At 34.7% G+C, this 268,126-nt stretch overlaps 1 protein-coding gene across 2 annotated transcripts; it reads right to left on the minus strand.

Annotated features, from left to right (window-relative positions):
• Window positions 1-92,050: 92,050 nt before the first annotated feature.
• LOC118194829 (WD repeat-containing protein 5 homolog) lies at window positions 92,051-204,794 on the minus strand. Of its 2 annotated transcripts, XM_085822222.1 has the most exons (13): window positions 204,636-204,794; window positions 188,668-188,764; window positions 179,038-179,111; window positions 170,703-170,792; window positions 161,915-162,004; window positions 142,703-142,786; window positions 142,405-142,460; window positions 138,834-138,880; window positions 132,265-132,337; window positions 125,858-125,891; window positions 123,266-123,343; window positions 103,629-103,716; window positions 92,051-92,295 (listed from the first exon to the last, which is right to left on the minus strand). In XM_085822222.1, exons 1-13 carry the CDS (start codon window positions 204,687-204,689, stop codon window positions 92,201-92,203), a joined length of 960 nt encoding a protein of 319 aa, XP_085678348.1. In that variant the 5' UTR covers window positions 204,690-204,794; the 3' UTR covers window positions 92,051-92,200. The 2 variants fall into 2 exon arrangements, with proteins under 2 accessions (XP_085678348.1, XP_085678349.1); XM_085822223.1 differs by lacking the exon at window positions 125,858-125,891.
• Between the last annotated feature and the right edge of the window lie 63,332 nt (window positions 204,795-268,126).

Here is a 268,126-nt window from a genome sequence, read left to right on the forward strand (position 1 = left end):
ACCTGACGCGAAACTCGGAATATCTGCATAAATAACAAAACGTCCATTCTTAAAAACTCATCATCTAGTCCATTGAGTTGGTTGGGGGGGAGAAAAAAATTCTCAGAGCTCTGGAAAAAATTTCTGAGTAATGAAAAAAAAACTTTTTGTTAATTTTTATCATGTCTTATAGACATGATAAAAATTAACTGTCCCCTCTTTTTGTCAAGGAAGGATGTCTCACCGTTTCGAAAACGAAACCAAAACTCATCCTTCTCATGGCAATTATTCCAAGAATGAGTCACGGTTTGTTTTTCGAAACGGTGAGACATCCTTCCCAGACAAAAAGAAGAGAGAGTTAATTTTTATCATGTCTAGAAGACATGATAAAAATTAACAAAAAGTTTTTTTTTTTTTTTTTTTTTTTTTTTATCACTCAGAAATTTTTTCCAAAGCTCTGAGAATTTTTTTCCAGCCGACTCGATGATCCAAACAAGACAGATCCAAATTGTTTCTAGAAGGAACTCTCCCTTCTCTATTTAAACCACTCGTGTTTCCAACTTCAGTTCAGTCTGTGCTGTGATTTCGACCTGGATACACACTTCTCCCTCCTGGAAAGAATTTCTGTGAAGGTATGCGAACATTTTTCTCAACTCTTAGAATCTTTTACCAGCTGACGTGATCGACGAGAGACATCGAACATTCTGTTATCTGCGGAAGTCGTTTCATTTTCGTGCAGTTCATGCTGTGGACTCACCTGAATATCCATTGCTCCCTCCCCTTCTGGAAAGGGTCGTAGCTTTTTTAGATCCTCGTCGCTCTTTTTACGTTTCGTTGGATATCTAGGACGAACTTTTTTACCTTATTCCTTTCAAACTCTAATATTGAGGTTGGAGAGCCGTCATGTAAAATCAGCCATGACCCTGACGAATCTAAACCGACTCCTTGAAAGCAGAGCTATGTCATGTTTTTTTGATGACAGATTTCCAAGCTCCGAGTGATGAGAAATTTAGAAATTTTGCAGTGTTAACGGAAAGGAGGAGACAGAAACCTGGAGAATGGAAATGAAGCTGAGAAGAAATGCTAAGAGCTCAGAAAAAAAAAGCTCTTTCCAGGAGGGAGGAGAAGCGCGTATCTAGGTTGAGTGCACAGCACACACGGATCTGAAATTGGAAACGCGAGGGGTTTAAATAGAGAAGCGAGAGTTTCTTCTAGAAACAATTTTGGATGTCTTGTTGTTTGGATCATCGAGTTGACTGGGAAAAAAAATTCTCAGAGCTCAGGAAAATATTTTCTATGTGATGAAAAAAAAAAAAAAAAAAAACTTTTGGTTAATTTTTATCATGTCTTCTAGACATGATAAAAATTAACTGTCCCTTCTTTTTGTCAAGGAAGGTTGTCTCACCATTTCTAAAAATAGATCATGACTCATTCTTGGAATAATTGCCTTGAAAAAGGGTGAGTGATGGTCTATTTTTAGAAAGGGTGAGACATCCTTCCTAGACAAAAAAGAAGAGAGAGTTAATTTTTATCATGTCTTAAGACATGATAAAAATTAACCAAAAGTTTTTTTTTTAATCTCATCTAGAGAATTTTTTCTAGCCGACTCGACCGACAAGACATGACATGACCATTGTTTTTTTTAATAATGGATTTTCACCTATCCCTTTCAACCCTCCGAATTTGGCTTTGGATCCGTGTCCTTGCTTCCACATTCAGAGCTCTTTTCTTCAACATTTCGATGCAGGGGAAGAATCAATTCTCTCACGACGTTTAGATATTCTTTCAGAATGCTAGAAAACTCATTCAAAGAAAAAGTATCTAAGGGTGGAGTTTCCGGTTGAGGAAAATTCACGAGTCTTGGAACCGGATTATGCAAATCCGTCTGTATGCCAAACTGTAAAGGAGAACCACCCGCTTTAGGAGAGCATATAATAGTAAGATCCATCTTTTTCCAATTTTTGATTTGAATATACTTGTTTCTTCTTATTCGGAACATTTTCCTTTTTCTTCCTCCTCATCCAGGAACTGAATTCCAGGTGTAACGGAAGCATTTGTAATAAACTGTTGTTTCTTGGTTCCACACGCCTGACATTTTCCCGTGAGAATCGGCCGTCGATTTTTCGACATGCGATAGTGGACGTCGACCGTATCGGTCTTGGCTCGGCATTTCACACACCAAATGGAATAAGAAATAGGTTCCGCGTCAGAATGCTCCATTGCAGTAACACACTCTTTATTATTTTCTTCTCTTTTGAGAGAGAGAGAGATATCTTAACCAGAAGTGTAGATATAAAATTTAGGATACGTTTCGGATCCGTCGGCTCTTTTCGCATACCCCACTTCTTCACAGAGGTATTCCGTTTGCTGATCCGCTCTTCGAGGATAAAATTCGTTTCCCCAAGCATCGCGAGCATAACGAATTCGATCGCCGGCCGTTAAACAATATTCGACTCCATCCGCCTTTTTACGGTACATTTCATGCCCCGATTCGTCTTTGGCATAAGGGAATAAAACAGACGTATAAAGCGAATACTCGTCCCCATTTTGAAATTTCGGGTAGTATTCTCGTCCAAAAGACGTTCGGTCATACCGTCGAGGAGCTAAAATGTATTGGTTTCCGTTTAAATCTACCGCGTAATACTCATGACCGTTTTCGTCTCGAGCCAAGATAGGATTTCCTTCAGGATCCGTAACGTATAATTCGTAGTGAGGATGTTGGGGGTCGGTCGGGTATTGTTCTTTCCCCGATGCGTCTACTCGATAAACAGACATGCTTAGTTCTCCTCGCCTGCTCCTTCCTTCTCCCACTCGAGACCCGTTGAGATGAGGGTATGAGGTTGATATCTATAAAATGGGTTGACCCTTTCAAACTATTCCATTGTTTAAAGACGGGTGGGTTAGGAAAAAAAATATTAATAAAAGCAAATATCTGAACGGTTCAACACAACGGGTGAATGGAAAAAAGGAATAGTTCTCTCTCTCCACTCACAGGATGGTTTCTTCTTCTTGAACGGCTCACACTCAACTGAAGCGAAACTCGGAACTCGAAATGTTTAAATAGATCATAGAGTCCATTCGAGAAAGAATCCGGAGATGTCTTGTCCAGCCAAGTCGACTAGAAAAAAAATTCTCAGAGCTCTGAAAAACATTTCTGAAAAAAAAAAAAAAAAAAAAACTTTTGGTTAATTTTTATCATGTTTTATAGACATGATAAAAATTAACTGTCCCCTCTTTTTGTCTGGGAAGGATGTCTCACCCATTCGAAAAAAACAAACCATGACTCATTCTTGGAATGGTTCCCATTAGAAAGGGTGAGTGATGGTCTATTTTTAGAAAGAGTGAGACATCCTTTCCAGACAAAAAAGGGGGGTTCATTAATTTTTATCATGTCTAGAAGACATGATAAAAATTAACCAAAAGTTTTTTTTTTTTTTTTCAGAGTAACAGAAATTTTTTCCAGCCGACTCGATCGAAAAGACGTCCCCATTTTTTATTTAAGAATGGATTCTTGTTTATTTGTGTAAGCATTCCGAGTTTCGTTTTAGATGAGTCTATGTTCTTGAAGAGGAAACATAGGTACCCTCATTTTTTTTCCTATCTGATTTCTAAGATGAATTCAGTGAGTTCACCTTGACCTTTTCAAATTTTGTTTGTTTACTTTTAGCCCAGAGGTCGACGGATAAATCATTCTGATTTTTTATATATTTTTTTTTGTGTCCCTCTCTCTCTCTAAGAATCCTATCTCGTTCCAAGTCTTCTCGAAGTGCTATTGGTTTGTTTCGAGACGAGGTCATTTCACATCCCTCCCCTCCTCAAAACGTATATATATATAAATTAAAGGAAGTGATTTTCATACACACACTTCACCTTTTTGAGTGGTGTCACGATGAGCCTATCCAGTAGAGAACGTCTTAGGGAAAGAATGCGTGAACAGAAACGACGCTGGCGAAGCAATTCAGCTAATCGAGAGCGAGAACGAATACTTCAAAGGGAACGTTATGCTGTTCTTAAAAAGAACTCCCGACCGCGAAAGAAACATCTTCCTCCCAAGCAGTGGGAAAGCTATACGAATTTGCAGTATAAGGATATGTGGTCCGAAGAACCCTATCAAAAATGTATTCGACAATGTAATAAAGAGCAATACAATTTCCTGATCTACGTTCTCGTTCGTCTGTACACCTATTACGCGTTACCTGAATCGAAACGTCCCCCTCCTCTGGATATTATTGTGGAAGGATCTGCCGGAACGGGTAAATCTTTCCCGATCCAAGCTTTATACCAAACTCTGATTCGAACGCCTCTTTTTAGCGAAGCGTGCTCGGTTCTCAAACTCGCACTCAGTGCTCAAGGAGCGGTCTACATTACGGGAGATACTTTGCATCATGCCCTGCGTCTTCAAATGAACGGGACTTTTGTTCGACCTCTGACACAAGAGACTTTAGACTATTACAGACCCCTGTATGCTCCTTTACGGATGGTGATATTGGATGACGTTTCCACGATCGGATCCAATTTATTTTCGCGCCTCGACCAGCAACTTCGACAATTGTGTCATGTGCCGGATAAACCGTTTGGGAATGTGCATATGATTAAATTCGGAGATTTGCAGCAGCTCCAACCGATTCGCGACACGCCCATTTTTTATTCTGAAGGGGGGTGGACGCCTCAATCCACGCTCTACTATGAACTAGTCGAATGTATGCGATTCTCTCTGGATTACGAGGAGAGACTCGATCGTTTAACGAGAAATCACTTTTTAGAACCGGACGATGTGGCATTTTTTCAGTCCCGCGTTCGCAGTTTCGACGAAATTCCTCGCGAAGCTATTATTCTCTGTTTTTCGAGCAAGGATGCAGAGAAATATAATATGAAACGTCTCCAATCCCGAGGGACGTACTGTTCGTGTCTGGCTCGAGACGTGATTTATTCCGAGAGCGAAAAATTGCGGAAGAGGATGATGAAACGGAGTCGACATTTACATCGATCTCAGATGGCGAATCTCGAATCCGTCCTCCATTTACAAAGAGGAGCGCGATATCAATTGACTAAAACGCTCGACAGATCCAAAGGATGGATGAATGGAGCGATCGGAACACTACACCAAATAGACCAGGACGAAGACGGAGTTGTGACGCGTGTCTGGCTGCAATTTTCGAATAGTCTAGCTCCTATCGATCGCGTCTCCATTCGTATCGACACCTGTTCGACGAAAAGACTCGCATTTTATCGCGAACAGTTTCCTTTGATGTTAGCCGAAGCAATCACGGCTCATAAAGCCCAAGGAGCCACCTTTCCGTCGATCGCAATTTACATGCACGGACCTTTTAATCGATTTCAGCAATATGTCGCTTTTTCTCGAGTGACTCAACCCCAGGGATTGTATATTCTGGACCAGTTTCGTCCCCGCATGAAATTGGCGAGCAAGCAAAAATACGAGGAGGAACTGGAGCGATTGCAAAACATGTCCCGGATTCCGTATGATATATCGGCTCGAAAAGAGAACCAAGATCCGTACGAGTTTCTCATGAACCTTCTTCAATGTGGGAATCGTCTTTCCTTCCATCTTTCCAATAGAAACATCTCCCAAGAAAAAGACGTCGTCAAACTAGAAGAAAAACCTTCTTTCCATGTAAAACCTGTTATAAAATGTCAATCTTAAATCTTTTTTAAAAAATTCAATAAAAAGAAATATTCTCCATCAAAACCCCTCCATTCTTTCAAAGCTTCACAAAACGCTCAACAATGTCCACACAATGGGAAGAGAAAAATCGATCTCAACGGTCCACACAACATGTTGACTCCTCAAAATATGTCTCTCCCAAGTGACAGGATGCTGCTTCTTCAACGGCTGACACTCATCTAAAGCCGAACTGGGAATGCTTAAATAGATAAGCGAGAGTTTATTCTTAAAAAAAATGGCGCTGTCTTGTCAATGGAGAATCGAGTCGGCTGGGAAAAAATTTTGAGAGCCGAAAAAAAAAAAAAAAAAACTTTTGGTTAATTTTTATCGTGTCTTCTAGACATGATAAAAATTAACTCTACCCTCCTTTTGTCTGGGAATGTTGTCTCTCCGTTTCTAAAAATAGACCAGAACCCATTCTTGGAATTTTATTCTTTTTAGAAAGGATGAGTGATGGTCTATTTTTAGAAACGGTGAGACAACATTCCCAGACAAAAGGGGAAGATAGTTAATTTTTATCATGTCTAAAGACATGATAAAAATTAACCAAAAGTTTTTTTTTCTTTTTCTTTTTTTTTTTTTTTTTTAAGAGTTAAAAATTTTTTTCCTGGCTCTCAAAATATTTTCCCAGCCGACTCGATTCTCCAATTGACGACACAGCGTCATTTTTTTAAGAATGGACTCTCGTTTATCTAATTAAACATTTCGAGTGTCACTTCAGATGAATGTCAGCTGTTGAGGAAGAAAAACGCAGATTCCCATTTTCTCATTTCCTTCAGAGAGAGAGAGAGACCTAGATTTTCGAGACTCGATGACTTTTCAAGCACTTTTTGTTTAAGCTATTCGACTTCATATTTGTCTGACGTTCAAGAGTATGATCTCTCGTGGATGGATCTCTTCCACCTCATTCTCTTTCCAGTCGATTTAGAAGGGGAAGGGAAGATATTTTTTCCCTCATGGAGGATGTCTCCTGAATACCGTTCAAAGAGTCTATGGAGAAATTATATTGTCAGAGTCACGGATTTCCAAGGCAATCTGCTTCTCAGATAAAAAATAAAGGATCTCTCTTTCCCAGTCTGTCTTCGATTGCCTCGTTAACTGTGAAACCCATCGCTTTTCCAATTTTATGGTTCTCCCAGTATAATCAGACAGTCGGTCACAAAAGTATTCGAACACCGGTACCCTATCAGAAAATGACAAGATGGCATTTTTTTTCTCTTTCTCTCTGTATGTCGTGTTATTCCATCCTAGGTTTTCTTCTCCCCCCCCATCTTGGAAAAAACTGGAAAAAATTGGTCACGATCTCTTTTTGAATGGGGAGATGACATTTTGAGAAAAAGCTGACGACCCTATCTTGGAGAATGAACATGACCGCTCTACACACCCTTTCACTCTCTCTCTCTTTGAATTGGGAAGCCATTTTGGGAAAAGCGGACCCTCTTCGTCTGATCTTGGAGAACAGGAAATGAACGCTCTACACGATCTCTCTTTGAATTCAGAACGTATTTTGGGACCTTCTAATGTTGGAAAACTGAAATGGACGCTCTACGCTTTCTCTCTCTCTCTCTCTCTTTCTCTGAAATGGGTAGCCATTTGAAAACTCCCTAACTTTGGAAAAAACAGAAATGAACGCTCTACACTATCTCTCTTTGAAAATGGGGGGTGTCATTTTGAGACCTCCCTCCCCTAAACTTGGAAAAAAAACTGAAATGAACGCTCTACACTTTCTCTCTTTGGACATGGGTAGCCCTTTCGGGACCCTCTCCTCTTGGTAGGAAAAAAAGAACTGAAGTGAAGGCTCTACACAATCTCTCTTGGAATGGGATCCATATTTCGGGAAACGTGGATCACCTCATGCTGGAAAACTGAAGTGAACCACCAAGATTGGACTCTATATAATATTTTTTTTTAATTGACATCATGACCCTCCTCCAATTTGTTATTAAAAAAATGTTTTTTTTTGTTTTGGTTTTTATCCCATTTCCGATGTGATTTCAGAAATGCAATTCCATAACAGTTCAATTTCATTCGAGGTTAAATGATCTAAACAGTCTTTGACCCACCCATCCGTATGATTATTTTCTTCTCCTTCCTGTTGCACCAAATTTTGTAAGTCCATATAATCATTCCATACGGGAAGGGCTGGATCCTCACAAGGCTGCCTTGAAACACTTGGAGTCTCTTTGGGATGAGTGGAGGGATCTAGGATGTCTGGACCCGGCTGCGATTCTACCTCCATGATTTCTGGACCCGTTGGAACTTGTTTACCCGGCTGAAATTCTACCTCCATAATTTCTGGACCCGTTGGAACTTGTGAACCCGGCTGTGATTCTGCCTCCATGATTTCTGGACCCGTTGGAACTTGTGGACCCGGCTGACATTCTACCTCTACGATGTCGGGACTTTTTGAAGCTTGTGGACCCGTCTGACATTCTACCTCTACGATGTCGGGACAGGTTAGAGAAGAAGAAGAAGAAGAGGATACTGGAAGAGGTTCTGTCTGTGAGGAGTCCGAAAGAGGTTGCCTGTTTGAACAATTCGGGGAAGGAGAAGAAGAAGCTTCTGGATTCTGAAGCGGATCTTGCACGCCAGGTAGGTTCCGGTAAGTCGACCGTTTTTTAAGAGGTAATTTTTTTTCTTCCTCCTCATCTTCAATTGTGATGACTTCAATTTCATTCCGTTGCCGGGTCGATTTTGTTTCGGGCCATGACGGTTTGGTCCAGCTCCTCTTATCATCTAAGGAAGGGATGGGTAAAGGTGGCGGAGGGTTTTCTTCTTTTTCTTGAAACATCATCGGCGATTGGAAAGAAATCTCCTCTTTCAATTGTTTCCAAAGCGAGTACGAGCACCGATCGACGAGAAACAGACTCTTCTGGGTTGTGACGATGAGATATTGCGTTTTCGGGGGAACGACATAGTTTTGAAAAGGTCTTAGAATATATTTCTTATATTTCATCCTGTCGCTGACTTTAAAACTTCTTTCCTTCAGATTGGGGGACGATGATTCGTAATAGGCGAGAGGAGCGGCTGTGGTCTGAACAATATGAACTTCGTCCTCAGCCGTCGTTCTCACTCCAAACGTAAAATATCGTTTCGTGAGAAAAATATTCTTCCACCGAAAACTCGTGCGCGGATCCGTATATCGCCGGTCTGTTTGAATGGGCCGTCTCAAAGCTCGATCCATCCGATTCCAAGAGAAGGGAGATTCCTCTTTCGTTTGTTGCGATTCGAATAAATTTCTGTATATATTCTGAACGAGAGGTTGGAGGATTCGACATCTTGGTTGAAAGAAACGATCGCTTGATGAGGTGGTAAATGCGGAATAAATGTCGCACAATGACACGCCAAAAAAATTTTCAAGTTGGAGATTTGCTTTAGCGTCTTCAAATCCTCCCCGTTCGAAATCCGTTGAGTTGGAAAAACGTCTAATAGCGACATGGCTTCCAATGGAAAAGAAATGATCTCGCCCAGTACTCTCGCCTTTTTATATATAGACAAACACAGACACACATAGAGGCTCTATGACGTCCGTTTTATTTGTTTTTTTTTGTTTCTCTCACTCTGTCTTCTTTCCTAGAAATCTTATCTCCATGACCTCTTTTTCTTTTCTTAAAAGATGAATGTGTGTGGGAATGAGGAAGTGAAAGTAATAATTTAATAAACAAAAAATTATCCAACAATGACCTTCTTTTTTTTCAAAGTCACCCTTTCCAATCCAAGGACGTCCAGAGATAGAGGAAGCAGGGAGAGAGGAGGAGGGAAGGGAAGGTCACACTCTCTTTCTCTTTATAAATAAAAGGGGAGAGCCCCAAAGTCGTATTTTTGTCCAAGTGCATCATGAGGAGGCATCCCCAGCTCACTACGTGTATTCCTTTCAAATATAAATATGTTGATCTTTCCTTTTATATCATCCAAGGAGTCGTTTACCTGAAAGCCTCCGATTTTTCAAAATGTGCGGGTTATCATACCGTGGGGAGTTATCAAAAGATGCGGGACGAATTTTTATCCGACGAAAACGTGTTGATGGCTCGTGACATTCCACCTTTGGATGCACAAATTTTGTTAATGAAACGAGCCAAATATTTTTACACGTCCCACTTTCTAACCGTCTCGCAAATGAATAGGATTATGGATCATCTTGTGAAGACAAACGGGATTCTCGTTCATTTTAGTGAATGGTTGCACAAATGTTTGCACGAACCTCTCTCGATCGAGAAGACTGGGAAGAATACCTATTATATTCTTCTCGAGGACTCTCCTCCTTCGTCTCATCTTAGAGAGGCTACGACTTTTGAAAAAATCCTCGAGCAAGAAAAAATAGAATGGTGGAACAACTACCCCATCTCTCTCCCCGAGCATCAAGAGGAGCCTGTTCAGAAGAAAAAGAAAAAACCTTTCCAAAAGCCTATCCTCATCCTCCTCGATAATGATGGGGATGAGGAGAAGCCTGTTCAGATTCCTCTCCGTTTGTCAAAACCCGTCGAGGATGAAAAACCTCTCCCTTCCTCAAGACCCCTTGAGGAAGAGAGACCCCTCGAGAAGGAGAGATCTCTCCCATTGTCAAACCTCCTCGAAGATGAAAAACCTCTCACTTTCTCAAGACCCCTCGAGAAGGAGGGACCTCTTCCTTTATCAAACCCCCTCGAAGATGAAAAACCTCTCCATTTATCAAGACCCCTCGAAAATTAGGGACCTCTCGATTTGTCAAAACCCCTCGAGGATAAGGGAACCAAAACTTCTCTCTCTTTCGAAGAGGAGGGACCTCTCAATTTGTCAAGACCCCTCAAGAATAAGGGAACCGAAAATCCTCTCCCTTTCTCAAGACTTCTCGAGGAGGAGGAGAGACCGCTCCATGTCTCAAGACAGGACCCCCCTCTATCTCTTGAGGATCCGAGGGAAACAATTCCTATTGAAAAACCATCTATCGACGATCCCCAGAAAAGGTCTTCGGAGGAGATTAGACTTCCATGTAGAAAACGAATCTGCCACAATCATAATAATAATAATAATAATAATAATAATAATAATAATAATAATATACCCCCTTCTCAACAACAGAATCCTACAACATTTGCAGATAAATGCATTCAAACCAATCCCTTTATAGTAACCCTTTTGATTGGAGAACCCGTGCATTAGCCTCGAAAAAAAATGAGATTGTAGACTGTTTCTATGACCAGAATGTTAAGCCAATAGATAGGTCTAGCTCAGAGTTTTTCTTTTTAAAAGAAAATAAATAAATAATCCAAAGACTATTCGTAAATATAAATGGTAAAGTCTCGAGTCGGCTGGAAAAAAATTTTCAGAGCTGAGAAAAATTTTCTAATGAAAAAAAAAAAAAACTTTTTGTTAATTTTTATCATGTCTTAGACATGATAAAAATTAACGACCCCCTTCCCTTTTCGTCTGGGAATGTTGTCTCACTCTTTTGAAAAACAAATCGTAATTCATTCATGGAATGATTGCCATTAGCAAAAGGATGAGTCATGGTCTATTTTTAGAAAGGGTGAGACATCCTTCCCAGACAAAAAGGGAGGGTCATTAATTTTTATCATGTCTAAGACATGATAAAAATTAATAAAAAGTTTTTTTTTTTTTTTTTTTTTTTCATTAGAAAATTTTTATCTCAGCTCTGAGAAATTTTTTTTCTCACAGCCGATTCGAGACTTTACCATTTGTTTTTAAGAATGATTTCTCCCTGATCTATTATTTCAAAATTCCAAGTTTCGCTTCAGAACCATCTGTGCTGTTGAAGAAGTAACGTGATATATGTATTTTTTTTTAATGAGTTCTGTCAAGATTGAATTGTGCAGGATCGACCTTGCGAATTTCTTCTCTGTGTCTTTAAATAATAATGATACCGAACCGCTTTTTGTAGAGCGCAATGGAAAAAACCTTTTGTATGGTTAGGACAATTCATGTGTTCGATCCCATTGTATTTGAGAATCTCTTGCGTCGATCCCGAAATGCAATAAATGGATCTTTGCAACCATTTCTCTAAAAACCGCCGTTTCATTTCTCCTCGCACCCAAATCATGGAAAAAGGTTCCGTCAACATCGTTAACACCCATGGAAAATAACTGTACGGAATTTCTCCTTCGTACCACGACAAGCCGTGATAATAATCACTCGCCCACACAGCGGTTCGTTTTTCTTTTTCGGTGAGCATTTGCCATGGAAACGGGGGTTTAAAAACAAATACCCCTCGAGAAGTACCGTCTAATGTGACGTAAGCCAATTCTTTCACAATAAAGGCTCCTTGAGAATCGTAGAAACCTTCAAAGTCGAGCACGAGTTCCATGTTTTTTATTTCTTTTTCTTTCCAAGGTGAACTTTATTATTATTATGATGGATGCGTATTGAGATACGCACGATATTATTCAAAACCAAATGTATATACGAATGTGACCTTTCCCAGAATTCATACGACCTGTCACGTGCAACCTTCTCTCTCTCTCTATAAAAGAGGAGATGGCGAGAGAACGCTATCCATTTTTTCCTTCAGGACACACAGCGAGAGAGAGAGAGAGAATTTTGTTTTCTTTTTTCCTCAATTGAAGAAGATGGACATTTTGAATGCCAAACCTCTCAAAGATTCCTACATTGTTCTGGGCATGGAATACTTTCACTGTTATGATCCAAAGACGGGAGATATATGTTTCATCTTGAAAGAACTGGGCTACATCACCTGCGATTTAACCTTATACGGATCCATGATTTTGCTCCCTCCTGTCCATTACGATGACTTATCGTCCCGCAATCAAGCTGTGGTCAACCAGACTACAAATAACCGACACGGCCTGCAATGGACCGAGGGTCGTCTTTCCTACGAGCATCTTCCTACAATCCTGAAAATGCTGACCGAAAATGTGGAGGTGATCTACGTCAATGGATACGATAAAGCCGAATTTTTCAGCAAGCTCTGCCAGCGATCCGTTTACGAGTTTTACATCCCAGGGAAAACCGAGTGGCGGAACAAGTCGAAATGCACGCGACACCAATATTTCCAAAAGATGATTCATTGTGCCGAGAACAAGGTGAGAAATTTTCGATACCATTTGATGGAGGGTAGTTACGTTTTCCGGAAATTACATTGTTACCCCTCCGAAAGCAAAGCTGTCGAAGACGAAGAGGAGGCGGAAGAATCTCCCCAGGAGAACTCGTGCGACGATGAGGAGGAGGAGGAGGAGGAGGATGAACTTTCTAATAATAATAATAAATGTCTAAGTTGGGATGCTTTAGAGACCCAAGAATATTGGTCTCAACCCTTATCCCACCTACACCTGAAAGAGGATCCTCAAGTGTACTCTTTGTGGTCCTCTTCTAAAATTTGGTCTTGGAGAGAACCCTTGAATGTTCATGAATGAAATGGTATGTAAAGCCCTAGAGAAAGAAATAGAAAAAAAGTTCTTTTTTTTTGTAATGTGTTGATTTCTTTCCAATCCCATTTCTTTTCCATAACTCCAGCCCAATCGACGAGAAGAAGAAGAATTTTCCAAGTTACACAAGACGAATCTTCCAAGTTACACAAGACGTAGAAAGATTTCACAAGGGTTTATAAATCACACGCTCCCACATGATATATGTATAGAGAGAAAAAGACCCTCTGTTCTCTAGCCAATACGTCAAGACTTCCCTAAACTAAGAGAGACCATGAGTACCGAGGAAACCTTAGCAGAGCAAGTGGAAAGACTTTCAAAGAGATTAGAAGAGTTAAGACGGGATAGATTTACAGTTCCGCTGACTAAAGAGGAAACTATCATCGATTTCAACAAACCGCTGTACTTTCATCCTCTACCCCAAAGAATGAGACGAGTGGACTCGCCGTTGAACAGTTCCAATGAGAAACAAAATGTCACTTATTTGAATAGTCAATTTCAACACATGAATATTTCATAAGTATTTTTTTGTTTTTTTCCCTAAAGCGTAGGGAGATCGGATCAGTAGTTTTTCCCTTTTCATCGTCGAAAAAGATTGGGAGGAAAAATCTTTCTCAGCTCTCTCAGAAAAATTTTTCTGCCTTTAAAAAAAACAAAAAAAAAAAAAAAAGACTTTTTGTTAATTTTTATTATGTCTTAGACATGATAAAAATTAACTCTACCCTCTTTTTGTCTGGGAATGTTGTCTCACACTTTCTAAAAATAGACCATCACTCCTCCTTTCCTAAAGAATAGAATTCCAAGAATGGGATCTGGTCTATTTTTAGAAACGGTGAGACCCTATTCCCAGACAAAAGGCGGGTAGAGTTAATTTTTATCATGTCTAAAGTTCAGGGTCCATCCATCTTCTTATGTGAAACGGTGACCCTGACAAGATCGAGATAAACAAGTCCTGTGAGTTGTTTTGTAATCTTGACGCGATCCCAGAAAGAATTTTTATTTTTTTTTTGAAATAGGCGGGGGGTGGGAGAGAAAATGTTCTCACGACCCTCAGATATCTTTTCATAAATATATTTTTTATCAAAGTGTTTCTTTCATTCCGATCCTTTTAAGAGGTTGCAATGACCCTGACATTTAGATGGGGTCGCGATCCCGACAGATGTCGCGCGAGTATAAAAGTGTGTGTCCTCCGCGAGATTTCTTCAGAGAACAGAAGACGTGAACTCAGCTGGTAAGTCCCTTTGGTCCTATGAATATGGTTATCTATAAACTCGATTTGATTCTTTGTTTTTTTTAATAATCATAATAATCATAACTTCATTTAAAAAGACCTTTGAAACTTTGAAACTTCTTAACCCTTTGAAAAGAAAAATGTCTCTTTCAAGACGACGACTCTAAAACGTTTTATTGTTTTTTTTTCCTTTCTAGATCTTCCCTGTTATACATATATACCTTTTCGATTCTTTTTTTGCTCCTGTTTGTGGAAGACATCACCGTATTCATCGCCATGGCGTGTTCAGAAAACTTTATCGTGCTCGATCTAGAGGGTTTCCAGTCCTACAACCGCAAGAAGGGTGAATTTACCTACGTTTTAAAAGAATTGGGCTATGCGACAAAAGATTTTTTGACCGTGGGATCGTTGACGTTTGCTCCTCCTCACCCCTTCCAGCAACTGAGTGAAAAAAACCAAAAGACGAATGCCTGGCTGACGAGAAACCGGCACGGACTTCGTTGGAACGAGGGTCATATTCCCTACAACCATTTAGGACGCATTCTCCAATCGCTCACTCACAGCTTCTCCACGATTTATGTGGTGGGATGCCAGAAAGCTAAATTCTTTGCTAAAGCCTTGGATTATCAAAAACCCGTGACGGAAATTTATGTGCCAGATGGAATCATTTGGAAGTATCGGGAAAAATGTGCCCGACATCATCAAAGGAGGAAATATTTCCATTGTGCCGAAAACAAAGTGCGCAACTATCGATGGCATATTATGGAAGGAGATTTTCATATCAATCACGTCTATCCAGACGGAACGGAGAAAGAGGAGAGGATTCAGGAGGAAGCAGACAATCCTCTGCAAGCTTTTGATAAGGCCTACGATCAGTTAGAGAAGGATCCGTCCCCAAAAGCGTACGATAATCTCATCCAGAAATGGGATAATCTGTCCTGTTTCCAAGTGATGGAACATCCGGATGAGCATACGCCTTTCCACTTGATGGGCTCTCTACTTCTTCTTTGTCATCAACTTCCTCCAATAACTCGAGGAAGACGGAGGGTTGGGGAGACATACCTGAAAATATTCCCCATTACGATCCAGCTGCCTGTTGGGACGAACCTTCCAAAGAATCTCATGAGACCCCCAAAATATCTTCAGAGGATCCAAAGAAAAAATCCACTGAGTGTTGGGACGATGAACGGACAACTCATGCTCCAAAATCCACTAAGACTATGTCCACTGAGTGTTGGGACAATGAACAGACGACTCATGCTCCAAAATCTACTGAGACTATGTCCACTGAGTGTTGGGACAATGAACAGACGACTCATGCTCCAAAATCTACTGAGACTATGTCCACTGAATGTTGGGACAATGAACGGACGACCCATGCTCCAAAATCGACTGAGACTATGTCCACTGAGTGTTGGGACGATGAAACCGAAAAGACGACAGAGAATTGGGATGACCGTTCTCAAAAGTATTTGAATTGATATATACATAAACTCAGGAGAAAAAAATAAAGAAAAGATTTTTAGAAATAAGTAGGGAAAGGTTCTCCGCTTTCCCTATATTTATGGAAATGGACTAAGAAGAGAGAGAGAGAGAGACGAATCAGGAGACCAAAAAAATGGGTCTTGGAAGGAATGAGTGCAAATGCATTCGATTCCTTCCAAGACCCATTTTTTTGGGTCCCTCTCTCATGCAATCTTGGAAAAGAACTTTGTCCTATTTTTCTAGGTCCATTCAAAAAGAAATGAATCTATCCATAAATTTTCTTAAAAGAAAAAAAAACAAAAAGATCCTTTATCTCTTGACGGTCCAAAGTCGAGAATCTTGGAAAAAGTCATCCACTCTCCATCCAGTCAAGCTTCTCTGTAGAAAATCTAGTAGGTGCATCTGCATTCTTGAACACCCGGCAGTTATTATTGGACGCGAAACGTCGAATGCTGAAATAGTTAACAGTGAGCCCATTCTTAAAGAAACGGGGATGTTTTATTCATCCAGTCGAGTGCGGAAAAATTTCTGAGAGCCGGAGAAAAATTTTCTGACTGAAAAAAAAAAAAAAAAAAAAAAAAAAAAAAAAAAAAACCCTTTTAGTCTGAAAATTGATGTCTTCAATTTTTCAAAAATTGAAGACATCAATTTTCAAATTTTCAGACTAAAAAGGGGGGTAATTTATTTTTCAGAAACTTTTCCCAGCCGACTCGATGTGAATAAAACTTTACTGTTTGTTAAGAATGTTATTTAATGGATCGATTTCAACCTATCGAGTTTCGCTTGAGTTCCGGCCGTGCTGTGGGCCCACCTGGATACAAGTTTTCCCCTTTTGGAATAGAATTTCCGTCAAGGTAGGCTACTTTTCCTCTTTTTGCATTTTTCATGTCATTTCATTTGTACTACAATATACTGAATACGGGCGCTCGAACTGATTTCTAGGCTATTTCTATACAAATGGAGCTCGATCCAAGAAAGAATTATGTCTTTTTTTTTATTTTGTGGACTGCAAATTTGTATTGGAATATGCTGAAAACGGGCGTTCACGTCGGTTTTCAGTATATTTCAATACAAATGGAGCTGGATCCAAGAAAAAAATGATGTCTTTTTTTTATTTTGTGGACTGCCAATTTTGTATTGGAATATACTGAAAACTGGCGTTCACGTCGGTTTTCAGTATATTCCAATACAAGTGGAGCTCGATCCAAGAAAAAAAATTATGTCTTTTTTTTATTTTGTGGACTGCCAATTTTGTATTGGAATATACTGAAAACGGGCGTTCACGTCGGTTTTCAGTACATTACAATACAAATGGAGCTCGATCCAAGAAAAAAATGATGTGTTTTTTTTATTTTGTGGACGGCCAATTTTGTATTGGAATATACTGAAAACGGGCGCTCACGTCGGTTTTCAGTATATTACAATACAAGTGGAGCTCGATCCAAGAAAAAAAATGATGTCTTTTTTTTATGTTGTGGACTGCCAATTTTGTATTGGAATATACTGAAAACGGGCGTTCACGTCGGTTTTCAGTATATTACAATACAAGTGGAGCTCGATCCAAGAAAAAAAATGATGTCTTTTTTTATTTTGTGGACAGCCAATTTTGTATTGGAATATACTGAATACGGGCGTTCACGTCGGTTGTCAGTATATTTCAATACAAATGGAGCTCCATCCAAGAAAGAAATGATGTCTTTTTTTTATTTTGTGGACTGCCAATTTTGTATTGGAATATACTGAAAACGGGCGTTCACATCGGTTTTCAGTATATTCCAATACAAGTGGAGCTCGATCCAAGAAAAAAATGATGTCTTTTTTTTATTTTGTGGACTGCCAATTTTGTATTGGAATATACTGAAAACGGGCGTTCACATCGGTTTTCAGTATATTACAATACAAATGGAGCTCGATCCAAGAAAAAAATGATGTCTTTTTTTTATGTTGTGGACAGACAATTTTGTATTGGAGTATACTGAAAACGGGCGTTCACGTTGGTTTTCAGTATATTTCAATACAAATGGAGCTCCATCCAAGAAAAAAATGATGTCTTTTTTTTATGTTGTGGACAGCCAATTTTGTATTGGAGTATACTGAAAACGGGCGTTCGAGTTGGTTTTCAGTATATTCTAATACAAATGGAGCTCCATCCAAGAAAAAAATGATGTCTTTTTTTTATGTTGTGGACTGCCCTATTTTGTATTGGAATATACTGAAAACGGGCGTTCGAGTCGGTTTTCAGTATATTCCAATACAAATGGAGCTCTATCCAAGAAAAAAATGATGTCTTTTTTTATGTTGTGGACAATCAATTTTGTATTGGAATATACTGAAAACGGGCGTTCGAGTCCTTTTTCCGACTATTTCTACACACATTCCACTATATTAAAATGACGTTATGGTTGAGTCCAAACAGAGTCGTCCCCGGACAAAGTCGTCCCCTCTTTTCTTTGAATTCTATTCTTTAAAAGGATGAGTCATGGTCTATTTTTAGAAAGTGGGAGACAACATTCCCAGACAAAAGGGGGGTGAGTTAATATGATAAAAATTAACAAAAAGTTTTTTTTTTTTTTTTTTTTTTTTTTTTTTTTTTTTTTTTACACATCTCAGAATTTTTTGCTGAGCTCTGAGAAATTTTTCCTAGTCGAACCCATTTCGTTTTTCGACTTTCACTTTCAACTCTTCACTTTTCCTATCCACTGTCGTTGGAATTGTGTTCACTGGAGGCTATTTCGTTTTTTGCAATCTCGCTTTTAGTTTTCTCCGAGATTCTTTAGAAATGGCTATACAAATTTCACCATCTATATAGAAATGATGTCCAAACAAAGTCGTCCCCGGACCATCTTGATGACCGAATATGTATAGAAATAGTCTGAAAATGGGCTTGAGGGCCGGTTTCTGGACGATTCATCTACAAATTCGGCCGCATCCAGAAAAACAAAAATACATAGTTTCTTTTTGGGTGGACAGGAGATGATAAATTTCTTTTCTCTCTCTCCCAATATTGGAGGAGAGAGTGGCCCAAAAAAATGGGTCTCGGAAGGAATTGAATGCATTTTGAAATGCACTCATTCCTTCCAAGACCCATTTTTTTGGTCTCCTGATTCAACTCTCCAGTCTATGGAATAGGGAAAGCGGAGAACGTTTCCCCTTCTTTAAGCGACTGGAGACCATAGCGCATCATCATCATCATCATCATCATCATCATCATCATCATCACCATCATCCTCTTTCTGATACTTTTCAACGAAGGCTTGATGTCTCTGGATGATTTTGGGGAGATGATGGATCCCGAATTGAGTGATGAAAAAGAGAGGACTCTTTTTCCTTTCTTGTTCGTCTTGCAGAGTCTCTCGGAGGGTGATATACGTTTCCCCGTCCTCCTCAATTTTCGTCAGAGGTCTCATGAATATTTTACACATCCAAGGGAAGAGCGACTTGTTATGCAGGGATTTCGAAGCGACGAAGGCCGCTTCATTCGAAGTGAGGACAATCTGGTTCGGTTGACCCCATTCTTTGGAGTAGTTGTCCAAATCGCCTAGTCGAAGAAAATGGTGTCGATTAGGAAAAAAGACTTGGAGAACACTCGTCGTATGCGAGACGTTCGTAGGCAAGAGAGTCAAGATATCTTTGGCATTCTAGTACAGGAATCCTAGATCCACATACGCGTGCACGTAATAGTCATCGTTATATTCCAGTTTGAGCAGCATGGCTTTTGTGTTTTTTTTTTCCGTTCTCAAGGCGAAACACTCGTCTGATATGAACAAGAGCTCGCTGACGATCCGTTTATATAGACTCCTCAGAGAGAGAGAGAGGGAGAGAGAGAGAGAGAGAGGGAGAGGGGAGGAGGAACAAGGCTGATGAATTCTAAAATAAAAAAAAATGATAAAACATGAGTGTTTGTGATCGGCTGGGAAAAATTTCTGAGAGCCGAGAAAAAAATTTCGAGTCAAAAAAAAAAAAAACCCTTTTTGTTAATTTTTATCATGTCTTCTAGACATGATAAAAATTAACTATCCCCTTTTGTCTAGGAATGTTGTCAATTAACTATCCCCTTTTGTCTAGGATTGCTGTCTAGGAATGTTTCTAAAAATAGACCATGACTCATCTTTTCTAAAGAATAGAATTCCAAGAAAAGAATGGGTTCTGGTCTATTTTTAGAAACGGTGAGACAACATTCCCAGACAAAAGGGGGTACATTCTGTGCTGTAGACCCTGAACAACCTATCGGTCACCGGTAATATATCTAGAAGGACCCCAAAAAGCTATCCACTGTCGTTGGAATTGTGTTCACTGGAGGCTATTTCTTTTTTTGCAATCTCGCTTTTAGTTTTCTCTGAGATTCTTTAGAAATGGGTGAAGATAGGTAGCGTCAAGCGGGGAACAACTGGATCAGGATTCCCGATTAGGGTAGAGAGGGGGGCGTGTTGCCTTTTGAACAGCCCACAGTGTTCTGAACAAAAACGTGGAATGCTTTTATAGAAAAGAGAAGAGTTGAAAGTTGAAAAACGAAATGAGATCGGCTGGCAAAATATTTTCAGAGCTCAGAAAAAAATTCTGAGATGTAAAAAAAAAAAAAAAAAAAAAAAAACTTTTTGTTAATTTTTTTCATGTCTTCTAGACATGATAAAAATTAACTCACCCCCCTTTTGTCTGGGTATGTTGTCTCACCGTTTCTAAAAATAGACCAGAACCCAATCTTTTCTTGGAATTCTATTCTTTAGAAAGGATAAGTCATGGTCTATTTTTAGAAAGTGGGAGACAACATTCCCAGACAAAAAGAGAGGGGAATTAATTTTTATCATGTCTAGAAGACATGATATTTTTCAGAATTTCAGATCTCAGAATTTCAGATCTCAGAATTTTTTTCTGAGCTCTGAGAAATTTTTCCTAGCCGATCCCATTTCGTTTTTCGACTTTCACTTTCAACTCTTCACTTTTCTATAAAAGCTAAAAGCATTCCACGTTTCTGTTCAGAACAGTGTCTCTCTCTACCCAAATCTGAAACCCTAGTCACGAGAGAATATGAGACTAGAAAAATAGTTTAGCTTATCGATCTAAAAAATGTCCCATGCTAGAACTCAGAATTATAATCAGAGCGGGGCTTTCCAGTATCCACTTCCAAGATTTTAGATTTACCATGGGTGACATGCTCCTAAATTCATAAATTCTTCAATTATAGTCCCCTTCTTTGACAAATGGCTAAGAAATTCTTAAAGAATATCATGATAAAGATTTAGCTATCTATATATAACATTATGTTTTCTTTTCAAAAACAAAATCCAGTCTTGATCGAAATGGACTTCACACACAATTTATTGTATCCCCACCTTTCCAAGATTGGCTTGAAGAAGTGATAGAAAAAATGGGTCTGGAAGGAAAAGAGTGCATTTCGAGAAAAGAAAGGAGGACCCTCTTTTTCTCGCAATGCACCCGTTTCCTTCCAGACCCATTTCTTTTACCTCCTCAGAACTCTCTTTCTTTTCTCCTCCCTCTCTCTCTTAAGAGGGATTGAAAGAAAGAGGCTAGATGGAAAAGTTTCTTTTTTTTTCTTTCGAGAAGATAAAAAGAAATTTGGAGGAGGAGCAAATTTTTTTTGGGTGGTGGTGGTTGTTTTTTTTTAGAAGGTGATAACTTTAGTGACATTTAAAGAGACCACCAGAGGAACCGTTTGAGTCTCGACAACCTTTTCTTGACGGGGGTCTGTCTGGCAATAAGCGCTGGCATATTGTTTAGGGTAAGTAGAAGAGTCCGTCATGCCTGGATGAGGCGGTATGTAGCGCACTCCCAGATTAAAGAGGGTGATGAAGGGAAATCTCTCCCCCGGATAGAGCAGTCGGTAAACGGGTTGATTGGGTACAACTCGAACCAGCGGCTGAGTTAAAATGCTATACACCCAGGCCAGAAGCTGATTATTTTTAGGATTCTTTTCGGCCAGATTTAACATTTCTTCGCTGGAGAGGACATATCCCTCTTGAGAACTGCCGAGACTCTCAAGATCTTTTATTTTCCTGAAGACGTGGTGTTCGTCGAAAAACACGGAGAGAATGTCCCAGGTTCTTTTACTAGAAGTATGAATCAGAGGCAAAATGTCCGTAGCGTTCCAAAACAATCTTCCGTCATCCACATAACAGCGAATGCTCACAAACTCATTATATAAGATGCGGATCATCATCTTGAGTAGAAATACGGCTACGCACAGCAGTCTCTCTCTCTCTGGGAAATAGAGTCTGTCTTCCACTCGCCTCTCTATATATACGAGAAGACCACGTGATGGGCGACGTGACGGTTGACTTATAGAAAAAAAATCAACTTTGTCTACCTCTCTCTATATAACCTTCTATTTTTTTTCCTAAAGGACACCCCGTCACCTTTTCAAAAGTCATGGGATTGAGAGGAACGAAAGAAAAAAACAACCATCCTTTGTATACTACCTATGACCTTCTCCTAGAGACCCCTGTCATTTTCTTCTCGAGAGCTACGTGATGACAGCTTTTTTTTTATTCTAGAGTTTGTAAGGTTTATATTTATTTTAACTAACATTTATTTTAAGTTTAAACTATCTTTCCTGTCAAGCCTTACTTTCCCCTGGAACTGCCAATGCCAGAATATGTAAATTTGAGTAGAACGCGCAAGCATTCAAATTATCAGAGGAAGTAGTATGGTTTAAATAGAAGGAAACGAGTTCGGTGAGAGAGTTATTCTTACTTCGCGAGCGCGGAGGTAGAAATCGAGAATTAAAGAACCCCGCGTTGCGGCCTATGTGCTTGGCGGGAAGTAGTTGCAATTGTTCCAGTGAGCTTCAAGTCTGCTGAATTAGCAGCCGTATTTGTAAAACGCGGTGAGTTAGTTATTTTAGAGAGCCTCGTAGTTAGAATCTTGTCTTTATTTTCTTTTCAGGTTTTTATTTTTATTTGACTGCCTAGTTGGCACAGTTTGTAAGCGTCAAGAGGACGCAATTGTAATTTAGTACGTTGAATAAAAAGGGACTTAAACCCTTTATAAGACTCTGTGGCTTATACAAGCTTACACAGTCACCTCTAGGTTGCGTGCTAATTAGAGGCGCGCAACGTTATATTGGCGCCCGAACACTTATCGAACTGAAATGGCCGAAAACTGGATGGAAGCCGCTGGACAACACCAAGAAAAGACAACTCAGTTAGAAGGATTTGGATACCTGGTCCAGACTTTGAGAGCATCAATCAAGCCAAACGTCTATTTCGACGGAAAAAATTCGGTGTCCGTATTTTTAGAAGGTATAGAAAACCACTTTTAGCTCTACCCTGTGCCTGAAAGACAAAAAGTCGCCATCGCCACATCAGCACTAAGAGGACAGGCCGCGCTATGGTGGAAAAATATAGGCAAATTTCTTCTAGGTGAATTTGGAAGCCCGACGTATACTTTTGAAAATTTCAAAAAATCGTTAGTAAAGGCCTTCCCCATAGTGAAAGATCGCGCACGGCTGGAAGCCGAGCTATATAGTTTCTATCAACGGGATACAGCACAATTGACGGACTTTATTTTACGAAAAATCAAGCTAACGGATATGCTGTATGGCAAGAAACCCGATGCGGAAATTATTGAAATAATATTACCAAGATTGTTACCCGCTGTCCAAGACTACTTTGAAATTAGAAACCCAAGAACATTGCAAGAACTCTTCGAATTGGCGGTGAAGTTTCAAAATCGCAGAATCGCGGAAAGAGCGAGAGGGGAAACATATTCTCAAAGTACCAGAAGGAAGGAGGAAACAAGAAATGGAAATCGCTCATATGGGGGAAAGAACTATCAAGCTGACGCATCGAAACTTGAAGGGCAAGGCAAAAAAAGAAAATTTGAAAATAAGCATCCGCGTACCCAGAAGACACAGATTGAAAGGAAAGCTTTAAACGATTAGAGGGGCCTGTGAAAGGGAGGGTCCAGACCCCGGAAGTTTTAGAAAAACCCTCAAATAGACATCTAAATACAGTCATCGTAAAAAACTCACAGCTACCAATTATACAAGTCCTGGTTGGCGATGTACCAGTAGAAGCCCTCATCGATACAGGAGCAGAAGGAAATTTCATGAGTGAAAAGTTCTTCAAAAAGAATTTTTATAGGAAACGACTCTTTAAAACCAGAAATACGGAAATTATAGCGGCGCAAGGAAAAACATGTCACTGCATCGGGAAAGTATCATTAAACATACAGGTAAAAGAGGAAAATCTCAAAGTATTAATTTTTGTGGTGAAACACCTCCAACACTCTCTTATTTTAGGTATGGACTTTTTAAGGGCCGCGAGGGCCAAATTGGATTTTCAGGATAGTTCCGTGGTGCTGGAGATGGACCAGAGGGTGGTGGAACCTGCGGAGACACCTGAATTGGACCTTAGCCATTTGAATGACCAGGAAAGTAAAGCAATACAGCAAGTGGTGAGTAATTGTTCTCATTTGTTTTCAGAAAAACCGGGAAACTGTCAGATCGTGACTCACAAGATTCAATTAAATGCCGAAAAACCTTGTAGGACTAAACCTTACCGCTATGACAAACAAAAAGACGTAATCATCGAAGAACATATTCAGGAGATGTTAAAGAATAAAATAATAACGCCCATAAATAGTGAATACGCGAGTCCAGTCGTACTATGTAGGAAAAAGAACGAGTTTCCTCCTTCGGATAAAAGGGCTTGGAGGTTTGCTATCGATTATAGAAAACTAAATAGGATAACTAAATTCCCAGTTTACCCTTTGCCGGTTATAGACGAGATCATTAGACAGATCAAATCGACAAGATATATGTCTACTTTGGACTTAACGTCTGGCTACTATCAAATAGCTATGAGACCCGAAGATATACATAAAACCGCGTTTATAACAAAATCGGGCACTTATGCATTTTTACGCATGCCTTTTGGGTTGTGTGGGGCCCCATCAACATTCCAGAGAGCTATGGACATTGTTCTAAAGCCTGTCCTAGGAAAATCAACTTTAATTTATCTAGATGATATAATTATAACGAGTAGTACGTTGGAACAACACGTTAATGACCTCGAACAAGTTTTTAAATTATTAAAAGAGGCCGGTCTTACAATTAACGCCTCAAAATGCAAGTTCGCAACTAAAGAACTTAAATATCTCGGTTATAAAATTTCGCAAAAGGGTATAGAAACGCAAGATTCAAAAATAAAAGCTATTAAGAATTTCCCACCGCCCAACACCGCCAAGAAACTTTCGTCTTTCCTTGGACTATGTTCTTACTATCGATCTTTCATAAAAAATTTCGCTAATATTGTTGAACCACTCTTAGTAATCAAAAGAAAAAAGAGTAAATTTACGTGGACAGCGGAAGCTAACACGGCTTTTGAAAGATTAAAAGAAGCGCTTATTAATGCCCCTGTTTTAAAATTCCCTGAGGGGGACGAAAACCTGGAAATTGCGGCAGATGCATCAGACTATGCGGTGGGTGCGGTTCTTATGCAAAATAACCATCCGCTGGCATTTTTTAGTAAAACATTGAATCAAACACAAAGGAATTATACAGCTACAGAAAGAGAAACATTAGCCGTATTAATGGCTGTACACAAATTTCGAGTTTATTTCGGCAAATCGCCAGTAACAGTCTTTTCGGATCATGCGGCTGTTGGTAGACTTTACTCGGGAAAAAACCTAACGCCCAGGTTAATAAGATGGGCTTTAAAACTCCAAGAATATAACATCACAATAAAATATAAACCGGGTAAGGAAAACAATGTAGCTGACGCACTTTCTCGTATAAAACTGGACGATGAAGGTAATGAACTTAAATGCGCTGTGTTGACTTCAAAAATTTTAGATTCTAGAGATACGGTTATTACTGAACTGAAAGCTGATCCTGAATTTGGAAATATCTATGCTTATTTGAAAGACCCCGAAAGCTTTGAGCATACAGATATCGATGCGATAAGAAATAGAGCAAAAAACTATGAAATAATAGATAATTTATTATTCTATACGAAAACAACGAACGAAAATCTTGAGTATAAGCCAGTCATCCCAGCCTCGCTTCGATTAAGCATTTTGAAGGAGTTGCACGAAAAAAAAACAGCGGGCCACCTCGGGGTCAGAAAGACTTTAAAAAGGGTACGCGAGGCGGTATATTTCCCGCAATTATACAAAATAGTAACGGCGTATGTCAGGTCCTGCAATCAATGTCAGTTAATAAATGATATTAATTACAGCCCGGCCGGGTACTTAAATAGCATTCGCGCTACATTTCCGAATGAAATTTTAGGCATAGATCTCCTTGGTCCCTTCCCCCAGAGCGAGTTAAATAAAAATCGTTTTCTTTTAGTAATAGTAGATCATTTTTCAAAATGGATAGAAATTGTTCCACTTAAACGCGCGTCAGCCAAAACAGTCGCAGATGCATTCTTACACAGATACATTTTAAAATACGGTGCACCGATAAAAGTCATTAGCGATAACGGAAAACAATTCATTAGTCAAATATTTGAAAACATATGCAATGGACTTGATATACGCCATATCAAAATGGTTCCGTATAGACCACAGGCTAACATAGCAGAAAGAGTTAATAAAAACATTGTAAAAATAATTCGCAGTTACGTTAGCACACATCACAAGCGCTGGGATGGCTACATAAATGAATTAGCTTATGCTTTAAGAACGGCACATCATGATACTACGGGAAAAACTCCAGCAGAATTATTTTTAGGCAGAAAGTTAATTACGCCTTTAGATAAATTATTCTTTGTGCAACAAAGAGAGCAGGAATTTAGACAAAAGGACGTGCAAAAACTAATTGATCAGGCGCTTAAAACTTCGGATACGGCAAGAAATAGACAAAAGTTATATTACGATAGAAAACGCCGTGAAGCAGATTTTAAAGTTGGGGATAAAGTATTGAAACGGAAATTTTCTTTATCAAGTGCCCCAGACAATTTTATGGCAAAGCTAGCTCCAAAGTTTGAAGGCCCCTATGTAATTCAGGAAATCAAAGGAGTAGTCTTATATCTTAAAAACGAGAGAGGGGAAATCTGTAAAGCAAGTCCCGACCAGGTGAAAAAATACTATAATCCAAATGATTTTGAAATCCTTAAAAGTTTCTTGCAGGACTCAAGTCTAAACGAAATAGAAGGGCCAGAGACTGCAACAACTATTCCACCACCCAAGAAACGGAGAACTGAAGAGAGACCTAGCACTTCTACAACCCGGACGTCGGTATCAAAAAGAAAAAATGAGTTTCAAACTCCGGCGTTTAAGAAAAACAAAAATACAGATGAACCGGGTAAAGAAACCGTGGTAAAGACGAAAACACCACCTACAAAAGATGGCAGGAGAAATTACACATCAAGGAGAACGCGCACACGGCCACAGAGTCAGGTACCAGCAAGGCCGCCGTTCCGGAAACTGAAACGCCAACAGGAGGCACAGAAGTACGAGGAACAGAAGAAATTCAAGGACTCCAGACCGGAGGACGTAAAGACCAGCCGTCCCAGGCAGAAACGCAAAGGACAACAACCAGACGATTACTCCGTCAAGAGGCCAGCATGTAGAGGACGCAAAAGAAAGATCAACGGGGACGACACGCGGAGATCAACAAGGAGAAGATTGACATCCATGACACCTCTAACTTGGGATCAATTTTGTCAAAAACGGATGACGGAGTTTCAAGCATCGAAAACTCAAAGATAAGTTAAAACCTTCTATAATCTTTTTTTTCTCTTTTGTTCCGAAATGTTATGCATAAGTACGAAGTTCTATGTTTTGACGAAAGTCAATATGTCTCGGTTGAGACTTAGTTTTGTTTTACTTTATTTAGCTAAAGCAAAAGTATTATTTTCTTTAAGTGTAAAAGCTAAAAACAAGCATTTTCTGTTGGTCGAAAGACTAATTCTGTTATGTTAAAGCCAAAATTTGGCCGGAGATAAAAATAACTTCGTATTCGTGTACTAATAAGAATTTTAGTTCCAGTACCGCCAGCTTGGCGAAGAATGAGTAAAGTAAAAATTTATTTTCTCTTATTCATTTTATGGTAAATTGTAAAACGCATATCTATTAAACTTTTGTAAATGTATGTAAATACTTGCATGTTATGTTAAAGTAGAATTTAGTCTAGAAGCATAAAATTGTAGATGCTAAAAGTGAATGCTTAAAAGCAATGAAGTCAAAATTTAAGTATTAAACTGTAAAGTCATGCTTTAGAGCGAAAGCCTGCATGTTTAAAGATGAATGAGGGGGAAGTTAGAATGAATGTGTTTTGTAGGGTTCTCCACCTACATTTGAATTTTTAAGAATGTTAAAGTAGCTCATTGAGTTGTAGAATGTCGAGTAAGGTGTGTCTATTTGGTCGTTGATTTCTAACAAATCATGGTGGTTAGGGGAAGTATTGTAAGACTAAAACACGAATATTCCCGTTTGACACCACACATGGTGGAGAGCCAGGGTAAAGTTAAAATAATGCTTGAAAAATTGAATGAATGTGAAGTAAGCAATAACTAAGAAAAACGAAACGTTAAAAACAAAAATTTATTGTGTCAAGAAAGTGTAAATTATAATGTATGTAGAAAGATACTGATACTTATTCCTTCCAGATGCTGGAAGGAAAGACAAGATTGATTGATGAAGTCCAGGAAAAGTTGCTGTAAGAAGAAAGCTTTGTAACGACTAACAGAATTTTAATTCTTACATAAGATTTTTTTGTGTAAACGAGGCTTTCGCCAGTTAGTTCAGAATTAGATAAACTTACAACAGGTCGTTTGTAGGACCTGCTTCCAAGTTTTCCAAATTCTGGCAGCGGCAAATGTAGGGTTTATATTTATTTCAACTAACATTTATTTTAAGTTTAAACTATCTTTCCTGTCAAGCCTTACTTTCCCCTGGAACTGCCAATGCCAGAATATGTAAATTTGAGTAGAACGCGCAAGCATTCAAATTATCAGAGGAAGTAGTATGGTTTAAATAGAAGGAAACGAGTTCGGTGAGAGAGTTATTCTTACTTCGCGAGCGCGGAGGTAGAAATCGAGAATTAAAGAACCCCGCGTTGCGGCCTATGTGCTTGGCGGGAAGTAGTTGCAATTGTTCCAGTGAGCTTCAAGTCTGCTGAATTAGCAGCCGTATTTGTAAAACGCGGTGAGTTAGTTATTTTAGAGAGCCTCGTAGTTAGAATCTTGTCTTTATTTTCTTTTCAGGTTTTTATTTTTATTTGACTGCCTAGTTGGCACAGTTTGTAAGCGTCAAGAGGACGCAATTGTAATTTAGTACGTTGAATAAAAAGGGACTTAAACCCTTTATAAGACTCTGTGGTTTATACAAGCTTACACAGTCACCTCTAGGTTGCGTGCTAATTAGAGGCGCGCAACGTTATAAGTTTATCAACTTTGTAGACACATGACCCCGTCACCTTCTCAAAGGCCATGTCGTATGGAATGGGACCCTTTTGTTTTTTTCTTTTGAGGAAATAAAAAATAAAACAACTTTATAATCATCTCTCTATGACCTACACAAACACTCATGTTTTATCATTTCTTTTATTTTAGAATTCATCAACCTTGTTCCTCCTCCCCTCTCCCTCTCTCTCTCTCTCTCTCCCTCTCTCTCTCCCTCTCTCTCTCTCTGAGGAGTCTATATAAACGGATCGTCAGCGAGCTCTTTTTCATATCAGACGAGTGTTTCGCCTAAGAACGGAAAAAAAAAAAACACAAAAGCCATGCTGCTCAAACTGGAATATAACGATGACTATTACGTGCACGCGTATGTGGATCTAGGATTCCTGTACTAGAATGCCAAAGATATCTTGACTCTCTTGCCTACGAACGTCTCGCATACGACGAGTGTTCTCCAAGTCTTTTTTCCTAATCGACACCATTTTCTTCGACTAGACGATTTGGACAACTACTCCAAAGAATGGGGTCAACCGAACCAGATTGTCCTCACTTCGAATGAAGCGGCCTTCGTCGCTTCGAAATCCCAGCATAACAAGTCGCTCTTCCCTTGGATGTGTAAAATATTCATGAGACCTCTGACGAAAATTGAGGAGGACGGGAAAACGTATATCACCCTCCGAGAGACTGTGCAAGACGAACAAGAAAGGAAAAAGAGTCCTCTCTTTTTCATCACTCAATTCGGGATCCATCATCTCCCCAAAATCATCCAGAGACATCAAGCCTTCGTTGAAAAGTATCAGAAAGAGGATGATGGTGATGATGATGATGATGATGATGATGATGATGCGCTATGGTCTCCAGTCGCTTAAAGAAGGGGAAACGTTCTCCGCTTTCCCTATTCCATAGACTGGAGAGTTGAATCAGGAGACCAAAAAAATGGGTCTTGGAAGGAATGAGTGCATTTCAAAATGCATTCAATTCCTTCCGAGACCCACTTTTTTGGGCCACTCTCTCCTCCAATATTGGGAGAGAGAGAAAAGAAATTTATCATCTCGTGTCCACCCAAAAAGAAACTATGTATTTTTGTTTTTCTGGATGCGGCCGAATTTGTAGATGAATCGTCCAGAAACCGGCCCTCAAGCCCATTTTCAGACTATTTCTATACATATTCGGTCATCAAGATGGTCCGGGGACGACTTTGTTTGGACATCATTTCTATATAGATGGTGAAATTTGTATAGCCATTTCTAAAGAATCTCGGAGAAAACTAAAAGCGAGATTGCAAAAAAAGAAATAGCCTCCAGTGAACACAATTCCAACGACAGTGGATAGGAAAAGTGAAGAGTTGAAAGTGAAAGTCGAAAAACGAAATGGGATCGGCTAGGAAAAATTTCTCAGAGCTCAGAAAAAAATTCTGAGATGTGTAAAAAAAAAAAAAAAAAAAAAAAAAAAACTTTTTGTTAATTTTTATCATGTCTTCTAGACATGATAAAAATTAACTCATCCCCCCTTTTGTCTGGGAATGTTGTCTCCCACTTTCTAAAAATAGACCATGACTCAACCTTTTAAAGAATAGAATTCAAAAAAAGGAGGGGACGACTTTGTCCGGAGACGACTCTGTCCGGGGACGACTCTGTTTGGACTCAACCATAACGTCATTTTAATATACAAAATTGATTGTCCACAACATAAAAAAAGACATCATTTTTTTCTTGGATAGAGCTCCATTTGTATTGGAATATACTGAAAACCGACTCGAACGCCCGTTTTCAAAATATTCCAATACAAAATAGGGCAGTCCACAACATAAAAAAAAGACATAATTTTTTTCTTGGATGGAGCTCCATTTGTATTAGAATATACTGAAAACCAACTCGAACGCCCGTTTTCAGTATACTCCAATACAAAATTGGCTGACCACAACATAAAAAAAGACATCATTTTTTTCTTGGATGGAGCTCCATTTGTATTGAAATATACTGAAAACCAACGTGAACGCCCGTTTTCAGTATACTCCAATACAAAATTGGCTGTCCACAACATAAAAAAAAGACATCATTTTTTTCTTGGATCGAGCTCCATTTGTATTGTAATATACTGAAAACCGATGTGAACGCCCGTTTTCAGTATATTCCAATACAAAATTGGCAGTCCACAAAATAAAAAAAGACATAATTTTTTCTTGGATCGAGCTCCACTTGTATTGGAATATACTGAAAACCGACGTGAACGCCCGTTTTCAGTATATTCCAATACAAAATTGGCAGTCCGAAAAATAAAAAAAAGACATCATTTTTTTCTTGGATCGAGCTCCACTTGTATTGGAATATACTGAAAACCGACGTGAACACCCGTTTTCAGTATATTCCAATACAAATAGGGCAGTCCACAAAATAAAAAAAAGACATCATTTCTTTCTTGGATCGAGCTTCATTTGTATTGAAATATACTGAAAACCGACGTGAACGCCCGTATTCAGTATATTCCAACGAACGCCCGTTTTCAGTATACTCCAATACAAAATTGGCTGTCCACAACATAAAAAAAGACATCATTTTTTTTTTTGGATGGAGCTCCATTTGTATTGAAATATACTGAAAACCAACGTGAACGCCCGTTTTCAGTATATTCCAATACAAAATTGGCTGTCCACAAAATAAAAAAAGACATCATTTTTTTCTTGGATCGAGCTCCACTTGTATTGGAATATACTGAAAACCGACGTGAACACCCGTTTTCAGTATATTCCAATACAAAATTGGCAGTCCACAAAATAAAAAAAGACATCATTTTTTTTCTTGGATCGAGCTCCACTTGTATTGTAATATACTGAAAACCGACGTGAACGCCCGTTTTCAGTATATTCCAATACAAAATTGGCAGTCCACAAAATAAAAAAAAGACATCATTTTTTTTCTTGCATCGAGCTCCACTTGTATTGGAATATACTGAAAACCGACGTGAACGCCAGTTTTAAGTATATTCCAATACAAATTGGCAGTCCACAAAATAAAAAAAGACATCATTTTTTTTCTTGGATCGAGCTCCATTTGTATTTGAATATACTGAAAACCGACGTGAACACCCGTTTTCAGTATATTCCAATACAAAATTGGGAGTCCACAAAATAAAAAAAAGACATCATTTTTTTCTTGGATCGAGCTCCATTTGTATTGAAATATACTGAAAACTGACGTGAACGCCCGTTTTCAGTATATTCCAATACAAATTGGCAGTCCACAAAATAAAAAAAAGACATCATTTCTTTCTTGGATCGAGCTCTATTTGTATTGAAATATACTGAAAACCGACTCAAACACCCGTTTTCAGTATATTCCTATACAAATTGGCAGTCCACAAAATAAAAAAAAAGACATCATTTCTTTCTTGGATCGAGCTCTATTTGTATAGAAATAGCCTAGAAATCAGTTCGAACGCCCGTATTCAGTATATTGTAACACAAATGAAATGACATGAAAAATGCAAAAAGAGGAAAAGTAGCCTACCTTGACCTACCTTGACGGAAAGCCTACCTTGACGGCCGGAACTCAAGCGAAACTCGATAGGTTGAAATCGATCCATTAAATAACATTCTTAAAAAACAGTAAAGTTTTATTCTATTCCAAAAGGGGAAAACTTGTATCCAGGTGGGCCCACAGCACGGCCGGAACTCAAGCGAAACTCGATAGGTTCAAATCGATCCATTAAATAACATTCTTAACAAACAGTAAAGTTTTATTCACATCCAGTCGGCTGGGAAAAGTTTCTGAAAAATAAATTACCCCCCCTTTTTAGTCTGAAAATTTGAAAATTGATGTCTTCAATTTTTGAAAAATTGAAGACATCAATTTTCAGACTAAAAGGTTTTTTTTTTTTTTTTTTTTTTTTTTTTTTTTTTTTTTTCAGTCAGAAAATTTTTCTGCGGCTCTCAGAAATTTTTCCGCACTCGACTGGATGAATAAAACATCCCCGTTTCTTTAAGAATGGGCTCACTGTTAACTATTTCAGCATTCGACGTTTCGCGTCCAATAATAACTGCCGGGTGTTCAAGAATGCAGATGCACCTACTAGATTTTCTACAGAGAAGCTTGACTGGATGGAGAGTGGATGACTTTTTCCAAGATTCTCGACTTTGGACCGTCAAGACGTAAAGGATCTTTTTGTTTTTTTTTCTTTTAAGAAAATTTATGGATAGATTGATTTCTTTTTGAATGGACCTAGAAAAATAGGACAAAGTTCTTTTCCAAGATTGGATGAGAGAGGGACCCAAAAAAAATGGGTCTTGGAAGGAATCGAATGCATTTGCACTCATTCCTTCCAAGACCCATTTTTTTAGTCTCCTGATTCGTCTCTCTCTCTCTCTCTCTTCTTAGTCCATTTCCATAAATATAGGGAAAGCGGAGAACCTTTCCCTACTTATTTCTAAAAATCTTTTCTTTATTTTTTTCTCCTGAGTTTATGTATATATCAATTCAAATACTTTTGAGAACGGTCATCCCAATTCTCTGTCGTCTTTTCGGTTCCCAACACTCAGTGGACATAGTCTCAGTAGATTTTGGAGCATAGGTCGTCCGTTCATTGTCCCAACATTCAGTGGACATAGTCTCAGTAGATTTTGGAGCATGAGTCGTCTGTTCATTGTCCCAACACTCAGTGGACATAGTCTCAGTAGATTTTCGAGCACGAGTCGTCTGTTCATTGTCCCAACACTCAGTGGACATAGTCTTAGTGGATTTTGGAGCATGAGTTGTCCGTTCATCGTCCCAAAACTCAGTGGATTTTGTCTTTGGATCCTCTGAAGATATTTTGGGGGTCTCATGAGGTTCTTTGGAAGGTTCGTCCGAACAGGCTGCTGGATCCTAATGGGGAATATTTTCAGGTATGTCTCCCCAACCCTCCGTCTTCCTCGAGTTATTGGAGGAAGTTGATGACAAAGAAGTAGAAGAGCCCATCAAGTGGAAAGGCGTATGCTTATCCGGATGTTCCATCACTTGGAAACAGGACAGATTATCCCATTTCTGGATGAGATTATCGTACGCTTTTGGGGACGGATCCTTCTCTAACTGATCGTAGGCCTTATCAAAAGCTTGCAGAGGATTGTCTGCTTCCTCCAGAATCCTCTCCTCTTTCTCCGTTCCGTCTGGATAGACGTGATTGATATGAAAATCTCCTTCCATAATATGCCATCGATAGTTGCGCACTTTGTTTTCGGCACAATGGAAATATTTCCTCCTTTGATGATGTCGGGCACATTTTTCCCGATACTTCCAAATGATTCCATCTGGCACATAAATTTCCGTCACGGGTTTTTGATAATCCAAGGCTTTAGCAAAGAATTTAGCTTTCTGGCATCCCACCACATAAATCGTGGAGAAGCTGTGAGTGAGCGATTGGAGAATGCGTCCTAAATGGTTGTAGGGAATATGACCCTCGTTCCAACGAAGTCCGTGCCGGTTTCTCGTCAGCCAGGCATTCGTCTTTTGGTTTTTTTCACTCAGTTGCTGGAAGGGGTGAGGAGGAGCAAACGTCAACGATCCCACGGTCAAAAAATCTTTTGTCGCATAGCCCAATTCTTTTAAAACGTAGGTAAATTCACCCTTCTTGTGGTTGTAGGACTGCAAACCTTCTAGATCGAGCACGATAAAGTTTTCTGAACACGCCATGGCGATGAATACGGTGATATCTTCCACAAACAGGAGCAAAAAAAGAATCGAAAAGGTATATATGTATAACAGGGAAGATCTAGAAAGGAAAAAAAAACAATAAAACGTTTTAGAGTCGTCGTCTTGAAAGAAACATTTTTCTTTTCAAAGGGTTAAGAAGTTTCAAAGTTTCAAAGGTCTTTTTAAATGAAGTTATGATTATTATGATTATTAAAAAAAAACAAAGAATCAAATCGAGTTTATAGATAACCATATTCATAGGACCAAAGGGACTTACCAGCTCAGTTCACGTCTTCTTCTGTTCTCTGAAGAAATCTCGCGGAGGACACACACTTTTATACTCGCGCGACATCTGTCGGGATCGCGACCCCATCTAAATGTCAGGGTCATTCCAACCTCTTAAAAGGATCGGAATGAAAGAAACACTTTGATAAAAAATATATTTATGAAAAGATATCTGAGGGTCGTGAGAACATTTTCTCTCCCACCCCCCGCCTATTTCAAAAAAAAAATAAAAATTCTTTCTGGGATCGCGTCAAGATTACAAAACAACTCACAGGACTTGTTTATCTCGATCTTGTCAGGGTCACCGTTTCACATAAGAAGATGGATGGACCCTGAACTTTAGACATGATAAAAATTAACTCTACCCGCCTTTTCTCTGGGAATAGGGTCTCAGCGTTTCTAAAAATAGACCAGATCCCATTCTTGGAATTCTATTCTTTAGGAAAGGAGGAGTGATGGTCTATTTTTAGAAAGTGTGAGACAACATTCCCAGACAAAAAGAGGGTAGAGTTAATTTTTATCATGTCTAAGACATAATAAAAATTAACAAAAAGTTTTTTTTTTTTTTTTTTTTAAAGGCAGAAAAATTTTTCTGAGAGAGCTGAGAAAGATTTTTCCTCCCAATCTTTTTCGACGATGAAAAGGGAAAAACTACTGATCCGATCTCCCTACGCTTTAGGGAAAAAAACAAAAAAATACTTATGAAATATTCATGTGTTGAAATTGACTATTCAAATAAGTGACATTTTGTTTCTCATTGGAACTGTTCAACGGCGAGTCCACTCGTCTCACTCTTTGGGGTACAGGATGAAAGTACAGCGGTTTGTTGAAATCGATGATAGTTTCCCCTTTAGTCGGCGAAACTGTAAATCTATCCCGTCTTAACTCTTCTAATCTCTTTGAAAGTCTTTCCACTTGCTCTGCTAAGGTTTCCTCGGTACTCATGGTCTCTCTTAGTTTAGGGAAGTCTTGACGTATTGGCTAGAGAACAGAGGGTCTTTTTCTCTCTATACATATATCATGTGGGAGCGTGTGATTTATAAACCCTTGTGAAATCTTTCTACGTCTTGTGTAACTTGGAAGATTCGTCTTGTGTAACTTGGAAAATTCTTCTTCTTCTCGTCGATTGGGCTGGAGTTATGGAAAAGAAATGGGATTGGAAAGAAATCAACACATTACAAAAAAAAAGAACTTTTTTTCTATTTTTTTCTCTAGGGATTTACATACCATTTCATTCATGAACATTCAAGGGTTCTCTCCAAGACCAAATTTTAGAAGAGGACCACAAAGAGTACACTTGAGGATCCTCTTTCAGGTGTAGGTGGGATAAGGGTTGAGACCAATATTCTTGGGTCTCTAAAGCATCCCAACTTAGACATTTATTATTATTATTAGAAAGTTCATCCTCCTCCTCCTCCTCATCGTCGCACGAGTTCTCCTGGGGAGATTCTTCCGCCTCCTCTTCGTCTTCGACAGCTTTGCTTTCGGAGGGTTAACGATGTAATTTCCGGAAAACGTAACAACCCTCCATCAAATGGTATCGAAAATTTCTCACCTTGTTCTCGGCACAATGAATCATCTTTTGGAAATATTGGTGTCGCGTGCATTTCGACTTGTTCCGCCACTCGGTTTTCCCTGGGATGTAAAACTCGTAAACGGATCGCTGGCAGAGCTTACTGAAAAATTCGGCTTTATCGTATCCATTGACGTAGATCACCTCCACATTTTCGGTCAGCATTTTCAGGATTGTAGGAAGATGCTCGTAGGAAAGACGACCCTCGGTCCATTGCAGGCCGTGTCGGTTATTTGTAGTCTGGTTGACCACAGCTTGATTGCGGGACGATAAGTCATCGTAATGGACAGGAGGGAGAAAAATCATGGATCCGCATAAAGTTAAATCGCAGGTGATGTAGCCCAGTTCTTTCAAGATGAAACATATATCTCCCGTCTTTGGATCATAACAGTGAAAGTATTCCATGTCCAGAACAATGTAGGAATCTTTGAGAGGTTTGGCACTCAAAATGTCCATCTTCTTCAATTGAGGAAAAAAGAAAACAAAATTCTCTCTCTCTCTCGCTGTGTGTCCTGAAGGAAAAAATGGATAGCGTTCTCTCGCCGTCTCCTCTTTTATATATATAGAGAGAGAAGGTTGCACGTGACAGGTCGTATGAATTCTGGGAAAGGTCACATTCGTATATATATTCGGTTTTGAATAATATCTTGCGTATCTCAATATACATCCATCATAATAATAATAAAGGTCACCTTGGAAAGAAAAAGAAATAAAAAACATGGAACTCGTGCTCGACTTTGAAGGTTTCTACGATTCTCAAGGAACGTTTATTGTGAAAGAATTGGCTTACGTCACATTAGACGGTACTTCTCGAGGGGTATTTGTTTTTAAACCCCCGTTTCCATGGCAAATGCTCACCGAAAAAGAAAAACGAACCGCTGTGTGGGCGAGTGATTATTATCACGGCTTGTCGTGGTACGAAGGAGAAATTCCGTACAGTTATTTTCCATGGGTGTTAACGATGTTGACGGAACCTTTTTCCATGATTTGGGTGCGAGGAGAAATGAAACGGCGGTTTTTAGAGAAATGGTTGCAAAGATCCATTTATTGCATTTCGGGATCGACGCAAGAGATTCTCAAATACAATGGGATCGAACACATGAATTGTCCTAACCATACAAAAGGTTTTTTCCATTGCGCTCTACAAAAAGCGGTTCGGTATCATTATTATTTAAAGACACAGAGAAGAAATTCGCAAGGTCGATCCTGCACAATTCAATCTTGACAGAACTCATTAAAATAAAATACATATATCACGTTACTTCTTCAACAGCACAGATGGTTCTGAAGCGAAACTTGGAATTTTGAAATAATAGATCAGGGAGAAATCATTCTTAAAAACAAATGGTAAAGTCTCGAATCGGCTGTGAGAAAAAAAATTTCTCAGAGCTGAGATAAAAATTTTCTAATGAAAAAAAAAAAAAAAAAAAAAAAAACTTTTTATTAATTTTTATCATGTCTTAGACATGATAAAAATTGATGACCCTCCCTTTTTGTCTGGGAAGGATGTCTCACCCTTTCTAAAAATAGACCATGACTCATCCTTTTGCTAATGGCAATCATTCCATGAATGAATTACGATTTGTTTTTCAAAAGAGTGAGACAACATTCCCAGACGAAAAGGGAAGGGGGTCGTTAATTTTTATCATGTCTTAGACATGATAAAAATTATTCATTAGAGAATTTTTCTCAGCTCTGAAAATTTTTTTCCAGCCGACTCGAGACTTTACCATTTATATTTACGAATAGTCTTTGGATTATTTATTTATTTTCTTTTAAAAAGAAAAATTCTGAGCTAGACCTATCTATTGGCTTAACATTCTGGTCATAGAAACAGTCTACAATCTCATTTTTTTTCGAGGCTAATGCACGGGTTCTCCAATCAAAAGGGTTACTATAAAGGGATTGGTTTGAATGCATTTATCTGCAAATGTTGTAGGATTCTGTTGTTGAGAAGGGGGTATATTATTATTATTATTATTATGATGATGATGATTGTGGCAGATTCGTTTTCTACATGGAAGTCTAATCTCCTCCGAAGACCTTTTCTGGGGATCGTCGATAGATGGTTTTTCAATAGGAATTGTTTCCCTCGGATCCTCAAGAGATAGAGGGGGGTCCTGTCTTGAGACATGGAGCGGTCTCTCCTCCTCCTCGAGAAGTCTTGAGAAAGGGAGAGGATTTTCGGTTCCCTTATTCTTGAGGGGTCTTGACAAATTGAGAGGTCCCTCCTCTTCGAAAGAGAGAGAAGTTTTGGTTCCCTTATCCTCGAGGGGTTTTGACAAATCGAGAGATCCCTCATTTTCGAGGGGTCTTGATAAATGGAGAGGTTTTTCATCTTCGAGGGGGTTTGATAAAGGAAGAGGTCACTCCTTCTCGTGGGGTCTTGAGAAAGGGAGAGGTTTTTCATCTTCGAGGAGGTTTGACAATGGGAGAGATCTCTCCTTCTCGAGGGGTCTCTCTTCCTCAAGGGGTCTTGAGGAAGGGAGAGGTTTTTCATCCTCGACGGGTTTTGACAAACGGAGAGGAATCTGAACAGGCTTCTCCTCATCCCCATCATTATCGAGGAGGATGAGGATAGGCTTTTGGAAAGGTTTTTTCTTTTTCTTCTGAACAGGCTCCTCTTGATGCTCGGGGAGAGGGATGGGGTAGTTGTTCCACCATTCTATTTTTTCTTGCTCGAGGATTTTTTCAAAAGTCGTAGCCTCTCTAAGATGAGACGAAGGAGGAGAGTCCTCGAGAAAAATATAGTAGGTATTCTTCCCAGTCTTCTCGATCGAGAGAGGTTCGTGCAAACATTTGTGCAACCATTCACTAAAATGAACGAGAATCCCTTTTGTCTTCTCAAGACGATCCATAATCCTATTCATTTGCGAGACGGTTAGAAAGTGGGAGGTGTAAAAATATTTGGCTCGTTTCATTAACAAAATTTGTGCATTCAAAGGTGGAATGTCACGAGCCATCAACACGTTTTCGTCGAATAAAAATTCGTCCCGCATCTTTTGATAACTCCCCACGGTATGATAACCCGCACATTTTGAAAAATCGGAGGCTTTCAGGTAAACGACTCCTTGGATGATATAAAAGGAAAGATCAACATATTTATATTTGAAAGGAATACACGTAGTGAGCTGGGGATGCCTCCTCATGATCCACTTGGACAAAAATACGACTTTGGGGCTCTCCCCTTTTATTTATAAAGAGAAAGAGAGTGTGACCTTCCCTTCCCTCCTCCTCTCTCCCTGCTTCCTCTATCTCTGGACGTCCTTGGATTGGAAAGGGTGACTTTGAAAAAAAAAAGAAGGTCATGGTTGGATAATTTTTTGTTTATTAAATTATTACTTTCACTTCCTCATTCCCACACACATTCATCTTTTAAGAAAAGAAAAAGAGGTCATGGAGATAAGATTTCTTGGAAATAAGAGAGAGAGAGAGAAACAAAAAAAAAACAAATAAAACGGACGTCATAGAGCCTCTATGTGTGTCTGTGTTTGTCTATATATAAAAAGGCGAGAGTACTGGGCGAGATCATTTCTTTTCCATTGGGAGCCATGTCGCTATTAGACGTTTTTCCAACTCAACGGATTTCGAACGAGGAGGATTTGAAGACGCTAAAGCAAATCTCCAACTTGAAAATTTTTTGGCGTGTCATTGTGCGACATTTATTCCGCATTTACCACCTCATCAAGCGATCGTTTCTTTCAACCAAGATGTCGAATCCTCCAACCTGCTTGTTCAGAATATATACAGAAATTTATTCGAATCGCAACAAACGAAAGAGGAATTTCCCTTCTCTTGGAATCGCATGGATCGAGCTTTGAGACGGCCCATTCAAACAGACCGGCGATATACGGATCCGCGCACGAGTTTTCGGTGGAAGAATATTTTTCTCACGAAACGATATTTTACGTTTGGAGTGAGAACGACGGCTGAGGACGAAGTTCATATTGTTCAGACCACAGCCGCTCCTCTCGCCTATTACGAATCATCGTCCCCCAATCTGAAGGAAAGAAGTTTTAAAGTCAGCGACAGGATGAAATATAAGAAATATATTCTAAGACCTTTTCAAAACTATGTCGTTCCCCCGAAAACGCAATATCTCATCGTCACAACCCAGAAGAGTCTCTTTCTCCTCGATCGGTGCTCGTACTCGCTTTGGAAACAATTGAAAGAGGAGATTTCTTTCCAATCGCCGATGATGTTTCAAGAAAAAGAAGAAAACCCTCCGCCACCTTTACCCATCCCTTCCTTAGATGATAAGAGGAGCTGGACCAAACCGTCATGGCCCGAAACAAAATCGACCCGGCAACGGAATGAAATTGAAGTCATCACAATTGAAGATGAGGAGGAAGAAAAAAAATTACCTCTTAAAAAACGGTCGACTTACCGGAACCTACCTGGCGTGCAAGATCCGCTTCAGAATCCAGAAGCTTCTTCTTCTTCTTCTTCTTCCCCGACTTGTTCAAACAGGCAACCTCTTTCGGACTCCTCACAGACAGAACCTCTTCCAGTATCCTCTTCTTCTTCTTCTTCTCTAACCTGTCCCGACATCGTAGAGGTAGAATGTCAGACGGGTTAACAAGCTTCAAAAAACCCCGACATCGTAGAGGTAGAATGTCAGCCGGGTCCACAAGTTCCAACGGGTCCAGAAATCATGGAGGCAGAATCACAGCCGGGTTCACAAGTTCCAACGGGTCCAGAAATTATGGAGGTAGAATTTCAGCCGGGTAAACAAGTTCCAACGGGTCCAGAAATCATGGAGGTAGAATCGCAGCCGGGTCCAGACATTCTAGATCCCTCCACTCATCCCAAAGAGACTCCAAGTGTTTCAAGACAGCCTTGTGAGGATCCAGCCCTTCCCGTATGGAATGATTATATGGACTTACAAAATTTGGTGCAACAGGAAGGAGAAGAAAATAATCATACGGATGGGTGGGTCAAAGACTGTTTAGATCATTTAACCTCGAATGAAATTGAACTGTTATGGAATTGCATTTCTGAAATCACATCGGAAATGGGATAAAAACCAAAACAAAAAAACTTTTTTAATAACAAATTGGGGGAGGGTCATGATGTCAATTAAAAAAAAATATTATATAGAGTCCAATCTTGGTGGTTCACTTCAGTTTTCCAGCATGAGGTGATCCACGTTTCCCGAAATATGGATCCCATTCCAAGAGAGATTGTGTAGAGCCTTCACTTCAGTTCTTTTTTTTCCTACCAAGAGGAGAGGGTCCCGAAAGGGCTACCCATGTCCAAAGAGAGAAAGTGTAGAGCGTTCATTTCAGTTTTTTTTTCAAGTTTAGGGGAGGGAGGTCTCAGAATGACACCCCCCATTTTCAAAGAGAGATAGTGTAGAGCGTTCATTTCTGTTTTTTCCAAAGTTAGGGAGTTTTCAAATGGCTACCCATTTCAGAGAAAGAGAGAGAGAGAGAGAAAGCGTAGAGCGTCCATTTCAGTTTTCCAACATTAGAAGGTCCCAAAATACCTTCTGAATTCAAAGAGAGATCGTGTAGAGCGTTCATTTCCAGTTCTCCAAGATCAGAAGAAGAGGGTCCGCTTTTCCCAAAATGGCTTCCCAATTCAAAGAGAGAGAGAGAGAGAGAAAGGGTGTGTAGAGCGGTCATGTTCATTCTCCAAGATAGGGTCGTCAGCTTTTTCTCAAAATGTCATCTCCCCATTCAAAAAGAGATCGTGACCAATTTTTTCCAAATTTTTCCAAGATGGGGGGGAGAAGAAAACCTAGGATGGAATAACACGACACACAGAGAGAAAGAGAAAAAAAACGCCACCTTGTCATTTTCTGATAGGGTACCGGTGTTCGAATACTTTTGTAACCGACTGTACATGTTGGTCTAGATTATCACTAGTAATAATGATATCGTCTAAATAGATAAATGTGGACTTTCCAAGAACAGGTCTTAACACAATGTCCATGCATCGCTGAAATGTTGCTGGGGCACCAGAAAGGCCAAACGGCATACGCAAAAATGCATAAGTGCCAGACTTGGTTATAAAAGCAGTCTTAGGCACGTCCTCAGGCCTGACCCCTATTTGAAAATAACCATTCGTTAAGTCTAAAGTCGTCATAAATTTGGTTGATTTTATGTTCCTTAAAATTTCTTCTATGATCGGTAACGGATATACCGGATATTTCGTTATGGAATTTAATTTACGGTAATCAATAGCGAATCTCCACCTTTTTGGATGCTCCAAAGGATAATCATTATTTTTCTTACATAAAACCACCGGGCTAGCATAACTACTTGAGATGGGCGTTATGATCTTTTTACGTAGCATATCGGTAATATGCCATTCTATAATTTTTTCCTTATTCTTATCATACCGGTATGGTTTTTGACGAACTGGCAATGCATCTCCGGTGTCAATACTATGGTTAGTAACCTGAGTAAATCCTGGAATATCACTAAATAACGAAGCAAATTCACTTACCACTTGTCAGATTCTATCTTGCTCGTCATTAGGCAGGTTGTCAAGATTTAACCTTGGCGGTTCAACCTTTTCTACACGCACTGGTTTCATTGTCAGCCTAAGGGACGCTTCATTAAAATCCAGTGTAGCTTGTGCGTCTGAAAGAAAGTCTATTCCTAGGATTAAATGTGCTTGCAAATTCTTTACTATAAAAAACATCACCTTTACTTGTTCGTCCTTGATACGGATATATAAAGGTACTTTACCTACGCACTTACATTCTTTTCCTTGCGCCGCTAATACTGTCGTATTATCCGCATTATATATGCGGTATTTGCGAAAATACTTTCTAAAAAAGACTTCTGCCACACAGGAACACTGCGCGCCGGTATCCAGGAGTGCGGTGGCCGGGATATTATTCACCAAGACTTCAATCTTCGGAAGAGTCAAATTTTTCACCATTACTGTATTTAACTTGTAGGAAGAGGGGTTTTCGTGGCCTTCGGATTTCCGCACCCTCTCGTCAGCAGAAATCCGTTTTAGTTTAAATTATTTTTCCTTTCCGTGCTTTCCTTCTTTTTCCACTGGCCTTGAGACTTTTTTCCTGGGTTGCTATTGAACTGTCGACGTTCGCCGGCTGTTTTTGAATGCTCGGGTTTCCTTGCCCACTGATTCGCTTTTTCTCCGTAGGCATGTGCTTGAGTTTGCTGTAGTCTTGGCGTACCAAATTGGTTTCGCTGTTGATATTGGCGTCTTCTTTCGACGTCCGCCGTTCTTCTACTTTCAAACTGGATTGCTAGCTCAAATAATTTTTCCAGTGTAGTCGGATTTCTCAATTCAATAAAGTCTTGCACTTGGGGTAGTAACCTCGGCAAAATCACTTGAATTATTTCAGGATCCGGACGGTTTCCATACAAGAGCTTGAAAACGTGAATTTTTCTTAAAATAAAGCTCGAGAGGTTTTCGATTCTTTGTTGATATATACTAAAAAGTTCCGTTTCTAATTTCGCACGATCCCTTACAACAGGGAAGGCTTTTAGTAGGGCAGTCTTGAAATTTTCATAAGTATAGGTGGGACTTCCTGCTTGACCCAAGAGACTTCTGCCGATACATTTGAACCAGTTAAGCGCTTGGCCCCTCAAAGCGCTGGTAGCTAAGGTAACTTTTTGAAACTCGTGCACGGGGTAGAGCATGAAGTAGTCATCCAATTTTTCCAAAAAACTGGTTACCGGTGAGTTTCCATTAAATGTTGCTTCTGGTTTCATCGAAGCGCGCATGGTCTGGACGATGTACCCAAATCCTTCCAGGGCGGCAGCTGGCATTTCTGGATTCTGAGCCGTTTCTGCAGGCAGCACAGGTTCTTCTTGAAACTCGGCCATGGTTATTCTTCTTCGTTGGGCGCCACTATCAGGTTCAATGTTTCTTCTAACCTTCTTCGGAAACATACAAGGACCTGACTAAGAACAGAGAGCTTACTAAAGCTATGTTCACTAATTGTAGTAAGTAGACAGGATACAGACGAAGGGTATACAAAACCCTTTATTTTTCTTTATATACAATGACTTCCGTACTTCGGAATACAATGACCCTCCACTCGGGGTCTAACGTAAAAGATATCAAAATAAAACTAAACTCTAATTTAACTTTAGAATAATACACGTGTAAGATTGGCCTTATAATAACAGGAAGCGTATGTAGCACAGAGACTGTGACTACAATACGTTTAATTTATCAAGAGGATTAAAACCTCTGGCCTGGAAGGCAAATAGCAACTGCGTAACTTCTAAGGTAAGCGGCCTGCTTCGAACTCACTGCTTCCTCTCTCTTTCGCTTGGCAAAAATGCCACACTTAAATACTTGGCGTTCGCCAGACAAACTTTGCATAAAAACCTTCACGCTTATAATTCTGGCCGGAAGTAGAAAATAAGAAGTGATAGTAAAGATTTAAAATAAAATAAACGTTAGTAAAACTTAAGATCCTTACAATCTTCCCAAGTGACAACAGTTCTGATTTTCAACAGTCAGCAGTCCAGTTTACAATTGAATGAAAAACTGTTGCCAAAACCACATTTCTAAAAGAATGAAACTATTCAAAATGATGCGATAAAATCGAAAAGATAAAATTTAAAAAAAGCTGATTCGAATTTTGAAAAATCGCTTCTAAGTGCACTGGTTCTTGTCTAGATGCACCTATATACTACATATCGTAGCCCTGGGTCTATTAGCTTACGTGCAGCACAAACAAAAAGACACACAGACTCTTTCTTTTATTATACACTGGTTATCATAAATTAAGGAAAAATCACAAAATGACGATTACTGAAAAAGTTACATGTAGAATTTAATGAAACTTACCCACAATATACAACACATAGTAAGATATCAGATAACATAATAAGAAATTTCCAGACAAATATGGTAGTATAGAAATTAGAACATGTATAAAATGAACAAATCGAAGGTGTCAGTTTGCTATAGGAAAAGTACCTTCAATATGGAATATGATCGCCTCTAGAAGCAATACAGCACATACAGCGATGTGTGATGCTTTCAATTATGCGGTCTATCAGTTCCATATGAAGCGAGAGCCATTGCTCTTGCAAAGCAGTTGTAAGCACGATAAGGGTTTGAGGGGGCGGATTGAGAGCAGCTAGACGTCTCCCTAGAGCATCCCAAACGTGCTCGATAGGATTCAAGTCGGGGATCGAGCTGCCCACTCCATGCGCATAATTGTTTCCTGTTGAAGATAATCATCTACGATGGGAGCCCTGTGTGGTCTTGCGTTGTCGTCCTGTAACAGGAAAGCATCACCTATTGCCCCGACATATGGGCGCACATAAACATCAAGGATGTCATCTCTGTAAATCTGAGCATCCACGGTTACCCTTGGAAAGACATGGAAGTCTGTGCGTCCACCCAAAGAGATGCCACCCCAAACACAGACACTGGCTCTTCTGTATGCATCTCTTTCACGGATGTTTGACGGATGATAATAGGTTCTAGGTTCTCTCCATATCAAATAACGCCTACTATCGCTTTCTAGACTAAACTTGGACTCATCCCTAAAGAGAACCGCCCTCCATTGATCAGGCTTCCAGTGGACATGTTGTCATGCCCACTGAAAACGGTCCCTCCTATGGCATGACGTGAGCGGCACACAAATGGCTGGTCGCCTCGCATACAGACCACCTTCGGGAAGCCTTTCTACCTACAGTTGACGTTGACATGAACCTTCAAGTGGCTGCAGCAAGGGAGGATCTAAAAAGAGTCGGAATAGCGGTTCTATTCCTGCGTGCATATAATGTCAAATATCGGTCATCAGCGCTCGTCGTAGCAGTTGGCCGTCCTTGGCTTACCTCCTAGATGCCGAATCTATGGTTTGAAATTGCCTCCAAAGTCTATGAACCACAGAAGGACTCACATTTAGCCATCTGACCACTTCTGTTTGACTTTGTCCTGCCTCTAGTCTCCCAATGGCTCTCCATCGCAGTTCTGCAGGCAAATGATGCCTGGAGGTCATTGTTACGAATTGGCTATCTCAGATTTCTGATGTCACTGTCACAGTGGAATATGTGGGCTTGCTCTCAAACATGGACTTTTATGCTCCTCGCAGATGACGTATTCCGAAAGCAGCGCCGCTAATTTGCATATCGCAGTTTTACTCAGCTACTCTTACTTGGCAACATATTCAAAATTTACAGGGTTTGGCTTATTTTTGAGGGAGTTATCGCTATTTTTGTGATTTTTCCTTAATTTATGATAACCAGTGAATGCAGAGAAGATTAAAAATCTGTCTGTTAAAACTCTATTCAATTAAAATTGTTAAGTCAAACTTAAAATGGCGCAAATTTCACGGATAAACATTTATTTACATGGAATGAAGATGTTTATTGGGGTTAAAAAAAAAAAAAAAAAAAAAAAAATCCTAAATAATAGATATAGTGGTGTAATACACTATATCTAATATCATTGTATCTAATTAGTATATCACTATATCTAAGATTGATGCATAATCTTTTAGAAGAACGAAATTTTTGAGCGTGTCCTAAAAAATTATGGAAATTTTCAAATTATGTTTATTATTTTATTTATTTAATTAGGGTTTCAAAACGTATATATCTTTGGTCATTTAAAATTCGCTTACATGATGAAGAAGAAGAAAAATAGTTAACCCTTTGTTGCATACAAATAATTTAGAGAAGTTAAAAGAAAATGTTTGTATTTTTCCTACTTAAAATAACCTTAGTAATAATTAAAAAAATTAATTTTATTAAAATTTCGTTTTAAATAAGTGCTACAGTTTGTTCACTACAGTGGACAGCATGTATATACAGTTTTCTACCTCGGTTTGAAGTTTTCTACCTCGGTTTGATATTACATGCATACAAATCTCTTCCCAACGATTTACGATCATTGCATTTGAAATCATTTCCTGTCTTGTTTGCAGTGATCATTACCATCTTCTAGATGGTAAATCTACGACTGACATGTAGTACATACAGATCTCCCAAAATACCTTCATTTCGTCGATTGTGATTGAATTCATTTTGTTACGATTTTGTAGCCTGTACCTATTGGATTCAAATGTCAAATGTTCCAAAAATTCCTTGCCAAAAATAAACATATCCAGTGATGTTTTGGCTTTATAAGGAGTACAGTTGGGTTTCAATTGACCCTTTTCGGTAGATCTCTATCTACCCACTCTACAATTTTCTCAAACTGCCATTTAAAATAAAATGTCTAAAATTACTAATTATGAATAAAAGATAGCAGTATAAGAAAATGTAAGCAATATTATATAATGTTTACTATGAGAAATTGTACTAATTTGGAAACAGAAGTAGCAGCCATTTTCCAAATAGCAATGCTTTACTTAGTGATGCTATACAGCCATCTATGATCGACAGTTGAAAGTTGTAATAATATAGAATGAATAAACACAGGAATGGAATCTATTAGGGCATTTACAGAAGAATAAACAAATTTAAACTTTTTTCTACTAGAGTGGACATGATGCAACAAAGGGTTAAGAGGCGGAAAATAGTCTGCTTTATTCACAAACATCGTATAGCATAAGGTTTATTGCTTTTAAATTCTCAATTTTGGTGTAGTTCGAAAGCTTTGCATGCAATAGAATATTTATCTTTCCAATTTAATCAATAAATTTAGCTAGATTAGTTTCTATAAAAAGCGATACTCACTGTAATTGGTCAAGCAATACTGATAGTCATACTGAAATGGACTTGACACGAGGAAACATTTTAAAGCTGAAGGATGAAATTAAGGAACTTCAAACCGAGGTAGAAAACTGCATATTTGCTTTTAATAGACATAAAAAACATGTTACTCTCGGAATCAGCGATCTTCTCACTGAAGGAATTTCAAAATACATGAAGACTAGCAAGCAAAGACTGGAATACCTCAAAAATGAGTACAAAGTTTTTGGTAATTCAGGCTCTTCTATTCCTACCACTAAACCTCAAACTAATTCTGAAAACTATCCTCACACATAAACAAAAAACAGTACGGCCAAGTAGGCGATTTAGCTTCAATTATGAATGACCACTTTCTTTAGAATTCTGCAGGAATAATTAGCGATCGGGAAAAGTTGCCGAATTCCTCTAACGGTCGAAGGGATAATACGTAAGTACCCTAAAACACATTTCTGCAATGGCAGGAAACAAACGGTTACTTATTTGGGCATGTGCGCGAAACAAATGCTATTATTATCGAATGAAATCATAATTTTAAAGTATTAAATTTATAATATTTAATTTTGTAAGCAATATATTAAAATGTATCGTATATGATGGAAAATTCCCTTTTTACAAACTCTTTCTGGTGGTTCAGTAATTACTTCTAAAAGCGCTTAAGGCCGACTTGGTACCTGAACATAAATTCTGTTGGATAGGACTCCAATCCGTATACAATGCTTTTCAATCTACCATTTCACTGATCCCCACAAGCGTTCGTCTTTCTGTTGACTATGACATGTTGCTGACATTAAAACGTCAAATGGTTTCTTTTCCATCATATAATTGCCTGTTATTTTCATTTCCACAAATTCTTTCTTTGGTTAAAATACTGTTGCGTGCGTACGAGTTTGTAATGGTTGACTACACACAAAACTGACGATAGCTTGATAAAATTTATGTTACCAAAAAGACACTTTACAGTTCTGGAACTTTCCATAAACATCCTCACACAGCTCTTCTCACTATCACATAGCACAACCAGCAGTTACACTTTAAACTATTAAGGACATTAAACACAACGCAGTGCAAAGCGGATCTAAAAGGCAAAACTCTCACGTATATTTCAACCCTCCGAATTCAACTCTAAAATAACAACTGTGAAACACTGAGAGCTAACGCTGTCTCCGGAATTATATAATTCTCCACTGGCTGCCGAGAAATTTTTAGTACCTTCCACTTTTCAAAATTACTGGAAGGCATATGAGGGCCGGATACCGTTACAGTCACATATAGAGATCAATTATAATTATTCAGTTACAATGCCAGTTACAGTTATACAGGGATCGGATCAAAATGTCGGCAAATGATCGCCAAGTTTGGTGACTTCTGGCGATTTTTTGTCGAATTTGGCGGCAAAAATTAGTCACCAAAATCTTCGCTAGCTTGGAGACATCTCGTCAATTTAGCAAGATAGCCATTTGCACAATGTTAAATAGACTTACCTCATATATTCTACTTTCGCACCAGAGCTTCCTCTCTTTCAAGCACTTCATGTTACATTATATATATTTAAAAAAAAAAAAAAAAAAAAAAAAAAAAAAACTACAATTTGATACATAATTTCACTAAAATTATTTACAATATGTACAAAATTCGTAACATTGCCAACTCCCTAAGGACTCCACGTCACGGGCAGTACAGACCTTAGACAGGAAGCTATAATTACAACTAAAAAAAATCAATGCAGTACTAAAACAATAATTTAGATAAATAACATACAAAAAAGATTAAGCATTGAATCAATAATTAAATGCATGAGTTTACAAATTTATATACAAATATGACCATGGTCTTAGTAATCTATTTTACATCATATACAAGATGGGGACAACGTATTTATGCCCATAGTAAGGGGTTAGTTTATTTCTAATGAACGATTATAGGCTTACAATTTGATGCCTTACGGATCCGAACAACGACTTCATTCAGCCTGTTTAGAACCGTGTAAGCACAGTCCTAGGGTGACTATAGTATAGGAAAAAGTCCTTTCCGTCGAATCGGTTTCCGTAACCACACCATGTCACCTTCGTTTAATCTATGTCCTGTAACTTTTGTGTTGAATCTTCATATTCTCTGTTGCCAGATTGAGTTGCTCTTGTGCAGTATAATGCAGTATACTTTAAACCGTGCCTGGAGATCATGAATGTGCACCTCACGCGATGAAGGCGCATCCGAAGAACTATCAAAGCGGAGATCACAAGGCGGACGAAGGTCTCGACTGAAGAGTATAGGGATGGGAAAGAGCCGGTAACTCTCGTGGATCGGAAGAGTTTCTAAGTTGAAAGCAAAGAAAAAGATTTCAAATTAGTGCTTTATCCTTCTCTCAAATAGAAAGATTTTTATAGTTTTCTACTAAGAAAGATTTCTTAGTAGATTCCAGTTTCTTTCTGTTAAAACCAGTCAATAATTAATTATAAATCAGCATGGTCGAAGAAAACTGGAATAAAATGCTTCTTTCTGAGGGGGAGGGGAATGTTTATCATGCTTCAAAATTGCGTAACTAAAATTCAAATAAAAAGAGTGTTTGGTGCAATAGTTTAAAATCAAGTGTTGTGTAGCGAATTTAATTAAGTGATTCATAAAAACCAAAATTTTAATTTGTAATTATTCAAAATTTGAGCTACACAAGTTTGGTTATATTCTTTTTTGGCTTATTAATTCCAGTGTAATCTATTTCGGCTATTCGAGTTTACGCGAACTGCGTCTTCATTCTTGCACACGCAGACAATGGATTTAAATGAACTTTTCGTGTAATAAACTCAGTTTTTCATGTCAAAAATTAATTTGATTTCTTAGTATTTAATAATTAATTAATGCTGTAGTTGCAACTGTTTTAACTTTTGGCGAAGGGTGAGTGGTGCCAACTTGGCAGTCCGGCACCCTCCTTTTTAACGGGATGTTTTGGGGGACGAGGTGACTTTTTGACTGTTTTTCACTTGCAAGGAAGTAGGACTGGCCTACAGCTGAATTTCGGTTGGAATCATGTTCAAGAAAATGAAAAAGGTGTTAGGGCCCTTGTTAGGCCGTGGTTTCTCTAGTTATACTTAAATGTATTGGCTCAAGTAGCCGTTTCTTGTGGCCTACGGCCCGAGGAAATTTTCGGCATCTTTAAATAGCTCTTCCGTCAGCATAGGTAATAAATAGCACTACTAAATATATACGATATACACTTCAGCATCGATTCAGTGCGTTTGGTTTTTTTCAAGAAAAATTTTAAAGTTACGATTTCAAGAATTCCGTGTCCCCAGCTACAGGAACTTTTCCTAACGTCTCCTTGGGTGTTTGGTTTCAAGAAAATGGGCTTTGAGTTTCACCGCCTCATACTCGCCAACCAGGCTCCTGAGAAGTTTCAGCTAAGTGATTTGTATTTTTTTTTTTTTTTTTTTTTTTTTTTTGTTTAAGGTAACTTAATTAGAATGGCTAGGAAAAATGTATTATTAGTTAAATAACTGAATTAAAGCGAGAAATTATTTTGATCGTTAAGATTTTTATATCAGGTGAAATTAATTGGGTTTCATCACTACGCAGTTGGAATAAGTTGTCTGTTAAATTGTAAAGCCTGATTTTATTTTTAAATATTTTACCCGGTTTATTTTCTCATCTCAAAACTCTAAAGTCATAATGTGCAATAAGAAATTAGTAACATTTTGTTTTTGTAATTAAGTTCATATATGCTTATTCTGTGTGGAATGCTCTTGCAAGGTGTAAATTGTTAAATATTATTTCTTTTTCTCCCCGGGGAGGGTATGTTATTCTTTCTAACAATGAAACTGATTATGCTTACCTGTATGAATTCAATATAATGTTTGATATTGCAGAATGTTTTGAAGGGAAATTGTGAGTTTATTCTGTTAAACTATACCTTTTATTTTATTCAATTATTTCTCCCTAACTGGTTAGAATTTTCTAAGATATAAATTGCTTAAGAGTAAAAATAAATAAGTTTTTCTAGATCAATCAATGGTTAAATTTATTTTGTGTGCTCATGATTTTTACGAGTCTTTTACTCAAACTGATTTTTAGGGTTAATCCGGTATAAATATAACGCAAATGAAAGGTTTTATTGGTATTAGTATCATATTGTTGAAATGAGTATTTTTTAGTGTTATGGTCAACTTGTAGGGTACCGTTTGCTAATTTCCTTTTAGGTAAATTTGGGTATTTCTTAAGTACCATAACACAAGCAGTCGATATAAGCTTGTACATCATAGGAAAATAATTCCTGAGCATAGAGCAGAAGGCATAAGAACTATTTATTTATATTAATTACATTAGTTACACAAAATAGTAATTTCTCATTAACTCAGTGCATTAGTTTTATTAGTAATAGAAACAGTAATTTCTCATTAACTTAGTTCCAATGTTTCTTTTCATTCAAAACTTGAACGTTGTTTTTAAAATTATGTTAATGTAGACTGGTAACTCTTGGACAATCTATTGCGGCTCTTGAGCTTTCTTGAGTTCTTGCTTCTATTGTCACATGCGGCTCCTACTGTCAAAAAGTTTGAACATACTTGCTGTAGATTATCATATAATCAGTGGCGTACCTAGGGTGAGGCAAAGGGAGACATCTGTCTCCGGGCGCAGCATCCAAGTGACGCCAAATTGATACTACAAATTTTAGAATGAAATGTTTTCCATTCTTGAAACACAGAAAAGGGCGCAAAATCTTTAGTTGTCCCTGGGCGCTTAAAACCTTACCTACGCCTCTGCATATAACTGGCCTTACAAGTAAAGCTATATCTGGCGAGTTTGCATAGCTAACGAATAGTTTAATAAAAGACGAAATTGAGCAAAAATTGCTTATTGTATACAAGTTGACTATATTAGCCACTTTTTTAAAAGGTTATCAAACTATCTATATTTATAGTAAGTTGGAAAAAATCATCAGCATATAGAAAACAAAGCGCACTTTGTGAATTCGGAGGCGATTTATCGGCCTCTCTGTTAAAATACTAGAACTCAGAAGAAGGTTAAAATGAACATTTTATTAACAAATTTAAACTTAAATGCGCAGCTTTTGCTTAAATTAATCTTTGCAGCTCACGGGATTTCAGATATCTCCAGTGTTAAGTAATTTAACGCATGAGGTTCACAAATGCAGGCTTATAATGCAATGAACCCTATAAAAATGCTATAACAATGCAATCACAAATGCAGCCTATAAAAAGCCCATAAGCTGTTGGTTCAATTCTAAACTAATTGCGGTAGCAACTCGGCTAGCTATAAAAACTCGGCACAATGTTTTTATAGCGGTTTTTCTTTTTTTTTTTTTTTTTTTTTTTTTTTTTTTTTGGCTATATGAAAGTAATAATAGCCTTACTTTAGTATTTTATACTCATAGTAAATGTATTTATTTACACTTGCCTGCCATCTTAAAAAACAACATTTTCAACAAAAAATTAATCTATTACTTTTAACGATATTTATTTTTTTTTAACTTTCGAATACTTTACTATGCGTAAAAAACAGCGTTTTTCAAGATGGCTCACGATTGTAAAAATCGCGCCAACAATTGCGCCAACGTAACGCCAAAAATCCGTGCAACCGTCTACCAAAGTAGCACCGAATATAAGTATAATTATAAATGTAATAAATGTCTGTTAACTTCTCTGAAAACTAAAACCACGACAGAGGGAGAGTTGTGGTAAAACAGCGAGATTGTGCTTAAGATTTACCCTATAGTTTTTCCCTATAGAAAAGTATCTGAAAAATGTACTGTATATAAATGAAGAAAGTGTTGTAAGCATTTTTTGTAATAGATATATTCACAACAAATTAACAAAGTAGAGAGTATAATAATTTCTCCTAGCTTGTATCCAACGCAGCGTAGCATGATCATAGCTAATCAAAACGTATAATCTAAAACAGGTTGTAGACGGAAATTGGAAGATTGCAAACACAGTTTTATTAATATATTGTTGCGTGTGTACGGGTTCGTTACGAAATGAGTGCACAAGTCCGAAGAAAAATGAACAACAATTTATTATTAGCACAACAAATATGCTTAAATTTCCTAAAATATTCGTGCAGTATTACAATATCTCACAGTAGTTTTCTTTTAACTACTCAAAGTTCAATAGAACTTAATTCAAAACAGCTAAAGAAAGCTAATCCGCGAATTCGCTACAATCAACAAAAGCAGTTTTCTAAACAACTTTTCCCATCATAAGTGGATAACTTCAGAGAGGGACGAGAAAGCATGGGTAAAAATTTAAAACCATCACTATTGTTCCCCTGCCGTCGCTACGAATTTCTTTAAAATATCCACTTCTTTGGCTACTGCAGAAACTCTATCATCAATTTGTTGTTCGATTTGGTGTTGGACGGCACAAACTCTTCCTTCAATTCGTTCCTCCACAGCAGAAACTCTACCTTCTATATGTTCTTTCACAGCAGAAACTTTTTCTTCTATTTCTTCTTTCACCGAAGAAACGCTTTCTTCAATTTGATCTTTTACGGAAGAAACTTTTTCTTCAATTTTTCAAACTTTATTTTCAACTGTGTCAATTCTGCCTTCCATAGCTTCAAATTTATTTTCTATTATGCAGGTAATTTTAATTTCTCTTTTCATTTCTTCTTGACCTGCTTCAATCTCTTCTTGATCAGCTTGAACGGCTTTCATTTCGTCCTTAACGGAGTTGACGGCCTCTTCCATCTTTCCTTGGCTTGATTTCATTTCTTCTTTCATTTCTTCTTTAAACGAGGCAAAGGCTGATATCAACTGCCTTAACTGCTCTTCCATCGCTCTTGTTATTGGCATTCAAATCCCCCTTCTGACACCAAAAATTGTTGCGTGCATACGGGTTCGTTACGAAATGAATGCACAAGTCCGAAGAAAAATGAACAAAAATTTATTATTAGCACAACAAATATACTTAAATTTCCTAAAATATTCGTGCAGTATTACAATATCTCACAGTAGTTATCTTTTAACTACTCAAACGTTCAAAAGAACTTAATTCAAAACAGCTAGAAAAAGCTAATCCGCGAATTCGCTACAGTCAACAAGAGCAGTTTTCTAAACAACAACAAACTTAAGTAACTCCTACGAACTGAAAGGTTTTCCTCCTTTTATAAGATTTTAAAATCACGAGCGAGAATTTTCTAGTACTTTCTCGAAATCAAAAAGAGATATTTATTAAATGTTTAATGCACGCGCTCTTGTATTTTCAATTTTCCGGCTTAGCTTTCTTTTAATATTCGTCACGCGCTGCACTGCGCGGGAAATAAAACCATTTAATTTATAATTGAACTAACATTAGCTTTTTAAATACCAAATTCGTAACAATATGATAATAGATTAAGATTCATTAGTTTCGTAATATGTATCAATAGAGAGCTACCTCAGAGCAGGGCTTAATTTCTAAGATTAGAAGTGCCGGAGCCGTATGGAAGACCGTCAGCAAAGAGGAACAAGAGTAAATAAATAAATAAAATAACTATTAAACTCATTAACAATTTTTAAGGAACGGCTATCTTGATTTCACCAGAAATCGTGGATAATAGAAATAAATTTACGACTATTATACACGATTTTAAGAGAAAGAAATATTAAGAAATGATTAATAAAAATGATTAAGGTTAAAGGGATGTAATTTTAAAAACAATACCGGAAACCTTGAGCTATTTCACCTTTAATAAATAATTTGGTAAAAGCGTAGAATAGGCTGCATCAACAAAGTTGAGAAGGCGGAGCTGTGTGACGTCCATAAACGAGCGGGAATAAGCTTGTGACGTCACAATGTATTCTCCCACAGCAGCCGACTGTATCATGGCCTTGAAGCGAAATCAGTTTCGGAAGGTCACGTGATCGAAATAGTCGATTTCTTTCTCTTTACCATAATCCCGGAGTTAAACTTTACCGAAAATAGTAGTTTGTATTAAAATAAATATAAGTAAAATTAATAAACGTGAGTAGGTCGTATGATTAACATTAAATTTTTCATAGTGCAATATTTTTACAGGCGGTAAAAATGCATATCTTCAATAATTTTTTAAACAATTTGTACTTCGTTTATGTAACTAAAAATATCATTGAGAATCACCTCATGCGAACTTTATTTATGTAATTTTGATAAAAATGAAATTCATTTATGTAATCTGAATCAAATTTATTGCCAAAATAATATAAAATCCACATAAGGGGCGAATTCAATAGATTTATGGATGCAAATTTTAGATTTTCATACTTTACTAGTATGTATTATTTTACTAGTATATTTACTAGTAAAGAATTATTTTGTAAAACACCATGCCTCCACCATCGCATCAGCTATATAAATTTTTAAAAGTCAAATACCCATAGTCATCTCTCTTCACTCCATTCACTAATAAAATCTGCATATCTCAATTTTATCAAAACAGGAAAATGAATTAAAATTCCTTAAATGCTAGAAAATTTGAATATAAAGATGAAATTACATGCACGTTATACTATAAATAAATCTTTCAAGATAATTTCAAAGAGCTAAATGCTAATTGCATTCATAAAAAAGGATAGCCATCTATTTGTACCAGTTCCAATTTTATGTTGAATCACTTTTTCCAAAGCATCCAAGAGATAAGTGATTAGGCTTGGTTTTTTTTAAAGTGATTTCCCCAAATTACAGGCCTATACCACTATTAAAATTAAATTCATAAAACTTGGAGCTGTACCATATACATACATGCTACATATTATACATAATCTATGCAGAAACAAAGCATAAATCAAAATAAACAGTTGAGTTATTAACTGAAATTAATTAAATTTTTTAACATTTTTATATGAACATTTTATATTAATTTTGTCATTTTTATATTTTGTATAATTATTTAACATTATTTTAAAAGTTATCAAACATATTTTCTAACCGAGTTTGTAAAGTCATTCCAAAAGTGCAAGAATCTGTTAAATTAAAGTAACTGTATAGTGTACTAACCGTATGCAAGATAACTTATATAAAATATCCATTTGCTTTCCTGACATAAGAAATGCGTTTTCCACGTTTTTAAGAATTTCACCAAATAAGAAATATATAATTGAAGATTTTAATAGAGTAACTTCAGATGAAAAATTTTTAATTTACCCCTTATCTAATTCTTTAAGAAAACCAAAAATATCATCTGCTGTATCTACTGAATGAGTACTTTGCAACAAGTCCTGGCAAATATTGCATTTTATCACCCTTAATTTTTTCATGGCATCATAACCTGAAACATAAACTAGCACTGCTAAAATATCAGAAAAAACATTTTCTATAAAAAAATCATTAATAAGTAAATTTGAATAATCAATTATTCGCAAAAGTAAAGATGGAATCCTTATCATAATCTGGTAAAAGAGACATTCATATTTGATGATGAAATTATAAAACGAAGCTTCTTCTCATTTTCTAATAATTGTAGGTCATTTATTTAATAATCTGAACCTGACATTTGCCGATACATTTCAAAACGTGATTCAGGAACATCAGTTTGAAATTTTCCTAACAATATGTATTCAGCTTCATACTTTTGAAACAAACATGGAATCAATTGAATGAATGCACCTATAGTTGTTATTAATGCCTGAAATGTTTGTGGTGATAAAGTTTATTTTATTGGGACAGAATGTCAAATATGCCATTAGAAAGTAATAATCAAAATAAGGAATTCCTAATGTACTATTCCAAACAATACTATGCGAAACGTCCAAACTAATGTATTCGATGTTATGTTAAAACGAAATTACTTGAATAGGATTGAGAACAGCTACAAATTTTCCCAAATAAATCTAAAAATTAAAAAAGTAGAAAACAAGGGTTTTCATCCGCAGAGAACCCGTTGGCGCTTCGGGAAAGAACTCTTTGGCGCCGTTGCAGCTTTACTCGCCAAGCTAGCGGCTCATTGAGGATGAGCCGAGCCGTAAGCGTGATATTTTGTAAACGTGGTTTTTAGTGATGTAAATTTAAGTTAGCAGACAATGATAGTAAAAATTCACAGATAATAAGTATGTAGATGTAAAACTAGCAGGTTAAACGTGATTATACGAAAATAAATTTGTATTAAATTCAAGTTAGCACAGAAAACAATGTATCAAACATAACGGGAAGTAAAAATTCATTTAAAGAATAACAATTACTATTCTTATACTTACGTTTACGATATACTTATATGTATTTTCTCTAATTCATATAGAATACTAATATTTCTATTACAAGTGTCTTTTTCACTATTAAGTACTTTGCCTGTTGATTGATGTATTTCGGTTAAGAGCCATGCCCATGTAATAAATTAATGAATGCATGAATATATCCATTTTACACAGTTTTAAGTTTTTTTTTTTTTTTTTTTTTTTCAAGTTACTTGCATACAGCTTAAAGCATTTTACGTTGAAACAAATACCTAACAAATACCTATCCTTTTTTTTATAATATATTTCACAATACAAATAAGCTTCAGCAGTAATCAAATTTTCTTCAGTAGCATTTTTAATAAAACTAGAACTTTATACATTTTAAAATTATTATAGGGATTGAAAACCTCATGGTTCTGCGTGCTTACAGCTGTTAATAATTAAGAACATAACGCGAACAGCCATGCTACAAATTAGCATTCACCCCTCCCGCCATAATTTCTTCCTTTGATCCCGAACTGACGACCCGAGAACCGGCATCTTTCGACGAAAACTTCTTTAATTATGCGAAAATATTTCTATCTATTCCTTGTTAAAAAATTCAGAAAAAATAATAATAAATAAGAGAAAAATAATATAAATCTCCAAATGCGAACAACGACAACCTTCGCATAAGCGAATAGGATGAATTAGCTAGGTTACCAGGTTTGAACTATTATCGCCAACGTTGGCGATGTTTACATTTACCGGGTTCTCTGCGGTAGTGCTTCCGAAAACAAAGTATAGATAAAAATATTATTTACCTTAGCGTAAGTGATTTAAAATCACTTAATAGCAAAATATACATCTAAAAAATCCGCCACCACGGATTCACAACCATACACTACCACAACACATCGACCATCTCGATCACGTGACTTTTGCGCTTCAAGTGCCATGGAGGTAGGAAGTAAGATGGAGTCGCCCTAAACAAGTTTCTCCGTACCCTGCTCTGAAGCACCGGCGATCCCTACGTGGTGACCAAAACATTGGGTCATTTACCATTGAGTTCTATGGGATTTGACGCGTTCGGGTGTAAATATTTTGTAATTACGTCGCAAATATACATATAAATGTATATATTTTCTTTTTCTACAACACTTCAGAATTCTAAGTATGTGAAAACAACATATTTTTAAACAACATTTCATTCTGAACGGAATTAAATGCTATACTTTTCACAGGACAGTTTTCTCAGAATGGTTTAATTTGAATGAAATATTTTCACACGTTTTCGTTAATTACATTAGAAAAAAAAATTAAGGTAATTCGATTTTATTCGGTTAAGAAATACAAAAATTATGATCAAAGATTAGTGTATTATTAATATTAAAATTATGCATTATTTCTTTTCTATTTATAGAGCTTCTTCCTAAAATACTTTCTTAAATATGACATGATTTTTTGGCTTCTTTTAAATCGAAAAATGTAAGTCAATTTATAATTAATGCTCTATTCGGTTCATTTTAAATTAGAGAATTATTAGGAATTAGCGAAATACTTTAAATAAGTATTTCGCTAATTCCTAATAATTAAATAGGTATTAAATAGTATTTGACTTTCTCTGAACATTTCTGAAAGGGAATAAAATAAGTTTTTTTTTTTTTTTTTTTTTTAAGTATTATTTAAAACTGGTAACTGAGTTATTATAAAATGTAATGGGAATAATTCTTTTAATTATACTTATCAGATTTTTTTTTACCCTTCATTTCAACAATACATATTCCAAAACTCTTTATTACGTTCTTAAGTGCGCATCTCATAGCATTTGCTTTACAATACCTTTTAACAGATTGCTTTCCAATACGAACAATTCTTGCTTAAATAGTTTTATAACGTATTTGTCAACAGGATTTCAATTTATGTTTACAATTCAATATTAAGGTTATTTTATATTTAGATAACATTTATAATCATTATAAATTAGATACATTTAATCATTAGATTTCTTCACAGTACTTTCACAGTTGTTTATAAGTGAATAAATTCTTCATTCCCTGGGTTTTCTCCACACCAAGATTCTACCGTCAGAACTTTACTTTTAAGCAATAATACATTTATAAATAATTTAATGAATATTTAAGTATTTTGTCAAAGGTGCTTTTTGCAAGCACATGCATAAATACCCATACATATATTCTATTTATCATTTCCAGCATGTGCAAATCTTTAATTTCTGTGCATTCACTATATTTTTCGTGTAAAGTAATTTACACTAATTTAGCATACACCTGCAAGTTTTACATAAAAAATATATATGAATATAATTTGAATGAAAATTATAAGTATTATTTTTAATACCCACTCAAAGGTCAGTTTTTCTTCAAAATTCCTCCACGATGGCATCTCTCTCTTTAGGCAGATAGCCCTTGCATGCGTTACTCTATTTAATAAAAACTTAATCTGACCTATGTGCCTAATTACAAATATTTTAACATACATAATTTTATATTTACATTCAGCCATCAAGTTTCAAACTTTTCAAATCTTCTAGAAAATAAATTTTGGCAGATCTCTTTTAGCAATTTTCTTAAAATCTATATTTTTGTAGTGCAACAGCTTAGAATTTTATAAAACAAATTCATAATCAAAATCGCTGTTGTTAGTTATCGAAAAATAACCAAGATGTGATTTTTGCGTAAATGTCAGTAAACTATACAAATTGCTATTATCCATCACACTATGAATGTTTCTTTCATGCGAGAGTGTCCCTTTTTCGATTTCTATGGAACTGTCGTGTGTCGAAATACTATCAGAATCTTGTCAAGCGAGCTTCTGAATGTAAACAAAGAACACCCCGCCTGGTGACCCAAGCTTCAAAGCAGTGCTTCACTTCTAGCGCGGAATGGCCCCTCCTCCCTTTCCTACCTCCCTGTTCAAGGCCATTATAGAGTTGGCTGTGGTATTCTCCATGCTACGCGTAATTTCTATTTTCTCTTTAAAAAAAAACAATGATGAATTGTTTATTATTGTAAATTAACATCAAATTCTTTAAATTTACATTTCTGAGCTTAGGCGTAACTGAAAATAAGTATAATAAATTGTTTATATTTAAAATTTTCATGATACAGTAAGCGAATTCTACCAGTTAATACAACGATAAAGAACGTCGCAGTCTCTCAATAAATTGTTTATATTTAAAATTTTCATGATACAGTAAGCGAATTCTACCAGTTAATACAACGATAAAGAACGTCGCAGTCTCTCATACTTGTATTTCATACAGCTTCAGTATTTTCAAAGATTTTTAAGCTTTAGAAATTATACAAATAAAAAAAGTTTTTTTTTAATTAATACTCTGGAACATATCAATTTTATCATATTTACAAATTAACGTTTTGCTACGTAACAACATAATCCCTTATATACCAGTAAGTAGACAATTTTCATTATTTTCTAAAAATTTTAAACTTCACATTAATGAAAAACAGGTTCTTAATTCCTAAATCACATTATATTCTCTGTAGGCAGACATACTAGAATTCTACACATAAATAAATAAAAAAATCCAATTTCTCCCAATGAAAGAAAATATTATAAGAAAATAAATACTACAAATTAGGAACACTAAGCAATGCTTCACATACACACACACATACAGTGTCTCACATAAGTGATGGGACACATTTGCTTTACAAAAGGAAACTGTAGTAAAATAAATTAAAAAAAACATGTAAAAATTTTTTGTGGGTGTGTTTCATACTTAAATTTAGTAACAATTATTACATAACATACATTTTCTCAAAATATTAATTTAATAAAAATACAATTGTTTAGAACGGAGCAAAAAATGGCTCACATAAGTGATGGGACACTTACTTTTCCATCAAATATTTATCCAAAAATTTCACTTTTTAAAAGGTTTTAATATTTTGTTGGATTTCCTTTTACTTTTAAAACATGATTTAATCTTCTTGGGATGGATTCGACTAATTTTTTTACGATTTCTGGAGTGATTTTACCCCATTCTTCTTGAAGCACCGATTTTAATTGTTGTTTTGAAGAAATGGTGTGTTTGCGAATTCTTGATTCCAATTCTTGCGAAATATTCTCTATGGGATTTAAGTCTGGAGATTGTGGTGGTGTTTTTATTATTTCTGGACAGTTATACAGCAGCCAGAGTCTAACGTTCAAAGCAGTATGTTTGATGTCATTGTCCTGGTAGAATTTAAAATCGTTATGAAGGTTCAATTTTCGTGCTGAAGATTTTAAATTTTGATTTAAAATGTCAATGTACTTGTACTGATCCATTATACTGTCAATAAAAACAAGATTACCAACTCCAGCGGACGACATACACCCCCATACCATAACTCCTCCTCCACCATGTTTTATTGTCGGCACCAAGTTCTGTTTGCGAAATTCTTCCCTAGGTTTTCTCCACACCAAGATTCTACCCTCAGAACCAAATACATTAAAGTTACTCTCATCAGCAAATATAACTTCATTCCAGTAATAAGAATTCTTATTTATGTTGGATTTTGCGAAAGCCAGTCTGAGTTCTCTATTCTTTTCACTTACGAAGAATTTTTTCCTGGCTGCTCTACCGTGATATCCAGCAGATCGAATTACTCTTCCAATAGTTTCAGGATTAACAATTACTCCATATAATGCTTGTAAATCAGCAGCAACTTTAGAAGCACTCATTCTTGGATTTTTTTTTAATATTTCGAACGATAATTCGCTTTATTCCATTGAATAGCTTTGATGGTGGCCAGGTCTTCTTTTATCCTGAATCATATGATTCTTTTTATATCGTTTAATGATATTGAAAATGACTCAGGTGAACTGTTTCAGCAGTTTCTCTAATAGATTTTCCACGATCAATATGCAAATTAATAACTAATTTTCGAATTTCAGGCAAAGTTTCTTTTCGTTTAGCATTCATGGCTGCACAGAGCTAAAAAACAAAAAAATTCCAAAACAAACTAGAGAGAAATACTGCAAACTATTTTATAAATTATTGCCAATTGCTTTGATCTATTTGAGTAAAAATAAAATCCCCAAAAAATATTTTTATTGCTTACTTCAGACAATTTTTGTTGCATAGTACGTAGTAGTATCTAATGGTGTCCCATCACTTATGTGAACCATTTTTTTGCTCCATTCTAAACAATTGTATTTTTATTAAATTAATATTTTAATATTTTGAGAAAATGTATGTTACGTAATAATTGTTACTAAATTTAAGTATGAAACACACCCACCAAAAATTTTTACATGTTTTTTTAATTTATTTTATTACAGTTTCCTTTTGTAAAGCACAAGTGTCCCATCACTTTTGTGAAACACTGTTTGCAAACACTACGTATTATAATAATGAGGTAAAAGTTACTTATAGGGTCAAAGTTTACAGTTTTGCTACTGTTGAGTAGATCGTCGGGCTATCGATATATATCGTAAATCGGAAAGCATTATAAACATATCAAAACCAGAAAATTAAAAATACAATTTAAATGAAAAATAATGTCTTAAATATAATTAACAATTAAAACAACAATACAAATTTAAAATACACGAACGATATGTTAAACATTGCATATAAAATACGTTACATTACAGCTCGTCATTGCACATTATCTCGTTTTCCTTTGTACACAACGATCCGTATTCGCTCGAAAAACATCAAAGCTCGGTGTCAGATGATGTACACATCCATCTATTTCCACCTTAAAAATATCAGAGAATTGCACAACCTCGGCATTGCGCACTACATTGGCTTTGCCCATGTACACATCGATCTATTTTCACTTAAAAAAACATCCTAGAATTGCACGAACTAGGCACCGTGCACAACCACACTACATTCACATTGCGCACTACATTGGCTTTGCCCATGTACGCATCGATCTATTTTCACTTAAAAAAAACATCCTAGAATTGCACAAACTAGGCACCGCGCACAACCTCGGCATTGCGCACTACATTGGCTCTGCCCATGTACACATCGATCTATTTTCACTTAAAAATCAGACATTGAATAAACTCTGCATTGCTCATATACTAAGAAATCTGCTTTCACTTAAAAGAAATCGGAGAATTGCAGAAACTCGCGCATAAACAACTCCATTGATTCGCATTGAAAAAAAAAAAAAAAAAAAAGTTCCTAGGAAAATTGAGCTTATTACAGGCGAATTTCTCAGTCCTACATTTCTTGCAAATACTACCATTCGATGACATTTTCTGACTAACTAACCAGCATGGTATCTTACATTTTTCACAACAAACGTTATGCTTCAATAATCGAAAATCCATCAAAAATCCTCTAAAAAGTTCATACTCTCTTGTTAATTCATACATAAAATATCTGTTCCCAAAATTTTGCGCTTGTTTGAAAACTCCCTTAAATTTTCCTTTATAATCTCCTGATACTTAATTATAACATCATTAACAGCAGTTTTAGAGCAAGCAATAAGTAAACGCAAAAATATCACCTCAAGTAGCCAAAAAAATATATACAAAATAGTATTCACGGTATCCGAGCGTTAAACAATCGCCAATAACAGTGTTACGAATTGTGTATTTAAATATTAATTTTAGTAGAATTCTAATTTAAAATGTTGTATTTCCCCCTGCAACGCAACGTGAGACAAATTTCAAGAGAAATCTATACCGGAAAAGTAAAAATACAGGGCACGTGCATTAAGCTTTTAGTAAACGGATATGTCGGTAATTTGTATTGAAATTGAATAAATGTAACTGGCTACTATATTAGCTGTGACCGTAATTCCATCCTCCTTGTTTACATTGCGTTTGGGTTACCAGATCATATCAATTATCGCCGCAATTGGCGATATTTTTTTTTTTTTGTTTAAAATTCCGGGTGGGTTATACTAAAGCTGTGCCATTTTTAAATTAAATAGTTAATTATTATCAAATTAATTTTACTATTTAATTAATGTTTATAAATTGTTATTTAATCAGTAATTATTATATAATTAATTAATTAATTATAATTTAACTGATCATTATTAGATAATTAAGTATTATTTATTGAGATAATTAAAGATTGAATTAATTAAATAATTAAAATTAAATAAAATGTAAAGAGCTAAATTGAAATTTAATAAGCGATTTTTAACATAATTTTATTGCTAAAATAAAATTTTCGAGATAAAATTTTTACTGAAATTGTTATTTAATTACATGAAAAAGTGCTGCAGCCTTCTTATTCAGGGCTCCGGTGCGTTCCGGCTAGAATTATGATTTATTACAAAAACTAAGAAGCACCGGAGCCGACATCCAGGGGCTCCAGCCCAATTTAAGCTCTGATCGTAGAGGTGAAAAAGCTCTTTCATCGTCACAAAACTTAAATATACTTAAAATATAGCTGATGAAAATTCCAGAGCGAAATAGAATGAGGGTATGAGTGGGTGGAAACAAAAAATGAGGGGAATCTTGGTGACAGAGAACGTTATCTTTGACCGCGACTCTCTGCTGATATAATTATAGCCATCAAGCAGAAGTGAGTCAGGGGTAAAATGAATCCTGAATCTGACTCCTAAGGATGAATGTAAAGTTGTTGGTTACGCTTTCCCCTCCATTAGTGGATACTGTGGGAAGACGATGTATAAGACGTGCTTAAGCAGTTCATTTCAGTATTTCACTCTTATTGTATTCGATGTAACTTAACGCACATTTAAGAACACAAATTTGCCTTCCTGCGAGGATAACTAACTGTAAACATCGATAACAATATACTAGATACGATGGCATGGAGAGAAGTTTACGCGTTCCTAAACAAACTCCCCCCCAAATTTATTGCCCTTCTTAAAGGGAAAGGTTTAATCATTTGAGTGAGGGGACTTTACTTGCACGTCTCATGTTCTTATGAGTTTCTAGGGAAGTAGAGTATTTCAAGGTCTGCTTATTGTTAAACTAAAACGTTAGGAATTCTAAATTTGTTTAACTTTAAATTGTGGTTCAGTTTTATAAAAAGAAGTACCGGAGCTCATCTTATTTAAAGCTCCGCTGCGCTCCGGCTACAATTGTAATTTATCTTTAAAATTGAGAAGTACCGGAGCCGGGCTCCGGCAGTCTCCGGCGCAATTTAAGCACTGCCTCAGAGTAAGTCATATCACTGTCCTTTCTGGGGAAGAAGTGAGAAAAGAAAAAGTAAAGAATAAGTGAGTCGCACAATTAACTCCTCCGCAGGGTGTCCAGATTATACTGTTTATAGCGCTACTGGAAACCGACCATCTCCGTTTGCATATCAACAGAAAGGACAGAGTGTCATTAGTAAACTAATTAAAAATTCACTCTTTCAACTGAATTTAGCTTGGCACTCGATTACAGGGATGCAGCGTTTAGAGGTAAAGCAAGATTAAATCTTGATTTATCTTACAAAGAATGATCTAAGCCTATAAATAGAGGATGAAACGCATACAAACATGTTACATGTTATTTAAAAAATAGAGATACTATGACTAGAAATAATGTATGTGATAAAAATATGATAGAATATTTAGTCGCAATTCCACAACCCACAGTGCGTGAAAGGATAGAAAGAGAGATCCCTAGACCTATTATATACGCAAAAAAAGACATTTGGAATGCGATACTGTTTGAAAAAAGAAAAAAAAAAAAAAAACAGACGTTCGCATGAAACAGCTTCTAACGACAACAAACACATATTGAAAGATATTTGTTGTATTTGCGGCTCTAAAAATTTTTTTTAAAAACTTAGTTAAAACGGCTTTTCAATAGAGAAAGAAAAAAATCTGATGTGTACACCACATGACTTCCTTGTACGGAATATTAAATTATACGCATTTTTTCTTGCATTTCATTTAAACTTATTGGATTGAATTAAATCTACTTCGCCGACAGCGCATAAACACAATAGAATAAATGCATTCTTTAAAATTCACTCTAGTATTTGTTTACCATAGCGACACTCTGGCACTAGATTCACTTAACAGTATTATATTTCGTTCATATTATAACTCATAATGCGCAAAATTTATATCATTTAAAGAATGGAATTATCTAATCGTTGCCACATGTTCTATTCAAATACTATAATAAAGCTAGAATGATGTATAAAAGAAATTAAGCAAACAAAACAAAAAAGAAACAGTTTTTCACAGACGATTGAGTAATTCTCATTCAATTAATTCAGTTCTCACTTCGCAAGAAGGCAAAAATACATAAAAACTCAAAATATCTATATTAAAAATTACGAAGTAAATCTTAAACACTTATTTCCTCGAAAAAATTCCAGAAAGGATTAAGTATGATTTAATTCGCAATAATAAATGAAGGCTTTATCTTTGTTGTTGCGAAGCTAAGTTTCTCTAGATTGGCAACAAATCCACTAGTCTGCTGTTTCAAATGTAAACAATCAATGGCCGCCGTCAAAAAAAAAAAAAAAAATGCTTAGCGGCATTTAAACAACTTTAAAATTGTTGATAATTCTAAGAATATTGCACACAGATTTACTAAAGGCATAAAAACCTTAACCGGAAGATAAAAACAACATAATTCAATCATTTTTAAAGCAAAAAATTTACAATTTACAAAAATATAAGAATAAACAAACTGAGATCACTGAGTCGTGTAACAGAGTGGATATATATATATAAATAAATTTATATACGTTTGGTGCGGCCGATTGCAACCAAAATACGAGGTGCACATCTACATGTCCTATTTACAAAATTTCAACGTTCTGAGGCTACTCGTTTTTGAGTTATGCGAGATACGTACGTACATACGTTCGTACAGACGCCATTAAAAATTCTCTTCAGAATTCATTTTAAAGCAGTTTTTATAATTTTTTTTTGGAGGAAACGAGTCTTTTATTCTGTCCTTACGTACAGATATCACGCAAAAACATCGTTAAATTGCATTCGATAGCGGTTAAAATGGGTATTTTCGTTGAAATATGCTGCCTGAAAATTTTTGCGATTACAATACTTTCTTTTTGCTTCGTACAAGGAAGTAAAAAGACTTAAAAGTTGTATATTATAATCCTGAAACAGGTTATTATGACGTGCAGAGAAAAACTGAAATACCTCAAAATGAAAAACTGAAACCTTTTACCTCAACAATATGTTTATACAAAATATAAACCACTCATTAGAAATTTTAGAAGGTTAGGTTATTTAATTACGGCAAAGCCTCGAGGGCTATCTCCCTAAGGGGAGGGATGCCTTCGTGAAGGACTTTCTAAGGGAAACTGACTCCACGTTACACGTGGGAAAAACCACGAAAACACCCATGCAGCCAGCCCGTTCGCGGGATTCGAACCTCGGACCGAACTACCAGTGTTCAGCGACTTTACCGCTCGGTCGCTGGTGGGCGAAATTTTAGAAGGAGAAGAATATATATTCCTAGCATTGATAACCAATGGCAAGCAGATTTGTTATTTTTAAAGTCATTTAGTAAATATAACAGAGGAACAAATTATTTACTAACCATAATTAATTGATATAGTAAATATGCATGCGCTATCCCCATAGGGAAAAAAGAGGAGAGGTCACAAACGCGTTTAAAAAGAATTTTGAACAACGAATTCCCATCAGGATTCAGACTATAAAGGTACAGAGTTTATAAAAAAATGCTCAATATAGAGATTTAACAAGACTTTGAATAAAATGATTAGGAAATATCTGTATACAAATTGAACTAAATATACATAGACGTATTAGATAAATTACAACAATTCATATCATCGATCAATAAAATAAGATCTGTAGAAGCATCTGATAAAGATAATGAAGCGTCAGTTTATAAGAATTTGTATAACTACAAAGAAATTAAAATGCCGAAATTTAAAATCAGCGATACTGTTAGGATCTTAAAATTTAAACTCGTTTACAAAAAAGGCTGCGATAAGGCCTTTAGAGAAGAGACTTTTATTATTTGTGAAACTTTAAACATGGATCCATTTACTTGCAGACTGAAAGTTTTGAATTATGAGGACATGAAAGTAACTTTTTATTTTAAACTTTAATTTAAATATTATAAAAAAGATAAAATTGAGAAAATAATTAAGGGAAATGGAAACAAAGCTTTTGTGAAGTGGTTGGGATTTCCGGAAAGTTCAATGTTAGGACTAACGTAAAAAAATAATTTAAAATCCTCAGCTCTCAGTTTTCTTGAAATAAATTTTTTTAACATTAATTTATTTTAAAAATATCTAGCATTCCGCGAAATATTTTTATTATTTTTAGTGAAATTTTTTATTAGGAAATTTGTATATATTTTATCTTCATCTGTTTTTAAAAACTTTTTTGTAATTTGTTTCTCGTTGAAAAAATTCATTTTTTAAAAAAAATTATGGACAGTTTTAATATTTCATTTTGAAGACGTTTTATTAGAAAATTTGAATCACCTTCAAAGTGTCCTATCTCGATTATTAATTCTTTTTAATACAGAACATTTCAACATTCGGAATATTTATTCTAGTAATTTTTTTGGATATTTCATTTTTATTAAAATTTTGGACTTCCAATTTGAAAGCTTGAGGCTGTAAATAAAAACAGATTAAGAAAATTTAAAAAGTAATTTAGACATATTTTAATTCTTTATCTGTTTGTTCTATCTGTTTTCTTATTAAAAAAATTCCTTTTCTTTTTTATTACCCCCAAATCGCCCTAGCTCAACTATTTATTAACTACTGGCGTCTGGCAAAATTGTTGGAGATCCGTTTTTAAATAAATTTATATTAAAATATGGAGCTTCATAAAAGTAATCTCACATAATGGTACACAATTCGTAAGTCGAATTTTTGAGAAAATATGGACGGGTCTTCACAAGAAAAATTTTAAAATGTTCCCTGATCGACCACAGTGGAATACTGAAGAGCGGGCGAAGAGAAATATAATTAAAATTATCAGCAGCTATGTAAGAATTTGCCACCAAGCTGGAATAGCTGTGTTAACAATTAGCCTACGCATTAAGATCAGCCAAAAGTTGATGTCGTGAACAAAACACCGGCTGAATTATTCCTTGAAAGAAAGTTGATTGCGCATCTCGATAAACTTTTTTTGTTGAAAAGAAATCTGAAGAATTCCAGTCAGTAGACATTCAGAAATTGGTGGATGAGACAATGAGTAATTCGGATATGCCCCGTGCAAAAAGGGTCGTTTTAATGTAATGAAACAAAAACGTTTGATTCTGTTTTGTCATAATAAAACAAAAGTTTTATTATGATAAAAGTCATGAGTTCCATTTCAAGATAGGAGATAAATATTTGAAATTACAACATTCTCTTTTTTGTGCATATGAAGGAAAAGTAGGCAGATTTTGTAAGTTCAAAAGCTCCTTTTTAATCAAGAGAATCAGTTAAACATTTGTGTATTTAAAAGGACAAAATAGCGAATCCGTAAAAGCAAATGTTTGATTAGGTCAAAAAATATTTTGAGTGGGCTGATATACCATTTATAAGAGAGTTGTTTTCATAAACTGCATGGTTTAATCGGTGCAGGGTCATCGAGAAATTCGGTTGATCCAGCGCTGGCGTCTATGTCACAAGACCCGCAGGAATGTAAAGGCACAGGCTTGAATGATGCTTCAAAAAGAAAAGGTACAGAGTATGAGACAACAAGAAGAAAACAAGGAATGTGTCAAAAGCTCAAGTATGCCTGAGATGTCCCCACCACCCAAGTATGGAACAAGAGCAGGGTGAAGGATGGTGAAAACATTCTGGTGAATTAGATCAACAAGGAACTTGTATTGACGGGAAAATGACGAGTCAGTCAGTACTGCCGGAAGAAGAATCAGTACGACAGAAAGCCAAAAGAATCAATAAGCAAAAAAGCACAGGTGGATGGCAGATCAAGTGTAGACCATGTACGGGAAAGAAGCGTTTCAATGAAGGCACCAGCTTTACTTGAAAGGCAATGGAAGTCCAAGAAGCGAAAGAGGGTACCATGAGATCAAGGTAGTCACCAGTCTTAGAGACGTATAAGGGTCCATTAGGAAAATCATTTACCCGACTTTGGACCCAGTCCTGAGGAAGCGTATGTCTGACTTGTACAAAAATAAAAAATAAGTGGAAATTTAATTTATTTCCTCAAATATGAGTTTATTTTATGTAGGTCTACGAAGTTTCTAATATACTTTTATTTTTACCTCACACGAAGATATCTAAGTTTAATGCAGAGAAGAAGCTTTTTCTCTTAATGTACCCATGTACTTTTAACAATTTTATATTTATAAGCTAAACATGATTGTGTTACTTTAACAGTCCAAAGGACTATAGTGACACGAATGCTAGGCAAATACACGTCACTTTGAAAAATTAAAACTAAGTAACGAAATCTTTCGAATTTCAGTATGTTGAATGAGGTTTAATATCTCGAATGTATGAATGTACAAGTTAAAAATTTATGAATTGTAAAAGCTATATGTTTCCTTGATAGTATGTACTGCAAACCAAAAGTAAAAGCTAGCTAATGATAATAAGCTGATTTAAAGCTAGGCTCTCTACTCAACACTTATTAAGGTAAATGGAATTTATCCCTAGAACAATAAGTATAGATCTAAAATAGAATATCGTTGAGGTCTAGTTGTCTCATTCTTATAACCATCTAAAAATTCGGTTACCAGGTAGTTGTTGAAAGACTTCGCTTTTACACACTTTTTCCCTTAACACAATGCTGAGAGCAGGCTTTTTCTTCCTGATTTCTGGAAAGAGATATGAGATGAGAGACGGTGATGAATCTAAAACGAATGTGGAGATGAAATTTCGTAGACTGTTAATTAAGCATCTTTAATTTAATTAAGTGTTTGTAAGGGCTTACTCATTCTTTGAGATTTTAGAATTTTAAAATCTTATCCAAGGTCACTTCGTCTGCAATTTTTTTAAAATTCTGATGAGTAAAAATGTAAGGAACGTTATGTTATGCAAGCGATTACTATGATTTAAACCTTTACTATAACTTCTCCTATCCCTACTCCTCACCAGAATGTAAATTAGGTTTCTATGTATTTAATCTGAGGGTTTTTTACACTTAGATTAGAACTTCTAACAGCAGCATCTTTCTGTTACATCTATTGCCAGCTCTGCCTAAGTTGTCTTGCTAGCCGATGTTTAAAATGAACGCGGTTAAACTATCTGAGCCATCTTAAATAGATTATTCGATACTGTAATCTCAGACTATGCTGTCTATATTTGAATTTAATATTATCTCATATTAATTTAAATACCGCCAAGGAGCGGAAGTTCATCTGTCGTAGAAGTTCATTTAAGACTCAAATAAATAAGTTATTTTAGAATCTGTGATTTGTTTTAGATTAAGCGATAACTCGCTATCAGTCTCGTGGGATCTACAAGACTTTGACAAAGCTTCAAGATACAGTACAAGTCTACACATGTCTTGACGTTTTCATATCTTAGATTATCTCTGTAAAAGTTGAGTGGCATACTCATTTCTAAACCTTTCCTTCAAAGTATCTCTCAGTTGTCGCTGATATCTTAATCTTTTATTCAGATTAACCCGATCAATATGATCTAAATCTGATATACTGAAGTCACTGTTAAATATTGTCAAAGGAATAAGTTGATTTAAATTTTCAGATACGAATGTAAATGGGCTTGAGTTTATCGTAGCTTCGCAATCGCAAATAATACTCATTTGTCCTTCGTAATCCAATGATTACAATACTGACACCAGGGGCGTAGCTAGAGGGGGGCAAGGGAGAAGGCATCTGTCCCCGGACGCAGAATCCAAGGGGCGGCAAACTGATGTTACGACATTTTAGAATTAAATGTTTTTCATCCTTGGCAAGCAGTAGGGGGCGCGAAATCTTCAGTTGTCCCTGGGCACTGAAAACCATAGTTACGACTCAGTCTGAGACTCTGCGTAGAAGTCTTTTAATAATCTGGATCATTCTTTGCCCGAATCCTCCTCACCATGGGGTTGCAAAGGGATTAAAAATTCCACTGAATTCTTCTCATTGTTGTCTCATTTCCAGGCACTTCCAACCAGTACCGGCTTAACAATATTATGGGTTCCCGGACAAACCAGGGCGCTGGGGCTCCTACGACAATCTCCACTCATAATACGAAATGTATATTAATTAGCATGGGGTCCTTATGTTCGTGAAGCCTCCAAGCGAGTTCCCAGTGGGCTCATGCACTAAGACAGCCTTGTTTCCAATCAAAGAATTTCAGAAGATTAAAAGAACCAACATAATTGCTTTTATTGTCACAAAAACTTATTTTTGGATGTCTCCTTGCATTGAATCTGCGGAGCCCAAGCAAAAACGTTTGGGTTGAAAAAGATGCTATCACTTTTAGATGGAATGTCTCAAACTCTTATTTTTAGACTTTCAGGAATGTCTTAAACTCTTATTTTCTGTAGTGTACACTTCGGGGGTGGGGAGGGAAATCTGACAGGTTTCAGATTTTAAATTACGTTCAAAGAGGCGTTTTTTTTTTTTTTTTTTAAACTTTTGTGTGTTACCTTTATTTATTAAATATCATGTTCTCTGCACTTAAACCATAAAATTCAGTTCAACAGCAATGTCGCAAAATAATTTTAAAATGAGCATACCTTTAGAATTTCCGATACACAGTTCCGCGCGCTAGAGATAAAAAGGTTCCCCCTTCCCCGTAAAGTGTTGCTATTGCTCGCTTTTAAATCGTTGAGTTTGTTACTCAAAAATTCATTATGAAATCGAAATATGAAAAAAAAAAAAAAAATTGGTATGCTATTTCAGAAAAAGTTCCGAATTTGTGTCAAAATATCTATCTTAGAATAAAGCTATGTATAAATCTAATATATACTCGAAGTCGGGCTTTCGAGAGATGGAAAACGCAATATGAATTTCGTCATTCAGCCCAGTCACTTTTTTTGCGCAGTGTACCTGAAACACACTATATTCTTTCGGCTTCTTTTCCCGAGCTCTGATACCAGTACATGCTATCCAAAAAGAAATAAACTTGGATGATTTTAAGAATTAAATATTCAACGAGTTTATGTTTACTTCGAAGTAAGATAGGATAGAGAGAATGTTTGTGTTCCTCTCTTGAGGTCAGTTTGATAAAATATTTCCTTTATCTGCGAACACACAAACTGATTTTTATTTTTTTATATCTTCGAAATTAAAAAGACTCTTGCTGCACTAATTTTACAAGAACTTCCTCCTCAAGTTCATCTTGTAGATCAGCCTTTTATGACAAATGTGGTCGAACGCTACCATTAGTATTACGAAGGATGTTACTTTTTATATTGTAGGGTTTATATTTATTTTAACTAACATTTATTTTAAGTTTAAACTATCTTTCCCGTCAAGCCTTAGTTTCCCCTGGAATTGCCAATGCCAGAGTATGTAAATTTTAGTAGAACGCGCAAGGATTCAAATTGTCAGCGGAAGTATTCTGAGTTAAATAGAAGGGAAACGAGTTCGAAGGTGTGCTTTCTTGCTTCACGAGCGTGGAGGTGGCTAGTTAGAAATTGAAGAACCACGCGTTTCGGCCTGTGTGCTTGCCTCGGCAGTTTGTTAATCTTTCAACGTAATATTCAGAAGTTTGCTGAATTATCAGCGGTATTTTAGAACGCGGTGAGGTTAGCTACGTTTAGAGAGCCTCGTAGTTAGTCACTTGTTACTATTCTTTTCTTAGTTTCTTATTTTTATTTTACCGCCGGGTCGGCGAAGTTTGTGAGCGTCAAGAGCACGCATTTGTAATTTCTAAAGTTGAATAAAAAGGGATTTAAACCCTTTTCAAGACTTTGGTCTACTTTCCAGTTCTTAGCAGTCACCACTATTGTTGCGTGCAGGTTGGAAGCGCGCAACATTACATTGGCGCCCGAACACTTCTCGAACTGAAATGGCCGAAAATTGGATGGAAGTTGCTGGAAAACAACAAGAAATGGCAAGACAATTGGAAGGATTTGGATACCTGGTCCAGAGGATGAGAGCGTCAATTAAGCCAAACGTCAATTTCGACGGAAAAAATTCAGTGGCGATATTTCTAGAAGGCCTAGACAATCACTTCCAGCTCTACCCTGTGCCTGAAAGACAAAAAGTTGCCATCGCCACATCTGCACTAAGAGGACAGGCCGCACTATGGTGGAAGAATATAGGCAAATTTTTATTAGGGAAATTCGGAGGCCAGACATATACATTTGAAAATTTCAAAAAATCGTTATTAAAGACCTTCCCCATAGGGAAAGATCGAGCAAGGCTAGAAGCCGAACTATATAGTTTTTATCAACGGGATATAGAAGAGTTGACGGACTTTATTCTGCGAAAAATTAAGGTGACGGATATGCTGTATGGGAAGAAACCCGACGCGGAGATCATTGAAATAATCTTACCAAGATTGCTACCTGCGGTTCAAGAATATTTTGAAATTAGAAACCCAAGCACATTGCAGGAGCTCTTCGAATTGGCGGTCAAGTTTCAAAATCGCAGAATAGCGGAAAAAGCTAGAGGGGCATCGTATTCTCAAAGTATCCGAAGAAAATCTTCAAATGAGCAGACCAGAAATGCAAACCGCTCTTATGAGGGAAAGAGCTATCATGCTAACTCATCGAACCTCGAAGGACAAAGCCCAAAAAGGAAATTTGAAAACAAACGACCGCGTACCCAGAAGGCAGAAGTTGAAAGGAAAGCTTTAAACGAGTAGAAGGGCCCGTGAAAGCGAGGTTCCAGACCCCGGAAGTTTTGAAAAAACCCTCAAAAAGACACTTAAATACGGTCATCGTAAGGAACTCACAGTTACCAATTATACAAGTCCTGGTTGGCGATGTACCAGTAGAAGCCCTGATCGATACAGAAGATTATTTAAAAATAAAAACACAGAAATCATAGCAGCGCAAGGACAAACTTGTCAATGTATCGGAAAACTATCTTTAAAGATACAGGTCCAAAATGAAAGCCTTAAAGTATTAATTTTTGTAGTAAAAAATTTGCAAAATCCACTTATTTTAGGTATGGAGTTTTTAAAAGCCGCGAAGGCCAAACTGAATTTTCAGGACAGTTCTATAGTGCTGGAGATGGACCGAAGGGTGGTGGAACCAGTGGAACAACCGCAAGTCGACCTCAGCCATTTGAATGACCATGAAAGTCAAGCCATCCAGCAAGTGGTGAGTATTTTTTCAAACTTGTTTTCAGAACGGCCTGGTAGCTGTCAAATAGTTACGCATGAGATGCAGTTAACTGCCGACAAACCCTGTAGGACTAAACCTTACCGCTATGATAAACAGAAAGAACTAATCATAGAAGAACATATTCAGGAAATGTTAAAGAACAAAATAATAACGCCCATAAATAGTGAGTACGCGAGTCCAGTCGTACTATGTAGGAAAAAGAACGAGTTTCCTCCTTCGGATAAAAGGGCTTGGAGGTTTGCTATCGATTACAGAAAACTTAATAGTATTACTAAATTCCCAGTTTACCCTTTGCCGGTTATAGAGGAAATTATTAGAAAGATTAAATCTACAAGATACATGACAACTTTGGACTTAACGTCTGGCTACTATCAAATAGCTATGAGACCCGAAGACATACATAAAACCGCGTTTATAACAAAATCGGGCACTTATGCATTTTTACGCATGCCCTTTGGGTTGTGTGGGGCCCCATCAACATTCCAGAGAGCTATGGACATTGTTCTAAAGCCTGTCCTAGGAAAATCGACTTTAATCTATCTAGATGATATAATTATAACGAGTAGTACGTTGGAACAACATATTAAAGATCTAGAAGAAGTTTTTAAATTATTAAAAGAGGCCAGTCTTACAATTAACGCCTCAAAATGCAAGTTCGCAACTAAAGAGCATAAATATGTGGGTTATAAAATTTCGCAAAAGGGTATAGAAACTCAAGATTAAAAAATAAAAGCAATCAAGAATTTCCCACCTCCCAACACCGCCAAGAAACTTTCTTCTTTCCTTGGGTTATGTTCTTATTATCGGTCATTCATAAAAGATTTTGCTAATATTGTTGAACCCTTGTTAGTAATTAAAAGAAAGAAAAGTAAATTCAGGTAGACAGCAGAAGCAAATACCGCATTCGAAAGGTTAAAAGAAGCGCTTATCAATGCCCCTGTTTTGAAATTCCCGGAGGAGGACGAAAACCTGGAAATTGCAGCAGATGCGTCGGACTCTGCTGTGGTGCGGTTCTTAAGCAAAATGGCCATCCTTTGGCATTTTTTAGAAAAACGTTGAATCATACACAAAGGAATTATACAGCTACAGAGAGAGAAACATTAGTCGTATGGCTGTACACAAATTTCGAGTTTATTTCGGCAAAGCGCCAGTAACAGTCTTTTCGGATCATGCGGCTGTTGGTAGACTTTACTCGGGAAAAAAACCTAACGCCCAGGTTAATAAGATGGGCTTTAAAACTCCAAGAATATAATCTAATAATCAAATATAAACCGGGTAAGGAAACCAATGTAGCTGACGCACTTTCTCGTATAAAACTGGACGATGAAGGAAATGAACTCAAATGCGCTGTGTTGACTTCAAAAAATTTTAGATTCTAGAGATACAATTATTGCTGAATTGAAAGCTGATCCTGAATTTGTAAGTATCTATGCATATTTGAAAGACCCCGAAAGCTTTGAGCACACAGATATCGATGCGATAAGAAATAGAGCAGAAAACTATGAAATAATAGATAATTTATTATTTTATACGAAAACAACAAACGAAAATCTCGAGTACAAACCAGTCATCCCAGCCTCGCTTCGATTAAGCATTTTGAAGGAATTACACGACGCGAAAACAACGGGTCATTTAGGGGTCAGAAAGACTTTAAAAAGGGTACGCGAGGCGGTATATTTCCCGCAATTATACAAAATAGTAACTGCGTATGTCAGGTCCTGCAATCAATGTCAGTTAATAAATGATATTAATTACAGCCCGGCCGGGTACTTAAATAGCATTCGCGCTACATTTCCGAATGAAATTTTAGGCATAGATCTTCTTGGTCCTTTCCCCCAGAGTGAGTTAAATAAAAATCGTTTTCTTTTAGTAATTGCAGATCATTTTTCAAAATGGACAGAAATTGTTCCACTTAAACGCGCGTCAGCCAAAACAGTCGCAGATGCTTTCTTACACAGATACATTTTAAAATACGGTGCACCGATAAAAGTCATTAGCGATAACGGTAAACAATTCGTTAGTCAAATATTTGAAAACATATGCACTGGACTTGGCATACGCCATATCAAAATGGTTCCGTATAGACCACAGGCAAACATAGCAAAAAGAGTTAATAAAAACATTGTAAAAATAATTCGAAGTTATGTTAGCACACATCACAAGCGCTGGGATGGCTACATAAATGCTTATGCTTTAAGAACGGCAAATCACGATACTACGGGAAAAACCCCAGCAGAATTATTTTTAGGACGGAAGTTAATTACGCCATTAGATAAATTATTCTTTGTGCAACAAAGAGAGCAAGAATTTAAACAGAAAGATGTGCAAACACTTATTGACCAGGCGGTTAAAAGCTCGGATACGGCAAGAAATAGACAAAAGTTATATTATGATAGAAAACGCCGTGAAGCAGATTTTAAAGTTGGGGATAAAGTGTTGAAGCGGAAATTTTCTTTATCAAGTGCCCCAGACAATTTTACTGCAAAGTTAGTTCCAAAATTTGAAGGCCCCTATGTAATTCAGGAAATCAAGGGAGTCGTATTGTACCTTAAGAACGAGAGAGGGGAAATCTGTAAAGCAAGTCCCGACCAGGTGAAAAAATATTATAATCAAAATGATTTTGAAATCCTTAAAAGTTTTTTGCAGGACTCAAGCGTAAAAGAAGTAGAAGGTCCAGAAGTAACGTCACCCGTTCCACCACCCAAGAAGCAGAGAACTGAAGAGAAACATAGCCCTTCTACAACCCATGCGACGGTACCGAAAAGAAGAAATGAAAACTTTCAGACTCCAGCATTTAAGAAATACAAGAAAGCAAAGCCGCCGCGTATAGAAACCTTGGTAAAGAGGAAAACACCACTTACAACGTATCGCAGTAGAAATTCTACATCGAGGAGAACGCTTCCAGGACCAGAGAGTCAGGTGCAAACAAGGCCGCCGTTCCCCAGAACGAAAAGACAACCACCAACAGAAGAAATTCAAGAATGATTCCAGACCGGAGGATGCCAAGAACAGCCGTCCAGGGGAAAAACGGAAAAGACAGCAACCTGACGACTACCACTCCAAGAGGCCAGCGTGCAGAAGGCGAAAAAGAAAAAGCAACGTGGACGACACTCGGAGGACACTAAGGAGAAGACTGACGTCGATGAAACCTATAACATGGGAGTAGTTCTGCCAGAAGAGAATGTCGGAGTTCCAATCATCGAAACCTCAAAGATAAGTTAAAATCTTCTATAATTTTTTTTTCTTTTGTTCCGAAATGTTATGCGTAAATACGAAGTTCTATGTTTTGACGGAAGTCAGTGTGTCTCGGTTGAGACTTAGTTTTGTTTTACTTTATTTAGTTAAGGCAAAAGTATTATTTTCTTTAAGTATAAAATCTAAGAACAAGCAGTTTCTGTTGGTCGAAAGACTAATTCTGTTATGTTAAAGCCAAAATTTGGCCGAAGATAAAAGTAACTTCGTATTCTTGTATTAATAAGAACTTTAGTTTCAGTGCCGCCAGCTTGGCGAAAAATGAGTAAAGTAAAAATTTATTTTTCTCTTATTCATTTTATGGTAAATTGTAAAAATCATATGTATTAGAATTTTGTAAATATACGTAAATGCTTGAAAGTTATGTAAAAGTAGAATTTAGTGTAGAAGCATAAAATTTTAGATGCTAAAAGTAAATGCTTAAAAGCAATGAATTCAAATTTAAGTATTAAATTGTAGATAAAATCATGCTTTAGAGCGAAAGCCTGCATGTCTAAAGATGAATGAGGGGGAAATTAGAATGAATGTGTTTAGTAGGGTTCTCCACCTACACTTGAATTTTAAGAATGTTAAAGTAGCTCATCGAGTTGTAGAATGTCGAGTAAGGTGTGTCTATTTGGTCGTTGAATTCTAACAAATCATTGTGGTTAGGGAAAGTGTTGCAATACTAAAACACGAATATTCCCGTTTGACACCACACATGGTGGAGAGCCATGGTAAAGTTAAATTCATGTTTGAATACTTGAATGAATGTGAATTAAGCAGTAACTAAGAAAAATAAATCGTTCAAAAACAAAAACTTATTCAGTGTCAAGAAAGTGTAAATTATAATGTATTTAGAAACATACTGATACTTATTCCTTCCAGATGCTGGAAGGAAGAGAGCAGATTGATTGCTGAAGTCCAGGAAAGGTTGCTGTAAGAAGAGAAAATTAAATAAGTATCTACAGAAATTTATTCTACCTTTTGTGAGATAACAGATTTTTTTTATGTAAACGAGGCTTTCGCCAGTTAGTTCAGAATTAGATAAACTTACAACAGGTCGTTTCTAGGACCTGCTTCCAGGTTTACCAAATTCTGGCAGTGGCAAATGTAGGGTTTATATTTATTTTAACTAACATTTATTTCAAGTTTAAACTATCTTTCCTGTCAAGCCTTAGTTTCCCCTGGAATTGCCAATGCCAGAGTATGTAAATTTTAGTAGAACGCGCAAGGATTCAAATTGTCAGCGGAAGTATTCTGAGTTAAATATAAGGGAAACGAGTTCGAAGGTGTGCTTTCTTGCTTCACGAGCGTGGAGGTGGCTAGTTAGAAATTGAAGAACCACGCGTTTCGGTTTGTGTGCTTGCCTCGGCAGTTTGTTAATCTTTCAACGTAATATTCAGAAGTTTGCTGAATTATCAGCGGTATTTTAGAACGCGGTGAGGTTAGTTACGTTTAGAGAGCCTCGTAGTTAGTCACTTGTTACTATTCTTTTCTTAGTTTCTTATTTTTATTTTACCGCCGGGTCGGCGAAGTTTGTGAGCGTCAAGAGCACGCATTTGTAATTTCTAAAGTTGAATAAAAAGGGATTTAAACCCTTCTCAAGACTTTGGTCTACTTTCTAGTTCAAACAGTCACCACTATTGTTGCGTGTAGGTTGGAAGCGCGCAACATTACAATATATTTCAGGATAAAAGTATTTTTTACCTATGGATAAATAAATGATTGAACTTTGAGTACCAAAGGTAACGACGCAGATAGCAATGTTTCGGAGTCCCTTATAGCTAGATACTAATCAAGCAAAAAAAGATATCTAGGATATAAAAAAAAATTACTATCAGACATTTCTGCAATATTGGCTTTACTCTCAGCAACTGTGATTGGTAATGAATAACCCCTTTGTAAATGGAAAGAATGAAACCACAAAATTTAAAAGGGCATCTTGATTCCAAACATACTTCGTTTGTCAGTAAAGCAACAGAATATTTCAACGACTGTTAAAATCTTCAAATAAGAAAAAACAACAGAGAAATTTTTACTTTTTATTATATTATATGAAGTTTCATACTTGAATGCTAAAAATAAAATCCCATCGGGGAAGACGTTGCATTATACTTGCTGTTAAAATGATAGAAATATTTTACGAATGTTAATATGGCGATGAATTGCGGAGTGTTTCTTTGTCGAATGACACTATCAGTAACAGAAACCCTGAAATTATTAAATTGAATTAGCAATGACCAATTGAAGTAATTTATTACTAGACTTAGAGAAAACCCAAAATTACAATTCAGTGGGAATATATTTCAAAAATAGCTCAGTTGTTAACATATGTTAAATGTATTTATAAAGAAGACGTCGATGCAGAACTGTTATTTTGTCGTTCTTTGGAAGAACATACAAGATGGGAAGACATATTTAACAACGTGATGAATTTTTTTTTAAAGTGACGGTTTAGAAGGAAAACGTGCAATAAAGTATGCATAGATGAAGCGAAGCCATAAGAATCGAAAATGCTGGTTTTAAATCATTTGTTAAAGCTGCTGGTGATGATCATGTAACTTTTACATGCTACCTGGTGTATTCGAGAAGCCTTTGCAACAAAAATATTAACAGCGGAATTGAATGGAATGTGCTTCAGAATGCTGTGAAACTTATTAATTTTATTAAAACCAGTGTCCTTTAACAGAAGTTTATTTTCCAATTTCTATACAGACATGGTCTCTGATAACAAAAATTTATTACTACACATAAGTAAGATGAATATCAAAAGGGAAAAGTTTAAGATTATTACTAATTAAAAGACGAAATTATTAGTTTTTTTCCAAACAAAAATTGTAAGTTGTTGTTCTTTTTCAGAATGAATGCTGGCTATCAAATGATTAACTAACAAAGTTGTGTTGTTTGTCAGATATATTTCAAAAATCAAGCGGCCTAATTTCTGATCAAGGAAAAAAAAAAAAAAAAAAAAAGGCACTAATGATAAAATTTAAGGTTTTATTAGGCAATTTATATGAAATTATAAAGCGGAAAACAATTCATTTGAGATGCTTTCGATTATCAACAATTTTATAACATTATTATAACTTTAATTTAAAAAAAATAGATTGCTTAAAAACCCTAGAAACACAGTTTTTCAAATATTTTATAGCAATTTTGATTTTAAAAAGTCATTTTAATTCAAGAACTATTTCTGATAGGCATTAATGAGATTAATCACCTGCCATATTAAAGGCAAGAGGAATTTTTGAACTACCGAGGGATTCATAACTTGAATTTCTATAAAAATCCTTGACTCACTTCTGGATTGGGGCTAGAAATGATTTTCTCACAGTTTCTGAAATGGCATTAAATGTTCTGTTGCCATTCAGAAACCAGAGCTTAATTTATAAGATTAGAAGTGCCGGAGCCCTATGGAAGACCGTCAGCAAAGAGGAACAAGAGTAAATAAATAAATAAAATTACTATTAAAGTCATTAATAGTTTTTAAATTGAATAGTTAATTATTACCAAATTAATTAACAGCTATTTAATTAATGTTTATAAATTGTTATTTAATCAATAATTATTGTATAATTAATTAATTATAATTTAATTGATAATTATTAAATAATTAATTATTTATTGAAATAATTAAACAATTAAAATTAAATAAAATGTACAGAGATAAATTGAAATTTAATAAGCGATTTTTAATATAATTTTATTGTTAAAATAAAATTTTCGAGATAATATTTCTGCTGAAATTGTTATTCAATTGCATAAAAGAAGAGCCCCAGCCTTCTTATTCAGGGTTCTGGTGCGTTCCGGCTAGAATTACGATTTATTATAAAAACTAAGAAGCACCGGAACCGACATCCGGTGGACTACGGCCCAAATTTTAAGCTCTGGTCGTAGAGGGGGGAGTTCTTTTATCATCACAAAAATTAAATATACTTAAAGTATAGTTGATGAAAATTCTAGGCCGAAACAGAATGAGGGTATGAGTGGGTGGAAACAAAAAATGAGGAGAATCTTGTTAGAGAGAACGTTCTTTTTGACCGTGGATCTCTGCTGATATAATTATAGCCATCAAGCAGATGTGTGTCAGGGGTAAAATGAGTCCTGAAACTGACTCCTAAGGATGAATTTAAAGTTGTTGGTTACGCTTTCCCCTCCATTAGTGGATACTGTGGGAAGACGATGTATAAGACGTGCTTGAGCAGTTCATTTCAGTATTTCACTCTTATTGTACTCGCTGTCACTTAACGCACATTTAAGAACACAAATTTGCCTTCCTGCGAGGATAACTAACTGTAAACATCGATAACAATATACTAGATACGATGGCATGGTGAGAAATTTACGCGTTCCTAAACAAACCCCCCCCCCCAAATTTATTGCCTTTCTTAAGGGCTAAGGTTACCGCATGTTAGTGAGGGACTTGAACGTCTCATTTCTCATGAGTTCGTATTTCTAGGGAAGTAGAGTATTACAAGGTCTGCTTATTGTTAAACTTAAACGTTAGGAATTCTAATTTTTCCCTTTAAATTGTGGCTCAGTTTTATAAAAAGAAGTACAGGAGCTCATCTTATTTAGAGCTCCGGTGCGCTCCGGCTAAAATTGTAATTTATCTTAAAAATTGAGAAGTACCGGAGGCGGGCTCCAGTGGGCTCCTGCGCAATTTAAGCACTGGAAACACATACTTATGTGGAATGATCTTTCAAGCTTTAACACTTATTAAATCCAAATATCGTTTAATGCCACAAAACATTGATGAAATTCAGCAGTACCAAATATTAAATGGAATTAAGTTTGTTATGGAGCAAAAAAAAGTACACTCATCTCATTTAAAACCGATTTCGTTTCAATAATTTTGGTTGGTTCGTTTGTCCATATTCTGGTACAAAACCTTAGAGGTTATACGCGTCGAACCACATGTCAGACACTTAAAAAACAGCTGAAAAAACAGACATATATACAAACAGACAAACAGGGTTAAAATCAAACGAAAATTATAAAATACAAAACAGATGAAATGATCAATGCTCAGATGAAGTTAGGTGTAAAATTCTAAAACATGAAATAATTTAATATACATCTCATTAAATTACTAAGGCATAACAGCAAGATAAAATCAAATTGAATTATAAAGACCTGTGTCTTTAACGTACACAAATAAATTTGTATTGGCCTCTTTCCTTATTATAAGGTCCAGAGGCAAGTTAGAGTTATTAATGTATTTCATTCGAAGTCTTTTAAAATGTGGACATTCTATTAAAAAGTGACGAACAGTTGAAACATCATTACAATTTGAACATACAGGTCAGGGCTTAATTTCTAAGATTAAAAGTGCCGGAGCCCTATGGGAGACCGTCAGCAAAGAGGAACAAGAGTAAATAAATAAATAAAAGAACTATTAAACTCATTAATAATTTTTAAATTAAATAGTTAATTATTATCAAATTAATTAATAGCTATTTAATTAATGTTTATAAAGTGTTATTTAATCAATAATTATTTTATAATTAATTTTATAATTAATTTATAATTAATTAATTATAATTCAATTGACAATTATTAGATAATTAATTATTTATTGAAATAATTAAAGATTGAAGTAATTAAATAATTAAAATTAAATAAAATGTAAAGAGATAAATTGAAATGTAATAAGCGATTTTTAATATAATTTTATTGTTAAAATAAAATTTTCGAGATAAAATTTCTACTGAAATTGCTGTTCAGTTACATAAAAGAAGTGCCACAGCCTTTTTATTCAGGGCTCCGGTGCGGTCCGGCTAGAATTATGATTTATAACAAAAACTAAGAAGCACCGGAGCCGATATCCGGTGGGCTCCGGCCCAATTTAAGCTCTGATCGTAGAGGAGGGAAAAGTTTTTTTTTTTTTTTTAATCATCACAAAAATTAAATATACTTAAAGTATAGCTGATGAAAATTCCAGGGTGAAACTGAATGAGGGTATGAACGGGTGGAAAGAAAAAAAAATGACGGGAATCTTGGTGAGAGAAAACGTTCTCTTTGACCTCGGCTCTCTGCTGATATAATTATAGCCATCAAGCAGATGTGTGTCAGGGGTAAAATGAGTCCTGAATCTGACTCCTAAGAATGAATGTAAAGTTGCTGGTTACGCTTTCCCCCCTCATTAGTGGGTACTGTGAGACGATGGTGTATAGGACGTGCTTGAGCAGTTTATCTCAGTATGTCACTCTTGTGTTGTACTCGCTGTCACTTAACGCACATTTAAGAACACAAATTTGCCTTCCTGCGAGAATAACTAACTGTAAACATCGATAACAATATACTAGATACGATGGCATGGTGAGAAATTTACGCGTTCCTAAACAAACTCCCACCCCCCAAATTTATTGCCTTTCTTAAGGGCTAAGGTTACCGCATGTTAGTGAGGGACTTGAACGTCTCATTTCTCATGAGTTCGTATTTCTAGGGAAGTAGAGTATTACAAGGTCTGCTTATTGTTAAACTTAAACGTTAGGAATTCTAATTTTTCCCTTTAAATTGTGGCTCAGTTTTATAAAAAGAAGTACAGGAGCTCATCTTATTTAGGGCTCCGGCTAAAATAGTAATTTAATTTAAAAATTTAGAAGTACCGGAGCCGGGCTCCGGTGGGCTCCGACGGAATTTAATGAATCTCGCGGCCTTCAACACATAACCGTGCGTGGCTCGAGTGTGACCGATACGAAGACGGGTTAAAATTATCTCCTCCCTCCGGTTTCTGTTTGTCTCCCAGTACTCTAATTTAGGTTTGACACTTTTCAATTTATTTAAAACGTGATCGTCCCAGAATAACTGCCATTTAGTTGAGAATCTCTGCTTGATGGCTATTTTGATATCGCTAAAAGCAACAAGCGGATTCAACAAAGCAATTGCAGACTTTGCAGCAGTATCTGCCAGCTTGTTACCTTTTATGCCGACGTGTCTAGGGACCCAGCAGTAAAGAATATCGTACCCTTGACTCTTTAGTTTTTTATGCATTATTAGAATGTCTACTAGCACAGGATTTGTTGTAATTAATTGTTGATGTTGCTGATTTCTGAGATTTACTTTTTTGTATATTTTGGATTGGCTGTTTATTTGGCAAGCCTATTGTTGTTTGCGTACTTACTGACTTAAAGGATTTTAATGCACCAGCACAGGACAAATATTTTCGTGGCTGTGCATCTGTTACCAATTTTCTTGCTTCTGCATAAGATATGTTTTTTGTTACTTTCATAGTCTGCACCTCTTTTTCTGATTTCCAACTTGGACATTGTCGTGAGAATTCTGTGTGGTTTCCTTTACAATTTGCATATAGTGGCTCAGCATTGCAATTTTCGCTGTCATGGCCTTCCACAGAGCAGTAGCCACGACAGGATATTTTCGAATGGCCAAAGTGCTGCCACTGAAAACAGTTGGTATGTAAGATCTTAGGCCCCGTTCAGACGAGGGCGTAAGGGGCATAAGTGATTAAAGCCGAGCTCCGTTGCCAAGGCAAACAGTATTTGCTACGTCACAGAATCTGGTTTAGGGCTCCTGGCATAGGGTTCAAAGTTTTTAACTTTACGCCGAGTTTGGGATAAGCGTCGACCAATCAGAGCGAAGCTAAAACGAAGTGGCTTTCTTTAGAAGATTTCGCTGTCACATCGAAGGCGACGTTTTCTTTTAATATGGAACACATCGTATCCGAACGAAATAAAGAGTTGATCTCGCAAGAAATCTACGATGATAACATGTATTTTTTAATGAGTTTTTCAATTTATATTGAAAAATATGGATGAAACTCTTAAAGCGAAAGTTAAGCTCAGGATTATGCACGCTGTGTATGATCCTGTAGATGATTGGATCCCATCCAATATTTTTTATTTTATTGTGAAAAATTCTTTAAAAAATGCATGATTGCAAAAATTTTATTTTTTCTGTGTAAATTATTATTATTACTTTCTTTCTGTCTATAATTTTTTAAAAAAATTATTACTACAATTTTTTTCCTGTTTAATTATTTTTGTATTTAAGAATAAATTTATTGAAAAAGCTGGAAATATTGTATTCTTATTTGCTTCAAATGCTGATTTTCTTTCCAAACAAACTTCATGAATTAATTTTACTAAAACATCAAATCAATATCAAGAATCTGCTTTTTTTTTTTTTTTTTTTCTTAAACAGTAAAAATATTACTTTAAAGAAAAAAGAAAAAATTATTTTCACTTATTCAAGAATAGTCACAATAGTCAATTCAATGGTATAAGCTTTCTATAAGTAATAAAAAATTAATCTTTTGAGAAAATGCTCTTATGAATTCCAAGAAGGAAAAAATGTAGTGAAATATCCTTAAAACAAAGAGTCTAGACAGGTTCGTCTCCTGTTGAAGTTCTGTTTTGTTTTTTAATTACGATCTCCATGAAAGGAAATTACTTTTAATGAAACTGAATAGCACACATAATTCGTAACATGGACTATAATTTAATGAATATTATTTATTATTATTATCCACTCTTTATTACTATCATTGGAATGGAATTATTAAATTCATGCTATTTCTCCGGTAGAAATTTCTGAACAAGGTATGAATGTTTATCATTTTGATGTATTTGAAAACTTGGGTACCTAAAATTTGTCAATGTGAAATTACTTTTGAGATTTGGTCGTAAATAGAAATGACAGCATATGTTGAAATTAAATTTAGGGGTGCGGCTTATACATGCAAATTATTACAAATAGGTGTATACAAACAGCTGGCAACACAGCAAAATGTATTTAATGATTGAGCATAAAATACATTGTTGGGTGAACGTTTCCTAGTATTGTACTAGTTGTGGTTGCTGGTTATTGTGACCAGTTGTAGGATACTAGTACTAGTGATAATTGATACTGGTAGTGCAGCAAACTACTATAGTGATCGACAGGGACAGTGAATAAGGAGCGCTAAGCACACATGTTCCTTTTGATTGAAAATTATGCATTGTTTAAGAAAACAAAAAAGACATTTTAATCAGTTTTCATACAAATGTTATGAACAGTGGCAGATTCATACTTACTCGTAAATAAACTTACAGTAATCGGAAAATGTTTCGTGTGTTGAGCAATATTTTTTTTTATAAGTACTGCTTTTAGCTTAACTGCTTTCACACCTGCAAAATGGAAAATATTATATACAGGCTATCTGTTAGTTATCCTCAAGATTTTTTTTTTAATTAGGCATATTTAGAATATCATATTTCTCCTAAGAGAAATTATATATAAAAATTGAAGAAGGTTTATATATATAAATATGCATATGCATGTTTATAGTATAGAGAGTACTATAGTACAATGCAGAAATATTCCATACTGCTTTGCACAGAAATATATGTGCCAACCAAGTATTGGTCTTTCAAAAAAATATCTCTCGACCATTTCGCTTTTGACCTTCTTCCGTTGCCTCTTGGCTAATGAGAAAGGCAGATAAAAGATCATTCTGTTGAGAGAGTAAAACTTTGTGGCGAGCTGAAAAAGCCATGACACAACGAAAAAAACAAGCAGAGCGAACACGGGAAAGTTGTGCACATTCCACACATGTGCAAATTTAGCTTCTCTCATTGGCCACGGCTTACACCTCCTTCTCGCAGGCGTGAACAGGTCTCCCATATTTTATACCCTTATGACTATGCCTCTATGCGCTTTATGTCCCACGTCTGAACGCACCTTTACGGGGCAGTGTAAGTACCCAGCCTTAATACTTTTTGGCAGATCAGGCGACTTGAAGGTCAGAATTATATGCTTTGTATCAATCAACTAACCTTCTTTGTGCATCTTGATCCGTCTGGCAGCACAGACAATTCGGAGACAATTTCCTCTTCCGAAACATAGAGGAGGTCGATCTCTGAGATAATACCACGAGAAACATCGAGTGTTTTATAATCTGACACTTTAACATCGATTTTTCCAAGTTTATTCAACCCAAGGAGTGTTGCAGCCTGAGTAGCTAATAAAATTTCAACAAAATCTTTAGAGCGCAACCGTTTGATATTCTTCGGTTCCCCAATTGAAGATTGGATGTACTTTTGAATTATGAATGGTGACAGCTTTCTAAGATTGCCTGTGATATCATTTATGACAAGAAATTTCGATGGGCTTGTTGAATTCATATCTGGATTTGCATTTACGTTTGCTTTTATGCATTTTGATGCATAATTATGCTCATTTGTATTGATTAAAGTTGTTTGAGCCGTACTGAATGAAAAATTAAGATTCAGACCGGCAGCCCCACCCACCACGGAGCCCAACAAGGGAACGCAGAAACGTGCGCCAGGGTTAACCGAGTTTATACGCAATCTGAAGCCCCACAGTCAGCTTTCCCGAAAGCAGGAACTCCCAAAAGTTTATCCCCAAGCACGAGTGACCAGCCAATTGACACTAGTGGGGACAACTAAGTGCCTCCTGTTTCAATCTGAAGCAGAGGCCAAAGCAGTGTGTTGAGGACAGTACCTCGCCCCTCAACTACTCCAGCCTTACGAGTCACAACGCACAGAAAACACGTAGGCAGTTTTCTCTCCGTGAGAAACTAGAAACAAAGAGATGTAATAGAATCTCACTTTGAGCCCAAACCTCCGAAAAGGAAAACCACAAGGGCAGAAGAAAAGAAATTAGCACATATAAGGGGAGATGAAAAAGAAAAGAGGAAAGATCACTTGGGCCCCAGGATCGTGACCCCGTCTCACCAAGAACATGACGCCCTGAAGGGCTAGGGTACCTCGGGATTGCCACACCTGTACTCGCAAAAGTGAGCCCCTGAAGGGGCAATACTTTTGGGTACTTGAACCAAATCTTAATTGTTTACGTAAGAAATTCAATCACTTGCAGGAAAATATAATATTTACAAAAAAAAAGTTTAAGTAGCACTGGTCTATCCTATGCCTTATTACGTAATGGTGTTTAGGAGTGATGTTATGAGTGCGGTGGACAGACCCCACAAAATGAAATCACAGTATGAAATCTTTGAAATTTACCATAATATTTACATTTTTTCTTAATTATCCCCATACACATGACATTGTTGAAACATGGCTGCACGTGCCCCCCTTTCCTGAGCAGAATTAGTATCTACTTAAAGTCACCAAGTGCTTTCTCTAGAGTTGACAGAGAATAGTGTTCTTATGTGTTTTTGCAAGCTTCGAGATACAATTCGATATTTTTCTGCGTTTGTCTTAAATTTCTGGTGTTAATTTCATTAAAAAGACTTTTTAGGAAAGGGAAGTAGATGATGTCTTCTTTTACCACATTAATCAATTTAAATTTTAAGTGCATCTTACAAAAGTTTACAAAAGACAACACATATAGAATAAAACAGCTCCCCTAACAATTTATCTTACACATTTGTTACACATCTTACAATCCTAAAAACATTTTATATACTGTTATTAAAAATGCCATTATATCTTTTCAGTTCTTTGCATATTTAGAACTAAGCATATTATTCTTGATACAGAATACTTGACTAGAAATATTGCTTAAATTGTTTATTGTGACAATCAACTGTTGACTTTTAATTCAAGGCAATGGATTTCATAACATAATCTCACCAGATGTACTATTTATAACAGTATAAGAATTCTTCTCAATACAGTAAAAATGTTTGGAACATAATTTAAAATTGTGTTTCCCATCACAACTAAACTCAAAGTTATGCTTGAATTTTGGAAACTGCAAAAATCTCCAAATTAAATTATTACGTGTAGACTGCCACTAATCAAAAGACTTGAATTTTAAGTTAACAGTACCAGATAAGATTATTTCTACAATCAAATTTTTGTCAAATGCTAGCTAGCTATGTTTTAGAAATAAATTAGGTGCCCGAAACATACTTTGAATATCAATTCATCTTAGCTTGAGTTTGCATTTAATGTACCACTAATAGATCACATTATAACGTATTTTTCCCACTTCCCTAGCGAGCCTTCGTGGTGTAGTGGTTCTGCACACTGGGCCGGTATTCCAGAGGTCCGTGGTTCGATTTCCGGTGAAGGCGGTTGCATATTTTTCATCTTTCCTGCTTCCAATTAACCTAATGACTCTACAACATAAGCTGGCAAAAAAAAGTTGAATATTTTGCTAAAATTTATCAATCACGATCATACTGAAAAATGTAAATTAGTACAGTTTTCTAATATTCAAATCAGATACCACACAGTATAAAATTTATTTATGAAACATTTCTTTTAATCATTTAATTAATAAATTCTAATGTCCATTTATGTATGAATCTACTGAATGTTTTCAAAGGTTAGTTAAGAATTCAAAGCACAAAATTTCAAGCATAATTTATTTTTTACAAAGCTTCTCTAATTTTATATAAATACAAAATTGATATAAAAACAAAATATGTACATTTATACATAATGATTAAAAAATATATGAAAATGACATGATTTGTTATGATATCAAGATTATAATCATCAGCTTGTCCATATTTTTACTGTTTTATCATTTTCTAATGCACCTGATGCGATAATATCCTTAGTAGGATGACAATCACAGCACAACACAACATCTGGAAAAAAGTTATTAATAATTAATAACAAGAAATCTTCAATTGGTATAAAAAGAAAAGTGAAAAGGCTTGAATTAGAAGTAAAATTTAACTTTTAAATTATAAAACAGTTGAAACTTTGAAAGAATTTCTTTTGTACAAATATACATAAAAATGAAGGCATAATAAAAATGAGTTATTATTGATTGCCTAAAAGTGAATTTTACCATGTCATAATTATTTAATTCTCAAAGAAATTGGGATTAACGCAAATTTTAATTCACAAATGAACTTATGAAGGTAATAAGAAATACTAGACACTTTAAAAGTTGTCTTAATAATGCAAAATAACTGAGAATGTTCTCTATAAATTTATAGTATTAGGCATAAATAATTCATTTTGAATTGAAGAATCATGATTTGTCACACAACTATGTTCATGGGAATAAAACCATTAGAAAGAAAAAAATAAATTGACTTAAAAACATTCTACAGAAAATATGGTTTTGATTTTGGAGAATAAATAGCAGATGAATAATACAGGAAAGTATTTACTCATTCATACATTATGATGAATGAAAAGATCTAATGAGAATTTAAATAAAAATATTTTATTACGAAATCACATTTTGTTTAGCGCACAATGAAATAGTACTTCACAGAAATATACAGAGTAGTTTTTCAGATCTAAAGATAAAATATCATAGTAATATAGCCTCTATTCAAAAATAAACAAAAATAATACACAGTGTTATGCAATCAACAATTAAGCTTAACAATGGGTATTTTATTTTAAAAGTGAAATTCAATTATATAGGTTGGCATGCTAAAACCAAATTTAAACATAAGCATGGGCTTTAACAGGTGACCCATCTATTTCATCAGAGGAAGCTGGAATGAATGACTCCACAAGTTCTTTCTTTTTACTGCTTACTGTAGAGTTGCTGTGCTTCTTAGATGTATGGTAGGTTGAAAGGAAGGTTTCTGTCACAACATGGTCTAATGCTATTTCTAGAGCTTCTCAGATTTTAAGGCAGCTTTTCTACTGGGGTTTGGTGATGATTTTGGCTTTAACCCACTGTTTCACTGCCACTACACATTACTCAGGTCATCCTTGCAATGGGAAATGCTTGTTTCCAATTAATTTGTTAATTCCATCATACGAGGTAGGATTCAAATGTTCCTGGACTGAGTCTATAAAGTAAAAGGTATTATGAATTAAACTGCAGAAACACATCCTCCTTCTAAATACGACCCTTGTGCAACAACACACTTTTGCCAGAGCCTGTAAAGTTCATTGAAGCATGCCTGGAATTCATTTTTGGCCATGTCCTTTAATTCAGCCTGCAATGCACATTTAACTTCATCTGAAGATTGAAATCTATGACCCTGCAAGCATCTTGCCAGTTCAGAAAATAGGAAGAAATTGCAGTGTGTGAGATCAGGTGAGTAAGGAGGATGAAGCAAACAGTTTTTTTTCCATCATTTTCGCAAGACAGTTATTGACGAGTAAGGATCAATGAGCAGGAGCGTTGTCCTGCAACAGCACCCATCACTTTTGGTCTCTTCTTCCAGATCGACTCAGTCACACGACGCAGAGTTCTTTGTACATTGTGCGTCCTTCAGATAAATAAATTCCAGATGCACAATGTCCTGGATATTCAAGAATACCTCTGGCATGATCTTTCCTTTAGAGCGATTTGGCAGAATTTCTGTTTCTGTGGAGTTTGCGGCGATTTCCATTTTGCTGATGCTCTCTTAGTTTGCAGGTCGTACAAAAAACATCATTTCTCATCTCCCAGTAATAATTCTGCCAAGTAGGGAAGGATCTTCGCCAACAGCTGAGATGAAGTTTCCTGCTATTTCCATTCGGATTCCCTTTTGGTTTATGTTTAATATGCGAGGAACGATGTGTTGACACACCCTATGCATGTTAAGATTTTTAGTCTGTCATCTTCGGCACTTTCATTGCCTTCTCTGAAATAATGATGCCCCTCAAAAGCTTGCGTTCTCGATAACGCTCCACTTCTGTACACATGCTTCAGCATTTCGAAAGTCTCCGTAGCACTCTTTCCCCAGCATACACAAAATTTCATATTGATTCTCTGCTCAACTGATGGCATTTCTTTCTATTGCCGGTTACTAAATGCACCTGCCTACAAAAAACACTGTCGCCATGAGCTGTTGATCATGTGATTTGGGACAAACCACTTTTAGAAAAGAGGGAGAACATAGTAATGCAAAAACATTCTTGTAGTCACACTACTCCAAAAATTTTTTATGTTATAGACTCTGTCTGGGAACTTTTGAATCCTACAACATGTATGCATCTTGTGATATCACCCCTTTCTTCATCCACCGCCTCATAGAGAAATAATTTCAATTTTTTGTATTTTTAACATTTATTTCACAAACACAAAAAATTGGAGTTATTTCTCTATGAGGCGGTGGATGACGAAAGGGATGATATCACAAGCTCTCTCACTCAAACCAGAGGTTTAGATGACAGTAGAGAAACTTGAAAAGAAGCAGGTAGGAAGCTTTTGATTTTATTTACTCAAAGTATAGATGTATTGAAGCTATATATGTAATGATTTCAAAACACTTTTAAAATATGCCGTTAAATCACACACCGGAAACGAATTTGGTGATTCACTGGAAGTTTGAGGCAGCAGAGGTCGAAATCCATTCGGGAAAACTTGCACCAGGTTAATCCTGTCCTGACTTTTTATAAATATGTAATGATTGGAAATGAATAGATAAAAGCAGTGGAACTCTCAACAGCTTATGATACTGCCTAGATGACCGAGAAGACCGTAGTGGCTTGAGAGTGGCAGAGTGGAAATCATGATGACCCAATTTAGCACAACATATCTTGAAAAATCACAATCTTTATTTTTTCCATGCAATCCTTTTTCAGACAAAATATTTCTTAATAATATTTGAATAGAATAACTCCCATTTTGAAGTACGGCATCATCTTAAGCAAGTAAGCGGCAGCAGCATGGATGAAAAGTGTCTTACCAGCAGGAGAGCTAACGCGGAAAAGGGCAGAGAGTATCATAGAACTTCAGAGGAAGAAGGGTAGGAGTCGGAAACGTTTCAGTTCTCAGTTCTGGTTTACAATTACTTTGAGTGGACAAGAGGCATCTGCATTAAAACGTTACATAAGATAGAAAAGTCTCGAACCTGTGAGAAGAGATGAATTTAGGGACAGATTACCAAATTTAGAATGTTAATTTTGAGGTCGTCAGTTATTTTTTTGAAACAGCTATCATATTTTGTTATATCTTACATATATATATATACGTAAGATATATATAAATTAAATGTATAAGAATACTAAGAAAGAAGACTTAGTAAACCTTCTTGGTGAAATTGAAGATACACAAACTGTTGGTTTAACAGTGGTTCAATTAAAAGGTAAAATTGAGGACAGTAAAACATTTAAAGATGATCCAGAATTTGTAATTGGATTATTAAACTCAATAGTTGAGGAAAGAAAAATTAGAGAAGAAAATGAAATGAAAGCTAGGGATAAACAGTTAGCCTTAGAAGCTCAAAAAGTTGAACTTGAGAAATTAAAATCAGCGCAGCTAGAGAAAGAATTAGAATTGGAAAATTTAGAAGACAGAATACAGCTAAAGATGGATCTCGCACAGATAAAGACATGATTACAGGTTCGGGAAATTATTTAGAAAATTTGATAAAGGGTGTTAAAACATTGACTATTCCTGTTCCTGGAAGATCGGAAAATTTCAATTTCTTTTTTCAAACATTAGAGAGAGCATTCATAACTAAAAATGTACCACAGGAGCTCAAATCCGAAATTTTGATTAACATTTTAGGGGATTGAGCAACTAATATATTATTTTACTTTAATGATGAAGAACTAAAATGTTATGAAACCATTAAAAAACTAGTATTAAGAGAATATCAACCAACTGCTTATGAATGTTTAATGAATTTCCGAAGAGCACGACGCAATGCTAAAGAGTCACATGTTCAGTTCGCTTCTAGACTGTCTGCAAATTTACAGTATTACTGTCAATTACGCAAAGTTAATGACTTTGATACACTTTGTCAACTAATGATTTCCAACAAACTTTTCCAAACGTTAGATAAAGAAACGGCAACTTACATTAATATTAAAACAGGAGAAAATTGGTTAAAACCTAAGGATTTAGCTAAAGAAGTTGACTTATATTTTGTAAACAAAGGCAAATCGTTAAACGAAACCACTTTTAACACTAACGAAAACATAGCTAAATCGTCCCACTCTTCAAGAGAATCGCAATATATTCCGCTTCATATGAGAAGCAACATAAATAAAAATAAGTATCCACGCAAAGACTGTTACATATGTGGAAAATTAATGCATCTTGCTAAATCTTGTCCACAAAGAAACAAATCGGTAACATAAAACCCTCCTCTAAAGAAACAAACACCAAAGAAAAATACTAGTGATAAAGCAATAGCAAAAATCGGATCTTCATGCTTGTCAAATGAAATTTTTACGCAACCATTGCAAAAGGTAGATATTTGCATTGCAGGTAACGAAATCCAAGCCGTAATTGATTCGGGTGCGGAGATTTCTGTTATAAATCCGAAACACATATCAAATTTTTCTATTGAGAATAACTGTAATATTGACCTAATTTCTGCATTCGGAGAAACCATATCAGCTAAAGTGGCTAGAATTCCTATATCCATCAGAAACGCTGATAATCCTAATTTATTGACACCTGTCAAAATATTAGTAGCTTTAACAGAAAAACTTCATATTCCCTGAGTAATTACTCTAAATGTTTATGATTTATTGACCTCTGAATCACATCTGCTTAGCGCGAATTGTGATTACGACACAGTGTCTCCATCGCAGATACCGGAAGTGACATTCAACACAGTGAATGTAGATATAATCGGTCCAATTGAACCTCCATCAGCACGTAAACACAACTATGTACTCTGTTTAGTCGACCAACATTCTAGGTGGCCAGAAGCTGTCCCTTTGAGAACAATTACAGCAAAATCAACATGCGACGCATTATAAGAAATCTTTATGAGAACGGGCATATCTCGGGTAATAGCTAGCGATCAAGGTACCACTTTTGTTGAAGAATTAACACAAGAATTTCATGCCAGATTAGGAGCAAGTCCTAGATTTCCGACACCAGGACATCCACAAAGTTCAGGATTAGTTGAACGATATAACCAAGTTCTAAAATGTATGCTTCATCATATCATTAGAAACGACTCTAAAAATTGGGACAAACACATACCATACCTGTTATTCGCTTGCTGCGAAATTCCAAATTGTACTACGAGAGTATCCCCATTTAAATTAATGTATGGAAGAGAGGCCAGAGGTCCGTCGTCAGTATTAAAATCGTCATGGTCAGGAGAAATTCCATTATCAATAAAATTGGGTAAAAGTGCTGTTGATTATCTACAGGAGCTAAAAAAGAATTTAGAAATAACAGCAGAGCAAGCATCTCTAACTGCAGAATTGAAACAAGGTACATATGCAAGATATGCTAACCGAAGGGCTATATATAAAGAATTCAATCCTGGAGATCAAGTGTACCTGCTGATTCCAGATTCCAGTAATAAATTATATGCCAGATGGATAGGACCTACAGAAATAGTATCTTGTAATCCAGATTCTTACAGAGTTAAACTGACAGACGGTACAATAACAAGAGTACACGTAAATAAAATTAGAAAGTTTAATCCAAAAGTACAGGCAGTAGGTGTAATATTTGAGAACAAAGAACAAGGAGAAGTCCATTCTGCACCCAGTGTGAGTGACAAGTCCGATCATTTTCATCTTAACGAAATAGACTTGAGCATTAGATGATGATAAAAGGAATGACATGATGAACTTGTTAGGAAAATATGAAAACTTATTTATAAATAAGGTACAAATTACCAAAGTAGGAGAACATAAAATAAGATTAAATGACACTGAAAGAAAGAAGCCATATGTTTATCGAATTCCAGAAGCATTGAAGCTGCAAGTAGATAAACAAATCGAAGAAATGTTGTCAATGGGACTGATTGAAGAAACCAACGCTGATATTTCGTACCCTATTGTATACGTTATGAAGAAAGACAGTAATCTTTGCGTTGACTTTAGATCCCTTAATGCAGTAACAAAATCAGATGACTTCCCTATGGAAAATCCTAAAGAGCTCTTATTCCACATTGGAAAAGCCAAAGTGATATCCAGCATTGATTTACTCAAAGGCTATTGGGCCATACCATTAGAAAGAGAAAGTGAAGAATTAGCATGTTTCAAGACACATCAAGCTCAGTATCAATTTAAAGTCATGCCTTTCGGGCTATGCAACACCGCTGCAACATTTCAGAGAGTGATGAACCAGGCCTTTGCTAGATACAAAGATTTTGCTCGAGCCTACGTCGATGACATAGCAGTTTATTCAAATAGTTGGAATGAACATTTAGTACATCTTGACACCATTTTTTCAAAACTGTTAGAACTACAGTTTTCCGTAAATCTCAAGAAATCTTCCTTCGCTAAAACTCATATTAAGTATCTAGGACATATCATCGGTTCTGGCAGTCATTGTACTGATCCAGAGAAAGTGGTGGCTATCCAGAAATTAGCTAGACCTCAAACAAAGAAAACATTGAAAAGCATTCTAGGCCTATGTAATTATTACAGAGATTACATTCCACATTACGCCGAAACAGCTTATCCATTAACCGAGCTCACCAAAAGAAGAAGTCCTGAAGAGCTGTGCTGGACAGAAAAACACGACGAAGCATTCGATAAATTAAAGAAATGCCTAATGGAAGCACGTAGTCTTTATACCCCTATTCCAGGGTTACCTTTTATAATTCAATGTGATGCATCTTCAACAGGTGTTGGAGTCTGCTTATCTCAACGGAAAAACAGAAAGTTGTACCCGATTAGCTACACCAGCCAGAAACTAACCAAAATACAACAAGCATGGCCAACTATCGAGAGGGAAGCTCATACTGTTATTTGGAGCCTGAAAATGTTTGAAACTTGGATTTTTGGATCACCTGTGGAACTGATAACTGATCACAATCCATTAACTTTCATCACAAAGAACACACCACAATCTTCTAAGTTACAGAGATGGGCTTTAGCATTACAAAAGTATGATACTACAATTTCACATTGCCCAGGTGCTAAGTTAAGCAATGCTGATGCGTTGTCTAGACTAGACACTATTGAGTGACTTGTGTGAAAGAACTTTTCATAGACATTTATGAACTCTCAATATTATATATTTTTTTATGTGTGTGTTTCTTTTTCAGCTATTCTCCTAGAGACTTTTAACAGGGTTCATAGCCACATTTCAGTTAAAAAAATAAGCACCTATAAGCACTTTTCAAGCACATTTTAAGGAAAAAATAAGCACCTGTCTAATTACATTATACACAACTGCATAACCTTAAAAGAAAAATTAGACTTGTAATTTAAAATATGAGCAATGCAATATTTATTATGAGAATGAGCATTACCTCAACAATGGAAAACAATTAACTTTTTTTTTTTTTTTTTTTTTTTTAATTTTAAATGACAGTTCAATTTACAGAATTAGTTTACAGTGAGAGAAAAAAAACTATGCAGAACTAAACTATATTACAAAATTTAATGATGATATTTCAGTTGAAAATATAGAAAATAAATAATAATAAGACAAATTAATTGTATTCGTTTGGCACCTAATAATAAATACAATTTATTTTTCCACTCATATTAATATTTAAATAATTTAAATCAAAATTCTGAACATTTTCTAAATTTTCATTCCATAACAGTTTTCCCTTAACATATATCCCAAACAAAGTAATTTAAGTAAAAAAGAGGCACATTTCTGAAATCAGAAGACGGGAAATTGCTTCATGCAGTCATCCTTTAACAGTAAAAGCTTAACTAACCCGCATACTCAGAAATTCCTGAATATTCCGGATAGTAACTGGAAAAAGAGGAGTGGGGGAGATTGTAGCCGTTCTTTATATTTAAATTTAGGCTAAATAAATGATTTTGACATTTTGATATGTGCATCATATAAAAAACAACGGAACTGAGAAATATTCTGCTTAGAAAGCACAGTAAAACTCTTTTAAGTGTTCATAAACAAATCTCAGACTGAACATCAAAATTAATTATCAATGCAAAATACTGCAAACGTTATTGCACAATACGTGCGTCGTAATTCTTCCATATGTGATATTACGCAATCGGAATCAACACCTGCCGGTATTGGGAGAATAAAGAACTAAATAAAGGAAAAGAAAGAGACTTACTAATCTGAGGTGTTTCTGATTCTAATTTTTATCAGACTGTATTAAATTTCCGGAATAGAATCAATCTTCGCTTGGTTTGGGTAGACCGCAAAAACTGTTAGTCCTATTCAATCCAGATTGGACAGTGACAAAAAAAAAAAGTCCGCTGCTTCAATATTAGAGATTTTGCGGAGAAACTCCCAACCTCCGGACTGTATAATGTATTGGCAAAGAAAATGAAATTATTTTGACTATTCGATTACTTTCCTTTTATTTAAGCCATTCCAAATATTATTCCTTAGAAAGCTAATCTGTGTAAAAACACACCCATTTTTGGAAGTTTATCTATACTTCAGCAGTTACTGCAACTATATTATTATAAATATTCATACATATGCTCATAATATAAGCATAACGATCACAATAAACACGAATATGAACTGACCACGCGGAACGAGAATGCAAATTATTAAAATCTTGATAGACATTCAAACGTCTGTAGTATTTGGGTGGGAGGAAAAGAATACCGAATGTACCGGAATTTTATACAGTTTTCACAATTCTCTGGCCAATAGAATGACGTGCACCTGTCTGTACTCTCGCGCGCACCATAGGTTACGTTAATGCAGAGGAAGGGGGAAAAGCAATTTCCGGGAGTATGATTCACCATCTGAAAGAAAAGTTGTTTAGAAAGAAATTGTTAGAAGAAAAGTTGTTTAGAAAGAAATTGTTAGAAGATAAGTTGTTTATTTAGTTTCGGCTTTGGTACGGGGAAAAATGCGCGTTCATTAAAAACAAAGGATTAAAAAAAGCACTAAAAACAAAAAAATAAGGGCTTTAAAGAAAAAGTAAGCATCTATAAGGGCCTTTATATTTATTTTCAAATATAAGGACTTATAAGCACTTGTAAGGACCGCTACGAACCCTGTTTAAGTACATCATAGAAACTTTATTCTATTGCATTAGAATTGTTTGATTACTAATTTTTAATCATTTATATGTTACAGTTTTAGAAGACGTTTTGTAGTAGGTGTAGAAGTAATCTGTATAAGTATTGTGTTATGTATCTTTCAACTGCAGTATTGATTGATTTGTAGACTTTAGTAGGTAAGTAACTCTTTTGTTTGACGTCAACATAATTTGTCATATTTCAATAGGCTTTCACCCTATTTCAATCTTGGATGGGGGGTGTGATGTATGGGTGACGCCAACCAACAAGGTGTATAGAGGGCGCTAACTCTCAGTCTGGAGAGGCGCCAAAAGTTTAGTTTCCAAGAGGGAGACCGAAAGAGAGGTCATACGGAAGGCTCGTGGGAGTCATTAATGAAAACGAAATTAACTTGTATTACTTTATATATTTCAGTTATTAGTATTGTAAGTTAGTATTAGTTTTGTGTTTGTGAAATAAATGTTTAAAATACAAGAAGGTATACAAGTTATTTCTCTATGAGGCGGTGGATGAAGAGAGGGATGATATCACACATCTCATCATTTGGTAAATATGCTTTCACATTTCTTAAAGATATCACTGGATTCACCCTTACATATTTGGCTATAAAAATTTGCTTGGTGCAATGCATACTTTTTCAGTATAACAAACTGCAAAGTAAGAAGTGAGATTTATTTCACAGTGCAAAGTCCTTATTCATTATGATGTAAAAGTTAAACACTAAAATAAATAGTATAACATGAAGACACATATGCAACTGCATGACTTTATTTCACAAATACAAATAAAAGATGAAATATTTATTTTACAAGTTTTACGTGGCAACACTGAAAAGTTTTCCATTTTTTAAATGCTCACTAAAAGAGCTGATATTCAAAACACTAGTATCTGTGAAACAAAAAGCTTAGTGTATTCTAGAATATATATATAAAAAAAAAAACTTCATTAATAACTATTCTTCAGAGACATTTCCAGATCAAATTTGCTAAACATCGTCACAACATGATAAAACAGATGAAAACATTTGAGAAAAAAGGTTGCTTATACAATGGACAAATGCACAGTAGCCCACGCACCAGCAATTAAATGCTGAAAAATATTTACATAGCTTATCCAATAAAGTCCCAGGAAGTTGATGAATATTTGCTTTAACCTAAGCCAATATTTATATAAAATGTTACCAATGAGCTAAGCCCCCTAATATATTGTCAATCAGGCCAGCAGGACCAAGTCAGCAATTTTTGATGAAATCTGCTTGCATATTTCTTTTCCTGATGCAACTATTAGCACTCCTAGCTACCATAATGAAATGGCGAGTTTTTCATCATTGCTAAATGAACATTTTCCTTGCTATTATTTATTTTGAATTATCCATTATTATATAGCAAAGTGTGAACATGACATTCACTCCTGAAAAACAGCATATAATGAAAATCTTATTAGCATCCTTATTTTCTAAACATTGCATATTAACCCTCTGAGAGGCCAGGGTTTTCGCTAAGAAAGCCCAAATTTCCCAAAACTACTATGAGAACAAATTATTTTTTTGATTTTAAGGTAAAAACTCTACTGGTATTTCATACCTAGATTTGTGTACTTTTGATATATTGTTTAACATTATGTTTTGATTAATTTGTTTGACATATTTTAATATGCACTTATACATACGTTTACAGATATCACAAAAAATATAGGGTTAAGTAATTTGAGAGCATTTTGCTGTTTTTACTTTTCAAGTTTCATACTTTCACATCTTACTATTTTTCTTTATATGATATCTTCCCTCTGATGTCCTCCATTTTGTAGCTTTTTCCTTAACCACACACTTTGGAGTTTTCAGCTTATATATACCACTAATTTTTACAGTTTTGATTTAGGACGTTAAAAAGGGGACGTGGTTTAACATCTAAAATTTCATTCAGGCATTTTAGTCTCTCAGTAGTATTAATCACTATATTTTCTATGCTTGTTCTTTCTTTTTGTGTTTCAAATTGTAATACAATGCTTGACAGTTTTAATATATATGTTTATTAACTGTATTTTTCAGATTTATGAAACAAACACATTTCACTTGAAATACCTAATTTTTTTTAAATGATAAATAGAAAAGGAAAATTACCTGTGTGACCTTCAAGTTTTTGCTCAATATTTTGTGTATTAAGATTCCATATGTAAAGCATGTGATCCTCTGATCCCGATACAATGCACTGCAATTTGAATAAAATAAGTTTATTCTAAATTAGATACCAAATCTACAAATACTTATTTGTTAGTAACTTAATTATCAAATATTAGATATAGATTTATATATATATTTACTTAATTTATTAATATTTATACTTAAAAATTATATGGTCTACAATAGATTAATTTTAAAATTGCTCAGAAGTCTGCAACACATATGATTGCTTCTAATAAATGCAGATACAAGTATAACATAATTTAAAATCAATCATCTAAATGTATTCACACACAGCATAAAATGAGCAAAGTATAATAGGCAGCATAATAATAGCTGCAGCTCTCCAGCTCCTGCGGTTTTCGCCAAAACAAAGAGTAGCTTCATTTTCTGAAATGTTTAAGAATTTTGTTACAATATGCCTTTTTATCTGCCAGTAATTTACTGCTTTTTCTAACCTAAGCATAAATTAAGAAACAAAAGACAAGTAACTCCATTTCCAGCCTAAGCTACTGCACAGATTCTATTTTAAAATAAATAGCAATTAAATAATTACAAAAGGCTAGATTTAATTGCTATATATATATATATAATTGCCTCATATTGATTGCAAAAGTTTTCTTTTCTTTTTCAAATGGAAAAAAAAAAAAAAAAAGTTACGAGCTGGCAGGTAACATATGCAATTTTCATCTAACGGATGGCGCTTTCCATAGCAGTTTCTTTAATCATAATTGTAGGAATATACAATGTACTTCAATTAATTTAAAAAGCAATTTATTTCTTTAATATCAGGTTTCTAACTTGGCAAGTTTTAATTATCAATAAATTATGTTAAAAAAATTGACTTCTCCAATTTGAAAATAATTTGCAAAGTTAAAAATCCGATATTAAAGAAACTAATAAATTGTTTTTGTTTAATGAATTGAAGAACGGTGTACATTCTTACACCTATTATTAAAGGAACTGCTATGGAACTTGCCATCCGTTACATCTCAGCTTTTCTTTTCGGTGACACTGACTACACTGAACATCTTTTCTCCCAAACTTGGCCCCTTTTTCACATTTATGTTGTTATTATGATATCATTAATTTTTGAAAAACTAAATTAAAGGTTATGTTCTTACTTAGACACTTAAATGAAAAAGTGTCTAAACAAATGCATGACCTTCAATTTTTTCCCTTGCATTTATGCTGCACTGGTTTCTTTTTATTACCAATTTCTATAATTTCCATAACAGTGGAAATACTGCGTGGGAAAAAAGAAAATGCTTATACTATAATTTAGGAAAGATAATTTTAAGCATATTGCATGAAGTTTATAAGTACAGAAGTCTTTGTAGGAACTTACAAACTGTGACTGAAAAGTAGAGCAAATCCCCTCTTAACGCACCAGGCAGCTTGCATTCAAATCTATTTACGTCTCGAAAACTGCAGTAGAAATTAACCATGTTTACAATTTTTTTTCATTTAGAGTGAACCAAAATTGTCTTGAAAACGGCCCTTGTTAGATTTTCTTCCCCCCCTCCTTGTAAGGCGATCAACAAGTCGTTTCACTTAAGTGATTGTTTCCTACTGTCCTTTGATTACTGCCTAGAGGCGATTAAGCAGATGAGCAAACCAGCCCATCGGCCCTTACGGAGGAAGGAACACGTTTTGTGTCCATGCTTTGGTTAGACGAAAAAAGATATTTTTTTCTGGAAATCCAAAACAGAAAAGGGAGTTTTGTATCGCCTTGTTACTAATTTTGTGCATATTTCTGATCTTAATTGCTTATCAGAGCCGTGCCAAGATATTTTTTCACCTGAGGCAGAAAGGTAAATGCGCGTCCATATAAATATAAAAATAGCTACATTTGTATTAAGCAAAAGTAATTGTAGGTGTGGTGGTGTATTTAATTATGGCAAAACACACGAGGGCTATCTGCCTAAGGGGAGGGATGCCTTTCGTGGAGGACTTTCTAAGGGAAACTGGCTCGTATACACGTTACACAAGGGGAAAACCACGAAAAACGCCCATGCAGCCAGCCCGTTCGAGGGATTCGAACCTCGGACCGAACTACCAGTGTTCAGCGACTTTACCGCTCGGCCACTGGTGGGCCTTCAAAAGTAATTGTAATAAATCAAAATATCATAATTCTTATAGCATAATTATACCATAATTCTTAAAGTATTTTTTAATCGTAGTTTTATAAATTCAGAAAAATAATGTAGTTAATTATTTATAATTTTCAAATGAAAACGTTAAAAAATTCGTTTTTGATAAATAAGAAATAACACTGAAATGCATATTACATTAATTTCCAGGTTTTCTTGCAATTTTTTTTGGGGGGTTTGTTTTATTGATTTAAATTTGACGAAGCCTATTTCCCCTAATAATTACTGACAAATTAAAAAACATAATTAAAGTAACTTTCGAATTCGTATAGCATATTTGGCCCCTCTTCTAGTGATTCACATGAGGCAAGTGCCTCCCTTGCCTGACCCTTTTCCCGGCTTTGTTGCTTATTAAGTATAAATGTTATATATTTTCATTGCGTTTCGGTATTTTAATGTACATTTATAGAATCTTAATTTGTTTTTATATGCATATTTCAGCAATATAATCTTACGACTAGTGAGACAGTGTAGTTTAACTAATTTTTCCATTCCGGATATGAATTCCTGGGGTATTTATAGGATTCCTTGCCAGTGTGGTTTAATTTACATTGGCCAAACTAGGAGAGCCTTAAAATTTCGCGTCAAAGAACATGAGGCATATGTTAGAAAAAAGGAAACACAGAAGTCTTCTGTTGCTCAACATTGTTGGTCCGAAAATCACACTTTCAATTTTTCTGCTGCCAAAATTATTCAAAAAACATCTTCCATTGGAGAACTGGATTTTCTAGAGGCATTTCACATTCATAAAAATCTTTCTGTTCTAGTTAACGATCCTAATTCCAATCCAAATTTGCCTTCGGCTTTTAGAGAAATTATGTTTTAGTTCTGGTTTCGCCAACAGATGGCGCCACTTGCTTATTCTTGTCCAGGCTTTCTTATCTTATCTAATCATTATTTCCTATCTTGTTCATTTGCGGTTTTGCAGCTGAAGATGATGGTTCGGTAAAACCATCGAAACTAGTCCTGTGAAAATTTTGTAGGTATAACGTTGATTTTTGTTGTTTGACTTCTGAATTAATTTTCTACTTTTGATTCATGCTATCGAGCTTTAACGCCAAGAAAAAATTTATAAGAGGCTTAAAATACCTAATTCCTACTGAAAGCTACATGTAATTGATAATTAAATTACTATTAAAATAACAAACACATGCTCAGTGTCAGTCATTTTGACATAATGTTTGTAATTCATTTTACCACAAATTTATTCGTTTATCTTGTTTCATATTTATAAAAGGGGAGTTTACCTTTATCGCATTTATTGGTTGATAGAAGTTATGAAATATTGAATATTTTGAAACAAATTTCAGTCATAATAACCTTATTAAAAATTTTCTACATATAGACAAAATGTCACAGATACCTCTCAGTTTCCGAACTAAATTACATGGTACTGAAATTTGGTGCATTTTCATATGATTATTTTTGACAGAAAGAGTTACCTTATGTAAATCACAAAAGAACATTGTTTTAATTCTTAATTAAGTATAGCACTTGTATTAAATTGCTAAAATTCATTGTTAGGAAAATCTCGCTCTAAAAAATTAGATACTTTTACCTTTCAAAGTGGAATTTTTGTGGTTTTCCCTGTGCATAATGTGGGCGCGAGTAAGTTTTTCTTAGAATCTCCTCTACGGAGGCATTCCTCCCTTTAGGCAGATAGCTCTCGCGTGCTTTGAAGGAAAAATAAAGCAAACCAAAACAAAAGCTTCAAAATTGGTGTTTAACATTTTTTTTTTTTGTTCAAATACACAAATTACTTAGAGATCTCAATTCACATTATTGAATGTTATTATTTAAATAAATAAAAGCAAGCTGAGGATTTCCATTTAAATTGTTTGTTTTAAAATAAAAATAAGAACAGTAAGTTTTGAATAAATCTTGTCAACATCAAGCAGGGATAGGAACATGCTAATGTAAAGTTTAATATTAGGCCAAAAAGAAACGCTTTGACGTAGATTTTGGATAAAACTTAATCAAATTCGCAAGTAGTCAGAGACAGGCATTTCTTCAGTAGAGAGAAAAAAAATTTTCTGAAGTATTTGTGTATTTATTACATAAATGTTTTAATGCTTCCATAGCACTGCTAATTGATAAAATTTATTTGATGAATCATACGAAGTTTGCTTTTAAAATTCCAATTTTTCAACCATTTTCAGGGCCATATGTGGCACTGAAAAACACGTCTGGCCAGGAGGCAGATTAATGGCTGAAAAATTCTTAGAATTTAAAGAAGCATCGAACAAGAAAATTTAGGGATGGCGAAATTCTAAGAATTTGGCACTTGACAACAAAAATTTATTGGATGGCGCAAAAGTTTTAGAATGTAGAGAGCTACAGAATTTAGGCAGGGCAAAATATTTTAAATTTTTAGAACATCGGTCAATAGAATTAAGATCCCACAGTGATTGCACTGAGAAGCAAAATGTCTAGCATCGACCTGCTTCTCGATTATGCGGATGGAAGCAGATTAACTTGCGAAAGCTCAGTATAGTTTTGCAATTTAAAAAGGTTCAATAATATAATATGTGATTATGGTATTATTGGTATGATACTATTCAATTAAGGCAAAGAACACGAGGGTTATCTGCCTAAAGGGAAAGATGCCTTCGTGGAGGACTTTCTGATGGAAACTGGCTCGTATACACGTTACACATGGGGAAAACCACGAAAACGACCATGCAGCCAGCCCATTCACTGGATTCGAACCTCGGACCGAACTACCAGTGTTCAGCGTCTTTACCGCTCGGCCGCTGGTGGGTAATATGTGATTATGAAAGCTGTGTAAAAGAAGAAAAATTCTTGCACATTCGTCAGGCAGCATACGATGGGTACCTGCTTGAGGAAATGGATGCGTTTGTAGATGACTTTTTCAGGGAAAGTGGTTTGGTATATTCAACCTAAAATTCACCAAAATACCAAGCAACGAACGCATTCGCCGGAATTCAAACTTAGGCAAAACTACCAGTGTTCAGTTGCAAAAGAGAGTTGCATCCATAAACAGGCAACATGTCTGAAATTAGTATTTATTGCATCCAACAGTGATATGATTTTCTGATATAATTTAATGGAATATCACTGTAAAAGAATTGGAATCTTTTTTTTCCTTTTGTAACGAGATTTTTTTTCCGCTTTGTTTTCAACATTTGGTTGAAATGCAAATTAAATAAATATTTACAAATGCAGAATTTTGGATAGCTATTGATGATTTCGAGATGATTACTAGAAAAGAGTTTCCGATTTCTTTCATTCTTTTATTCCCATTATAAATTTATCCCGTAGTTCTTAGAACATTTTTCTATCTGTAAGTGAAGATTTGCTTTCAGAGAAAATTTTTTGAAAGGAATAAATTACTTAGTCTTCAAACCATGGGAAAATCTTGCCATCACTTGTACTTAATACCCTTCATTTACTGAGATAACCTGCTTTGTTATAAGTATGGTACTTGTTTTCTGATTTTTACTGAGTTTGCATGCTCAAAGCTATCTAAATAAAGAAACGCTATTGTTAATCGCAGGGTATGAGAGCATATATGAAAGGGTTATATATTTTTTAGAATTTCCCTGTGAGCTGTTTATTCTTAGAGCAGAAAGAGGGAAAAGTTTGCATACATCACCATTCCCGGAAACTAGACAGTATGGAAGGGGTAGGTGACACTTAGCCAACACCAGTTAGCCGACAGGACATTTAGCCGACACGGACACTTAGCCTACAAGACATTTAGCCGACAGGTCATTTAGCCGACAAGACATTTAGCCGACAAGGACACTTAGCCGACAGGACATTTAGCCGACAAGGACACTTAGCCGACAGGACATTTAGCCGACAAGACATTTGGCCGACACAGAAAGTTAGCTGTCAGGACATTTAGCTACGGGACACTTATCTGTCAAGACACTTAGTCAACAGTTTACTAAGCCGACAGTGACGTTTAACAGACACGTACCCAAAAATTATTTAAACTATCAATTACAAAATTTCTCGACTACTCCATGAGTTCAATATTTAAGTCATTTTTTTCACCTATCAGTAAAATTCATTTTTCTATTTTTAAAGATCTCATATGTGCTATTAATTTATTGTGTTAATTTAGCATTGTTTGATATGTATCGTGCTGCTTGGTGTACATTGGCCAAATTGAAAAAGCGCTGAAATTTCTCGAAAATGAATAAAACAAAACCTTAAAGAATATTTTACTTTAAATTAAACATTATGCACTAGTTTAGGGCTATAAACATTAACCTAAGTAAGTATTTTAAGCGAGAGGCATAATCAATAAAATGTTACAGAATTTTTATCTCAAGAATGGTGGCATGAACTGCAAATTATAGAGGTCACAAATAATTTATACCTTAGCTTGTTTTAAAAATTCACTTTTCTTAAGTGCTTTTAATAACAAAATAAAATATATTTGCTAAACTAACCCTCACCACCATGTTTTCATAAAAAGTATAATTCATGAATAACAATAATTTTTATTGCATTACTCAGATTTCTCATGACAGGGAAAGAAAATTTCCTTAGTGGGAAGAGCCAAACGATTTTGTAAGGGTTTGGTTTTGGTTTATTTAATTATGGCAAAGCACACTAGGGTTATCTGCCTAAGGGAGGGATGCCTTCGTGGAGGACTTTCTAATGGAAACTGGCTCGTATACACGTTACACATGGAGAAAACCACGAAAATACCCATGCAGCCAGCCCGTTCGCGGGATTCGAACCTCGGACTTAACTACCAGTGCTCAGCGACTTTACCGCTCGGCCGCACGATTTAGTAACTGAAAGAATGTAACATGATGTCATGTGTAAAATAGTAATGAAACGTAAAGGTATTAAAAATTTGAAAGCATTTGGAAGAGCGAGATTGGAAAATTAATATTATTAAGTAAACAAGAAAAATTATTAATGAAGTGAAAGTGTTCAATAGAACCCAAATGATTAAATGAAGAAGCTTTATGGATAATTTTTGAAGATCTCACATTAAAATGTAATTAAGTGACCGCCGTACTTAGCTAAAAAAATTCGTTTTTCCTTTCGAAATTTCATTCATATTCCCTGACGAGAAATTTCAGTGCTTTATAAATGGATGCCTTTGTGGAGGACTTTTTAAGGTAAACTGGCTCATATACACGTTACACATGGGTAAAACCACGATACCACCCATGCAGGCAGCCCGTTCCCGGGATTCGAACCTCGGACCGAACTACCAGTGTTCAGCGACGTTACCGCTCGGCCGCTGGTGGGCCCGTAAGAAAGAGTAGGGACGATCTGGATTACTTTAACATGGAAACCGCTGGCATTTGTATCACATAACTGTTTTTAATTATTAAATGTCATACGTTGTATAAGTGATGAGATTATGAAAGTCCCAGTTTTTGCAAACAAGCTTTAACATATCTCATAAAAGCACTTTTTACTGCATTTTGCACATTTTTTTCAAGCGTAATTCTTGTATAAATTTCTTTACTTTAGTAAAACGGTAAAAATTCTAAACGCAAAACTTATGAACTTACTTTTGTGTACAAATAAAGTAAAATTAAAAAATACTGATAGCATATGATGCTTTGAAACAAATAAGGTAAAATTAAACAAGATCTGATAATTTTCTTTGATTTTATGAGCATTTTCAGCAGTAGTTTTTAAAATTATTATAACACAACAAGACTATCATTTATTTGATTATATGATCATTAATTATTAACATTGCAAGATGATTATTTATTTTAGTAATTCATAAAATTCGGAGCATAAACTTTTTTGAGTGTAATGAGAGGAAAAAAAGGATAAACTCTGGAAGCACTAAGCAATATAATTTTATATTACGCCCAAAGGAGCGTTTTTGTAACGTTTTGCGTGTTACCTTTATTTATTAAACATCATGTTCTTCGCAAATAAACCACATAAAATTTAATTCAAGGACAATATCACAAAATATTTGAAAATGACATATCTTTAGAATTTCCGCGCTGGAGATTGTTACTTTCTGTACAGGGTTGCCATTGCTTGCTTTGAACTCGTTAAGTTTCTTAATCAAAACTTCGTTAAAGTTACAAATCAAATATATAATAAAATATCAAACAGATTAAAACAAATTTGAAATTAGGCCGTCCAGGTGAACATGTTCGGGTGGAGGATTACGTTATTCAAAATTTTATGATTCTAAATTCTGTTGTTTTTTTCACAGTGCGAGAGAAACATACATGCATTCATGCAGATTCTTTATTATTTAATTTCTTTAAATATAATACAGGGCGATAATATTTGGTGGCAACAGTTGGCAAAGTGAAACGGACATTTATAGTGAAACTAAGCAAAATCCCGTTTCGAAACTAATAGCTTTTCTGAGCTGACGCCCTTTTGGGATAATAAAATAAATTAGCAATAAACAAGAAAACTTATGCAGAACTAGACATAAATTTAAAAAAAATAATCACTATAAAATACAGTCAAAAGTCATTAATTCGGACACCCATAATCCGGACCTCAAAGCTAAAAACTTTCTGCGCATGCGCCGCGTTGGCACATGCACACAGGCGTTTAACGCGTGCGCGTAAAACCTTGACTATTGCGCATATGCGTGTGCGCAAGTGCAGAATACGTTTTCGCCTGCGCGTTTAATGTATAACGGACGGTGTAAGCTAAAATTATCTAATTATCTATTTCAGTTAATGTTAATGATTGCGTTGTTCCTTAATCTTCGAATTGGATCCCGCTTATTATTTTTTGCAGACTGTAAGAGCAATTTTATAAAAGTAAACTTGAACTTTCGATTATGTCAAATAGAATTTCCGATGCTGGAACTTCCAAAGGATCTACAAAACGAAAGTATGTTTCGATGTCCAACAAACAAAAAGTGGAATTGCTGCAAAAAATGGATAAAGACATGAAGAAGGTGACAGAGAGGTTAGTGAAAACGAAAAAATTTCGATTGACAAGTTAGTCGGTATTCTCGGCACAGCAATTAACGGGACTTGAACAGCGGAACTTTGTAACTGAACAAGAAATTATGTCTGTTTATAGAATTAAAGAGAAAGTATTATCACATAAAATGAAACAACTTACATTGAAAGAAATGTTTAATAAAGTAAACAAATAAATATTAAGCTTTTTTTTTTTTTGTAAATTTTGATGCCCTTTAGATCATAATTGTTCTTTATTTCATAAATTATGGTTTCACATTTTTAATTTTAGAATTTCTGCATGCCATCTTACGAGATTTAAACTGATGATCTATAATCCGGAAAAATCGATAATCCGGAATCGCCGAAGTCCCGACGAGTCCGGATTAACGACTTTTGACTGTACTAGCACAATTAATTATTACAGTTAAATACAATTTTTAACATTAGAATAAACGCATAAAAATTATTAAAGTGTTAAAAGTGTTAATCACTATTATGTATTATGAAATATTATTGAAATAAAACTTCTTTTTGAATATTATGCAGAATATTATGCTATAATAATCAGATATATGTTTAAAAAAAGCAGTACAAATAAGAAATTTAAGCAAAAACTTTCAAAAATCCATTTTTTTCGATTTTAGTATTTTTTACTTATTTACGCCAATAAAAAGCATAAAAATTTTAAGAGAAAATTGTTTGTTTGAATTTTTCTATTAGTTCAGATTTAAAATATTATTTTTTAAAAGAAGGCGATACAAATTTCCTTACAGCATAGGAAAAGCTAAAAAATATCCAGACCTGAAAGCATGTAACAGCTTTATAATTATTTAGAACATTAATTACGCTTGATAAACATGCTAAATTTTTAAAAATCAATCTCAGTTTCAAAAATAAAAATATCTAAAAACTCTAATTTGTGAAATGAGGTGCTATCACCAGCTTTTTCTTGAAAATTATACGCGCTGCAATAGCCAACTATTGTTAAGCTTCTGCAAGTCGTCCCTACTTCTCCGGATATGGTCAAGATGATAGCCGGCAATATGCCAAGGCAAGGGAGAAAACCCATCTGGGTTGGTCTATTTCTTATAAGGTCCATGGATACATATCAAACAATGCTAAATTAACACAATAATTAAAAGTATATATGAGATCTTTAAGAATCGAAAAATGAATTTTACTGATAGTGAAAAAATAACTTAAATTACTTAATTTACTTTAATTTAATTGAACTTACGGAGAAGTCGAGAAATTTGTAATTGATAGTAAGTTTGAACAATTATTGGGTATGTGCCAGCTAAACTTTACTGTTGGCTTTGTGTCCTGTCGAATAAATGTGTTGATAGTTAAGTGTCCCGTAATTAAATGTCTTGACGGCTAACTCTCTGTGTCAGCAAAATGTCCTGTCGGCTAACTGTCCATGTCGGCTAAATGTCCTGTCGGCTAAGTGTCTTGTTGGCTAACTGTCCGTGTCGGCTAAATGACCTGTCGGCTAAGTATCCGTGTCGGTTAAAAGTCCTGTTGGCTAAATGTCCTGTCGGCTAAGTGTCCCTGTCGGATAAATGTCCTGTCGGCTAAGTGTCCCCGTTGGCTAAATGTCCTGTTGGTTAAGTGTCCATGTTGGCTAAGTGTCCCTGTCAGCTAAATGTTTTGTCGGTTAACTGGTGTCGGTTAAGTGTCCTGTCGGCTAAGTGTCCGCGACCGGTATGGAAGACACAGTCCGGTTTACCAAACAATTGAGTTTATCTGATTGCTAGTTGTAAAAGCTGACAGTTATAAATTGTCATGTTCATGGCGACCTTCGGAAGGAATCAAATTACTTCAAAAGTTCCGCTCTCTTTTCAAAACTCTCTTCTATTTGAGATGAATAAAATCATTTTGTACAGTTTCTAAGTTTATTGGATAAAATAGGGTATGGAGTAAAGCAGCATTTGTATACGCAAGAAATTTTTGTGACAACGTAGTTTCGCGGGGAAAAAGATACAGTTTAACAATAGCTGAGGCGCTTTAAATTTGAGATTAGTAATGAAAATTCTTAGTTCTTTTTTTGAAATCCTTAAGTTGAAGTTAACATATTTGTATTCTGCACATTTTGTACTTTAGTTTTTCTTCAATCAGTTATAATTTTAAAATTATCAAACGTAAGTTTATTTTTCAACTTATATAATGGAGAGTGGCTCTGATAGTGAAGATGCACAACTTTCTTCAGATATTGAATCTTGTGAATCATCAGAATCAGATAGAAATTGAAATTCAAGTTGTGGCATCACAGATGTTAGAGACTGGTGTTAAATAACATAGAAATTTCTATATAGATAATATAGAAAACACTAAACGTAGCTATGATATATTTCAATTTGCCCTTGGTATTTTCTCACATATAGTATTAACACTTTGTCTACACGTTTCCAATGTTTCACCATAGTAAGCCTTCTCTTTCCGAATGTATTCAGTTTCTTTTCGCTTTCGTTTTCTGCTTCTTTCTTTCTTTATTTATTTATTTAATGTTACCATATCCTGAGTTTTACTCTAGCTATCAGCTAGAGTAGCTACTAGGTAGCATTCATTATAGTACATTCATTATATTCATATAGCTACTAGCTAGCATTCATTATAGTACAAAAACTAATATAGCTTGTCAATATCAACACATTATCTTCAATAAAATCCACTAAATTGATTGATGCTGTAAAAATTACAATTTAATACTTTAGCCAATTATTCTGATTATAGTGATTTAAATTCTATTTTAAGCAACATATGCATTCTTTCAGAAAACGCGATATATTGAGCACGGCTGTTACAAGTAAATACTGTACATTCAACCATTTCATAATATGTAAATGTAGCATAACTTTTCGAGTGCTTGCATTGAGAATCTCCTTCAAGTAAACCTAATGGAACTTTATTTCATGAAAATTTAGAAGTATTATAAAAGCCTCAGAATTATTTCCATTGCAAACGTTTATGGTGTTGGTGTATTTAATTATGGCAAAGCACACAAGGGCTATCTGCCTAAAGGGAGGGATGCCTTCGTGGAGGACTTTCTAAGGGAAACTGGCTCGTATACACGTTACACATGGCAAACGTTTATGAATTACGCAGAAAAATATATAAGAAAAACATCAATGAGAAAATATTATCGAATATACATTTCATGACAGTAGTAAAACATTTTTTCAATACCGACGGTATTAAAAAGCTCAATATTGTGATAAGCTAAATAAAATAAAACGGTATTAAAAGTTTAATATTGTGATAAGTAAAAGTATACTAATCTATAACACTCATTTGATATTTTTGCCATTAGAACTATAATGTAATTCTAACACTTAAAGTAACATTGTATTTGTATTAACTAGAATTATAATTGCAATTTCAATTAAATTTATCAGTACTCATTGTTTCCTGCACCTTGAGGGAGACGCATTATTATTTTTTTTTTTTTTTCTATTATATAAAATACTGTCCTAGGAAAAAAATGTCTCTAGACATGATTCTGTCTCCAAAATTAATGGATGAGATGAACAGAAATAATCGTGGAACAGCCTTTGGGCAAGTGCTGCGAGTATGCGAAATGTAAGATTGTAATTAAACTTCAACCATCCTGGGGACTACACTTTCTTAGAATATTGCCATTCGACAAATTATAAGACCTTCCATTTATCTTTATAGTTTAAGCTATCTGTTATTGACTGAGAAAAGCTGGTAATTCATTGTAGTTACTTTGTAGTTAAAACTACAACTAATGCAGTTATAATTGTAATTGTGCCGCCCAGATGGTATAATGGTTAGGGAAGCCTGACTGCGATACCAAAGGGCCTGGGTTCGAATCCCGGAGAAGGCATGGTTATAACTGTTCGTCCTTTCATAGGAGGCGATGGTGGCCCACATATTAGGTGCCTCCATAATTAAGACACCACTCCATCTGGCCTTGTATAGACTAATGGACTGTGTTACACTGTAACTGTTCACAATCTGCCATTGGGGGAAAAAATAAAAAAAAAAAAATTGTAATACAATGATTGTTCGAATTACAATATAACTTCAAAAGCAATTAGATTTTTCGCTCAGCAGAGTAATAAGTCTGCTTTTGAATACTACTAGTTCAAATCGGATGCCAATTTTGGCAAACAATCTAAATGTTTAGATAGCTCCGTGGATTTCCTTATGTGTAACATGAATACAAATCATTTTATTTTAGAAAGTTCTCTATGAGTACATCCTTCTTCTTAAACGTTTCGTTGCATTCAATTAAATAAATATCTTTTCCTGCTTTTATTAACGGATGATTTGAATATGAGCCAGTTTCCCTTAGAAAGTCATCCACAGAAGCATCTTTGCAGTCTTTACCGTAATCCAAATAATATAACAATCAGAGGTGCATAAAAAACTCCTTTATTTGTTGTTACGTGAAACAGTGATGGAAAATAGTTCATGCAAGTACTATCACTTGTAACTGAATAATGCATTTTAACTATTTATGGAAAATGTGTGTTATGTTGAATAAAAGACCAATTCGTAAATTTTTTTTTCCCAATGGCAGGTAGTAGCCGTTTATAGACATTGATCACTACTAAGGTCGGTCATGTTATTAAGGAGGGAACTAATACGTGGGCCACCATTGCCACCTATGAAGAGGACGAACAAATTACATTCATGCTCTATCCGGGATTCGAACACAGGCTCTTTGGTACGGCAACCAGAGTCATGAACCACTTTACTGTCTGGGCGGTAATTCATAATAAATGGATTTAGTAAAATGTCTAGTACACACAGCAATTAAGCATACTGATTGCTGATCAGAATCCTTTTTTACCAGCTAAAGCAATAGGTTGGATAAAATTATGAGACTTAGTTTAGTCCTTGATGATCCCCTTTCTGAAATTTTTATGATTTATTTCTTGTGTAATGCAAACAAGACAAGCTTCCGTAACAAATACTTTGCGAAAACATCCCTTTGCACTGGCATAAACTCTTTGCTTGCTTTTCCTTAATCTTGTAATTTAAGTTCACATGTATATCGAAGATCATAAACATACATATTTGCTTACTAATGTTATGTGCATTTCGGTCTATATAAAATATTTCCTTTAAATAAACTCTAATTTATGCTGGTATTACAAACTACAATACATGTAAGATGATTCAGAAGACATGACAGAAAATATTAATATTTTTCTTATAGGTGATTATCCCGTTGTATTATTTAAAAACTCATTATCCAAAATGCAGAAACATTTTGAATATAATATTATTGACTGTAATTTTCAAATATCACGATTTCCTTAGCCTATGTCACTGAAATTATAAGAGGCAGTTGTTTTTCTGATTAAATAATTACAATCATCTGCTGAGCAATTTTAATTAAGAGGTCATTAAAATTGCATTGTAATTTTTATTAGATTATATAATTACAGTTATACTGTTTATTCAATTAGATTTCACAATTAAAATGCAATTATAATTAAAATGCATTTGTGTAAATTGTATATGTAATCAAAAATTGTTACATTGTAATTACAAAATAATTGCATAATATTATTACAATTACTATGTGTTTTCAATTGCATTCTACAATTACATTTGCAATTAAGGTCATGATTTTCCTGGGCTACGTAACTGCTTTTATCAGAAACAATTGCTATCCTAATTAGATTATTATAATTACTTACTGGAGTTACAATGACAGTGTAATTGTAATTAGATTATATGACAACAGTTGCATTGAATATGAAATTGGATTTCACAAATATAGAGTAATTGTAATTTAAATGAAATTACGTAAATTGTAATTTTAATTAAAAAAACAGCTACTTTTTAACTATAACTACTTATTAATTGCATAATTTTATTACAATTATGCAATCATGACTACACTTAGAATTACAATTATGATCATGATTTCACTAGGTTAAGTAATTCTAATTATCAGAGATAATTACTTTCCTAATTACGCTGTTATAATTACTTACTGCAATTGCAGTTAAAATTACGTTGTAATTAGCTAATATTACTGTAGTTGTGATTAGATGCAATAAAATTTGTAATTGTAATTAGATTATATAATTATAATGTTTGTGATTATCATTGCATTGTAATTGTACGACTTAAGAATTAAAATGCAATTACATACATTATTGTTGCATTTAAAAAGTACTTACTTTCTAATTGTAATTGCAAAGTAATTGCAAAATTAATTACAATTGCAATATAATTGAAATCACATACAGTCAAAAGTCGTTAATCCAGACTCGTCGGGACTTCGGCGATTCCGGATTATAGATCATCAGTTTAAATCTGGTAAGATGGCATGCAGAAATTATAAAATTAAAAATATGAAACCGTAATTTATAAAATAATGAGCAATTATGATCTAAAGGGTATCAAAATTTACAAAAAAAGAAGCTTAATATTTGTTTACTTTATTAAACATTTCTTTTAACGCGCGCATGTGTAAAGCATACCTGACGCATAGCCAAAATTAGAAAATTGCAACCAGAAAACTATTTGATTTGTATTCGTGATATTTATAATGACGAGGAATTTGATTTAAATCACATCAAAGACGGAGTACATCGAGATTAAATACTACATTTAGTAAGGAATTATAAGCCAAATAAAATAAAAACATCTGCCCTGAAGATAACGATAGTGCTGACAGATCAACTTCCACTTCATCGCGCGCCGCGACAGTTAAAATGGTTAGTTAAAACGGCTTTTCAATAGAGAAAGAAAAAAATCTGATGTGTACACCACATGACTTCCTTGTACGGAATATTAAATTATACGCATTTTTTCTTGCATTTCATTTAAACTTATTAGATTGAATTAAATCTACTTCGTAGATAGCGCATAAACCACAACAGAATAAATGCACTCCTTAAAATTCACTATATTTTTTTATCATAGCGACACTTACCATAGCTAGGTTCTCTTAACAGTGTTACATTTTGTCCATATTATAAACCAGAATGCATATAAATTTATATCACTTGAAGAATTTGCATTATCTAATCGCTGCCACATGTTCTATTCAAATACTATAATAAATCTAAAACGATGTATAAAAGAAATTAAGCAAACAAAACAAAAAAGAAACAGCTTCTCGAAAAGGTAAAAATACATAAAAACTCAAAATATCTATATTAAAAATTACGAAGTAAATTTGAAAGACTTATTTCCTCATAAACCCCAGAATGGATTAAGCATGATTTAATTCACAATAATAAAAGAAGGTGTTATCTTTGTTGTTGCAAAGCTTAGTTTTTCTAGACTGGCAACAAAGTCGCAATTTTGCCAAGTTTGAAACGTAAACAAACATGTCCGCGATCGCAAAATTCATTAGGCTTAGCTGCACTTAAACAACTTTTAAATTGTTGATAACTCCACAAATATTGGATGCAGATTTACTAAAGACATAAAAATCTTAACTGGAAGATTACTTTTGGTGTGGCCGATTGCAACCAAAATACGAGGTGCACATTTATATTTTATAGCAGGCCTACATACAAAATTTCAACGTTCTGAGGCTACTCGTTTTTGAGTTATGCGAGATACGTACGTATACACAGATGCCATGAAAAATTCTCTTCAGAACTCATTTTAAATCAGTTTTATAATTTTTTGGGGAAAGAGTACTTTATTCTGTCCTTGCTTGCAGATAACACGCAAAAACATCATTAAATTGCATTGGATAGCAGTTAAAATCGATATTTTCGTTGAAATACGATACCCGAAATTTTTCGCGATTACTATTTTTCCTTTTTACTTTGTACATGGAAGAAAAAGGAAAAGTTGTATAATTAAATTTTAATAATAAAAATAATGAAACATGGAAATGTGAAAACATTACAACAATCAACATTTACATAAATAACAATATGTGTCCAGCAAATCTCTGATTGGCCCATGTACAGGAAATGCATTTTTCACATGCATCAATGTCATACATGTAATTTTTAAACAATTAATTAATTTATTTTAAACAAAAAATGAAAATATTATCTTGAACCTCTCGTTGGGAGCCCCTGATGTAGAGGAATGAATCCATAAAACCCACTTATTACAAAGTTGAATTCCCTAACATATTTAATATCCTAATTCATTATTTTGCCATTTGCCATGCTATGAGACTTGCCGACTTGAAATGTGTCTTCAGCTATTAGCAATGGCATCACACATCAGGGTTATATGTAGCCTGGACTTATTATCCCAGACATATATTTTTCAACCATCCACAATGAGTCAAAGACGAAAGGAGGTGAATGATGGATTGATTGGCTACGCTCTCTCCATAGCAGGGTTTTATCAGGGGTTTCCTTACGAAGACTAGAAATAGGAATGCACTTCCACCTCCTTCAGCTTCCATTGCAATGGAATTGCGTCTCAATTAACAACATGCTTTTAGAGACCATTTTTGTTAATTTTCATAAAAGAAACTAAGGAATGCAAAAAAATTTTTTTTCTGGGTAGGAATGTAAATAGGAAATTTTCTAAGGTCTTGACAGCTGGTGAAAGAGAGAAGAAAGGTCAGTTTCAGGTGTAAGTTTTTTCTTTGGAAGAGGGGGGGAGAAATATTTAAGTTTCGTAGGATGGTGAAGTGGTTAAAGATCCCATTAACCCATATCTAGATGAACTAAATTTTTCACAGGTGCAACTCATGATTTAGCAGTCACAAAACATACTTTAAATTCATTTTGATCATTTCTGTAACTTACATATACAACTGCTCTACATGCTAATTCTTATGCATCGTAAAACACACGAATTTGCAAGTTAATTGCATAAATAGCACTGTGGAATCAAGAATGATTTTTAATGCTGACACTATAAAATTTTAATTCTGATTGTAAAACAAGCCAAACAAACTGGATGCACCCACAATGCCAACACACTTCCAAGTTTTTCAAAGTTTGAAAAGATCCTATGAGGGCCATTTACAAGTATTTCAAATTATACCCCTCACCTTGATAGGGCCATGTTCACTTGAACTGAATTTCTGAAATTTATTTCACACCAAATTTGCAGTACACTAAATTGTTATACATTGCCATTTGCACACACAGGAAATTGAAAAATTAATGAAAATAGATCAAGAATATAATGCATCATTTAAAGCATACTGTATCAAGAATGAGTGTCTAAAATAAATTACATTGCGCAGCCAGGTGCCCAAAGTAGTTACATATATATATAATTCAGTTCATATAATTTCACAGGTCTAGCTATTAATTAATAATAATTAAGATAGATCTGCTTTTAAAGGGTTTAGTTTGTGAATACATAACAGAATAAATTTGAAAATAAATAAATACCATCTTATGCTTTGCTGAACACTACTGCATCGAAGATAAAAATATTTTGATTTGGACACTGATAACACATTTTGTTCAGATTGTGGAGTTTGAAGATTAAATTCGAAAGACAAATATTTTGCATTTTACTGAAAGGCAACATACTTCTTTTATATCCCTAAGTTTTCTGATTAAATTTCAAACAAATATTTTACTCTTTACCGAGTGGTAAAACAAAACTTTTATACAGCTTTTTTAATGAAAAAAATCCTTAAATTCACACAAAATCTGAAATAAATTTTAAAAAAATTAGAAAATTAGAATTTGAGCTTCAAGGTTCATATGCTTGTGTGGAAGAATGTGTATTCAAAATTTGGTGGTTCTAGGTGCAGCTGTTTTTCTTTAATATATGGAACATAGTACATACGAATAGTTTCTTAGTTATTTAATAATAGTACAGTTTATTAGAACATACAAATAGTTTTTTAGTTATTTAATAATAGTACAGTTTATATAAACATCTATTTGACATTTGAATTCTAAAGGCCTTAGTAGATTTATCAACACAAACAAAATAAGAAACTTTTTCAAAAAATGCATTTTTCCTGGCATTAGTTTGAATGGCTGGTTCCATGCCTCAACTTTCAGGCAACAGTGAATTTAGTGATCCGTTTTACATAACATAGCCAAAATATCTTAAATAGAGAAAAAAACTGCACTAAGGCTGTTTCATTATGAGAAGACACAGAGAAACCAATCAGAGGAAGGTTCTGCTTCTATACAGTATTACTTCTGGTAAGTCTTCCTTTGTATTTCTGGGAGGAATGTTTTTCTAAGAAGGGTTTCAAGCTGATAGGTATGATAAGATTTTAACATGCAGCTTCTACTAGCATGAAGTTTGGCCACCACTGACTTAAACAAACTACTACTTATTCAGAAGTCAAACAACAAAAATCAGCGTTATACCTACAAAATTTTTCACAGGACTAGTTTCGATGGTTTTACCGAACCATCATCTTCAGCTGCAAAACCGCAAATGAACAAGATCTTGTTCATTTGCGGTTTTGCAGCTGAAGATGATGGTTCGGTAAAACCATCGAAACTAATCCTGTGAAAAATTTTGTAGGTATAACGCTGATTTTTGTTGTTTGACTTCTGAATTAGTATTTATTCGGCGTGTTATTGTGTCTTAAACTACTACTTATTTATGAATAAAATATATGGCTCACCTTTCTTCCACCAGTAAGACCAAAAGTGGCAAAAATGGAAAAGATTTCATTCCGATGTCCTTTGTATGTTTTAACAGACTGAAAAAAGAATATATATATATATATATTATACTGCTTATCAAAACTGGTACACTAATATTTATTCAAATTTCTAAAAAACATTGATTATTAGCTTAAGTTGCCTTATTTATTTTTATAAGCACAAATTAAAAAAAATAGAATTCAAAAATTGCAAATTTTGCCATTGCAATTTGAATTCCTTGTCATAAATATTAAATAAAAAAATTCCCATCCAACAGAAAAATTATGCTGGTATGAAATAAGAGAAACAGTGAATACTTTCACTGAAGAATCAGAGATAGTACGGATAGGATTTGATTTATATAAAGACAAATTGCAGATGTGATCCAGGCTTCCATTTTCAAAAGACGTGCAGATCTTTCTATAATATTTAATATACATAAAATTTTATATATTATACCTTTCCCCAATTCAAGTGTTTAAAAATATCAAAATAAAAGCAGGAATTAAGTTTTAGTTTTTATTTCTTTCTTTAAAAATTAGACTTTGGAATGTTTTCTTGTACTTTTATTGGCGACAGGTATATACTTATGTCCTAATGTACCTTTACATGTATGAAATCGTGGATTTCTCAGAAACTGCTAATTATAATTTCATGAATTTGTGTGAAATGATAAATAATATAGACACAGGAAGGAATAACAGAGAAAAAATTACAGCACTGCATATTAATATAAAACTGTAGCATGAAACAATAAAAAATAGTAATAAGTTACAAGGATATTTCAAAGGGAAAAATTAAGGCTTATGAATTTAATATATAATGTGATCTCCCGATTTGTACACATGTATCACAACTAGTTTTCATGTCATTAACATTGTTAACAACTTTGGCAACATAACATTGTTCACTACAATTTAGGAAATTTAAATTCTAATTTTCCAGCAGTGCAGTATTCGGGGAATTTATATCTCTAAAAAAAAGATGTCTCTGTGCAACGGCTTTTCAAGGCAATCCTATAAGCTCTCTAACACGTAAGAGCTTTTGCTGGGTATAGTATTTGCTCAGTGTCTTCACTAAGAATTCATCAGCGAGGTTTGCTGATTGTGGACGGGCATTATTATAAGTTAGATCTATGTGCACCTTTGAAATCTCTTACACAAGGTTTCAAGGCCTCATCCTGGTATCTGACTAGTCACAGATCCGCAGCTGAAACACGTATGAGCATATGTCCATCGATCATTATTCCTCCCAGTACTATAACACCTGCATTACTGAAACAGTCACATTTCATAATGTTCGAAGGAACATTTCACATTTCTGACTCCTTCCAGATGCAAAACCCCTTAGAATCAGATGTTAAACTAAGACTTGACTCACCAGTAAGAGAAAATGAGACCAATGGTGTTCAAATCAGTTCTTATGTTTTTGGCACAAATTAAAGCATCCTTTTTTGTTGAGAAGACAGTAAAACACATAACCTTGGCTTTCTGGCATAAAAGCCTTTTCATTATGCCATCTGTATACAGTTTCTCATTTGTAGTGATAGCTGCAATCTTTGAACGGCCCAGCAGTAAACTTCCTGTTATGACAAGCAGTTAGTTCTAAATATCAATCTTCAGAAGGAGTTGCCATCCTTCTATAGCTGTGTCCAGGCTTCCAGAATTCTGAAATTGTTTCCATGTTGTACAGTCTGTCTATTTTGAAATATTAATTTATCTAGTGTTTTCACGAGTGTCTGTCCCGCTTCTAAACAGCTGATGTTTCGTCCCTTGACTGATTCTGCCAAAGGATACTCTGGGGCCATAACAAACCATTTTAAGTCCTTATACACTGAAATCAAATGCTGTATTGTAGAAATTCACTTTGCAAAGAGCTTGATTCACCGTAAATAATTATACTGTTTGGCTATTTCATGGAATATCATCATATTTTTGGGTATATAAAAATAAATTTGTACATGTGTGTATTTTAGCAGAGCCTTAATTTGTATACTTAGCACTAACTTGCATAGCCAATTTCTGCTATTATATGACCACTGAATTTGAAGCTTGTAATGCCATATGAATTTGAGGGTCCTTTGATTGCATTATTTTAGTCTTATCACTGGAATTTAATCAATTAAGGTTTGCTATAAAATCAGTGAAACTCTTTTGGTACTTTCCTTGATCAGATAAATTTAACTCTATACACTTGAAGATTTATCAGAAGACCACGAAACATTACAAAATACAGGCAGTTTCCTAATTTTACCAAGAGAAAGTCTAAAAAGCAAGGTAATCATTTTTGAGTATTTTTATCTATGCTGATGCAAATTCTTATTGGAGCATCCATCTGAGTTTACCTCCTTAACCAACAAAAACCAAAGGTGCTTTAACATTTTTGACTATGTCTCCAAACCATTATTAATCGGAGTTATATTTCTTTTCAAACTTCTTCCAAATATTTCTAGTTATCTAATTTGTATATAAGCATTCTACTATTTGCTTTTCTACAGAGTTCAATCTTTTTCAGTTGAAAGCTGCATTTGAAATTATTACATTTTATTAAAGCAATATAATGTTCCATACCTTTTCTTTGCTTATATCCCAGAGCTTCAGAGTACTGAAAATAAAATTTAAAAAAAAAAAAAAAAAAAAGTGTTGGAAAAAATTCTTATATAACATTAAGAACATTAGTGCTACTTATAGTTATTACAAAGCTGTATAAGTCATAAGATTTTGACATAAGCAATATTAGTATATGCAAATATAGAAATTACATTCTGAAAAGACATTTGGGGGGACAAAGGTTACTGCTCTTTCCTAAGCAGAGCTTTAGTCATATAGCAAATCAATACAATTTTCATCTTAATAAACTGCTACTAATTCTAAACAATGATGTAAATAAATGACAATCATCAATAAAATATAATAAATTTTATATTTGATTCCAAAAGGTTTCAATAGTGATTTATAACATGTTTTATTTCACAAGCTACAAAAACAATTCTTGAATATTAATATATCAGTGCAAACAGTAGCCCAAATTATAATTGAGAAAGAATTATTCACCAGTTATAGAAAAAAGTACTATACATTCGGGCAATGTTGCATATATATCCTTATATTTCTAACAAATTATTAGCAACATCTACTAAAGATACGATTAAAATAGTTCAAACTTTTTGTACAGACCGAAAAAATACATGTGAGGGTACCAGCAGCAGGTAGCGCTCCCGACTCCATATAATGATTAGTATATATGCGAGATTGCATAATACTTACTGACTTTCTGAACTCAAATGAATTTCTGAACTCAAAAATATATTTATTACAATTATGAGAAGCTCTTTACACACACACACACATATATATATATATATATATATATGTTACGGTGAAACACCGAAATCTGGAGAATGTTGACTTTCACCGGTGAGTGCCAACATTCACATAGTCGCTTGCATATAAGAATGTTTTATTTTCTTCTCCATAATCCACACGCGAAAAAACGCACTTGAGCCTTAAAATAAGAACTTAAGAACATTAGAACTTTAAACACACAGTACATTTAAAATGAGAAAGGAAAATAATAGAATTTAAAAACTTACTAAATGATGTTATTCAAATCTTATTTATTGAAACAACTTAAATTATTATGACACTTTGAATTGCACAAGAGGCCCTTGCTTTTATAACTGCATTTATTTGTGGAACACTTCCTTTTACAATGACAAGCGTGTACATATACTCCTCTCTTTTCGACCTACACTAGAGCATATCTGTGATTGTCGACATACACCGGTGAGGATCCGAATGTAATGCAATATTCGATCTTTCACCGACATATTTGGTGAATGTTGACATTCTCCGGTGAAAGTCGACATTCTCCAATTTCGGTCTTTCATGGTAACATATATATTTATAAACCGCTAGCAGAGAAGAATTATGGTAGAGAAATATAGCCTTTGTGACCTGAGGAACCTACTAAAACGAGGGTCTCTATAGTCAAGAGTTCAAAAGCATTACGGCGTGTTGCTCCAACGGAAATAATTGGCAGACTGAATTAGCCATGCCTCCTTATTTTTTCAGTTGTGTTTTACAGCCTCCAATTCGATATATCTGGAAGGATATCAGAGGAAACAAAAGATCGTTGGTTCATCAGCCCTCTTGAAATCAAGAGGCTTTGACAACAGACACAGTGCAAAACGCTAAAATCTCGATACTGGCTGTGAAGTTATGTCTTTTGTATTGTTAACTGGAATGAATTATTGCATCTGCGATACCAGACTGTGTTGGGTGGCATGTCGTAAAAGCTTGAAAACAGCGACTTGCGGGGACTACACACATGATTTTCTCATCTCTGTATTTTATGCCGCACATGTAAATTTATGTTCTTCATGGTTATGTACTAAAAACATGTAAAATTTCTTTACTGAATTATACGTAATAGAAACAGTGTTTATTCAGCTATTAATTCAGCTTTGAATATGCAAGCAAAAATCTTTAGCTTAAAAACTTCTTCCACTCATTTATTAAATATGAGGTAACAAAATAGCTTTATTTTTTTATCAATACAAATTTTGAGCTTTAAAACTACAAAATTTAATTTGTAGCCAATGTTAATAACATTTCTACTTTTAAGATTTTAACTATTAGCCTTTAATCACATAACAGAATTTTAATTACTAAACATTTAATTTAACTGTACATTAAAATTGAGAGAAAACAAAATTATTAATAAAAATATTAATTTTCAACTGTACAATAAAAAATATTTTTGATAATTATATCCACTATATTTATGAATAGATACAGTAAAATATATTTTTTAGAATTATATCCAATATATCCATGAAGTTATGATGGACTAGATCCTCTCTTGTTAAACCAGTGAATTGGAGAAAAGTAAAAATATATGTATGTCTAGTATTAAATAAGATTATAATTCTGGCTCAAAATTGGATTACTTAATAGTCATTACATGGTGCAAACAGATTCAGAACCATATTTTTATATAATCATTACATAAAATTATGACACACACTCTGCCTTACAGAAATATAACAAATGGTTAATGTAAAAGTTTAATCAATTAATAATTTATGTTTCAAACAAAAATTAAAAACCAAACTAAGAAGATGTTAATTTAACATAATAAAAATCATCGATTTACATTAAAAAAATATTCAGGAATAGCCTATTTCATACTATTTATTAGTTAATGAGAGGAAAAAAGCTGCAAAATGTTTTTATAAGAAAAGCCACAAGCATCAGTTTACTAAATGTGTTTGTTTAAGTATATTTCATGATCAATACTCTTCAGTGGTCCACTATCCGATGAAAAAGCTTCACAAGTGGTCATTGCACTAGCCTGGTGATATTCACAGCTATATTAAAAGAGTGAACAAAAGTAGCTAGCACTAATTTACTCACAGCCAAGTCACTATATGCTGATGATGAAAGAAAGGTTTTGGGGTTGCAGTGAGTCAACCAAAGTTGTCTAATGGCTAGCAAATAATCCTAATATGCTTTGCTATAAGCAAAAAATCTATCTAATAATAATTAAAATTGGATTTGCTACACAGCAATCTGAGAAACAAATTACAAGAGAGAATGAATGCATGTAAGAGAAGCTCTGAACTCATTTGGGACTCCTCATAATATTATTTATTATTACAGAAATTTATGGGGGGGAGAAAGAAAAAGAAAAAAGAAAAGAAAAGGGGGTTATTAGTCTCAAATGGTCCAAGTTTAAAGTTTCAAACACTCTCCCCTTGATGAGTTCTGTTTGAAGAGGTAAACAAGGAAGATTAATATTATGTTCTTTTGTCCACTGTGTTTTGTTATATATGTTGTTACTTTAAATATATATGTGTGTGTGTATATATATATATAAATACATACAAACGTAAAGCATCTAAAGTCAATATTAAATTGGAATCAAAGCAAGGCAATTCCTCAACAATATTAATAATTGCAACCTTGTATAAGAGGTTTAACACAATATCAAAACAAATCAAAATTAAAATAAGAATTCATAGTAGAACAAACTCAAAAAATAAAAATGAGAAAGGGAAAAAATACAAATTATAAACATAAAAGAAACTCCTTTTAGAATTTAATTGTTTGTTTTTATAGATACATATATATGTAGGTTAGAACCTTCTTTTCACATCTCGGAGTGGCAACAGAGCCACAAGCGAGGTTACGTGACTTCTTCTGAAAACGATAGATGGAAGAACAAGAGAAGCAGAAGCAGGAGGATGTGATGCAAAGTGACGACGCTGTTTTGAAGAACCAAAGACTGCAACCCCCCCTTTTTTTTAATGATGTGAATTCCTGTTACAATGCTATTTATTTTCCATGATGCTACCAACTAACTTCATCTTATTTCTTTTCATATTTCTATATTTCCTGTGTGTTAATTATGTTCACGCATTCTGTCATTAAAAGTATACAATTCCACTAACGTTATCATCATTCCACACAAGCTCACATATTTTACATATTATACAACACACACATACAAGCAAACAAAAGATTTTTTTTTTACCTTAATTCTTTAAAAAATTATTTTTAATTTTAATTATTAAAAAACTCTAAATATCTCTTTAATATTTTAGCCCTCCAACCAGCCAAGGCTTTGACCTCAAAACCTTAACCTTCCTAACAAGGTCATGGGCAAATGGTATTTTCTTGATTATAATTCCAAAATGACTCTCCTGCTTTGCACTTGGGACTCTTTTTCTCCAAAATATTATGCAACCAAAATGTAGGTGTCCAATATGAAAAACTTATTGTGAAATGGGAGAAAGATTCATGGGTAGCATGTGATTAATGTTTCATGCATGCACAGTATACATTTTTTAATAACAAAACATGTGGAGGGTTTTGATTTTGAATTTCACTTTGGCTTAAGTAAAACACCTCCATGTCCAAAAAAGACAATCATTTATTAGCATGTATCTTTATATTCATAATTTGGCTCCACAGCCACCTTACTGCTTGGCACGCATCTCAAACCAAAACATTCTATCAAAGTTTACTGCTGGGTTTAGGTCTACTGATTATAATATAATACTTATGTCAACACAGTGAATAATTTTTTATTCTCTTTTACCTTCATCACCACGACTATCAGTCATGGCAGCTTGAGAAATGACTTACGCAGACATTTCTAAAACAATTTTCTATTTAAATATCATTAACTGAAATAGTTATTAAATACCGGTAATTGAACACCAAACAATATAGTAACCTTTTATACTGAGATAACAAACTTCAGCCAACTGCACTGCAAAGTGTTAATTATGTTGACAAGGACAAATTTAACTGAAATTTCTAAAAATAGATTTTGTAAATGACATTCAAAGGCCATTTAATGCTATTTGAATTAAAAATAATTCATTTTGTTGTCCAATAAGCCTTTTCTTTTCTTTTTTTTTTTTTTTTTTTTTTTTTTTGCTATGTAGCAAGTGATGATTTATTGGCCATAACTGCTACCCTGTGTGCGTGTATTTGCCCTCTATAAACTATTTTTATAACAAAAAATTATTTAAAATTCAAAACTCCATTAAAATGCATGGCAAATAGGAAGTATATTCTTAATTATATATAGAAATTTATTTCATCAGGGCTCAGATAAACCTTAAACACGAGCTGGAAATAGTTATAAGTATAATAAATAAAAAAACTAATATAATTCAGGCTTAACTTTTTTGGGAACAAGACAAATTTTAGCTAAACAACATGTTTTCAGCCAGCAAACTCTTGACACATCACCAATAATAGTGCACAGAAGATGCTTGCTAAGCTTTATGGCGATAGTTGCATAAAGGTTTTGGGGTATCGCAAACAAAAAGCAAAACGTTCCTATTAATTGAATTTGTGAAGAAATGTGCGGAAGTGGTAGTAAATTAAGATGATATAAAAGAAATATTCCATTGCAATGACGATGCTTCAATAATCAATCAACTAACAGACAGCAAAATCTGTAGTATGCTTCCAAATCCTGAAAATATCACTACTGATAGTGATTATAATAACAGAAAGGTAGTTGAAAATAAAAGAATTTCAATTGATAATTTAGTGGGAATTCCTGAGACACAGTAATAGAGCTCCCCCCCCCCCCCCGGTAAATTTTGATTTCTTTAACTCTTTCGCATCGAGAGACGACCAGATCTGTTTTCATCAAACATCGAAAACGCCCGTGTTTACGAATTTGTCTTGGAATAGTTTTCCTTTCCCCCTGCCTGGTAGATAGCTACAGCATCAACAATAACCTACTTAAGTGAAATGACTGCTTCTCTCTTGGGGGTTTTTCTGCGGTTTCATCCATTGTGTGCAGTTTCACCTTAGGGCCGGATTGCACCTGCGAACGTCAATAGCTTTCCGTATTTCTCCTTTAGTTGCTTCAAAAGAATGATTGACATGTCTTAACAACTCGCGAAACCAATGAACCATACACTAACGTGGAGGGGGAAAGCACTAGGTGGAAAATAAACGAGGCGTTGGGGCAGTTTGCTGTTGCCTGAATGAATGGGCGTTACAGACGACTTCAATACGAAAGAGTTAAGGTCATAAATGCTTCATTATTTCACACACAACTATTCCAGATTTTTAATTTTACAATGTTAAAAAATTCCCAAATCCAGAATTGTCAAAGCCCCAATCTCAAACTGTGTACTGTACTAACTTAATTATCTGAACAAATTTTAAGATTGTCTGTGTACTCAAAAGTATCATAAATATTTCTGAATATATAAATATGGCTATTCCACTTGGAGGGTTAGTTAGACATAATTACTTGAATATAATAATTATTTTAAAAAATAAATTTATATAACAAAACATTATTACACTAGCTAGCACTAAAATTATTTATTCTATTGACAAATTTTTAAAGATTTTAACAAGTTGATTTAAATACAAAAAAGGCACAATTTTTGGGGGGTTCTATGATTCTTCTCTACTGTGTGTCATAAAATACATACTTGTCAAGTGTAGCTGTTAAAATATATCTTCCATTTGGTGAAAATTTAGCAAAAGAAACGGATGAACCTTCACCTGCACGACAAAAACAGATTTTAGTTACATGAATATAAATAATACATGCATTACAAACAAAACATAGAGACATTTCCTATACCATGTAGCAAATTTAAATAATACCAGAAAATGAAATACAATAGTTTAATGCTATCTGTTAAAAAAATTCAGAAGGTCAAAATCACTAACATTTTCTATCTTTTGAATCTAATCCGAAAATGGATTAATATTATTTGTAAGAAATCTAAATTATTTTTTTTCTTAAATACAGTAATAATTAGTATCTTTTAGAAAAATTAGCATATTTAATATGTAATTAATGATAATTTTAGAAAAAAATTAATTTAAAATGATTCAAAATTTATAGAACAGTGCAAGAGCAAGCTCAGTTTGCCTATTTATTTTACCCAAGCTACAGCTCAATTTTCTTAATTCTGAAATTTAGATACTTTTAAAATTACTTATTCTAGTGAAACTATTAAAATTATTTATTCATAAATTAAAGACTCTCTCTTTAAGGGCACAGGAAACCTGACATCCTGATTTATTGAATAAGGAATTTTTCTGCTAAAGTATTGATAATACGACGGGAAAAACATCAGATTTGTCAATAATAATGATAAATATGATCAGTATTTTTCAAAAAAAGATAAGACTTCTCTTTTAGTAGAATACATATTATTGTTAAATTATTGGAAGGCAGACCTGAGCTGAAACAGATTACCAAGCTTCAGCAAATTTTTACTAAAAACAGCTTTTTGTAATAATTTCTTTGCAATGGAAATAATCTTCAAAGCAGAAGATAACTAAAACCCATGAAAGAATCCTCAATCTCCAGATTGTGCAAATTTAACACTTGCATTCAAAAGGTTTGCAGAAAATGCTTATAGAACAGTTCTGCTCTGCTAAAAATGTTAAATAAAAAATCTGATGTGTAAACCACATGACTTTCTTGTACGGAATATTAAATTATACGCATTTTTTCTTGCATTTCATTTAAACTTATTGGATTGAATTAAATCTACTTCGCCAACAGCGCATAAACCACAATAGAATAAATGCATTCTTTAAAATTCACTCTAGTATTTGTTTACAATAGTGACACTCTGGTGCTAAATTCACTTAACAGTATTAATAATTATGTAACAGTTAACTTATATAATAACTATATACCATAAACTAACTTAACTGTTATATAATCCAATAATTATATAACAGTTAACTTAAATATTTCGTTCATATTATAATTCATAATGCACAATATTTATATCATTTAAAGAATAGAATTATCTAATCGTTGCCACATGTTCTATTCAAATACTATAATAAAGCTAGAATGATGTATAAAAGAAATTAAGCAAACAAAACAAAAAAGAAACAGTTTTCACAGACAATTGAGTATTTCTCATTTAATTAATTCAGTTCTCACTTCGCGAGAAGGCAAAAATACATAAAAACTCAAAATATCTGTATTAAAAATTACGAAGTAAATCTTAAACGCTTATTTCCTCGAAAAAATTCCAGAAAGAATTAAGCATGATTTAATTGGCAATAATAAATGAATGTGTTATCTTTGTTGTTGCGAACCTAAGTTTCTCTAGATTGGCAACAAATCCACTAGTCTCCTGTTTCAAATGTAAACATCAATGGCCGCCATTAAAAACAGGCTCAGCGGCAATTAAACAACTTTAAAATTGCTGATAATTCTAAAAATATTGCACACAGATTTACTACAGGCATAAAATCCTTAACCGGAAGATAAAAACAACATAATTCAATCATTTTTAAAGCAAAAAATGTACAGTTTACAAAAATATAAGAGTAAACAAACTGAGATCACCGAGTCGTGTAACAGAGTGGATATATATATAAATAAATTTATCAAGCAAGGTAGTAATTACAATTTTGAAAAACCAATTTGGTCTAGAAAACATCTTGCACAATATGCTGCAAAATAAGTAAAATATAAAAATTGTAGTAAGCTCGCCTAAAAGTTACCAGGAGCTGCTGCTCCAAAAATTTCAACACGTTTTAAAAAATTAATACATATGAAAATCAAACCATTAAACATGTAAAACATTAAAAAAAAAAAAAAAAAAAAAACCAGAATCAGATAAAAAAAGTAAGCAGAAAATGGTAAAGTAGCCCAACTCGACTTCCAAACTGGCTTTTCAAGGGAAATTTAATTTGTTTGAAGCTAACCCCGAACGTCGAATCAAGCGTTTCGCCGACACAGACAATTGAAACTTTTTTGCTACAAATTTTTTTTTTAAATTTGGACAAAGTGTCTTGGAAAATTTTAATAGTCTCAATTCTCTGTTCCAATTTCCCGACGTGTCCGCATAAAATGACACATTAAGGTGTTAAAATATGTTAAACTATAACGAATCATCTTAAATCTAGACTAAAATCAAAATAAGAACAAAAATAAATAGCGGTCTGCTATTAGTCCTAAATATACAAAAAACATACAGGCTGGGCCTGCAAGCTTAAAGATTAACAATTTTATATATTTTAGAAATCTGTAATTAAAATAAAAGAAAATTAAGATGATAACAAACTAGGTGGGTCTTGCTAAGACCAAGAAAAAGTTGTAACAAAAGAAACAAAAAACTGACCTATGGCGATGCATAGCTCTCCCTCTTCAAACTAGTTGAAAAGTGGTTGTAATTCCCTTCTGTGTACTTCAGTCATATGACGTATGTAGGGGGGAGCAAAGTTCTGTGGGCATTAGCCAATATGAAGAGATTGTCCGTTATCTGCAACTCGTCTCCTATTATCGAAGGGGGTCGGAAAACACGGAAAAACGTGAAAAGATCTCAAAAATGGCGCCTGACATGTAGTTGGAAGGAAAAAAATTTTGTCTCAAAGTGAAAATGGCTAATTCAGCTAAAATTACAAAAACTTGGCCACTAAAGCAAGAGTAAAAGGAAAAAACAGTCATTTGTTAAAAAGTCGTAATTCTTCAAGCTAGCGGGCGATCAAGCTACTATGAAAAACGAAAAGGCCCGATTTGTTAATAAAAGCAGTAAAATTGGCCATTATAGAAATTTAAAACTATTTACACAATAGTATTTAAAAGTAAAGTGCCAAAATTTTGGAGGAAAGAGAATGAATAAACAAGAATTATCTGTACATTTTTACATTAGATTCTCTGAATCAGTCAAATTTATATACGTTTGGTGCGGCCGATTGCAACCAAAATATGAGGTGCACATCTACATGTCCTATTTACAAAATTTCAACATATTAGGAAACATGCATAATGGTTACATTTTTGTAACTTCAACCATTTATGAATTTTGCCATTTTCATATTTGGACCACAATGTACAGATTACAGATCTGAAATGAATCACTGCCTGTTTTACATTTCTTATACTATGAAAGTGATAAAAAGATTTCTTTTCACAGGTGGCAGACTTTTTAAACTCTTTACAACATAAAATGCGAATATTATCTACATAATTTAAAATGGTATCTGTGTTCAAGTTATGCTAGGAAGCATTATGCATGTGCAATATTTATAAAGGTACACTGCGGGGGGGGGAGGACAGTTTTATATCTTCTGTTCTACTGGGCCGATTGATGAAATTCAGCTTCCGTTTTTCATGTCTTGAGCGATATGTATTGGATTTATATATAGCATTGTTCTAATATAGGTATTTTGACAAAAAAATTGCACTTTCTCTGAAATAACATTCCAGTTTTAGTTTTTAAAAAATTAGCTCCTCAATGTTAACCGAGTTTGGTATATACTTATTAATCTTTCTTTTTTTAAAACTTATTTGATTCTTCCTTTCATATTTCATTTAAATTCGTTTCAAATAAAATTCACCCATTTTTTATGATTTATTTTTTAAAATTTGTATTTTTGAATAATTTTTAAAAATTTTTTGAAAAAACTTTCGAATTATAATCTGTAAAACTTTTACTGTCATCTTAACGTAAACGTATTTCTAAGCATACCTGCAAAAAATTCGTTTTTTATTCAAAATTTTCGAAGATATATGTGAATTTACATATTGGCCATTTTGAGATTTAGCATATTTGTTGAAAGCGATAAAACATCAAATGTGGTTTAGACACTTTGCTAAAATTATTTGAAAGTAGAAACAATGTAACTTTTTTCCTTTTTATGCACTATGTAAAAAGGTAAGAACGAGGGGCCCTTTTTTCCGCTCTGGCATAATGGAAGGGAAAGGAAAATTGGTTGCCACAAATTAAGAAGTACACCAAGTGAATTATTCTTGGCACAAACTAAAAAAATTGGGCTAAGATAAATTTTTGAATTTTTCCGTAAATTTCTTCGTAGAATCAAAAAATGGAAAAACATTGGTACGTTATTTCAGAAAAAGTCCGATTTTGTGTCAAAATACCTATGTTAGAACAATACTTTATATAAATCTAATATATATCCCAAGTCGCACTTTAGTGACATGAAAAACGCAATTTGAATTTTGTCAATCGGCCCAGCAGAACGGGAGATATAGAACTCCCATTTTTTTTGTGCAGTGTACATACTTTAAAAAGATACTGCCAAATGGTGTCGCACATAATTTGCAAATTCTCTTAATTTTTTTGCACATGAGTGTACACTCCTCTTTTTAAAATAATAATAAAAAACATTTTTTTACGGGTTCCATTTGAAAGAAATTTTCCATTTTATTTATTTGTTTTATTTTTGCTATTGCAAGATTCTGAAAACATTGCATTTAAAAGCTGCTTTGAATGGTATGAAACAGACTGGAAGGCTGTGTTCAATTAAAAACTGAATTAAACAGCAGTTGGCTTTTATAATATCTGCTTCATCATCTTTCTTGCCTTTCAAAAAACACATGTTATTTAAAGCTATCTTTTATGCCATGCACAACTGAAAAGTCTTTATTATGTACAATGTAAAATGCAACTTTTACAGACACTTTGTATGTTTTAATGCAAAAAGATTTTATATTATGCTCAAAGGGGGTGTTTTTTAACATTTTGCGTGTTACCTTTATTTATTAAATATCACCTAATCATTTCATCAGATAGCTAGAAGTGTTCAGGAAGCTCACCACATGTTTGGCTACCGTCACTCTATGGCGGCTCTCAGGGCTGTGTGATGCATCACTAAGAGACATATCCCTTGACCTGAACTTTTGGAACCATTGCCTGGCAGCTCATTTGTTAACAGCATCATTCCCAAAGGCCTGGCAAATTTGGTTATTTGATTTTGCTGCTGACAGGCCCACTTTAAAATCATACAGCTAACAACTCCGAACAAGCACCTTTGGAGCGTCCAATTCAATCAGTCACCATGTCAGCTATGTTTGAAGTACCGATGCAACGCACTTTTATATTCTTGGTCTGGACTTCCATTTTAACCACTTCATTGCCAAGTTTGGCAACTATTTTTATAATGCGGTTCACTTTTCCAATGCCATATCAGAAACATGAAGAACTTTTTTTGGTTACCTTGTAGAACTGTCTTCCCCCCCCCCCGGCAGTGTACACTTGGGAGGGAGAGGAACGCCAGTCTATTCTTATTGGGTATTACAAGAATATACAAACTATTCTCTCAGAGAACATTTAAAAATAAAGGTAAAAATGATGGTGTTTTAACCTGATTTTTTTTTTTTTTTTTCCTTCCCCATTTTACATAATCTTCATTATCTGTTATCTTACAAAGTGAAATTAAAATTACTTTATCATGAAAAGAACTCATTTTGATGCTTAATATGAGAACATTTAACTATACAAATTTTAATAATAAACCAGCTGCACTTTAAGTAAATACTGCAGCAATTTCAATTCCAAAACTTTCAGACTTTGATGCAAAATTCTTAGAAATGTTTCACTTTGACTTTCATAATTGGAAAACTGTTTAATGCTTATGAGAAAGAGATTTGCTTTCAACAGTATAAAAGTGCATGGGGCTTTATAGAAGGAAGACTATACTGAAAAATTATGTGCTTGTTGAATTCTTACTTTTGAGTAAATAGGAAAAACAAGAGTGCAGATAATTTGACTTTTCCCTAATGTACATAACTCAGACGAAAATGAGAACGCGTTATCCTATCCAAGTAATGTAATAAAAGTTACACTGCTTGGATAGGATATTTCTTAAAAGTAAAGAGCATGTAATTTAATGTCATACCTAATAATAATAAGTTAATAGTAAAAATTTTAATAGTAAATAATAAGTTAATAGTAAAAATTTTAAGTATTTCCTTAACATTCATGATGAATTTGTGCATACTATTTTATATTACAGCTATTTGAATGTCTGATCGCATCAAAAATAGAATACTGAGTAAAGCATTCAATATGAGTAAAACTTTCAATATCATTCACAAAAACTGAATTATGCCCATTAAAACATAGATGTATAATACTATTCCTGTAACATGAATTATGCACACTAAAACATAATTGTATTTCTCAGTATTCATAAAAAAGTAGCTTTGATAGTAATAATTTCAACAAACATACAAATATATCTAAGATATTTACACAATTACTTGAAAACTTACCACAAGAGAAAGTTTGCACAGTGTTTCCAGCAGTGTCATATATGAAGCTTTGAGAGAAAAAATGAAATATAAAATTTTTATATTTATAACATGTGCTATTAAAAGTAATGCAACATATCAGACTAAGAGAACAAAAATAGCCTAACCCTCTCCATACCTGAGGAAATGTACATTATATGCGAATACAAAATGATATTGAACTCCAAATGATAACTGCATGCATATGAATGCAAAAGGGGGATACGGGATTCCCCTGTGTCTGAATATATCTATATGTATGACGGGGGTCTCCTATCAAAAGACATGCAAAATTATAGCCTAGATTTTTCATGCAAGAGCTACAAAGTACATGGATTTTAGACCACTAAATTAAATCTAGAAAGATTAAAGGACCCTTTTGGGGATCCTCAACCACATCAAAAAGCATAAAAATGCTTCGAGAACATTGCACAAAAACTATTTCAAATCTGGAAGAGAGTATGCTGAACGGTGATATGTTCGACTCTTTCATTTGCAATAAAGGTTTCGGTTTTGAAAAAAAAAAAAAGTCCCAGATACCTTCAATACTGGCAATGAGAAAGTTTATTTAGCATATTTAAATGCATTTTCACATAGAGACATGCATCATTTTGTTTGATTAATTACAGCATAATGAATATTTTACTCATTGGAATCTTTCATTTATGAAGATCATATATCTTTTTTTATGCCTACAAGGAAGTTATTTTTTCAGTTAACATGCAGAATTATGTCCTGATGAACTAGTTAATATTTGTGAATAAAATCATATTTGGAAACTGTCAGGCAATAAAGACAAAGAATTTAAAAGCAGAACTTTGGTCAAGTGCTTAATTGCACAAAATATAAGATCTTTAAATCTTCCATGCATTAACTGCACATAGCTGATATTAAAGTGCTACTTTTTGCCAAAGCATAAAATTTCTAACATACCTTTCAAATTTAATCAATCTATTGCTGATTAACAAACTAGTGATTTAAAAACAATATATGCAATTCTTAATAGCTTAAACATTAAAAAAAAAATTTTTTTTTCCATAGAGGATGTAATTGATATAAAGTACAATAAATTTAGAATATATCTAACTGCTTATTTAACATATCTTTTTATGCACATTTTTTGATATGATTAATATAAGATCTTTCTAACAACTTACATTATGCAACTGATATAGAATCTTCTCTTTTCTTATTCTTTATTGGAAAGTTCTTTTAGATGTTAGACCATAATCTGAAGTTTTCAAATAATACATTTTTAACAGAACCTTTCTTATCGTAATGAGAATATTTTCATAAAACTTGATCTTTTAAGCACTCTTGTATTTGGCTGTACAATGTAATTAATATGTTTAAAAGTCTATGATGAATATTGAGGAAATAAATTTTTGAACACCTTGCTATATGCTAAAGCAACTAATAATAAACAGCAGGAACAGACATAATATAAATAAATTGTAGTATTATAACTTTGAATGTTGAACAGACTTAATAGTACTGCAAATTTACACCGATTTCTATTGCTCATTATTTAATGCTTTAGTATCTGATGTTCTTTTGTTACATGTTAGAAGAAAGAAATATAACAATTATTAACGACAACTACAATCTATTCTATTCTCCTTTTAATATTTTAAACAAAACTGCTGATTAGTACAGGGTGGCACATACTGTATATACCAAATGCACATATGAATGCTGGACATGAATACATTGCCAAACAGGAGGGAATCGCCTAATTTTATTATGCCACACAATGATAGTTTGTACAGATGTGATTATGGCAGAGGAATTCTTCATTTGAACTGATTCTGTCACAGTGATCCACTGTTTAGTGTTCGCTGTAGCAGAACAGCAATAATCTTCGTATGGCTGTATCCGAAAGGAACAGTATTCTCAGGTAGGTGAGACTGTGAAAGGCCAAGAGCAGTGTTCTGAGGTGGCAGTCACAAGGCAAGGGAAAAAGTGTCCTAGGCAATCAGCATGGCGACATGCACAAACATTTACAACTGTTGTAATGTTCACTAGACCGCTTACTGGATGATTTGAAGTTCCATTGATATAAACTGAGGGGATTCAAGAATTGAAAGAAATTGATTGCCCACTGAAATTCTTGAAATGATTAACCAAAAACCACCGTTTAATGATTAACCAAACAACAACTACTGATGTTTGATGAAGCAAATGCTTTCAAGACTGGATACGTTGATTAGATTATCAAGACTTTATATGTTCTGATCCTGTTCTCAGGAAAATATACATTTATAAGAAAAGGATTATTGGTCCCTATTTTTCAGGATGACACCAGATGTATAGTGACTGTGAATGGTGACTGCTACTCTAAAATACTACAGAATTTCTTATTTCAGAATTGCAAGCTGAATACCTTTTGGTTTCAGCAAAATAGTGCAACACCATGCCAAGGAATGGCTATAAAGAAAAATGTTTCCCAATTGTGTGATACCCCACTTTGACTATGTGATGTAGCCATTCCATTCCCCAAATATAACAGCTCTGAATAACTTACTCTGGGGTTATGTGAAAGAAAGGATCTTTGTTAATCATTTGCAGATACTGACAAACTTAAGATTGCATTCATCATGAAATAAGCATCAATCACAGGATATATTACGGTGTGTTATGGAAACCTTCCCACACTGCTTTTGGCAATGGTGGACATTTGGAGGAAATTGTTTTCAAGGTGTAGTGAGGTCCGTCGGAATGTGTTACATACAGTCAAAAGTCGTTAATCCAGACTCGTCGGGACTTCGGCGATTCCGGATTATAGATCATCAGTTTAAATCTGGTAAGATGGCATGCAGAAATTATAAAATTAAAAATATGAAACCATAACTTATGAAATAAAGAACAATTATGATCTAAAGGGTATCAAAATAAAAAAAAAAAAAAAAAAAAAAAAAAAAAACAGCTTAATATTTATTTGTTCACTTTATTAAACATTTCTTTCAATGTAGGTTGTTTAAGTTGCTTCGTTTTATGTGATAATACTTTCTCTTTAATTCTATAAACAGACATAATTTCTTCTTCAGTTACAAAGTTCCGCTGTTCAAGTCCTATAATTGCTGTGTCGAGAATACCGACTAATTTGTCAATCGAAATTTTTTCATTTTCAATAACCTCTGTGTCACTTTCTTCACTATCGGAAGCGGATTATAATGACGAGGAATTTGATTTAAATCATATCAAAGACGGAGTACATCGAGATGAAATATTACATTTAGTAAGGAATTATAAGCCAAATAAAATAAAAACATCTGTCCTGAAGATAAGGGTAGTGCTGACAGATCAACTTCCAATTCATTGCGCAACGCATGCACAGAAAGTTTGTAGCTTTGAGGTCCGGATTATAGATCATTCTGGATTTTGGGTGTCCAAATTAACGACTTTTGACTGTATTGCAGTAATTGACAATTTATGTACTTATATTTCATAACTATATTAAATTACTCTTTGCATTCACCTATTCTCTGTTATCATTTGGATTTGGTAGATACAATATGCACTCTCCTGTATTATGTGTTGAATAAAATCTTACCATAAACCATCATAACTACTGGAAAGCATATATTTTCCACAATAAGAAAAATCAACCTAAAACGAAAATAACAAATGTAACAAGAATTAATTTTTTTTGCTGAATATTTTAGTTTAGCTTTAAAAATTTGAATGTCAGTAAACAATTACTTGATAATATGTGCAAATGAACTGATCAACAGTAATTTACATCCAGCAAATAAAGTCTAGCACCTGATTATTATAAAGTTATTTTTAAGGAATTCAGTAAAATGTTTGCATAATGAATAAAACTTCAGAAATAAAAAGAAAATACCTACAGATGTAATACGATCAGAATGCGAAAGCAGTTCTCGCACACATCTCCCTGTTGCAACGTCCCATAAAATCACACTTAAATCATCCTAAAATAATGATCAATAGAAAAATTTATCAGAAATTTATTTAAAAAACATTAATGCAAAGCAGCAAAAAATTAATAAAGATTTTAATAATTTAATAAATTTATGATAATTACTTATTTCATTTAAAAACTTGTAATATATGGCAAAACATTCAACTTTTCAATACGTCATTCCATTCAAGTGTGTTCTTTTAAAGTGACTGGACATTAGGGGGCCCAATTGCCAAATCCTGGTAGTGATAAATTATCGCCCACCACATTTGGACACAACTGTAGAATCATTAGATTTTTTTTTAAAGCAGGAAATACAAAAAATGTGCAATGCCCTCGCCTGGACTCTGACCTCCCTAATATGCATATGTATGCTTCCAGTTATACCACAAAGGCATGTGAAAAGAAGGGAGAAAATACTTCATAATGTAACATGTATTTCCAAATACAGATTAAATTACTTTAACAGACTAGCTCAGATTTATATCTTATAAGCTGCATAATACAGCCATGTTTCTGTTTCATTGTATAATTATTCTGATAACTTTAAATCTATTTTATTTTGTACAAAATGCATATTTAGTACATCTTGTATAACACAGTTCATTAAATGTTAATGGTAACTTTCTTATGCTAAAGATAAAAAAAAGTTATGTCAATGCATAGTAAAGCTTATTAACTTTCAGTAACACTTATCACATACTAAATATTTTCTTATAAAATTATCAGAAAATAATATAACATGCATACATTTTCCAGACACATTTTATATCTTCCAGGGATAATTTTTTGAGGCATTTCTCCAAAATATTTTCTTAAGGACATTCTTCCCCCCTAACACCATGTGAAATAAACACTGCAAATTTTCTTAATGGCAACCTTTTTACAGAACAATTACAGATGTCCATTTATCTGTATTTTCAGTCATCCTAGGATAGTCAGGATTCTACTCAATGTAACGAAAACCTGTTTAAAAAAAACTTAATTGTTGTAAACTCTACATGAAATATTTATCAGCTTAGACAATAACACAAATTAATTCAGATTTATTAATTTTGTCATTTATGATAATTTTCCCCTTGCAATTCATAATTTAGCATTAAGTTACTCAGAAGAACAAAGAACTGAGACGGTGATAAAATGAAAGAAATACTCACCCCGTCTCAGTTCTTTGTTCTTATGACAAGAAATGTTTAAATTACTTTAAAAAAGTCTGCTCTAAAAATCAAAATTGTTTGCAAACATGTACAATGTATAATCTAGTAAATTAGATATGTATATATCTGAAATGTACACTGCACAAAAAAAAGGGGTGACAGTTCTATATCTCCCGTTCTACTGGACCGATTGACACAATTCAAAATGCGTTTTTCATGTCTCAAAAGCGCGACTTCAGATATGCATTAGATTTATATATATCATTGTCGTAATATAAGTGACACAAAATTGGACTTTTTCTGAAATGACATGCGAATTTTTTCCCATATTTTGATTATATGTTTCAAATTATGCCAAACTGCCAAGTTTTGTAAAAATCGTAAGAGCAGTTTTTTAAAAATTAGCTCTCCAAATTTTAGCTCTTCAATGTTAATTGAATTTGATCTCTCTTTTTTTTTTATTAAACTTATTTGATTTATCCTTTCATACTTCGAAATTTAGGTTCATTCGAAATAAAATTTGCAGACATTTTATGATTTATTTTAAAAATAAATTTGAATTATAACCTATAAAATTTTTGCCATCATCTTAAGGTAGATGTATTTCTAAGCACATTTGCAAAAAATTAGCTTTTTATTCAAAATTTTCTAAGATATATGTGAATTTAAATTTTGGCGCATTTTTAAATTTGGTGCATTTATTATAAGCGACAATAACGAAAATGTGGTTTACACACTTTCTTAAAATTATTTGAAAGTATGAACGATGAAAGAATGAAAGAAAAAGGGGGAAAAGGAAACTAGGTTGCTATAAATTAAGAAGTTCCTCAAGTGAATTATTCTTGGCTAAAAAAAAAAAAAAAAAAAAAAAACAAGATAAATTTTTAAACTTCTCCCACAAATTTCTCACCAAAAATTATAAATTTTAATACAGCAAGTGAAGGCTATTTGCGTGCAAGGAAAAAGCCGCTGTGGAGTACTTTCTAAAAGAAACCTGTACGTATTTATGTTATACACACAGAAAACCAACCATACAGCCAAACTGTTAGCCCTAGGATTGAACTCCGGTCAAACACCCAGTATTCAGTGATCTTATCCACCTGTCACTGGTGTGTCTCATGCTTACAAGAAATAAACGGTGTAATTTACAAGGTGGAATGATCTGACAAATATTTGATTGAACAAGATTAAAGACAAAATGAATTATAAATGCCAGAATAAAAATGAAAATGCTTCATATAAGGTCCAGTTATTAAACTCCAGGACTGACGTAACTGTAGAAGAACGAAAAGTCAGAAGATGGCGCTAATGATTGCATATTGAAGAGTGTTTTCTTGCGCAAGTGCAATGCAATCGGCGCCATTCTGAAGTAAGTGGTTCTCGTGGAAAGGTATATTAAAACGTAGCTCTTAAATTCTTATTGTCAAAGTGAAAATGGAGCAAATAATTAACATTAAATTTTTCTTCAAATTGGGCAAGACAGCTGCGGAAACCTACAAAATGTTAAAACAAGTTTATGGCGAGGAAGCATTATCCCGATAAAGAACTTTTGAATGGTTTAAACACTTTCGGGACGGGCGCGAAAACCTCAAAGATGATCCACACACAGGTCGGCCGCAGTCCGTACACATGGCGGAAGCAACTGAAAAAGTTCACGATACGTTGAAATATGATCGCCGATTGACTATTCGAGTACTCGCCAATGAATTCAACATGGACAAAGTGATGATTCGGTGAATTTTGAGGCAAGACCTAGGCAAATGCAAGATTTGTTCCACATTCGTTCTTCATCATTTAAGGGATGAACAAAAGCAATTGAGACTGGCGCATGTGGCGAACTTATTGATAACGCTGATGCTGACTCTGCATTTCTGGATAGGATAGTCATGGGAGACGAGTCTTGAAACCAAGTGTCAAAGTTCCAAATGGCGGTCTCCAAGTTCACCAAGGCAGAAAAAATTTCGTTTTCAAAAGTCCAAAATCAAGGTCATGTTAATCGCTTTCTTCAATTGCGATGGACTCATTCATCATGAATTTCTTCCTCCTAACATGACTATCAATGGAAGTTCTACACAGAAGTTCTTGACCGACTTCGAAAACGAATTCGTAGAGTGAGGCCTCATTTTCAACAAAATGGGAGCTGGCTGCTGCTACATGACAATGCCCTCCCACACATTGCGTTGCCTGTGAGGCGCTTTTTAGCCCAGCATGGTGTAGTTGAAAAGCAGCATCCACCATACTCTCCAGACCCGCAGACTTTCTCCCGTTTCTTAAGCTGAAAAATTTGCTGAAGGGAACAAGATTTCAGGATGTCGAAGCTATCAAGAAAACTGTAACGTTACTATTAAAGAGCATTCCAAAAGAGGACTTTAAAACTTCCTTCTGAAATTTGTACAGCTGAGCAAAGGCGTGCATTACGACCGATGGGGATTACTTTGAATCATATTAAATGGTTATGTATTTAACATCTTTTTCTTCTGAGTTATTCCACAAGTCCTGGAAATTAATATCCAGACCTTGTATAATGTGCAGCATGATTTTATACGTAAAACTTGACAGAGATATGTAATTAATAAAGCATCTAACTGATATAAACTTATCATTCAGATCTTTAAAAGTGTTCAAACAGTAAAAAAATTATACTGCAGGCCTTTACCACTTTATGTGTATAGCATGTTGTAGTGTTAGGTGGTAGGAACACTATTTTGATGTTGGGATGATTTTAATATTGTGACTGACATGGAGCATTATCTAATAGTAATAGCACTTTGAAGCTCAAATTTTTGTGCCTTAAATAACGTTCAATGTTTGTCACAAACAATTTAAAAACTAATCTTTAAATAAATTTCCAGTTACCCAAGTTCTTGAATTTGCTTTCCAATATACTGGTAAGATTTTTTTTTTTATTTATGCTTTTAAGTGCACAATACTTTAAACATCTATAAATTAGCAAGGCTTTTGTCATAAATTCCACCAACGCATTACTGCACAAAAGTTACATTAGATGATTTTTACACATCTTAAATCCAGGTCTTTTTTCGATATAAACTTTCAACTGGGCATTTTTTCCCCACCTTTCAATTCAGCATTTTTTTCCCCACCTTTCAACTGGGCATTTTTTCCCCACCAAAGACCAGTTTCGTAGGCACTGAAAACTTGATCTGCTGTGTATGCTTGCTCTTCTACAACGTTTTGGATGTTTTCTGGATACGTCTTGTCAGCTTCATGATTAGTTGATGCAGATTCTCCTTGAATGCTTATGCTATGAATTGCAAAATGGCTTTTGAAATTTTAAAACCAACCTTTACTTGCCACAAAATTCTTCATGTTCTTTAAGGTGTTTGTAAGTTTTAAGTGCTTTTTGTTTAATGATAGTACCATCCAATGGAATTCTTTTTTGACAGCTATCATCAATCCAAATGCTGAGTGCCTTTTCCATCTTCTCAATTAGTGGTGCCTAGGGGCGAGCTGCACATTTTGCGGATGTCGAAGATACTGCACTTCTTCATCTCTTTTTCAGCAGCAACAGCTTGATTTCTTTTTCATTTTTTTTAATAGTCCAGAGTATTGCTTCATTCAAACAAATTAATACTTTTTCCAATGGGAGATGCTTTTCCTCCTTTTAAAAAGATGATGCAATATTTGTGTTAGCATTTACTTCTTTTATTCAAAAACATTTCTGTTCAAACATCAATTGTTATATATTTGCTTTATTCAGAAACATTGCCATCAAACATTACCGTTCTAAAAAAAACTGTGTTGTTGCCATTCGGGAAAATATATTTAAAAACATTTACATTCGAGCATTCTGACTTTGTTCCGAACTCGGAACATTAAGAACTTATACTTAAAAATATTAAATCTGTAATATTATAGTTCTAAAGTCTTTAACTGTCATATAGATTCACCGCTGTTTTCTATTCTTTTTCTGTGTCCTAGTTTTAGTAATATGTGGAGTGTTGTTATAGTTATCCCCAGCATCACTAATGTCATCACCATCATCATCCTCCTCTGATTCAGCTTGATATTGCCATGACTTTAATTAGCTCACATGAGTTGTCGTACTAAAGTTCTTTCACCTTCTCATCTAATTGAGTCGCTCTATGGGTATCACTTGGTAAAACTTCTGTAACTACCAAAGGTCCTGGATATTTTGTTCTATTTTTGTTGATTCTCCAGTTGATTTAGGTACTCTTCTCATAACTACTATTTCTCCTCGTTCGAATGTTAAAGAATTGCTTTTCTTTTCGTCATAGTTTGCTTTCATTTTCACCTGTATATCTTCAATTCTTTTTCTAGCTTCATTCTGTAAGATTACTGGGTTCTCCCATTCATTTGCGTCTTCATCTGTAATCATCCTCATCAATCTGTCGTTAAATTTTGGTGAATAACCGTGAAGCATTTTGAAAGGAGTTTTATTGGTAGTCTTATTTATCATATTGTTTAGATTTCTTTTGCACTCCTTAATCTTTTTGTCCGAGTGCCTCTGATTCGGATTTTCCACCCACACTTATTTTAATCGTAGCCAAAATTGTTCGATTTGCTCTTTCCACCATTTCATTACCACTTGGATGTTGAGTTGAATTGAGTGTATGACTGATTCCATTATTTTGACATTACTCTCGAAATTCCTTCGCTGTGAAACATGTTCCTCTATCGCTGATAATTTTTTCTGGTAAACCAAAATCATCTACAAAACTCTTCAATGCAACTAACACATACTTGGTTGCAATACTTTTCATAGGATATAAGCGTGTAAATCTTGTAAAATTATCAATTATTACAAATAATTCTTTATTTCCTTTTGAACTTTTTACAAATGGTCCTAAATGATCTATATCAGTGGTTCTTAACCGGGGGTGCCCCCCCCCGTACTAAAGAACCCAGGGGTGCGGGAATGTATTTTTGAGGGTGCAGGTGAAGCCCCTACCTAACCATAAAAATTATTAAATATCATTTATTAAATTTCTTATAATAAAATATTTGAAATCAGCAATAGTGTCCCCAATACTGAAGCTCATAAAAATTGGTAGCCGTTAGCTCACTTATCGGCAAAAGACACAAGAAAGAGCCAGTGCGGATGGGCGTATATACTACGCTACGAAAAGGCATGAAACGCTACAAACGAACGCGAACAGGCAGCTAGGTGATGGAGAAAAGAAAAAAAACATTTTGTGGGAATGCAAGCGGAGAACGTTATCCCAGCTTGTGCATGCGCTAAGTTCAATATGTGCTACTCCAATGGAATCTACGGATTCACAGATTTGTATCTGCATCTACTGCGCCTGTGTTAGGTTGAGTCAAGTTGAGTCAACTATGGTGTCTGCGACATGTGTATTGTGTATTCTGACTTGTCCAGAAACCTCTTGAGACTATACATTCTTAATTGCCCGTTCAAGCCGAATAGGATTCAGTAATATTACAAACGTAAGAACATTATATATATTATATTACATTATTTCTAAATAATTAAATTGATTATAGTGAACACCATTATGTCAAAAAAACGACAAGTATGCCCATTATGGATTTACCTGCACAACCGAAAAAGATGGCACACAACGACCGCAATGTCTTCCATGATATTTTCAGGCAGCAATCTCAAACCATCAAAGTTATTAGATCATTTCAACAATCTGCATGGTGGCGAAAAAGCGCATAGCATGAACAGCTTGAAGTCAAAGAAGTCTCGGTTTGATACCAATGGAACTATCCTAAAATTGTGCGGACCAGCAATTCAAAAACCTTTATTAGAAGCGTCATATCAAGTGGCATATTTGTGTGCAAAAAAAAAAAAGAAAAAAAAAAAAAAGAAACCTCACACGATCGCTGAAGAGTTGATTAAACCTTCTGCTTTAATTATTGCTAAAACAGTTTTAGATTCAGAAGCACATAAAAAAATCTAACAGATTCCATTATCGAATGATATTATACGATCGCGAATACAAGATCTCAGTGAAGATATTTTAATGCAAGTAATTGAAGACATAAAAATCAGTCCACTAAAAATAAGCATGCAACTAGATGAGTCAACTGATGTTGATAATTGTAGCCAACTTTTGGTATTTGTCAGGTATGTGAAGGAAAAAGAGGTGATAGAAGAATTTCTATTTTGTGAGCCACTGGAGGTGAATACGAGAGGAATTGATGTTTTCAATCGCATCAAAGATTTTTTTACTAAATATCAATTACCAATGAATGTGATTGGTTCAATATGCACTGATGGAGCCCAAGCAATGTTAGGAAAAAATTCAGGTTTTTTTCACACATGAAAAAAGAATTACCGGAAGTTATAATAACGCATTGCATGTTGCATCGTCATGCACTTGAGTCGAAAGCATTGCCAGAAAGTTTAAAACAACATCTAACTACAGCAGTAAATGTAGTAAAATACATCCGAGGGCGAGCGCTTAATCATCGCATTTTTCGTGCATTTTGCGAAGAAATTGGTGATGATCATACCATGCTCCTTTATCACACCGAAATACGATGTTTATCTAAAGGTCGCATACTTAACAGAGTTTTTGAATTGCGTGAGGAAATTATTGAATTACTGACTAGTCAAAACTGTTATTTAGTAAAAGATTTTGAGAGTAATGATGCAATGCTGAGGCTAGTCTACATAGCAAACATATTTAGCCATTTAAATGAATTGAATCTATCAATGTAAGGATTTGGTATAAATATAATAATATCTAGTGAAAAATTATCTTCATTTATCGCAAAATTAGAAATTTGGATACGTCGAGTAGAAAAGGGGAATTTTGCAAACTTTCCCTTGCTTGATTCTGTTATTGCAAAAAATGAAAAGAATACAATTATACCCGACATCGTAATACATTTGAGACGATTGAGCGAATCATTCAATGAATATTTTTCTACCGGAAATATTACCAAAACTCAGAGATGGATACTGGATCCATTTCTATTTGACTTAAATTTGATGGATGATAGTGATCTGAAAAAAGATCAACTTATTGAAATGCGTGCAAGTGGACATGTTCAAATGGAATTCGAACAATTAGAATTGCAACAATTCTGGTGTTCACAGTTACAACGTTATCCAGAGTTGGCGAATGGAGCACTGCAGTTACTCTTACCCTTTGCTACCACCTACTTGTGCGAAATGGGATTTTCATCGCTTTTGCATATAAAAACTAAAGCGAGAAATCACTTAAATGCAAGTCATGACTTAAGCTTATGTCTTTCAAAAAAGGAACCTCGCTTCGCCAGTATAATGAACAAACAACAGACTAGTCATTAACAAAAATAATATTGTTTTGAATTTATATAAAATGTACAGTGTTTTTCAATAAACAATAAGTTTCGAAAAAATGTATTTTTCTAGACTAAAAAAATTAAAACACATTTTTCAATGGGGTGCGGAGATATATTTTCAGATTCAATGGGGTGAGACTCGCTAGAAAGGTTAAGAAACACTGATCTATATGAATGATTGCAAAAGGTCTTCTACCAGGTCTAATTCAATGCAGTACTCCTTGTTTCTTACCACTAAGCACTTTATTTACTAGACATTCAAAACATATTGAAATGTGACACATAACATATTGTTTCATTCCTTTAACCCAGTATGACTCCTTGATTTTGGCAACAGTTCTATCTGCTGAAAAATGTCCCAAAAGATCATGAAATTTTACTACAATACCATTTCTCATCGACTTAGGTATGACATATAACAATTTCTCCTTTTCCTGATCTTTTACTTTACAAAACAATCGATTATTCTTCAAGATGTAATTTTCAGTTACATATTTCTCTGCAATCATTCTATCATTTATCTTTTTCTTTAAAATGTCTATTAATTTGCATAATTCTGGATCTGAATGCTGAATCATAAGAATCTGTTCATCTATCTTTAGCTTTAAACAAATTTCCAAGGTGTTTTCGATTATAGAGTCTAAAGTTTCTTCTGGCTGATCAACTGACGATCGGCTTAATGCATCTACGCGACTCATTTTTTTACATTGTCTTTGCTTTATTTCAAGATTGTATTCCTGGATCAGATTACTCCATCTTGCTATCTGACTATTTGAAGTTTTCTTCGCATTTAAATAAACTAAAGCTTGACACTCTGTAATTACTGTAAATCGGATTCTAATTAAAAATTGTCGAAGTCGTGTCAAAATCCAAACTATAGCCATTAATTCTAATTTTGCTTGAATGATAATTATTTTCTGCTTCTGTTGTTCCTTTACTTACACAATAAACTAAATGCCACTTTTTATCTTCACCTTTTTGCAACAGCATTCCTGCCAGCCCTTTGCTGCTAGTGTCTGTGTGCACTTCAGTCTCTGCTTTAACTCCTTCCTTTTTAGATACTTTCTTTTACCAGTAATTGCTTTCTTAGGAGATCTGTCTATTCCCTCATTTATCTTAGATTGCTTTACAGATGGATTTACATCTTCCCGAGACTTATTTGCTTTTACAATATCTTTTCCCGGTTGTCTTTTATTTCGTTTCTCAAGTGCTGTAATTTTACAATTCTTGCTATATTTCTTAAGCTTTTAATTATAATATGTTTCTTGATTAAACTTACATTCTTTAATATCATTCATATCATCACTTCTAGTTTCTTCTTTCGTATATTTATTTTCTTCATTTGTATTCTGTTTAACGATTTTCTTTGAAGTTCTTTTCCCTGACTTTTACAGTATTTGGATTTTCAAACTTTCCATTATAGTCCAGAGTTGCTGCCTTTTCATCGTTGTCAACTGATTCTGGACAGGAATCTTCATCATTTAAATTAAAATTGTCTTCTGATTCACTTTCATTTTTACAATTTTTAACTATTATTTTGCCATCTCTAAATACTTTTACTTTTTGTTTGGCAAAGTGCTTAACTCTTCAGTTTCAACTAATTCTGCTACTATCGCTCTACCGATACATTTATTCTCTCTAAAATTAATTTTTGATCGCTGTAGTTAGTGATTGGTATCACTGTTTCTCTTTGTATTACTTCCAATAATGAGCCCAACTCATCTTCCGATCCAATTATTAAAACATAATTGTTATTTACTTCATCAGTTTTACCTTTCACAAAATTAACTGTATTACTTTCGATTTCAGTTTAATTCACGGAGTGTTGATATCATTTTGCAACTGTGAGAATGGACAATCATTAGCATAGCATATGTGCAAGGTATTACCTATCTTGGTGTATGCAATACGTGGTAAATCAATCCATGTTCGACCAACTAATAAGCCACATGGTTGCGTTTCATCTCTACAATTAGAACTGCAATGTCCTTTCCTTCCACATTATCAATCTCTAAATTAACAGTTACTTTTCCCAATGTTCTAGCGGTTAGTTTACTCTGGTTCACAAAGCCCAATAATTCCTCCATATCAGGTTTTACAATAAGATTCAGTTTCTTAGCCACAGACTGTTTCAATGAACATGAAATAGAACCCGTATCTATGATTGCAGTAATTTCTTCTCCATTATTGATGTAAGCATACTTTAAATATACAGGTGGTGAAGCACCTGAATTCTGGCTCACAGATAAATTATTTTTAACATTTGTCAAGTTTGAATTCTTAGAAAAAATTCAGACTATTAATTAGTCTGAATTTTTTCTATTTTAAAAGTATGACCCTTTTCATTACATTTCCTGCAAATAATTTCTTTTCTAGGTTGAGGACAATCCGTCGCTATATGTCCATAATCATTACAATTGAAGCATTTCGGCTCACCCTTTTCATTTCGGATACCAGAATTATATTACCTTTTCTTATCGTCTATTTTATAAAATTTATCTCTCAAATTGTATTTATTATCAAAACTGTTTTTAAAACCCACTTTGAAATTACCATTTGCCTGCATAGACTCGTTAACATTTCTGGGTCTTGAATACTGATTATAGGATCCTTCATAAAATTTAGAACCAAATTTAGGCTTAGAGTTATGCCTAAAGGTTTTATTTTCTACTTGACGTACTTTTATCCCAGCCCAAATATTTTCATATTCATCTAGTTTTTCAGCCAACTCTTCAGGATTAATGAATTTATACCAATCATCAATGAAATGATCTCGTATAGCAGCGGGGACCCTTTTCTTAAATTGATCCGTAATAATAAGCTGTTTTAAAGAGTCAAAATCTGTTACATTTAATTCAGCAAGCCACTCTTCAAAATAATTTTTTAATTCAAACATGAAATCTCTCCACGTATTACGTAACATTTTAATATGATCAACAAACTTTTTCCGAAACTGTTCAGGGCTTAACTTAAATTTTCTCAATAGCAGTTGTTTAACATGCTTATAGTTGTTAGCTTTTTCTTCTGATTCACGGGCAATTAATTGAGTTATTTCATAAGGCAATAGACTCAACAGCTGAAAAACCCAATTTTGTTCTTCTAATCCAATATGTCATACCTGTCTCTCAAATAAGACTAAATAAAAATTTATATCATCTTCATTCAAATCATACTTATGCATTAATTTACTCATAACACAAATATTACTTCTACTAATATTAGAAGGAACAGAATCATTTACATTACTACTTCTGATTTCTGCTTCTGTTTTCAATTTTTCAAATTCAAATGTTCTTTGCTTATCTTTTTCTAAAATTTCTAACTTTTCCCTGACTAAACGATCATTTATAATTCTATCATTTGTTTAGTAAAGTCTTCGTTATAGTTTTTACTATTCAAAATCATATTCCTTAAGCCTACAATTTTAATATCAGAAGGGACATCTACATCAAGTTCCAAGGCAAGTTCTTTTAAGTCACATTTCTTGCCCCTTATCATATAAGTAATCTTAGACGTCAATTTTCAAATAATAATACAAAAATTATACTGAAGTTCTTTCTGTTTAATACTTAAACATAACATTAACAGTTTATAAATGCATGTACCTTTCTACCTTCAGTTTTTGAGAGCTTCCGCATTCAGTTCATTAAGGCAATATGTTGTTAAATCCTAGTTAATCCCACTTCTGAAATGTTAGCATTTACTTCCTTTATTCCAACACATTTTCGTCAAACATTACCGTTCAAAAATTAATTGTTAGCTACTTGCTTTATTCAGAAACACTGCCATCAAGCATTATCGTTATAAAAAGCTGTTGTTGCCAATCAGGAAAATACATTAAAAAAACGTTTACATTTGTATCTATACTTCTGAAGAAATAAATTTTCTTTTAAACATTTTTTAAAAAATCTTTATTGGACATGCCTCGAGACTGAAACTTAATGTCTTAAAAGATGAGAAATTTATTTAACACACAATGGCTCAATGCAGACTGCTGAGCAACAAAAACATTTTTCTTTTTAGGCCATGGAGATGATGTTTCAAATGTTGGAATCCAAATGTGTAGGTTGTGCATTTTGGAGCTCTTATTGTGATCTCATGTTGTTCACCTTCTGCAACAGTGATGTTTCTTCATTTTCTGTATTGTTTCTATTGTGCTATACTTTGAAGATCATGGAGAGAAACGATTTTCCCGTTACCAGTTAAGGATTCAACGGCTGCTCTCCACCATATGCGTTGTCTCCTTGAAGACATTTTTTCTTACCTTCTTTAGGACCAGATCTTTGAAGACAACTGGCAGGACTTACTAAACAAGGATTCTTATGAGTTAAATGGCTATGTGTGTGCTTTGCTCAATATAGACAAAATTCGTGGGAAGTTCAGTACATTTTTTGGCCAATTTTCTTATTGTGTTATAGGAGAATTCCCACAATTTCTGAATTGTTATAGCGAAACCGTGTTCCAGAATGCTATGTTGTAGGAGGGCAACTTGTACTATAAATAATTCAAATCTAACATTTGCTTAGCTGATATTTCTCAGCTCACAGACTTCCCATTTAACTACACAATGACTATATGCAATTAACAAAATGTAAAAATTGTTTGGGCATGAACAGGAAACAGCTGGTTTATACCTGGAGGAAACAAGTGTAATCAGTAGATAATATATGTCTAGACAAACAATCAGTAGATAATATACGTCTATAACCATCTAAACTGATTATTTCCAGGTTATATCCTCCTATGAGATAATTCATTGTGTGTTCAGAAATAATAAGAATAAGTTGTTCAAAAATTTTCAAATAAAAAAATGAAAAATTAGGTGCTTACTACAGGAAATAAAAATGGGAAGATTAAATATAGTGAACCCACTTTCAGATATTAACTTCCTATGAAGCTGGTCGTCTTAGAAAGATGACATTTAATACCAAAATTTCATAGCTATACTAGTCACTTTTAGAAGTGGTCATCTTTTAAAAAGATGGTTTACTGTATGTTTTACAAGTTCAAGAAATAACTAAAAATTTTTTGAATAAAATGTGTCTGAAAAATAAATTAATATTTTAAAATTATTTATAAAAGTGTATAAATATAAAAAAATCCTCTTTAAAGCAACCACTCAATATTCAAATTTTTCATTTTTAGTGGATGTGACAATGCATTGCTGCATTGAGTATTCACTATCAAATCATCAAGTTTGTTATACAAAAATTCATTAAATTTGTACAAAATATGAAATACATTAAAACAAAGCTCAAATTTTGAGCTTTGATTTGCCCATGTTCTGGTGCAGGACTAAGCATATAAAACATTAAGTGGCTCCCGGTGTCATTGTTTTTCCAAAATGTGACGATCCACATACATACAAATTCTTCCTTATTACAATTCTTTTAAATAATACATTAAATTTTTTTTTAATAATAACATTTGGTGGCAACAATTTGAAAACTGATTTCGATACAAATGTCAGTTATGAGACTATTAGCACTACTAGTGCTAAAAATTATCCAACTAATCAAAAACTACTAATATAGAATAAGTAATGCTTTTAAATTTAAAACAGGATCATTAAATTGTGGAATGAAAAGTGCTGATTACACAAAGAATTCTGCATTACCTCACCTTATTTAGAACAGTTAATTAATGAAATACAGTCAAAAGTCGTTAATTCGGACACCCATAATCCGGACCTCAAAGCTAAAAACTTTCTGCGTATGCGCCAGGTTGACACATGCGCAGAGGCGTTTACGCATGCGCGTAAGACCTTTTGATGCTAAAGCAAAGTTTAAAGAAATTAAACATTTAGCAGTAGTAGCAATAAAAGCTCCCTGAGATATGTTGTGCAGACATTGAAGACAATAAAAGATTTTGAACGTAACCAATTTATTAACAATATAATAAAGAATAAAAACACAGAAAATAAATGTCAACAATATCAGAGTCTTAGGAAAAATATAATATAATCATCATTCATCAAACAATATTTTTACCTGGTCTCCAAAACACTGGCATTCTATACAAACAAAAAGTCCTAAACAGTAATTACGCGGCCTAAAATTGAAGCTGGCTACACATTCAATAAGTCCATAATCAATGGTCAAGAAAAACACCTGAAATTTAAATCAAGTTCTTGAAAACACTTAAAACCGGCCTAACTCCGTTTGCACAAGGAATCGCAGCTCACGTATTTTTAATTGCCGCCTTTATTGAAGAACATGGATGCCACCCACGGCAGTCACTCACATGGTAGCCTCTGGAACCAAGGAACTTTATTCTGGAACAGCCATCCCGCAAACATGAACCAAGGCACTTTATTCACTGGACTGCATGCATCCTTCTGAAGGGGCTGGAAACCGCTCACTCAAGTGCCAGGAAAGCAGGAACTAGAAGGGTTGAGCCAGAGCGACGCGAGATACTTATAGCAGAAGTAGGAATGACGTCATCTCACGGCAACCAATCAGCTATCGGCACGAATCGGCTTTTCAGATGACGTAACATCATGTTTCGTTTTTGCATCTCAATTAGGTTGAAACAGTCCGTTCTCAACGCAAACAGTGGCAGCAAGAAAAAGAAGTAGATGTAACTACTATATTACATTAAAATAAGGACTAAACTAAATAAACATTTCAAGGAGGAGAGATGATGCAGTAAAAGGTTTAAAAATAAGCTATGTTTTCCAACACCTTTTACGTCTGCACATATGCGTGTGCACAAGTGCAGAATACGTTTTAGCGTGACCGTTTTTATGTATAACAGACGGTTGCAAAACTTGTTATATCCAGCTTACTGACAGTAGTAATTCGTGACAATGTACTGCCACAATATTTTCTGATCCAAGAATTTGTTGTATATTAGTACTGAATTGGGCAACATAATCAGCCTGGGGGATACAGAATCCAAATTTTTCCTAAATAAAAACATTAGAGGGCGATGATCTGTACATACTGTAAAATGCTGTCCCTCAAGCTTATGTTGAAAATACTTTACAGCATGTAGTGAGTAATTCTTTATCAGATATTCTATACTTAGTTTCAGCTGGAGTCAGTTTTCGAGGAAAAAAAAGCTAGTGGTTGAAGATGTTTATCCCATAGAAAATGCAAAACAGCTCCAATAGCCACATCTGAGGCATCAACCATTAATGACAACTGCTGACCAAGAGCATGGTAAAAGTGTTTCACTGCATTTGCTATATCAGTTTTATGTTTTTCAAAGGCTTTATTTGTTTCCTGTTCGGAGAATAGGACGTTTATCATTTTCCTTAGAATCTTTCAAAAGAGAATGAAGCAGTGCTTGGGTAGCTGCCACCTTATGCAAAAATTGTCAATACAAATTCAATAAATCTCTTTAGTTTGGACAGTGCTACAAGTTTAGGGAAGCTAAAAATTATTGCAGTTTTTCAGGAAGGGGCCCAATATCAGAAGGGGTAATTAAACAACCAAACAACCAAGAAATGATACCAATGATTTTCCAAGGACACATTTAGCAGAATTTAGTTTTAACCCATATTTCTTCAGTCTAATAAAAATTGAAAGGTGATTTCATGCTCGTTTACATTCGCTGAAATAGTAGATCATTATAGTAGGGAATACAAAAATCTAAACCATAAAGTACTTGATAAATCTTTAGAATGTTTGACTTGCATTTCATAAACCAAACAGCTTTTTAAGAAACTCAAACAATTCAAATGGAGTAGTCACAGCTCTTTTAGGCATGTTCTCTGAATTAACAGGAATCCGATAGTACATCCTAGCCACATCAAGTGTAGAAATTATATTGTTTTCAGAAAATCTCTGCGTAGAATCTTGAATATGCCGTACAAAATACCAGTCAGGAATAGTAACAGCATTCAGGTGACGATAACAACAAGGGCATTAATTACCATTAGCTTCATGGACCATGTGAAGAGGGCTGGCCCAAGGGCTTTTGGACAGCCGAATGATTCTTTGTAATATAAGGAAGTTAAGCTCTTGTCTTGTTGCTTGGAGTTTAGAGAACACAGGAGGACCTTTAGTTTCAATACAATAGAAAATTGGGTACTTTTCCGTTTCGCCGGCGCAAATCTCGCCAAGCAGACTTTATTGGCGACAACATACAGTATACACATAAAAAATATTTAAAAAAATTTTAGTTCTAAGAATTTTTTATTTTGAAGGCATAAACATTTTAATATCGCTTAAAATTTTATAAAAAGCCAATAAATAAAGACAATACATTTATAAAAAGACACTAATTTAAGAATTTACTATGCTTTCATGGTTCAACATCCTGATTCGCCGGTCCATATCACGTGACCCCAAGCGATCTCATCTCACGCAAACTATTCTATAAAAATCTAATGCTCTCAGTAATTATCTACATTAATTTCAAGTTAAATCTTAATTTGGAAAACAAGTTTAAATGCAATTTAACCCTTGACTTTACCTTTTCTATATTTTCGGCTTCGAGTAAGCGCTGTGATTGCATCCTAATTGACTTAATTACCGAAATGGCCTTAGACATAAAACTGAACTATCTGATAAAAATTCTATGTAATTATATGTCAGTATTGAAAGAAACAATCAATCTGATAAGAAAAAGCTGCGACTTGTTTTGAAAATGAGGCGTAAAAGGTTACCAGCGAGAATATTCCGTTTGGCATCGGTTGTACCATTATTGGCGACTTTATCGCTTGCGCCGGCAAAACGGAAAAGTACCAAAAATTGTTTAATTCTGATTATTATTGTTTACATAAGGATGAGTTCAGAATACTCAGCTAGTAATCTATCAAATTTAGAATCAACAAGAAGTACAGATACGGCCAAATCAAAAGAATTGCCAAACAATTTACTACACGATAACAAATTAGTTTTAGAATTGATAAGACAATAATTAGCAACATTAACAAGTATTCCATATTACTTAAGGAAATCTACACCTATAATTAGCTGATTTACATCTGCAGTGACAAATAACCAAGCAAAAATATGATGCAACTTTAAATTCAAAGTAAGGCGTTTAGTGCCAAATGTAGGAATTTTAGTTACATTGGTGTCAAATAAAAACAAATTCTGAAAAGGCTTAGAACACATGGTTTACTTTTTTAGTAATACCAACACATCCGAAACAATATCAAATATTTTATTTTTGAAAAGGGGTTAGCCAAGAGTATACAATTCATATGATGATTACTAGTTTGAGGAAAGGAACACGGAGACCAACATTTCCTTGCCAGTTCCCCAAAGTTTAGATGATAAAAGCAAAACTAATTTGTTTGCTCTTTATAATGGTTAATATATATGTGTGACCTACTACACAGTTACAAATGTTGAAAATTACACATAACACTGAGAGAATTACATTCCAAGGTAGAGATTAACTCACTAACTTGTTTAGTCAGCTCTGCTACCTGGAGTTTCAAATCAGCAGTACAGTCAAATGTCGTTAATTCGGACACCCATAATCCGGACCTCAAAGCTAAAAACTTTCTGCGCATGCGCCGCGTTGACACATGCGCACAGGCGTTTATGTGTGCGCATAAAACCTTTACGACTGCGCATATGCGTGTGCGCAAGTGCAGAATACGTTTTCGCGTACGTGTTTAATGTATAACGGACGGTATAAGCTAAAATTATCTATTTCAGTTAATGTTGATGACTGCGTTATTCCTTAATCTTCGAATTGGATGCTGCTTATTATTTTTTGCAGACTGTAAGAGCAATTTTATGAAAGTAAACTTGAACTTTCGATTATGTCAAATGGAATTTCTGATGCTGGAGCTCCCAAAGGATCTACAAAACAAAAGTATGTTTCGATGTCCATCAAACAAAAAGTGGAATTGTTGCAAAAAATGGATAAGGACATGAAGGAGGTGACAGAGAGGTTAGTGAAAACGAAAAAATTTCGATTGACAAGTTAGTCGGTATTCTCGGCACAGCAATTAACGGGACTTGAACAGCGGAACTTTGTAACTGAACAAGAAATTATGTCTGTTTATAGAATTAAAGAGAAAGTATTAGCACATAAAACGAAGCAACTTAAACAACTTACATTGAAAGAAATGTTTAATAAAGTAAACAAATAAATATTAAGTTTTTTTTTTTTTTTTGTAAATTTTGATACCCTTTAGATCATAATTGTTCTCTATTTCATAAATTATGGTTTCATATTTTTAATTTTAGAATTTCTGCATGCCATCTTACGAGATTTAAACTGATGATCTATAATCCGGAATCGCGGAAGTCCCGCCGAGTCCGGATTAACGACTTTTGACTGTACTTGTATAACTCCAATTTTTTACAAATACTAATCGCATTAACCTGAGACTAACTTATTGGTAATAGTTTTAAAATAATGTAGAAAAGAAAAAAAAAAAAAACATGTTATCAGATAAAAGCTAATCACTGGAACAAGTGAAAGATAAAAAAGCTTTAAGGCTGATTAATAAAAAGTTTTACAATTACTATCGATGAAGAAAAAATGCAGTTATTTTCATAGTTCTATTAGTACAAAAAGAAGCATATAATATGGTTCTTAAATTAGATGCTTCTACATTAATCATAAAAATAATAGGCACTTCCTAGCTAAAGTGGCCCTTGCATAAAGTCTTTGAATTTGAAATTTACATATTATAGATTGATAACTTAAATTTGTCAATTTTGGTGACTCTGCAGTGGCCAGTTTAAAAAGAAGGAATACTTAATAACAATATAACTAACTATACTTACTGATCCAGATATTATTAGACTGGAATCAGGATTAAAACTTGTACAAAATACATAATTCTTATGTCTTTTTAACGTCTTCACACATTTTGCCTAAAAGAAAACAATTATAACACAGATAAGGAAAACATATTACATAAAAATTTACAAGGTTACTAGTTGAAAAGTTTTGAGACTGCCCTTACTTCTCTCTTCCACTATCAGATGGAGCAACCAGTTTTGTACTGGGTTTTGCAAAGGTTATATACATTGATCTGACACTGCATTTGGACAGTCATGGCTTTCACAAATACTTAATTTAAATACATATATATTTGGCCAAATGGAAACATCTAATATGCTTCGTCATAGCTGGTGAGGTAGATGTTTCCATCATTATACGGCAAAGACATAGTTGTGTTTTATGCAAATTCAGAAAGAGCCATAATAAAGTATTTGAGATGTTACAGTATGCACACAGGTGAGAAGTATTTCATCACACTTCGGTATTTTAATGACAGAACAATTTAAAGATAGTAAAATATAATTAAACAATAAAGCATATTCTGGCAGGTCATTCATCTGACTCTGATTAAGTCTCAAACTTCTAAATCAGGTTATGTACTTAAAATTCTACAATAAGTGAATATTCTATGCTTAGGTTTCAAGTTAAATGCTTTATTACATAGACTATGAATAAGCAGAACAGCAAAAAAATTATACTTTCAGGGTCAAACTGATTGCTGAGCCATGGATAGCAGGACTGGTGTTCAAACAAAATACTAGTATATCCTATGTAACAGAGGTATCAGATAGAAAAGCACACATTTGATTTATGAATATACTTTTACAGCCGATTTTCCACCACACATCCTTTTATAGCATTTTATAAATGATTCTAAACATGAGATAAGTGTGTTCTGTAACATCCACTTGAACACTTTTTCACTTACCTATCTGAAGATGTGCAGGAATAATAATATAAATATTAATAAAATCATTAAATACTCTTCTTCAACTTTTATTTTTAGGGAACTTAAATAATTAAAGGTCTGCAACTTATTTCGATTTACACATATGCTGTCTTTGGTTTCTTTGTATTTCACACTGCTATATTTTTCGGTACTTTTCCGTTTCGCCGGCGCAAATCTCGCCAAGCAGACTTTATTGGCGACAACATACAGTATACACATAAAAAATATTAAAAAAATTTTAGTTCTAAAAATTCTTTTTTTGAAGGCATAAACATTTTAATATCGCTTAAAACTTTATAAAAAGACAATAAAGACAATAAATTTGTAAAAAGACATTAATTTAAGAATTTACTATGCTTTCAATTTAAGAATTTACTATGCTTTCAATTTAAGAATTTACTATGCTTTCATGGTTCAACATTCTAATTTGCCGGTTCATATCACGTGACCCCAAGCGATCTCATCTCACGTAAACTATTCTACAAAAATCTAATGCTCTCAGTAATTATCTACATTAATTTCAAATTAAATCTTAATTTGGAACACAAGTTTAAATGCAAGAAATATTTCAATGCGTAGGAATAGCTTACTCAGAAATTATGTAAAACTGCAGCGCTTTACTTCGCTAATGCATTCTCATTAGAATTGATGAATTTAACCCTTGACTTAGCCTTTTCTATATTTTCGGCTTCCGGTAAGTGCTGTGATTGCATCCTATTTGACTTAATTACCGAAAATGGCCTTAGACATAAAACTGAACTATCTGATAAAAATTCTATGTAATTGTATGCCAGTATTGAAAGAAACAATCAATCTGATAAGAAAAAGCTACGACTTGTTTTGAAAATGAGGTTTAAAAGGTTACCAGCGAGAATATTCCGTTCGGCATCGGCTGTACCATTATTGGCGACTTTATCGCTTGCGCCAGCAAAACGGAAAAGTACCTATTTTTCTTTTTATTTATGTCAACTTATATTTTTATTAGTGTTGGCAGAGATTAATATTTTGTTTTGAATAAGGTAAGTTCAATATATTAAATATTTTAATTTACTGTTTATTTAACAAGCTTAGCTTTTTTTTTTTTCTTTTGTTATTGTTGTCTCCTGCAGTTTAATATGATTCCAAAATGTTTTGTTCAAATTTTTCTATATTGTAAAAGACACACACTATTTTATACAAATGATACTTTTATCTTAAAATGAGACTGTGATAATGAGATATATAGTGTTGTTTCTTTGCATGATGCTTTGAAATCTTCTGCATTATTTTCTCCCTCCAGCGTACTATTTCATATTTTATGTCATTTCATTCATTAATTTGTTGTTTTAAAATTAACAAATTAATTGTCAAAAATCATCCCTATTTGTTAATTTTAAGTGCTGTAAGCAATAACTGTCCATTAAATACCTAAGAAATGTCTATTATTAGCTTTGACACAATTCACATTATGAACAAAGTTACACTAAAGAAAATTCTACAATAAAAATGGTAAAATAATATAACAGCAGGATAAACAGCAGAAATGAGCCAAAAAAAAAAAATAAATTAAAAAACATCTAAAATAGAAGTAAAATCTTTTTACAAATACAGATCCTTCATCTCAGATACTGGTCTTTCACTCAGATGTTTAGGCATTATATTTCCTAAAATATAGATAATGTTGTTCCAGTTACAATTCAATCGTAATCTTTAAAAGCATTCAAATACAAAATAGATTCATTAACATACCTGCTCTTCCAACCACACAGATTTCAGTGGGTGAAATAAAATGGTGACAATCAGGTCAGACATTAAAGTACACTAAATGAACAAAAGTATTACAATGGTTCTGCCCGCAAGCTTAGCAAGTTTGTTCTGCAGCAGAATAATCCATTTTACCCTCTCCCTGGCCTGGAGAACCAGGTTTCTTCCACTAATTTCTGAATTTATTTCATATTTATATTATTATACCTATATTTTATTCAAATGTAGCATTGCTTTATTATTAGAGATGTCAACTTTAAAGAGGAATATGCTTAATATTTAAATGAATTATGGTTATACTCGAGCATTTTCCCAAACTGGAAGCAAGGGATTTAACAACTTGATATTTTACCATGTAAAAGAGACATTATTTACAATTCTGCATATGAAACAAAAGATAAAAAAAAAATATAGAGAGACACTTTTCCTCATGTTGTTGTCCTTGGCTTGATAAGCTCAACTTTATTATGTATTTTATTTCAACCAAATCTCCATAGCTAAACGTATTCTGGTAACAAATAGTATTTTAAACAAATGATTTCACTTTCTGCACAAGAAGGGACTTAGTATGTCAATGGAAAATTGGGTTTAGGCTAAGTTTGATTTTTCTGCACACTGCTGAAATCTTTTCACTGTATTCAGTTGGTGCATTCAGAACATAATCTGAACTACCATCAGCAGCTGACACAAAAGACGCATTTTGTAATAGTACTTGCACAATTTCATTTCTTGTAGAATGTTCCTCATATTTCATCAAAACAGATCCTTAAGTCTATTATTGTGGAAGAACCTCTGCCTACAACAGTCTATAATGATTCATTTATCATTTTCTTATTATAAGTTTCATAAATTGTGTCCAAACTCTAAAAATGTTTTTTCACAGTGTTCTGATTTAAGAATTTTGAAAAATCTTCCGTAAATGCAAATTCATCAGCCATAGACTTTAAGGTTAGTTAATTACAGGAATAAAAAAGAATGCTCCAATATAATTTTTCTCAAAGTCCAATGCTTTACACAATACAATGTTCAAGACTCAGAATTGTTGGGACTTCAGTGATTCCAGATTCAGGAAATTTCCAGATTCCAGAAAGATGACATGCAGACAAGGCAACATTGGGGTTTCACTTATGCTGAAGTCAGATAAAAAAAATGCTAACCCCTCCCCCCCCCAAACCACTCAATTAAAACCTGATTTTATATTTGTTTCATTTTTCAAACTGAATCATTATATTATAGATTGACATATCAAGCTATTTAAAAATAATAGCTGCAGTTTGTAAGACTATATATATATATATTTTTTTACTTTTGTACTGGTTTGATTTAAATAAAAATGCATTGAATTCATGGTAAATCTAAATAAAACCTTTAATATTTTTATAGAAGTACATCATTTATTTTATTTCAATTTTCAAATCACAGAATATATAGAACATTCCCACGTTAATCACAATGTATATTCATTTAGTATCCTATAAAATTATTTGCTGTACAACCTGGGCCATCTCTACTGATAAATACTACATATTAAACTTTAAAATAGCTCCTTTAGGCGACCATAAAATAGGAATTCCTTCATATATTTTATTATTTATTTACTTGTATCTGTGTGTATGTTGATGCTCTGGATATTAGATCATTTCAGATATGTCCGGACTTAGTACTGTATTCCATAAATACTGGCACCCGTTCAAAAACTTTCAAATTCAGAAAAGTTTAAGAAACAGACAGAAATGGTTAGACCTCTTGTTGCCCATAATATGAAATTTAACAATAAAATTATAAATCCTATTCTAAATGTGAGGATAAAGATACTTGACATGAAATTCATTTTAACTTGCATACTATCACTTCAAAGGCCAAGAAAGAAGGCAAGCTAGTTGTTATGGACTAACAATTAACATGGAGTCTAACATTTACACTAGAGTGCCATTAAACTAAATGAAGGTCCATATAATTTGATTTCTTATTATCTTCAAACTTCTTAAAAATAAAAGCTATGATTAAATCTTCACAAATCCTTATTCCATCTACTGCAAAACTGCTTATTCCATCTACTGCGAAGTGCACCAAATTATATGCTGTTCCCAAAATTTACAGAAGTGGTATTCCATTTAAATGTATTGATTTGAGGCACTGCCTCTTATTTATTCTCAAAATCTGGAAGTTATATATTTAGCTTCCAAATTTTCTGCTTTACAAGTCAATAATACTTTACACCATAAAAAATTCAATAGTTAATAGATTAGGAATATTTCTTTTGAAATTTCATCATGCTTTCATTTGATGCAAAATTATCATTCACTAATTTTCTACTGGAAGGTACACTTGTATGTCAGAAACTAAGCTTTGAGAATTTCATTTCTCATGTACTAAAATTAGCGAGTTACTTTCACTTACTCAAATCTGTCCGAAACGCGCATTTTATTTTCCTAATTAAGTGCCACTACCAGACTGAAGGATTAGCTAAGGGAAGCCCTCTCACTTCTATTCTTGCCAACATTTATATGGAATTCAAATTAAAGAATTACACTTCCCATTTGGGTTCTGCTGCATCAACAATCTATTTGCTCTGTTTGATTGTAATAAAAAAGATTTAGATAAAGTTCTCTTGATGATGATTTCCATTGATACTGCTATTCAGTTTCCTTCCTATTCATAAATATCCTAGTTACGTAAAATATAACTTCAGTACTATTGTATATCATAAAACTTTATCTGTTTGCTACCTCTACATTTAAGATCATCTCAATCCACTAAATAGAAATCAGTTCCACATCATTCTTTTGTTTTCCAAAGACTCTAAGTCAGCTTTTGATTAATAACCCAATTATTTAACAGCAGCTGTCACCTCATACTATTGACCAAGCAGTTAAACTTTCATCTCAAGACAATAAAATACATTTGCTCTTTCTGAGCAATTTTAAGAATTCTGCAGTCATTCCTTCTTTTGATTATAATATTATAAAATTTTAAAATGCTAAATAATGATCATTATAAAATTTCATGCATTCTTCTGAAGTTTCACTTTTACCTTTTTTTTTTTTTTTTTTTCTTTTTTTCCCCTACCAATACAATTTGCAATTCCATATTTAAAGAGCCTATATAAACTGGGATGTATACAATACTCCTTGCCAATGTGGCTTATAGTCTGACTGCCTCAGCCATGACTAAACACAAACATATTTGACCATTCAGATTGATTTATTCACGAAATAAGGAGGATAGACATGCATTACGTAAAGGGATTTTTTTCTCTTATTTTCCCCCCATTTATTTTCACAGCATTCAAAGAGCACAGACTTACGGACACAAGAAATTATTTTTTAGTAATCATAACATTGGTCATCATTTGTAATTAACTGTTTCATTACACTGCATTTAATTTTGTTCACTTATTGACTTATAAACTGGTAAAAACCTAAGTGTTTTCAAAACTTACATTTTGCTTTAAAAAATTAAAGATAAAGTGTAATAAATTATTATTATAATTCTCATTATAATCATAACTCTTATACTTTATGGCAGTCTTCACTATTAAATTTACTTTTTTTCCATTAATAAATTCTAATAATATAACTATAATAGCTAATAATAAGTATATTATAGCAAATAATTAAATCTTTCAGCTAAAATGTATGTACATTATTACACACTGAAAAAAATTCCTAATAATTAGTTATAATAATTAAATTATATGATAATAAATAATTATTATAGTTATTTAATTATAATAATTACACTATAAAAAATAATCATTACATTTTGTTCTGATTTTGCACTAAAATTTATATTTGAAATGGAGATACGATATTTATTTTAGAGAAAAGAAAGAAAATATTCTTGTAGAAAACATCACAATGCTAGGCAATACCAGGTTAAATCAACTACGATCTGGGCAGAGGGCAGATTCCGCTCAAATAGAGCGGTTATTTGCTGATTTATATATATATATATATATATATTAGAAAAAGACTTTTGCTAAAACTATAATTCCATGATTTTTAGTGATGTCATTTTTAAAAATAATCTTTGAAATACACTACCCAACATTGAAAATGCAACACCAAGAATGAGTGGCCCGAAAATTACGCAAATTTCAGGGTAGAAGCACATTGCAGAGTTATGTGAATAGTGTGAAACACTCAGCTCTCCAACACACGTTGAAGAAGACATAAGTGAAAGAACTTGCAGATTGTTCAATTTCATACTATTATTTCTGTTAGGAAAATCATCGTAGAAAATTTGTTTTTGTCTCAAAGGATTCGTGTAATAACACAGAATGCCAGGCCATCGTCAACGGAGGCAATTCCAGCAGACAGACAATTTTATAAGGGACACAGTGATTGGGCTGAGAAGGGCAGGTTGGTCCATCCAGTAAATCTCAGCTGACAACACACCTGAATACATCCACAGTGCAGCGGCCGTGGTGACGATGGCTGGAACAAGGAAATGTGGCAAGTTTGAGGGATGCTGGTGCAGCCAGAGTGACATCAGCACTCACGAATTGACACATATGGCGACAAGCGGTGGCACACCTACAAGGCACTTCTAACCCCATTCTGCAACAAGATATCTTGGATGTTCCTATATCGACCAGAACCATTTGCCATTGATTGGTGGCTTGCACTCATGGTGTCTGTTAAAAGAAGATTGTCACTGACCCCACAACATAGCCACTAATGTCTCGTGTTCTCAGATGAGTCACACTTCTGTTTTTCCAATGATAGTCTCCATGTAGAAGTGTGCCATCGATGTGGAGATAAGTCCAATCTGGTAATAATTATGGAATGCCCCATGCGCAACAATACAGCATCATGGTTTGAGGTGCAACTGCATACGATTCCAGGTCACCTCTAGTTCATATTCAGGGCATTATGATGGCAAAATGATATGTAGATTATGTGCTGCGGCGAGTGACACTCCCCTACCTTGAGGGAACGCTCAATGCCCTTTATCAGCAACATTATACCTGACCAAACACTGCTCCCATCAGCCAATGCGCCCCGTAAGATTTATAGATGCTTCCCTAGACAACCGTTCTCTCCTGATCTCTCACCAATTGAACACATTTGGGTATGTACTCCATTTGCATACCCTGCCATTGCCACATTCAGAAGACGAATTGTGACAAATGGTTGACAGAGAATGGAGAGCCATTCCTCAGGATGCCATCTGTAGTCTCATTGACTCTGTACCTAGATAAGTTGCTTCATGTATCTCCATCCAAGGTGGTCCTACAACCTACTGAGACGATGGTGTTCTCGCTTTGTATTATGCATATCATTTTGAAAAAAAAAAAGATCAATTATTGTTCCTTATGGGCTCTTTCTGTTTACCGAATTTCATCATTTTTTGGCCCCTCGTCTTGGTGTTGCATTTTTGATGTTATGATGATAGTCTCAAATCACAAAGAAAATTAAGGAATACAAATCAACAAGACAAAATACCTGCTGTTAGAGACAGGAAATCGACGTAAAAAATTATTTTAATTGAAAATACAGCAATATGAGCCTGGAAATGGTGGGTACATTAAGTGTAGACATGCTAATATATCAATCAATTCTAAACAAATTATTTTGCTAAGTGTATGAGCAGCTACTGACGTTGAACAAAGCTCAGATCACATAAATTTATGAGTCTTAGCGAAAAACTCAAATAGGATGTTGGGTATTTAACTTTTTAATTTAATAGTTAAAAATACTTTGTTTCTTTGCGTACCACCCATTTTTCTCATGCATACCACCAGTTAAGACTCGCCGGTATAAACAGATCATTTCAACCCTTTACTTTTGGTAGCATTTATCAAAAGCACACCCACAGGAACTTACAGTTGTCATCACTGTATGAAGGCATTTCTGCAAATTTTTAGTTTCAAACACAGTGTTTTCTCACTAGGCTTTCTATGAGTTAAGATGAAAAAAAAAAAGTCAGTTTAATATGATTTTTTCTGTCATTTAAATTTTATATACTGAATCAGTGAATATGGAATCACAAATGGTACACACATTTTGTATTCTTATAAAATTACATAAATAAAGACATTACAAAACTATACTTTCATAAATAAGAGACTATATTATAATTATACTTACCTCATCCACATTCCATACTTTTAAAGTTTTATCATCCGAAGCACTAACTAAAAGTCGACCATCCTTAGACCAAGCAATATCAGATATGCCCTACAGAAGCAGAAAAACCTTTTTAATTTCAAAATATTAATCCTCAATTCATAGAGAAAATTTTGTGTTAATGTAAATGTAGTACAAAGATGCACTGCTAGAGCAGAAACATCAGCAACTTTAGCACGTAAAATCACTTCATCGTTGACTGGAAATTTATGTAGTATGTAATCACATACTCGACAGAAGTAACTTCTAACATGAAGGTAAAACTTAATTTTGTCTTCTTCTGAAAGTTCTTCCACTACTTTTGTAGTTACAGCTCCTATTACCAAATCTTCATCTTTCTTCTGATTTTCTATTTCACTATAAATCACATCATATATAGAATTACAAAAGGCTCCAGTAAAAAGGCAGAGAACAGACAGTCTGCATTAATAACTTTTCTAACATGAAGAAGTCTTTACTTTAGTCCTTTGTTTCGGAAGAAAAACTTAATTTTTCGTTTTTTTTTTTCAAAACAACTCATGTTGTCCTCGTGTTTTTGTGTACATGTCTGAGAACATCCGCCCTTCCACCATGCGAAATTGGAAAAACAGACGGTAAACATCACAAATTTATTACATTTCCTTGAGGAAATAAAGGAAGGAAAGTCAACTGTGTACGATTTTTGAAATGTACACAAGTATTTCACCTTTCTCGCAGATATAACAAAAGATAATTTCTAAAACTATTTCATGAAGGCATGTAAACTTGCACAACTTGGGACAAGATGAACAAATAACTAAAGAACATCCAAATAACAGCCTTGAGCTTGCTTGCTTTGTGCTCATTGGCTAATATATGCCAGATGACACGCAGTGGAACTTGATGCCAATTGGAGAACTGGAGAACAACGTTTCACTCACAAAGCAGAAATTCTCATCTAATTCACAAGGTTTTGTTTTAGATATAATCTAAAGAAAATTCAATTGCTTTCAGACATCCGAAATCACCTTTTTTGTTCATATAATGAAGTATTAAGCCAAGTTCCATAAAAATCACAAGAAATTTTAAGAATAAGAAAAAGTCAGGATAAATACGAGGGTTGGGACAAAAGTCATGGCAACTGTTTTTTTTTCTTGTAGATATGTAAACAGATCACAAAACATATCTGTGTCGTGTGGAAGTTCTACAGGCACAGTGTGTATGCAGAACAACAGATGGCTCTGTGATATCTGGCTTTGTGGTAGCAAGGGCTCTGAAATCAGTCAGTTGGTGAGTGTCGTGCGAGATGGAAGTAACCCGTGTTGAGCAGTGAACTTACATCAAAATAGCCGTTCTCCGAGGGAGAAATGCTATGGAATGTCATAGTAAATTAGTAGAAGCCATTGGGAATAATGCCCTACCATATCGTACAGTAGCACGGTGGGTAGGAAAGATTCAGCAAGGACGTGTGTCAACTGGTGATGAGCAACGTCCGGTACGACCGACGAGTGTGCGGACCGATTTGGCACGTGCTGTCATCGAGCACCTCATGGATGAAGACAGACGATTGACGTTACTGGAGTTAGAGAGGGCAAGTGGCATCGAGAAATGCACCGTCCACAGGATATTGCATAATGAGCTACAGCTACACAAAATCGCTTCGTGTTGGGTACGGCATGCACTGACGGAAGTTCAAAGGTGGGTGTGCTATGCAATATACTCCGACCACTTTGCACGCTGGCAAGAGGACGGCGATCAGTTCTTGTCATGAATAATCGCCATCGATGAATTTTGGGCCAGGGCATACAAACCAGAACTGAAACGTCAGTCCGCGGAGTGGCGACATCTTGGATCACCAAGGTCCGCCAGAATCCTTCCCCAGTCAAATTGATGGTGATCGTCGCATATGACGTCAGGGGTGTCATTGTTTGCACTTTGTTGTTTGGCAGAACAGTGACCGCACATTACTAATTACTGCCCCGTCGTACCTGTTGCACAGGGACTTCCTGGTGCAACAGGTACGACAGGGTGTTCGGGATAAACGTCCGGATCTTGCCGACAGTGCAATAATTCTGCACGACATTGCAAGACTACAAAAAGCAGAGTGTGTACGGCAGCTACTCCGACGTTCGGGATGGAGAGAATTGGAGCACCCACCATACTCTCCTGACCTTTCGCCCTGTGACAGTGATCTCATTCCCAAGATTAAGGAACCGATACGTGGTAGGCGGTTTGCAACACGAGAGGACATTGGTAATGCTGTGCACCAACAGATGACCTGATTCACACATGGTGCGGCAAATGCTGAGGCTGATGGTATTCAGCGCCTCCCACATCGTTGGCAGCGTGTGGTGACAGTAGCAGGGAACTACACTGAGGGTCTTTAGGCCCAGGTTTGTCATGTCACCTTTATGTGTATTGTGTTATCATTCTTTTGCACGGTGAAAGCCATATTGCCCTGTATACTACCATAATAAATTCATGTGTTATGATACTTCTGTGCTATTCATTGTTCACAAATGTAGTTAAGACCTTGTCCTTTCGTCTGTATATGTCACATTTTCCAACCGGACTGGTATCTTCAAGAAAAAAGATAGTTGCCATGACTTTTGCCCCAACCTATGTATATTGTAAATCGGGTTGGCGGGAGAGCGGTCGAAAATCAGGAGAGTTAGTAACTCTGCAAAAGCAATGTCTTTTATAAAGTTGAAATTCAATACTTAAACTACCAACTATTAACAAATTAACTAATTGATACAAACGATTTGATTCCTATCATAAAATGCAAATCTATAGAATACTACTGAATGAACAAGATTTTTTCCTTAAATAAAATATCATTACCTAAATAATTAAAAAAAATTTCACGCCTTTTAATCACATTACTGATTTGACTTAAATATTGAAAATTAAATAACTGAAAAATCTATAATATATTAAATGAATAAAATGACTGAAAATATTTTATTGATCATGCTTGATCTTTTATAAGATATATTCAACAATTTTTTTATTTGGATTCTTTTAACAAATATAATTTGACTTAGCTCCATCATATTTCTATAACACATAACTCTATTTATCTGATCAATAATCAAGCAATGAGAAGTTCTCTGGAGTTCAAGCTTTCAAAAAGCAAATACCTTTTCTTTTTCTGCAACAAAAAATGCTCAGTTTTTAATTCTCTGAAGCTAATTGCACGATTTTTCTTGTAAAGAAAATTAATATTTTCTGAAAAACAAAAACATCTAAATGTTATATTTTCTAAAATTGTTTTTGCATAATATGGTTCTATTAATCCATCTTATCTAAAAATGGATGCTATCTAGTGAAACACAAAAGATTATCAGAAGCTGTGCTATAGATAAAGAGAACTGAAAGGCAATGGCTGTTTAACCCCCTGAGAGTTACGGGTTTTTTCAGGAAACGACGTAAAAATAATCACTCTTATTTCTGGTTATGTGCTGAAAGAGATATTACCCTTTTCAAAGAAAACACCTAATAGCGGAATCTCCAAATTGACTTCAACATAAATATACCTCCAGGGGGTACTGAACTAAAAAGCTTAGCACCTTTGTACATTTTCTACTTTATATGGGAGATCATTACCTTTGTGCAAGGAAAAAAAGCATCCGCTATCTATAACTCTGATCTTTCTCAGTTCTTTTATTTTGTTAACTATGACGAGAAATAATAGTTAACAAAATTGCTCGGCTGCTGGTGGGTCCCAGGACTTTTTAAAGAAACTGCTCATATATATGTTATATATGCGGAAAACTTTGAAAACGCCCATGCAGCCAGCCCGTTCTCCTAGAATCGAACTTAAGTCAAAACTCGGTATTCTGCGACTATTCAGCGACTCGGCATACAGTGACTCGGCTGACAGTGACAAAATGTCTGCTACCTATACATTAATCTACTACAGAGGTAGATTTGTTTCCGAGAAAGAGATGCGAAACAGAAAAGAGATGCGAATCATATCCATCTCACTGAGATGAATATGATCATTTTCAATGTGCCAGTTGGTAGTGCTCTATTTAAATGATCAACGTGTAAGTTAAGTGGGTGGCCAAATCAAGTAAATGTTTTTTTAATGATATATGTAGCATCTAGATATGATTCGAAATTTTTTTGAATTGGAAAGGCAACGATCAGTTTGCAAACAAACTTAAAAATAATTGAACATAATATTCCTTTTCAAATACTATTCTATCTAATTTTCAAAGTTTAAATGCCCAACAATTCATATAATGCTGTCGTGCTAGTACATTTATAAAGACTTACTGGTTTACCTTGCGTCCTGTGGTGGTGCAAGTAGTAGAGAATATAAGGAATGATCTTTTTGATCCTTCCAAGGACGTTTTGAGTTTACCTGTTTCATGGCTTTACATATTACTATTATTAATGAATTCCTCTCAGGATGTTATCCAAAAATATATTAACAACTCATATTTTTCGAGAATTTTTTTTTTCTGTCCGAATACCCAGTAAAACACCTTTGTTATGCATGAAAACTCTTATTCATCAGTTTCGACTGAGGGATGGTAATTGAAAGAAATATGATTATTTTCTAAAGCTTAAATGTGAGCTTTAGTATGGAAGAAGAAAGATACTAGGATGCTGAAACAATGACATTTTTATTAATTACATAAGAATAAACTGGCGGTTCTAGCTTCATTAATCGTTCACATTATGCTATTTGTAATTATTCAACTTAGAGTGGATCACTTAGTTTTAAAAAACAAGTGATTTATGCATTTACAATTACCAGACAAGGCATTTTTTAAAGCATAAAGATAATTAAATGTACTTTAAAAATTGAGTTTGTAATCAAGCTTCGCTATCTAGGAATAAGATATAGCTTGCAGTTAAGTTATATTCTTTCTTAAAAAAATACTTCTTTTGTTCACCTATTAAAAATAAGAATCAGCAGCATGTGTTTTTGAAAATATCCCTAAATGCAACCTAAATACAAGGCAGATTTCTTTAGGGAATCCTGTACAAAGACATTTTACCACTAGGTGGAAAACGTTTTGCTAAATTAAACTCTAAATTTACAAAAGCGATTTTACGAGAAAACAGAAGGAGGACTGTACATTGCACTAATAATTAGCAAGTTGCTCATCAGTGAAACATAATGGCAATCTTGGATAAAATGAAAATCAGAACGATATTATTGCAAATTCTTCAATAAAGTATCTAACATATTGCAAATTAAAAATTTAAAAAAGCATTCTTTATTTTGTGAGTTTATTTGTGAAACTATCTGAGAAATAACCTCATTTTGTCTTGTAATATTGGAAAATGTTTTCAGCTGCATTATCTATCCCAAATTAAATACTTTGAAAGTGGATTCATTTTAAGCTGTTTAAAATATTATTTGTGTTCGTGCTTAGGGTGAAGAAAAGTTTGTGTTCTGTGTTCATTCATAAGTATACGTATTTCGCCAGGATTTTATTTAGCACTCCCAGTTTTTATCAAATACAGTCAAAAGTCGTTAATTCAGACACCCATAATCCGGAATGATCTATAATCCGGACCTCAAAGCTACAAAATTTCTGCGCATGTGTTGCGTTAACGCATGCGCAAAGGTGTTTACGAGTGCGCGTAAGACCTTTACGCCTGCGAATATGTTTGTGCGCATGCGCGTTTAATGTGTAACGGAGGTAAGCTAAAATTATCTAATTCAGTTAATGTTGCAGATTGTGTTGTTCCTTAATCTCCGAATTGGATCCGGCTTATTATTTTTTGCAGACTGTTAGAGCAATTTCATAAAAGTAAGCTTGAACTTTCGATTATGTCAAATAGAATTTCCGATATATATTTACTAATATGTAATTTGTATCTAGAAAGCGAAAGTATGTTTTGAAATCCAAAATCTGTTTATCAATTTCACGCCGCAGATTGGAAGTTGATCTGTCAGCACTATCCTTATCTTCAAGGCAGATGTTTTTATTTTATTTGGCTTATAATTCCTTACTAAGTGTAGTGTTTCATCTCGATGTATTCCGTCTTTGATATGATTTAAATCAAGTTCCTCATCATTATAATTCGCTTCCGATAGTGAAGAAAGTGACCCAGAGGTTATTGAAAACAAAAACATTTCGATTGACAAATTAGTCGGTATTCTCAACACAGCAATTATAGGACTTGAACAGCGGAACTTTGTAACTTACATTGAAAGAAATGATTAATAAAGTAAACAAATTTTTCTGTTTTTAAATAAACAATCTCAAAGTTCAAAAATGTTCAAAGACCACTAGATTGTGCCTATGTCCATTACTTTTAAAATGAATATCATTTTAGGATCCTGACCTTCAGCTGTATCCCATTTTGCATAACTTTGATGTCAGCTATTGTGGAGGAAGAGGGAAAGCATAATGCAAATGAACAGAGCTCAGCTCTTTAACTCACACGATATAAACATTCACGTTTCTGATATCCCTTCAAATCCTTTTTTTAATCTCTCTCTTTTTCCCCCTACAATGCAGGACCTTTTAGGGATACTAAATAGGGTTCTGCTACGTTTTGTGTTGATTTTATCATTTATATTTCCCATACTTTCCCTTTTATTTTGAAAGCTTTGACTTAGTTCATTATGGCGAGCAGGCATTATTTATCAAAAGGACATAACTCGCATGGTAAATGCAAATTAGTGACATGGATGAGAGTGATGATTCATTTTTTAAAGAGTTAGTGACACTTCTAGTGATTCTGATGTAGTCATTTTGTCAGAGACTGAGCTTACTGAGTGCCTGTCTTCCACTTTTTATGAAAGATTTTGCTATTCTTTCTTGTAAAATGGTCTTCCTTATATTTTCTATTAATGTATTTTGTGAATTAAAAGTTTGGAATAATTTAAAATAGACTAAAACTCTAAATTCAGTTATGCAACAGCCCTAGTGGGCCATGACCTGGAGTGCCCTGAAATCTGCTTTTTTGACCTTGGGCCCCAGAATGCATCAGCATATGCCCTGGGCAAGTGGTCAGCTTGTTGCAGGACCTCTGATGTTTACTCCCCAAGCAAACATGGTACTCATTTTATCGACCCAACAAGGGATGACAGGCTGAGTCAACCTTGCCCAGCCTGTGGATTGAACCCTGAACCTGTGGTGCAGCTGAGTGACGGGTTAGCCACTTCGCCACCATGCGGCATAATTTAAATAGTGCTTTCAAAAATTATTTTTCAAAGTAAGCAATTTTTTATATATATTTTCTTGTAAAATAATGGAAAAAGATTATTAAATGCTGATTTTAATATATATGATAGCTTAAGTAATAATCTACAGTAGTACTAAAAATTATGACATCAGGACTTCAAACTTTTTTGGTGGCGAATTTGGCTTAACGATGCTAAACCCCCAATCCTGTGGGACGATTCTTTTCAACTCCCATCCATCCTGAGAGAATGTCTAAACCCTCTGACTGGCAGGGCCTTCAGTCAAAGGACGAGTCTCAACAGATCGCAGTATGGTGGCTGCTCTACTACTTACAATATGAAAATTGAGAATTTGGTCCTCACCTCTTAAGCAGAAGTATCACCACCCAGACCAGTACCTATGTCGTCTACAGACAATTTGGCGCTTGCACGGTATGGATTTTGAAGCGGAGACCACATAGTCTCAATGGCACCTTGACTGCTCCCGAGTCAAACATGCCTCGTCGCCAGAGTAGTCTAACCCATCCGGGACAGATGTATGCTCTGGGCTAAAATAGCCCACTGATGAGCAAGGCCCAAACGGTATCGTTGCAGTGAGTAGGTGGGATTCTGACTTAGAGGCATTCAGTCATAATCCAAAGGATAGTAGCTTCGCACCACTGGTCATTCGACCAAGTGCCCAAACCTACGGTTCCTCTCGTATTGAGCAGGATTACTAGCCCAATGACCAGTCATTAGTAGGGGAAAACTAACCCTGTCTCATGAATATATATATGTATATGTATTTTGAATATATATGTGTATTTTGAAATATGTCCAAAAAATTAAAACAACATACTTAAAGTACATAAACCCAGGTATAAAGAACCAGGGACATTATGGCATTAAAATAAAGAAAATAACCTCTTTCACAGGGCAGTTTTCAGAAATTTCGGCTTTCTTAGTAAACCCCAAGCCAGTCAGAGGATTAAACAAAGGTGCACCATCTCAAAACTATTGATATCCACCTCATGAAAACCCTTCCCAGTCCAACGATGACAGCCCACTAAAGAAAGCACAGTATTTTAGTAAACCAGACCAACCCCAATTCCTAAATTAATCATACAATTTATTATATGTAGATTATTACCAAATTACAATTAAAAACAATTATTCCATTTAAGACAAAACAAAACTTACCTGCTTATGTCCATTTAAGTTGTTTTCTAGTTTCCCAGATTCAGGACTCCAAATTTTTATAGCTTTATCATATGCTGTTAAACAAAAATAAAAGCATTGTTAATATATTTCTCTAAATCTACATATGAAGTATTATGAAAATACTATATTTACAATAAATACTTCAAACACAAATATTACTTTTACTATTACTACTATTTTTCTGAATACTTGCTGAATGATTAAATAAGAAGCAGAAAATAAACTATATTAAGCAAGCACAGTATAAATCTAATTCACTAAAAAGTTCTAGATTCTAAACAATTGTAGCATCGGATATTGTAAAAAATCAGCTATACAGTAATAAAATTAATTTCATTATTGCAATATGAAATCAGAATCTTCATAATCAGGGTTCGTAGTCACATTTTAGTTAAAAAAATAAGCACCTATAAGCACTTTTCAAGCACATTTTAAGAAAAACAATAAGCACCTGTCTAATTACATTATACACAACTGCATAACCTTAAAAGAAAAATTAGACTTGCAATTTAAAATTTGAGCAATGCAGTATTTATTAAGAGAGAATGAGCATTACCTCAACCATGGGAAAACAATTACTTTTTTTTTTTTAATTTTAAACAACAGTTTAATTTACATAACGTGTTTACAATGAGAGAAAAACAAACTATGCAGAACTAAACTATATTACAAGATTTAATGACGAAATTTCAGTTCAAAACAGAGAAAATAAATAATAATAAGCCATATTTATTGTATTCGCTTGGTACCTAATAATAAATACAATTTATTTTTCTACTCGTATTAATATTTAAGTAATTTTAACTTAAATCAAAATTCTGAACATTTTCTAAATTTTCATTGTAGAACAGTTTTCCCTTAACAGATATTGCAAGCAAAGTAATTTAAGTAAAAATGAGGAACATTTCTGAAATCAGAAGATGGGAAATTGCTTCATGCAGTCATCCTTTAACAATAAAAGCTTAACTAACCTGAATACTCAGAAACTTTCGAATATTCTGGATAGTCGAGTGTAACTGGAAAAAGAGGATCGTGGTAAGGGGTAGATTGTAGCCGTTTTTTTAGATTTTTCGGCTAAATAAATGCTTTAGACATTTCGATATGTGAATCATATAAAAATAAACCAACAGAACTGAAAAATATTCTGCTTAGCAAGCACAGTAAAGCTCTTAAATGTTCATAAACAAATCTCAGATTGAACATAAAAATTAATTATCTCTGCAACATATCGCAAACATTATTGCACAATACGTGGGCCATAATTCTTCCATGCGTGATATTATGCAATCGGAATCAACAGGCTCCCGATATTCAGTGAATAAAGAACTAAATAAAAAAAAAGACTTTCTTTCTGGGGTGTTTTTCATTCTAATTTTGAACAGACTGCGTTAAATTTCCGGAAACAGAATCATTCTTCGCTTGGGTTAGTAGACCGCAGATCTTTTAGTCCTATTCAATCCATATTGGAAAGTGACAAAAAAAAGTCCATTGCTTGTTTTGCAGCGAACTGTAATGGTTTCAACATTCGAGATTTTGTGGAGAAGGGAAAAACCTCTCAACCTCCGTACTGTATTGGAGGGGAAAAAAAAAAAAAATACTATTTGATTACTTTACCTTTATTTAGGCCATTCCCAATATTATTCTTTAAAAAGCTAATCTGTGTTAAAACACACTTATCCATTTTTGGAAGTTTATCTATACGTCAGCAGTTACTGCAACTGTATTATCATAAATATCCATACATATGCTCATAATATAAGCATAACGATCATACAAAATATGAATATGAACTGACCCCGCGGAACGAGAATGCAAGTTATTAAAATCTTGATAGAAATTCAAACGTGTGTAGTATTTGGGTGGAAGAAAAAGAATACCGAATGCACAGGAATTTTCTACTATTTCGCAATTCTTTGACCAGTGAGAACGACGTGCACCTGTCCTGTACTCTCCCGTGCACCAAAGGTTACGTTAATGCAGAGAAAGGGGGAAAAGCTATTTCTGAGAGTATGATTCAGCATCTGATGTTCCATATAAGGAAGAAAAGTTGTTTATTTAGTTTTGCTTTGGTATGGGGGAAAAATGCGCGTTCATTAAAAAATGCACTAAAAGTAAAAAAATAAGCACTTAAAAAAAAATAAATAAATAAAAAATAAAGGCTTTAAAGAAAAAGTAAGCACCTATAAGGGCCTTTATATTTTATTTTCAAATATAAGGACTTATAAGCACTTGTAAGGACCGCTACAAATCCTGATAATGCAGAAACATAATAATACAGTACACTGCAGATTATCTGATACCTGTCAGAAAACTATACATACATAAATAAGTAATATAATTAGACAAAGAATGTAAAATTTACTCCAGAGTGGCACTGCACATTCTGAACAATGACATTTGTAGTATCTGATGACTGTTTGGCGATCAACAAGCATGCTTGGCACGTGTAGCCTCTTCAAAGAGGGTTACTGTATTTTAGAAGAGTTGCATCTTAGCCTCAGAAGAAGGTACTAGTTTTTTACTATGCTGTAGGAGCCATGTACAGCTCTGAGTTTAATATCATGCTTTACATGTTATTTTAATAAATATTTGTTTTGTCTTGTTAAACGGTGCCTTATTCAACCACGAAAGCATCACAACATTTTCACAACTAACTTTTTTTATTAAAAAAATCAAATTTATGACTTTAAAAAAATCTTAATTAAGACAATTTTTTTAATTACTCATAGTATTTGAAATTTATTTAGTCTCCACAAAAAATTCTTTTACATGTAGCATTTAACACTTAATTTGAAATTTAACTAAGTTGGACTATTTTTTGGCAATTTCGTCTATTTCACAGCTTGTGAACATTTATATTTTAAAAGGCTGTCCTATGCTATACAGTTAAAATACTACAAATGTTTAAATTCTGAGTCAGATTTTAATGATTTCTACCTTTATCAAATAATGCAACACAAACATCTGAAGCTTTCAAATGACATCATATCTATGTACATCCTTTTCATAAAGAAACCCCCTACAAAAAGTCTATGCTACATATAAGATAAGAAAGCAAATGCCCAATTCTTTATAGCAATTACGGCAAATTATCCCTAGCATATTTCATTCTTCAAGGGAAGCACATGTGATGATCTCAGACATTAGCTATCTCTGTTGACAAGCAGGTTCCCCTTTGCATTAACCTTTGAAACCACTTGTTAAGAAATTTCTTCCTCAGTTGTGCAGTGGCCTTTTTTGTGGTTTTACTGTGGTAATATGTTTTCAAAACTCAAAAGAAGCAACAGATGGCAGCACCAAACAAAACATTTTCTCTGTATTGTATACATGTATAAACATTGAACAAACGAGGATAAAAAAATCTCAAATTTTCCTCGCTAACTCCATAAAAAAATGCATGCAGTTACCTATGTATAACTTCAGAATTTTTATTTACATACTCTTTTATTTGTAAAAATATTAATATCGAGAAAAAAATTTTTTTTTTTTTTTTTTTTGTAATTCAACATGTGGTTTTCTACAAAAACTACCGCCTTCTTAGAGCTAAAACTTTCATATGTATTTTCTGATAGCTAGGGTCTAATAAAAAACTTCAGACTGTCAATCATAAAGAAATCTAACTATAACACAAAAGAATGTGTCCCTTCTCTCGCTAAAAAAAAAAAACTATCAAGTAGTCCGATTGTAGGAAAAGGGGGCAAAGCCTCATGTGCCTAAAGATTTACACATGACAAAATTTCCTCAAATACCAGCAAAGAGCACAAAACAGAGACACAAGACAGGAGCCACACAGAACAAAAACTATATGCAGTGTTTGTAAAGTACCATTATGTAATTATCAGAAGGCCTCACATGCTTTCAAAAGTTTCATAATGTCTGAATACGCGAGTAACAACATTATATTTTAGATAATTTCTGCATACTATTTTTATTGAAAATACAAAGATAGAATTTTATAAATTTTACATTTTTAGCATTTACTTAGTATAGTTATACATTTAGAATAACATAATATGAAATTTCCTCCAGATATAAGATCAGAATAAATAGTACTATTTGTATTATATTATAAAATTATTTAGTTTTCATAAATTATATTTTTATTAATATTTGGCAACAAATCATGACTAATTATACTTACATGTATTATTTTGCTGCAACAAATGTCTAAAAAATTTGCAGATTTCATGCTCCCCATGGGCAGTGGGTTTACTACTGTTTAGTAGTAAACCCACTGCCCAACCACTTCCCTTCCAAGGTGTGCATCATTTTTTCTTTTGATATATTTAATATTTATGAAGCTCAAAGGTAACAGTTATCAATTAATTTCATTAAATGCTGAAAAACTTTCAATGTGCACCTCAAAGGGTTAAATGTTTCATAAGACTAGCTTTTTACCCAAATAACCATTTACACTTTTTTAATTTCTTGTTCAACTTGAGCATATGATGTGATCATAATTTAAATTTTTGATATCAAGTTCATTTGCTTCAGAATAATTTAATTTCACTACAGTAAACCTTTGTTAAAATGAATACCAAAGGCCAAAATATCACGAGTTCTTGTTAAAAAAAAAAAAAAAAAAAATTCTTCTTTACTAGAACTCGGATTTTATTTTTGGAAGTTTTTTTTTAATCCATTAATAACCACAAAAGTATATTATGTATGTCACCAGTATATTATGCATACAGTACTAGAGTATATTATTACATATGTCATCATAGGGAACTCTAGTGAACTACATTAATTACTGTACTGTAACTTGAAAAAAAATGTACTCAACTATAATTTTCTGGTGAAAATTCATTGTATATTGCACCATTGCAGACTAGAATGGAGAAAAGACCTAGCAACTTAATGATCAATTGACTCACTGCTTCTCAGAAAGTAGCAGTCAATTCAGATGTAGCAAAATATTCTAAATTGTCTATGGTGTGTAATATTTCCTGGTAAGTAGTATTTGCTCATCAATTCAATATACCATTGTTCCAAAGTCTGGGAAAAATCATGAAATAAATTACTTTAAAAGATAACAGCATCACATAGGTATCTCTCAGGTTTTTTTCTTAAAGAAAAGGGTGCACCTTATACGCTGGAATGTATGGTACATTATTTGGTACAACACATTACTCCATAAAATCTGAAGCAACTGATGGAAAAATCATAATACTGCTTCTGAAATTAGAATAACAAAAGTGACGTTTGCCTTATCTACAAAGAAAATTCTTAATTAAACAATTCATCTTCACTTAGAATCCAAGCTAAATACTTTCATTTCTGTTCATGAAGAGATGATTCTTTAGATTCAAAGTGTTTTTTTTTTTTTTAATATATATGTAAAATAAAAAATGTGAAACAAAAAATTTTAAATGAACATGTCTCTGCTTCAAAGATTTGCTTTGCACCATTTTGCATCACTCTGCTATGTGTTATGTCACTTTTTCCCTGTAATTTCTACGCAGTAAGACAGCTTTAGATCAATCGTTAATCAGGATTAACTCTTTGCAGTACAGTGTGTCTGGTCTGGACATACCTAAAAATTTCCTTCTGTACGCACGGAAAAATTGAATGAAAAAGGATTTATAGGTTACTCTGAATCTTCTTTATTTATAGTAAATGGCAGCTCAACACAAACCAGTCCATATATTTTAGCCACGTTTAGTTTTTTAAGACCTTCATTTTTCAAAGAAATCTTCCAGGATTTTTTTAGGATATAAAAGGAATTGTTTGAAAAGAAATTTCTATGTTATTTTCTTGGTTGTATGCTAATCCCTTATTCTATATTAGTTTTAAATTTTTACCTTAAAAACTTGCCTAAAATCAAACGGCGAACATCAAGTGTGCCCAGAGTGGGTTCACTGAGAGACTAGTACCAGATCAGTATCTTTCTTTCTCTGCAGCTCTCCAGTCAGCTCATTGATAACAGAAAGGTGAGTCCACATCTGTGTTCCCCCCTTTTTTTTTCTTTTTTTTGGGGGGGTAAGGGGAGATTTAATTATCAACTAAGAAAACGTTGGAGTGATTTTCTGAAGGTCAGGGGTAATTTTATCAGCTAGCTATTTGGTTTTTCAGAGCAGTTCTCTTTTTTTTTTTCGTTGAAAGAAGTTTTGTTAGAGACACGTTTGATAGTTTTGAGTTGCAGATGTTTATCTAATTTTATCTTATAGTTTAAAATTTCTAATTGTAGATATAATATTTGTTTATTTTTTCAGATTTTTAATTATTTTCCAAATGGATCGGAGAGGGCTGACCATTTCTGAATCACTGAAAGTGCTACACGAATTGCTCTCAGATAGTAAATCTGATGCAGATCCCAGTACATGTGCAAAACATGCAATATTGGGTTGTGCTTTTTTAAAAGTGGTGACACTTTCTTTGAAAAGTACCCCCATGAAAAAAATAAGATGCAAGTTTAAATATGAATGTAAATATCAAGTATTTACTTTTTTCATATTCATATGCATGTAATCATCATATAAGCAAGAAGAGCTTTTTTAGGGGGATGTAGAGTAGCATGCCTCCCCGTGGCACACCATGGTTAATGCTAAATCTGCTACGGTATTCAGAATCTAGTGTTTTTTAATTGTAGGCAAAATCTCTTACTCTTTTACATGCTTCTCAGCAATGCTTGTTTCAACACGCTTTTCAAAGCCCTCATTCAGTGTACCCGTTTCGGGCACACCCACAAAATTGAAACAATAAGTGCCATCTTCACAAAATTTTATCTGTGTACTCCTCTAGGCCTGATTAGACTGCCTACTATTTTTGGGTTGAAATTCCAACTTTAAAAGGAAGCGTGCCGGAAAGGGTTAAAACAGTTCCGTATATGCTGTCAACAGATTTTATTTCATCAAGTACACTCCAAGTTGCCATTCTGTCTCATTCTCTGCAGGGTGAACTGCAGCTCTCACAAATTGCTGGTAATAAGACCTTTCAATAAAAGGAACAATGCCCTGATCCAAAGCCTGAAGGTGACTTGTTGCATTCTGAGAGAAAAATAAAGCTTTATATTGGATAAATTCACACCATGAAATTTATAAGCTGTATACCTGTCCAGTGTCATAAAAATATGCCTATTCTGAGCCACTATTTGACTATCAAAACGAAGAATTCACTTACGAAATGATGAGTTGTGTATCAAAGTTTTCTTATGATGTGAATATATGCAAGGTAAAATACTGTTTATTTTCTTAAAACAATGTAATTTCTCAGAATTAACGATCACTCAAGGATCGTGTTTTATCATTGCTGTCTGCACTACACACATGGGCAACAATTAAATGTTGTTTACTGTTGTCTCCAATTTTAGTCAACAAAATGATCATTTTTAACAGATACACATCTGTGGTTTTATTTTTCATAAATAGTCACTGTTAATTCTCTCCCCCCACCATTGTGAATGATGTTTATTACACACAGTCCAAAATTCTTACATCTTTTAATATTATAAAATGAGAATGTTTCTTCAACCAGTGCAAAAACATACTTCCTATTCCAGATTTGTTTACATCCTCTTCAAGACTGAGAGATAGTTACTGTCTGTCTACGGTAAGAACAGTTCCCGCCACGGTGTCTGGTGGGTGGCGATCGCTATAACAACAGGGCTAGTATATTTCAAATAGGGACGAATCAAGGGTTGCTTTATTGTTATTTTGTTTTTGGCAAATGTTGGCTTAAGGAAAAAGAGTTTATCATTCGTCTTCTCGGTTTCATTCCAGCTACACGCATCTCTTCTTAAGCCTTATATTATTACTATTAGCTATTTTTATTCTCATTGTTATATCTTTTGTACTGGTATTTGTTCAAATTTGCTTCTATTTAGCTTGATTTTCGTAGTGCTTAGTTAATCGCCAATTTTTTTAAATGCCCTTCCAGTTTAAGAAAGGTCAACCTTTAAAGTCTCAGGCACACCAAATCGTGTATAATGTCGCAGTATTTTGCAGTTCTGAAGCTTCGGCGAACTCTTTAGTAGTTCCTCTTCCATAAGTTTTGAAGAGAACATCATAAGCTACTGGAGTATCGGAGTATACAATTCAAAAAATTAAGCACGAAGTATCAACAATGCGTGAAAATAAACTTCTGAATACACCTGGAAAGAAACGTGAAAGCCCTGCTAATCATAAGTGCGAAACTGACGATTTTGACAAATGTGTTATACAGCAGACAATACAAGACTTTTACATCAAAGAAAAGAAAGTGCCATCTGTGCGAAAATTACTGCCTGTCTTGAGGCAAAAAATAGACTTCCCGTGGCAAAAAGACTCTTTGTGCAAAGTTTTGCGTTCAATGAATTTTCGCTGGAAGAAATGCGTTAACAAAAAAATTCTTATCGAAAGACCTCACATTGTATTCTGGAGGAACAATTATTTTTGTAAAATGAGGAAACTCAGGGCAAGTGAACGCCACATTGTTTACGTGGATGAAACATGGACTGACAGCAATTTAACTTTTAAGAAATGTTGGCAGCATGATACGGTTTTGGGCGCACAGCCAGTTTTCCTTAGCAAGCCCTCCACGAAGGCATCCCTCCTCTTAGGCATTTAACCCTGGAGGCTTTCCGTAATCATATTAACCAACCCAAACCACTGGTAATTAAGGAAAAAGCAGTTTTGATTTTAATTCACCTTCGCTTCCTTCCACCATTAAATTGACCAGCTTTTGGCTTAGTTTGAAGGTATGGGAAAAGAAGAAATGTTTGCAAAAGGTATTTATTGAGAGCATGGGTATGTAGATAAACGCTTTTACTTTCAAGATGATTCCATATACATTTAATGATGAAATTTTTAGTCATTATTAAAGCCCAAGCAATAAATTAACAGAAAATTTTGAAATAAAAACATAGCAGAACGTCATTTAAAGACTGAAGAAATTGCTTTGAATGTTCGCAGTAGATTAGCTAGAGGGGAGAACTCTAAAAATTTAATTTATTTTACATTTATGAAGTGCGTCTATACTATATTGCAGAGAATGGGGCAATCAAGTAGATTTCTAACATGTCATCTATGATTTTGCAAGCAAACAAACAAACAAAAAAGAAGCAAAATAATAGCATGATTTTTTTAAGTGTAAAAATTAAAATTTTTCTTCAAAAATAAGCATGGATTTTATAATTTATTTCCCTACAAGTTATTTTGATATATTTTTACTCATTGTACATCTAGAAGGATGGAAAATTCAGCAACTTATACCTCACACGGCAAAAGCAAAGACCGTTTCTTAACTGCAAAAACCTTACCTACGCCATCGAATTTTCATTTTCGGAAATTGCATGTCAGGACCGACACAAAGGGTCAACGAGCATTTTACTTGAAACTAAAACAAAATGTGAATATCGCCAAATCATCTTTAAATGCACCAAGGTGGCAAACTCAGAAGTAAGTCTTCAAGACACCCCTACGAAAAATGGGTTAGGGCTCATTTCTACGGCAACAGACAGCTGCAGATAAACTGGTGAGAGCTGTTCTTACCATAGACAGACAATACTTACAACTTATCTCTCATTCTTGAAGCTGTTGCCTTGCTTACCCAAAATCCTTAAAAAAAAATGTGTAAACTGTCTCTGTATTACTCAATTTCTGATGTGAATAACTTAAATATCAATATACTTACAGCATGAGGCTAACCATTCTCCATGTGGACTAAATTTCACAGATGATATGGCACTTTTATGACCTTTCAGTGTAAATTTCAAAGTGTATTCAGGAAGCTGAAACCAGATATATCAAAATTTATGCATGCATATAAGCATTATCACAATACTCTATCTTAGAATTACTACAAATAAATTTATTTCCAACAAAGTACATATAAAGGTTAATGAAACTTTTGGAAAAACACAGCTGGGAATTTACAACTCAAACTATTTTTATAAGAACAAGCTAATGAGTTTTGGCACACTTTTCGATTAATTTTACAAATTGCTGCAAATTTCTATAAAACTGCTAAAACAATTATCAAAAGAGAATATCAGAAATTCAAATCCACCCACTTAAAGGATTAAATGTATTTATAATAGAATAAAATTAAAATTAACAAATTTCTACACGTTCAAGAGAATTTGTAATATTTAAAAACCTATGTCTATGGTATCTTTCATATAATACTTTCATTCGGAATGGGAAACCGATTACTTCTTTACCCAGGTAAAAATTACTTCTTTACCCAGGTAAAGGACAAATGTGTATGCTTATTGTGCTATGCAAGTGTATCAAATAGTAAGAAAGTAGTGAATACAAAAAGCACTTCTCAGATTTCAAACAAATTTCAAGTGTTTGTCAAATTGCCTTTTATAGAGATAAATGCTAAAAAGTTCTCTATTTGTGTTATGCAGCATTTTGATTTTCAAGAAGATAGTGCTGCAGTAGATTTGAAACTGATTGATTTTCAATGTGATATATCTGAAAAATTGCTTTCTTCAAGCTCTGAAAATATTTGGCCTCTTGTTCCTAAAAAATACCCAATTTTTTCAATGTTTGTCTCAAAATGAAGGCAATAAAGTCAAAAGTCGTTAATTCGGACACCCATAATCTGGAATGATCTATAATCCGGACCTCAAAGCTACAAACTTTCTGCGCATGCGTTGCGTTCACGCATGCGCACAGGCTTTTACGAGTGCACGTAAGAATTTTACGGATGCGAATATGTTTGTGCGCATGCGCGTGTAATGTGTAACGGAGGTATGCTAAAATTATCTAATTCAGTTAATGTTGCAGATTGCGTTATTCCTTAATCTTCAAATTGGATCCGGCTTATTATTTTTTGCAGACTGTTAGAGCAATTTCATAAAAGTAAGCTTGAATTTTCGATTATGTCAAATAGAATTTCCGATATATATTTACTAATATGTAATTTGTATCTACAAAGCGAAAGTATGTTTTGAAATCCGAAATCTGTTTATCAATTTCACGCTGCGGATTGGAAGTTGATCTGTCAGCACTATCCTTATCTTCAGGGCAGATGTTTTTATTTTATTTGGCTTATTATAATTCCTTACTAAGTGTAGTATTTCATCTCGATGTATTCCGTCTTTGATATGATTTAAATCAAGTTCCTCGTCATTATAATTCGCTTCCGATAGTGAAGAAAGTGACCCAGAGGTTATTGAAGACGAAAACATTTCGATTGACAAATTAGTCGGTATTCTCAACACAGCAATTATAGGACTTGAACAGCGGAACTTTGTAACTAAACAAGAAATTATGTCTGTTTAATAGAATTAAAGAGAAAGTACTATCACATGAAACAAAGCAACTTACATTGAAAGAAATGTTTAATAAAGTAAACAAATAAATATTAAGCTTTTTCTTTTTGCAAATTTTGATACCCTTTAGATCATAATTGTTCTTTATTTCATAAATTACGGTTTCATATTTTTAATTTTGTAATTTCTGCCTGCCATCTTACCAGATTTAAACTGATGATCTATAATCCGGAAAAATCGATAATCCGGAATCACCGAAGTCCTGACGAGTCCGGATTAACGACTTTTGACTGTATTCAGCTGTACATATCTATGCGAGATTTTTTTTTCCAGTATGAAATTTAAAAATGAGTACAGAAACAGACTCGCTGATGAACACTAGGAGAACTGTATTCAAGTGGTAGCCACTACCTACTCTCTCAACACTAAAAACTTTCAGATGAAAAAAAAAGTTCCATCCTTTGCATTAAAGTTAATAAGTCTGATAAAAAAAAAACTGTCATTATATCTGTTATTTATTAGTAACTACACTTCAATTTCTTATGTACAATCCAATTTCAATTTCTTTTTGCTATATACAGTTTAATTAAAATTGATTTCATATTTACTAGAAATGCAAGTTTATAGGCAATAAACAAATGTAAGTTAAAAAAAAAAAAAAAAAAGTGGTAGTTCTTTTGGTTGGTAGCTCACAGTAGGATTTAAAAATGGTACAGTAGCTCAGATGCTTCATAAGTTTGGCGACCACTGCTTTAAACCACGCTGTATTTTTTTTTTCTTTTTCTTTTTTTTTTTTTTCTTTTTGGGTCGTTTATTTTCTCTCTGAAATGTTGAACACTTAAAATCTGTCATTAACTGGAAAATAAGAAGTAATTTTTACGTCACACTGTTCATTATTTAAATGTTATCCACATTTAACTTCCCATTAACTGGAAAAAAAAAAAAGCTGTGTTCCCTTCCCCAAGAATTCAGAATTTCATATACTGAGCGAAATTGGAAACTTGACCACTTACATGAAGTAACTGGAGATACAACATGAAAAGCTGCAGCAAAAAAAATTATTTTCATGCCGATAATTTGTTTCATGATTCCATGATTTTTTCTTACCCTTTTGTGCTTCACATGCTGTAGGTCTGAAGAGCTAACTTTTATTAGATGGTACTGTAGCAATAATTTATGCCACAAGACTCCGAACTTGCCGGAAGGTTCATTAACGGAAAGTTGAAAAACTTCGGTAAAACATAAAATTATATTTCCAAAGTACCCTTCCAAAGTAGCAAGGGCTGACTATATCCAGATGCATATGTTTAAACTGTTGACCGAGTACAGTGAAGGACTGCAGCATTGTGAGCATGCCGTACGACTTTGGACCTCTGGCAGTTGAAGCAAGCATGAGTCCAAGCAACACAATCCCTTGACAGAGAAAACCGTACAAAATGAGACAGACCAAGTCTTTCTCTTTAAAAAAGATAATATACCTGGATGAGAAAGTCCATGAAGAGAATCAAACACTGCCTTTCACAATTGGTTAGGAACGAAACAATGGATCTTGTAACCACTAACACTGCAGAATATGTTAAAACCAGGAGAAAGCTACATCTTTTGTAATTTTAATGAGCTACTTTCTGTACAGCAATTGACTCAGTTCAGAATCATTCTGTTGAGACTCAGCAATTCTTGCAAAACTTGTTATATCCAGCTTACTGACAGTAGTAATTCGTGACAATGTACTGCCACAATATTTTCTGATCCAAGAATGTGTTGTATATTAGTACTGAATTGGGCAACATAATCAGCCTGGGGGATACAGAATCCAAATTTTTCCTAAATAAAAACATTAGAGGGCGATGATCTGTACATACTGTAAAATGCTGTCCCTCAAGCTTATGTTGAAAATACTTTACAGCATGTAGTGAGTAATTCTTTATCAGATGTTCTATACTTAGTTTCAGCTGGAGTCAGTTTTCGAGGAAAAAAAAGCTAGTGCTTGAAGATGTTTATCCCATAGCAAATGCAAAACAGCTCCAATAGCCACATCTGAGGCATCAACCATTAATGACAACTGCTGACCAAGAGCATGGTAAAAGTGTTTCACTGCATTTGCTATATCAGTTTTATATTTTTCAAAGGCTTTATTTGTTTCCTGTTCGGAGAATAGGACGTTTATCATTTTCCTTAGAATCTTTCAAAAGAGAATGAAGCAGTGCTTGGGTAGCTGCCACCTTATGCAAAAATTGTCAATAAAAATTCAATAAATCTATTTAGTTTGGACAGTGCTACAAGTTTAGGGAAGCTAAAAATTATTGCAGTTTTTTCAGGAAGGGGCCCAATATCAGAAGGGGTAATTAAACAACCAAACAACCAAGAAATGATACCAACGATTTTCCAAGGACACATTTAGCAGAATTTAGTTTTAACCCATATTTCTTCAGTCTATTAAAAATTGAAAGATGATTCATGCTCGTTTACATTCGCTGAAATAGTAGATCATCATAGTAGGGAATACAAAAATCTAAACCATAAAGTACTTGATAAATCTTTAGAATGTTTGACTTGCATTTCATAAACCAAACAGCTTTTTAAGAAACTCAAACAATTCAAATGGAGTAGTCACAGCTCTTTTAGGCATGTTCTCTGGATTAACAGGAATCCGATAGTACATCCTAGCCACATCAAGTGTAGAAATTATATTGTTTTCAGAAAATCTCCGTGTAGAATCTTGAATATGCCGTACAGAATACCAGTCAGGAATAGTAACAGCATTCAGGTCATGATAACAACAAGGGCATTAATTACCATTAGCTTCATGGACCATGTGAAGAGGGCTGGCCCAAGGGCTTTTGGACAGCCGAATGATTCTTTGTAATATAAGGAAGTTAAGCTCTTGTCTTGTTGCTTGGAGGTTTAGAGAACACAGGAGGACCTTTAGTTTCAATACAATAGAAAATTGTTTAATTCTGATTATTATTGTTTACATAAGGATGAGTTCAGAATACTCAGCTAGTAATCTATCAAATTTAGAATCAACAAGAAGTACAGATACGGCCAAATCAAAAGAATTGCCAAACAATTTACTACACGATAACAAATTAGTTTTAGAATTGATAAGGCAATAATTAGCAACATTAACAAGTATTCCATATTACTTAAGGAAATCTACACCTATAATTAACTGATTTACATCTGCAGTGACAAATAATCAAGCAAAAATATGATGCAACTTTAAATTCAAAGTAAGGCGTTTAGTGCCAAATGTAGGAATTTTAGTTACATTGGTGTCAAATAAAAACAAATTCTGAAAAGGCTTGGAACACATGGTTTACTTTTTCAGTAATACCAACACATCCGAAACAATATCAAATATTTTATTTTTGAAAAGGGGTTAGCCAAGAGTATACAATTCATATGATGGTTACTAGTTTGAGGAAAGGAACACGGAGACCAACATTTCCTTGCCAGTTCCCCAAAGTTTAGATGATAAAAGCAAAGCTAATTTGTTTGCTCTTTATAATGGTTAATATATATGTCTGACCCACTACACAGTTACAAATGTTGAAAATTACACATAGCACTGAGAGAATTACATTCCAAGGTAGAGGTTAACTCACTAACTTATTTAGTCAGCTCTGCTACCTGGAGTTTCAAATCAGCAGTACAGTCAAATGTCGTTAATTCGGACACCCATAATCCGGAAAAATCTATAATCCGGACCTCAAAGCTAAAAACTTTCTGCGCATGCGCCACATTGACACATGTGCATAGGCGTTTACATGTGCGCGTAAGACCTTTACGACTGCGCATATACGTGTGCGCAAGTGCAGAATACGTTTTTGCGTACGCATTTAATGTATAACGGACGGTATAAGCTAAAATTATCTATTTCAGTTAATGTTGATGACTGTGTTATTCCTTAATCTTCGAATTGGATGCTGCTTATTATTTTTTGCAGACTGTAAGAGCAATTTTATAAAAGTAAACTTGAACTTTCAATTATGTCAAATGGAATTTCCGATGCTGGAGCTCCCAAAGGATCTGCAAAACGAAAGTATGTTTCGATGTCCATCAAACAAAAAGTGGAATTGTTGCAAAAAATGGATAAGGACATGAAGGAAGTGACAGAGAGGTTAGTGAAAACGAAAAAATTTCGATTGACAAGTTAGTTGGTATTCTCGGCACAGCAATTACGGGACTTGAACAGCGAAACTTTGTAACTGAACATAAAAGTATGTCTGTTTATAGAATTAAAGAGAAAGTATTATCACATAAAATGAAGCAACTTAAACAACTTACATTGAAAGAAATGTTTAATAAAGTAAACAAATAAATATTAAGCTTTTTTTTTTTTTTTTTTTTTTTTTTTGTAAATTTTGATACCCTTTACATCATAATTGTTCTTTAATTCATAAATTACGGTTTCATATTTTTAATTTTATGAATTTCTGCATGCCATCTTATGAGATTTAAACTGATGATCTATAATCCGGAAAAATCGATAATCCGGAATCACCGAAGCCCCGACGAGTCTGGATTAACGACTTTTGACTGTAGTAGATCCAATCAGCTTAGGAGTCATAATGGCCATATTCACATAAGAATGAAGTAGAAACTCAGTAATCTTATCAGCATCCATAGTTAATTTACTCAAATCATCTTCACCAAGAGCAGCTAAAATAAACTTCAGCAGGGGGTTCACCTGCAGTATCATCTGCCAAAGCGCGGATATGAGTCAATGACTGAGAAAGACATTGGCCGTCAAGATCTAAACCTTGCCAACAGAGCAAAAATTTTCAATGCTTCGCTCTTGGGACAAATTCTGAAATCAATCTTTGTTTTAGGGCATCATATTTTCCAGTAGTAGGAGGTTTTAAAATGATATCGCCAACAGAACTAAGTATATCAGAGTCTACAGCAGTAATGACATGGTTAAATTTTGTTAAATCAGAAGTAATGTGAAAAAGAGAAAATTGCAATTCAAATCTGACAAACCATAAGGCAGGATTTGTTTTCCAAAAAGGCAGTAATTTTATCGAAAACATGTTTTATGTACGTAATGCTGCACCTTCAACCGCAATGTCATAAACAGAATTTTCACTAAGCAGTATTACCAACTTCCTACAACTAAGTATTACAAATATTAATACTAGTACATAACATGAAAAACTATCACACATCTGTACCTATTAAAGATACATACTGAAATGAAAATGCATATCAACAAAAATATAAAATATTCACTACATAAAAAACTATCATACACATTAATACGGAAGAAAAATCAACTCCTATGAACCAGTTCTACCTGCATTTTGGAACACAAGATAACTTGGGAGGAAATTATCGTATATCAGCACTGACATAACAAGCAACAAGCACTTTCCCTCAAATATTTGCAGCTCCACAATAGCACTGTTTGCATAGGTACTGCTGCCATGAAATCTCAATATTCAACTTCCCCGAGCACTTCACTATGGCCACACATAACTGCAGCAATCTTCTTAGGTCACCAAATGTGATGATAGTTTATGCCACAAGACTTTGAACTTGTCAGCAAGTTCATTAAAGGAAAGTCAAAATCTTTGGTGAAACATAAATTTATCTTTATTTAAAATTAAAGGGTAAAGTAAAAAAATATATGACAAACCAAAGCAAAATGTCGGCCACGAACAAGCAGGAACAGTGAAGTACAGGTGCAAGAGAATCTCCCGGTGAAAAGTCTTTATACTCGTACTATAGTGAGTGCACATGGGTACAGTGCAATAAACATGGATACTGCATGAAAATGTCAAAAATGCAAATACTCTGCCATAGTACCACAGAGAGTTAAAAATGAATGAAAACACAGCAATTGATTAGAACATGAAAATTTATTAAATGTTTCTGATTAAACACTCAAAAAGTAAAACTGGTTCACCTGAACAATTCATCAAAATTGACGAAATTATTTGTCAAGCGAAAGAGGATGTAGGATGTTCTTTTTTTTTTTTTTTTTTTTTTGTCAGCTGATAAAGCATTTGCCAATTTTCATGCACTGAGCATATGAGGCATTTTGCCTGCTTTATTTGAAATTACCTCCTATTTCATTAATGATAATAGCTTTAACTTATAGGGTTAGAGTAGATTTGAGGGTGCCTCTTGGATTATCGCTAAGTTGTTTCATTTATGGTAACCTGAGTAGTTGAATGCTGTGGAAACTCTATTATGACGTAACTAACCAGTTAGATTAGCGTGATTGTGATGAATTTGAATGACGCGAAAAGATTTGGTAAGGCTTGTTTGTGTGTCGGATTTTGGATATGAAGTACGTTATTTTGTCATTTACACAGTAAAATGGCTGAATGTGGTAAGATTAATTTGAAGTTTCTGTACAATTTGCAACAGAAGGAAAAAAAGCATTAATTGACTGGCGTGTACATGACGGTTGACTTAGTAGCCATTATAAGTGTCCTGTTTGTAGGAAGGACCCATGCATATGGTTGAACATCGGAGGATACTGGCATTATGGAGGATATTTTCCACTCTTATTTTTGTAAATTTATGTGGTGACACCAGTATACAGATTCTAGTTCAGATAATTTTAGGAAGTTTTTGGATGCTGTTAAAGAATTTTGTTTGACTGAAGGCACAGAAATTTGTAAGGTAAGTGAATATTTCCTTTGAGTAGTGCTAAGATAAATTTCCTTTCTAGTCCAAACAGCCTTTGTCCCTGAAAGACTATTGTTTTTGTTTTGTGTTTATTCACTACAAATTGCGAATCACTTTTCAAACTGTTGCCACAAAGTATTATCGCCCTGTGTTATATTTAAAGAAATTAAATAATGAAAAATCTGCATAAATGTATGTACATTTCTCGCATTTTGATAAAACAATGGTACATAGAGCCATCGAATTTTGAATGACTTAATCCTTCTATGAATATGGACATGTGGAAGACCAAATTTGAAATTTATTTTATTATCGATTTCCTATTTTGTAAAACTTTAATGAATTTTTGATCAACAAACTCAAGGATTTCAAAGTGAGCAATGGCAACGTTGTACAGAAGACCATCAATGGAGCAGCCACACTATCATTACAACTTTCGGCAATAGATGCTCTATTGATGGATACAATCTACTATCTGCTACACCAAGTCAAAGAGGTGGCTTGGTGGTCAGTGAGCATTTATTGAGAATTTTTTACATAAGATTTTACATGAATAATGATACAGAGTTTTATATTAGAAAATGTTCACAAAGAAACATATAAAACATGTATACAATTATTACAGTAATACAATTTTGAGATGGGTAGAGATACAGTTGGAAAATTATACAGATAAATGTAGTTAAAAATGAAAGAATGTAAACATCAAAAGAAAATTTTTAAATATATAAAATTAAAAATAAACCAATGAAATCAGGAAGAAACTTAGAATTTTGACAAATATTGCCTAGAATTAGTTATAAATAGTCAGTAAAGTTTTTATACAGTCAAACAGAATTAGAAAAAGTTAATGATGAGACGGTTTTTTCAATATAACTTTGTACAAAAGCTTTCCAAATCAACACATTTAATACCGTAAGATCCCCAATACGTAAGGACATGAGTAATGTAAGCAACACTTACTAAAAGAGAAATCAGAGGGATAAAAAACGCTTTATTGAAAAAGTAGCTTGGAGCGCAATGCGACTGAAAGACGAAACATCCCTGTGATGGGTGTCCAGCAAGAAACATCCTGGCTTTAATAGGGGATATGATCTCCCCTGACTACTAGACAGGTTTCACAGCATCTGCCCATGCTGAGAATGAGGGTGTCAATGAGTTGTTGAGGCATTGCTGCCCATTCGTCTTGCAGCGCCAATCGAAGCTCCAGAATCGTTACTGGTGGTAAGGTACGAACTGCCAAGCGTCTGCCTAGAAAATCCCATACATGCCCGATGGAATTGAGATCCGGAGATCGTGCCGGCCAATCCATACGTTCAATATCCTCACTCTCTAAGAGCTGTTCGGCAGCTACTGTGCGATGACATGGTGCATTGTCGTCCATGAAAAGGAACTGCGGACCCATAGCGCCTCTAAAAAGACGCACATATGGAAGAAGAATCTCGTTACAATAACGGGTCCCGTTGACTGAACCTGCGTCGAAGATGTGAAGATCTGTACGACTACCAAGCATGATGCCTCCCCAAATGAGAACACCGCCACCTCCATACCTGTCCCTTTCAATGATGTTCGAAGGATGATTGCGGCTTCCCCGCTCTCTCCAGATGAGTATACGATGAGAATCGCTACTCAGACTGAATCTGCTCTCATCTGTAAAGAGTACTCGTCCTCATTCATTGTCTCTCCAATTCCAGTGTTCCCAGCACCACAGAGAACGCCTTCTCCGATGGGCAGGTGTTAGAGGTACACACCCTACAGGGTGTCGTGCAAACAGACCACCACCGTGCAAAAACGCGATGTTGGTCGTCCAATCGCCTGTGTTGTGTGTCTAGCGATTTCTCCCGCTGTCTGCTGCCTGTTTCTTCTGGCCTATAAGGCAATATACCGGTCATCTGCGGGCGTGGTTCCTCGTGGACGACCACTACTAAACCCCCGGATAGCCGTTCCTGTAGTTTGAAATTGTCTCCAAAGTCGTGAAACGATGCTGTGAGCAATTCCGAACTCTGCAGCCACACTTGTCACACTGCGGCCTTCCTCCAACTTCCCAATGATTCGACCTCGGGTAAAAGCATCCAGATGTCGTGTAACAGAATGATTATTCGCCATTTCTCGCTGAGGCAGCAACTCGGTGTGATTTTAACTGCTATAGGGCGTGCAATCTCTTTGCCAGAAATACTGATCTTACACCGACAACATACTTTATACTACTCAGACACTCCCCCACTACGTATACTTGCATATCTGCGCATGTGCTACCGTACATCACCTTACTTAATCTCCTGATTGGTCTTTCTGTCCGCTCTGCCTCTTTGTTCAGCTGATATGCTAATTTTTCGACTTCGTCCTTAACTTTTGCACACCAGTGTATTTCAGTTGATGTTGCAGATTGCGTTGTTCCTTAATATTCTAATTGGATGCTGCTTATTATTTTTTGCAAACTGTTAGAGAAATTTTATAAAAGTAAGCTTGAACTTTTGATTATGTCAAAAAAAAATTTCCGATTCTGGAGCTTTCGAAGGATCTACAAAGCGAAAGCAAATTTCGATGTCCATCAAACAAAAAGTGGAATTGCTGAGAAAAATGGATAAAGGATGAAGAAAGTGACAGAGAGGCGATTTGTTTCTCTTACCATTCTGAAATCTGTTTATCAATTTCGCGCTGCTCTGTGGTCGGGGGGGGATGTCACAGCACGCAATGAATTGGAAGTTGATCTGTCAGCACTATCCTTATCTTCAGGGCAGATGTTTTTAATTTATTCGGCTTATAATTACTTACTGAATGCAGTATCTCGTTGTACTCCGTCTTTGATATGATTTAAATCAAATTCCTCGTCATTATAAATATCACGAATACACATTAAAAAGTTTTCTGGTTGCAATTTTCTAATTTCGACAATGCGTAATGTCTGCTTTACGCATGCGCAAGTTGAAAGAAATGTTTAATAAAGTAAACAAATAAATATTAAGTTTTTTTTTTTTTTTTTTTTTTTTTTGTAAATTTTGGTACCCTTTAGATCATAATTGCTCTTTATTTCATAAATTATGGTTTCATATTTTTAATTTTATAATTTCTGCTTGCCATCTTACCAGATTTAAATTGATGATCTATGATCCGGAAAAAATGATAATCTGGAATTGCCGAAGTCCCGAAAAGTCCGGATTAAAGACTTTTGACTGTATTTAATAAATAAATGTAACACACAAAATGTTAAAAAACGCTCCTTTGGACGTAATTTAAAATCTGAAACATTTCAGATTTCCTTTTTTTTTAAATATTATTTTATTGTTTGATTTAAAATGTAGTTTATCGAGATTTTTTGTTGGCTGCTCCTTTGACTTTTTAAGTGAATACAGATCGATGTGTACATGGACAAAGTTAAGGGAGTATGCAATGCCTAGTTTGCACAATTCTCCAATTTTTTTCAAGTGAAAATAGGTCAATGTGTACATGGATACCGAGTAGTGCAATTCTTTGACTTGTTATTTTAGATTTGTCTAGTAGCAGTTTTTGCGCCAAAAATCGACACTACAAAAAAGCCAAAATAACAAGTCAAAGAATTGCACAAACTCTGTGTCCATGTACCACCAAAAACCATCAACAAACACAAGTAAACATATTTTTACCATTTGTAAATACCAATTTGGTTGATCTTTACAATATGGTAACTGGTAGTTTGGCGACATTTTGAAGGCAATAAAGGTTACTACCTGGGACTTTGGTAATAATGTGAGCAGTACTCAGTTCCGATTATGCATTATTTTGTGTGAGGGAAATGAGAGATCATGGGATATGTCATGTGATATTAATGAACGAATTACGGTTCTTTAATCGGAAAAGGGGGGAAATCGGGAAGAAATCTGGAAATTTTGTATTTGGTTTATTCTGTGTTGTGTGAAACAGTGTTCGTGAATTTTTGGATCCCATGGTCGTAACTAAAGAAAAGTTTATCGGACACGTAATCAAGATTCTGAAGAAGATTAGGTAAGTTAGTATTTTTAATTATTTGTGGATATTATTTTTATGCATTGTTCTAAATGTAAGGTGGAAGTAAAGGAATTTGGTATTATTGGGAAAAGTGTTATTAGCAATGATTTAGTTTAAAGTAATTAGGATTGTAAGGTAATTTTTATTACTTTAATGTATGTGCTCATTTATATTTTAAGTAGTGTTTCTGAATTTAATTATATTTTAATTAAATGATAGTTATTTTGTGAATTTTATGTTTGTAGGAATTTGGTATACATTTAAGTTGAAGTAAACGTGCATGAAAATAATTTAAATATTTGATACTAAGTATTTGTAATGCTTGCGGTATGAATTCGTTGGTGACGTGTATAATGTAATAGATGATTTAGAGGTAAAAGTTTTTGGATATTTTATTTATTTTATATGTGGAAATGTTCATATTTGGAAAGGGTAAATACTTTTTCGCGATCAGGTAATTTCATATATGTTCTTTTTACCGGGTTTAAAGATTGAGAAAATTGTCATGTATTTTCATGAAATTTTTCTAATTTATGAGAAAAAAGCAGTGTACATGGATATAGTGAAAAGTGTGCGCAATGCCATTTTTGTGCAATTCTGGGATGTTTTTTTAAGTAAAAATAAGTCGAAGTGTACATGGTTTAGTGATATTTTAATTAAATGATAGTTATTTTGTGAATTTTATGTTTGTAGGAATTTGGTATACGTTTAAGTTGAAGTAAACGTGCATGGAAATAATTTAAATATTTGACACTAAATATTTGTAATGCTTGCGGTATGAATTCGTTGGTGACGTGTATAATATAATAGATGATTTAGAGGTAAAAGTTTTTGGATATTTTATTTATTTTATATGTGGAAATGTTCATATTTGGAAAGCGTATAAACTTTTTCGCGATCATGTAATTTCATATATGTTCTTTTACCGAGTTTAAAGATTCAGAAAATTGTCATGTATTTTTGTGAAATTTTTGTAATTTATGAGAAAAAAGCAGTGTACATGGATATAGTGAAGAGTGTGCGCAATGGCATTTTTGTGTAATTCTGGGATGTTTTTTTAAGTAAAAATAAGTCGGCGTGTACATGGTTTATGTGTATGTGTTATTTTGAAAAACGCGTAAGGAGCATGGTATTGTTCACTTTTTCCCAATTTTGCAGTGAATATTTGTCATGATTAAGCAGTTTTGTTAGATAAAATTTCTAGCATAAGTGTAATTCGGCTAGTAGATTGTTGGAAGAAGTGTTCAGTAGATAAAAAGAAAAGAAACATGTCTTTACTTCGTGAAGACAAAATGGCAGCGGGGAAAAAAAAAATAGAGGGTTGCTGTAGGAGAGTTGGTCGGCAAATTTTCGCCAAAAAAACGCCAAGTTACCATAATGTAAAGATCAACCACCAATTTAATTAATATGCATCCAAAATGCTATGCCAGAAATTACATAACTAAGATTTCTACGTGGTCTTCCCTTTCAGGACGGGCGTGTCATATACACATTCCCTAAGAACGTCTCTTACAGCTGGCGCGTCCCATCCATGCATCACTAGAGATTGCATTCAGAGGACGGGTGATGCATATACGCATTTCAAGCTGGAACGTTTTTCTGAAAGCCACTAGATGGCATCCTATGTCCATTACTTTTGAAATGAACACAGTTTTAGGTTCCTGACCTTGAGTTTCATATATTGTGCTTTACTTTGATATTTTACTCATCAGCTCTTGGGAGAGGTTGTGGGGAAAGCATAAACAGAGGTGGGTTCTTTAAATCGCTGCATGCCAATGTAAACATTCGCGTGCCTGATTTATATACAGTTCCTTTTTTTATTCTATTATTTTCCTCTACTATCTACTGTCTTTTAGGGTTATTATGTGGAGTACTGTTACGTTTTGCATTGCCTTCAGATATATTTCCGTTCCTTCTCTTTTTATTTCGGAAAGCCAGTCTATTATTATTTCTCCAGTCTACTATGGCAGGAAGACGCTATGTATCAGAGAAAGAATACCTTCGTATGGTCAATGAATCATTTACTAACGCAGATCAGAGTGATAATTCATTTTCTAAAGACTTAGAAAGTGATACTTCTCCGTGCTTTGAGATTTACCACAGTCTTCATTATAAATTTTGTTACTTCTTACTGTAAATGGTCTTTATTGTGTTGTTTTATTAATTTTAAACTTTATTGATGGACTTTTATCAATTAAAACTTCGGTGTAATTTGAATAGAGCTTCCGAAAATTATTTTACAAAATAAGCAATTTTTTTAAAGTATATTTTCATGTAAAATAAAGAAAAAAGTTATTAGGTGCTAATTTTAACATACATAAGAGCTCAAGTAATAATCTAAGATGATACCAAAAATTACGATGCTAGAATTGAAACTTTTTTTCCTGATTTTTTTTTTAATAAAATTAGGCTTAGCGATGCAAAACTTCTGTACTGTATGGTGACTGCCTTCCGTCCTGCACGAGCGTCTTATACAAAAGTGCGCCGTCGCCTTAAAGGATGACATTGAACTAGACAACATAGGAAAAATTATGTGACTGCACTGACAAAAAAGATACAAAGAAATTTGAAAGAATGAGAATATAAAGAGTTATCTTTTACATGTTCATTATTTCAAGTAAAAAGATATGCAGTTTAAAGGATAAAAAATATGAAACAATGCATTATCCTTTCTTTATTCTGGCTTTATAATTTTTTACGTATAAAAACACTTAAGACAATTTATATCAGCTTCAACACGTAGCTCACCAATGGGTCAGGTCATTATCACCTCACACTTTCTTTTCATGAAAAATTTCAGGAATTTCTTGCATTTTCATGGGTGGTCTAATGATTGGGGATTGTTCTCTCTGTGATAGAAAGATGGGACCAAACTTCCCACTGCATGTCCTAATAATTCAGAGTCACTTTACACTGGGAAGATGACAAAGTATGAGTGTATGCAATAGAGCTGCAAGAACTTCTTAGAAATGGTTTACTGATAGTAACTTATATGATAGTCGGATCCATCTGAAATTTGTAGTACGTATTTCTGAAGTGAACAAGCGTATTTTGAAGATTAACTTGCCAATATTGCAAAATATAACACTGCATTTTAACCCAGTAACGAAGGAAAAAAGTGCCAAAAAAAAAAAAAAAACACCCTTCACAGAACACATATTAACCTTTTTAACAATTAGGAAAGAAACAAGAAATTATCATCGAATATACACATTTTTATATCGGTTTAATTTTATTGTGAACGAGATGCTATGTCCATCAATAAAGCTGAACTAAAAGCTCCTTTCGGTTTATGCTGTTATTTTGAGAACTCACATTTGAATAAAAATTATGCCTGGTCTACGGATGGAACAAGAATTTCTCTTTCGACGATACACGCAGTCGTAAAGAGGGGAAAATAATTGATAAATTAAGGACAATATGAAGTGTATTCGAAACAGTAGTCGGTAACTTCCAAAAAATTTACTGCATTTCTTTGTACAATTGAATTTTAACATAAATAACGTGTTTCATACATATACTATTATTTTCATTCATACACTATATTACATATACTATTTACTATATTACTGATGTAGCTTTGTTTTTATTATGAAAAGTGCCAATATATTAAACTATGCTAGTCTAGCATAGTTTAATATATTGACCCTTTAATAATTGACCTTTTTATAATATTAACCCTTTTAGCATAAACGGGGGTTGCATATGCTGAAGGGTCAAATTATAAGAAAACTTCAATTGCAAATCTTACCTGATTTACTGATTTTCGAGCATTTTCTTCGATTCTTGACATCGTGAACACCATACACACACACTATGCCAATAAGCGATCCCACTCCTCGGCACTTTCCCGATGCACGAATACAGTTCAACAAATTAAATCAATTCATTACACTTCCTGCCTCTATACCGGTTTCTCAGAATGTGGAGATGAGGCTTGTAAATAAACGAGATAATACAATAAACGGTCAATGAATCTAACTCGTTTACCCACAAATATTTATTTATTTTTATTTTCTTTGCACGAATATTTAACTTCAGCGTGCTTTTCTAGTAACTTCTAGTTTATTTCATTCATCATATATCAAAGTTTTGGCTTATTAAATTCACATTCATAATTTTATGCAAAGTAATTTTAATCAATTTATTACTATTAGTTTTATGGTTTAAATACTTTTTTAAACATTTACAACCTTCAATGAAAAATGTTGCCCGCCGAGCGGCCGAGCTGTAAAAGCCGCTAAAGACTGGTAGTTCGGTCCGGGATTCAAGTCCCAGCGAACAGGCTGGCTGCATTGGGCGTTTTCGTGGTTTTTCCGTGGTAACGTGGATGCGAGCCAATTTCCCTTAAAAAGACCTCCACTGGGCATCCTTCTCTTTCCGTGTAGTGCCTAAGGGCGGAGCACGTAATAAGAAAAAAAAAAAAAAGTAAAGAAAAGAAAAAAGGAAGATGTTTTTAAGACCATGAAAGCGTCTCATCCAGTTCTTCCATAAAATTAATGATATTTACCAACATGTTACAGGGTTTATATTATAAATTAATTCTAAATGTAAGTAACAAATAATGCAGGAGAAAATTTCATAATTTTCCAAAATATTGTGTAAGGGAAAATACTTGTTAAACAGAGGAAAGCAATTTTTGAATATAAAATGGAAAAAAAAAAAAACATAAATTTTTAATAGTTACAAAAATGCTTCACACTTGCTTTAATGCTATATTTTTAACGAAAGCTTCTTGCAAAATTTAATATTTTAATTAATTATTTAAGAATTTCAAAGTTCATAAAGAAAATAAATGAAAATAAACATTTCTTTCAGCTCCTTTTCCCGATGCATCCCTGTTCCCTGTTTGCTACTCCTTGCCCGATATTTACTTCCGTTGATGCAATGTCTTCATCTGGATGTTAGAAATCAAGGATGTTAGAATAGGGTCAAGGAGGTATTCTAACCTCCTTAAATTATAAGAAATGGTGGTATGGAGGTAATCTAACCTCCTTGATCCAAATGATCTCCTCCATAGCTGTGCTCAGAACTCCTAGATCACAATTTAATTATTATGACTCGTTTACTTATTTTAGAGCTTTATCTAAGAAAATTGACAGGACTTATTCAACTCTTCTTTATCCATTACAGTCTCTTTAGTAGGAAACACATTTGTTTGCATTTCAAAAAAGTATTTTTATCAGTAAGTTTCAATCTGAAACTCTTCTTATCTGTTTCAAATTCATCTTGATTTCATATTTTATTTTGGTTGGGTTTCATATTTTATTTTGCTTGGGGTTTCAATGCAGAAAAAGTTATAAAATAATACACATCCAGAAATAAGTGTCAAAAGTAGCTAGTTATCTGATACATATGTAGATCATATGAGCAGGAATGTGATATATTAATACATGTATAACATCGGATCGAAAAGTAATTGCACTCCGTTAGAGCTCCGTTAGAGCCTTTATAGTAGCCTTACTGACACCGAAAGAAGAGACTGATGACGTAGTTGGGTTCGCTTGCTCAGTTCTGCTGTTCAGCTTCTTAGGCAGTTGCTTGAGAGTCAAAACGCTTTGAAGAATAGTTTAATAACCAATATGAGCCGAGATTTTAGCTCATGAAATTGCAATATACACATGCATCTATTTATGAACTAGTAATGTATTTACGTCATATTAAATTAAACTCTAATATGCGTAAAACGTAAGTAAAACATGCATAAACATAACTAATTTTTTAATTAACACATATGCGTAAACATAACTAATTTTTTAGGTCGAGTGTACCCTAAATATAGTAACTCTTTTTCGTAATCATCTTTTTAAATATATGTAAATAGTAACCCACTGCTAACATACGTAAATTTCTACATTTACGAAGAATTCTTTTTGCGTTAAAATATCAGTTAGTCTCAAATGAGAATACATGCTAAAGACTTTACACATCTATCTGATTAAAAATTACTTAATGCTAATAATAGATTTCATAACACATTAAAACGAAACAAATTTCACTTCTTTCATTTTTGATTATCAATTAACGTTGATAATGAGTAGTAGAATTTTGTAAGCTTTTGCAATAACTATTATGAAAGCATAATTATGGAACATCAGCATTATTATTTAACGTCAATTACTCAAAAAATAATTTAAATATTTTTAAATAGTATTTATATATTTTGTAATAATAGCATATATTCTGACATTTTAAAAGTATATGCTCTGATACTAATTTATGTTTATGCAGAATTTCATGGTTTATTTTATATAGTAAAATTTAGCAGTCTAAATTAGTATATAATAATATATAATGTTTTATATAGTAGTAGGTCACAAATTAAGTGAATAATAAACCAAGTAATGATTCAAATTATTATTTTTGGTAGGAATAATATGAATCAACTTACATGATTTTGTTTTCCTATATAGTTTGGTTCGATAATCCTCTGTTAGTTTTCATCCATTTATTTGCTTTCTGGTCAGCTTTTCTTGCCGATACACGGGTTGCATTCCTATTCAAGTGCCGAACCCTTATAAATGTTCTTAAACGGCAAAATAAACGAACTGCACTCTTATTTATGGAGGGAAAACGTTTCTCAAGTTCAGAAATAAGATTCTGAATTACACCTCTACCTTTTCAGAAAGAACTGCCATGAAAACATTTTCTATTTTCATCATCGTTTCCATCCAAACTGGTAATGATACAGTTAGTTCTCCTTTAGATAATAAAAATATCCAATTTGAGTCTTTAGGGATATCTACGAATTTTTTTGATATTTCACCCAAAGTAAGATGCAATATAACCTGCCACATAAGTGAGCGATTCTTGTTCATATGCAGATATATCTCTCGTTGAATCATAAATTTCGGTTTCCCAAGGAAGTGACGTACATTCATCATAGATGTCTTCGTAATTAATTAAATAATCTTCGTATAAGGAAGACTCAAACATTTGTGTTTTTTCATTTGAAGAAAAAGATGTTTCTAACAGCTCTTTTGTCAAATACAATCAAAAGTCGTTAATTCGGACACCCATAATCCGGAATGTTCTAAAATCCGGACCTCAAAGCTAAAATCTTTCTGCGCATGCGCCGCGTTGACGCATGCTCATAGGCGTTTTACGCGTGCGCGCAGGACATTTACGACTGCGCATATGCGTCTGAGCAAGCGCGGAATACGTTTTCGAGTGCGCGTTTAATGTATAACGGACGGTATAAGCTAAAATTATCTAATTATCTGTTTCAGTTAATGTTGATGATTGTGTTGTTCCTTAATCTTCGAACTGGATCCGGCTTATTATTTTTTGCAGACTGTAAGAGCAATTTTATAACAGTAAGCTTGAACTTTCGAAATAGAATTTCCAATGCTGGAGCTCCCAAAGGATCTAGAAAACGAAAGTATGTTTCGATGTCCATCAAACAAAAAACGAATTGCTACAAAAAATGGATAAAGGTATATCCTTTGTTTATCTAACCGTTCCGAAATCTGTTTATCAATTTCATGCTGCTCTGCGCGGGGGGGGGACGTCTCGGAGCGCAATGAACTGGAAGTTGATCAGTCAGCACTATCGTTATCTTCAGGGCAGATGTTTTTATTTTATTCGGCTTATAACTCCTTAATAAATGTAGTATTTAATATCGATGTACTCCGTCTTTGATATGATTTAAATCAAATTCCTCGTCATTATAAATATCACGAATACAAATCAAATAGTTTTCTGGTTGCAATTTTCTAATTTCGGCTATGCGTACGGTATGCTTTACGCATGCGCGCGTTGAAAGAAATGTTTAATAAAGTAAACAAATAAATATTAAGCTTCTGTTTTTGTAAATTTTGAAACCCTTTAGATCATAATTGCTCATTATTTTATAAATTACGGTTTCATATTTTTAATTTTATAATTTTTGCATGCCATCTTACCAGATTTAAACTGATGATCTATAATCCGGAAAAATCGATAATCCGGAATCGCCGAAGTCCCGACGAGTCCGGATTAAAGACTTTTGACTGTATGCTTCAACTTTCTTCACATCTTCACAGTCAATTTAGACAATTTGTTTTCCAATAGCTACCTTTCCAGACGAATTATTACGTCTGGTGGAGACGGATGGTCATTAAAACCCCCTAGATCCCGTATCTGGCTAAACAAGCTTTCTAATACATCTTGAGTCAGTCTTAAAATATCTTAAAATATATTTCACATTTATAGATTTTACGTCATCAAATAAACCGAAAAGCGAATTTATTGATATGATAATACTGTTACGAATTTGGTATTTAAAAAGCTAATATTAGTTCAATTATAAATTAATTGGTTTTATTTCTCGCGCAGTGCAGCGCGTGACGAATATTAAAAGAAAGCTAAGCCGGAAAATTGAAAATACAAGAGCGCGTGCATTAAATAAATAAATATCTCTTTTTGATTTCGAGAAAGTACTGGAAAATTCTAGCGCGTGATTTTAAAATCTTATAAAAGGAGGAAAACATCTCAGTTTGTAGTAGTTGCTTAGTTTGTTGTTGTTTAAAAAACTACTGTTGTTGATTGTAGCGAATTCGCGGATTAGCGTTCTTTAGCTGTTTTGAATTACGTTCTATTGGACATTTGAGTAGTTAAAAGATAACTACTGTGAGATATTGTAATACTGCATGATAATTTGAGAAAATTTAAGCATTTTTGTTGTGATAATAATAAATTTTTGTTCATTTTTCATCGGACTTGTGCATTCATTTCATAACGAACCCGTACGCACGCAACAATTTTTGGTGTCAGGAGTGGGATTTGAATGCCAATAACAAGAGCTATGGAAGAGCAATTAAGGCAGTTAATATCAGCCTTTGCCTCATTTAAAGAAGAAATGAAATTGGGCCAGGAATCCGTTAAGGACGAAATGAAAGCCGTTCAAGCTGGTCAAGAAAAGATTGAAGCATGTCAAGAAGAAATGAAAAGAGAAATTACCTGCATAATAGAAAATAAATTTGAAGCTATGGAAGGCAGAATTGACACAGTTGAAAATAAAGTTGGACAAATTGAAGAAAAAGTTTCTTTCGTAAAAGATCAAATTGAAGAAAGAGTTTCTTCCGTGAAAGAAGAAATAGAAAAAAAAGTTTCTTCTGTAAAAGAACATATAGAAGGGAGAGTTTCGGCTGTGGAGGAACGAATTGAAGGAAGAGTTTGTGCCGTCCAACACCAAGTCGAACAACAAATTGATGAGAGAGTTTCTGCAGTTGCCAAAGAAATGGAAACGTTAAAGAAATTCGTAGCGAAGGCAGGGAGCAAGAATGATGATTTTAAATTCTTACCGATGCCTGCTCGTCCATTTCTGAAGCTATCCACATATGATGGGAAGACATCCTGGCAAGTGTACAAGACCCAGTTTTCTATCGTTGCGCATGCGAATGGATGGGATTCCCAAGCTAAGGCCTGTCATCTCGCCGCTTCTTTACCGCAGGGGATATCCTTCAGACTCTTCCCGAAAACAAAAGGTTAGATTTCGAAGCTCTGTCCGGCGCTTTGGCGAGAAATGTTTAAAAGACTACAGCAGGCTTCAATTAAAATCCCGTCAACAGAAGCCCACTGAATCACTTCAGGAGCTCGCCACGGATGTTGAAAGGCTGTCACATCACGCCTTTTCGGAGTGTCCGACAGAAACAAGGGAAATCCTGTCCCTGCAATATTTCATCGATGGCATCCGGGATACTGAAATACACAAAGCTCTACGAATGGCGGATGTAAAAGATTTAAAAAGCGCTCTAGTGTACGCCATGAAATTCGAGGCAGCCCAGAAAGCCACTCGTCGAGACCGCCACCCAGTCAGAGCTGCTCAAGTCCAGGAACCAGGGGATCAAGTCACCGCTCGTCTAGACGATTTAACTAGACAACTGAACGCCTTGAGACGGAATATTGGTGAAATGACACCGACCGTTAAGTGCTGGAACTGCGGTGCTGAAGGACACATACGACGAAACTGCAGAATACCCCAGGGTACGGATGTTAAGACCGCTTCTAACAAGCAGCAGGGAAACTAATTAGTGGCCATCTCGCGGGGCGGAGGTTGCCAGATAATGAAAAGCCCCAGTTTAAAGCGCTTCAGATTTCTGCAGTGAGAGGCGGCAGTAATGGACTTTTCATAATAGGACATATTAACGGAGTCCCCTGCAATATGACGATAGACACAGGAGCCAACGTTACCATCATCCGAAAAGATTTGGCTCAACAACTGGAAAGCAAACTTATCTGGACGCTGCCCTGCGTTACCCTACAGACTGTGTCCGGTGAGAAGATCGACATCAATGGGAAAGTAAATGTTAACATGACGTTTGGAAGTGCCGCTTACCATCACACGGCATATGTAGCAGAGATCACTGATTCTTGCATACTCGGATTGGACTTTCTAAGGAAATACAATTTTTCCTTGGACTTTAAAAATAACGAATTGCATTCTGCGTCTGAGGACATAACGTTATTTGGAATTAATAATGAAGAAGTTAAATCTGTCCACAGAATCATAGCACAAGACAATATCACAATACCGGCAAGAACAGAAATTTTACTCGCTGGATCTATAGCCGAAAACGGAGATTTCCGCTACGGCATCATAGAATATCCCAGTAACTGTGATAGCCCGAAAGGAGTACTAGTAGCCTCAACACTCGTCGACCTATCGAGAATAGTTATCCCGGTGAGAGTTGCCAATGTAACTGAGAAGGCGAGAGTTATTAAGAAAGGCGACGTGATTGCAGCATGTACAGTCGGTCACAAAAGTATTCGAACACCGGCACCCATTCAGAAAATTTACTTTTCCGTTGAGAAACAAAATTGTCTCCAGAGTCCATCTTGGTTCGATGGAAAAAAAAACAAAAGGATGGCTCATGTCCAAAATTGGCTAGGTGCATGAAACAAAATACAACATGACCTATCTGGGTGAGATGGGAAACAAAATGGCTGCTCACGTAATCCATTATTGCGCTCATAGAAAACGCAAAGTGTCGCTGCGGCTCGTCTCGTTTCGCGAAGAGTGAAAACCCAAAACGGTCTGCAGTGTCTATCTTTGTTGGATGAGAAAACAAAAGGATGGCTCATGTCCAATTTATTTAGGTGTGGGAAAAAATATAACGTGACCTATCTGGATGAGATGTCTCCAGCGATCCAGTATAGACTTTTCCCCATCTGCAATAGGTGACATCTATAAACAATTTTATTGAAATCTCCTCGAAATATAAGAAACATCTAGCTCGTGAAATTGTAAGGTATTCCCAAAGAATTCCACTTCTTGAAGAAGAAAAAACATCCTAGCTGCAGATGAGGTAGAGAGAGAAAAAGCATGTTGCACCATGGAGAGCCCGCACGGTTCTGAACAGAAAACGTGGAATGCTTTTATAGAAAAGAGTTGAAAGTGAAAGTAAAAGCCGATTGGAAATTTTTCACTTGGTTGCCGACTGGGAAAAAATTTTCAGAGCTCAGAAAAAAATTTTGAAATGTAAGAAAAAAAAAAAAAAAAAACTTTTTATTAATTTTTATCATGTCTTCTAGACATGATAAAAATTAACTCCCTTCTCTTTTTGTCTGGGAATGTTGTCTCACTCTTTCTAAAAATAGACCGTGACTCATTCTATCATTCTAGGAATTATATGTTTTAGAAAGGATGAGTCATGGTCTTTGGGTTTCTCAATTCCAAATTAAACAAAATGAAGACATCAATTTAATAGAAAAAAAGGAAGATTATTTTTTTTTTTCAGCTCTGAAAATAATTTTCCCATTCAACAGCCAAGAAATATTTCCAGCCAATACAATTTCATTTTTACTTTCACTTTCAATTCATTTCTTATATCTATAAAAAGATTTCATGTTTCTGTTCAGATCAGTGTGGGTTGCTCAAGATGCAACATCTCTACTCCATCCCACAACCACGAAGAAAAGATGTTCTTTCACGAGGAATTTTTTTGGCTTTCGAAAACAATGATGACATGATGATTGTAAAACATTTCTGTTCTCATGTCCCATGATTGAACTCAGAAATATTTCCAGAACTCTGAGAATTTTTCCTAGTCAGCTAGATGAACCAAATTTCGTATATTTATTTTTTAAGCCACTCGAGTTTCGACTTCCCATCCGTGTGTGCTGTGCATTCAACCTAGACACACATTCCCTGAGCTCTAAGAAAATGTTTCCCAGCCCACTCAATCGCTGAAATGGATTAAAAATAAATTCTTTCATACATTTTTAAAGCTCAAACGTGTTAGCTGTTAAGGAAAGAACCTTTTTTTCTTTGAGCTCTAAGAAAATGTTTCCGAGCCCACTCAATCGCTGAAATGGATTAAAAATAAATTCGTTTCTACATATTTAAAGCTCAAGCATGTTAGCTCTCATGAAAAGGACCTTTTTTTTCCCAGCCCACTCAATAGCTGAAATGAATTAAAAACAAATTCTTTCATACATTTTTAAACCTCAAGAGTGTTAGTTCTCATGCTCATGGAAAGAGCCATTTTTTCCCCTTAGCTCTAAGAAAATGTTTCCCAGTCCACTCAATCGCTGAAATGGATTAAAAACAAATTCTTTCATATATTTTTAAAGCTCAAGCGTGTTAGCTGTCATGGAAAGGGCCTTTTTTTTCCCAGCCCACTCAATCGCTGAAATGGATTAAAAATAACTTCTTTCATACATTTTTAAAGCTCAAGAGTGTTAGCTGTCATAGAAACTGAAATTTATGTCATGGTTTGTGTCTCATACGTCGTCAACGGTATGGTTTGAGGTGTCTTTCAATATCATGACATCACCTTTCAAATAGGATTGAAGGATTTTTCTTAAACTATGTTGAAATCTTGTTGCATCCAAACCACGGATGGGAAATTCTGATTCATGGATGGATCATCCAATTTCGCTAGACCCTGATAAACGGTTGCTGATGAAATCCAAACGAGGGGCCCTAGCTTTTCAAAAGGGAAACATTTTCCCCTAAACAGAAGAATGATTTCTATTCTGGGAGACATTAAAAAGTGGAAAGAAACTTGAGTTCACAGAAGCTCTTTCTAGAAGAATGTTCCTGGGTCCAGATGAGATAGAGAAAGAGAAAAAGCATGCTGCACCTTGGACAGCCCGCGCAGTTCTGAACAGAAAACGTAGAATACTTTTATAGAAAAGAGTTGAAAGTTAAAGTAAAAGCCAAATCGTCTTGGCTGGAAAATTTTCACTTGGTTGCCGACTGGGAAAAAATTTTCAGAGCTCAGAAAAAATTCTGAAATGTAAAAAAAAAAAAAAAAAAAAAAAAAAAAAACTTTTTGTTAATTTTTATCATGTCTTCTAGACATGATAAAAATAAACCCTACCCCCTTTTTTGTGTGGGAAGGTTGTCTCACTGTTTCTAAAAATAGACCATGACTCGTTCTAGGAATTATATGATTTAGAAAGGATGAGTCATGGTCTTTGGGTTTCTCCATTCCAAAGTAAACAAAGTGAAGACATCAAATTAATAGAGAAAAAAGGAAGATTTTTTTTTATAGCTCTGGAAATATTTTTTCCATTCAACAGCCAAGAAATATTTCCAGCCAATACAATTTCATTTTTACTTTCACTTTCAGTTCATTTCTTATATCTATAAAAACATTTCATATTTCTGTTCAGATCAGTGTGGGTTGTTTAAGATGCAGCAACTCTACTCCATCCCACAACCAGGAAGAAAAGATGTTCTTTCATGAGGAATTCTTTTGGCTTTCGAAAACAACGATGACATGATGATTGTAATATATTTCTGTTCTCATGTCCGATGCTTGAACTCAGAATTATTTCCAGAACTCTGAGAATTTTTCCTAGTCACTCGATGACCCAAATTTCGTATATTTATTTTTTAAGCCACTCGAGTTTCGACTTCCCATCCGTGTGTGCTGTGCATTCAACCTGGAGACACATTCCCTGAGCTAAGAAAATTTTCCGAGCCCACTCAATCGCTGAAATGGATTAAAAATAAATTGTTTCATACATTTTTAAAGCTCAAGCGTGTTAGGTGTCATGGAAAGAGCCTTTTTTCCCCAGAGCTCTAAGAAAATGTTTCCCAGTCCACTCAATCGCTGAAATGGATTAAAAATAAATTCGTTCCTCTATTTTTAAAGCTCAAGAGTGTTAGGTATCATGGAAAGAGCTTTTTCTTTTGACAGCCCACTCAATCACTGAAATCGATTAAAAACAAATTCTTTCATACATTTTTAAAGCTCAAGCGTGTTAGCTGTTATGGAAAGAGCCTTTTTTTCCCCCAGCCCACTCAATCGCTGAAATGGATTAAAAATAAATTCTTTCATACATTTTTAAAGCTCAAGCGTGTTAGCTGTCATGGAAAGAGCCTTTTTTTCCCAGCCCACTCAATCGCTGAAACGGATCAAAAATAAATTCTTTCATACATTTGTTTAAACCTCAAGACTGTTAGCTGTCATGGAAACTGAAATTTATGTCACGGTTTGTGTGTCACACGTCGTCAACGGTATGATTTTGAGGTGAAAATTGAAAACCCGGTATGAAAAATCTCTTTAACTTCACTTTAGAAGAAGGTGTGGGATAGAGAGATTTCGTCATGGGAAAATGTCTTTCCATGTCCGTCATGGGAAAATGTCTTTCAATATCATGTCATCTCCTTTCAAATAGGATTGAAGGATTTTTCTTAAACCATGTTGAAATATTGATGCATAAAAACCACGGATGGGAAATTCTGATCCATGGATGGATCATCCAATTTCGCTAGACCCTGATAAACGGTTGCTGATGAAATCCAAACGAGGGGCCCTAGCTTTTCAAATGGGAAACATTTTCCCCTAAACGGAGGAATGATTTCTATTCTGTGAGACGTCAAAAATTGGAAAAAAGCTTGTGTTCACAGAAGCTCTTTCTAGAAGAGTGGTCCTGGGTCTAGATGAGGTAGAGAGAGAAAAAGCATGCTGCACCTTGGGTAGTCCGCACGGTTCTGAATAGAAAACGTGGAATACTTTTATAGAAAAGCTTTGAAAGTGAAAGTAAAAGCCAAATCGTCTTGGCTGGAAAATTTTGACTTGGTTGCCGATTGGGAAAAAATTTTCAGAGCTCAGAAAAAAAATCTGAGATATAAAAAAAAAAAAAAAATTTTGTTAATTTTTATCATGTCTTCTAGACATGATAAAAATTAACCCTGCCCCCCCTTTTGTGTTTGAATGTTGTCTCACTGTTTCTAAAAATAGACCATGACTCATTCTAGGATTTATATGTTTTAGAAAGGATGATTCATGGTCTTTGGGTTTCTCCATTCCAAAGTAAACAAAGTGAAGACGTCAAATTAATAGAAAAAAAGGAAGAGTTTTTTTTTTTTTTTTTTTTTTGTTAAGCTTTGGAAATTTTTTCCCATTCGACAGCCAAGAAATATTTCCAGCCAACACGATTTCATTTTTACTTTCACTTTCAGTTAATTTCTTATATCTATAAAAACATTCCACATTTCTGTTCAGATCAGTGTGGGTTGTTGACGATGCAACATCTCTACCTCATCCCACAACCAGGAAGAAAAGATGTTGTTTCATGAGGAATTGTTTTGGCTTTCGAAAACCACGATGGCGTGATGATTATAATATATTTCTGTTCTAATCCGTGGGGTTTGTGGAAAATAAATTCTCGGTACGTAATCCCCCACCCAGGAAGAACAGAAAATGTTTTAAAAGGAATACTTTGGCCTGACGTTTGAAAAAAACAAAGATCACAGGGCTGTTGGGATAAGATTGAGAACCCATGATGATGTTGTGCGATGAGGCTAATCTTTTTTACTTAAACGGATCTTCTTCTAAACATCCAAGGTATGATTGTTTCCCTAGATGAAAGAAAACAATACTTTTTTTCTTTTTTACAAGAAAAGTATCCTCAATAATGTTGCTGAAATGATTAAAGCGATATTTCCTCATGGAACTATTGGACCGCTCGTCTATGGTGTTGTCGGAAGGGATATCACATTCAATCCTTTTTTACCGATTCACAAATCACGAAAGGAGTGGCTTTCCAGCATCCAGTGCAACCAGCTTCCCTTAAAGAGTTCCGTGAAGGAGGCTCGTGGATATTGAATTCTATTTCTGTGTGTTGTTTCTCAAAGACGCACAGGATGAAATCCATCTTCCTGCCTCGCGATTGACTAAAAGAATTCCTCTTCTTGAGAAAGAACATCCTAGGTCTAGAGGAGGTAGAGAGAGAGAGAGAGAGAGAGAGAGAAAGAGCATGTTGCACCTTGGACAGCCCCCACGGTTCTGAACAGAAAACGTGGAATACTTATATAGAAAAGAGTTGAAAGTGAAAGTAAATCGCGTTGGCTGGAAAAATTTCTGTTGGCTGTCGACTGGGAAAAAAATTCTCAGAGCTCAGAAAAAAATTCTGAGATAAAAAAAAGAAAAAAAAATCTCTTTGTTAATTTTTATCATGTCTTCTAGACATGATAAAAATTAACTCTACCCCCTTTTGTCTGGGAATGTTGTCTCACCCTTTCTAAAAATAGACCATGTATACCAATATACTACAAACGGACTGTTCTCAGTATGTAGCTATACAAATTTGAAGGTAAAATTAAAAAAAAAGACATCTTTTTGGGGAAAAGGGAGTAAATTTGTATAGGAATATACTACAAACGTAATTTAAGGCCTGTTTTCAGTATATAGCTATACAAATTGGAAGGTAAAAAAAATAAAAAAAAGACATCTTTTTTTTTTCGGGGGGGGGAAGGCAGTGAATTTGTATAGGAATATACTACAAACGGACTTGGAAAGCCTGTTTTCAGCATATAGCTGTACAAATTGGAAGGTAAAAAAAATATAAAAAGACATCTTTTTTTTCGGGGGGGAAGGCAGTGAATTTGTATAGGAATATACTACAAACGGACTTTAAAGCCTGTTTTCAGCATATAGCTATACAAATTGGAAGGTAAAAAAATAAAAAAGACATCTTTTTGCTGGGAAATTAAGTGAATTTGTATAGGAATATACTATAAACTGACTTTAATGCCTGTTTTCAGTATATAGATATACAAATTGGAAGGTAAAAAAAATAAAAAAAAAAGATATCTTTTTTGGGGAAAAGTAGTGAATTTGTATAGAAATATCCTACAAGAACATCAAGAAAAGAACATCATGGGTCCAAGAATTGAAACTGAAAGTCCAAAAACGAAATGTTAACGACTGGGAAGAAAATTTTCAAAGCTGAAAAAGGATTTTGAAAAAAAAAAAGAAAAAAAAAATCCTTCCTTTTTTTTCTTAATTTGATGTCTTCACTTTTTTAATTTCGACAAGGTCAAAAGAATGAAGACATCAAATTAAGAAAAAAAAGAAGGATTTTTGTTTTTTTTTTTAATGTGTGGAAATTTTTCCAGAGCTCTGAAAATTTTTCCCCGTCGGTTTCTAGAAGCAACTCGTTAATGTATTTAAACCACTCGCGTTTCGGCTTCAGATCAGCTGTGCTGTGCACTCAACGTGGATACACGCTTCTCACTCTCCTGGGAAGAGCTTCTGTGAAGGTATGTGAACATTTTTTTCTTACTCTTTTGTATTTCATAGACTACAAATATTTATTGAGTCACCCATTTTATAGAAATGTATTCTTACTTTTTTCAATACTTTGAGGTAGGGTAATATTTTCCCCCTGCTACTGTTTTTGTTTTTCAAGGCTAGATATATTTTACTCAATAGCTCTTTTTACAGAAAACATGCTATTATTTCGTATACTGATATATTTTGTGAAACTTTAACAAATCCTTTTCAACAAGGCAAGATCATGTGAGCCACAGCTGGCTAGACACGTCAGTGTAATCGGATCACGATTGTTCCATCATATACTGATATATTTTGTGAAACTTTAACAAATTCCTTTCAAGAAGCCAAGATCTCGTGATCCACAGCTGGCTAGACACGTCAGTGTAATCGGATCACGATTGTTCCATCATATACTGATATTTTTTGTGAAACTTTAACAAATTCCTTTCAAGAAGCCAAGATCTCGTGATCCACAGCTGGCTAGACCCGTCAGTGTAATCGGATCACGATTGTTCCATCATATACTGATATATTTTGTGAAACTTTAACAAATTCCTTTCAAGAAGCCAAGATCTCGTGATCCACAGCTGACTCCATTAGTCAGGAAAAACGGATCACGATTTTATCAATCGTATACTGATATATTTTGTGAAAATTTAAACAAATCCCTTTTAATAGGGCAAGATCTCGTGATCCATAGCTGGCTAGAGCAGTCAGGATGAACGGATCACGATGATTTCATTGTTTACTGATATATTTTGTGAAACTTTAACAAGGCAAGATCTCGAGATCCAGAGCTGGCTAGACTAGTCAGGATTAACGGATCACGATTTTATTAATCGTATACTGATATATTTTGTGAAACTTCTTTAACAAATCCTTTTCAACAAGGCAAGATCATGTGAGCCACAGCTGGCTAGACACGTCAGTGTAATCGGATCACGATTGTTCCATCATATACTGATATATTTTGTGAAACTTTAACAAATTCCTTTCAAGAAGCCAAGATCTCGTGATCCACAGCTGGCTAGACACGTCAGTGTAATCGGATCACGATTGTTCCATCATATACTGATATTTTTTGTGAAACTTTAACAAATTCCTTTCAAGAAGCCAAGATCTCGTGATCCACAGCTGGCTAGACCCGTCAGTGTAATCGGATCACGATTGTTCCATCATATACTGATATATTTTGTGAAACTTTAACAAGGCAAGATCTCGTGATCCACAGCTGGCTAGACTAGTCAGGATTAACGGATCACGATTTTATTAATCGTATACTGATATATTTTGTGAAACTTCTTTAACAAATCCTTTTCAATAAGGCAAGATCTCGTGATCCACAGCTGGCTAGAGCAGTCAGTATAATCGGATCACGACTGTTCCCTCGTATACTGATATATTTTGTGAAATTTTAACAAATGACTTTCAAGAAGGCAAGATCTCATGATCCAGAGCTGACTCAATCAGTCAGGATTAACGGATCACGATTGTTCCATTGTATACTGATATATTTTGTGAAACTTCTTTAACAAATGACTTTCAAGAAGGCAACATCTCGTGATCCAGAGCTGACTCAATCAGTCAGGATTAACGGATCACGATTGTTCCATTGTATACTGATATATTTTGTGAAACTTCTTTAACAAATGACTTTCAAGAAGGCAAGATCTCGTGATCCACAGCTGACTAGACACGTCAGAATTAACGGATCACGATAGTTCCATTGTATACTGATATATTTTGTGGAACTTTAACAAATCGTTTTCAACAAGGCAAAAGATCCCATGATCCACAGATGACTCCATCAGTCAGAATAACGGATCATGATGGTTCCATCGTATACTGATATATATTTTGTGAAACGTTAACAAATGACTTTCAAGAAGGCAAGATCATGTGATTCAATAGAATTGTTCAATCGTATACCTGGCATATTCTGATAAAACAACAGAATCATCCAATTTTGAATACGATCCCAATATGTTTTTATAAAATCCATTTCATATTTTGTTAAACGTGAACGACTGACTTTCAAGCTGGCTGCATGGATGTTTTTTTTTGTGGTTTTTCCCCATGTGTAACGTGAATACGAGCCAGTTTCCCTTCCAAAGTCCTCCACGAAGGCATTTCTCAAGGCAAATAACCCTCAAATACTTTGCCGTCATCCGAATCGACTTAGCCTTTCTCCAACTTCCACGGTGTCATTTGAAATCCATTGAACCAACCCATCAAGACCAGTATGAAACGAAACACACACACACACACAAAATCTGTGGCCACTTTCCCGAATAAGGAAACGTGGGGAGTCCACAGCACAGACTGAGCCGAAGTGAAACAAGAAATGCTTCCAAAGATAACCGAAAGTTCAGTCTGAAAGAATAGAACGGTGTCTCAGCGATCGAGTCGGCTATTGGAAAAAAATGTTTGACATCTGAAAACAATATCTCCACACACCTTCACAAAACCTCTTTCCAGGAGGAAGAAACGTGTATTCAGCTCCAGTGCACAGCACAGACTGATTTAAAGCTGAAACGCGAGTGGTTTAAATAGATGAGAACCCTCTATAGAAATAATTTGAATATATCTGGTTTTGTGAATCATGCCGACTGGGAAAAAAATTCTCAGAGCTCAGAAAAAAATTTTGAGTTGTGGGGGAAAAAAAAAAAACTTTTGGTTAATTTTTAGCATGTCTTCTAGACATGATAAAAATTAACTCCCTTCTCTTTTTGTCTGGGAATGATGTCTCACTCTTTCTAAAAATAGACTATGACTCATTCTTGTGGAATTCTGTTGGGCTTTTACTTTCGATTGGGTTTTGACTTTGTTTCAATTCCCCAGTTATCTATAAAAGCATTCCGCGTTTCACTTCAGATCCGTGTGGGCTGTGGAAGAGGCAACACGTCTCTCTCTTTACCCAATCTCATGATATTCTATAAGAATTTCTTAGTCATTTGTCAAAGAATGGGACTATAATTGAAGAATTTATGAATTTGGGAACATGTCACCATGGCAAATCTAAAATCTTGGAACTGGATACTGGAAAGCCCCGCTCTGATTATAATTTTGAGTTCTAGCATGGGACATTTTTTAGATCAATAAGCTAAACTATTTTTCTAGTCTCATATTCTCTCGTGACTAGAGTTCTAGATTTGGGTAGAGAGAGACATGTTGCCTCATCAACAGCCCGCACTGTTCTGAACAGAAACGCGGAATGCTTTTATAGAAAAGTGAAGAGTTGAAAGTGAAAGTCGAAAAACGAAATGGGATCGGCTAGGAAAAATTTCTCAGAGCTCAGAAAAAAAAATTTTGAGATGTAAAAAAAAAAAAAAACTTTTTGTTAATTTTTATCATGTCTTCTAGACATGATAAAAATAAACTCCCTTATCTTTTTGTCTGGGAATGTTGTCTCCCACTTTCTAAAAATAGACCATGACTTATCCTTTCTAAAGAATAGAATTCCAAGAAAAGATTGGGTTCTGGTCTATTTTTAGAAACGGTAAGACAACATTCCCAGATAAAAGGGGGATGAGTTAATTTTTATCATGTCTAGAAGACATGATAAAAATTAACAAAAAGATTTTTTTTTACCATCTCAGAATTTTTTTCTGAGCTCTGAAAATATTTTCCCAGCCGATCTCATTTCGTTTTTCGACTTTCACTTTCAACTCTTCTCTTTTCTATAAAAGTATTTCGAGTTTCTGTTCAAAACACTGTGGGCTGTTGAAAAGGCAACACGTCTCCCTCTCTACATTAATTGGGAATCCAAGATGTTCTTAAGAAGATTTCTTTGAGAATCTCTTAACCTTTCTGAACTTTAGACGAGCTAGCTGGATATTTCTTCATTCCTTTTTCAAGTATGGGTTCAAAGGATTCTTTTAAATAGTTGCAAGTAAGACGTTGTATTATTTTCTGTTGATCATGAATCTATTAAAAAATTTCAATGCCTAGTTTTAGGGCTACCTATACCCGGCATGATTCATATGTTTTACTCTACGTTTTAGATGAGACCCTCTCTTAAAAACATGATTTTCCTATTCAAAGTTGAAATGATTTTCCAAAAGCTTGATCCTTTTTAAAAAACATGTGTCTTTGTGTAGGTGTGGTCGGACGGTTAGCTTTCTTTCTTACGAGATAGTCATCTCCACGAGATGTGTTTTGGATATCGTCTCCACCCTCTCGTGGTCACTGAAATCTCGTGATGGCTCAAGTGAAAAGGGCTCGTTTATTTTGACTCACAACCACGTTATATTTTTTTGGATATCTCCTCCAACGACTCGTGGAACTCTTTTCCCTGAAATCAGGTATGTTTAGCAAGCCCTCTGAAGTGAAGCTCGGAATACTTTGACAAATCCTGTCGAATGGATTCTGAAACCACTTTTAAAGGATCTCAGAGAAACACCCATGAAGACAATACCAACGTGTCGTTTTTTCGGAAAGGATAAAGCAGGCTCAAGATGAGAGATGTTGCTGTAAAATGTTTTTTTTTCTTAGAAATTTGAAAAAAAATAGAGAGTAGTAAGACACAGTCTCTTTTTTCGAAACTGAGTAGGAGGGTCATTTTGAGATGAGCTGGAAAATATTTTCTGAGAGATTTGAAAAAAATTTTTAAAAATAAAAAAATATATATTATATAATATATATATTATATAATATATATATATTATATAATATATATTATAAATACTTTTTGTTCATTTTTATCATGTCTTCAGACATGATAAAAATGAGCGACATCTCTCTTTTCTCTTTGAAACCTCTTTCAACCTATCTCGTCCTGTTTCTCAAGTAACATTCCTTTCCTGAAAAGCTAATTTCTTTAGAAACCTAAGACAACTCTTTTCCTGAAAAGCTAATTTCTTTAGACACCTAAGACAACAGGTAGAGACATACTTCGAACCAAAAAGAGAGTAGAGATCCTTTTGAATAATGTCGAATAGACAAAACACGAGTAGCCATTTCCGTTCTGTGCTTTTTCCTAGGGACGATCCACGAAGGTTCCTGTTTTGTTCACGACCCGTGGTTAACCCATGAATTAAACACGTAGGCTCGAAACTTTCTAACATCTCTACCTCCACGGTGCAGTTTGAAAGGAAGGTGACCCACCCATCACCCCAGCTATGAAATGAAACGTCAAAACAGTGCACACGTTCTAGAATAAGAACCCCTGTAGACATTTGGGGGCTCTACAGCACAGACTCAACAGAAACAAAACGATAAAAACTTTCATAGATCCCAGAGAGTGGATGCTTAAAAATAAGGTGATGTCTCGTCGATCAAATCAGCTGTAAATAAATGTCTAAGAGCTGTGAAGAATGGATGGCCTACCTTCACAAAAGCTCTTTCTAGGAGGGAAAAGTATGTATCCAAGCAGAATACACAGCACAGACTGATGTTAAGTCGAAACTGGAGTGATTTCAATACACAAGTATGAATTCGTTCTAATAACCCTTTAGATAGGTCTCGTTTGACTCATCGAGTCGAGGGGGAAAACATTGACGTGTTGCTTTTCCAACAGCCCACACTGTTCTGAACAGAAACGTAGAATGCTTTTATAGATAAAAGAAGAATTGAAAGTGAAAGTAAAAAAACGAAATCGGATCGGCTGGGAAAATTTCTGAGCCGAAATAATAATAATAATAATAATAATAATAACCCTTCCTTTTTTCTTTTTTAATTTGATGTCTTCACTTTTTGACTTTCTACAAGGTCAAACAAGGTCAAAAGAGTGAAGACATCAAATTAATAAAGAAAAAGGAAGAGTTTTTTTTTTTTTTTTTTTCAATCTCATAATTTTTCCTGAGCTCTGAAAAATTTTTTCCCAGCCGATCCCATTTCGTTTTTTGACTTTCACTTTCAATTCTTCTCTTTTCTATAAAAGTATTCCGCGTTTTTGTTCAGAACAGTGTGGGCTGTTGAAAAGGTAACACGTCTCCCTCTCTCTTTACCCAAATCTGGATCCCATGATGATCTTAAGAAGAATTCTTTAAGAATTTCTTACGATTCCTGAACCTTAGACAAGCTGAATGTTTCTTTTTCGTATTTCGAAGCTATTGATGGATCAAAGAAGATTTCAATGGAATGACTTCATCGTTCTAGGATAGAATATTTTTCGAAATCTCTTCCTACTTTCGTCTACACAGAAATGCTTTTCACGAAAGTTAGGTCCTCTTTTACATTTACTTTTTAAATAGTTGTTCAAAGGGATTTTTCGTTCTGCTGATTCAGGTTTCCCGCGCTTCACGCTACCCATCCTCACCCATTTCTAAAGGATCTCAGAGAAAATTAAAAGGGAACGAAATAGCCTCCAGTGAATACAACTCCAACAACGACAGTGGATAGTTTTTTTCTGTCCTTCCAGAGATATCACCGGTGACCGATAGGTTGTTCAGCCACACGGGTGTCGTGAAAAGGCTCACCATGCCTGTTTCCCTCCCAAAAATATTTCTTCGGAAAAGGGAAAGTTTTTTTCCCACCCCTTTGGAGATTCCTTTTCCGCATCGATACCCAAACCCATCGGCCAGAAAAAAAATTTTTTTAAGAACATGAGGTTTCTGAAATATATTACAAACATACGTATTCATTTTAATATTTTACCTTCATTGGATGAAATAGTCTGTAAACTCTAAATTTCTTAAATGATTCCAACAACATGAGATTTTAGTGTTATTTCATCAATCTTTTAAGTATATTGTGTCTCGTCAAATCCTTTTTATTTGAGATGGATGATTGCTAAACAAAATAGTTGAAATAGCATGATAAGAAGGAAAATATGTTATGTTAGCAAATAATTTACGTGACATAAATATTATCTAACTATTTACACGGATCCAGCTAACTCAAACTGACTGTATATAAATTGTTTTGAGGGGGGAGGATTTAAATTCATCTTGTCACAGGTTTCAGCTAAATTGTATATACAATGTATTAGAAATTCCTTAGAAACTTTAAACAATATAGTTGTAAGAGGTTAGAAGAAAGAAATAATAATATGGTTCTTCCAAGCTACTTTACGTAAGATTGACGAAGCATTGTAAGAAATAATAGATAAGCTCGTAAAATACATGTATGCGTGATTTATTAAAAATATTAGACTGAATACGTATCTTATATTGAGTTTCAAGAATGGAAATGTTCTTAAAAAAATTTATTTTTCTGGCCGATGGGTTTGGGTATCGATGCGGAAAAGGAATCTCCAAAGGGGTGGGAAAAAAACTTTCCCTTTTCCGAAGAAACATTTTTGGGAGGGAAACAGGCATGGTGTGCCTTTTCACGACACCCGTGTGGCTGAACAACCTATCGGTCACCGGTGATATCTCTGGAAGGACAGAAAAAAACTATCCACTGTCGTTGTTGGAGTTGTGTTCACTGGAGGCTATTTCGTTCCCTTTTAATTTTCTCTGAAATCCTTTAGAAATGGGTGAGGATGGGTAGCGTGAAGCGCGGGAAACCTGAATCAGCAGAACGAAAAATCCCTTTGAACAACTATTTAAAAAGTAAATGTAAAAGAGGACCTAACTTTCGTGAAAAGCATTTCTGTGTAGACGAAAGTAGGAAGAGATTTCGAAAAATATTCTATCCTAGAACGATGAAGTCATTCCATTGAAATCTTCTTTGATCCATCAATAGCTTCGAAATACGAAAAAGAAACATTCAGCTTGTCTAAGGTTCAGGAATCGTAAGAAATTCTTAAAGAATTCTTCTTAAGATCATCATGGGATCCAGATTTGGGTAAAGAGAGAGGGAGACGTGTTACCTTTCCAACAGCCCACACTGTTCTGAACAAAAACGCGGAATACTTTTATAGAAAAGAGAAGAATTGAAAGTGAAAGTCAAAAAACGAAATGGGATCGGCTGGGAAAAAATTTTTCAGAGCTCAGGAAAAATTATGAGATTGAAAAAAAAAAAAAAAAAAAAAAAAACTCTTCCTTTTTCTTTATTAATTTGATGTCTTCACTCTTTTGACCTTGTAGAAAGTCAAAAAGTGAAGACATCAAATTAAAATGAAAAAAGGAAGGGTTATTATTATTATTATTATTATTATTATTATTATTATTATTTCGGCTCAGAAATTTTCCCAGCCGATCCGATTTCGTTTTTTTACTTTCACTTTCAATTCTTCTTTTGTCTATAAAAGCATTCTACGTTTCTGTTCAGAACAGTGTGGGCTGTTGGAAAAGCAACACGTCAATGTTTTCCCCCTCGACTCGATGAGTCAAACGAGACCTATCTAAGGGGTTATTAGAACGAATTCATACTTGTGTATTGAAATCACTCCAGTTTCGACTTAACATCAGTCTGTGCTGTGTATTCTGCTTGGATACATACTTTTCCCTCCTAGAAAGAGCTTTTGTGAAGGTAGGCCATCCATTCTTCACAGCTCTTAGACATTTATTTACAGCTGATTTGATCGACGAGACATCACCTTATTTTTAAGCATCCACTCTCTGGGATCTATGAACGTTTTTATCGTTTTGTTTCTGTTGAGTCTGTGCTGTAGAGCCCCCAAATGTCTACAGGGGTTCTTATTCTAGAACGTGTGCACTGTTTTGACGTTTCATTTCATAGCTGGGGTGATGGGTGGGTCACCTTCCTTTCAAACTGCACCGTGGAGGTGGAGATGTTAGAAAGTTTCGAGCCTACGTGTTTAATTCATGGGTTAACCACGGGTCGTGAACAAAACAGGAACCTTCGTGGATCGACCCTAGGAAAAAGCACAGAACGGAAATGGCTACTCGTGTTTTGTCTATTCGACATTATTCAAAAGGATCTCTACTCTCTTTTTGGTTCGAAGTATGTCTCTACCTGTTGTCTTAGGTGTCTAAAGAAATTAGCTTTCCAGGAAAAGAGTTGTCTTAGGTTTCTAAAGAAATTAGCTTTTCAGAAAAAGGAATGTTACTTGAGAAACAGGACGAGATAGGTTGAAAGAGGTTTCAAAGAGAAAAGAGAGATGTCGTTCATTTTTATCAAGTCTGAAGACATGATAAAAATGAACAAAAAGTATTTATAATATATATTATATAATATATATTTTTTTATTTTTAAAAAATTTTTTCAAATCTCTCAGAAAATATTTTCCAGCTCATCCCAAAATGACCCTCCTACTCAGTTTCGAAAAAAGAGACTGTGTCTTACTACTCTCTATTATTTTTTTTCAAATTTCTAAGAAAAAAACCGTTTTACAGCAACATCTCTCACCATGAGCCTGCTTCATCCTTTCCGAAAAAACGACACGTTGCTATTGTCTTCATGGGTGTTTCTCTGAGATCCTTTAAAAATGGTTTCAGAATCCACTCGACAGGATTTGTCAAAGTATTCCGAGCTTCACTTCAGAGGGCTTGCTAAATATACCTGATTTCAGGGAAAAGAGTTCCACGAGTCGTTGGAGGAGATATCCAAAAAAATATAACGTGGTTGTGAGTCAAAATAAACGAACCCTTTTCACTTGAGCCATCACGAGATTTCAGTGACCACGAGAGGGTGGAGAAGGTATCCAAAACACATCTCGTGGAGATGACTATCTCGTAAGAAAGAAAGCTAACCGTCCCACCACACCTACACAAACACACATGTTTTTTTAAAAGGATCAAGCTTTTGGAAAATCATTTCAACTTTGAATAGGAAAATCATGTTTTTAAGAGAGGGTCTCATCTAAAACGTAGAGTAAAACATATGAATCACGCCGGGTATAGGTAGCCCTAAAACTAGGCATTGAAATTTTTTAATAGATTCATGATCAACAGAAAATAATACAACGTCTTACTTGCAACTATTTAAAAGAATCCTTTGAACCCATACTTGAAAAAGAAATGAAGAAATATCCAGCTAGCTCGTCTAAAGTTCAGAAAGGTTAAGAGATTCTCAAAGAATTCTTCTTAAGAACATCTTGGATTCCCAATTAATGTAGAGAGGGAGACGTGTTGCCTTTTCAACAGCCCACAGTGTTTTGAACAGAAACTCGAAATACGTTTATAGAAAAGAGAAGCGTTGAAAGTGAAAGTCGAAAAACGAAATGAGATCGGCTGGGAAAATATTTTCAGAGCTCAGAAAAAAATTCTGAGATGAAAAAAAAAAAAAAAAAAACTTTTTGTTAATTTTTATCATGTTTTCTAGACATGATAAAAATTAACTCATCCCCCTTTTATCTGGGAATGTTGTCTTACCGTTTCTAAAAATAGACCAGAACCCAATCTTTTCTTGGAATTCTATTCTTTAGAAAGGATAAGTCATGGTCTATTTTTAGAAAGTGGGAGACAACATTCCCAGACAAAAAGAGAGGGGAATTAATTTTTATCATGTCTAGAAGACATGATAAAAATTAACAAAAAGTTTTTTTTTTTTCTTTACATCTCAAATTTTTTTTTCTGAGCTCTGAGAAATTTTTTCTAGCCGATCCCATTTCGTTTTTTGACTTTCACTTTCAACTCTTCACTTTTCTATAAAAGCATTCCGCGTTTCTGTTCAGAACAGTGCGGGCTGTTGATGAGGCAACATGTCTCTCTCTACCCAAATCTAGAACCCTAGTCACGAGAGAATATGAGACTAGAAAAATAGTTTAGCTTATTGATCTAAAAAATGTCCCATGCTAGAACTCAAAATTATAATCAGAGCGGGGCTTTCCAGTATCCAGTTCCAAGATTTTAGATTTGCAATGGTGACATGTTCCCAAATTCATAAATTCTTCAATTATAGTCCCCTTCTTTGACAAACGGCTAAGAAATTCTTAAAGAATATCATGAGATTGGGTAAAGAGAGAGACGTGTTGCCTCTTCCACAGCCCACACCGATCTGAAGTGAAACGCGGAATGCTTTTATAGATAACTGGGGAATTGAAACAAAGTCAAAACCCAATCGAAAGTAAAAGCCCAAGAGAATTCCACAAGAATGAGTCATAGTCTATTTTTAGAAAGAGTGAGACAACATTCCCAGACAAAAAGAGAAGGGAGTTAATTTTTATCATGTCTAGAAGACATGATAAAAATTAACCAAAAGTTTAAATAAATGTTAATTTAAGTTTAAATAATGTTACAGTAATAAATAATAAATAAAATAGTAAAAGTTTAAATAATGTTAAAGTAATAAATGTTAATTTTTATCATGTCTAGAAGACATGATAAAAATTAACCAAAAGTTTTTTTTTTTTTTTTTTTTTTTTTTTTTTTCCCCCACAACTCAAAATTTTTTTCTGAGCTCTGAGAATTTTTTTCCCAGTCGGCTTGATTCACAAAACCAGATATATTCAAGTTATTTCTATAGAGGGTTCTCATCTATTTAAACCACTCGCGTTTCAGCTTTAAATCAGTCTGTGCTGTGCACTGGAGCTGAATACACGCTTCTTCCTCTTGGAAAGAGGTTTTGTGAAGGTGTGTGGAGATATTGTTTTCAGATGTCAAACATTTTTTTCCAATAGCCGACTCGATCGATGAGACACCCTTCTATTTTTTCAGACTGAACTTTCGGTTATCTTTGGAAGCATTTCTTGTTTCACTTCGGCTCAGTCTGTGCTGTGGACTCCCCACGTTTCCTTATTCGGGAAAGTGGCCACAGATTTTGTGTGTGTGTGTGTGTTTCGTTTCATACTGGTCTTGATGGGTTGGTTCAATGGATTTCAAATGACACCGTGGAAGTTGGAGAAAGGTTAAGTCGATTCGGATGACGGCAAAGTATTTGAGGGTTATTTGCCTTGAGAAATGCCTTCGTGGAGGACTTTGGAAGGGAAACTGGCTCGTATTCACGTTACACATGGGGAAAAACCACGAAAAAAAACACCCATGCAGCCAGCTTGAAAGTCAGTCGTTCACGTTTAACAAAATATGAAATGGATTTTATAAAAACATATTGGGATCGTATTCAAAATTGGATCATTCTGTTGTTTTATCAGAATATGCCAGGTATACGATAGAACAATTCTATTGAATCACATGATCTTGCCTTCTTGAAAGTCATTTGTTAACGTTTCACAAAATATATATCAGTATACGATGGAACCATCATGATCCGTTATTCTGACTGAAGGAGTCAGCTGTGGATCATGGGATCTTTTGCCTTGTTGAAAACGATTTGTTAAAGTTCCACAAAATATATCAGTATACAATGGAACTATCGTGATCCGTTATTTCTGACGTGTCTAGTCAGCTGTGGATCACGAGATCTTGCCTTCTTGAAAGTCATTTGTTAAAGAAGTTTCACAAAATATATCAGTATACAATGGTACAATCGTGATCCGTTAATTCTGACTGATTGAGTCAGCTCTGGATCATGAGATCTTGCCTTCTTGAAAGTCATTTGTTAAAATTTCACAAAATATATCAGTATACGAGGGAACAGTCGTGATCCGATTATACTGACTGCTATAGCCAGCTGTGGATCACGAGATCTTGCCTTATTGAAAAGGATTTGTTAAAGAAGTTTCACAAAATATATCAGTATACGATTGATAAAATCGTGATCAGTTAATCCTGACTAGTCTAGCCAGCTCTGGATCTCGAGATCTTGCCTTGTTAAAGTTTCACAAAATATATCAGTAAACAATGAAATCATCGTGATCCGTTCATCCTGACTGCTCTAGCCAGCTATGGATCACGAGATCTTGCCCTATTAAAAGGGATTTGTTTAAATTTTCACAAAATATATCAGTATACGATTGATAAAATCGTGATCCGTTTTTCCTGACTAATGGAGTCAGCTGTGGATCACGAGATCTTGGCTTCTTGAAAGGAATTTGTTCAAGTTTCACAAAATATATCAGTATATGATGGAACAATCGTGATCCGATTACACTGACGGGTCTAGCCAGCTGTGGATCACGAGATCTTTACTTCTTGAAAGGAATTTGTTAAAGTTTCACAAAAAATATCAGTATATGATGGAACAATCGTGATCCGATTACACTGACGTGTCTAGCCAGCTGTGGCTCACATGATCTTGCCTTGTTGAAAAGGATTTGTTAAAGTTTCACAAAATATATCAGTATACGAAATAATAGCATGTTTTCTATAAAAACAGCTATTGAGTAAAATATTTCTAGCCTTGAAAAACAAAAACAGTAGCAGGGGGGAAAATATTACCCTACCTCAAATTATTGAAAAGAAATAAGAATACATTTCTATAAAATGGGTGACTCAATAAATATTTGTAGTCTATAAAATACAAAAGAGTAAGAAAAAAATGTTCACATACCTTCACAGAAGCTCTTCCCAGGAGAGTGAGAAGCGTGTATCCACGTTGAGTGCACAGCACAGACTGATCTGAAGCCGAAACGCGAGTGGTTTAAATACATTAACGAGTTGCTTCTAGAAACCGACTGGGAAAAATTCTCAGAGCTCTGGAAAAATTTCCACACATTAAAAAAAAAAAAAAAAAAAAAAAAAAAAAATCCTTTCTTTTTTTTCTTAATTTCATGTCTTCATTCTTTTGACCTTGTCGAAAGGAAGGAAAAAAAGGAAGGATTTTTTTTTTTTTTCAATATCCTTTTTCAGCTTTGAAAATTTTCTTCCCAGTCGTTAACATTTCGTTTTTGGACTTTCAGTTTCAATTCTTGGACCCATGATGTTCTTTTCTTGATGTTCTTGTAGTATATTTCTATACAAATTCACTCCTTTTCCCCAAAAAAGATATCTTTTTTTTATTTTTTTACCTTCCAATTTGTATAGCTATATACTGAAAACAGGCATTAAAGTCATATTATAGTATATTCGTACACAAATTCACTTAATTTCCCAGCAAAAAGATGTCTTTTTTATTTTTTTACCTTCCAATTTGTATAGCTATATGCTGAAAACAGGCTTTAAAGTCCGTTTGTAGTATATTCCTATACAAATTCAGTGCCTTCCCCCCCCCCGAAAAAAAAGATGTCTTTTTATATTTTTTTTACCTTCCAATTTGTATAGCTATATGCTGAAAACAGGCTTTAAAGTCCGTTTGTAGTATATTCCTATACAAATTCACTGCCTTCCCCCCCCGAAAAAAAGATGTCTTTTTTTTATTTTTTTTACCTTCCAATTTGTATAGCTATATACTGAAAACAGGCCTTAAATTACGTTTGTAGTATATTCCTATACAAATTTACTCCCTTTTCCCCAAAAAGATGTCTTTTTTTTTTAATTTTACCTTCAAATTTGTATAGCTACATACTGAGAACAGGCGTTCAAGTCCGTTTGTAGTATATTGGTATACATGGTCTATTTTTAGAAAGGGTGATACAACATTCCCAGACAAAAGGGGGTAGAGTTAATTTTTATCATGTCTAGAAAACATGATAAAAATTAACAAAAAGATTTTTTTTTCTTTTTTTTATATCAGAATTTTTTTCTGAGCTCTGAGAATTTTTTTCCCAGTCGACAGCCAACAGAAATGTTTCCAGCCAACGCGATTTACTTTCACTTTCAACTCTTTTCTATATAAGTATTCCACGTTTTCTGTTCAGAACCGTGCGGGCTGTCCAAGGTGCAACATGCTCTTTCTCTCTCTCTCTCTCTCTCTCTCTACCTCCTCTAGACCTAGGATGCTCTTTCTCAAGAAGAGGAATTATTTTAGTCAATCGCGAGGCAGGAAGATGGATTTCATCCTGTGCGTCTTTGAGAAACAACACACAGAAATAGAATTCAATACCCACGAGCCTCCTTCACGGAACTCTGTAAGGGAAGCTGGGTGCACTGGATGCTGGAAAGCCACTCCTTTCGTGATTTGTGAGTCGGTAAAAAAGGATTGAATGTGATATCCCTTCCAACAACACCATAGACGAGCGGTCCAATAGTTCCATGAGGAAATATCGCTTTAATCATTTCAGCAACATTATTGAGGATACTTTTCTTGTAAAAAAGAAAAAAAGTATTGTTTTCTTTCATCTAGGGAAACAATCATACCTTGGATGTTTAGAAGAAGATCCGTTTAAGTAAAAAAGATTAGCCTCATCGCACAACATCATCATGGGTTCTCAATCTTATCCCAACAGCCCTGTGATCATTGTTTTTTTCAAACGTCAGGCCAAAGTATTCCTTTTAAAACATTTTCTGTTCCTCCTGGGTGGGGGATTACGTACCGAGAATGTATTTTCCACAAACCCCACGAATTAGAACAGAAATATATTATAATCATCACGCCATCGTGGTTTTCGAAAGCCAAAACAATTCCTCATGAAACAACATCTTTCCTTCCTGGTTGTGGGATGAGGTAGAGATGTTGCATCGTCAACAACCCACACTGATCTGAACAGAAATGTGGAATGTTTTTATAGATATAAGAAATTAACTGAAAGTGAAAGTAAAAATGAAATCGTGTTGGCTGGAAATATTTCTTGGCTGTCGAATGGGAAAAAATTTCCAAAGCTTAACAAAAAAAAAAAAAAAACTCTTCCTTTTTTTCTATTAATTTGATGTCTTCACTTTGTTTACTTTGGAATGGTGAAACCCAAAGACCATGACTCATCCTTTCTAAAACATATAATTCCTAGAATGAGTCATGGTCTATTTTTAGAAACAGTGAGACAACATTCCCACACAAAAGGGGGGTAGGGTTAATTTTTGTCATGTCTTCTAGACATGATAAAAATTAACAAAAAGTGGTTTTTTTTTTTTTTTTTTTTTTTTACATCTCAGATTTTTTTCTGAGCTCTGAAAATTTTTTCCCAGTCGGCAACCAAGTCAAAATTTTCCAGCCAAGACGATTTGGCTTTTACATTCACTTTCAACGCTTTTCTATAAAAGTATTCCACGTTTTCTATTCAGAACCGTGCGGGCTACCCAAGGTGCGACATGCTTTTTCTCTTTCTCTATCTCATCTGGACCCAGGACCACTCTTCTAGAAAGAGCTTCTGTGAACACAAGCTTTTTTCCAATTTTTGACGTCTCACAGAATAGAAATCATTCCTCCGTTTAGGGGAAAATGTTTCCCATTTGAAACGCTAGGGCCCCTCGTTTGGATTTCATCAGCAACCGTTTATCAGGGTCTAGCGAAATTGGATGATCCATCCATGGATCAGAATTTCCCATCCGTGGTTTTTATGCATCAAGATTTCAACATGGTTTAAGAAAAATCCTTCAATCCTATTTGAAAGGAGATGACATGATATTGAAAGACATTTTCCCATGACGGACATTGAAAGACATTTTCCCATGACGAAATCTCTCTATCCCATACCTTCTTCTAAAGTGAAGTTAAAGAGATTTTTCATACCGGGTTTTCAATTTTCACCTCAAATCATACCGTTGACGACGTGTGACACACAAACCGTGACATAAATTTCAGTTTCCATGACAGCTAACAGTCTTGAGGTTTAAACAAATGTATGAAAGAATTTATTTTTGATCCGTTTCAGCGATTGAGTGGGCTGGAAAAAAAGGCTCTTTCCATGACAGCTAACACGCTTGAGCTTTAAAAATGTATGAAAGAATTTATGTTTAATCCATTTCAGCGATTGAGTGGGCTGGGGGAAAAAAAGACTCTTTCCATAACAGCTAACACGATTGAGTGGGCTGGGGAAAAAAAGGCCCTTTCCATAACAGCTAACACGCTTGAGCTTTAAAAATGTATGAAAGAATTTGTTTTTAATCGATTTCAGCGATTGAGTGGGCTGTGAAAAGAAAAAGCTCTTTCCATGACACCTAACACTCTTGAGCTTTAAAAATATAGGAACGAATTTATTTTTAATCCATTTCAGCGATTGAGTGGGCTGGGAAACGTTTTCTTAGAGCTCTGGGGAAAAAAGTCTCTTTCCATGACACCTAACACGCTTGAGCTTTAAAAATGTATGAAACAATTTATTTTTAATCCATTTCAGCTATTGAGTGGGCTCGGAAAATTTTCTTAGAGCTCAGGGAATGTGTCTCCAGGTTGAATGCACAGCACACACGGAAGGGAAGTCGAAACTCGAGTGGCTTAAATAAATATACGAAATTTGGGTCATCGAGTGACTAGGAAAAATTCTCAGAGTTCTGGAAATAATTCTGAGTTCAAGCATCGGACATGAGAACAGAAATATATTACAATCATCATGTCATCGTTGTTTTCGAAAGCCAAAAGAATTCCTCATGAAAGAACATCTTTTTTTCCTGGTTGTGGATGGAGTAGAGTTGCTGCATCTTGAACAACCCACACTGATCTGAACAGAAATATGAAATTTTTTTATAGATATAAGAAATTAACTGAAAGTGAAAGTAAAAATGAAATTGTATTGGCTGGAAATATTTCTTGGCTGTTGAATGGGAAAAATATTTCCAGAGCTATAAAAAAAAATCATCCTTTTTTTTCTATTAATTTGATGTCTTCACTTTGTTTACTTTGGAAGGGAGAAACACAAAGACCATGACTCATCCTTTCTAAAACATATAATTCCTACAACGAGTCATGGTCTAATTTTAGAAACAGTGAGACAACATTCCCACACCAAAGGGGGGTAGGGTTAATTTTTATCATGTCTAGAAGACATGATAAAAATTAACAAAAAGTGGTTTTTTTTTTTTTTTTTTTTTTTTTTTTCATCTCAGAATTTTTTCTGAGCTCTGAAAATTTTTTCCCAGTCGGCAACCAAGTGAAAATTTTCCAGCCAAGACGATTTGGCTTTTACTTTCACTTTCAACTCTTTTCTATAAAAGTATTCTACGTTTTCTGTTCAGAACTGCGCGGGCTGTCCAAGGTGCAGCATGCTTTTTCTCTTTCTCTATCTCATCTGGACCCAGGAACATTCTTCTAGAAAGAGCTTCTGTGAACACAAGTTTCTTTCCACTTTTTAATGTCTCACAGACTAGAAATCTTTCTTCTGTTTAGGGGAAAATGTTTCCCTTTTGAAAAGCTAGGGCCCCTCGTTTGGATTTCATCAGCAACCGTTTATCAGGGTCTAGCGAAATTGGATGATCCATCCATGAATCAGAATTTCCCATCCGTGGTTTGGATGCATCAAGATTTCAACATAGTTTAAGAAAAATCCTTCAATCCTATTTGAAAGGAGATGTCATGATATTGAATGACATTTTTCCATGACGGACATTGAAAAACATTTTCCATGATATTGAAAGACATTTTCCCATGACGGAATCTCTCTATCCCACACCTTCTTCTAAAGTGAAGTTAAAGAGATTTTTCATACCGGGTTTTCAATTTTCACCTCAAATCATACCGTTCACGACGTGTGAGACACAAACCATGACATAAATTTCAGTTTCCATGACAGCTAACACTCTTGAGGTTTAAACAAATGTATGAAAGAATTTATTTTTGATCCCTTTCAGCGATTGAGTGGGCTGGGAAAAAATGGCTCTTTCCATGACAGCTAACACGCTTGAGCTTTAAAAATGTATGAAAGAATTTATTTTTAATCCATTTCAGCGATTGAGTGGGCTGGGGAAAACAGGCCTTTTCCATGACACCTAACACGCTTGATCTTTAAAAATGTATGAAAGAATTTGTTTTTAATCCATTTCAGCGATTGAGTGGGCTGGGAAACATTTTCTTAGAGCTCAGGGGAAAAAAAGGCTCTTTCCATGACAGCTAACACTCTTGAGGTTTAAAAATGTATGAAAGAATTTGTTTTCAATCCATTTCAGCGATTGAGTGGGCTGGGAAACATTTTCTTAGAGCTCAGGGGAACAAAAGGCTCTTTCCATGACAGCTTAACACTCTTGAGGTTTAAAAATGTATGAAAGAATTTGTTTTTAATCCATTTGAGCTATTGAGTGGGCTGGGGAATAAAAGGGCCTTTCCATGACAGCTAACACACTTGAGCTTTAAAAATGTATGAAACAATTTGTTTTTAATCCATTTCAGCGATTGAGTGGGCTGGGAAATATTTTCTTAGAGCTCAGGGAATGTGTGTCCAGGTTGAATGTACAGCACACACGGATGGGAAGTCGAAACTCGAGTGGCTTAAATAAATATACGAAATTTGGGTCATCAAGTGGACTAGGAAAAATTCTCAGAGCTCTGGAAATAATTCTGAGTTCAAGCATCGGACTTGAGAACAGAAATATATTACAATCATCATGTCATCGTTGTTTTCGAAAGCCAAAAGAATTCCTCATGAAAGAACATCTTTTCTTCCTGGTTGTAGGATGGAGTAGAGTTGCTGCATCTTGAACAACCCACACTGATCTGAACAGAAATATGAAATGTTTTTATAGATATAAGAAATGAACTGACAGTGAAAGTAAAAATGAAATTGTATTGGCTGGAAATATTTCTTGGCTGTTGAATGGGAAAAATATTTTCAGAGCTGAAAAAAAATAATCTTCCTTTTTTTCTATTAAATTGATGTCTTCACTTTGTTTACTTTGAAATGGAGAAACCCAAAGACCATGACTCATCCTTTCTAAAACATATAATTCCTAGAATGATAGAATGAGTCATGGTCTATTTTTAGAAAGAGTGAGGCAACATTCCCAGACAAAAAGAGAAGGGAGTTAATTTTTATCATGTCTAGAAGTCTAGAAGACATGATAAAAATTAACAAAAAGTTTTTTTTTTTTTTTTTTTTTTTTTTTTTTTTTTTTTTTTACATCTCAAAATTTTTTTCTGAGCTCTGAAAATTTTTTCCCAGTCGGCAACCAAGTGAAAAATTTCCAATCGGCTTTTACTTTCACTTTCAACTCTTTTCTATAAAAGCATTCCACGTTTTCTGTTCAGAACCGTGCGGGCTCTCCATGGTGCAACATGCGTTTTCTCTCTCTACCTCATCTGCAGCTAGGATGTTTTTCCTTCTTCAAGAAGTGGAATTCTTTGGGAATACCTTACAATTTCACGAGCTAGCTGTTTCTTATATTTCGAGGAGATTTCAATAAAATTGTTTATAGATGTCACCTATTGCAGATGGGGAAAAGTCTATACTGGATCGCTGGAGACATCTCATCCAGATAGGTCACGTTATATTTTTCCCACACCTAAATAAATTGGACATGAGCCATCCTTTTGTTTTCTCATCCAACAAAGATAGACACTGCAGACCGTTTTGGGTTTTCACTCTTCGCGAAACGAGACGAGCAGCAGCGACACTTTGCGTTTTCTATGAGCGCAATAATGGATTACGTGAGCAGCCATTTTGTTTCCCATCTCACCCAGATAGGTCATGTTGTATTTTGTTTCATGCAACTAGCCAATTTTGGACAGGAGCCATCCTTTTGTTTTTTTTTCCATCGAACCAAGATGGACTCTGGAGACAATTTTGTTTCTCAACGGAAAAGTAAATTTTCTGAATGGGTGCCGGTGTTCGAATACTTTTGTGACCGACTGTCTGATTATACTATTACAACCACGAAATCTCGAAATGGATGGGTTTTACAGTTGACTACGGTAAGACGCTGGGAGACCTGTCATCCCTAGCTCCTCCTAGGAATTCTGAAGATACTATTACAACCCCAAAATCTCAAAAATGATAGGATTCACCATTGACATCGAGTCCCGAAACCAATCGAGCTGACCCTAGAGAGATTGGAAAGGAAGATGGATTCGATGGGAGGGAGATTATTCTTCTTTCGGGATAGAAACAATATTCCTACTACTTTTCTTTCAAGAGGGAAAGGAGCATCCAATCCCACAACCTGTCGAGTGGACCCTAGAGAGGTTGAAAAGGCAGACAGATTCGACTGGGGTCGGTTTCGGGTTAAAAAGAAGAGCCGTTCCGCTTTTCTTCCAACATGGAAAAGGGTATCTAGTCTCACAACCTACAAACGCATCTTCTTTCAAAAAGTTAGAAAGGATTTTAAAATAGGTTGGAAACTATTTTCTTCTTCAAAATTCGGGAAAACAACAACATACGCTTGGGTTCCAAAAATAGTTAAGGAAGGCTAAATGAACAGCCCGTCTAAAGTGAAATTCCGAAGAGAATAAATGGGTAAGGACTCATCCATCGAGTCGGCTGGGTAATAGTTTTCTTAGAAATTAAAACGGTCCACAAATAAACAACGTGGTAAACAATATCAACAAAATGGTAAAGCAAATCTATTGAGCTGGTCTCTCAAATCTCACCCCGCAAAATATTTTAAACGTAAACAAGTCAACAACATAGTAAATACCATCAATAGAATAGGATAATAACATCGGCTAGAAGGGGAAAAACCTGTCAGAGAAGCAAAAACACAAAAGAGGGGAAGAAAAAATGTTAACATACCTTCACAGAAGCTTTTTCCAGGAGAGAGAGAAGCGTGTATCCACGTTGAGTGCCCCGCACAGACTGATTGGAAGCTGAAACACGAGTGGTTTAAATAGCTAAGTGAGAGTTCTTTCTAGAAACAATTTGGAAGTCTTATTTTGATCATCGAGTCGACTGGGAAAAAATTCTCAGAGCTCAGAAAAAAATTCTGAGATGAAAAAAATAAAAAAAAAACTTTTTGTTAATTTTTATCATGTCTTCTAGACATGATAAAAATTAACTACCCTCTTTTGTCTGGGAATGTTGTCTCCCACTTTCTAAAAATAGACCATGACTCATCCTTTCTTAAGAATACAATTCCAAGAAAAGAATGGGTTGGGATCTATTTTTAGAAACGGTGAGACAACATTCTTAGACAAAAAAGGGTGTAGTTAATTTTTATCATGTCTAGAAGACATGATAAAAATTAACAAAAAGTTTTTTTTTTTTTTTTCATCTCAGAATTTTTTTTTCTCAGCTCTGATAATTTTTTCCCAGTCCACTCGATGATCAAAACAAGACTTCCAAATTGTTTCTAGAAAGAACTCTCACTTAGCTATTTAAACCACTCCAGTTTCAGTTTCAGATCAGTCTGTGCTGGGCAGTCCACCTGGATATAGGCTTTTGAATACAAGAATGGTTTTTCTCAACTCGCAGAAATTTGTTTCCAGCCGACTCGTTTTCACTTTCCCATTCAACTCGTCTCTTATCTATAAAAACATTCCGAGTTTCAGGTCAGTTCGGAACGGGCTGTTGGAGATGCAACACAACATCATTCTCCTCCAAACCTGGAAAATACTTACCTATTAGGAAGATAAAGATACGTAAAAGAATAAGCTGTTACGTTATTATTGATTCCATCTCCTTTTTAGCTTCTTCTCGCATGTGTTTCCGATACTTTGCAATTTTCATAGAACTTTTAATGATGGTATAGGAAGGATTAAAGAGTTGATACGGGAAATACTTTCGGAAGAATCGTTTTAACTTTCTTGAGCAACTATCTAATGATCGAGGGAAAAGTGGGCCGGCAATAACCCAAGCCAAAAATTCATACAAATACCGATTACGTTGATCCCATATATTGGACGATGCCATTTTCTTTTCTGCATAATGTCGTCGAAGATCTGTTTCGTTCAGAAGTTTTAAAATTTCGTTTGCTTTTAAGTCAGTTTCAAGAATGACAAGAATAAATAAAGGCATCTCTTCATATTCATAATGATCTATAACTATTTTTCTAAGTTTTTTTAGGTCATTTAATGAAAGAAGAGGACCTTGACACCTTTTAATATGAATTTGTTTCGGGCGCTCCGTTTTTTCACCGAGCAAACGATACAAAAACACGATTTTATTTTTTATTTTATTATACGATTTCCTCTTTTCCTCAGTCAGATACTTTTCATATTGGTCTAATGCTGTTTTATAATAATACTTTATACCGTCACCATGTTTTCGATACCATTCATAGAATTCATTAAAATAAAATTCATACTTAGCTCGTGTTCGTTCCGAAACATTCATACGTTTAATAATGTTTTGACATTCCTCCATTGTCGGACATTGTTTGAATACTGTGTTGTCAGGCTTATGTCTATGTTTAGGAAGACCATTATCCCAACATTTCCATCGTCTCATTCGTTGGTATTCTATTTCTTTGAATCGGACGTTTGGATCTTTTCGCCTTTCTCGTTTTCTCCATCGATTTGCTTCTTTTACTCGTTCCAGTGACCAATAATGTTTCAAATATGCTTTTCTTTTTCTTTTCCTTTCAGATAATGTTGTAGATTCCTCAGTATTCATCTTGATTCCTACCCTTCATTATTAATAATTATCTATTATTTTTCACTTCGTCTTATATTTTTTAATCTAATCCTATTTTGGTACCTAAAAATTAAATTGATTAAAAAATATAAGGATTCCATAAAACTTTTAAAATTTCCTTGACCGTAAAATAAAAGAAATCCTAAACTCCTTACCTTTTAAATCTAGTGTGTCTCATAGGACAAACCGGTTTGTCCTATGAGACACACTAGATTTAAAAGGTAAGGAATTTAGGATCTTTTTTATTTTACTAAAAATTGATAAAAAGGTTTATACTAGAAGGTTTCAAAAAATCATTAATGATATTAAATTATTATTAATGATTTTTTGAATGGGTGCCAGGATCAGGAGATATTGATAAAGAAATAACTTAATCAATAATATATATGTCTGAAAGATAAATACCATGAAGGGGGGCATAGTTTTCATAATGGCTAGCTTGCTATGTTTAATAATAAATCATGTAAATTGTCAAGCAAATCACTTATGTAATGATAAATAAATAGTAAAGCTGGACAGTATGAAGGAAAGGCATAAACTTACCCCACTTGTAATCAAAGATTTGAAAAGGATGGAATACGTCATCTTCTTTAAGTCGAAGAGATTCAATCCGTTATGTTCCACCTTGAACAGCACGCATAGACTGGAAATCTGAATATTGTTATCAATAACAAGGATCTTGTGTTGCATCTCCAACAGCCCGTTCCGAACTGAACTGAAACTCGGAATGTTTTTATAGATAAGAGACGAGTTGAATGGGAAAGTGAAAACGAGTCGGCTGGAAACAAATTTCTGCGAGTTGAGAAAAACCATTCTTGTATTCAAAAGCCTATATCCAGGTGGACTGCCCAGCACAGACTGATCTGAAGCTGAAACTGGAGTGGTTTAAATAGCTAAGTGAGAGTTCTTTCTAGAAACAATTTGGAAGTCTTGTTTTGATCATCGAGTGGACTGGGAAAAAATTATCAGAGCTGAGAAAAAAAAATTCTGAGATGAAAAAAAAAAAAAAAAACTTTTTGTTAATTTTTATCATGTCTTCTAGACATGATAAAAATTAACTACCCCCTTTTTTGTCTGGGAATGTTGTCTCACCGTTTCTAAAAATAGATCCCAACCCATTCTTTTCTTGGAATTGTATTCTTAAGAAAGGATGAGTCATGGTCTATTTTTAGAAAGTGGGAGACAACATTCCCAGACAAAAGAGGGTAGTTAATTTTTATCATGTCTAGAAGACATGATAAAAATAACAAAAAGTTTTTTTTTTTTCCATCTCAGAATTTTTTTCTGAGCTCTGAGAATTTTTTCCCAGTCGACTCGATGATCAAAATAAGACTTCCAAATTGTTTCTAGAAAGAACTCTCACTTAGCTATTTAAACCACTCGTGTTTCAGCTTCCAATCAGTCTGTGCGGGGCACTCAACGTGGATACACGCTTCTCTCTCTCCTGGAAAAAGCTTCTGTGAAGGTATGTTAACATTTTTTCTTCCCCTCTTTTGTGTTTTTGCTTCTCTGACAGGTTTTTCCCCTTCTAGCCGATGTTATTATCCTATTCTATTGATGGTATTTACTATGTTGTTGACTTGTTTACGTTTAAAATATTTTGCGGGGTGAGATTTGAGAGACCAGCTCAATAGATTTGCTTTACCATTTTGTTGATATTGTTTACCACGTTGTTTATTTGTGGACCGTTTTAATTTCTAAGAAAACCATTACCCAGCCGACTCGATGGATGAGTCCTTACCCATTTATTCTCTTCGGAATTTCACTTTAGACGGGCTGTTCATTTAGCCTTCCTTAACTATTTTTGGAACCCAAGCGTATGTTGTTGTTTTCCCGAATTTTGAAGAAGAAAATAGTTTCCAACCTATTTTAAAATCCTTTCTAACTTTTTGAAAGAAGATGCGTTTGTAGGTTGTGAGACTAGATAACCTTTTCCATGTTGGAAGAAAAGCGGAACGGCTCTTCTTTTTAACCCGAAACCGACCCCAGTCGAATCTGTCTGCCTTTTCAACCTCTCTAGGGTCCGCTCGACAGGTTGTGGGATTGGATGCTCCTTTCCCTCTTGAAAGAAAAGTAGTAGGAATATTGTTTCTATCCCGAAAGAAGAATAATCTCCCTCCCATCGAATCCATCTTCCTTTCCAATCTCTCTAGGGTCAGCTCGATTGGTTTCGGGACTCGATGTCAATTGTAAATCCTATCGTTTTTGAGATTTTGGGGTTGTAATAGTATCTTCAGAATTCCTAGGAGGAGCTAGGGATGACAAGTCTCCCTGCGTCTTACCGTAGTCAACTGTAAAACCCATCCATTTCGAGATTTCGTGGTTGTAATAGTATAATCAGACAGTCGGTCACAAAAGTATTCGAACACCGGCACCCATTCAGAAAATTTACTTTTCCGTTGAGAAACAAAATTGTCTCCAGAGTACATCTTGGTTCGATGGAAAAAAAAACAAAAGGATGGCTCATGTCCAAAATTGGCTAGGTGCATGAAACAAAATACAACATGACCTATCTGGGTGAGATGGGAAACAAAATGGCTGCTCACGTAATCCATTATTGCGCTCATAGAAAACGCAAAGTGTCGCTGCGGCTCGTCTCGTTTCGCGAAGAGTGAAAACCCAAAACGGTCTGCAGTGTCTATATTTGTTGGATGAGAAAACAAAAGGATGGCTCATGTCCAATTTATTTAGGTGTGGGAAAAAATATAACGTGACCTATCTGGATGAGATGTCTCCAGCGATCCAGTATAGACTTTTCCCCATCTGCAATAGGTGACATCTATAAACAATTTTATTGAAATCTCCTCGAAATATAAGAAACAGCTAGCTCGTGAAATTGTAAGGTATTCCCAAAGAATTCCACTTCTTGAAGAAGGAAAAACATCCTAGCTATGAGGTAGAGAGAGGAAAAGCATGTTGCACCATGGAGAGCCCGCATGGTTCTGCACAGAAAACGTGGAATGCTTTTATAGAAAAGAGTTGAAAGTGAAAGTAAAAGCCGATTGGAAATTTTTCCCTTGGTTGCCGACTGGGAAAAAATTTTCAGAGCTCAGAAAAAAATTTTGAGATGTAAAAAAAAAAAAAAAAAAAAAAAAAAAAAAAAAAAAAAAAAAAAAAACTTTTTGTTAATTTTTATCATGTCTTCTAGACTTCTAGACATGATAAAAATTAACTCCCTTCTCTTTTTGTCTGGGAATGTTGCCTCACTCTTTCTAAAAATAGACCATGACTCATTCTATCATTCTAGGAATTATATGTTTTAGAAAGGATGAGTCATGGTCTTTGTGTTTCTCCATTTCAAAGTAAACAAAGGGAAGACATCAATTTAATAGAAAAAAAGGAAGATTTTTTTTTCCAGCTCTGAAAATATTTTTCCCATTCAACAGCCAAGAAATATTTCCAGCCAATACAATTTCATTTTTACTTTCACTGTCAGTTCATTTCTTATATCTATAAAAACATTTCATATTTCTGTTCAGATCAGTGTGGGTTGTTCAAGATGCAGCAACTCTACTCCATCCCACAACCAGGAAAAAAAGATGTTCTTTCATGAGGAATTCTTTTGGCTTTCGAAAACAACGATGACATGATGATTGTAATATATTTCTGTTCTCAAGTGCGATGCTTGAACTCAGAATTATTTCCAGAGCTCTGAGAATTTTTCCTAGTCCACTTGATGACCCAAATTTCGTATATTTATTTAAGCCACTCGAGTTTCGACTTCCCATCCGTGTGTGCTGTGCATTCAACCTGGACACACATTCCCTGAGCTCTAAGAAAACGTTTCCCAGCCCACTCAATCGCTGAAATGGATTAAAAATAAATTGTTTCATACATTTTTAAAGCTCAAGTGTGTTAGCTGTCATGGAAAGGCCCTTTTTTTTCCCCAGCCCACTCAATAGCTGAAATGGATTAAAAACAAATTCTTTCATACATTTTTAAACCTCAAGAGTGTTAGCTGTCATGGAAAAAGCCATTTTTTTCCCCCTGAGCTCTAAGAAAATGTTTCCCAGCCCACTCAATCGCTAAAATGGATTAAAAACAAATTTTTTCATACATTTTTAAAGCTCAAGCGTGTTAGCTGTCATGGAAAGAGCCTTTTTTTCCCCTGAGCTCTAAGAAAATGTTTCCCAGCCCACTCAATCGCTGAAATGGATTAAAAATAAATTGTTTCATACATGTTTAAAGCTCAAGTGTGTTAGCTGTCATGGAAAGGCCCTTTTTTTCCCCAGCCCACTCAATAGCTGAAATGGATTAAAAACAAATTCTTTCATACATTTTTAAACCTCAAGAGTGTCAACTGTAATGGAAAGAGCCATTTTTTCCCCTGAGATCTAAGAAAATGTTTCCCAGCCCACTCAATCGCTAAAATGGATTAAAAACAAATTTTTTCATACATTTTTAAACCTCAAGAGTGTTAGCTGTCATGGAAAGAGCCTTTTTTTCCCCTGAGCTCTAAGAAAATGTTTCCCAGCCCACTCAATCGCTGAAATGGATTAAAAACAAATTCTTTCATACATTTTTAAAGCTCAAGCGTGTTAGGTGTCATGGAAAGAACCATTTTTTCCCAGCCCACTCAATCGCTGAAAGGGATCAAAAATAAATTCTTTCATACATTTGTTTAAAGCTCAAGAGTGTTAGCTGTCATGGAAACTGAAATTTATGTCACGGTTTGTGTCTCACACGTCGTGAACGGTATGATTTGAGGTGAAAATTGAAAACCCGGTATGAGAAATCTCTTTAACTTCACTTTAGAAGAAGGTGTGGGATAGAGAGATTTCGTCATGGGAAAATGTCTTTCAATGTCAATCATGGGAAAATGTCTTTCAATATCATGTCATCTCCTTTCAAATAGGATTGAAGGATTTTTCTTAAACCATGTTGAAATCTTGATGCATAAAAACCACGGATGGGAAATTCTGATCCATGGATGGATCATCCAATTTCGCTAGACCCTGATAAACGGTTGCTGATGAAATCCAAACGAGGGGCCCTAGCGTTTCAAATGGGAAACATTTTCCCCTAAACGGAGGAATGATTTCTATTCTGTGAGACGTCAAAAATTGGAAAAAAGCTTGTGTTCACAGAAGCTCTTTCTAGAAGAGTGGTCCTGGGTCCAGATGAGGTAGAGAGAGAAAAAGCATGCTGCACCTTGGGTAGCCCGCACGGTTCTGAATAGAAAACGTGGAATACTTTTATAGAAAAGCGTTGAAAGTGAAAGTTAAAGCCAAACCGTCTTGGCTGGAAAATTTTGACTTGGTTGCCGACTGGGAAAAAATTTTCAGAGCTCAAAAAAAAAAATCTGAGATGTAAAAAAAAAAAAACTTTTTGTTAATTTTTATCATGTCTTCTAGACATGATAAAAATTAACCCTACCCCCATTTTGTGTGGGAATGTTGTCTCACTGTTTCTAAAAATAGACCATGACTCATTCTAGGAATTATATGTTTTAGAAAGGATGAGTCATGGTCTTTGGGTTTCACCATTCCAAAGTAAACAAAGTGAAGACATCAAATTAATAGAAAAAAAAGAAGAGGTTTTTTTTTTTTTTTTTTTTTTTTTTTTTTTTTTTTTTAAGCTTTGGAAATTTTTTCCCATTCGACAGCCAAGAAATATTTCCAGCCAACACGATTTCATTTTTACTTTCACTTTCAGTTAATTTCTTATATCTATAAAAACATTCCACATTTCTGTTCAGATCAGTGTGGGTTGTTGACCATGCAACATCTCTACCTCATCCCACAACCAGGAAGAAAAGATGTTGTTTCATGAGGAATTGTTTTGGATTTCGAAAACCACGATGGCGTGATGATTATAATATATTTCTGTTCTAATCCGTGGGGTTTGTGGAAAATACATTCTCGGTACGTAATCCCCCACCCAGGAAGAACAGAAAATGTTTTAAAAGGAATACTTTGGCCTGACGTTTGAAAAAAACAATGATCACAGGGCTGTTGGGATAAGATTGAGAACCCATGATGATGTTGTGCGATGAGGCTAATCTTTTTTTACTTAAACGGATCTTCTTCTAAACATCCAAGGTATGATTGTTTCCCTGGATGAAAGAAAACAATACTTTTTTTCTTTTTTACAAGAAAAGTATCCTCAATAATGTTGCTGAAAAGATTAAAGCGATATTTCCTCATGGAACTATTGGACCGCTTGTCTATGGTGTTGTCGGAAGGGATATCACATTCAATCCTTTTTTACCGACTCACAAATCACGAAAGGAGTGGCTTTCCAGCATCCAGTGCACCCAGCTTCCCTTACAGAGTTCCGTGAAGGAGGCTCGTGGGTATTGAATTCTATTTCTGTGTGTTGTTTCTCAAAGACGCACAGGATGAAATCCATCTTCCTCCCTCGCGATTGACTAAAAGAATTCCTCTTCTTGAGAAAGAACATCCTAGGTCCAGAGGAGGTAGAGAGAGAGAGAGAGTGAGAAAAAGAGCATATTGCACCTTGGACAGCCCGCACGGTTCTGAACAGAAAACGTGGAATACTTATATAGAAAAGAGTTGAAAGTGAAAGTAAATCGCGTTGGCTGGAAACATTTCTGTTGGCTGTCGACTGGGAAAAAAATTCTCAGAGCTCAGAAAAAAATTCTGAGATAAAAAAAAGAAAAAAAAATCTTTTTGTTAATTTTTATCATGTCTTCTAGACATGATAAAAATTAACTCTACCCCCTTTTGTCTGGGAATGTTGTCTCACCCTTTCTAAAAATAGACCATGTATACCAATATACTACAAACGGACTTGAACGCCTGTTCTCAGTATGTAGCTATACAAATTTGAAGGTAAAATTAAAAAAAAGACATCTTTTTGGGGAAAAGGGAGTAAATTTGTATAGGAATATACTACAAACGGAATTTAAGGCCTGTTTTCAGTATATAGCTATACAAATTGGAAGGTAAAAAAAATAAAAAAAGACATCTTTTTTTTTCGGGGGGGGCAAGGCAGTGAATTTGTATAGGAATATACTACAAACGGACTTTAAAGCCTGTTTTCAGCATATAGCTATACAAATTGGAAGGTAAAAAAAATAAAAATGACATCTTTTTTTTTCGGGGGGGAAGGCAGTGAATTTGTATAGGAATATACTACAAACGGACTTTAAAGCCTGTTTTCAGCATATAGCTATACAAATTGGAAGGTAAAAAAATAAAAAAGACATCTTTTTGCTGGGAAATTAAGTGAATTTTTATAGGAATATACTATAAACTGACTCTAATGCCTGTTTTCAGTATATAGCTATACAAATTGGAAGGTAAAAAAAATAAAAAAAGATATCTTTTTTGGGGAAAAGGAGTGAATTTGTATAGAAATATACTACAAGAACATCAAGAAAAGAACATCATGTGTCCAAGAATTGAAACTGAAAGTCCAAAAACGAAAGGTTAACGACTGGGAAGAAAATTTTCAAAGCTGAAAAAGGATTTTGAAAAAAAAAAATCCTTCCTTTTTTTTTCTTAATTTGATGTCTTCACTTTTTTATTTTCGACAAGGTCAAAAGAATGAAGACATCAAATTAAGACAAAAAAAAGAAAGGATTTTTTTTTTTTTTTTTTTTTTTTTTTTTTTAATGTGTGGAAATTTTTCCAGAGCTCTGAGAATTTTTCCCAGTCGGTTTCTAGAAGCAACTCGTTAATGTATTTAAACCACTCGCGTTTCGGCTTCAGATCAGTCTGTGCTGTGCACTCAACGTGGATACACGCTTCTCACTCTCCTGGGAAGAGCTTCTGTGAAGGTATGTGAACATTTTTTTCTTACTCTTTTGTATTTCATAGACTACAAATATTTATTGAGTCACCCATTTTATAGAAATGTATTCTTATTTCCTTTCAATACTTTGAGGTAGGGTAATATTTTCCCCCCTGCTACTGTTTTTGTTTTTCAAGGCTAGAAATGTTTTACTCAATAGCTGTTTTTATAGAAAACATGCTATTATTTCGTATACTGATATATTTTGTGAAACTTTAACAAATCCTTTTCAACAAGGCAAGATCATGTGATCCACAGCTGGCTAGACACGTCAGTGTAATCGGATCACGATTGCCCCATCATATACTGATATATTTTGTGAAACTTTAACAAATTCCTTTCAAGAAGCCAAGATCTCGTGATCCACAGCTGGCTAGACCCGTCAGTCTAATCGTATCACGATTGTTCCATCATATACTGATATATTTTGTGAAACTTTAACAAATTCCTTTCAAGAAGCCAAGATCTCGTGATCCACAGCTGACTCCATTAATCAGGAAAAACGGATCACGATTCTATCAATCGTATACTGATATATTTTGTAAAACTTTAACAAATCCCTTTCAACAGGGCAAGATCTCGTGATCCATAGCTGGCTAGAGCAGTCAGGATCAACGGATCACGATGATTCCATCGTATACTGATATATTTTGTGAAACTTTAACAAGGCAAGATCTCGTGATCCACAGCTGGCTAGAGCAGTCAGTATAATCGGATCACGACTGTTCCCTCGTATACTGATATATTTTGTGAAATTTTAACAAATGACTTTCAAGAAGGCAAGATCTCATGATCCAGAGCTGACTCAATCAGTCAGGATTAACGGATCACGATTGTTCCATTGTATACTGATATATTTTGTGAAACTTCTTTAACAAATGACTTTCAAGAAGGCAAGATCTTGTGATCCACAGCTGACTAGACACGTCAGAATTAACGGATCACGATAGTTCCATTGTATACTGATATATTTTGTGGAACTTTAGCAAATCGTTTTCAACAAGGCAAAAGATCCCATGATCCACAGCTGACTCCATCAGTCAGAATAACGGATCATGATGGTTCCATCGTATACTGATATATATTTTGTGAAACGTTAACAAATGACATTCAAGAAGGCAAGATCATGTGATTCAATAGAATTGTTCAATCGTATACCTGGCATATTCTGATAAAACAACAGAATGATCCAATTTTGAATACGATCCCAATATGTTTTTATAAAATCCATTTCATATTTTGTTAAACGTGAACGACTGACTTTCAAGCTGGCTGCATGGGTGTTTTTTTTCGTGGTTTTTCCCCATGTGTAACGTGAATACGAGCCAGTTTCCCTTCCAAAGTCCTCCACGAAGGCATTTCTCAAGGCAAATAACCCTCAAATACTTTGCCGTCATCCGAATCGACTTAACCTTTCTCCAACTTCCGCGGTGTCATTTGAAATCCATTGAACCAACCCATCAAGACCAGTATGAAACGAAACACACACACACTTAAAATCTGTGGCCACTTTCCCGAATAAGGAAACGTGGGGAGTCCACAGCACAGACTGAGCCGAAGTGAAACAAGAAATGCTTCCAAAGATAACCGAAAGTTCAGTCTGAAAAAATAGAAGGGTGTCTCATCGATCGAGTCGGCTATTGGAAAAAAATGTTTGACATCTGAAAACAATATCTCCACACACCTTCACAAAACCTCTTTCCAGGAGGAAGAAGCGTGTATTCAGCTCCAGTGCACAGCACAGACTGATTTAAAGCTGAAACGCGAGTGGTTTAAATAGATGAGAACCCTCTATAGAAATAATTTGAATATATCTGGTTTTGTGAATCAAGCCGACTGGGAAAAAAATTCTCAGAGCTCAGAAAAAAATTTTGAGTTGTGGGGAAAAAAAAAAAACTTTTGGTTAATTTTTATCATGTCTTCTAGACATGATAAAAATTAACTCCCTTCTCTTTTTGTCTGGGAATGTTGTCTCACTCTTTCTAAAAATAGACTATGACTCATTCTTGTGGAATTCTGTTGGGCTTTTACTTTCGATTGGGTTTTGACTTTGTTTCAATTCCCCAGTTATCTATAAAAGCATTCCGCGTTTCACTTCAGATCCGTGTGGGCTGTGGAAGAGGCAACACGTCTCTCTCTTTACCCAATCTCATGATATTCTTTAAGAATTTCTTAGCCATTTGTCAAAGAAGGGGACTATAATTGAAGAATTTATGAATTTGGGAACATGTCACCATGGCAAATCTAAAATCTTGGAACTGGATACTGGAAAGCCCCGCTCTGATTATAATTTTGAGTTCTAGCATGGGACATTTTTTAGATCAATAAGCTAAACTATTTTTCTAGTCTCATATTCTCTCGTGACTAGGGTTCTAGATTTGGGTAGAGACAGACATGTTGCCTCATCAACAGCCCGCACTGTTCTGAACAGTAACGCGGAATGCTTTTAGAGAAAATTGAAGAGTTGAAAGTGAAAGTAAAAAACCAAAATGGGATCGGGTAGGAAAAATTTCTCAGAGCTCAGAAAAAAAAAATTTGAAATGTAAAAAAAAAAAAAAAAAAAAAAAAAAAAAAAAAAACTTTTTGTTAATTTTTATCATGTCTTCTAGACTCCCTTCTCTTTTTGTCTGGGAATGTTGTCTCCCACTTTCTAAAAATAGACCATGACTTATCCTTTCTAAAGAATAGAATTCCAAGAAAAGATTGGGTTCTGGTCTATTTTTAGAAACGGTAAGACAACATTCCTAGATAAAAGGGGGATGAGTTAATTTTTATCATGTCTAGAAGACATGATAAAAATTAACAAAAAGTTGTTTTTTTTTTTTTTCCATCTCAGAATTTTTTTCTGAGCTCTGAAAATATTTTCCCAGCCGATCTCATTTCGTTTTTCGACTTTCACTTTCAACTCTTCTCTTTTCTATAAAAGTATTTCGAGTTTCTGTTCAAAACACTGTGGGCTGTTGAAAAGGCAACACGTCTCCCTCTCTACATTAATTGGGAATCCAAGATGTTCTTAAGAAGAATTCTTTGAGAATCTCTTAACCTTTCTGAACTTTAGACGAGCTAGCTGGATATTTCTTCATTTCTTTTTCAAGTATGGGTTCAAAGGATTCTTTTAAATAGTTGCAAGTAAGACGTTGTATTATTTTCTGTTGATCATGAATCTATTAAAAAATTTCAATGCCTAGTTTTAGGGCTACCTACACCCGGCATGATTCATATGTTTTACTCTACGTTTTAGATGAGACCCTCTCTTAAAAACATGATTTTCCTATTCAAAGTTGAAATGATTTTCCAAAAGCTTGATCCTTTTAAAAAAAATGTGTGTTTGTGTAGGTGTGGTGGGACGGTTAGCTTTCTTTCTTACGAGATAGTCATCTTCACGAGATGTGTTTTGGATATCTTCTCCACCCTCTCGTGGTCACTGAAATCTCGATCGATCGGGTATCGATGCGGAAAAGGAATCTCCAAAGGGGTGGGAAAAAATCTTTCCCTTTTCCGAAGAAACATTTTTGGGAGGGAAACAGGCATGGTGTGCCTTTTCACGACACCCGTGTGGCTGAACAACCTATCGGTCACCGGTGATATCTCTGGAAGAACAGAAAAAACTATCCACTGTCGTTGTTGGAGTTGTGTTCACTGGAGGCTATTTCTTTCCCTTTTAATTTTCTCTGAGATCTTTTAGAAATGGGTAAGGATGGGTAGCGTGAAGCGCGGGAAACCTGAATCAGCAGAACGAAAATCCCTTTGAACAACTATTTAAAAAGTAAATGTAAAAGAGGACCTAACTTTCGTTAAAAGCATTTCTGTGTAGACGAAAGTAGGAAGAGATTTCGAAAAATATTCTATCCTAGAACGATGAAGTCATTCCATTAAAATCTTCTTTGATCCATCAATAGCTTCGAAATACGAAAAAGAAACTTTCAGCTTGTCTAAGGTTCAGGAATCGTAAGAAATTCTTAAAGAATTCTTCTTAAGATCATCATGGGATCCAGATTTGGGTAAAGAGAGAGGGAGACGTGTTACCTTTTCCACAGCCCATACTGTTCTGAACAAAAACGCGGAATACTTTTATAGAAAAGAGAAGAATTGAAAGTGAAAGTCAAAAAACGAAATGACATCGGGTGGGAAAAATTTTTCAGAGCTCAGGAAAAATTATGAGATTGAAAAAAAAAAAAAAAAAAAAAAAAAAACTATTCCTTTTTCTTTATTAATTTGATGTCTTCACTCTTTTGACCTTGTTTGACCTTGTAGAAAGTCAAAAAGTGAAGACATCAAATTAAAAAAGAAAAAAGGAAGGGTTATTATTATTCTTATTATTATTATTATTTCGGCTCAGAAATTTTCCCAGCCGATCCGATTTCGTTTTTTTACTTTCACTTTCAATTCTTCTTTTATCTATAAAAGCATTCTACGTTTCTGTTCAGAACAGTGTGGGCTGTTGGAAAAGCAACACGTCAATGTTTTCCCCCTCGACTCGATGATACAAACGAGACCTATCTCAAGGCTTATTAGAACGAATTCATACTTGTGTATTGAAATCACTCCAGTTTCGACTTAACATCAGTCTGTGCTGTGTATTCTGCTTGGATACATACTTTTCCCTCCTAGAAAGAGCTTTTGTGAAGGTAGGCCATCCATTCTTCACAGCTCTTAGACATTTATTTACAGCTGATTTGATCGACGAGACATCACCTTATTTTTAAGCATCCACTCTCTGGGATCTATGAAAGTTTTTATCGTTTTGTCTCTGTTGAGTCTGTGCTGTAGAGCCCCCAAATGTCTACAAGGGTTCTTATTCTAGAACGTGTGCACTGTTTTGACGTTTCATTTCATAGCTGGGGTGATGGGTGGGTCACCTTCCTTTCAAACTGCACCGTGGAGGTAGAGATGTTAGAAAGTTTCGAGCCTACGTGTTTAATTCATGGGTTAACCACGGGTCGTGAACAAAACAGGAACCTTCGTGGATCGACCCTAGGAAAAAGCACAGAACGGAAATGGCTACTCGTGTTTTGTCTATTCGACATTATTCAAAAGGATCTCTACTCTCTTTTTGGTTCGAAGTATGTCTCTACCTGTTGTCTTAGGTGTCTAAAGAAATTAGCTTTCCAGGAAAAGAGTTGTCTTAGGTTTCTAAAGAAATTAGCTTTTCAGAAAAAGGAATGTTACTTGAGAAACAGGACGAGATAGGTTGAAAGAGGTTTCAAAGAGAAAAGAGAGATGTCGTTCATTTTTATCAAGTCTGAAGACATGATAAAAATGAACAAAAAGTATTTATAATATATATTATATAATATATATTTTTTTATTTTTAAAAAATTTTTTCAAATCTCTCAGAAAATATTTTCCAGCTCATCTCAAAATGACCCTCCTACTCAGTTTTAAAAAAAGAGACTGTGTCTTACTACTCTCTATTTTTTTTTTCAAATTTCTAAGAAAAAAAAACATTTTACAGCAACATCTCTCACCATGAGCCTTCTTCATCCTTTCCGAAAAAACGACACGTTGCTATTGTCTTCAGGGGTGTTTCTCTGAGATCCTTTAAAAATGGTTTCAGAATCCACTCGACAGGATTTGTCAAAGTATTCCGAGCTTCACATCAGAGGTCTTGCTAAATATACCTGATTTCAGGGAAAAGAGTTCCACGAGTCGTTGGAGGAGATATCCAAAAAAATATAACGTGGTTGTGAGACAAAATAAACGAACCCTTTTCACTTAAGCCATGACGAGATTTCAGTGACCACGAGAGGGTGGAGAAGATATCCAAAACACATCTCGTGGAGATGACTATCTCGTAAGAAAGAAAGCTAACCGTCCCACCACACCTACACAAACACACACGTTTTTTTAAAAGGATCAAGCTTTTGGAAAATCATTTCAACTTTGAATAGGAAAATCATGTTTTTAAGAGAGGGTCTCATCTAAAACGTAGAGTAAAACATATGAATCACGCCGGGTATAGGTAGCCCTAAAACTAGGCATTGAAATTTTTTAATAGATTCATGATCAACAGAAAATAATACAACGTCTTACTTGCAACTATTTAAAAGAATCCTTTGAACCCATACTTGAAAAAGAAATGAAGAAATATCCAGCTAGCTCGTCTAAAGTTCAGAAAGGTTAAGAGATTCTCAAAGAATTCTTCTTAAGAACATCTTGGATTCCCAATTAATGTAGAGAGGGAGACGTGTTGCCTTTTCAACAGCCCACAGTGTTTTGAACAGAAACTCGAAATACCTTTATAGAAAAGAGAAGAGTTGAAAGTGAAAGTCGAAAAACGAAATGAGATCGGCTGGGAAAATATTTTCAGAGCTCAGAAAAAAATTCTGAGATGGAAAAAAAAAAAACTTTTTGTTAATTTTTATCATGTCTTCTAGACATGATAAAAATTAACGCATCCCCCTTTTATCTGGGAATGTTGTCTTACCGTTTCTAAAAATAGACCAGAACCCAATCTTTTCTTGGAATTCTATTCTTTAGAAAGGATAAGTCATGGTCTATTTTTAGAAAGTGGGAGACAACATTCCCAGACAAAAAGAGAAGGGAGTCTAGAAGACATGATAAAAATTAACAAAAAGTTTTTTTTTTTTTTTTTTTTTTTTTACATTTCAAAATTTTTTTTTCTGAGCTCTGAGAAATTTTTCCTAGCCGATCCCATTTCGTTTTTTGACTTTCACTTTCAACTCTTAACTTTTCTCTAAAAGCATTCCGCGTTACTGTTCAGAACAGTGCGGGCTGTTGATGAGGCAACATGTCTCTCTCTACCCAAATCTAGAACCCTAGTCACGAGAGAATATGAGACTAGAAAAATAGTTTAGCTTATTGATCTAAAAAATGTCCCATGCTAGAACTCAAAATTATAATCAGAGCGGGGCTTTCCAGTATCCAGTTCCAAGATTTTAGATTTGCCATGGTGACATGTTCCCAAATTCATAAATTCTTCAATTATAGTCCCCTTCTTTGACAAATGCTAAGAAATTCTTAAAGAATATCATGAGATTGGGTAAAGAGAGAGACGTGTTGCCTCTTCCACAGCCCACACGGATCTGAAGTGAAACGCGGAATGCTTTTATAGATAACTGGGGAATTGAAACAAAGTCAAAACCCAATCGAAAGTAAAAGCCCAACAGAATTCCACAAGAATGAGTCATAGTCTATTTTTAGAAAGAGTGAGACAACATTCCCAGACAAAAAGAGAAGGGAGTTAATTTTTATCATGTCTAGAAGACATGATAAAAATTAACCAAAAGTTTTTTTTTTTTTTTCCCCACAACTCAAAATTTTTTTCTGAGCTCTGAGAATTTTTTTCCCAGTCGGCTTGATTCACAAAACCAGATATATTCAAATTATTTCTATAGAGGGTTCTCATCTATTTAAACCACTCGCGTTTCAGCTTTAAATCAGTCTGTGCTGTGCACTGGAGCTGAATACACGCTTCTTCCTCCTGGAAAGAGGTTTTGTGAAGGTGTGTGGAGATTTTGTTTTCAGATGTCAAACATTTTTTTCCAATAGCCGACTCGATCGATGAGACACCCTTCTTTTTTTTCAGACTGAACTTTCGGTTATCTTTGGAAGCATTTCTTGTTTCACTTCGGCTCAGTCTGTGCTGTGGACTCCCCCAAGTTTGCTTATTCGGGAAAGTGGCCACAGATTTTGTGTGTGTGTGTGTGTGTGTGTGTGTGTGTGTTTCGTTTCATACTGGTCTTGATGGGTTGGTTCAATGGATTTCAAATGACACCGTGGAAGTTGGAGAAAGGTTAAGTCGATTCGGATGACGGCAAAGTATTTGAGGGTTATTTGCCTTGAGAAATGCCTTCGTGGAGGACTTTGGAAGGGAAACTGGCTCGTATTCACGTTACACATGGAGAAAAAACCACGAAAAAAAAACACCCATGCAGCCAGCTTGAAAGTCAGTCGTTCACGTTTAACAAAATATGAAATGGATTTTATAAAAACATATTGGGATCGTATTCAAAATTGGATCATTCTGTTGTTTTATCAGAATATGCCAGGTATACGATTGAACAATTCTATTGAATCACATGATCTTGCCTTCTTGAAAGCCATTTGTTAACGTTTCACAAAATATATATCAGTATACGATGGAACCATCATGATCCGTTATTCTGACTGATGGAGTCAGCTGTGGATCATGGGATCTTTTGCTTTGTTGAAAACGATTTGTTAAAGTTCCACAAAATATATCAGTATACAATGGAACTATTGTGATCCGTTAATTCTGACGTGGCTAGTCAGCAGTGGATCACAAGATCTTGCCTTCTTGAAAGTCATTTGTTAAAGAAGTTTCACAAAATATATCAGTATACAATGGAACAATCGTGATCCGTTAATCCTGACTGATTGAGTCAGCTCTGGATCATGAGATCTTGCCTTCTTGAAAGTCATTTGTTAAAATTTCACAAAATATATCAGTATACGAGGGAACAGTCGTGATCCGATTATACTGACTGCTCTAGCCAGCTGTGGATCACGAGATCTTGCCTTATTGAAAAGGATTTGTTAAAGAAGTTTCACAAAATATATCAGTATACGATTGATAAAATCGTGATCAGTTAATCCTGACTAGTCTAGCCAGCTGTGGATCACGAGATCTTGCCTTGTTAAAGTTTCACAAAATATATCAGTATACAATGGAACAATCGTGATCCGTTAATCCTGACTGCTCTAGCCAGCTATGGATCACGAGATCTTTCCCTGTTGAAAGGGATTTGTTAAAGTTTCACAAAATATATCAGTATACGATTGATAAAATCGTGATCCGTTTTTCCTGACTAATGGAGTCAGCTGTGGATCACGAGATCTTGGCTTCTTGAAAGGAATTTGTTAAAGTTTCACAAAATATATCAGTATACGAAATAATAGCATGTTTTCTATAAAAACACCTATTGAGTAAAATATTTCTAGCCTTGAAAAACAAAAACAGTAGCAGGGGGAAAATATTACCCTACCTCAAAGTATTGAAAAGAAATAAGAATACATTTCTATAAAATGGGTGACTCAATAAATATTTGTAGTCTATGAAATACAAAAGAGTAAGAAAAAAATGTTCACATACCTTCACAGAAGCTCTTCCCAGGAGAGTGAGAAGCGTGTATCTACGTTGAGTGCACAGCACAGACTGATCTGAAGCCGAAACGCGAGTGGTTTAAATACATTAACGAGTTGCTTCTAGAAACCGACTGGGAAAAATTCTCAGAGCTCTGGAAAAATTTCCACACATTAAAAAAAAAAAAAAAAAAAAAAAAAAAAGAAACCTTCCTTTTTCTTCTTAATTAGATGTCTTCATTCTTTTGACCTTGTCGAAAGGAAGGAAAAAAAGGAAGGATTTTTTTTTTTTTTTTTCAATATCCTTTTTCAGCTTTGAAAATTTTCTTCCCAGTCGTTAACATTTCGTTTTTGGACTTTCAGTTTCAATTCTTGGACCCATGATGTTCTTTTCTTGATGTTCTTGTAGTATATTTCTATACAAATTCACTCCTTTTCCCCAAAAAAGATATCTTTTTCTATTTTTTTTACCTTCCAATTTGTATAGCTATATATTGAAAACAGGCAATAAGTCAGTTTATAGTATATTCCTATACAAATTCACTTAATTTCCCAGCAAAAAGATGTCTTTTTTATTTTTTTACCTTCCAATTTGTATAGCTATATGCTGAAAACAGGCTTTAAAGTCCGTTTGTAGTATATTCCTACACAAATTCACTGCCTTCCCTCCCGAAAAAAAAGATGTCTTTTTTTATTTTTTTTACCTTCCAATTTGTATAGCTATATGCTGAAAATAGGCTTTAAAGTCCGTTTGTAGTATATTCCTATACAAATTCACTGCCTTCCCCCCCCCGAAAAAAAAAGATGTCTTTTTTTTATTTTTTTACCTTCCAATTTGTATAGCTATATACTGAAAACAGGCCTTAAATTCCGTTTGTAGTATATTCCTATACAAATTTACTCCCTTTTCCCCAAAAAGATGTCTTTTTTTTTAATTTTACCTTCAAATTTGTATAGCTACATACTGAGAACAGGCGTTCAAGTCCGTTTGTAGTATATTGGTATACATGGTCTATTTTTAGAAAGGGTGAGACAACATTCCCAGACAAAAGGGGGTAGAGTTAATTTTTATCATGTCTAGAAAACATGATAAAAATTAACAAAAAGATTTTTTTTTCTTTTCATCTCAGAATTTTTTTCTGAGCTCTGAGAAATTTTTTCCCAGTCGACAGCCAACAGAAATGTTTCCAGCCAACGCGATTTACTTTCACTTTCAACTCTTTTCTATATAAGTATTCCACGTTTTCTGTTCAGAACCGTGCGGGCTGTCCAAGGTGCAACATGCTCTTTCTCTCTCTCTCTCTCTCTCTTTACCTCCTCTAGACCTAGGATGTTCTTTCACAAGAAGAGGAATTCTTTTACTCAATCGCGAGGGAGGAAGATGGATTTCATCCTGTGCGTCTTTGAGAAACAACACACAGAAATAGAATTCAATACCCACGAGCCTCCTTCACGGAACTCTGTAAGGGAAGCTGGGTGCACTGGATGCTGGAAAGCCACTCCTTTCGTGATTTGTGAGTCGGTAAAAAAGGATTGAATGTGATATCCCTTCCGACAACACCATAGACGAGCGGTCCAATAGTTCCATGAGGAAATATCGCTTTAATCATTTCAGCAACATTATTGAGGATACTTTTCTTGTAAAAAAGAAAAAAGTATTGTTTTCTTTCATCTAGGGAAACAATCAAACATTGGAGGTTTAGAAGAAGATCCGTTTAAGTAAAAAGGATTAGCCTCATCGCACAACATCATCATGGGTTCTTAATCTTATCCCAACAGCCCTGTGATCATTGTTTTTTTCAAACGTCAGGCCAAAGTATTCCTTTTAAAACATTTTCTGTTCTTCCTGGGTGGGGGATTACGTACCGAGAATGTATTTTCCACAAACCCCACGGATTAGAACAGAAATATATTATAATCATCACGCCATCGTGGTTTTCGAAAGCCAAAACAATTCCTCATGAAACAACATCTTTTCTTCCTGGTTGTGGGATGAGGTAGAGATGTTGCATCGTCAACAACCCACACTGATCTGAACAGAAATGTGGAATGTTTTTATAGATATAAGAAATTAACTGAAAGTGAAAGTAAAAATGAAATCGTGTTGGCTGGAAATATTTCTTGGCTGTCGAATGGGAAAAAATTTCCAAAGCTTAAAAAAAAAAAAAAAAAAAAAAAAAAAAAACTCTTCCATTTTTTCTATTAATTTGATGTCTTCACTTTGTTTACTTTGGAATGGAGAAACCCAAAGACCATGCTCATCCTTTCTAAAACATATAATTCCTAGAATGAGTCATGGTCTATTTTTAGAAACAGTGAGACAACATTCCCACACAAAAGGGGGGTAGGGTTAATTTTTATCATGTCTAGAAGACATGATAGAAATTAACAAAAAGTTTTTTTTTTTTTTTTTACATCTCAGATTTTTTTTTTTTGAGCTCTGAAAATTTTTTCCCAGTCGGCAACCAAGTCAAAATTTTCCAGCCAAGACGATTTGGCTTTTACTTTCACTTTCAACGCTTTTCTATAAAAGTATTCCACGTTTTCTATTCAGAACCGTGCGGGCTACCCAAGGTGCAGCATGCTTTTTCTCTCTCTACCTCATCTGGACCCAGGACCACTCTTCTAGAAAGAGCTTCTGTGAACACAAGCTTTTTTCCAATTTTTGACGTCTCACAGAATAGAAATCATTCCTCCGTTTAGGGGAAAATGTTTCCCATTTGAAAAGCTAGGGCCCCTCGTTTGGATTTCATCAGCAACAGTTTATCAGTGTCTAGCGAAATTGGATGATCCATCCATGGATCAGAATTTCCCATCCGTGGTTTTTATGCATCAAGATTTCAACATGGTTTAAGAAAAATCCTTCAATCCTATTTGAAAGGAGATGACATGATATTGAAAGACATTTTCCTATGACGGACATTGAAAGACATTTTCCCATGACGAAATCTCTCTATCCCACACCTTCTTCTAAAGTGAAGTTAAAGAGATTTTTCATACCGGGTTTTCAATTTTCACCTCAAATCATACCGTTGACGACGTGTGACACACAAACCGTGACATAAATTTCAGTTTCCATGACAGCTAACAGTCTTGCGGTTTAAACAAATGTATGAAAGAATTTATTTTTGATCCGTTTCAGCTATTGAGTGGGCTGGGAAAAAAAGGCTCTTTCCATGACAGCTAACACGCTTGAGCTTTAAAAATGTATGAAAGAATTTATTTTTAATCCATTTCAGCAATTGAGTGGGCTGGGGGAAAAAAAGGCTCTTTCCATAACAGCTAACACGCTTGAGCTTTAAAAATGTATGAAAGAATTTGTTTTTAATCGATTTCAGCGATTGAGTGGGCTGTGAAAAGAAAAAGCTCTTTCCATGACACCTAACACTCTTGAGCTTTAAAAATGTATGAAAGAATTTGTTTTTAATCGATTTCAGTGATTGAGTTAGCTGTGAAAAGAAAAAGCTCTTTCCATGATACCTAACACTCTTCAGCTTTAAAAATATAGGAACGAATTTATTTTTAATCCATTTCAGCGATTGAGTGGGCTGGGAAACATTTTCTTAGAGCTCTGGGGAAAAAAGGCTCTTTCCATGACACCTAACACGCTTGAGCTTTAAAAATGTTTGAACCAATTTATTTTTAATCCATTTCAGCGATAGAGTGGGCTCGGAAAATTTTCCTCGAGCTCAGGGAATGTGTCTCCAGGTTGAATGCACAACACACACGGATGGGAAGTCGAAACTCGAGTGGCTTAAAAAGTAAATATACGAAATTTGGGTCATCGAGTGATTAGGAAAAATTCTCAGAGTTCTGGAAAAAATTCTGAGTTCAAGCATCGGACATGAGAACAGAAATATATTACAATCATCATGTCATCGTTGTTTTGGAAAGCCAAAAGAATTCCTCATGAAAGAACATCTTTTTTTCCTGGTTGTGGGATGGAGTAGAGTTGCTGCATCTTGAACAACCCACACTGATCTGAACAGAAATATGAAATGTTTTTATAGATATAAGAAATGAACTGAAAGTGAAAGTAAAAATGAAATTGTTTTGGCTGGAAATATTTCTTGGCTGTTGAATGGGAAAAATATTGCCAGAGCTATAAAAAAGAAAAAAAACTCTTTCTTTTTTTTCTATTAATTTGATGTCTTCACTTTGTTTACTTTGGAATGGAGAAACCCAAAGACCATGACTCATCCTTTCTAAAACATATAATTCCTAGAACGAGTCATGGTCTATTTTTAGAAACAGTGAGACAACATTCCCACACAAAAGGGGGGTAGGGTTAATTTTTATCATGTCTAGAAGACATGATAAAATTTAACAAAAAGTTTTTTTTTTTTTTTTTTTTTACATCTCAGAATTTTTTTCTGAGCTCTGAAAATTTTTTCCCAGTCGGCAACCAAGTGAAAATTTTCCAGCCAAGACGATTTGGCTTTTACTTTAACTTTCAACTCTTTTCTATAAAAGTATTCTACGTTTTCTGTTCAGAACTGCGCGGGCTGTCCAAGGTGCAGCATGCTTTTTATCTTTCTCTATCTCATCTGGACCCAGGAACATTCTTCTAGAAAGAGCTTCTGTGAACACAAGTTTCCTTCCACTTTTTAATGTCTCACAGAATAGAAATCATTCTTCTGTTTAGGGGAAAATGTTTCCCTTTTGAAAAGCTAGGGCCCCTCGTTTGTATTTCATCAGCAACCGTTTATCAGGGTCTAGCGAAATTGGATGATCCATCCATGAATCAGAATTTCCCATCCGTGGTTTGGATGCAACAAGATTTCAACATAGTTTAAGAAAAATCCTTCAATCCTATTTGAAAGGAGATGTCATGATATTGAAAGACACCTCAAACCATACCGTTGACGACGTGTGAGACACAAACCATGACATAAATTTCAGTTTCTATGACAGCTAACACGCTTGAGCTTTAAAAATGTATGAAAGAAGTTATTTTTAATCCATTTCAGCGATTGAGTGGGCTGGGAAAAAAAATGCCCTTTCCATGACAGCTAACACGCTTGAGCTTTAAAAATATATGAAAGAATTTGTTTTTAATCCATTTCAGCGATTGACTGGACTGGGAAACATTTTCTTAGAGCTCAGGGAAAAAAAGGTTCTTTCCATGACAGCTAACACGCTTGAGCTTTAAAAATGTATGAAAGAATTTATTTTTAATCCATTTCAGCGATGGAGTGGGCTGGGAAACATTTTCTTAGAGCTCAGGGAATGTGTGTCTAGGTTGAATGCACAGCACACACGGATGGGAAGTCCAAACTCGAGTGGCTTAAAAAATAAATATACGAAATTTGGTTCATCGAGCTGACTAGGAAAAATTCTCAGAGTTCTGGAAATAATTCTGAGTTCAATCATGGGACATGAGAACAGAAATGTATTACAATCATCATGTCATCATTGTTTTCGAAAGCCAAAAAAATTCCTCGTTAAAGAACATCTTTTCTTCGTGGTTGTGGGATGGAGTAGAGATGTTGCATCTTGAACAACCCACACTGATCTGAACAGAAACATGAAATCTTTTTATAGATATAAGAAATGAAATGAAAGTGAAAGTAAAAATGAAATTGTATTGGCTGGAAATATTTCTTGGGTGTTGAATGGGAAAAATATTTCCAGAGCTGGAAAAAAAAACTCTTCCTTTTTTTCTATTAAATTGATGTCTTCACTTTGTTTACTTTGGAATGGAGAAACCCAAAGACCATGATTCATCCTTTCTTAAACATATAATTCCTAGAATGAGTCATGGTCTATTTTTAGAAACAGTGAGACAACATTCCCACACAAAAAGGGGTAGGGTTAATTTTTATCATGTCTAGAAGACATGATAAAAATTAACAAAAAGTGGCTTTTTTTTTTTTTTTTTTTTTTTACATCTCAGAATTTTTTTCTGAGCTCTAAAAATTTTTTCCCAGTCGGCAACCAAGTAAAAATTTTCCAACCAAGACGATTTGTGTTTTACTTTCACTTTCAACGCTTTTCTATAAAAGTATTCCACGTTTTCTATTCAGAACCGTGCGGGCTGTCCAAGGTGCAACATGCTTTTTCTCTTTCTCTATCTCATCTGGACCCAGGACCACTCTTCTATAAAGAGCTTCTGTGAACACAAGTTTCTTTCCACATTTTAATGTCTCACAGAATAGAAATCATTCTTCTGTTGAGGGGAAAATTTTTCCCTTTTGAAAAGCTACGGCCCTCGTTTGGATTTTATCAGCAACCATTTATCAGGTTCTAGCGAAATTGGATGATCCATCCATGAATCAGAATTTCCCATCCGTGGTTTGGATGCATCAAGATTTCAACATAGCTTAAGAAAAATCCTTCAATCCTATTTGAAAGGAGATGTCATGATATTGAATGACATTTTTCCATGACGGGCATTGAAAGACATTTTCCATGATATTGAAACACATTTTCCCATGACGGAATCTCTCTATCCCACACCTTCTTCTAAAGTGAAGTTAAAGAGATTTTTCATACCGGGTTTTCAATTTTCACCTCAAATCATACCGTTCACGACGTGTGAGACACAAACCATGACATAAATTTCAGTTTCCATGACAGCTAACACTCTTGAGGTTTAAACAAATGTATGAAAGAATTTATTTTTCATCCCTTTCAGCGATTGAGTGGGCTGGGAAAAAATGGCTCTTTCCATGACAGCTAACACGCTTGAGCTTTAAAAATGTATGAAAGAATTTGTTTTTAATCCATTTCAGCGATTGAGTGGGCTGGGGAAAACAGGCCTTTTCCATGACACCTAACACGCTTGAGCTTTAAAAATGTATGAAAGAATTTGTTTTTAATCCATTTCAGCGATTGAGTGGGCTGGGAAACATTTTCTTAGAGCTCAGGGGAAAAAAGGCTCTTTCCATGACAGCTAACACTCTTGAGGTTTAAAAATGTATGAAAGAATTTGTTTTTTATCCATTTCAGCTATTGAGTGGGCTGGGGAAAAAAAAGGACCTTTCCATGACAGCTAACACACTTGAGCTTTAAAAATGTATGAAACAATTTATTTTTAATCCATTTCAGCGATTGAGTGGGCTGGGAAAGATTTTCTTAGAGCTCAGGGAATATGTGTCCAGGTTGAATGCACAGCACACGCGGATGGGAAGTCGAAACTCGAGTGGCTTAAATAAATATACGAAATTTGGGTCATCAAGTGGACTAGGAAAAATTCTCAGAGCTCTGGAAATAATTCTGAGTTCAAGCATCGGAGTTGAGAACAGAAATATATTACAATCATCATGTCATCGTTGTTTTCGAAAGCCAAAAGAATTCCTCATGAAAGAACATCTTTTTTTCCTGGTTGTGGGATGGAGCAGATTTGCTGCATCTTGAACAACACACACTGATCTGAACAGAAATATGAAATGTTTTTATAGATATAAGAAATGAACTGACAGTGAAAGTAAAAATAAAATTGTATTGGCTGGAAATATTTCTTGGCTGTTGAATGGGAAAAATATTTTCAGAGCTGAAAAAAAAAAAAATCTTCCTTTTTTTCTATTAAATTGATGTCTTCACTTTGTTTACTTTGGAATGGAGAAACCCAAACACCATGACTCATTCTTTCTAAAACATATAATTCCTAGAATGATAGAATGAGTCATGGTCTATTTTTAGAAAGAGTGAGACAACATTCCCAGACAAAAAGAGAAGGGAGTTAATTTTTATCATGTCTAGAAAACATGATAAAAATTAACAAAAAAAATTTTTTTTTTTTTTTTTTTTACATCTCAAAATTTTTTTCTGAGCTCTGAAAATTTTTTCCCAGTCGGCAACCAAGTGAAAAATTTCCAATCGGCTTTTACTTTCACTTTCAACTCTTTTCTATAAAAGCATTCCACGTTTTCTGTTCAGAACCGTGCGGGCTCTGTATGGTGCAACATGCTTTTTCGCTCTCTACCTCATCTGCAGCTAGGATGTTTTTCCTTCTTCAAGAAGTGGAATTCTTTGGGAATACCTTACAATTTCACGAGCTAGCTGTTTCTTATATTTCGAGGAGATTTCAATAAAATTGTTTATAGATGTCACCTATTGCAGATGGGGAAAAGTCTATACTGGATCGCTGGAGACATCTCATCCAGATAGGTCACGTTATATTTTTTCCCACACCTAAATAAATTGGACATGAGCCATCCTTTTGTTTTCTCATCCAACAAAGATAGACACTGCAGACCGTTTTGGGTTTTCACTCTTCGCGAAACGAGACGAGCCGCAGCGACACTTTGCGTTTTCTATGAGCGCAATAATGGATTACGTGAGCAGCCATTTTGTTTCCCATCTCACCCAGATAGGTCATGTTGTATTTTGTTTCATGCAACTAGCCAATTTTGGACATGAGCCATCCTTTTGTTTTTTTTTCCATCGAACCAAGATGGACTCTGGAGACAATTTTGTTTCTCAACGGAAAAGTAAATTTTCTGAATGGGTGCCGGTGTTCGAATACTTTTGTGACCGACTGTACTCCAGTAACCAGCGTTGAAAGAAAGAGCAATATCCAAGAATCTGTGTCCTCATCAGAGAGCATTACATCGGAGTTATTGCAGAATGCGCAATTGAACGATGAAGAGAAGAATGCTGCCGATCGCGTCATCAAAGATCTTCAAGTTGTTTTCTCCCGCTCGTCTTCTGACGTGGGTCGAACTAGTTTGACACAACATAGAATAGATACCGGCGATCATCCCCCGATCAAGCAACATCCAAGACGTCTACCGTTTGCTAAACAGGAAGAGGTGCGAACACTGTTAAAAGATATGGAAGAAGGCGATGTCATCGAGCCTTCAGCGAGTCCATGGGCATCTCCCATCGTTCTCGTCAGAAAGAAAGACGGCTCAACAAGATTTTGCGTTGACTCAACAAGATTTTGCGCCGGTTGAATGAGGTTAGGAAGAAAGACAGTTACCCTCTTCCTAGAATTGACGACATTCTAGACACTCTTTCTGGAAGCAAGTGGTTCTCAACACTTGATTTAATGAGTGGGTATTGGCAGGTAGAAATACAGCCTGAAGACCGAGAAAAGACGGCATTTACTACGGGACAAGGGCTTTGGCAATTCAAGATGATGCCGTTTGGACTGTGTAATGCGCCGGCAACATTCGAACGTCTTATGGAGACTGTTTTGAAAAGTCTTTCCTACGAAGCCTGCCTGATATACCTGGACGACATCATCATCGTCGGAAAGAGTTTTGAAGAACATTTAGAAAATCTTAGGAAGGTGCTTCAGAAACTGAAAGAAGCCAATCTGAAGCTGAGTCCCGCTAAATGCAAATTGTTCCGAAAGGAAGTGACTTACCTGGGACATGTCATCTCTGCAGAAGGTGTGCGCACGGATCCTGAAAAGGTACAGCGGTTAAATCCTGGAAACGTCCCGAAAATGTCCATCAACTGAGAAGCTTCCTAGGGCTTTGCACCTACTATAGGAGATTCGTGAAGGACTTTTCTTCCATCGTAAGACCCCTTCACAAGCTGACAGAGAGCAAGCAAAGATTCTTGTGGACAAAAGAATGCGAGGATGCATTTAACAACTTAAAGGAGGATTTCCAGGTTCGGAGTGCCTCTTCAGTTACATTCCGATCAGGGAAGGAATTTTACCTCGGCAGTAATCAAAGAACTGTGCAAACTACTCGGCATTGACAAAACTCAAACGACGCCATTGCAACCCCAGTCGGACGGCATGGTAGAGAGGTTCAATCGAACCATCCTTAATAACCTCTCATTAGTGGTTTCCAGAAACCAACAGGACTGGGACAAGAAATTACCACTCTTTTTACTGGCTTACCGCAGTGCTGTCCACGACGTACCGGCTATTCTCCATCACAAATGCTCTTCGGTCGTGACCTTCGTCTGCCTTGTGATCTATTGTTTGGCCGCCCTCCGGATGCTCCTTCATCGTCTGAGGAATATATTCAAGATCTCCAGGCCCGGTTTGAATTGATGCACAACTTTGCACGAGAGCGAGTCAAC

The sequence above is a fragment of the Stegodyphus dumicola genome, chromosome 8 (assembly GCF_044657685.1).
Source record: "Stegodyphus dumicola isolate Sdum_Otavi_A_Nest chromosome 8, ASM4465768v1".
NCBI lineage: Eukaryota > Metazoa > Arthropoda > Arachnida > Araneae > Eresidae > Stegodyphus > Stegodyphus dumicola.

Excerpts from the sequence above, each read along its gene's own strand:
- LOC118194829 (XM_085822222.1), bottom strand. The coding sequence starts at position 204,689 with ATGGTGTTCACGATGTCAAGAATCGAAGAAAATGCTCGAAAATCAGTA. Across the intron at positions 125,892-132,264 it reads TTAACAGCTACACTTGACAA|TACTCTGAAGCTCTGGGATA; the intron begins GTATGTATTTTA and ends TTTTATTTTCAG. Across the intron at positions 92,296-103,628 it reads AAAACTTGAAGGTCACACAG|ATGTTGTGTTGTGCTGTGAT; the intron begins GTAATTTTCCTT and ends ACTTTTTTCCAG.